A 283,423-nucleotide genomic window follows, 5' to 3' on the forward strand; every position below is an offset into this window, starting at 1 on the left:
CCTGACCAGAATTTGTTGATAGCACTTTTTACTTTTTCTAGGGCGCTCATTTGCACTCCATCTTGTACTGGATTCCACTGGCCTCTGCCATCTTAGCTCAGTATAAGAAAGGAGAGCAACTTTGTTCTCCTGCTCTCCTGTAATGACTCCCGCTTGCTACCTGCACTAATTTAGTTCACTGTGCGTATCCGTATCCTGGCTTCGGAGTCTTTTTTCTTCCCCAGAACCTGCTGGAGAGTTCTAGGGCAGGAAAGGGGGTGGGGAGCCGCAGCGGGCTGGGGGTAGTTGGGGGCGGGGAGGGGCCAAGACCTGGATAGATGGCTCCTAAGTGGCTCTGATTGGCGCTTTTACAGCCCCTTAGCAGAAGGCGCTAGAGGGCTTGACTAGTAGGCGCAGGCAGCTACAAGCTTCTCACCTTTCTGCTTTATTTTTGAGACAGGGTCTTTCTATGAAATCCATGTCGGCCTCCAGCTAGTCAGTCATTCCGCTGAAATTTAAGAGCTGCTTGTCATATTTATTTTTTAGCGTGTTCCGTTTCGAAGCTGTACTTCCAAATTCCTCCGCCACGCGGCACCCGTCAGTCCGCTGGTGTCTGCGGTTCCGATAGGTGCGATGTTGCCGCCCGAGAGCGACCTGCGATCACCTCGGTAACCACGTTTGCTTCCAACGACCGCCCAAGCTGGCTGGAGCCTTCTTTTTCATCACGTGATCGCACAGGCTTGTGTAAGATGAGGCCTGAGTGTCTCCCGCTTGCAACACCAGCATGTTTGAAGTCCAACTTTTCTTGGCCTGATTCAGAAAGGTTACTGGGGGAAGGTGGCACCGGGCGGAACCTCCAGGGCTTGGAAGGACGCGAGCTCAGAGCTCTAGAGGGATCCACCTAAAAGTTGGGCAGCGGCAGGTCCAGTAGCTGGAGTTGCCAAGCTGGAGCTGCAAGTGGAGTTTCGTGGGTTCGGGGCCCCGGCTGCTGGGCAACGCCTCCTCCAGACCGCGTTCCCAGCGCAGAATGAACAGAAGGCGGTGGCCTCCTCGCGGAGTGGCCTGACCGGGAGCAAGCTGCGCTGGTTCTCCACCGCGGTCCTGTACGCCGCCTTCCTGGGGCTGGTGAGAGCTGAGGCTGCACCCCTCCCAGGCTGGGGCGCGAGCCTCCTGCAGGGGGACCTGCCCTTTCCAACTGGACTCTCACCTTGGCTGCCTGCGCGTTCTGTGACTCTAGGCACTTCGGGCTCATCAGCTATCTCACGGGCGCTTTTTAATCACTGAGGGTTGCTATCGAGCTCGAAATTGATTGCACTGTTTTCTAACTGCAGCACACTTTCCTAACATTGCCTGGGTCTGTAGCCACTGCAATCCGAACTGTAACTTAACTACACAATAAACCCCACTTTTCCAGCGCTTCCACTTTCGGGTGGCCCTCCACTTGGTTTTGCGCATAGGAAATAGGCCCAAGAGGGAAACGGCTTTTCCTGGGTCACACAGGTGTTTTAGTGGCAGAGCCTGAACGTGTCTTACTCTGCCCACGAGTCTACGTACTTGAAACGCTTTCTTAGAGCAAAATGTCACATTGGAAGTGCCTTTTGCCAATCCCTGTGTAAACTGTGGACATTTCCGTGTTACTTGGTAAATGATCTGGGAAAATTTGGTTCCCCAAGATATATATATATATATATATATATATATATATATATATATATATATATATATATATATATTTTTTTTTTTTTTTTTTTCCTCCTGTCAATTGACCAATTGATCCAAACAAAACCTCCGTTTTTGGCACAGTTATGCTTTCTTCGTGTTCTTATTTACTGTTTAAACTACAAAAGTCAGAGGAATAGGAACATGTATGACCCTCCCCACGGGGGTAGGTGGGTAGAGTCTTGCTATATAGTCCAGGGTGGCTTCAAACTCTGCATTCTCCTGCCTCAGTCTCTTGGGTACTATTATACATCACCATGCCCGGCCCAGTTTATATCTCTTGAGGAAACTACACAATGCTGTCAGTAATACCATGAAACTCAGCTCAGCCCTTATTTGTCTCTGGGAAGCAAACTGAACATAACAAAACAACCTAAACATTACATTAAAAGGGAGGTCTAAGTTTTCTATTTCCTGCTATTGGTCAGGATTCCTGTTTGGGTTCTGATGGTGACTAAGGACCACAGCGGGCTGTGAAATCCGCTGACTTAAAAGTGTCTCTATGGTTAGCCTGGTCACACATCACAGGGACCTAGAGACACACTTAGCTACTGTGACAAGAATGTCTTAGCATGGCCAGGCTTGCTACCACCATTCTGGATGTCTGCAAACCTGGAGCAGCTCCTGTTCCCACAGGCACCATGCTGAGATGTGTCCTTAAGGCATTCCTTCAGCAACAGCACGGTCAGCTCTTTGACCCAACCTGCGGGATTCTACTAAAACTCGGGAGGGAGGTCACCTGTTGAAAAATGCAAGACACAAAGAAGGAGAGCAAGTCTGATTGATCAAACTCTCAAACTTTATTAGTCAGGCAGCAGCTTTTATAAGCCAGAAGGCAGGGGAGCTTATTGCTATAGCAACCCAGCTGCAGGCTTTTCTCAAAACACAGGGAATTCCAGGCAGGGTCATAATGTCCTGCCACACAGCGTATCTGGCTCCCTTTGTCTAGTCTAACTGCTAAACCATAACAGGGTTGCTCCATCTCTATCTGTCTTTAGTCTAACTGCTGACCCACAACAGGGTCAGCTAGTTTCTGGTGAAAGGCAAGCTCTGGGAAAAACAGAGACTTAAAGGTGCAAGCTCTGACAAAATGGCTGAACATTGGCCATATGGCCTATTGTCCCCAACAGCTCTTCTGTTGTTGTTGTTGTTGTTTTGTGAGCTGAACCCAGGGCCTGGTCTGTTTCACATGATGCTCCCCAGATGAGCTATATACCAGCTACACTTCCATAAATTGTCTGTTTGTTTTTATTTTTTTTTTATTTTTTTTGCCCCCCCTGTCTGTTTGTTTTTAAACAATAGGGTCTCACTATGTGGCCCTGGCTGACCTAGAACTTGCTACCTAGACTAGGCTGACCTCGAACCCATAGAGATCCACCCACCTCTGCCTCCTGAGTGCTGGGGTTACAGGTGCATGCCATCACACTCAGATTCACTGCTCTTTGCCTAGTAATAAAAATCAAGGGAAAGTTAGGTGCAGCAATCTATTTTATTCAGCACCACACACAGGCTCACAGCACAGGCAAGAAGCTGAATGTCTTTTCCCCACTAATTGATGAGCACACATGTTCTCATCCACCTTTTTACCCTTCTGAACAAGGGGATCTGATTTACTACGACACACACAAGATTTTTCCCAAACTTACATCTTAGCTTCAAGTGCCATATGATGGCACCACCTTTGCCCAGAGTGAAGTCAGTCCAGGAATCCTGTTAAGACTTTTCTCCAGCGGAAGCTCACTGCATGGCTGGAACTAACTTTGGATATTGGCCACTTCGGTATGATCATGGGAAATATGGAAACTTTCAGGAAAACTATTCAGAAGGCAAGAGGGAGCCAGGTCAAATAGCAAGTTCTAAATGAGCAAAGAAGCTGAGTAGAGTGGAGAAATTTTCTGTAGATCAATCTCGGGCCTTAGGGCCTGGAAAACATAGCTACCTAGGGGCATTTGAGGAGACCTCGGTGAAATTTCTTCACTCCTAAGTTTGTGCAGTTCTTGAACACGGTCCAGTGGAAAACATTTTTTGTTAATCATTTAGCATGAAATAATGGTGCGTAGGGTCATTTAGTGAAGAAACCTTCCTGAATCCAGTAGTCTTGTAAATCATATGACTTGTGTACTCAAAATTAACCCGTTGCAGACATCACTCAAACCAGTTTCCTTTATTTGTCGGTGTCTAAGTTTTTTTTTTTTTCAAGAAGTGTGACAGAGGTGTAGAGACGGGCCCCAGCACAAATGGAAACGGCCCGGCTGGATTTCCTTTGCTCTGTTCTAGCACCTTCCGTCCCCAGGCCGGCATGTGTCTAAGTTATTAACTAGAGAATCAGGGCCGTATTCTCAGTGAGTGTAGGAGGCACAGAGCAGTCATGTCCGGCGTGGGCAAGAAAGCTCTCCCTCCTTCCTCTGGGTTTCATGGTGATGGGTTAGAAACATGGAGCAGCATTGGCCGTGGCGGTAGTGTTTTCTTATTTGGAGACATTGATCAGTCCATAAACCCAACAGCTGCTGGTTTTTGTTGCCATTGCTGCAGCTGCTGCTGCTGCTGCTGCTGCTGCTGCTGCTGCTGTGGCTGCTGCAGTTGCAATGGTGGTGGTTGTTGCATGGCATCAGCCTTGGGGTAGCCTCCTTGAGGTCGCCTCCATGGTGCTGTGTATCTCCCTGTAAGGAAATGAAAGGAATCAAGGTGGTTGCTGATGAGGACAGAGAAAAAGGTTTTGCAGTAACAGGTCATGCTTGATCCATGAGTTAAGCTGTCCCTGCCAGGGATGTCTTTTGCCTCTCAGGAGAATCATTCCTGGTCAGGTTTGCTATAAGGTTCCCAACAGATGTATAGTTTTAAGAGTCTTGAGAACTGTCAATCTAGAACCGAGGCCTGCCACTTTTTGTAATACCAGAGCAAATGCTGGCGTGATATCTTCCAACAGAGTGAGAGGGAGTTTCTAAAAGATTATTGTTTAGATCATGAAAGTGCAGGTCACCACCAGCTGGTTGCAGAGGATTTCTTTTACCTGGTGAATATACTTTGTCCTGAGTTATGTCACACTTCTTGTGAATGGCGTGGGAGAGACTTGGAGTAGATCACAAGGCCTAATAAGTCTGTGCTCTCCCGTGGCAGTGGCTCCATTTGCCACCAAGAGGCAACGCCATTGACGGGCCACCTGGTCAATCCAGGAGCTTGGCTTGCAGCTGCTGTGTTTGTGACACGTGTGAAGTGAAACAAGTATTGCTGCTGCTGGAGATTTTTTTCCAGAACGTTCCAAGAGGAACACACACATTTTTTTTTTTAGAGTCTCTAAAGTTATTTATAGCATTAGCCATTCTGAACAGAAAAGCTTCCATCCACCTAGAGGACACACACTGAAAGCGAGGAGCGAATGAACCCCCAAAGCCTTCAAATTGTCCAGGAGTTGCTACAGCATTACTTGAGGTTTTTAATTATCTTACCAAAATCATAGGTATGACTAACCAAACGCCAGCAATGGGCCTTTTGTGCAATTTTTATAAAACAGCCAGCCACCCATCAGCGTTTGTCATCATTTGAGTCATTTCGGCCTTTCCGTGCTGAGCGTGGAACATGTGGATCGGTGTTCTGGGCTTTTCTATACACTTAAAGATAACTCTGAGAATTAGGACCGATGGTGCTACAGCAGGAGCATTACACATCTACAGATCCCACTTTCTTTCTGAAACATTAGCACCTTGACACAAATGCAACTCCAGGAGATTTTAACATTGTTTATTTGGCCCGCTCACCAAGTGATTTATCAAATTCACCCAACTAATTTGCCATTTCTCTATTTCTAGGAATATAGATCATGATTTGAGAAAGTCCAAGGGTCTTTCTAAAAGATTCCAAATTAATTCAAGGTAAAGAAATAGATAATTTAATTTGAAGAAGGTCATTAAAAAACCCCACAAGTTTAACACATTTGATCATGATAGAACTGCAGGTCACAATTAACTGCAGCATAGTGAACTTTCATTTGACCAAAGTGATAGTAGCACTTCAAACTAAAAATTAAAAATCACCTAACTGTGAGATAAGCTTAGATCTGTTAGTAAAGAGGACTCACTTTCCTTAAGTGATTTTTTTTTAAATGTTACAAATACAGCATGAAAGACCAGACATGATCTTGGCCATTTCCTTCAAATCTTTGTTTCTTGGGCCAGCTACCTCAAACAATAAACAGAACAGATCCTTCACCCGTCCCATTGAGCACTGTCCAGTGTACCGGGAAAACAAGAACACCGAGTTCTACTTCTACAATGAGCCTTACTGTTAATGCTCAGTATCTAGAAAAAACTTTTAAACAATTCTCTTCCTCTCTTAGCCAGTATGGCCACACAGAAAAAAATGTGTAAATTCCTGTTCTGCAGACTCCCTGCAATCTTCTTACCCACTCTGCTTTGGCCATATTATTCTTAGTTCACAGCAACAGTCCTACTTTAAGACAGAAAGGAATTCATTTTCCATTTGATAATGCATCTTCATACTTTACGGCTTTCCTTACTATCTTGGTGACCCTTCTACCGTCATGACCATGACTAAGGCAATTTATAAAAGGGTTTATTTGTGCTTCACAGACTCAGAGGGCTAGAGTCTGTGACCAGCATGGCAGGGAGCATGGCAGCAGGCAGGCAAGCATGCAAACCAGGAGCTGAGATGTTACATGTTGAGACAACAACCACATAGCAGAGAGAGAGGGAGAGAGAGAGAGAGAGAGAGAGAGAGAGAGAGAGAGAGAGAGAGAGAGAGAGAGAGAGAGAAAGGAGAGAGAGAGGAGAGAGAGAGAGAGAGGAGAGAGAGGAGAGAGAGAAGAGAGAGAGAGGAAAGAGAGGAGAGAAAGAGAGAGAGGAGAGAGAGAGGAGAGAGAGAGAGAGAGAGAGAGAAAGGAGAGAGAGAGGAGAGAGAGAGAGGAGAGAGAGAAAGAGAGAGAGGAGAGAGAGAGAGAGAGGAGAGAGAGAGAGAAGAGAGAGAGAGAGAGAGAGAGAGAGAGAGAGAGAGAGAGAGGAGGGAGAGAGGGGAGAGAGAGAGAGTACGCTGGGAATGGAGTGGGCTTTTCTAAGCCTCTTCCCAGTAACACACCTTGCCCATAAGGCCACACCTCCTAACTCTTCCCAAACCGTTCCACTAACTTGGGACCAAGTATCCCAGACATATGAGCCTAGGGGACCCATTCTCACAGTTCCTGAGTGTTAGAGTCCATGGCCATCACGGTGGGGAGCATGGCAACGGGCAAGCCAACATGGCACTGTGGCAATCACTGGAAACTTACGCGTTAGGACGACCACAAGACAGAGTGAGAGAAAGCTAATGGGGCGGGAGGGGGGGCAAGTATTCAAACCTAAGAGCCTTTGGGGGCCGTTCTCACTAAACCCACTACACTTAGAAAAGGCACATCTCCTTGTATAATTGCACAGGACTTCTTGTTTTTAGTAATCTTATTTTCTTTCGTGTGTTAGAATTTTAACCTGTATTTATTGGTCTGATGTATCTTGATGTTAATTAATAAAAAGCCGTCATACCTGGGCACGGCAAATGAGATAGGTGTGGTTAAGGTTCTCGGGCATGGTGAGACAGAGAGAATCTTGAGAATGGAGACCAGAGGAGAAGGGAGAAAAAGAAGGCCACCATGGCTTAGATGGAGGAGAAGCACATGGCTGGTGTGGATGGAGATTTGGCCCAGATGAAGAACATTAGCAAGTGTTTGGGATTATGGATGGGAGGTAGTTTGATAGAAATTATTAGAAGCCGATGGGATGGGATTGGGTCAGGGATCCCATACCTGCCCCACTATGGGAGGTAGTTTAGAGGATTAATGTCTGCCCTGCCCCAGGTTAACTAAGCCTATTTTAAAATATAGTTTAAAATAAAAATGTCTGTGTCTTGATTGATTGCTAGAGGGTTATACTGCCATAATAATAATTATAGGCCTAATGAGTTTGAGGCCAGCCTGGTCTACAATGCAAGTCCAGGACAGTCAAGGCTACACAGAGAAACCCTGTCTCGAAAAACAAACAAACAAAAAAATCCAAAAAACAAAATAATTATATGCCTGATAATAAACATTATTAGGCCATATTGGTAGATTAACAACAAATGGCGCTCGACATGGGACAATTATTAGGCAATACTGACAATTTAACCACAACAAATTGGTGCCCAAAGTGTGGCTCGAACCCACAACCCTGAGATTAAGAGTCTCATGCTCTACTGACTGAAAGTAATGAAAGTAAATGTGCCCTTGTCAATTTTATGATGCCAGTCATGTGAAGACTGCTAAGTGTATTGATAATAACTCTTAGGATAACCTGCCAATGGCCAATGTGGTACAGGTATATCCACTAACAGTCCCAATTACCTTTAGTCTCTTTGATAGAAAACTATAGAAGAGGCAAAATTTATCACCAGTCCTGTGGCTCCCGCCCACAACCCTTTTGTTATCTCTAGGTTTAAATTATTTGTACAGATTTCCTTTATCCCTAAGTGTACATTTCTTTAAAAAAATTTTTTTAAATGTTTATCAATGTTTTGACTGCATGTATGTCTGTACACATGCATGCCTGATGCCCATGGAGGCAGAGTAGGTGTCAGATCTCTAAGGTTGGAGTTACAGACAGTTATGAGCTGCCATGTGGGTGCTGGGAACTGAACTCCAGTCCTCTGGGAGAGCAGCCAGTAGTTTTAGCCCTAAGCTGTCTCTCCAGCCCCCCAAACTGTATATCCTTGATGATGGGATGGTAAAATATTCTGGCACAGAAGGAAAATCTCTTATGGAGACATTTCTCTCATGTCTGTTTAACTCACTTGCAACAGCTGTGCTTGAGACGCTAATAAATGTGAGGTATCAAGTGGCTAGATGTCATAAGCTATTTTTCTTGCAAAAAAACAAAAACAAAAACAAAAACAAACAAACAAACAAAAACCCTCCTTACACAACAGATAAGTTTACTTTGTAGTGGCTCTAAGAAGAAAAAGTTATGGATATGTATTATATTTAATGGTGAAATTCTATAAAAATATAAGAAATATTTTTTAAAAACTATTTAAAATTCCGTTTTATTAACTAGACTACCCAAGTGACATAAAGCCAAAAAGAATGTACTTAAGTTCTTCCTTATTTTTTGGAGACTTTATTTGTAATACTATTTTTCTTTTAGATTTATTTGTTTTATTCTTTGGGTATTAGTGCTCAGTCTGCACATATGCATGCATACTGCATACATGCATGGTGGCTGGTGCAGTCAGAAGAAGGCTGCAGAGCTCCTGTAAGAGTTATAGATGGCTACAATCTTCTACGTGAATGGTAGGAACCTAATCCAAATCTTTTGCAAGAGCAACAAGGGTTATTTACTGCTGGCCCATCTCTTTAGGCCCAGGTACTATCTTCTTAAGTAAATGTTGTTTTGTTTTTAATTTAACTTAAGTGCTGGAGAGATGGCTCAGTGGTTAAGAGCACTAGCTTCTCTTCCAGAGGACTTAAGTTCAAACCACAGTGCCCACCCACATAGCAGCTCACAACAGTCTGTAACTCCAAGATCTGACACCCTCACACAGACATACATGCAGGCAAAACACCAATGCACATAAAATAAAGCCAAATTAATTAAAGGAGAAAGAATTAAATTTAGCAATATAGTCATATATAATAATATTAGACATACAAATACAGGCAGACATATTTCAACCTATAAGCAACAGATAGTAGTTTTTTCATTTAAAAAGGCTGGCCAGAGCTGGGTATACTGGTGCCAGTCTTTAATCCCCGAGAGGTAGAGGCAGGCAAATCTCTGTGAGTTCAAGGCCAACCTGGTCTACAGAGTGAGTTTCTATACAGTTAGGGCTATTTTACGGAGAAGCCTTGTCTCAAAAAGCTTCAAACAAATAAACAAACAAACAAATAAAAAGTATAGCACATGCCAGGTAAAATATGCAAAGCTCACTAATGTATTATAGCATATATAGATCGAGGGTCTTGGTAGCTCAGTGGTAGACTAGCATGTTTAAGGTCTTAGGTTCAATCCCCAGTACGCCAACATCCAACACTAAGTGCTATCTGCTCCAAGGTGTCTTTTTTACTAATGGAAACAAACTTTCTTGCCTAGGTGGCTACAACCTTTGACTAATATTTGTAAAAAGAATGTATTTTTTTTCTCCTGAGATCTGTGCAAGGACTCTTAAAAAGTTTGTTGATTCATTTGGTCTTTTAGATGTCTTTGTGCCAATTAAATAATGAATTCCATTAAAACAAACAAACAAACAAAAATGTCTCCCAGCACCCAAGAGGCAGAGGCAGGCAGATCTCTGAGTTCAAGGCCAGCCTGGTCTACAGAGGGAGCTGTAGACAGCCAGAGCTACACAGAGAAACTCTGTCTTGAAAAACAAAAACAAACAAAAATCCGTTAGTCGTGTGGCATCTTGGAGCCCTACTTTTCAAATACTCCTCCCAAGGAAACAAGCAAGTCAAGCATCCTATTTTGTCCACTATATGTGTATGGTGCCCGTAGCAGGTTAACTTATTTCCCACAAAGCACACAGATTCTGGGCTCAGAGCATTTGTCAATGAAGTTAGCAGGTGTCTCAGGAAACAGACTCCCAGACTCCTCCTTAGATTTTTATTTTAAAAGGGATCTTTCTGAGGCCCATGGTTGCAAATGGTCCAGTCAATTACCAGACCAAAGCCATCCTGGACTCAATCCATTATAAAATGCTAAAGTGCAATCAACAGTTCAATACACACATCTATATCACTCCAATCAAAAGTGAAACCTGCTCGTGACCCTGGCTCTTGTGTGAAATGCTGGGGCCCAGGGGACCCTGGGCAGTATCACTGTTTATTTGGTGCAATCATGATCAATGCAGGTCTTGTCCCAATCACCCATCCGATGCCCAGAGGTCTAATTTAGCAGGAGTTCATTTGAGCAAAGACCTGATTATCATCGTTATGTGGCCGTGCTAGACATCCAGTGTAGACTTGAGATTGGTCCAGAGGACCTGGGTTTGACTCCCAGCATCCACACGGTGGTTCACAACTATTCACGACTCCAGTTCCGAGGGATCTGATGCCCTCTTCTCGCTTCCTCGCGTACTGCACGTGGTTGTGCACAGGCATGTAAAAAATGCGCAAATGTAAAATCAAAGTAAATACACAGTTAATATTTTTCAAAAGGATTAAATAACTGGGGGGGGTGTGGGTGTGGGGGGAGGGAAGGACTTTGAAATGAGGAAAAATCAACCAGGGTCTAAGCTCTGGTAATAGTAGAACCATCATCGTAAAAGTTTTGCTTACTATGAATGGACCTTAAATAATTTTCTGCTTTGTAACCCACTCCTCACTTTTTTTGGTAGTAAATAAAAGTGAAATGTAAGCCTGGCACACGCCTTTAATGCCAGCACTTGAGAGGCAGAGGCAGGGGGAATCTCTGTGAATTCGGAGCCAGCCTGATCTACAAAGCAAGTTCTAGGACAGCCTGGATTGTTGTTACACAGAGAAGCCCCATCTCCAAAGGGGGAAAAAAAGAAAAGAAATGTATGTTATCTTGTTTGCAAGTAAATCTTTCTTTCTACTACTACTATTATTATTATTATTATTTTAATTTCAGGGGATGACTGTTGCCATATTGGGACCTACATTTCCAGACCTGGCAAGAAATGTGAACCGGAACATCAGCAGCCTTTCCGAAATATTTGTGGGCCGTGCCCTCGGCTACCTGTGTGGCTCTGTGGTCGGCGGGTGCTTTTCGACTGTATGAATCATTTTCTACTTTTGGGTAAATAAACATCAAATTTTGTTTACAACTTGACTCTTAGAATACAAAACACAGCGTTGTTTCTTGGGGAAAGGCAGCCCGGAGAGGAAGGAGCATGCTGGCCACACCACGCAACACGAGCTCTGAGGGATGCTGGGAGAACCAGGAGGTCAGCTATTTGTCCTGGGTTTGAAACTTAACATTAAACATTATTTATTTATTTATTTATTTATTTATTTATGTATGTATGTATACAGTGTTCTGCCTGCAGGCCAGAAGAGGACATCAGATCACATTACAGATGGTTGTGAGCCACCACATGGTTGCTGGGAATTGAACTCAGGTCCTTTGGAAGAGCAGGCAGCGCTCTTAACCTCTGAGCCATCTCTCCAGCCCAAGGCCTGTGTCTTCTAATCGTGTGCTCTGCCCAGAGCTACACCCAGCCCCAAAGGGCACATCTTACATTTCCCTTCTCATCTGCTACACTGATTCATTTAAAATATTTTAAATGATTTAATTCTAATTGGGGGGGAAGGTATGGGCATGTAAAGGTCAGAGGTCAATATCAGGTGTCTTTTTTTCTCAATCACTCTCCTCCTTACTTTTACCCTGAACCTCAATCTACCAGGCAGGCTGGCTGGCTAGCAAACCCCGGGGATCCCCCTGCGGCCTCCCCCTCAGCCCTACGTCCACAAATGTGCAGTTTTCTGTTTCTTTTAAACACGGATTCTGCAAGATCACAGTCAGGCTGTTCGCTGTCAGTAAGTGCTTTACTGAGCCAGATCTTCAGTCCATATTCAAAGTTTTACTACAAACTTCTACAGCTACTTTTTTTTTTTTTTGCCTTTTTGTTACCTCAAATCCAAAAATCCCTATCAGTTTATAAATGTCAAACCTTTCAAAATTATCTTATTTGTTAGAAAAATTGTAGTCTTATGTTTATAATTTATTAATAGTATTAGAATAGTACTCACATCACAGATAAATACATGCATATATATACACACATATATATATAATTTTTTTGAGGCAGGGTCTCTTTATGTAGCCCTGGCTGTCCTAGAACTCACTGTATAGACCAAGTTGGCCTTACATTCACAGAGATCCACCTGTCTCTTCCACCCCCTCAATCCTGGAATTAAAGACATGTACCACCACACCCAGTAATTATTTGTATTTTATAATCCATAAAGATAGCATAAGATTTACGTAACATAGCCCATTTGTATAAATTCTCAGATTGTCCAGTTTTAACGTGACCTTGCTTTCACTTTTGCTTTTAGGACATTGGTTTAGCCCTGTGTGAATACTGTTTCTGTAACTGACATTTTCCACCCACCTTCTTAGGAATGTCACTGTCGGCTACCACAGTTGGTCTTTACCTTATTCCTTTCTGCAAGACACCAACACTGCTGGTTGCTACGATGTCTGTATTTGGTGTCTCGTTTGGCGCTCTGGATACAGGTTAGTGATGCAGACTGTTGTCTCCGGGGAAAGTGGATAAAATGACGCCACCAGCTGCAAGCGCTGTGAAGTGACAGCACTCACTGGGATGGTCATAGGCTCGCCCATTTAAACCCGCCTCCTAGCAGCTTTGCTCCCCGCCAACCAGGGCACCAGTTTTGCGCAACTAACGGTTAAGTGAGCTAGACTGCATTTCTCTGTGAGAGAGTACTGCTATGCAGTCAAAGTGTGAAAGGAGCCCTTGCGTGTGGGTAATTACAGGGTAGGTGAAAGGGCTGTCATTTTGAGACAGAATTTGATCAAAAAGAAGAATTAGTGACTTATTAGAATGAACCAAAATTGGGCTGTAAAAGCATAGAAACAGCCATCCAACTTAAAATTCACCCATTTTTTGAGCTCAGAGTAGCATGAGTTGTCCACAATTTTTTTCAGTTTATGTCAGAAGTTTCTGTGTGTCCTCATGTTTTTGGAAAGCCGTTAAACAACGTGCATGATACAAGATGCTTGTGTGCCCCAGTTCCAGCCCTCTACCCCTCCCCTCCTTCCTCTGGCATTATTAAGTTGCAGGTGGAACTATCTTATGCTTTAGGCTTCATTTGGCTGAAAATGACAGGGTGGGATTGCGTGTTTGTCTGTTTTGTTTTGTTTTTTAAAAATTTCTTTATTTATTTATACATATATGCCTGCATGTATGCCTGCAGGCCACAAGAGGGCACCAGATCTCATTATAGATGGTTGTGAGCCACCATGTGGCTGCTGGAAATTGAACTCAGGACCTTTGGAAGAATAGCCAGTGCTCTTAACCTCTCAGCGATCTCTCCAGCCTTGTTTGTCTGATTTTTTAAAAAGAGCCACAGGCTTGATTCTTTTTCACCTGGGAGCTGCCCAGAAAGTATGAACTCAGCTTCCAACAGATAGTCTTGTTTCCTGTAGCAACTGCCAACTGGGTGTTTTGCTCATAAATAAATAACCGTTAGTGCCTGTCAACTCCATGTACATAAAGCTCAAAGTTTGCAATATATTTGTTAAGATTTGAAAATATAGTTATTAGATATATTACAAATTTTGCAATATATTTATTACATACATAGTAACAAGTGCATTGATAAATATTATTGCCCAGTGTGGTGGAAGGTGGTGACCACTGTACTGTAGGCCATGCGTATGAGACATCACAGTTCATAGTGGAAGGTGGTGACCACTGTACTGTAGGTCGTGTATATGAGACATGATGATGTATCTTTAACCACAGAATCAACTCACAACCATCACTGAATAATTTAGAGCATGTCTAATGTTCACTTTTGCAATATTCATCCAATTTCTGATGGCAATGAAGCAGTTTTGTCTGTTTAAAGGGTTCTTTAGATTTTTATTATTTCAAGTATGTGCATGCATTTGTGTCTATGTGTAGGTGTCTGTGTCTCTCTACCTCTGATTGTTTGTAGTTTTACTAAATTACTGCGTCTAGCAAATGATTTTCTTCATGTTTCATTGGCAGGTGCAAACGTCCTCATCTTGGCTCTTTGGGGGGACAAAGGAGCCCCCCACATGCAGGCCTTGCACTTCAGTTTCGCCCTGGGTGCCTTTCTGGCTCCCCTGCTGGCTAAATTGGCCTGGGGTACAGCAGCAGCTGCTCAGAACCACACAGAGTCCGACTTTGAGCCTCCAATGCTGAACCGATCCTCTGAAGCCGACACAGGCTCTCTGTTCGCGGTTCCCGATGACATGAACCTGCTGTGGACCTATGCCTCCATCGGCACCTACGTTTTAGTCATTTCTGTCTTTCTGTTTGGTTTATTTTGTAAGAAGCGTTCAAAGCAAGAAAAATCCACAGGCTCTGCGCAGGGAGCTCGAAGGGCTAAATACCACAGGGCCCTGCTCTGCCTCCTCTTCCTCTTCTTCTTCTTCTATGTGGGAGCCGAGGTGACCTATGGCTCTTACGTTTTCTCCTTCGCCACCACCCATGTGGGCATGGAAGAAAGCGAGGCAGCTGGCTTGAACTCTGTCTTCTGGGGGACCTTTGCAGCCTGCAGGGGTCTGGCCATCTTCTTTGCAACATTTTTACAGCCTGGAACCATAATTGTGTTGAGCAACATTGGCAGCCTGACCTCATCTTTCTTTCTGGTGCTTTTTGACAAGAGCCGTCTTTGTCTCTGGATTGCAACTTCCGTGTATGGAGCCTCGATGGCAGCCACATTTCCCAGTGGAGTTTCCTGGATTGAGCAGTACACCAGCATAAGTGGGAAATCCACAGCATTTTTTGTAATTGGTGGTACCCTGGGAGAAATGGCCATTCCCGCAGTGATCGGAATTCTTCAGGGACACTACCCAGATCTGCCAGTAGTTCTGTACACGTGTCTGGGGTCAGCCATCTTCACTGCTGTTTTATTTCCTGTGATGTGTAAATTAGCCACCTTACCTCTGTAGTGCAAATGAAAAGAAAACATCTCAGGGGTCAGAACATTTTGCCCTCTACATTTGGCCCATAAAGAAAAGAATGAATGGGAAGATGCAGAAAAGTGGAATGGGACAGATTTTGAAGATGCTGAACGTTGAGTGAGGCCGTCTGTATCCCTTGTTTAGAAACATTTTGCATGGAACCCACAGTTGGTGTGCTCACCAAATCCTCTCAAGTGCATTGTTAACCCTGTGAAATGCTGTGTCCATTTTTCTACTTGTTACTGCGACCACTACTTGACAAGAAGCCAAAGGAAGGCTTGTGTTAGCTCACGGTTTGTGAGTACAGTGTACCGTGCGGTGGTGGGCGTGGTTGCATGAAGGTCCGGGGCTAAGAACCTCGCCCCTTTACAGCTTGGCAGAACCGGAAGTAGAGAGGGAACCAAACAATGGACAGGCACAAAATCCCAAGCCCTGATGCACTTCCTCCAGAGGAGCTGTGCTCCCTAAAGGGTCCACAACCCTTTAAAACAGCGCCCCCAGCCAGATACCGATTCACACTCAAGCTGTAGCAAGCACGTTGTCCGAAACCAGGACAAAGGGGCTAATACTTAGAGAAGACTAAGTTCTTATTGATTCTCTATTACAAAGTGAGGGTTCAAACTCAGAAGTGTGCACAGGCCAGGTGTTATCATTAAAAATAACTACAGTGAGATGCAACACATCTGATATGGAGAGATTTATTTGAGGGTAGGGAAGGGGAGAGGAGTTAGGGCCTGAGCGGGCCATGAGGGTAGAGAGAGACAGACAGACAGACAGTGGAAAAGAGACAGAGAAAGGAAAGGAAGCTCCCTTTAGAAAGAGTGCAAGAGAGAGGGGTAAAAGAGAGGAGAAAGAGGTGGCCCAATTGGTCCTTTGTATCTGGTGCCTCTGGTACGCACCTGGTGGCGGGCAGCAGATGATGATGTCAGGTTGCTAAGCAACCTAGAGGCAGATCAGATCAGCTAGCAGGCTAGCAGATCAGCTTGTGAACATTCCTCCCTTTTTTCTATAGATAAAAAAAATGAGCTAGGGAGGGGTGGCAGAAATGAGGAAGGTGGCAGGTTGGCCCTTTTATAGTCTGGTACACACTTGGTGACGGCAAGCGATGACATCATAGGTTGCTAAACAACCAGACACAGCTGCCTATATGTTAACACCAGGCAAGCACTCTACCACTGAACAGATCTTCAGCCCCTGGTTTCTTTGAATCACACTTATAAATAGGCCAACCAGAGAAGATCATCAGCAGAGTTTCAGTGTGATGGATTGTAATGGATGAGCTAATGGCAAGACAAAGTTATATTATATAAATGCAGATTTTTTGGGAGCAAAAGGGAGGGAGAGAGAAAAGAGAGAGACAGAGAGAGATAGATAGATAGATAGAGAGAGAAGAGACAGAAAAGAGAGAAATGAGAGGAGAGAAAGCAGGAGGGAGGGGAGAGAGGGGAACCAAAATGTCTGGATTATATATAGTGAAAGAGCCTCTGGGAGAGGGGAAAGCCCAGCCGTGGGCTGGAGAGTTCAGGGTAGAGGCAGGGTATGTCAGTCACACCCAGCAGCAGGTAGGGACCTAACACAGGTGGTCTCTGGGGATTTAGGTCCCGAGATCAATGTGTAGGAAATGATAAGCTGTTTTGAAATGTTCTGTAATTCCCAGAGTTACATAAAGTACTTTGTGGTCTTCGACTCTTAATTTCTTATGAGGCTCCGGTTTGACAGGAGTTATTGGGCAGTATTTTATGGTCTCTAACTTTGAATTCCTTCAAAGTGTGCAAGGAATTCATTCATGTTTGAAAAGTTGGGTAGTGGGCTGGAGAGATGGCTCAGAGGTTAAGAGCCCTGGCTGCTCTTCCAGAGGTTCTGAGTTCAATTCCCAGCAAGCACATGGTGGCTCACAACCATCTGTGATGAGATCTGGTGCCCTCTTTTGGTGTGTAGATGTACATGCAGGCGGAACACTATACATAATAAACACATAAATCTTAGATAGAAAGAAAGAAAGAAAGAAAGGTTAGGTAGCATTCAAATAGATCCACCGCTGAGGAAAAGAATGGATTTGTCGAGCTAGCACTCAGGCCTCCGTATTCACCAGGGAGGTTGGGGAGAGCAGCTTCACGCAAGACTGTATTTGGATGTGGACAGATGTTTTCACTTTGCTTGGCCTTACTGGTCAGTTGGATGAAAGAATGTTAATGTCTTATTTTCCCATATCTATAAAGAGACCCGTGCAATGGGTTTTAAGAGAGCCATCTGCAAGACTTGACTCTGCCTTTTGGGTCCACGCTGAGGCACTTAATGTGGCCTTGTTTGTCTTGTCCCCTGAGTTGTGTTTCTAGGACTAAAAATGAGATGCTTTCCCAGCTGAGTTTGTCCGGGACGTCTGCTGGAAGAGCCAGTGGTTCATTTCAGATGAAGAGTGAGATAGAAAGGCCCTGAGAGCGTGCGACTGACTGTGAATGGATGGCAATTTCATATGCTTACTGTTCAAATACCCATTGGGTTTCTGAAGAGTGTGTTTTTACTGCCACATTTCCCTGATCTGAAGGTATGGCCTTCCTTCACACTTTAAGCATGCCTGAGCCAGAGTGTGTTTTATAGTCGATGATGATGATGATGATGATGATGGTTTTGGTTTTCTGAGACAGGGTTTCTCTGTGTAGCTTTGGCTGTCTTGACTTGTAGATCAGGCCTCAAACTCACAGAGATCCTCCTGCCTCTGCCTCCCAGAGCGCTGAGATCATAGGTGTGTGACACCACGCCTGGCTCAAAGATCGTTTAATATCATGACAAATTATAATTGACAGCTGGATTCTGTATACAGAGTAAAAAAAAAAATTCAGTGTTTTATATTAGTAAAAAAAAAATTCAGTGTTTTATATTAGTAAAATAAAAATCCAGTGTTTTATATTAGTAAAAAAAACAAAAACAAAAAAACCAAACCAGTAACTACTTCAGTTGTGGCCACTACACTATATTTAAAGACAAGTTTAAGGTAAAAGCTATTTATTTGTTTATTTCAAGATGGGGCCTTACCACTTCATTTTAGCCTTGTCTTGAATTCTGGGACTCAGGCAATCCTCTTTCCACAGCCCTCTGAGTTCCTGGGAGCTACACAAGTGTATCACATCAGACTGAATATTTTTTAATATACGAATTTTTGTGTTGAAATAGGATTTGTAGACAGTTTGTTCTGATACATTGACAGTGGAATGAATTCATGCCTAGTTGTGTTCATATGGGATTAGTGACACTTTGGTCCACTGCCTTAGTGGGAGGGTGAATTTGTAGATAGTCATGTTCAGAGATCTGTAGATACCGTGTACTGCTGCCTCAAATATGCCAGCTGTAGATGGGTCTTTTTGAGCCCTCAACTACCTCAGTAAGACATACTAGGCCTGGGCCTTTCTGCTTCTAGGTTTGGTTTTCACTATGTTAAGGTAATAATTACATTATAAAATACTGTAAACATTTGTCGGCTTTCATTTACAGTCAGGCAGTCTGCCTAGGGCCTGGAACACGTGTGTTGCCTCTGCCTCCCCAAGTAACACCGAGAAAGTGGAATGACCACCACAGACTCCTGCATATTAGTTATGACAAAGCCTTACGCACACTATCCTTGATAAATGAACGGAATTAAGGAGTGATTTTGTTTACTTCTTCCCAAGTTTTATTGTGAATTACGTTTAACTCCAACCTGATTGTGGTGGGTTTGTTTTCTCTTGTCTTTGTAAATTGCTTCTGAGTGACTCTTTGGTTTAAGGGAAATGTAGAACCTTCCTTCACTACAGCCCCCCCACCAAGGGGTTCGTGTAACCACCCTACCAGCTCTGGAGAGGATGGGTGGGAAAAAGGCTCTTGCTCTTCCCGGAGTGTACTTTCCTCTTAGAAATTAAAAGTATTGGGCTGGAGAGGTGGTTCAGAGGTTAAGAGCACTGACTGCTCTTCCAAAGGTCATGAGTTCAATTCCCAGCAACCACATATTGGCTCACAACCATATATAGCAAGATCTGTATACATAACAAATAAATAAATCTTTAAAAAAAAGAAAAAGAAATTAAAAGTATCACTGGATGTGGTGGTGCGCGTCTTTAATCCCAGCATTTGGGTGTTGCAGGATATTGGATCACCCTGTGAGCCCGAGGTTGTGGTGTTTACTGGGGGGAAAACGTGTTTCTAGTTATGGTGCGGTTCGGACCTAGCGCACACCTTTAATCCAAGAGCTTTCTGCTTGAATTAAGTAAAGTCAACCCTAGGTCAAGAGGCGGAGCAAGCAACCAGTTGACAGGGAGTGAACATGGGGGAAAACAAGAGAGAGTAAGAGGATAGATAGACTGAGAGGAAGAAGAAGGGAGGAGCATTCACTTTGAGGGTTTTTGAGATGGCTTGGGGAAGGGGTGCCCTTCTCTTTAGGGACGTCGGCTGAGGAGGAAGGTCAGCTGGGTGCGTTCTCTGCCTCTCTGAGCCAGCAGCTTTTATCCCAGCATCTGGCACCCGAGTCTTTATTGGTAAAATTGAAAGTTTGAGAATTTGTTAAAAAACACTTGGGAGGCAGAGGCAGGAGGATCTCTGTGAGTTTGAGGCCAGCCTGGTCTACAAAGTGAGTTCCAGGACAGCCAGGGATACAGAGGAAAACCCTGTCTTAAAAAAAGAAAAAAGAAAAGAAAAAACACAAAACAAAACAAAACCCAAAGAAAGCTGGGTGTGGTAGCTCATGCCTTTAATCCCAGCACTCAGGTGGCAGAGGCAGGTGGATCACTGTGAGTTCGATGCCGGCCTGGTCTACAAAGTGAGTCCAGGACAGCCAAGGCTACACAGAGAAACCCTGTTTGGAAAAAACAAACAAACAAACAAACAAAACAAAACAACAACAAAAACAAATAGAGAGAGAGAGAGAGAGAAAGGAAGAAAGAACTTCTGCTTGAGGCTGGGTTGGGATGCATTGTATGAGAGAATAATTAAACAAAAACAAAATAAAACAAACAACAACAAAGAAAAAGCCTTTGCCCGCCCCCCCCCCCTTTTTTTTCTTTTCCTAAAGCCCCAGGGCCTTAGGCTGTAGTGCTAATTTTTTAAACTAGACATTCTGCCTTCAGCATCTGCTTATTTTTTACTATTGTTCCTTCCTTGCTTCTTACTTGTTTTTAGACAGGCTCTTGCTGTGTAGCTCCAGCAGGCTGGTACTCGCTGTGTCGCTCAGACTGGCCCCAACTCCCAGCAGGCCTCCTACTTCAGTCTCTGAGTGCTGGGATTTCAGGCACGAGCCATCATACACAGGTGACATTCAGAGAGCAAAAGAAACAGGCGGAGGAGATGAGAATCGTGGTAAGAATATACTTGTGTTTAGAAGAAAACATAAAATCACCAAGGCTGGTTTGCATGGTTGTGTGTGCGGTGGAAGAGCAAAGGAGCTTGGATAACGATGACCAGGCCCCTGAGGGCCGCGCGGAACTAATCTTTAGTACAGCAGATGCCACAGGTAGACTTGCTTTGGTGCAGTCCAAGTTTAAAGGAAGCTTTTTAGTTGATTTTATTTGTTTGTTTGTTGGTAGTGGGCTTTTTTTGGGGGGGGGGGGAGGCATTCTTAGAGCAGAATTAGATATCAGTACTGTGCTTGTTTTATCCTGGGGCACAAAGTGTTTTTCTCTGGACTATGATGTGAGGAGTGTTTAATGATACTAAGGAGGGTAAAGTGCCATCTGCTTCTGCCCTCTAGGGCCCATGATCTCCTGCACGAGAAAGGACCCAGGGAAAACGTGACTGCGGTGTCCTCTTGTCCCCAGGGCTAGAGATAAGCCTTGGGTTCTGTGGATTTTAACCCCAACTGCTCAAGAATTACCTTGCAGTGTCCCCAAATCGCCTGTGCCCGGCACTGTACACCGCAATGCCCACTGCCCTGCAGTGTGGCCTGAGCACTGACCTTGAAGTTCAGCGTAGTGCAGTCTCAGGCAGCCTGAGGACCAGCGCCTTTGGGGGTGCAGACAAGCAGAACGTCTGCTGGGCAGAGGCTAATCGACAGGCTGGTGGAGTTGTGCTCTTTGTGGGGGGTTTGACTGTGCCCTCTCCCTGAAGGACGAGCTGGGCTGGAGAGATGCCACTTGCTGCCAGCATGGCTGCTGCTCAGGCACGATGGGAGAAAGGTGGGTTCGGCTGCTGGAAGTTCTGCGGAAACACGAGCAGTTGCAGACCCTGCAGCTTGTCCGCCTCCTCCTCAGGCACTCTAATAAATTGCTATTTTCTTTTCACCTAGTCAATTGTAGTTTTATTTCCTCTTTGAATGTAAATTAAAAAAAAATAAAATAAAAGGAGGAGGACATGACTACCCCTAAACTATGGAGAGGGTTTTTATTGTAGAGTTAACAGAGAAAGCAGGTGAAGGGAAGAGTCCAGGCTGAGCATGGCTGCCTGACTAAACCAGGCCATGAGAGGAGAGAGAGGGAGAGAGAGTAAGAGAGGAGATGCCTACTAAGGAGGTGGCCTGCTGCCAAAAGGCTATTCTATAGGGATGGGCTGGGGGGGCGGGGCGGGGCGCAGGGCAGAGGGCAGGAGCCCAGGCCCTGGGAGGGAGAGGTGTAGGATAAGGGTCAGGATGAGAGGTGCTGGCAGGAGCCACAGGGACTGAGGCCTGCTGGGAGAGCTGGGAGGAGCCACAGGGACTGAGGCCTGCTGGGAGAGCTGGGAGGAGCCACAGGGACTGAGGCCTGCTGGGAGAGCTGGGAGGGGCCACAGGTCCTGGGAGAGCTGGGAGGGGCCACAGGTACTTCTGAGACTTATCTTGGGTTTGAGACCTAACACTCTTAAAGGGGAGGAGCAGCGGGTATGTGAGTTTATTACATTTACATATAATTGCATTCATTGTTTATATGGCTTTGTATAGTATAACCGCTTTAGTAGACACATAAATACATTTGTAATTATAAATTCATATATAATTGCATTAAGCTTAGACTCCTGGGTCATTCGTTATTTTACTTTTTAAAATGAGCTTGACATCTCTCCTTCAGAAATTAGCCAAGAGGATCGGGCATGGTGGCACGTGATTTTAATCCCAGCACTTGGAAGGCAGAGGCAGGTGGATCTCTGTGAGTTTGAGGCCAGCCTGGTCTACAGAGTGAGTTCCAGGACAGTTGGGGCTACATAGAGAAACCCTGTCTCAAAAAACCAAAAAAAGAAAAGAGAAAGAAAAAAAAAGGAAAAAGAAAAAAGAAAAAAGAAAAGGAATTAGCCAGCCAGGCACCATAGTGCACACCTATAATCCCAGCTCTCAGGGAGGCAGAGGCAGGTAGATCTATGTGAATTCGAGGCCAGCCTGGTCTACAAAATGAGTCAGGATAGCCAGGGCTACATAGAGAAACACTGTCTTAAGAAAAAAAAAAGAAAGAAAGAGAAAGAAAGAAAAAGAGACTAGCTAAGAATATCTCCGTATTTCTACATTTTGAGTGTTTCATACTTACTCTGGGTTCCTACAACGTGAGTTGTACACTGTTGCTATAAAAAAGACATGCACAGTCCTTGGTTTTTGTTTTTTCTTTTGTTTGTTTGTTTGTTTGTTTTTTAGCTCCTCTCAAGAACTTTACACCAATTTCTAAACTTCCCAGTTCACCAGTGAAACTGTTACTTGCTATGTGACTTAGTATGTATATTGTTGATACATTTCCTAGTGGGGCTGGTTATAGATGCCCCTCTGTTTCAGAGGAGACAGGAGACTCCTGACTGCATGTCAGACACAAACTGGGCGTCCTCTCCTTCCTCCCTGTCTCCTTCAGGCCCAGCTGTGGAAAGCCCGCTGTCAGTATGCAGGCCTTGTTTCACACTAGACGTCTAAGAACAGTGAGTCAGTTCCAACTCAAGCTCTTCCTCTTCCTCTTCCTCTTCTTCTTTTTTTTTCTTCTCTTCTTCTTCTCCTTCCCCCCCCCCTTTTCCTTCTTCTTCTACAGGTTTCTAATAAAGGTTTAATAAAGGGTAGGGCGGAAGAGGAAAGGCGGGACTTCCAGGCAGAGATAGGAAGTCTGGGAAAGAATCAGGCATGGGGATTTGACCGCCAGACACAAAGGAAGTCAGAGTTACGTTACTGAGGAGAGGTAACGGGCTATGTGGCAGATGTGGACTAGAATAAAGGGTTAATTAAGCTATCTGATCTCATTGGGAAATAGCCTAAGCTAAGGCCTGAGCTATAAGAAATAACAACAGTCGCTGTGTTATTATTGGGAGCTGGCAGGTCAAGACAGTCCGGGTGGGATTTATCTTCCCATCCCTCTCATTTATGAGTCTTTGGAAAAGATACTTTAAAAGTTGGGAAGTTGAAGTTGAAAGAGATTAGATGTCTTATTTAAGCAACTATGATAACTGATGTCCTTGGCTGCCACCGTCCCTGCTACTTTGACCTGGGTTTACAGCTGTGCACCTTGCCTCAGACTTTCTTTCCCTTTGCTTCACACTTGGGGCTCTGGCAAAGCTTGGCCTTTCTGTCTCCTCTTAGGAAGCCTTGGCAGTAGGGAGGAAAAGGCTGCATTTCACGGTAGTAAGGGAGATGAGTGTTGAAGAAAGGCCCCAGTTCTTTCTACAAGAAAGGGTTTGGTTGTTTCTGCAGTCCTATTCCATCTTCGTAGACTTGGCCAGGCACTGTTCTTATGGACAATGTAGCTAGAGAGGCGATTTTCTCCTCAGTGCTAAAGCTGCTGGGAAAGAAGGCAGAATTTAGTCTGAGATTTGCATGACTCCAAAGCTCTCTCTTCACTAAGCTATACTATGTTTTTTATTCACACTTGCCCCATATAAGCTGCCATCTTGATTTACCTGTTTGATCCATTGCTGTTGACTAATGTAATTGGGCTTCAGCCCATACCTGACTACACACCTGCTCTAAGTCAGGGCCTACTCTGGTTTCCCGGCCATGTTTAACCCTTTAATTAACCCAATAATTTATCCACTAAAACATTGAGTGACGGGGCTGGAGAGATGGTTCACAGGTTAAGAGCACTGTCTGCTCTTCCAGTGGTCCTGAGTTCAATCCACAGCAACCACATGGTGGCTCACAACAATCTATAAAGGGATCTGGTACCCTCCTCTGGTGTGCAGATGTACGTGCAAGCAGAACACTATATATATAATAATAAATATTTTTAAAATCTTTGAGTGCCTTTGTTTGTTTCTGTTTTTTTTTTTTTGAGACAGGGTTTCTCTGTGTAGCCCTGGTTGTCCTGGAACTCACTCTGTAGACCAGACTGGCCTTGAACTCACAGCGATCCGCCTGCCTCTGTCTCCCAAGTGCTGGGATTGAAGGCGTGCGCCACCACTGCCCGGCTGCTCTGTATTTTATACACAGCATCTACACGGTCCTTAAAGATGCCTTCCTAAACACCCCAAACCAGAGTGGGTTTCTGCAATCACAGCCCCCTGTGCTCCTTCGTGTGTATCAGTACTAAGCACAGCTTTCAGCTATGTTTTTGGTGTGGCTGTTTCATTCCAGTCTCTTCCACTAGCCTGGAAAGGCTGTAAAGGAGGGAACTGCGGTCCTGTGTGCATGTTCTCCCAGCGTTCAGCAGCGTCCAACCTAAGTCCTCCATGCCCTCTGAGGTCTGTGCAGATCCCTAATGCTTTTCATTTCAAGTACTCACTTCCCTGTGGAGAATTCCACTATTCTTCAAAGATGCCCAAGACATGTCTCTTTAGTGGAACCTTCTCTAAGCCTCCCAAATACAATTTGCTCCTCTTCCCCCCCCCCCCTGAGGCAGGGTCTCTCTGTGTAGCCTTGGCTGTCTTGGCTTTGTAGACCAGGCTGGCCTTGAACTCACAGCAATCCGCCTGCTTCTGCCTCCCCAGTGCTGGGATTAAAGGCGTGAGCCACCACATCTGGCTTATTCCTCTTTTCTAGATGCGCCCATAGCCCTTTCTTCATATTGCTTTTCCTAACAAGGTGAATCGTGCAATCAATAATTATTTACATGCCTTCTGTCAACCAAATAGAAAGTATTTCTCAAATCCTAACTCTAGCTTACATGTCTGATTCTCGCTGTTTTATAAGTACTGTGTGTGAATACACACCCTCGAGGCAAATCCTCACTGTGTCGTACAGGCTGGCCATGAACTGATTTCAAGTGATCCCACTGCCTGATTCCTCTTAAGCAGCAGGGCCAGCAAACAGAGCTCAGGACTCTGAGTTTTACAATCCTATTAGTTGTTATGACTTTGCCATTTCAGAGGCCACCCCGCCCCACCCCCCTTCGCCCCCCCCCCCCCCCCCCCCAGGATTCTCGTCTGTGGCTTTGGAGATCGACTGTGGCCTTTGTGAGAGTCTTTGCAAGAAATGGGGACAAGACGGAAATCACGGAAAGTTGGAAGCTGGCTTACGTGAGTGCTTGGGGAAATTTGGATGGAGCCATCTTGGCAGGATGATGAGAGTAAGGTCTGTGGTCTGGGAGCTTCGGAGTATGTGGAAAGAGGAGGGAGAAAAAGTGGTAGGGAGTGCGTAGTGTGTGTGTAAGGAGGAAAGCGCATGCGTGAGCGTCGTCAAATGTTTGTGGAGTGAAAGATGGACACAAGACTGAGAAATTTCATGCATCAGGACAGGCCTTGGGAAGGTAATGAAGGCTAAGCCGCTTCCCCCCCCCCTCCCACACCTACCCCCCACCCCGCCCACCTCCTTCCTTTCCCTCCTCAGGTGACCCTGCGGTGGGCCTCATCTTGCAGGTCTTGGGATGCAGCGGCATCTTCTGTGGCTTTAGCGGGAGGGCGAGGGTGCGCTCCAGCAGCCCTGCGGAGGTGAGGTCTGCATTGGGCACAGCATGGACTGGCAGCCTCGGGAGGCGGGGTGGGGAGAGGCCCGGCAGGGGCGGGGCAGGGCTGCGTCCAGGTCTTAAACTAAGAGGTGAGGTTGAGAGAGTCCAGTGCCTTTCGGAATCGCCAAGCTGGAGCTGGGACTGGAGTTCCGCGGGGCCGACGCCCCAACGACCGGGCAGCGGCTCCTGCAGGAAGCTCATGTCCCATCGACCGGCAGCGAGCGGGAGACAGCGGCGGGGCGCAGTGGAGGGACGAGTGGCAGGCTGCGCTGGCTCATCACACTGGTCACATATGCCGCCTTCATAGGGCTGGTGAGAGCCAAGGCGGTCCCCCTTCCCAGGCTGGGGCAGGAGGCTCCGCAGGGAGTGAGCACTCCCCAGCCTGCACAGTGGGAGCTCGGATGCATTCATCTTCCTGGGTCTCAGTTTTCCCATCTGGAATATGGGCACAGTTTTCATCTTGGAGGGCTTTTGTCAGCTCAGATGGATTGCCTTAAATGTGTTTCCAACATCTGTAAACTATCATGGTCAGCTGGTCCTATGGGAGGAGATACAGGAAAGGCACCACCCAGACAAGCTCCAAATTACTAAGCAATCAAATGCCACCTTGCCTCTTCCTGGTGGCCTGAGCAACTTCTGTCAACAGCTACTTTTATAGACGGGAAAATGGGCCCCGAGAGGAAAGTGACATTCTTGGTCACTTTAAGAGCTGGTCTCTTAGCTATGTTGGTGGCACATGCCTGTAGCCAGCCGGAGCCAAGTTCATCTTTGAGATTTTAGTATTTTAAGACACTCTCACTAAGTAGCTCAGTATGCATGCTGCTGAACTTGTGGTGTTTCGACCTCAGTCTCTGAGATGACAGATCACCCACACCTGGCTTGCTTCTTCCAGGGCTACCGTGAAGTAGGAGCTTCTGCGAGGGAACATACCGCAGGTGCTTAGGGAGCCTTCGCTGGGTGCCAAAGTCTAAGTCCCGAGATCAGAAGCTGTAGTCAGTCTTTCGTTGATCCTGGTGCTTGCTGCCGGTCTGTCCACGCTGGAGCCCGGAGTCCTTTCTGTTGACTATGGGAGTTCATTAAAGAAGCCTACAGATTTAGAAATTAAAATAGTTGATTTCCAGTATATATGTGTAGTTCAGAGAAAGAAACCCATGCATGCCAGAACATTCGTTATTTTTAAAAACATAAGTAGCATGAGTAATAAGTTGATGTTTGAGAATTTAACTCTTGACATCTAAATTTTATTTATTTATTTATTTATTTATTTTATTTTTTTATTTTTTGGTTTTTCAAGACAGGGTTTCTCTGTGCAGCCTTGGCTGTCCTGGACTTGCTTTGTAGACCAGGCTGGCCTCAAATTCACAGGAGTCCACCTGCCTCTGCCCCCTGAGCGCCCAGCTGACATCCAAATCCTTATATTAGTCGTAACTGGAGTAGACTTAAACTTTTTAAATGGAGAATAAATTTGATGTATCTTGACTATTAATGCAGAAAATTCTTTTATGGTGTACTTCAAAATCTAAAAGGAATTGCAACCAAAGCCAAACAATAAATGTAAAAGTCGAATAGAAGAAAGTGCACAGGAGCCTATATTTTAGTAGTAAAGGGCTGTGCATTTTTCCTCCTGTTGAACGAAGAGAACCCCTATGTCACACTGTAGTTCTCCCTTCCGTTTTGTATAATGGAGAAGACTGCCATTTAAAGAAGCATGATTTTAATGACTGTAAGCTTTCTCTTTCTAAATCCTAGGGACTAAGTGGTGCTATCCTTGGGCCTACATTTCCAGACTTGGCAAGGAATGTGAACCTCAACATTAGCAGCCTGTCTATGATATTTGTGGGCCGAGCCTCTGGGTTTCTATGTGGCAGCCTGATTAGTGGGGTTCTCCTTGACTGTATGAATCATGTTTTACTTTTGGGTAAGTAATTATCACATTCGATGAATTTCCAATTGACTCTAAACACCAAAAGGATAGACTGTAGACTGGTTGACAACGGAAGTGGGTGTGGGTGTCCTCCCCGGCATCAGGGCTGCGATAGCTTTTGCTGGAGGGAATCTATACCGAACCCTCTATAAACCTGATATTTCTCTTTCCTGGGTGCGAGTGTTGGCAACCCTGAGCAACACGGACCTCCACCCAGGCACATTCATTGATTGACTGCTGACTGACTGGGAAGCTCTGCTTATCTGGGGTGGGGCGGGGCTTCTGGGGCCATGGGGATCAGAAAGAGTTCCTGGAACCTGGCCAGGCTAGGTGGACTTGGGCTTGAAGATGAAGGGACAGGGTACAGAAAGGAAATGATACAGACTGCGCTTGTGTCCTGCTGCCCTTGTCAGAGTTGAGCACGGACTGATCCTCTTGGATCCTGACCCTGGGTAAGAGGTGTGGTTAAAGACCATCTAGATTACTGTACTAAAACTCTTTTGGAAGCAAGGGGAGTAATGTATTGCTGATGAATGACTCATTAATACTTCAAAAGTGGGTTGAAAGACTATTTCTCCATCTTTTATCCACAAATGAACATATCTGGTAAAGTTTTCCTATAATTATTATCATGATTGAGTTTTACCTTTGTGTTTTTACTTTATCTCATAAAAATCCTCTTTGAAGCAATTCTTTTTGGACTTGACTCATATACTATTAAAATGTGTCTTTTGTTATATTTCTAATTTGGTCATTAGCAACGATAGGATTGTATTCAAGACATGGTAATTTACATTTTTATGGTCCACACACATTATAAAAGCTTTAGAGGGAATCACCATGTAGAGCCACTGCATCTCTGGTCGTGATAGGATGTTGTTGTTGTGATTTGGTTTTACCTTTTATTTTGTTTTGTTTCTGAGATAAGATCTCACTACTAGCCCTGGCTGGCCAGAAACTCTATCTGTAGACCATATCGGCCTCAAACTCATAAATATCTACCTGCCTCTGTCTCCCACATGCTGGGTTTACAGATGTGTACCACTATCCCCAGCCCAAGACCAACCATTTGTTTACAAAACAGGGTTTCCCTGTGTAGTCCTGACTGTACTGGACTCCCTTTGTAGACCAGGCTGGCCCTGAATTCACAGAGCTCCACCTGCCTTTGCCTCCCAACTGGTAGAACTAAAGATGTGCGCCATTATGCCCTGCTGACCAGCCAGGTTTAATATAATATTTTGCATTTTCAGAATTTTTTAATGTTGTTCCTTTGACTTAGGACCCTTATAAATACTTTGGGGGGCGGGATTTCAAGACAAGGTTTCTTTGTGTAGCTGTCCTGAAACTCACTCTGTAGACCAGGTTGGCCTCACAGAGAGCCGACTGCCTCTGCCTCCCAGGTGCTTCTCAGGGCTAAAGGCGTGCACCGCTACCGACCACCCAGCCGAATGCTTGATTTTATAGTTGGCTTTATTATCTTTTTTCCTCAGGTGTGTCAATGTTGGCTACCGCAGCTGGGCTTTATGTCACTCCTTTCTGCAAGAAGGCTTTCTCACTGATAGGCATGATGGCCATCTTCGGTGTGGCAGTTGGTGTTGTGGATACAGGTTAGTGAGTCCTTCAGCATCGCCTCCAGAATCAGGGACAGTGCTGTGAAGGGAAGTAAGCGATATGAAAATTACAGCACCATTTGTCTTGCTATCAAAATGGCATGGACTCGCACAGTCAGAATCACACTTGAACACCGCTTCTTGCTGACTAGGGCACTGATTGTCGAACACCCAACTATGAAGCGAGCTGTGAGGATTTTGCTTTATGAGAGCTTGTTGGGTTAGCGGAACATGGATGGACTCCCTTTCCGTGGGGGGGGGGGGAAGTATGATGCAAATGGGTGGGCTTTCCTTTTGGGATACAGTTTGGACACTGTAGCATAAGAGAAAATGATGGTTTGATAGGACAAACAAGGTGTTTTACTTACTTTGTAGCTGCTGTGATGAAATACCATAATGAAATAACTTAGAGGAGAGTCTATTTGGACTTAGGTTTCTGGAGGATTGGAGTCCAGGGTGGGGGAGCAAAGGCACAGTGGCAGGAGCAGGAAGCTGAGGGCTAGCATCTTGAACCACAAGCCCAAAGCAGAGATGGCAACTGGGAATGGCTGGAGGCTTTTAAGTTGTCAACGCCTGCCCCCAGTAGCATACCTCCTCCTGCAAGGCCACTGCCCAAACTTCCCCAAACAGCGCTACCAACTGGGGACCAAGTGTTCAAATGCCAGAGACCCACCACCCAAGGGTAGACTTTTTATATGGCTCAAAAGCAACCATTCAAGCTAAAATGGACCCTAGGCTCTGGGCTTACAGAAAGGTACCTGTACAGACAGGTACCATATTCATTTTTTTTTCAAGTACCATATTCTTGTCTTTCTTTTTGGTTGTTGTTGTTTTTCCAACAACAGAAAATCTCCATGTTTCGTCCTACTATTGAAGACCTCTTAAATTACATGTAGACCTTTACTTATCTTTAACCTCAGCTTTCTATCCCTACCTTTCTTGCTTTATGGAAAGAAAAGATATTTGATAGATTGTGGAAATAGTTTATACTTCAAGTTTCATTTGGATGTAAAATTACAGTGTGGAACTATATGCTTGTCTCAAAAATCTCATTTTTTCGAGATAGCCAAACACTAGATGCTTCTGTCTTTTCACCCTGTGGGTATTGAAACTGTGCATTGTACAATTCTGAAAAATGTTTTGTTTCCTGTAATACATATGCTAGAATCTCAGAGCAATTCTGCTTTCATCTTTAATATGGTGTTTAGAGCTAAGTATATTATAATTTCCTCAATTGGAATTAACACCGAATTGAAAGTACTGAAGCTTTGGTAGTTTCCTCGCCACTAGAAAACACTTTGCCTGATACTGTATCTATATTTCCGTGTGGACATTGGGATATGGTTCAGTTGGGCAGAGTACTTCCCTACCGTGCATGAAATACTAGGCTTGATTCCTGGCACTGCATAAATGGAACGGCACATTCTTGTAATCCTAGTACTTAAGTGGGACCAGAGGGAGTATCAAAAATCCAAGATCATCTTTTGCCACATAGCAAGTTCAAGGCCAGTATAGCATCTATGAAAGCTATCTCAAGACTTAAAGATAAATTTATTAGTGTCCTATTTCTGTGAGAAGACACCACGACCAGAGCGACTTATAGAAGAAACACTTAATAGGGAGCTGGCTTACAGTTTCAGAGGGTTAGTCCATTACCATCATGGCAGGGAGCATGGGGGCACACAGGCAGGCGGGCAGGCAGGCAGGCACTGGAACAGAGAGGAGAGGAGAGAGGAGAAAGGAGGCGAGCCCCTGAGAGGGGCTGTGGCTGGGTCTGGTGTGGGGTTTTGAAACCTCAAAGCCCACCCCCAATAACACTTCCTTCCGTGAGGCCACACCCCCTACTCTTCCATAAGGCCACACCCCCTACTCTTCCATAAGGCCACACCCCCTACTCTTCCATAAGGCCACACCCCCTACTCTTCCGTGAGGCCACACCCCCTTACTCTTCCATAAGGCCACACCCCCTACTCTTCCATAAGGCCACACCCCCTACTCTTCCCTAAGGCCATACCCCCTACTCTTCCCTAAGGCCACACCCGCTACTCTTCCATAAGGCCACACCCCCTACTCTTCCATAAGGCCACACCCCCTACTCTTCCATAAGGCCACACCCCCTACTCTTCCATAAGGCCACACCTCCTACTCTTCCCTAAGGCCACACCTCCTACTCTTCCATAAGGCCACACCCCCTACTCTTCCATAAGGTCACACCCCCTACTCTTCCCTAAGGCCACACCCCCTACTCCTTCCTTATCAGTTTACCAACTGGCAGCTAAGTATGTAAACAAGAGCTTATAAGGGCCATTCTCATCCAAACCACCACAATTAGCACTACTCCCCAGTGAGGTTACCACTATAACAGAGAGTTTCTACTGTACCTGGCTCAAGTACTGACTAGTAACCTCCATGCATGAAGATCAGGTGGAACACAGACCTCTGGTGATGGCGGGTCACTGCTCCTTAATTACAGAGTGAGTCTGGTGTAAACTTAGAACATTGCGAGGCTCCTACCACTTAAAACAGACACCAGTGGAATGTTCCTACTAAGTTCATGTAGATTATCTCTTTAACTTGTAGGTGGGAACGTCCTCATCTTGGACCTCTGGGGGGACAAAGGAGCCCCCCACATGCAGGCCTTGCACTTCAGTTTCGCCTTGGGTGCCTTTCTGGCTCCCCTGCTGGCTAAATTGGCCTGGGGTACAGCAGCAGCTGCTCAGAACCACACAGAGTCCGACTTTGAGCCTCCAATGCTGAACCGATCCTCTGAAGCCGACACAGGCTCTCTGTTCGCGGTTCCCGATGACATGAACCTGCTGTGGACCTATGCCTCCATCGGCACCTACGTTTTGGTCATTTCTGTCTTTCTGTTTGGTCTGTTTTGTAAGAAGCGTTCAAGGAAGAAAAAAAACACAGGCTCTGCGCAGGGAGCTCGAAGGGCTAAATACCACAGGGCTCTGCTCTGCCTCCTCTTCCTCTTCTTCTTCTTCTATGTGGGAGCCGAGGTGACCTATGGCTCTTACGTTTTCTCCTTCGCCACCACCCATGTTGGCATGGAAGAAAGCGAGGCAGCTGGCTTGAACTCCGTCTTCTGGGGCACCTTTGCAGCCTGCAGGGGTCTGGCCATCTTCTTTGCAACACTCTTAAAGCCTGGAACCATGATTGTGTTGAGCAACATTGGCAACCTGACCTCATCTTTATTCCTGGTGCTTTTTGACAAGAACCGTCTTTGTCTCTGGATTGCAACTTCTGTGTATGGAGCCTCGATGGCAGCCACATTTCCCAGCGGCATTTCCTGGGTCGAGCAGTACACCAGCATAAGTGGGAAAGCTACAGCGTTCTTCGTGATTGGTGCTTCTCTGGGAGACATGGCCATTCCCGCAGTGATCGGAATTCTTCAGGGACACTACCCAGATCTGCCAGTAGTTCTGTACATGGGTCTGGGGTCAGCCATCTTTACTGCTGTTTTATTTCCTGTGATGTATAAATTAGCCACCTTACCCCTGGAACGCCAGCGCAAAGGAAGATGAAAGAGTGAGGACCAGCAAGCTCTGCTTTCCGGAGCTGAGCTAAATGACTGTAAGAAAGAAAATTAAGTGGAAACATGCAGAAAAGTTGTACGGAATGTATTCTGAAGTAGTTTAAATAAAGAATACAAGGCTTTCTGTAATAGAGAGCTCTAGAAATATGCTGACGTGATACAGCCCACAGCTCGTGTGTCTAAGCAATCCCCAAATGCCTGTCTTTAGTCCCCTCCAGGTAATGGTGGCAACTCCCTTGTGATACACCAGAAGAAAATGGACGAACATTTGGAGAAGACAAGTTGTTTAGTAACTCCATAGTTGCTGCTCTTGCGGAAGCCAGTTCAGGCCAGGTTGTCAGCATTTTCTAAGTACCAAAGTTTCTAGGTCATCATGTAACGCTCAAATGTTTTGCCATGTTCTGGGATTTCCAGAGTCTTCCGCAGTGTACCAGGTTGTAATGAGAATAGAGAAAAAAAAAATGCCTTTTAGACAAGTAAAAATAGCTTAGTCAGGATGACACCACTCCCAAGGCGGCACCTGATAACGAGAACCTAGTGACATCACTCACCCCAGATAACCAGACACAGTCCTAGAACCTCATGGTGCCCACTGGACAGTATATAAGCAGAGACCAAGAGCGATGCTCTGCTCTGCACATCTGGAGAGAGCAGAGACCAAGAGCGATGCTCTGCTCTGCACATCTGGAGAGAGCAGAGACCAAGAGCGATGCTCTGCTCTGCACATCTGGAGAGAGCAGAGACCAAGAGCGATGCTCTGCTCTGCACATCTGGAGAGAGCAGAGACCAAGAGTGATGCTCTGCTCTGCACATCTGGAGGGACACCACCTGGTTCTGCCCTGTAGCTGGAGAGTCTCCCCCAGGATCCTGATCCTTGAATCAAAGCCTTGTGTTAGAGACCGGCCCTGTCCTTCAGCTGAGAAACATTGCAGATGAGCAGCCTTGGGAAGACAGACTTAGGACTGTAGTTAGGAACCTTTGTGATGACCCTTAGCATAATAAAATGTAATTTTTGTTATGTGTTCTATGCCTACCTACCTTCTTGTTTGTGTGAGTATTCTCATACTGTGGGGTCTTGTAATGAGACTTCTGTTGGGAGACTCACTAGGAAATGCATCATTTTGGGGCACGTGCAAAAAGATATTTATGTTTGAGAGGTTGGGTAGTATGCCAGTAAGCAAGCACTGTGAATATGTGGGACAGATTGACATTCGCTGAGAAAATCACCAAGCATCCATATTCTCTTTTTTGCTTGTTTGTTGTTTGTTCACTTGTTTTTCTGAGACAAGGTTTCTCTATATAGCCCTGGCTGTCCTCATCCCAGATATGTCTGCCTCTGCCTCCGGAGTTCTGGGATTAAGGGGGTGGTCATCCACCACCTGGCTTTGGAGAGAGTAATTTTGATGTGTGAGAAACGTGAAGAAGTAAAATTGATGTTATAAAGGATTTACTGATAAACTTGGTTAGGAAATATTTTTCAAAGTAGAATTTAGCTAAAGGAAAATTAGTGTACTCACCAGGTTTGTTAGAAACCATAAGAAAGGGCTAGGTGTGGTGGCGCACACCTTTAATCCCAGCACTTGGGAAGCAGGCAGGGGGATCGCTGTGAATTCGAGGCCAACCTGGTCTACAAAGTGAGTCCAGGACAGCCACGGCTACACAGAGAAACCCTGTCTCAAAAAACCGGAAAAAAAAAAAGGAAATTTTGTACCAATATTGAAGTTTAGGGTTTCTGAGACCATCCCTGGATCAAAAGGGACTTATAGCCAGTCCTGAGGTCTGTTTCTATATCAAAGAACATGCCAGTAAAAGGCGGCTCCAGTGGGTAGAGCTGAGTTATAGCTACAGTAATGCCCTGGTCTGCTATTAACTCCTCTGTGCCCTTAACAGGAAAACCGTCATCATTTTGCCAGGTGGACAAGATGACCCTGGGTACCGACTATGTAAAAAAGAACAACACCGGTGTCCTTAAGAAAGAATTCTGAGCCGGACGTGGTGGTGCACACCTTTAATCCCAGCACTTGGGAGGCAGAGGCAGGTGGATCACTGTGAGTTTGAGGACAATCTGGTCTACAAAGTGAGTATAGGAAAGCCAAGACTACACAGAGAAACCATGTTGAAAAAAACAAAAACAAACAAAAAAGAAGAAATAATTCTGAGCTGGTAAGATGGCTCAGCGGTTGAGAGCACTGTCTGCTTTTCTAAAGAACCCGGATTCAGTGCCCAGCACCCACATAGCAGCTCACAATGTCTGCAGCTCCAGTTCCAGGGGTTCTGACACCTTCAGACCAATGTACTTAGAATAAAATTAAATAAATTATAAAATAAATAAATCTTTTTTAAAGAAGAAATAATTCTGATAATATCTTTGTTGTCTAAATCTTGCATGTACCCAAGTGTCCAGACTTGCAGTCTCCTATGTCTGTTTAAATTCTTGAGACCAGGACAGAAAAGAGATTTAAGGATGACAGCATTTGTGGAAAGAATAAGCCCAAGGTGTGTATATGAACTAGGAAAACCTTCAACTTGAGGCCTCCTCTTCTTTGGCCATTAGCCACAGCAGCCTCAAGTTTTTGTTTGTTTTGTTTTGTTTTAGTTTTTGTGAAGCTTTTCCTTCATTAGTCCCTAAGTATGCAGCAGGGTTTCTCACTGGTAGGCATGTTATTTCTGTAATAGTCCCATGGAAGAGTGTTCGGAAATGAGGAAGCAGTCTAGGATTCTTTACCTTATCCATAGTGCTGCACTAAAGACTTGCTTGGTTTTGTATTGTATGAGAGCACGTAGTGGATATTTCTTCAAGATGTGACTCTCTTTCCCAGGTTCAAACGGAGGCACCGTGGGCCTCTTTCAAACCATCTCTGTATCCTTTATATCAAAATGAAAGTGAGTTGATTTCCAAATTGAGAAGCCCTCAGGTTTGGAGTTTGTGCGAGACATCCTGTAGAATGGTCCCTCCTTCCCTTAAGATGAGAATTTTAGAAAGTTTTTTATTTGGATATATGCTAACACCTTAATGCTTTATTTGAATCCTTATATGAAAAAGCACCTTCATTGCTGCATTTTTGGTACAATTACTGTCCTTTTTGTTTTGTCTGGCTTGAGACAATGTCTTGCTATGCACCATAGATTGGCCTGGAACAGGTGGTTAATTCTACCTCAGCCTTCTGACCCACACCTCCTGGTCAGTATAGTGCTGTATTTGATCCATCTTAAAATATACCTTTTCTCACATTTTAACATCTCTGAAACAGGTCTTACATGAAATGTTTGTTTTCTATACAAATATGTAATGTACTCCATGATTAGTGTCTCAGTTACTGAAATGTAATTCTTTTTATTGTGTCAGTTATATGATCTTACAGGTCATTTAAACAGTCACGGTGGTCTCCCTGCGACGTGCAAGCTGCTTCCACAAACCTGAGCTCAAGTGGCTCTACTTTCTCAGTACCCTGAGGATGGTACTTAGAGAAAGCATGGCCCAACACTAGAAACTGTTACAGAGGTGCCACAGTGGTGTGGAGCTGTGGGCCGGGCCTGCCTTACTCTCACTGGGTTTGGGCAATAATCACATTATAAACACTATTAAAGAAAAACAAGCTCATTTTATTTTTCTAGCTTACAATGAAGCAGTCTTTCCAGGAGTTGGGATACTTGGGCAGCCTCCTGGGCTTCCCCTTCAATTTCAAATACCCAGGACTCCAATGTACAGGTGAGAGGGTGTTTGTTACCAAGGACGGGATGAGAAAGGCTATTTCCTATGAGTATGACAAGCGGACCCGTGTTGTCCTTGAATTAATCTGAGGCTGTATTCTTTTCTACATTTTAGCTGAATGATGTTGAATTTCTGTATTACAGTATGTTTTTCTGTCTTACCTAGTTTCTGTAAACTTGCTTTGTTTTCTTTTAATTGACTCAGCACTATCCACTGACCCCTTATGGCAGCCATGAGCTCCTCTTAGTGGCTTAACAGCTTTGCACAGGCCTGGGGGACACACTGATACTAAAGACCGCCATTGTGAGCCGGGCGTGGTGGTGCACGCCTTTAATCCCAGCACTTGGGAGGCAGAGGCAGGTGGATCTCTGTGAGTTCGAGGCCAGCCTTGTCTACAAAGTGAGTCCAGTCAAACAAACAAAAGACCGCTGTTACATACTTGTGCTGTACTTTTCCCTCAGGAGGATTTTTACAAATGACCTTTGCCTCATTTTACTGCATTTTCTGAAGCTCTTGGTTAGGTCTCACTTGATTACGGTAAGCTTGTTAAACAGGGAGTCTACCTGTTAGCCTCTTAGAGGGCAGAAGGCAGGCCCGGGGAGATAAGCACGTGATAAACATGTAGCACACATTTCAAAACCCACAATGCACTTCACCATCCACATGAAAACGGCCATCGTATAAGGTTACAACGAACCTCTAGATGAGAGGCTGCCAATCACAGGCCCCGCTGTGACAGTCCCTTCCCCCATGGCACATGTGCACAGCTCACACCATGTACAAAAGGAAACACCCGCATAAATACCCAAAGCTGCCAGGCAGTTATGGTTAGGCTTCTCCACTCCACTGACTGTGGGTCATTTCCGTCGTGTTTGTGGAATACCACCTCTTGTGTTTCCAGTGCTGGACAGTTAGGCCAGGACCTTGTGCACGCTTGACAGGTGCCCTCCATGGCACTGTATCTCTGCCCAAGTGTTACATGATATTTGAGCACACTGTGAACCCTCAGATTCTGTTGTTTACTGGAAAAACCTGTTTCTGCTTGAATATTGTAAAGAAGATTAAATAAAGCCAACCATAGGTCAAGAGGCAGGGCAAGCAAGCAGTTGACAGGGAACATAGGAAAAACCATAGAGAGTGAGAGGAAGTCAGGAGGACGGATAGAGGGGCACACAGGAAGTAGAATGAGGGATATTAAGTTTGAGGGGGTTTTGAGGCTGCTTTCTGGGACATTAGCTGAGGAAAATCAGCTGGGTGCTTTCCCTGTTCTCTTTCACCCCAGTATCTGGCTCCTGAGTATTGGTAAACTCAAATGATTGAAATGTTGTTAAAACAACACCTAAGCACTACTAATTAATTTTACATTTTCTGCTGCTGTGCATGGGGGTGGTGCTGAGCTGACATGCACAGAGTCATTGGTCTTATGCAGCTTCATCCTTAACGCAGTCCTGTCAACAGATGTTTCTGAGGTGATGAACACATTCCTTATCTGTAGTGCCCTGTAATAGTATGAGCCACATTTGATCTGAGCTTAGCTCTCAAAATATGGCTGATATTCATCCATGTCACAGGACATTATATCAATGAATGGATGTACTTGGTCCCCGATTCAAACTGATTCAATATTTTTTAATTTTAAATTATTTTCAAAATTTAAATATAAACAGTTTCATTGATTACCGGCTGCTGTATTGCAGGCCTAGTTAGTGAACCAAGTTATTACGCACAGAAAGTGGTGCCAGGATGCATTTATTTCTTGTTCCTCTGGAAATTAATGGGACCTAGAGGCAGAAATATTGTGTAGATACATTATTAAATTGGACAATTTAAATTCTCACCACCTTTGAGAAAGGCCTAGACTCTAGGTCTGGAGAGATGGATCAGCATGTAGTAGCACTGAGTGCTCTTCCAGAGGACCTGGGTTCAATTCCCAGCCTCCATGGTAACACACCACTATCTGTAACGCCAAGATCTGAAACCCTCGGACATACAGGCAGGCAAACACCAATGCAATAACAATAAAAAATTTAAAAAGGAGAAAGTACTAGACTCAAGATGTCATTGAGTGTAGACATTGGAGCAGGTGGTAACAAGGGAAGAAAGTATATAAAATCACACTTATGAAGAGGCTTCCAACTCCTTTTCCTAAATGCATTTTTGTCAGTCGGCATTTGAGCTAGCCTGACCTTGGATCCGGTTTCTTTCTTTCTTGACAACCTCACACAAGTATGAAGTGCATTGTGACTACTCTCTTCCCCACCCTTTTTCTCCCTCACGTTAGTCCACTTCCCAGACTCGTACCTCTTGGACCCGAGAAGACTGGTCTCTGCAGTTACCATCAATTCTTACACCTTAAACTTCAGAATTCATTGTGTCTGGTCTCTCAACGTTGCTGTGGCCTATGTGGACTGTCTGGATGTAGTTAATACACAGCGGGGGATACGGTTTTGGGGTTGCCACATGAGGCAGGTGGCTTGACTGGTGAGCCTTTTTAAGCTTCTGAGGAGTGTGAGGTGAATGAGAAAAACAAGGAAGCTGCATTTGTGTTTGTGGTTTGACTTGAGAATTTCCAAATAATTCATTTGCAGTTTTTCTTTTTCCTTTTTTTATTGGCACAATGCATGTGGGTTAATGCACCTAAACCCAACAACAACAAACTCCACAAAAGGAGCCCGGCCCCAGCATCAGGGTTTATCCAGCAGAGCTAAGAGAACACTGCTATGGTGGAGTTGGATCTTAGGGGTGCTCAGTTGTCAGCTGTTTCTTATCACTTACAGAAAAACACAATTCCTGGGAGGAGCATGTCTTCTTCTAAGTCCAGACAACCCCTGGGCCTGTGTCATTTTAAAATTGTGGTGTGGTGTGGTGTGGTGTGTGTGTGTGTGTGTGTGTGTGTGTGTGTGTGTGTGTGTGTGTTTGTGTATGTGTGTTTATATACACTGATACTGCATTCCTGTGGAGTTCTTCCCATGCACTGGACTGAGCTCCTGTAGCCAGACTTGCAGAGACATGTGTTACCCACTGCACCACCTTGCCAACCTTGACACTTACCCTGACTCAGAGACAGAGACATTCCCAAAAGAACAGTTCATCTGCTGTGAGAGCCTGAGAAAGTAGGACTGAAAAATAAATTTGATGGAAAACAAAAAAAAAAAAAACTGTGAAGGTTTCTAAGTCCTAAGTATTGTGTTGGGAGTAAGAGCAGGCATTCATTGTCACTGTGTTCACCACGAGGCCATGTCCTCATAATGATGACAGAAAGCCCCACAAGACTGTCCTCCATAGAGACCAGGGTTAGAGTTTTAAGCACAACCAGTAGAGTTAATCCTGCCATTCTTGGGGTGCAAAGTGCTTTTCTCTGGACTGTGACGTGAGGAGTGTTTAGTGATACTGAAGGAGGGTAAAGTGCCATCTGCTTCTGCCCTCTAGGGCCCATGAGCTCCTGCACGAGAAAGGACCCAGGGAAAACGTGACTGCGGTGTCCTCTTGTCCCCAGGGCTAGAGATAAGCCTTGGGTTCTGTGGATTTTAACCCCAACTGCTCAAGAATTACCTTGCAGTGTCCCTAAATCGCCTGTGCCCGGCACTGTACACCACAATGCCCACTGACCTGCAGTGTGGCCTGAGCACTGACCTTGAAGTTCAGCGTAGTGCAGTCTCAGGCAGCCTGAGGACCAGCGCCTTTGGGGGTGCAGACAAGCAGAACGTCTGCTGGGCAGAGGCTAATCGACAGGCTGGTGGAGTGGTGCTCTTTGTGGGGGGTTTGACTGTGCCCTCTCCCTGAAGGACGAGCTGGGCTGGAGAGATGCCACTTGCTGCCAGCATGGCTGCTGCTCGGGCACGATGGGAGAAAGGTGGGTTCGGCTGCTGGAAGTTCTGCAGAAACACGAGCAGTTGCAGGCCTTGCAGCTTGTCCGCCTCTGGCATGCCAGTGGTAATTGGGCAGCCACGGGGAAAATAACAAAAGTCTCCTCTCTCTCCACCACGGAAGTTCCCGGAATCACACTCAGGTATTCAGGCTTGGGGGCAAGCACCCTGAGCTGCCGAGCCATCTCCCTGGTCTTTTATTGTGTTTGTATGGTGTGCTTGTGTAAGTGTGCACTACAGTGTGTGTGGTTGCGAGAATCAGTTCCCTTCTCCGGTTCTCACTGTGGGTTCTAAAGTTCAAGATCAAGCCGTTAAAATCACAAAGCAAACCCTTCCACCCAGTGTGCCCACTTGCCAGCCCTGACAGGTCATTGTGGCTGCAGAGCCTACGCTGTTTTCACTAAGCTACTCTTTGTTTTCTCACACTTGCCACATATAATCGGACCGCTAATGTGTGTTTACCTTCCTCACTGCTAGTTCACCCAGTGTAATGTGGCCTCAATTCCCCACACACCTACAGATCCGCTCTAGCTCTGACAGTTCTGGGTCTAGTCCTTGGGAGCACATTTAAGCCTTTATATGGTCAGATACCTGCCAGTCATTCTATGCATGCTGGGATATGTTGGGAGGCAAATCAGATATGATTTCTGTCATCAAGAGTTCCGAGTAGGATAGCAACAACCAATCAGAACACAGCAGCTAGTCAGAAGGGGGCTTGGTTACCTGAGTAGGCATGATAAACAGGTTGCCCTCCTGTTTTCTGCCTTGGGGCTGGAACCCTGGTCTTTATGTGAACCCTAGGCAACGGAGCCTCTTTTAGCCCTCTAAGAGGAGGAGCTTTTGGCTAAAAGTAGTATGACTCATGCTCATAACCTCAGAACTTGGAAAGCCAACGCAGGAAGATGCTGATCTACATAGTGAATTTGAGGCCAGCCTGGGATATACAGTTTTCTTTTCAGATAGGATCTCTTATTGCCCAGGCTAGTCTCAAACTCACTGTTGTAGCTAAGGCTGGCCCTGCACTACTGATCTTGCCTCTATCTCCTAAGGGCTGTTGATTACAGCCATGCACCACCAAGCAGACAGAAAAGTAACTTTTGATGGCTCAATCTGCTTTTCTTTCTGTTTCTGACTTTTCAGTGTTTTCTGCATACAAAGCCAAGGGCCTCTGTGTTCAGCTCAGCTGAATGACAATTCGGTTTTATAGAATGAGATGCTGCCTGACCGTACAATCTTTATCTAAGTCAGTTCTATCTTTAGAGTATATCCACTGCAATTAAAGTTTTGATAGAGAGGAAGCCTGATTTTAGAAATCCCTGTAGAAGTACAACTGATGGTGTGGCAGTGTTGGCAGTGCACTCCTGTAATCCTAGCTTGTGGGAGGCAGAAGCAGGAGTGTGTCAGGAGTTCAAGGTCATACATGACTCGGACTCAAAACTCAACCAAAACAAAAAAAATAATTTATTGAGCCCATACACGGAAAACATTTTCTATTTTGTTAATTGTGTCTTGATAGTGGATGGGCACTGGTCAAACCTCACCTTTTTGGTATGGCACGTTTTCCTTATCATCTTCCATTCTCTTTCATGTCTTTTATTTTACCACATCAAACTTCTCTCAGGGACACTTCCTACTATTTGTTACCTTTCTATCCTTTTTACAAAATAACCAAGGTAACAGATTTATAGAAAGAAAGGTTTGTTTTGGTCATGAGCTCAGAAGTTTCAGTCCAGGGCTGCTTGGCCTGGCTGGGCTGGGCTGGGCTGTGGCAAGCACACGAGCATGGCGGATGCTCAAGTGGAAGATGGCGTCCTTGCCATGAAAGGAAGGGAAGGAGGGAAGGAGGGAAGGGAAAGAGGAGAAGCCTGGGCAGTCCTGCTTGCTTTCTGTAGTCCAACAGCCTCTCCTGTGGGTTTTGCTAGAAAAATGGAGAAATTCCCTTGAAGACTTCAATAAAACAGATTGCTGATACTAAAAGGGCCTGCCATGGATGAGGAATTGCCTCTGCCATGGTACCAAATTATTCCTACAAATTACTGTCTGGGCCAAAATCCATCATTGTAAGGTAAGGCCAGAAGAACTGTACCATTTTCAACCACCCAGGAAGTCCTAGGACTCTGGGTGCATTACTGAAAGCTAGGTGGCATGGGTCTCCCTTCTCATAGACAGACAGTCTTGGTACTTTAGCAATTCTAGAACTATTATAAAAAAGGAAAAAGACACAACCACCCAAATCATGAGCTTACGAGACCAGTTAAGCTCACAAGAAAGGAACCTTCTAATTCAATCCATCTTACAAAAGACAGAGTGATTCCTAACTATTGCAAAAAGTCTGATCTTTCAAAAAGCCTGCAAGAAACTTAAATAGGAGTTCTCTCACAGAAGCAGCAGACCTCTGAGAGAGACTTTGAAGGAAAACGCAGACTAGCAAAGGGCTTCTCTGGAAAATAAGGTAGTTTTCCATTGCTGATATGGTAGGGGAAACAGACATAATTATTAACCAATAAGAAACAAAGGCTGTGCCAGGGCGGGTGGTGGCGCACGCCTTTAATCCCAGCACTTGGCAGGCAGAGGCAGGTGGAACTCTGTAAATTCAAGGCCAGCCTAGACTACAGAGCAAGTTCTAAGACAGCCAGAGCTGTTACACAGAGAAACTCTATCTCAAAAAACCAAAAAAAAAAAAAAAAAAAGAAAAAGAAAAAAGAAAACAAAGGCGGGGGGCCACTCTGCTTTAAATCCCACCAGGTTTAACATCTCCCTCAGAAATAAAACTCAAATGGCAGGAGTTTCTAATTTACCCATACTGCCTTTAAGACAAACCCTACTGTCTTAGCCACTGTTCTATTGCTGTGAAGAGTGACAACGGCATCTCTTATGAGGAGAAGCATTTCATTGAGGCTGGCTTACAGTTCCAAGGTTTAATCTATTATCATCATGGCAGGGAGCATGGTAGTGTGTAGGCAGACATGGTGCTGGAGGAGCTGAGAGTTCTACATCCGGATCAGCACGCAGAGGGAGAGAGGCACTGGGCCTGGCTTGAGCATCTGTAACTTTATAGCCCACCACCAGTGACGCACTTTCTCTGACAAGGCCACACATGCTAATCCTTTCAAGCAGTGCCTCTCTCTATGAGCCTACGGGGGCTAGCTTCATTCAAACCCCCCCAACACCTATGTGAAACTAGGGCATCCCATGTTTCTTCTGCTAAATTGTGCCCCTGTTCATTTGCTAGGATGTGACTCTAAACAAGATGCTCACATATCTACCTCTCAAAGGGGGGCATGGCACAGCCATATCCACCGGAAATAACGAGTCATGAAGCCAGCACAGCTGCTTGACAGTTCCAGCAAAGCTGAGTAGATTGATGCGATCACTGTCATTCTAGAACTTTTGGGTTTTGATCGCTATGTGTTGCATTCTTGGGGACTTTCTGCACTATGATTCATTTTGTCTTCTCCCAAGAAAATTAAGTCTTAGGTTTTTAGGAAAATCCTAAAATCAACTTTATCTGGCTATTACTTGGAAATCTTCCTTACGCCCTGGAGATCACTAAAGACAGATAAGCACATAGCTGGATGAAACCATTACTCTAGCAATCTTCCTGGGGCATCTGCCCAGAGCAAATACAAACAGTGTCATTGGTGCAGGGTAAACAGAGCAGTTGACAAACTCTGACTGGCCAGGAGACTAGGTCACAGATTCAAGGTCTCTTTTTTATTATAGGCTTAGAGTGCTCTGAAAATGTAGTTTAAAGATAGATGGTCACACAGAGGATATCTCTGGAGGAATAGAACTCAGTAAGTAATATTAGCGACTAAAATGAACTGTTTCTACTTAATAGTATAGCTAATGAAACATACAGTAAAAGAAGGTAGGTATTAGTATTTGCTACTCACAAAAAGACCAGTTCAGCTATTTTCTGCTTGTTTGGAGTGCTTCAAACTGCAAACACTGTAAGCCTAAAGGCAGGTTGTCATATAATAAATGTGTTTGCTTTGAAGGACACATTCTTCAGATTCTTCAAGTTGGAGTTATGGGGCTGATAATAAAAATAAAATCTGTTTGTATTTTCTAATCATAACTGAACTCATAACTCTGAACATGTAATGAAAAATCAAACACATAAGCTATCCTTCTTGGATAATCATTAGTCTGTCTGTGTTTTATGAAACCTGTATAAATAAAGAAGCACCTGGCTGCTAGGCAGACCACTGTCTGACTCACTTCACACTGCCCTGCCAGCAACAACCTCCCACCAGGCCAGAAGTCCCCCCAAGTCCCTGGCAGGGGGAGCATCTTTCTTTAATTTAGGGATACTGAAAAGCCCCAGTCCAAAAATTTTCTCCGTGCTACTTGTGATAGGGTCAAACTAAATCCCACAGGAGAAAACTAACAGCCTCCATTCACAAATTCCAGGAAATTTTGTTAAAACAAACCAACCAAAACAGAAAACAAACAAACCAAAACAGATATAGGATGGATAAGCTTAGCTGCTCCAATCCTTGTCTAGTATTAAAAAAATAAACACCGTCTGAGGCAAACAACTCTCTGGAGGTGGGCATGGTGTTGCACACCTTTAATCCCAGCACTCAGAAGGAGGAAGCAGGTGGATCACTGTGAGTTCAAGGCAACCCTGGTGTACAAAAGTGAGTCCAGGACAGCAAGGCTATACAGAAAAACCCTGTCTCAAAAAACAAACAAACAAACAAACAAACAAACCAAGAACCAACCAACCAAATGAACCTCCCATAAGCAAAAAGAAGTCCTCTCATCACCCCAGTATTACCTATAAAGAAGCAAAATGGAAGAGAATAGAGATTTGTGTGTAGGCATAAGGAGGAAGGAGAAGGAGGAAGAAGGAGGAGGAGGAAGAAGGAAGAGAAGGAGGAACGAGGAAAAAAGAAGAAGAAAGAAGGAAGAGGAAGAGAAAGAGAAATTCTCAAGACAAAACAGTGGTTTTCAACCTGTGGATCACAACCCCTTTGGGGGTCACATATCAGATATCCTAAATATCAGATATGTATTATGAATCATATATAATTTTGCTATAACACTCGCAAAATTACCATTATGAAGAAGTTACTAAATGGTTGGTGGAACTGCGTGGGCTGAGAGACTCTGTCTTCCTCAAGATGCCCACTCTATCTAACCTCCTCTTTGAGGCTCAACAGATGGTGCCACAAACAAAGGGACACCTGGCAACACAAGGGTCAGAATCTAGTCCCCAGAGTAATTTCTGGTCAGCCCAATAGAAAGCCTACAATACCCCTAAGTGCCCAAGTGCCTCTTCTAGAACACTTACAAGATTTAAGTCTTTGGGTATTAGAAAAATGATCTCACTGGGCATGGTGGCACAAGCCTGTAATCCCAGCACTTTGGGTGGATCTCTGTGAGTTCAAGGCCAGCCTAGTCTACAAAGCGAGTCCAGGACAGCCAAGCTACACAGAGAAACCTTGTCTCAGAAAAAGAAAAGAAAAGAAAAGAAAGGAAAAGAAGGAAGGAAGGAAGGAAGGAAGAAAAAGAAAAAAAAATGATTTCTTGGCATACACTATATTTTTTGAAGTCCTCTCAAACAACAGCTTACAAGGTATACTTACAAGGTATACTCCTTAAAAGGATGTCCTATCTGCCGCAAACACAAACAGGTAAGCCAATTCATGGGATACAGAGGCATTATCCTTTACTGAATGGGTCATTTGAAACCTCACTTCCTTGGTGCCCTTGAGCCTTGGCCAGAGAAGGCGAACAGTACTCAACAGTCTCGTTTTCAGCACTTTGATCAGCTTTGAGTTTTTGCACTGACTGTTACCCACTGCAAAAACAAAATTCTCTGACGAAGGCCAAGAGTAACACTTATGTAGGGCATAAATATAAGTCTTTAGTAGGCGTTTATAAACACAGTCATTTAGCAAACAGAAGTAGGTTCCTCCCTATCCTATGATCTGCCCAGCCATGGGCTCTGAGCAGATGTATATTACCAGACAAGGATTCCCTCCTGTGGAGTAGGTCTCAAAACCAAGCAGAAAGTGGTTAGTTGCCTCCATAATGGTTACGTCACTATTTCACCTGAGAGCACACCTTGCTCCCGGGTAGGTATTGTAGCATGCAGAGTAATTCTCATTTTAAAATCCCCTTAATTTTTTTGTGTGCCCACTGAAAATTTCAGTACACACACATTTCAAGACCAAACAGAAAATAGTCTAAGCAAGAGAGGCAGACAAGCATAGCAGGAATGGTGAGGACTTGGAAGCCAATTTAAGAAAAAATTCTGAGACAAACAGGAAAGAGGTTAATGACCATATGAATGAAGCTGAAAGTTGGTTTACAGGTAATGACAAGACCAAGTTTTGTAGTACCTTGGGAAGCTAAGTGGGAGGGAGTATTGAAGACAGAAATATAAGTGGAAAAGAATTTCAGACACAGAATAGGATTTGGTAATATTTGAGGCCATGGTCCCTGTGGTGAAAGAGGCAAATCCGTAGTCACATAAGGACATCATTTCTTTTTCAAAAGCTGCCGGAGCTGACACAAACTGACGTCCAGCTCCTCTCATAACAATGAAATTGTCTGCAGATTAAAATAAGGGTGGACAAGTGCTTGCAACTCATTTTGGCGCAGATTTCTTTCTTGAGCTATTGTTTCACTGTTCCAGAAAGGCCAGAGGTTTGTTTTCTGGTCTTTGCTAAGCTGTTACTCTTAACTTACTATTCCTTTTTTTATACATGGGACCACAGTGGGATTCTGAGGGTTGTGTAAATTAATTGAGATACTGCACACGTGAGTTTACACATGAAGGTCCACACCAGTCTGTGAAAAGGATTGCAAACTTTGTCACAGGTGAAAGCAGTCTTGGCGGGCTTTGCCCTTGGACATACTACGGATGCTCCCTGAGATTAACCTTGAGATAGACTGGGTGGAGCCATCCTGGGCCTGGAATTCAGGAAGGCGACCTAGGGACTCCACCTGGACTACTGTGTTTCTAATCGACCCTCAATGGGGGGTGGAGACCACCCCTTGCATGTGAGAGACAGGCAGGCAGAGAGGAGAGAGGAGCAGCAGGTTCAGACTGGGCTTGAGAGCAAGTGGATCGGGAAGAGGATCAGTGAACAGGCTGGACCAGCACACAGGCCAGAGACACCTAGGGACCTGTCCCATGGAACAGATACTAGAAGGTTCACTCTTGTTTCCCTTTAACCTTTTTTTTTCCCTTTTGTGTAAGCTAGTTGGGTTGTATAATAAAGTTTAAGTGTTAAGAAACAGAGCCAACAAGTGGTGCCCAACGTGGGACCCAAAGGGTTCCATAGTTTCTAATGGTATGAGGAAAAATTCAGAATTCGAAGGTACAAAAATGCTGTTTCAGGTTATCAGCAAAGTTGCAACTACAGTTGCAAAACTCTTTCCTGCCTTATACTTAGAGGGAATTCTCTGGTTTTTTGTTGTTCTTTTATTGTATTTCATTCTTAAAAAGATTTAAAGAAAGGTTAATAACATAGAAAAGCCAGAAGGTCAGTAAATTCTAGCCTTTTGGAAAAGATTACAGATTTGACTGGACAGATGGAAAGACTGAGGAAAGAAAATGAAGGGAAGGGAAAGAGAATAGAATTTTTGGTAAATGGGAGTAAGGAAGGACAGAAAATAGAGAGATCGGAAAGCCAGAAAAAAACTGAAAGGGTCAATAAGCTCTATCCTTTTGGAAAGAATTACTGACTTGACTGAACAAATGGGCAAAATGCAAAAAACACTAGCAGGGCTGGAAAAGCAGAAGGCACTTTTGGTTAAAAAGGGTGAAGAAGGTCAGAAACAAGAGGAAAAGGAAGGCAGACAGACCAAAAGGTCTTTGGAGGAAAATGTCCCGGTGAAGAACACCTCCAGAGTCGCCCAGACACCTTCAGCTTTTCCAGTCACTATAAAACAAGTGCCCACGCAAAATGGTGCTGAGGGTTATGACAAATGGCCTGGTGTCCTGTAGACATGATGGATTTAAAACATTTTAAGGAATCCGTCATCAAATATGGTATGCACTTTGCCTTCGTTAAACAAATGTTAAACAGTTGGGCCACGCAGAATAGACTTGTTCCCCAAGATTGGAAAAATTTAGTTTCAGCAGTATTGTAATCAGCACAACAGTTACAGTGGTTATCATGGTGGTGAACAGAGGCTGTAAGAATAAAACAAAAAAATACAACACAGGGAATAAATATTAATAAAGATCAATTGCTTGGTGAAGGACAATATACTAACTTAAGAGAACAAATTCAAGCTGAAGATAAGAGTGGTTGAACAATGTCGTAATGCAGTCTTGAGAGCTTTGGAGCTGGTAGAGGAACCTGGGAAAACAACTATTCCATTGACTAAAGTATTCCAAGGACCTCTGAAACCCTTTATAAAATTTTTACAGAGATTAGGATCTGATATAAATAGGGTGTTGCCAGATTCTGACACCAAACAGGCATTAAAACTTATCATGGCTTATGAGAATGCAAATACTGAATGTAAGAGGATGCTTAGACCATTAAAGGAAAGAGGCACTCCACTAGATGACTGGGTAAAAGAGACAGTTAATACTAACTCTCAGGAATATCAAAATAATATTGTGGGACAAGCTTTAGCCAGAGAGACCAGATATCATAATATTCGGTGCTTTAATTGTGTTAAAATTGGTCATGTGCAAAGAAACTGTAGAGATAAAAAGTGCAATAACCCAGAAGAAAACATAACTCATAAGATAGAATGAGGAGGTTGTGGCCATCATGGTAATGAGATGTTAAGACTTCCAGGGTACTGTAGTCACTGTGGGAAAGGGAAACATCGGTCTCAGGATTGTCAGTCTATGAGAGATGTGCAAGGCAGTATCTTGCCAAGTAGAAACGGCAGGAGGGGGCTATCGGCTTGGGCCCCCGTAAACAATGCCAACCGAATTCCTTTGGCCAGTCCAGAAGTGACAAACCCACAGGAAAACAGTAAATGAGTATTAGTGATCTAATGCATGCTACTGAAGGCAGTGCAGCCTTGGATCTGGCTTCAGATATGTCTCTTACCATATCTCCCCAGGTTAAATGTTACAAATTAAATACTGGTGTTTTTGGTCCTTTGCCTTCAGGCACAGTAGAAATGGTTCTGGGAAGAAGTGGGCTGACTTCTCATGATTTTATTGTGCATCTTGGTATTATAGATGGAGATTCTAAGGAGGAAATAAAAATCATGGCATGTGTAAAGAAGGAGATGAAAATGCTGGGGATAGAATTGCTCAACTCCTACTGTTTCCTTACATTAAGGACAAAGCCGCTCCAGTGGAAAGGACTGGTGTGTTCAGAAGCACAGGGACACGTGTGCTCTGGCAAACAGTAATTAATGATCAGAGACCTAAGGTAATTATACAAATAAATAGTGTTAAAATAGAAGGCTTGGTAGACAGCGGAGCCGATGTCTCAATCATGTGTCAAAAGTCTTGGAAACAAAATTGGCCACGTAAGAAGGTTTATACAGAAACTGTAGAAATTGGTAAGTTATCTCAAATAAAACAAAGTGCGCAGTGGCTTGAGTGTGTAGGACCAGAAGGACAGACAGGGAGGCTGAAACCCTATGTAGCTGACATTCCCATAAATCTATGGGGAAGAGATCTTTTCCAACAGTGGGGTACTCAGATTACTATTCCTACAAATACAGAGACAAACAATGTTGAAACTAGGGGTGAATTGGTATGCGCTTCTGGGGAAGAGATTAATGTAAGTGATCAGGGGCGACCACAAGCTATGCCCACTGTCCAACCTCAGAACTCTTCAGGTTTAGAGTGTCAAAATTTATAAGAGGGGCCACTGCTGAGATACCAACAGCCCTGCCCTTAAAAATGGATTTCGAACAGACCTGTATGGCAGGAGCAGTGGCCCTTAACAAACAAACAAACAAAAACAAAAACAAAAACAGTTGCAGGTGCTTCACTGTTTAGTGAAAGAGCAGCTGGAGGGTCAACACATCAAAGAATCTTCCAGTCCCTGGAATTCCCCTGTGTTTGTGGTAAGAAAGAAATCAGGTGGATGGAGAATGATAACAGATTTGAGGGCCATAAACAAGGTGACTCAACCCATGGGCTCGCTTCAACCTGGAATTCCTTTGCCTTCCTTGTTACCTAGGTCTTGGCATATAATTACAATTGACTTAAAAGATTGTTTTTTCACCATACCACTACATGAGAAGGACAGGAAAAGGTTTGCTTTCTCAGTACCTACTCTGAACAGTAATTCTCCAATAAAGAGATATTATTGGAAAGTACTTCCACAGAGAATGTTGAATAGCCCAACTTTATGCCAGTATTTTGTGCAACAACCTTTAGAAATAATTTGTAGGCAGTTTCCTCAATCTATCATATACCATTACATGGATGATATTCTGCTAGCTGATTCTGATCCTAGTGTTTAAAAAAAATGTTTCAGGAAGCACAAAGAATTCTGCCATGCTGTAGATTACAGATTGCTGTGGAAAAAAAAAACAAAGAGGAGATTAAATTAGGCTATAAAATAACTGAACAAAAAATTTGACCACAAAAGGTACAGATCCATAGAGATCAATTACAAACTCTTAATGACTTTCAAAAATTATTGGGAGATATTAACTGGTTAAGGTCTACAATCGGGTTAACTACCTATGAGTTAAGTAGCTTGTTTCAAACATTACAAGGGGATTCAGATTTAAACAGTCCAAGGTGTCTAACCACTGAGGCAGAAAAAGAGTTAATTCTGGTGGAACAAAAACTTCAAAAGGCATATGTTCATAGAATTGATCCTGAACTTGGTTACATTCTGGTTATTTTGCCTTCAAAGCATTCTCCTACTGGGCTTCTTATACAAAGGAAAGACAGAATCAGAATGGATATTCCTGGCAAATAAACAAAACAAAAAAATTAAAAACATACATAGAGAGAATTTCTGAATTGATTACAAAGGAAAGAATAAGGTTGCGCCAACTGCCAGGAATGGACCCAGCAAAAATTGTAGTGTCTCTTACTGATTTTGAGATTATGTCATTATGGGTAATTAATAAAGATTGACAAAGCTTGTAGTAACTATTTGGGAGACATTAACAATAGATACCCAAAAAGCAAACGTATATACAGTTTATAAAAAAAAAAACTAATTAGATCCTTCCAATTATTGTAAAGAGGTCACCAGTCTCAGGGGCACCCACCTTCTTCACTGATACAAATAAATCAGGTATGGCTGGTTATAAGTCTGATAAAATGACTAAGGTGATTAAAAACCCATTTACATCAGTTCAAAAATCAAAATTATATGCAATCCTTATGGTATTGTTAGATTTTCCTGAATCTCTTAATATAATTACTGACTTTCAATATGCTAAAAGAGTTGTTTTACAGATAGAAACTGCTAAATTTACTCCTGATAACTCAGAATTGACTACATTATTTATAGCACTGCAACAGGTCATCAGAAACAGAAATTATCCCTTGTATATTACTCATATTCGATCCCATACAGGTTTACCAGGTCCATTGGCACAAGAAAATAAAGAGATCGAAAAATTATTGATAGGTAATGTATTCGAAGCCTCAAAATTTCATAAAAAACATCATGTCAATGGTAAGGGTCTAAAAAAAATTCTCTATCACTTGGCAACAAGCCAGAGAAATAATTAAGTGTCCTACATGTTCCTTATATAGTCAAATACCATTACCTGCTGAAATTAACCCTAGAGGTCACAAAAAGAATGAAATTTGACAGATGCATGTGTTTCATTTTGCAGAATTTGGAAAAATGAGGTATGTGCATCATACCATTGATACATATTCAGGTTTTCAATGGGCAACTGCCTTAAGTTCTAATAGGGCTAACTGTGTGATTACTCATTTATTGGAAATAATGGCATTTATGAAAATACCTACACAAATTAAGATTGACAATGCTCCTGTATATGTGTCCCTTAAAATGGAAAACTTCTTTATGTATTATAATATAAAATATGTTACTGGTATACCTCACAACCCCACAGAACAAACAGTTGTGGAAAGTGCTAATTGTACCTTAAAAGAAATGCTTATTAAACAAAAGGGAAGGGTAAAGACACCCAGGGACCGATTAAATAATACTTTGTTAACTCTAAATTTTCTTCATGTTAATGATGAAGGGATGTCAGCTACAGAGAGACATTGGGTGATTAAAAAGAAAAAAACTGAGGAGCTGGGACAAGCAATATTCTACAAGGATCTGTAGAGTATAAAATGGAAACCTACAATAGTTTTGAGATGGGATCGTCGGTATGCTTATGTTTCCACAGGAAATAAAAAAATATGGCTACCAACCAAACTTATAAAGATTAGATCTGACCATATAGCAAGTGAATCTTAAGAGCTACCTGGTTCTTACAACTTGACATTGTTTTATACAGCTTGGAGAACTAATGCCCTCTTCTGGCCTGTTGGTGTTATTTACAAAAAGTAGGACAACCCTGAAGACGAAACAGGCAGCCTGGGTGATTTAACCGCAAAAACACGCCTCTGGCAAGGTGCCTCAACTGATGTTTCCTTAAAAAATTATATATACTAACATACCTATACTAATGATTTCAAAAGTTTGCTTACTTTCAGAACCCTGTCTTATGACAGGGTTGCAGCTCCTACATCTTTGACCTAGCACGGGGCCAGGAGTCAGCTCAGCTAGTTGTGACTGTAGGAAGTCCGATCCCCAAGGCAACCACATCAACTTCCGGTTGGAAGGACAACGAGAGGGCTCCTTTCCGTAACGTGGTCCGCGCAGGCGCTCTGCGATCCGGAGGGCGGGGCCCAGGCCCCGGCTCCGCACCTGCGCAGTGGGAAGGCTTCGTGCCGGGGGTCAGGCTCGCTCTGCCTGGTCCCGGCGAGGTTGGCGCCGGGGACTCGAGGGCGGGGCCGGGCAGCGCCCTGCACGCCTGAGGCTCAGGTGCACGGAGCGCGGCGGGTAGAGCGCTGTGGAGCTGCCACGCTGGAGTTGGAGCTGGAGTTCCGGGGGCCCGGAGGGCAGCGGCTGCTCTCAGCCGAGCCGGGTACAGAGAATGAGTCCGAAGCTGTGGCCTCCCGGCTGGAAAGCCGTGCCCAGAGCGTGCTGCGCTGGTTCACCACCGTGGTGCTGTGTGCCGCCTTCCTGGGGCTGGTGAGAGCAGGCATCCTGCAGGGAACGTGGTCCCCTTAGTGCCCTGCGCAATGTGTGACCCTTGGTGTATTGGATAACCCGCTTGGGTCTCAGTTTTGTCATCTGGAAAAATGGGCATAGCTAATCGTGTATAATATGGTTTTCAACATGAGCAAATCAAGTTTCCTGGGGGGCGAGTGTGTGAGTGTGTGTGTGTGTGTGTGTGTGTGTGTGTGTGTGTGTGTGTGTGTGTGTAACCGGGATCCTGGGCCTTTTCCTCCTCCCCTTCAACCACTCACTGAAGTTCCAAACTGATCCCAAAAACTGCTTTGGGGGATTGCCTCCAACTAGGGGCCTGACTAAACCCAGACAACTGCTTTATTTTGCAGATGGAAAAAATAGGCCCAGAGAAGAAAGTGGCTTTTCCGGTTAAATGATAGCATCAAGGACATGTTTCTTACCCTGCTTGCAGTCCTGTTTAAATCAAGCCTTCAAATCCTCACTCAAATGCAAGGACAGAAACAGCTTTTTTTTGTTTGTTTTTTTGGTTTTTTCGAGACAGGGTTCCTCTGTGTAGCCTTGATTATCCTGGACTCACTTTGTAGACCAGGCTGGCCTCAAACTCGCAGCGATGCTCCTGCCTCTGCCTCCCAAGTGCTGGGATTAAAGACATGTTTCCCTGTGTAACTCCTACTGCTGACGTGGAACTTCTCTGGGTAGACCATATTAGCCGCTGACCCACTGGCCCACCTCTGGCTCCCTACACATGATAATAATGATGATTGAAGACAGGGTCTCATTATGTAGCCCTTGGCTAGCCTGGAACTCATTGTGTAGATCAGGATGGCCCCAATTTCTTTTTCCTTCTCTTCTCCTCTTCTCTTGTCGGTTCTCTTACCCGCTCCCTCCTTTTTCTTTCTTTCTTTTTGGTTGTTTTCTAGTCAGGGCTTCTCTGTAGCCTTGGGCTGCTCTGGACTCACTTTGCAGACCACGCTGGCCTCGAACTCCTGCCTCTGCCACCCGGAGTGCTTGGATTGCAGGCCCTGCTGGCCTCGAATTCCATAGAGATCCATTCGCCTGCCTCTGCCTCTTGAGTGCTGGGATTAAAGCTGCGAACCGCTGGCCAAACTTGCCAGTTTTTGACTCAAGTGTTATGAGGGCTGAACATTTGATGAGAGTCACTTCTCTCAAAGTCTCAGTGTCTTAAAACTATTTTGATGGTTGTTGCTGCTTGGGCAGGGAACGTACTCTTGGTTTGGAGCACGATTGGTTTATTTTTATTTTTGTTTGTTTTTTAACCACATGCTGGGATTGCCCGAAGGCTTTCACTGAGCTGGATCCTCAGGCCGGCCACACTCAGTGGTTCTCAAAATTCAAATGACTTAGAAACATTTTCCTCTTAAGATTTTTAGGAATTTCACATGAAATGGAGGGCCTTAGTTCTTGCTAGTACGTTGTGTAACGTCTTATTGTTAAAGATCATTCTGTCCGTGTTATAGTTGATTAGCTAAGAAAGAATTACAGTCCAGTTTTTTCCTGATAGTTTTGGAATTTGAGGAAAGCTATAGCTATAGGTACGTTCAAATGGTTTATTGTCAGCATTAGATATGGATCTATGCATATACAATTAAAGGAACAACTCCATCTGTGCTAGAAATATTGGCATCTAAATGTAAAAATGATCAGAATTTGGTACTTGGAAATTTAAATTTTTACTAATTTCTATATTATTTATGCATATGGAATTTTTGAAATTGTAAGTATATGTTTTGAAGATAGTTTTTTTACATTTTTTTTTAATTTTAGGCAGACGGTGTGTGTAGAGGCCAAAGCTGTTTTGCTCAGTTGCTTTCCACCTTAGTCTTTGATGGGGTCTCTCAGTGAGCCAGAAGCTCAGCATTTCAGCCAGTAACTGGCCCGTGAGCCCCAGCAATCTGTTTCCTGGTTCTTAAGTGCTGGGATCCTAGGCATGCTTGAGTTAATCTGGAAGGAGGGAACCTCAGTTGAGAAAACGTCTCCACAAGATCCAGCTATAAGGCATTTTCTTGATTAGCAATTAATGTGGGAAGGCCCAGTGCATTGTGGGTGGCTCCATCCCAGGGCTGGTGGTCCTGGGTTCTGTAAGAAAGCAGGCTGAGCAAGCCGTGAAGTCAGCAGCACCCCTCCATGGCCTCTGAATCAGCTCCTGCCTTTAGCTTCCTGCCTTGTTTGAGTTCCTGTCCCATCTTCCTTCAGTGATGATGGACTACAATGTGGCAGTGTAAGCCAAATAAAGCCTTCCCTCCCCTAGCTTGCTTTTTGGTCAGGTGTTTCACTGTAGCAATGGAAACTCCAACTAAGACAAGTTGGTACCAGGATAGTGGGGTATTGCTGTGACAGCCCTGACCGTGTTGTTTGGGAAGATTGTGGGAGGACTTAGGAACTTTGGGTTAGGAAAGTCATTTGAGAGCTCCCTGGCTGCTCTTGCAGGAGCTTGCCAGATAAGAATGTTGACCTGCATGTCAGAAGAGGGCACCAGATCTCAGGATAGATGGTTGTGAGCCACCATGTGGTTGCTGGGAATTGAACTTAGGACCTTTGGAATAGCAACCAGTGCTCTTAACCTCTGAGCCATATTTCCAGCACTCAGGAGGCAGAGGCAGGCGGATCGCTGTGAGTTCGAGGCCAGCCTGGTCTGCAAAGTGACTCCAGGACAGCTAAGGCTAACACAGAGAGACCTTGTCTCAAAAAAAAAAAAAAAAAAATGTTGAGAGCCGGGGCTGGAGACATGGCTCAGTGACTAAGAGCACTGGCTGTTCTTGCAGAGGGATCCTGCCTTCAGTTCCCAGCACCCACATGGCAGCTTACAACTGTCTATAATGGAATCTGATGCCCTCTTCTGGTGTGCAGGTGTGTATGCAGACAAAGCACCCACTGCAGTGAGAGCAGGGCAGACAATGCAAGCCTGGCTTGAGGAGCTTCAGAGGGAAAGCGAAGACTCTCCCAGGCCGTTGGAGATAAGAATCCATGCTTCTAGTTTGCTGAAGAGTTGGCTGTGATTAACAAGATACCAGAGCGTTCCACAGTCGCCTCCTGGAGAGAGAGCAAGGACGGAAGGAAGAAGAGGTCTGTGGAGTCACAGAAAAACCCAAAGAACAGCCCGGTAGTGCTTGGCTCGATGGGGGGTCCTGGCTGCAGCTCCCTAGATGGGTTTCTTACAGAGCATGGCCCCTCTCTGGTCCAGGGAGAATGTGTCACTCTGGAATACAGCCCCTGCTCTTGGAACCCGATTGCCAACGTGCTGTGTAATTGAGTCCCCAGCCGGGGTGGGCTTCTCCTACTCTGGTGACAAGATGTATGTGATGGATGGCACAGAGGCAGCTCAGAACAATTACGAGGTGCTTAAAGATTTCTTCCGCCGCTTTCCGGAGTACAAGGACGAGAAACTTTTCCTGACAGAAAAGATGTGTGCTGGCATCTACATCCCCACCTTGGCTGTACTGGTCATGCAGGACCCCAGCATGAACCTTCAGGGGCTGGCTGTGGGCAGTGGCCTCCTCTGAGCACAATGACAACTCGCTGGTCTATTTTGCCTAGTACCATGGTCTTCTGGGGAACAGGCTTTGGACTTTGCTCCAGACCCACTGCTGCTCTCAAAACAAGTGTAACTTCCATGACAGCAAAGACCCAGAATGCATAAACCATCTCCTGGAAGTGTCTCGAATTGTGGGCAGTTCTGGTCTCAACATATACAGTCTCTACGCCCCATGTGCTGGTGGGGTGCCTGGCAGTGATAGGGATGAGGACACATTTGTGGTCCAGGATTTTGGCAACCTCTTCACTCGCCTGCCACTCAAGCGAAAATTCCATCAGATACTGCTGCGTTCTGGGGACAAAGTATAAATGGCTCCTCCCTGCACCAACACCACAGCCCCTTTCACCTACCTCAACAGCCCGTATGTTCAGGAGGCCCTCCACATCCCCGTGGAGCGGCCCCGCTGCAACATGTGCAGCATCATGGTGAACTTAACGTACGGCTGTCCTCTACCAAAGCATGAATTCAGCTCCCAGGACCTGAAACTGCGCAGCTTGCGATGTGGCTGTGGCCAGCAACTTCATGGGGAACGAGTGGTTTGTGGATTCCTTCACCCAAGAGATGAAGGGGGCAGCGTCGGCCCTGGCTAGTGGACTATGGGGAGAGTGGAGAGCAGGGAGCCGGCTTTGTGAAGGACTTCTCCCACATTACCTTTCTCACCATGGGGGGGGGGTGCGCGCCGGACACGTGGTCCCCATGGACAGGCCCGGAGCTGCCTTCACCATGTTCTCATTTCCTGAGCAAGGAGCCTTACTGATACGGGAGGAGACCCATAGAAGTCCTCAGCGTGTGGTCCAGCCCCTCCCAGCCTCTCTCCATGGAGAGAGGCCCTCCTTTATGCAAAATGCCCCTGTCGGGGCAATTCCTGCTCTAAATCTGCCCGGTCTTCCCACAGCCCTGTCCGCCCCAGCCTTTTGGCTTCGCAGAGGCAGCCCAGGTGCAAATGATTACTTTGTTGCCACCACAGTAGGGTGGCCTGACCTGCTTAAAATGCTCCACCCCAGGGCCCCAACAGAGCTCTAGGGCAGCCTACGGAGAGGGGTGGATGGGTTGCGATTGATAGTTGACTGATTATGAAATTAAATTGGGTATAGCTTACAAAACAAAACAAAACAAAAATACCAAGATACCAGAACTACTAAGGTGAAACCTTTGCCTTGCTGGAGTAATAGATACATTAAGATTAAGAGACCGGCTGGGGGTGGTGGTGCATGCCTTTAGTCCCAGCACTCGGGAGGCAGAGGCAGGTGGATCACTGTGAGTTCGAGGCCAGCCTGGTCTACAAAGCAAGTCCAGGACAGCCAAGGCTACACAGAGAGACCCTGTCTCGAAAAACCAAAAAAAAAAAAAAAAAAAAAAAAAAGATTTAAGAGACCAGCATCATTGAGGTGAAGTTTTCTGCAAAGTGTTTCCTCAGGGTCAGCACACAGAAGCTGTGGTCCAGAATTGGCCAAGGTTTTCCCTCATGTTGGCAGCCGACCTTGGTATTATTACTAAGAGTCACCAGGTGGTACTGTATTTGAAGGCATGAAGGGGTCATGGAGAGCAGCCGAGGCTAGCTCTGCGTTAAGCCAGGCCTCCATTGTTTGTGAAGAGAGCCCAGGAGAAGCTATTAGTGAAAGTGCAGCTCAGTTGCTGCAGAAGAGCCCAGCATTTTGGGAATGTCATGGGATGGCCATCCAGATGAGCAAGTTTAAGTGGCGCTATCCTGAGCCTAGAAGACAGTCTGTGTACTGCAGAGGGTAGAGCCAGAGAAATGACCCTAGCCCTTTGGAGGAGCTCAGAAGATTGTGAGTGAAACACAGACAGTTGCACACTGAATTATTTACCCTTTTGGAGTTTGGTTTTGCTTTTTCAGATCGTGACTGTGCCCTGGTTCTTCCCTGCTGGTGTTTAAAAAAAAAAAAGTAGTTTTTTTTGTGTGTTTTACAGGTATCCACAGTTGAGAGACTGAATTTTTAAAGGGGTTTTAGGTTTTAAAAGAGACTTTGGATTTTTTTTAAAGAGACTGAATTTTAAAATATTTGAATACGTAAAGACTGTGGAGCCTTTGAAGTTTGTAAATGTTTTATATTGTGAGGTTGATGTTAATGTGTGCTCCTGGGGATGAACAAGACAGGAAAGGTTGTGTCTTAACAGTGATATGTTCGGGGTCGCTTGTCCTGGCTAGTTTTATGTCAGCTTGAGAGATGCTAAAATCATCTCAGAGGAGGGAACCTCAACTGAGAAAATACCTCCATAAGATCTAGCTATAGGGCATTTTCTTACTTAGTGATTGACAGGGGAGGGCCCAGCCCATGGTGGGTGGAGCCAGCGGTGGGCTGGTGGTCCTGGGTTCTATAAGAAAGCAGGCTGAGCAAGCCATGGGGAGCAAGCCAGTGAGCAGCACCCCTCCATGGCCTCTGCATCAGCTCCTGCCTCCAGATGCCTGTCTTTCCCCAACTTCCTTCAGTGATGGACTACAAATAAACCCTTTCCTCCCTAACTTGCTCTTTGGTCACGGTGTTTCACTGCAGCAGTAGAAACCTTAACCAAGACACTGTCCTTTTTATGTGAGTGCTAGGGCTCCAAACCCAGATCCTCGTGTTTGTGCAGGCACTGACAGAACCATCTCCCTAGCCCCTAGTCTGGTATAGATTAACTGTTAATATGGAATGCTCTTTTAAGGTATTGTTCAATACTAAACAGTTGAAACAAAAGGAAAAAATTGCATTGCAAATTGTGTGTGTTGGAATGTATGGGTAGTACCAACATTTGGAAGGCGAAGACCAGACAATTATGAGTTAGAGGCCACCCTGTGCTACATAGCAAGTTTGAGTTTCCAAAACAAAGAAGAAACTTTTAAAAAAGAAAAAAATATTAAGGCTTGTAACTAAAAGGCCACTGGGAAGTCTATGGCTCTATTGCTAATAATGTATATTTTCGTGTGTGTGTGTGTGTGTGTGTGTGTGTGTGTGTGTGTGTTTCAAGACAGGGTTTCTCTGTGTAGCCCTGGCTGTCCTGGACTTGCTTTGTAGACCAGGCCGGCCTTGAACTCACAGAGATCCACCTGCCTCTGCCTCCCAAGTGCTAGGACTACAGGCGTGGGCCACCACTGCCCAGCTCTGTATATGTTTTCTTAGGTTTGACTTGATGTAGTCCTCAGTCCCTTATGGGAGATTGTCATCTTCCACCTGTGGATTTGTTCTCTTGGGCAGCATTCCAGCAATGAGTAAAAACCTCTCTCCTTTTTAACTGTAGGGGCTGAGCGTTGCCATACTGGGACCTACCTTTCCAGACTTGGCAAGGAATGTGAACCGAAACATCAGCAGCCTGTCTCTGATTTTTGTGGGCCGAGCCTCAGGGTATTTGTGTGGCTCTATGATTGGAGGAATTCTTTTTGGCTGTATAAATCATTTTTTACTTTTGGGTAAGTAAACATTGCTCTTTACTTCTTTGTTTCTGTCAGCAAATTTATAGCCTGGCTCTAAATATAGAAAATTGTTGATGACTCAGATGGGCAGTGTGCTGGCATCTGCCCTGGCAGCTGGAGGGAGTCAGTATTGATCCCCCTGGAAACTTGATTGGCCCTTGGGAGTATTGGCAACCCTGAGCAACGCTGACCTTTCGAGGCACATTCGCTGCTTGAGCGCTGATTAACCACAAAGCTCTGCTTATCTGGGGTGGGGCTGGGCTTTTGGGGCCATGGGAATCAGAAAGAGTTCCTGGAACCTGGCCTGGCTCGGTGGACTTGGCCTTGAAGATGAAGGGACAGGGTAGGGAAGGTGTTACAGGCTGCACTTGTGTCCTGCTGCCCTTGTCAGAGTTGAGCATAGACTGATCCTCTTGGATCCTGACCCTGGGAAAGAGGGCAGAACTGTTAGCATGCTGTTTTTAATAAAGTGGAAGGGAGAATATTTTATTGCTGATGAATAAGTAAATATTTTGTTACCAAAGTAGAGCTGTGTTTTAGCTGACTTCTTACTGTTTCTCCTCAGGGATGTCGCTTTCTGCCACCACAGTGGGTCTTTATCTTATGCCGTTCTGCAGGACAGCAGCCTTACTGATAGTCATGATGTCCGTCTTCGGCATTTCTATGGGCATTCTGGATACAGGTTAGTGAATCCCTTATTGTGACCTGTGCTATTTGGGACAGCAGATGACATTACACTTATCACTGGAATGCCAGACTGGGACCTCACACCTAGTCAGAATCTTTTCCTAGCGGCCACTCTTCTTGTCAATCAGGCCATCCATTTCTCAGCATTTGCCTATGAGGTAAACATAAAGTGTGTTTCTCTATGAGTGAGAGGTGCTTTAGAGTATCCAAACACAGAAAAATTCCCTTTCCATGAGTAGATATAGAACAGACATGTTTCCCTTTTTGGATAGAATCTAGTCATTTTACTATAAGAATCCATAATGAGCCGGGCGTGGTGGTGCACACCTTTAATCCCAGCACTCGGGAGGCAGAGGCAGGTGTGTCTCTGTGAGTTCGAGGCCAGCCTGGACTACCAAGTGAGTTCAGGAGAGCCAGAGCTGTTGCACAGAGAAACCCTATCTCGAAAAACAAAACAAAACAAAAAAAACAAAAAAAACAAAAAAAAAAAAAAAGAAGAGGAGGAGGAGGGAAAAGAAGAAGAAGAAGAAGAAGAAGAAGAAGAAGAAGAAGAAGAAGAATCATCATCATCATCCATAATGACTTGGGAGAACAAAACAAGTACTGAGTGTGGATGCTGAGGAGCAGATGTACCTTCCAGCTTAGAAGCCTTTGCCGCTCGTGTCTTACTTTTCTCTTCTGAAAAGTTGCTGTTCTCCAGAAGACCTTCTTCACAAAGTAACGAGATGTTTTTTACCTCCAGCTATAGCGTTCTGTCCCTTCCTCCTGCTCTCATGTTGTCTGGTAGATTTGGAAATATTTTATACAACATGCCTCCTTTGGCTGTAAAATTATAGAGTGGGAATGTATGCTTATCTGAAAGTTAAAAAGAGAGCCAAAGATTTGATGCTTCTGGCCGTCTCCTCAGGCTCCTCAGCAGCATAGTGCAGAGTCTGACCACTGTGTTTGGGGCTGTAATGGACATCAAGATCCTGGGGCTGACTTCATGACAGTGACTACTGGGTGGCAGAAGGCAAAGCTTTAGTGATTTGGCCACTATCTGATGATAAACTCGACCCCCCCTGTAAGTAGATAGGCATATGAGTGTATTTCCAAGTGTGGTGTTAGCACATTTTATGAAACGCGCTTGCTAATGTGCCTTCCTCTGTTGGGTAATAGCCTACCAGCTTGTAGATTCTGTGTGTTAAGAAGAGATGCTGTAGCTGGGTAGGGAAGTGCATGCCTCTAATCCCAGCACTTGGGAGACAGAGGCAGGCGGATCTCTGAGTTCAAGGCCACCCTGGTCTACAAAGAGAGTTCCAAGACAGCCAGGACTGCAAGAGAAACCCTGTCTAAAAAACAAAACAAAACAAAAACAAAACCAAGAAAAAAAAAAAAGCTGTTGTGATGCAGTCTACTGGCGACAGTGGATTGGAGCTGCCTAAATGCAGTCTCTGTATCTCCATATTGGTTCTGTGTGGTACCAACTTCCCTTCTTTTTTTTCTCATAGCAATGTGCTGTTCTTACTAAATGGTTGTTGATTTAAATAATTTCTTTAACTGGTAGGTGGGAACGTCCTCATCTTGGACCTCTGGGGGGACAAAGGAGCCCCCCACATGCAGGCCTTGCACTTCAGTTTCGCCTTGGGTGCCTTTCTGGCTCCCTTGCTGGCTAAATTGGCCTGGGGTACAGCAGCAGCTGCTCAGAACCACACAGAGTCCGACTTTGAGCCTCCAATGCTGAACCGATCCTCTGAAGCCGACACAGGCTCTCTGTTCGCAGTTCCCGATGACATGAACCTGCTGTGGACCTATGCCTCCATCGGCACCTACGTTTTAGTCATTTCTGTCTTTCTATTTGGTTTATTTTGTAAGAAGCGTTCAAAGCAAGAAAAATCCACAGGCTCTGCGCAGGGAGCTCGAAGGGCTAAATACCACAGGGCCCTGCTCTGCCTCCTCTCCCTCTTCTTCTTCTTCTATGTGGGAGCCGAGGTGACCTATGGCTCTTACGTTTTCTCCTTCGCCACCACCCATGTTGGCATGGAAGAAAGCGAGGCAGCTGGCTTGAACTCTGCCTTCTGGGGGACCTTTGCAGCCTGCAGGGGTCTGGCCATCTTCTTTGCAACACTCTTACAGCCTGGAACCATGATTGTGTTGAGCAACATTGGCAGTCTGACCTCATCTTTATTTCTGGTGCTTTTTGACAAGAGCCGTCTTTGTCTCTGGATTGCAACTTCCGTGTATGGAGCCTCAATGGCAGCCACATTTCCCAGTGGCATTTCCTGGGTCGAGCAGTACACCAGCATAAGTGGAAAAGCTGCAGCGTTCTTCGTGATTGGTGCTTCTCTGGGAGAAATGGCCATTCCTGCAGTGATCGGAATTCTTCAGGGACACTACCCAGATCTGCCAGTAGTTCTGTACACGGGCCTGGGGTCAGCCATCTTCACTGCTGTTTTATTTCCTGTGATGTATAAGTTGGCCACCTTACCCCTGGAACGCCAGCGCAGAGGAAGAAGAAAGAGTGAGGACCAGAGAGCCTTGCTTTCCAGCGCTGAACTAAACGACTGTGAAGAGGAGAATGAGGAGGAAGATGCAGAAAAGTGGAACGAAATGGATTTTGAGGTGGTTGAAATGAGCGACCCGGCGCTGGAGTCCGCAGGGGAGACACCTGGAGATGTGGTGGGGCGCACGGCCGAGGGCTCCCACCAGCTCCCCTCAAATGTGCTGCTGGGTTTTGAGTCCTTCTCAGCCGGTAGCAGCAATTCTCTTGTGACCCACCAGGACAAAAGGGACTGACACTGGGCGAGGATGAAATCCCGAGTCACCTCCACTCCCGGCGGCGGCGACACCAGTCAGAACAGAGCTTTGGCAGACTCTCCACATGCTGTGGCAGTTGAGACTTGTGTCTGTTTACAGGAAGTGTTGGAATTATTTGAAGTGTTCTAGAATCCCCAGAGTCTTCTGTAAGGTACCGTTGGTTCTTGTACCGTAGGATCTTGTTAGGAGACTGTTGTGTGGTCTCCGCCTTACAGAAGGCGCTCGTGGGTAAAGCGCTGGGTAGTGCGCCCATAGGTCAACACTGTGGGGAAGGCAAGCAGGTGAGCACGCGCCCACGGTCGGCCAGAGGCTCACAGAGGACAGTCATGGCAAAGAGCGTCTTTGGAAATGCAAAGAGACTTTGCCTAGTTTTACCCTCTGTGTAGGGTTTAACTGAAAAATACTGCTGACAGGTTTTTTTTTTTTTATTCCGCTAACACATAGGCTATCGTTTCTAGATCAAGATCTTGCTCCCTCCCTGACTGATTTGTTTGGTCTCCTGTGGGTCTAGAAATGCAGATGAGATTATTTCCAGCTTTTAGGGCTTGGTTTCGTTTTGTTTCTTGAGTCCTTATTTTATAGTCCAGGCTAGCCTGGAATTCACTGAATAGCCCAGGTTGGCCTCTTAACTGACCGTACTGGTTCTGCCTCCTGAGCTTTATACTAGAGGCATGTGCCACCATGCACGGTGAGACGTGTGAGTTTTAAAGTTGTAAAACAGTTTTTGCTAAAATAGTCCGTTCATTTCATATGTAACGTGAAAGAAGATGGTAGGGATGGATAGTCAAGGCTACACAGAGAAACCTTGTCTGGAAAAACCACAAAGAAAGAAAGTAAGAAAGAAAGAAAGAGAGAGAAAGAAAGAGAAAGAAAAGAAAAGAAAATGATAGGTGGGTCTCTGAGCGTGCTACAGCTTGTGGGGTCCTGCAGTTTGACAGGCGTGGTGTTCGGTAGCTTTCGCCGATCTAAGGCACACCCCTCTCCTTATTCTCAAGGGCCACTGTTTTGAATTCTAGTAAATGTTACTATTTCCCACGCATTTAATAAAAAAACAGAAACCATTTCCCCATCACCGTAGCGTGTTCCGTGCAGTACAGCAGCAGCCCATTGCATTATGGCCCTTCTGCCGGCACTTTAAAAAGAGGTTATTTTTATATATTGTTGTCGGTGTTGTGTCAGAGGATTTTATATTACTATTATTTTCCTAGCTTTGACTTTCGTCTAGTGCTGTCGACTTAACACAGGGCAGTGCACTGGCTAGACAAGTGCCCAGGGTCTCATGTTTCAATTATAGAAGTTGTTTTAGAGTTCTGCGCTGCCTCAGTAGCTCAGGCTGTGTCAGGTGGGCGGGGCCTGCCTCAGCAGCATCTGCTGTGTCTGGGTGGGCGGGGCCTGCCTTGGCTGCGCAGGCTGTGTCTAGACCTCGCTGTTTTAGGATTTGACCGTCCCTGGGTTGGGGCATTAATCATGTATGTTCTGTTTACAAATGAGGCCCCATCGTGTTCCGGTGATGGGAGACCCGTGTCCCCTCCAGGACTATTCCACGATTTTGAAGTACCTGGAAACCAAAATAAAGACGAGGTGGTAGCGCGCTGGCCTATGGCTCAGGGATGAGGAATGCTGCCTCACAAGTGTGTGGACAACGAGTCTGGGCCATCCTTTAGTAAATGGCATATCCCTTTCCCCAAGTTTTATGCTGAGTGACAATGAATTCTTATCTGACTTGCAATACGTTTGAAATCTCTTACCAGGTTTTAAGAATTTTCTTTTATTTTCTTTTTGTAAGTGCTTCGTTTTTTTCTTAAGTAAAATGTAATACTTTTCTTTAAAAAAGAAAACAGAAAAAAAGATTAAATTTTTTAAAAAATGTGTGACTGTTCTGTGGTTTCTTTGTATGTGTACCACATAGGTGCCTGGTGTTGGGAGAGCTCTGAAGAGGGGACTCACATCTCCTGGACTGGCGTTGCAGATGCTGTTAGCTACCATGTGGGTGCTGGGAATGGAACCCAGGTCCCCTAAAGAGCAGCCAGTGCTCTTACTGTGGAGCCCTCTCCCCAGCCACATAACACATTCCTTGACTGTTGTCCGTTGGTTTCCTCGATGCCCAGGACCACACTGGTTCAGGCTGCTAACACAGTACTGGGCGGGGCGGGGAAAGTAGCTGGCGGGGAGACTGTGCCTCCTGCGGTGTCTGCTCTCACTAGAGATTGGGACGAGCTTCGCCCCACTTTAGAGAGTTGCCTGAGGTGGTTGGGCATTAGGCGGCTGCAGTTAGTTTGTTGAACACACATTCTACCTTCAACACCTACTTTAGAGGGCAGAAGATGGCATCAGGAAGAGAGAGACATGGCAATATGACCTTGACCTAGAGTCAGGGTGGGTGGTGGCGCATGCCTGTAATCCCAGCACTGGGGAGGCAGAGGCAGGTGGATCTCTGTGAGTTTGAGGCCAGCCTGGTCTACAAAGCGAGTCCAGGACAGCCAAGGCTACACTTGAAAAACAAAAACAAAAACCAAACAACAACAACAACAACAACAAAACAAAAATAAAAACAAAAAAAACTTGAAAATACACATTGGCAATCCTCCAAAACAAAGTGTGAGTAGCCGCGTGAGACCATAGGCACTGTCATAGTGTGAGATGTATTTCTGTAGGGAAGGAAACAATTGAGCTGCGTTAGAAACACTATTCTCAGGTAAGTATCTTCTGGTACACGGTAACCAATGGCCAGGTTTCCTACTGCTGACAAGATCTGTTTACAGCATAGACGTCTCCGCATGGCTTGACTGCATACCGAAGAGAGGGAAGGAAAGGAGCCGAGTCAGAGAGGAGCTCAGCCATAGCTTCCAGGGATGCCTGCTTGCTGGCAGTGCTCCTGTCTCCTGTTGGCTGTCGGCTGCTCACTTCTGTGTGTGTGTGTGTGTGTGTGTGTGTGTGTTGGAGTCTCTCCAGCTGATACTCGGTTCCCCTTACAATGGGGCAGTCTGTGCCAACCTGGGGTTGTGTGGCTTATGATGTACTTACAGGAGCAGCTTCCTGCTACCTTTGCTCTCTTTGGCTACCTTGAAGTAAGTCGCAGGCAAGAGGCTGGAACAGGCTTGAGAAGCTGGAATTCACTGTAGGGAGTGTCTCAGATTCATGTTCCTGCAAGGCAGGCATCTCAAACGGTTAAAGCTATAGCTGAGGTCAACAGTCTCCATTATCATAGGTGCAAAGCGTTCTCTAGAGGAACAGAACTTATAGAATGAATGGAGATATATAATAAGTAATAAATATAGAATGCATGTATAATAGAATGTATAATTAATGATAAATACAGAATGAGTATAGAGAAAGTTATTAGATAATAAATCATATGCATATATGCATGCATGTGTGTATGACTTATTAGAATTGCTTACAGACTGTGGTCCAGCTAGTCCAAGAATCCAGTAGTTGTCAGTCCACAAGGTCGGAAGTCTCAGCTGGTCTTTTGGAATGCCCAAAAGTGGTCTCTAAAGCCAGTGATGGAACGGACCTGCTGGTGAGAGCGAGGGCAAGCAGACATGGAGAACAAGCTTCCTTTCTTCCACGCCCTTCACATCGGCTGCCAGCAGAAGGTGTGGTCCAGATTAAAGTCGGATCTTCCCAACTCAAAATATCTGGATGAAAGATACATCTTCCTAACCTCAAGATTCAGACTAGTGGGTCTGACCCACTTCAATTCTTTTTTTTTTTTTTCCCCAAGACAGGGTTTCTCTGTGTAACAGCTCTGGCTGTCCTGGAACTCACTTTGTAGACCAGGCTGGCCTCGAACTCACAGAGATCCACCTGCCTCTGCCTCCCAAGTGCTGGGATTAAAGGCGTGTGCCACCACGACCCAGCCAATTTTTTTAGTTACGAAGAAGATCCCTAGTCATTTGGGTTTTAATTCTAGATACAGTCAAGTAACAACCAAGACTAGCTATCCCAAGTCCAGCCCTTGTCAACTTGACACAGTCATAATCCCTATATGTCATGCTTAATTTGCCAGTGAAAACAATAGCCCATGGAACCTAACTATGGAACTATGCCACATACAATTGCAAACATGTTTAGTCAGGTCATACTTAGGGTTGACACAATATAACTTTCCCTCACACAGCTGCCAACACATTATGGATTTAGACTCGGTGGCAATGTCCCTTGAGAGACATTCTTTTAGTATCTTAAATGTGATAATCATTGGTACCCTCTTAATTGATGTTATATTACATGATACACCGAGGAAAGAAAATCCAAATATCTTTACAAACATTTTTTTTTTTTTGAGACAGGGTCTTTCTGTGTTAGCCTTGCCTGTCCTGGACTCGCTTTGTAGACTAGGCTGGTGTCGAACTCACAGCGATCCACCTGCCTCTGCCTCCACCTCCCGAGTGCTGGGATTAAAAGTGTGCGCCACCATGCCCGGCCCTACAAACACATTCTTAACAAATAGGACAGAAACTCATGTCATTTATAATTCTCATCTCTGCAAGTGGCCAGTGGCCTTAACTGTTATAAATTCATTAGTACTTTCCTCTACTACCTACTGTGTATTTCCCCCCACCTCAGCAGGTCTTTTTGGCTTGTTTCCTTAAGGAGTGGCCTGTAGCTCCACTTTTGAAGAGTCTGTGCCCTTTGTCATCCTGCCAGGATTAGGCAGATGTAGTTTTCCCACTGACTTTAATCACAGCACCTGGTAGCATCAAGAGACTCTAAAGGGTCTCCTGCACTGCAGACAATCGTTCTTAGCTCCGCCGTGGAGAAGCAATCCAATTTGGACCTCAGAAGCCCAAAGTGGCCAGGGGAAGTCCAAGCTTCCAGGTGAGTGGGCTGTTGGTTGTTGCTCCTTTGAGGAGCACACCCAACTCTGAAAAAACGCCTGGGCCAGAATTTAAGGTTGTAGGAATAGGTTCCTAGTGGGCCACTGGTGGGGGGGGGGCTGGGGGGGGCAATAGTGAGCACAATCATTCCCTTTTCCGGTCCTTGATTTCTGGACCTGTGTATCCCGCCTGAGAGAAACCTTAACGTAAATGGAATGCTTATTCAGAGCACACACCACCTTCTGGATGGAATGCTTATTCAGAGCACACACCACCTTCTGGAAAGCCCCCAGCCCTCTGAGGCTGCTGCCACCTAGTTAGTGTTGTAGTTATGCTTTCAAAAGCCTATCCCATCTTTCTATCAGGCCAGCTGTTTCAGCGGAGTCCACGATTGTCCGCCCATTGTCACATTTCTGTGGCTGTGAAAGTTGAGTTCCTTGGTCAGAAACAAGACTGTGTGGAATACCATGATGGTGGATAAGGCGTTGCTGCAGCACTACAGAAGGCAGTTTGGGCAGAAGCTTTATGTGTAGGAAAGGAAAATTCATTACCAGAATAAGTGTCTCCTTCAGTAAGGACAAAGCATTGTCCTGTCCATGGAGGAAGTGGTCCCGTATAGTCAGCCTGTCACCAGTTCACTGGCTGGTCCCCCTTGGGGATGGTGCCATGTCTCGGGGAAAGGGGGCTGGTCAGTATTGGTCTCTGTTGTTGGCAGATCTGAGAGGCAGCAGCAGCTGTAGCCAGGGCAGCCATATTGAGTGGCAGTCCGTGTTTCTGAGCCCGTGTGTAACCCCATTTCTGGGACCATGGATGGCCACTTGGTTTCTATGGGCCCATTGACTGGGCAAAGAGGCTCACTCTCCATAGAATGGGTGATTCTAGCTACTTGATTACTGAACTCCTCAGCCAAAGTCACCTTTTGATGAGCTTTTACATGGGGCATAAGTATCTTCACATCCTTCATCCATTTGGAGAGATCAATACATATTTCTTTTTTAACAAAATTTTTTAAAAAAGATTTATTTATTATATATACAGTGTTTTGTCTGCATGTGTGCCTGCAGGCCAGAAGAGGGCACCAGAGCTTATTATAGATGGTTGTGAGCCACCATGTGATTGCTGGGAATTGAACTCAGGACCTTTTGGAAGAACTGCCAGTGTTCTTAACCTCTGAGCCATCTCTCCAGCCCCCGAGATCAATACATATTTCTTCCCTAGACCTCTTTCAATTTTCAACCATGCTTTGCTTTTTTCCAAGTCCCTCCCCATCCAGCCAATTGGCTGTTCAGTAAGCAATTGCACATCTGGCCATTTCTTCTTCCAAACAAGCTATAATACAATGTGCATTGCCCAAAGTTCTGCCCTCTGGGGAGATTTCCCTTTGCCAGTGGCTTTCAGGGTTGTCCCAGGAAGGGGTTATAATGCTGCAGCTGTCTACTTCTGGGTGGTGCCTGTATAACGTGTGGAACCATCAGTAAACCAGGCCCTCATCTTCTCTTGCTCAGACAACCAATCATGGGAAATCCCTCATGAGGCCGTAGGTGCATGCTTTGGTCCTGACAGCATCATGACAGGAATAGGAAGCATAAGCATCTGGAGCAGCTTCATGTAACTTGCTTGTCGGGGCCCAAGCACGTTATGTGCCACTTACATTTGATAGTGGGGTGTTGCTGTGCATGCCTGGCTTTATGACTTGTGGGTCAGATAACACCCAGCTCATGATGGGCTGCTCAGGTTGCATGGTACCTTGGCGGCCCAGTATCAGGCCAAGAGCTGCCTCTCAAAAGGAGCATTCGTGTCTACAGGTGATGGTAGAGCCTTGCTCCAAAGTCCCTAAGGTCTCTTCTGTGATTCACCTACAGGAGCCTGTCAAAAGGGTCCAGACAGCATCCCTTTCTGCCACAGACACCTCAAAAACCATCAGTTCATCTGGATTCTATGGTAGAACCAGTGGAGGGGCAGCCCGTACGGCAGCCTGGACCTGTTCCAGGACCCCCACAAAGCTAACAGCTTTCTGAGTCATTTGGTATCTGGTCTGGAGGTAACACACACAAGTGAGGAGGAGTATGCTGTCTTCCAGAATCCAAAGAGACTCAGTAAACATTGTGCTTCTGGTGGTAGGTGTCAGGTCCAAAAGAAGCGGCTACTTCCCCAAATTCTAGTGGTTAGGGACATTTCTCGAGAACTCGTGAGGCCTGTTGCCCTCCATCAAAAGGACCCATTGCCCTTATCACAGGCAGAAGGAACAACCGGTTATCTGTGGTGCCTGTTGTCATACCAAAGCAATGCTGGCCTCTGTGATGTTGGAACCCTGCCCCTGGCACACTTTCCGTTTGTGGCTCTTTGCCTCCTCCTCTAAGCTCTTTATCTCCTTGGACTCAGGTCTCCTTGAAGCCTCGCTGTCTTACTGAAAACAGCTTGTTCTCGGCACGGATCAAAGGGCCAAGGATGGCACAGGAGATTTCCAAGTTCTGGAAGATTCTAACAGCTTTTGCCACTGCATAAGCAAATACTCCCAAAAGTCTCTTTATCTGTAAGCCTTTTCTATTTTCCACTTAAAAAAAAAAATCTCTTATCTCTATGCTTTCTTTGCTCTCTGCTTTCAAAAAAGTCTCTTAAGACCATTGTTAGGGTGGGGGGTGGGGGGAGTGAAGGGGGGGTGAGGGGTGTCACAGAGCTACATGCACCCGGCATGCACAGGGGAGTAGTCCTTACCAAGCCTTTGCTGTGCCCCATGACCCCTTCCTGCCTTCAAACCCAATACCATCCAGTGACTCTGGCAGGGAATGCTCTCCCGGGTGCTGCAGCTGGTGAGGGGCAGAATGCTGGTGTCTTCTTTCTTTCTTAAAACGATTTATTTATGTATACAGTGCTCTGACTGCATGTATACCTGTAGGACAGAAGAGGGCATCAGATCACATTAGATGGCTGTGAGCCACCGTGTGGTTGCTGGGAACTGAACTCAGGACCTCTGGAAGAGCAGCCAGTGCCTTTAACCTCTGAGCCATCTCTCCAGCCCTCTTTCTTATCTTAACTCAAAACAACAAATGGCCCTGATAATCTTTAAACTTCCCTCAGAAACGTCACAAGCCAGGCCTTTATCTTCTGCGCTGCCCTCAGCATTCTCATCTTCCAAGCCCCTAAGAAGCAGCTCACCAAGCATTGAACACCCAGATGGATTTTCTTGCACTAAGTTCCAAAGCCCTTTCCAATTTTCCTCAAAACAAAATGGTCAGGTCTGTCACATCAATACCTCATTTCTGGTACCAAATTGTTGTAGTTAGGGTTTCTGTGGCTGTGATGAAACACCATGGCAAAAGCAACTTGGGGAAGAGAAGGTTTATTTGGCTTATACTTCCACGTCACAAAAGAAGTCAGGACAGGACCTCAAACCGGGCTGGAACCTGGGGATAGAGCTGATGCAGAGGTCATTGAGGGGTGCTGTTTACTGACTTGCTCAGTTATTTTTATAGAACCCAGGAGTGCCATTCCCAGGGATGATACCACCTACACTGGGCTGGGCCCCTCCCCAATTAAGAAAACGCCTTACAGGTCTGCCTACAACATGAATCTATGGAGGCATTTTTTAAGTTGAGGTTCCCTCCTCTCAGATGACGTTAGCTTGGGTCAAGTTGACATAAACTATCAAGCATGGCCAGGCGTGGTGGCACAGGGCTTTAATCCTGGCACTTGGGAGGCAGAGGCGGGAGGATCACTGTGAGTTCAAGGCCAGCCTGGTCTACAAAGTGAGTTCAGGACAGCCAAGGACACACAGAGAATCCTTGTCTCAAAAAACTAAAACCAACCAAACAAAAACTATCAAGCACACAGCCTTTGCCAACCTCGTCACTGGTGTGCCTCACTGCCAAGTTCCCAGGCTATTGTAGCGCTCTCTCTCCCTCCCTCCCTCCCTCCCTCCCTCCCTCCCTCCCTCTCTCTCTCTCTCTCTCTCTCTCTCTATATATATATATATATATATATGTATATATGTATATATATATATATATATACACATATATTTTGAGACAGAGTTTCTCTGTGTAGCCCTGGCTATCCTGGAACTCAATTCTGTCAACCACGCTGGCTTTGACATTGGCCTTCCTCTGCCTCTCAAGTGCTAGAACTTAAGATATGCGCCACCACTACCCAGCTGAATTTCTAGTTTGTTTGTTTTGATTTGGTTTTGGCTTTTTTAGACAGGGTTTCTTTGTGTAGCCTTGACTGTTCTGGTCTCACTTTGTAGACCAAGCTGTCCTCGAACTCCCATTGCCTGCCTCTGCCTCCCTGAGTGCTGGGACTGTAGGTATGTGCCACCACACCTGGCTGAGTTTCTAGTTCTTATGTAGACAATCACCTGTATGTTGGAGTGGTGCCCTAGCTGGTTTTTTTTTTTTTTTTTTTTTTTTTTGGTCCACTTCACACAAGCTGAGAGGAAGGAACTTCAATTGAGAAAATGTCTCCATAACATCTGGCTGTAGGCAAGCCAGTACAGCACTTTCTTAATTAGCAATTGAAGTGGCCACCTCTAGACCGGTTTCTGCTTCCATGTTCCTGCCCTGACTTCCTTCAGTGAACAGTGATGTGGAAACATAAGCAGAATGCACCCTTTCATCCCCAATTTGCTTAGTCATAGTGTTTCATCAGAGTGATAGTAGGCCTAAGACAGGTGCGGAGGGCACAGTGGCATGTCACCTCAGCAAGTGAAGTAAAGGTAGCCTAGGACATCCGACGATGCTTTTAGTCTTACCTATTATAATTGAAATGGGATCTATGTACCCTAGGCTGGCCTCCGACTTGGGCTCTTCAACTCAGCCTCCCCACTAGCTGGAATTACAAGCATATACCACCATCTACAGTGAACTGTTCTTTAAACCATGGCCCTCGCTGGGCCTTCTGCTCCCAAGCTCTTCTGGAGTTCCCTAGTGATCAGATCTGATGATGTCTTTGGGATTCCCTAACAGAGAAGGCAAAGCCATCCTTACTCATCTTGAATGAATGCCAGTCTGCTTACTAATTGTTCCCAGCAGTCCACAGCAGGCTTGTGGTTACTTTGGTATCTATCTATAGAGGGAATATGGCAGGCACATCTTTAAAAGGCTCAGCAAATGGTTTTTACTGACCATTATTGCTACAATACTTTGCATTTACATTCTGACTTATAAAACTGCTATCAGGTAGTTAGGGGAAGGTGATACTTGGCATCTGAGGAACTTATGTCCATATGAATTGCTTTCCCAAAGGGCTGAATTCCTATCAGCGATCATGAAAGCCCTCTGAAATGCCTCTTAACAAGACAGGTTAAAAAATATATCTTGTGTATGTATATACGATACATATATTATACATACATACACACATACATACATACATTACACACACACACACACCTATATAAAGGTTATAAGCAATATTTTTAAATGTGATTTTGTAACTGCATCACCTGACTTCCTGGCTATACTTTCCTCTTGCCAAATAAACACAGAAACCAGACTGAGTATGTGTGTTTGCAGGCATGCAGAGGCCAGAACATGATGTCTGGCGTCTTCCTGAATTGATTTCTCTTTTATTACCTTGAGGCGGTCTCTCAATAAACTGGAAGCTTGCTATTTCTGCTAGGCTGGCTAACTACTGAACTCTTGGGATCTGAATTTCTACCTCTCAATGCACAGCCTTGTCAGGCTTTTTTTTTATTATTATTTAAAATTTAAAAACTGGGTGTTGGACATTTAAACTTAAGTCTTCATGCTTTTAGCACAGACACTTCGATGCACTGATTTTCCTATCCTGAGCTAGTTTTTTCAGATTAAAAAACAAACAAACAAACAAACCACACACACAGATGCTAAAAAATTAAAATTTCTTCAGTACTAAACATGGATTTGTGTGTGACCTGATAAAAAAACAAAACTATTAATATCTGATTTAAAAGGTTACTGGATATATTCTATTTGATTGGAGCTGCTTGTAGATGTTCATGTTGAACAGCTGTTAATATTACTCTGTCAAATTGTCATAAAATGATTCCTTTTAAAATGCTATGTTGTTACTATGATATATGTGGATGTTCTGGTTAAAAAAAAAACTCTTAGAAGAAAAAGAGAAACTTATGCAATGCTCCCTCATGCCTGGGCTAATACAATCCTAATTCTAAGGACTGAGCTCCAGGACCCCCCACCCCAACAAACCAAAACACAAAAAGATCCCAGAAAGTGAGAAAAAGGCTTTTGAGAGATTGTTCAAAGATATGATTTGTATCTCTTTGATTCCATAATTGCTACATCACTTCAAGAGTCTTCCAGTATTTAGAAGTATATATTTAAGTCTGGCAGTGGCTGAATGTGGTGGCGTTTGCACACCTTTCACCCCAGCCATGGGGAGGCAGAGGTAGGCAGATCTCTGGGTTAGAGGTCAGCCTGGTCTACAGGTTCCAGGGTAGCTGGGGCTACATAAACCCTGTCCAAACAAAAATAAAACCTCTGGAGTGGGAGACTCCTGTGTGGTGATAAGCAGACAGCAATATACGAGCTTTTCTGGCACTTACGCTCTTAAGAAGAAGTAATGTTGCCTTGCTTCCCCTTTGCAAGGTCCTGGTCTAGAAGTCTGACTATATGTAAGTGAAATTACATCTACCAGAAACCAATCTGATCTGAAAAATGAATACTAATTTTTTTCTAGAATATTCTGCTCTCTTTTTAAAAATTGTGGTAAAAGTATGGCGGTCAGGTTAGAAAAATTAGCCAAGCTTACCCCTCCCCTCCAAAACAGCTCCTATCCTACATGTAGCCCGAGCTGACCTAGGACTTGCAGTTACCCTGCCTTAGCCTCCCAGAGGGCGGGATTACAGGAAGAAGACACCACGGCCGGCTTTTATTTTGATAGGATCTTTGTAGCCAAGCTGGCCTCAGATGCACTCTATAGGTGAGGATGACCTGGAACTCCCAGCCCCCCTGCCTCCAACCCCTAATGCTGGGATTTCGCGCATACTTACTGTGCTGCATGTATGTGGTCCTGAGGATCGAACCCAGGGCCTCCTGCATGCTAGGCAAGCGCTGTACCAACTGAGCTTCATCACTAGCCCCTACATTTCTAAAACACAGGAAAGCCCAGGGTTGGATGGAGCGTGTGTTCGCAGAGAATAGGTGAGAGAATTCTACTTATGGCAAGATAAAAGCCACAGCACTGTGGTTCATATTTTATTCAATTTTAATTTGGCTTCCATTATTAACTCTTAAAACAAAAGGATTTCCAGTTTAAAAAACAATGCACCGACCACATAATTCCTTTTCATTTTATACAGTTATACAAATATCCTAAATACACATTTGTGTTCAAGGGATGGCAAATAAGATTAACTGTACAGTACATAAGGAAAGAAAATATTTTAAGCATATTTAGAAGCAATAGAAATGTCTATACAAAACAAGCAAAATGGAATAAATTTTTTTATTTTATTTTTAAAGTATTGCAACAGGCCCACAGGTTTGTAACAAAAATGTCTTTGCACAGTTCCTCACAATGCCCCGTTAGTAGCTAAAGCAAGACAGCGGTCTTTAGAAAAGAATGTTTCAAAAATGCTACACATGGTACTATTTGCACAGTTTGATCAAAGTAACAAATCTACCTTTGAGTCAAGCAAAACCTAGAGGGGATATACCAACAACGTGAAAATCATTGTATAAAATTCATTGCACATTATTTTACTCAGTTGTTTGAAAAGTAAAAAAGTGTATTTACAAAATATTTTGCAGTCAAAATTATAAAGTGAGTGGCTATCTCTAAGCAACACGTCTTGATACAGACAGTTTAAGGAATACACACGAATGACTTTTCTTTAAGAGGTTTTCAGTGCTCCTTCCACAGGGAAGTAAACATGATCTGTTCACATGGATTTACAAGACGGTACATACACTGGAGCCAATCCAACACCTGCGTTATTATGAAACAGTGCTACAAGGCGAGAGAATGAGGAGTTTGTACATTGTAAGGAGTGAGCTATTCAGAGAGCAACATGTATGCTAACAGCTGGCAGAAGTCTTCACAGTCTTCGATGACAGACAGACGATGAACATCTTTGACTGGATGGAAGTTGAGGAAGCACCATGCAGAGGTGAGTGGTAAACACTGAACAGATAGCACCTGGAGGTCTGTGATACTGATAACTTAAAACTGGTCCAGTAGTTGCCGGAGATATGGTGCCTTGGATAATTCTCTGTTTACTCGTGAGAGTTTGAAAAGTACTGGGCAGTTGAGAGAAACACATGGGATGTGTCGGTCGAAGGAACCCGTACAGTTCCTGCACATCTGAAAGGGTAAGAAAAACAGACTAAACAGTAGGAATGTACCTTCCTGTCTGCTCACCTCGGTACAGAAAATCCCATTTCTAGAGACCCAGGCATTTTTAAAGGGTATTTCACACAAGTACAAAATGGTCTCAAGATGTACTTAATTTCTTGGCTCAGCTTTCATTTACAATACAACCCTGCTATACTGAAAGGCTCAGGCAGGCTGCCCGTGCTTGCCCAGGACACTGAACCAGAACCCAGCCCCTGGGGTAGCCCTGCCCCAGTAGATGACTGACCTAAGCCGCACACTGCTGCCAAAGTCACAACTAAGAATTATGCTTTGAAAACACGGGCAACAAAAGCAGCAACCAACAAATATGATTCTATAAAACTAAGGTGCTCTGTACAGCAAAGCAGACAGTCAGTGGTGGAATGGGAGAGGGTAATTAGGAACCTATTTATATGATAAGAAATGCCCAGAACGCACAAACGCAATGGCAAACTGCACAAACATGAAACAGCTGGAGCTCTGTGCTGTTGGCCCATTCTTCTAACTCTTCATTCTGGGAGTCCTAAGTTCCAAGGCTCACGCCAGGCTATACCATTCTCTTCCAAGAAACAAAACCAATAAGCACCTCTACAATGCGATATAATTTAATCTCAATTAGAATAGTTACTTTTTAAAAAACATAACTTTTAAAAAAACAGTATGGAGATTCCTTAAAACCTAGAACTAAAACTACCATGATGCAATTATTTCTACTACTAAGTATATATCCAAAGGAATGAGACCACTGTATCCAAGAAACACCCAACTGCCATGTTTACTGCAGTTTCCTCTTTCAACAATCAAGATATGAAATCAAGTGAGGTATGTAACAACAGATAAATAGGAAAAATACAGTATGGAGTATTATACCGCCATAAAGGAAAGCCTGCCATTTGTAGCAACAAGGATGCAGTAAAGTTAAATAAACCAGATAGAAAAAAAATACCACATTTTCATACATAGAAATTAAAATTGGTTATATCTCATAGAAATAATGGGAGCAATAATGATCACTAGGAGGCAGGAAGAGGAGGATGATGATGAGGAATAAATAAAGGCCTAAGGAATAAACAACAGGTACCAAGATGCATTTAGATTGGAAGACTAAGTTCTAGTGTTGAACACGGCATGGTGATAGCAAACTACAGTAATTATCTCAAAAGAGGAAGGAGAGAGGCATTTGAGAGTGCAGGTTTGAGTGCGGGTTCAATTCCCAGTGCCACATATATATAAACTGAGTGTAGTGGTGCCCACCTGTGGAACCCTACATTTTAGGAAGAAGTCTGGTATTTCCGGATAGACAACTGATCTCGGTCTATTATTATGGACTCCCTTTCTTAGAGGGGTTCTCTATTTGCCTAACCTGGGGACTCCCAGATCCCCTAAGGAGTGTCACATAGCCCTCAAGAAAGATCACAGGCCCAACCCTTTCCTGATGGAATCTGTTCAGTAAGCATCTGGGAGTTCTTGGAAATACCCCACCTTATGCTAAGGAGATCTTAGCTTTCAGCAAATGACCTTTAATCGTACCTGGAAGTTCTTCCCCCACCACAGGATAATTAAGTACTGTGTTCTCCTTCTTGTGACAGGACCCCATGCTATTGCATGTAAAGGAGGTACTGTACCACTGTGCGTCAGTTAAGTGTCCTGGCACCTCCAGCCCCAGAGAATCAGAGACACCCACCCACAAACACCTGCCCACTGCCCAAGGTTTATAAATCATGAATTAAGTTTGGCTAGTTCTCTCTCATGCTTGAGCCACTCCTTCACCATGACCTTCTGAACCTCATTATTCTGGGGGAAAATCATCACTGGACACCTGGGGCTTGACTGCCAATCAGGCAGCGATGGCAGAGTTGTCTTAGCAGCTACTGAAGCCCAGTCCTCGGCGGCAAGATTGGTGCTGCCTGCTGACAAAGCACACCAGGCCTGCGTCTCACGGGACCCACCGTCCAGCTGGTTAGCACCTGCCCACCCGCCTGTTTACTGCCTCTGTCATCGCTTCTATGACATGCTTAGTATGCGAGCTTAACAAAGGGCGGCAACACTGAGGTGTCATGGGGGTTTGGAACTCCTGAGTTTCCACTGCCGTCTGATACCAGCAGTTCTATTCTAAAAGAGCTAACTGTAGCACCCAATTTCCACCTCCTCTGGTGAGACTGGAACCTTGCCTAGCGCACAGGCCTTACCCTGCACTCTAAGCTGCCCCTGAGTAAGAAATAGGAAGGATGGGAGGGAGGAAAGGGGAAAATGGCTAAAATTATAATCTTCAAAATAAAGTATACTTTTGAGTGCTCACCACAGATGGCAGAGAGTACCGTGACAGGACAATGAGCATCAATCCTGGCAATGCATAGTGAGTGAGGGACTGAAGCTGCCCTCCCCGATTTCCCTTTTCTCAGACACTGGTGTGAGTGTCTGCATGCCCTGGGTTTTATGTTTCCCTGCTTAGAGCAGGAAGGGATAGGCCATCTCTCCAGCCCCAACACAGATTTTAAACATCCTGCAAACACCTAAAACATGTATTGTCTAATTTTGTGCCTCAGAGTTTGATATAAACCATAAGGACTAGTTTACCAATCCTCTCTGACATGAACTCTGGTGCCCACGATTTGATCACTTCCCCTTGGTGGGGAGGCCTGGCAGGCACACAGAGGAAGGGGATGCAGGCTATACCATGAGACCTGATAGGCTGTGGTCACATGGTGGGGGAGGAGGTCCCCTTCTGTCAGAGGTCTAGGGGAGGGGAATAGGGTGGAAGAGAGAGGGAGGGTGTGAATGGGAAGATACAAGGGAGGGGAAAACAATCGAGATGTAATCCGAATAAATTATAATAAATTTAAAAAAAAAAGAAACTGAAAAAAAAAGTCAGAATACCTTAACCTTAAACAAAACAAAACAAAACAACCCAAACCAAAAATACCTCTCAGCTTCCCAAAACAAAAGCCCAGGCTCCCTGGCCTCCCAAAGCCCAAGAACCTCCACGCTCCTCTTTCAGATGTGGCCAGGAGGGTCACTGGGCCCAGGCCTGTCTGAATCCACCTGTCCCAAGGTGCCATCTAGAAGGGCACTGGGCTATTGCCTGCCCTCGGTTCCCTCAAGGCATGGGGACATCAAGCCTAGATTGCCCTTTAGCCAACCTCCTAGCTCTGGCCATGGACAACTGAGTGGGCCTGCTCCCTTGGCCTGACGCTGCCATCTGACAGGAGCCTCCCTTGGCCTGACACTGCCATCTGACAGAAGCCTCCCTTGGCCTGATGCTGCCATCTGACAGGAGCCTCCCTTGGCCTGACACTGCCATCTGACAGGAGCCTCCCTTGGCCTGATGCTGCCATCTGACAGGAGCCTCCCTTGGCCTGACGCTGCCATCTGACAGGAGCCTCCGGTGGTCATCACAGTATCAGGGTGATCTACCTCCTTCCTTCTGGAACTGGGGCCACCTGTTCAACCTTGACGACGCTCTGGGGACCCACCTCTCCTCGTTCCTCTACTGCCACGTAGGGGCACAGCCTTATTAGACTCACCAAGCCCCACCACTTAGCTGTATATTTAGCGGCATTTCCTTACCCATTCCTCCTAGTGGTACCAACCTGCCCTGCCCCCTGTTAGGAAGGGGCCTCCTAGCCAAAATGGGAGCCTCTATTTCCTTTGCTCTCCACATCCCCTGCACCCCACGCTCGCCAGTCGTTCCCCTCCCCCAAACTATGGCAGATCTTTCCCCTTACCAGCCTCTCAGGTAGAAGCCCACTCAGGAAAGGGACATCCAAAACCCCTCTATAGCCAAACATCACCCCTCATCTTCAATTATAAATCCCTGACCTCTTAAGAATCTTCTGTACCCCCTATCTTCCCCTTTAAACACTTCCATACTTGCAATTTAAAAACCCAATGGACACTCAGGGAGACCAGTCTGGTCTACAGAGCAAGTCCAGGACAGCCAAGGCTACACAAGAAACTCTGTCTTAGAAAGATAAAAATAAAAAACCAAATAACCCCCCCCAAAATATCCAATCAATCAACCAACCAATCACCACCACCACCACCACCACCAAAAAACCCCAAAAACAAAACCAAATCTAAACCAACCAACCAACCAACCAACCAATCTCCATAACCAAATGGAACCTACCACTTGGTTTAAGATCTCCAGAGCTCTGACTTATCGATGCAGTAATAGTTTCCTTCACCCATAGTAACGAAAACCTATCCTCTCCTCTCCACCATTCCCTCAGAGACCCTCCCATTTCTCTGCCCTAGACCTCAAGGACACCTTCTTTTCTATTCCTCTGGACTCCCACCCCGTCACAAAATATCTTTGCCTTTACCTGAACCGACTTCTCCGCCTTTTCTTAATCCTTCTAAGTGAACCCTGCTTATCTAGATTTCTTCAACAACAGATCCAAACGATTTCTAATCAGGCTTTTGATCAGTTGTTATTGCAGGATTACCAGCCCCATGCTACTGAGCAGGAGCCTGCAGCACTCAATTAGAGCCTGACAGCTGGGATCTGACTTGCTTCAAGGCCCTCAGCACCCCAGATCATCAGGAAGCAGTCTAGTGCCAACGTAGCCTTTTCTAACCCCCCTACTGTTTATTGATAATTAACAAAAAGGGGGTGTGTGGAATAAAAGGGCAAAGAAAACCCACCAACCCCTGAGCTTGCCCAAGTTCAGGAACTGAAATCCCACCAATCCTCACCTGGAAAGGACTACCTTAGAAGGCCCCATCCCCGTGAAGTCCTATGTGGGCCTCTCTTCTGCCCACTCCCTGCTGCTTTTCACCCCAGCAGAGGTTTCCCCTCCCAACACATCTCTGCTGTGGGTTTGTAGCGTGGCGTGACTGTGTGGTGCTCCTTGGCTCCTGGCTGCCAGGGCACCTTTCAGAGCCGAGCTGTCACACTTCTGCTGGGAACCTTCTCCTGCAGCAGCTGGAGCCGAGCCCTGACACCGCTGTAGGGGAAGCCCTTCCCTTCAGAACTGCAGCACTTACATTTATTATTTTTAAATAAAAGAAACTGGGTAGATGGCCATTGTAATCTAGGTTTCAATAAACAGCACACTATTGTAACACCAAAAACTAAATTATAAAGTAACTTAAGCCATTTATTACTGAGTTCCATAGCAGCATTAATTAAAATTGTTAATATTTATGTTAATTAATATTAAGTGTCTGAATGAGCTATTTTGTACAGGTCCCCATAGAGGCCAGAGGGCATGAGAGCCCCGGTAACAGGGGCTACAACAGCTGTTAACTGTCTGTCATGTGGGTGCTGGGAACTGAACTCAGGTCCACTGCAAGAGCAACAGGTACTTTTAGCTACTGAGCCATCTCTCTAGCCCCAGCTGTAGTGTTTTTTAAGCTTTAAGGAGTTTATCTATTTGGAATGTTCACTTCACTTTTCACCCTGGTTTCCCATCTGATTCTGCACTGAAGAGTTGATGCTATCTCCCTGAACAGTCAGAATGCTTGCAGCTCAGATCTACTGATAGAGGCCGTACCTTTACGAGTTGTTCCTGCTTACGCTCCAATTCTCGGATCTCTTGGTTGAGGATGACTGCCACGTGCTGTGGTTGGCTCCGACATTTCCCACAGATGCCATGCTGAGTTAGGTCATCGCACACAGGGCAGTGTAAAGTAGTGAAATACTGTGAGATGGTGCCTTTCCGCCCTTCAAGTTCACTCCTGGAGGAGCTGGTAGCTTTCTGGATCTGTAACACCACCAATTCAGAAATAAGCTTGAATAATCCTCACAGCAAAGCGCCTAGTCATCTAATTATAGTTTTTTCTTTCTTTCTTTCAACAAATGCTGAAAAACTACTGTTTTAGATACCAGAGAACAGAAGCCACCAAAGTCTTCTCAAGATGTATATGGACCTGACATTTTGAGAAGATTTTATTTACTTTACATGTATGAATGTTTTGCCTGTCTGGGTGTATGTGTAACACATGTGAAACATGTGAGGCCACAGTTTCTTGTGAGCCACCATGAGTGGTGGGAATTGAACTTGGGTCCTTTGTATGAGCAAAAAGTGCTCTTCACCACTGAACTATCTGTCCAGTCCCTGAACTTAGATATCACTGTCATCAGATATCTTGCTTTGTTAGGCTGTAGCGTGTAAAGTTCCCATGAAAGTAAGCCCAGAGCATTTCAAACTCAGCTAGATGCCTGTTGCCCAGGAGTTCTTCAGCTGGCACTAACCTTTATTTCTGAGATCTGGTACTATTTATACTGAAATAATATATTCTATTCTTGGGGGTGCTGTGGTGTTGTCTAAAAACCACTTTGTATAAATATTAAGAAATAAAATATCGTAGAAATGTCATTGACTTTCCTGGCTTCTAATCAGGATATAACATTTTATATGTCGGCCAGCACAAATTCTCTGAAGTACAGTTTTAGCCTTAGTTTCTTACCTTATATTTCTCCTTCTTCTTAAAAATACAATTGAAGTAACAAGTTTTATCAGTCTGGCTGAATACCATGGGTCATGGCAAATGACTGAGTACATCTGGAGTAAACGTTCACAAACAGATACGTAATGAATCTCTTTTAGGAAAATGGACCCCTGACGCTTAGATTCATTATCACTTTTTCAGGCACCTAATGAAAAAGTGAACTAAGCAAGAAGAGTTTAAGCAGAGGTCTGCGCTCTGCCTCTACACTGGACACTTGCCTCTAGGACACGGTACTTTACGATTAGCTCTTCCAGCTGGTGTCTCCAGGGTTACGCCTATGTATCTCATGTACTCTTTGAGACAGAATCTTGCTATATAGCTGAGGCTGACTGACCTCATGTTCATTGTTTTCCCACTCCAGCTCCAGTGCTGGAATTAAAGGTGTGTACCACCACCTGGCTTAAATCCTATGCATTTTCTATGTGTGTATATGTGCCTGTGTATAGCATGTGGTGCTCACAGGTCAATTTCTGGGGTTTACTTCTATTGCCTTCCACTTGCCCCCTGAGACAGGGTCTCTTACTAAGTTTGGAGTGTACTGACTGGCTGGACGGGCTGGTTATGCAGCCACTGGAACCCTCTTGTTTCTCCTTCCCAGTGCAGGGCTTAGAGCACGTGTCGCCATGTCAGCCTTTTCACATGAGTGCTAGGGCCTGAACTCAGGTCACTGTGCTAGCAGCAGCAAGCACTGTACTGTACTAAGTCATGGCCTCAGCCCCCATGCATTTCTTAGATGCCCACTTTGAAAGGCCGGGGGAGACTTCGTGATGGTGAAGAACACTTGCTGCTCTTTTAGAGGACACTGGTTCAGTTCCCAACACAAACACGGCAGTCCACAAACATCTGCACCTACCTCCAGTTTCAGGGTATCTGACGCCCACTTCTGACTTCCACTGGTAGCAGGCACATTCATGTGTATATACATCCATGTAAGCAAAAGTACTTATATGGTAAAATAAACAAATCTTTAATAAAAAAAACCTACCCGTTTTGAAGTAATTTTGTAATTAATTTATTTTCCACTAGCTGGTTTATTCAGTTATCTTGTGGTCACTTACCACTGAAACTCTTAGGGACTCATTTTAATGTGTCTATAAGTTTGGGAAACTGGACAGAAGCTAAGAAGGTGCATATAGATATTCACAGCTTCTCTTCTAGGAAACCTAAAGAACATGGCGTCCTTGTAAGTTCGGTTAATGGAGGACAATTTCTCATAGCACAGAAATAAAATTTAGTTTGAAGTGAAGTATTTTTAGGACGTGTATTACTTAGGAAACTTACCCTTGGTAATTCCTGATACCAGCTGAAGACATCAATACCAATAAGAGAGAAGATTCTTGCCAGGGGTGGAAGAATTTGTTTGGTGATATAGTAAGTGGCATTTAGTCTCAGAGTTGGATCCTGCAAGACTTCTGCTGGGCGCCTTATCAGCTGGATGAGGGGTAGCCCAGGGGTCCCATAAATAATGACATATGGCACGCGTTCCCCAACCCGAGGCTCAGAGCGGCGGTCGTAAGTAAGCATTTTCCTGTTCAAATCCAAATGAAGTACACAGTCACAGGAGGCACTTTCCCGGAAAACTCTTCAGAATTAAGCCTGAAACCACGAGCAATCTACAGGGCCACCTTCAAATTAGATTGTTGTTTCTTTGAGAATTATATACACTTTGCTAAGCTCGTCTCAAGTAGACAGCGCTTTAGTAGCATGAAACTTCCTCACTATAGCACTGTTACCTGCGTGGTCTGACTGAAATTGAACTAAACAATCTGACTGCAGAATGACATCTAAATGCGTTGGCAGGTCAAAACTAAGAGCCACCGAGGGATTCTGCTGGGGAAGAAACAAACGTAATCAGACACAGGAGTTTTACTGCATTTAGTTTCCTAAGAAAGCTGGAAGAGGGGATCTTACAAAGCACAAGGGGCAGTTTAGTTTTCAGCGAGGTGAATGTGGGAAAGTGAAGAAAGTCCCGCATCCATCTACAGCTGGCAGGGGTTGTGTGGGCTTCATTACCTTGTGAGTTCAAGAGCTGGAACACAAGCTCCAGGCCTGTAAGAAAAACTTCCTCTGTACTCCTTGGCAAAGATAAAATCTTGTATGCTGGCCTTTCCTTCTACGAGTTTCATACATTGTCGCTGTACATACTGTTTAATTAGACTTATATCTCTTGTTTCAAACAGCAGCTTTAGAGAACGCTCAAGTATCTTAAAATAAAAAGATGCAGAAAAGATAAAATAGCTTCCAATATATTTCTGACAGACAGACACCCACCCACACACACGATCTTGTGACTAGATAATAAAAATGATTAGACACTGGAAATATTTGAGACTTTATATAGCTTGCTATTTCTAAGAGTATCACATAGTTTGAGAAAATTTTATTGGAATGATATTCAGATGAAACATTTTCTATGTGATGAAAAATTTTTTCTTAAAAAGTCAAAGCACTTGGAGAATAAAAAACAGGACCAAATCTTATGAACCCAATTTAGCTAAGAAAAGATAATGAGAAGTTTAAGTATCACCAATGAGTCAAAATAAACTTTAAAAAATCAGCCTTCCCCTCTCTCTTTCTCTCTCTTCTCTCTCTCTCTCTCTCTCTCTCTCTCTCTCTCTCTCTCTCTCTCTCTCTCTCTCTCTCTCTCCCCCTCCTTCTCTTCTCCTCCTCTTTCTCTTTCCAAGACAGGGCTTCTGTGTGTAGCCTTGGCTGTCCTGGACTCTCTGTGTAGAACTCCCAGAGATCTGCCTGCCTCTGCCTCCCCGGGTGCTGGAATTATAGGTGTGCATCTAAGTGCGGCTGCCTTTTGTCTTTTTATTGTTCTGTCAAGTGACGGAATTTTCCATGCTGCAAGTCTGATATGACATGATCCAGCGTGCAGCGGACTGATGTGGAAATGAATTCAGTTTCTTGGGAGGTGATGGTCGTTTCTCATCTCCATCCTGCTCCCTACTGGTGGGGGCTGTTATATGAGAAGCTATCCTATCCCCGAAGGCAACAGGCAGGAAACATAATTTTCATAGAGCAGAGGTGTGGGAAAAGTCTGAAACTAAGCACTAAGTAGAACAGTTGCCAACTAAAAATAAAATTCTCAAAATCGACGTTTCTTCCTGAAGCCTGTGTAATTATGTGAGACACAGCTCCTTCAGCCAGAGGCACATTTAAGGATAGGTGCATCGTACCAGATGCTCCAGCTACGTATTTCTTACTGTTGAAACAACAACCACAGAACTTACCTTAGAAACAGCAGGGCAAGAATCTCTTCTGACTGTTTCTATTCCTTTTGCATCAAATACTGGGTCCTTTTGATCCAGTGTTTCATACATATAACCTACATATCTCTTTTTTGTTTGTAAAACACAGGGCAAATACACCTGTAATAAAAATCGACAAGATGATTTTCAGTAACCACTTTCCCCCACTGTACTAATCTTCTGTTATTGCTCTCTGTACTCGGATGCTGTTATAAACTATTTAAACATTCCTGAGGATGCAATGAGTTCCTGTCTGAAACTTGGAATGAGAAAGCATACAGAATGAATTGCCTATTTCTAAACCATGTACTCCTTTTACAGCAATAATTTACTTCTATTTCAAAAGCCATCAATCCTTTATACCCACACACAGCACAGAAGTTCCTACAGGCACACCTTAACTGGCTTCCTCTATGTACACACACAACTCTCCCAAACTGAGAGGTTACGTAAAACTAAAGAACTCGCTGTATGGAGGCACAGACTGCTGGCTGAGTGAGGCGTGTAAACTCTGTGTGATTATTAACACTCGACTTCCCTTACCTTTTCAAACTTCAGTTTCACTGGCTTAGGATTAGTAGCAGTAACAGCTTCCGCAATTTCTTGACCAATCTTAAAAGACTGCTCCTTAGTGGCTCCTTTCAGTAGCACAAACATACTAAGAGATTAAAAATACAGCAGGTAATGCGGAAGCCATCATAAGAACAGATTTCATCAAGAGCTACTTCCTGACTAACAAAGTCTAAGGTGAGGTGGCCCCTTCGCCCTTACTGTCCCTTCTGAAGTCGCTTCCTACCACAGCTTCCCACACAGCTACGCCGTTCCCCTTGGATACTTGTAGTATACCTCATCACAGCGCTGAGAGGCACAGCTTCAACTAAAACTCAGACACTGAATCCAAAAGGGTCCTACCATCATCCCTGGGTATTTAAGGTTGTGTACGGCATACAGTTAAGTCAATCAAAACAAAACAAACTCAAAACATAGTCTTTTATAACTGTGCTCCTGCCCCAGGATTAACACATGATTGGGATCTGTTACTACAGATTAGTTTTGTTTTTTCAAGAATTTTGTATAAATAGAACTATACCATACATACATACTTGTGTCTGGCTTCTTTCACTCTGGATACCTGAGAGTCATCTATAATGTTGATATAGCTAGATCCTTTTCATGATTGGCTATTTCACTGGATATATCATAATTTTTTTATCTATTCATTTGACTATAATGAATAAGGTTCCAAAAAGATTTCTATACCTGTTTTTGCATGGACATCCTTTTTCCTTTTCTTAGGTAAACATAAAGAAATAGTTTTGCTGGCTTTTATGCTATGGGTATGTTTAATAAGTGATCATCAAACTTTTTATTATGAAAGGTTATTATTTTTAAGTTTTTTTAGTTGCAATGATGAATACAAGCATTTTAAAAACAAGATGTACATATACATGTATTTAGGAACAAGTACAATTAAGCTATGGTGACAAAAACCAGAGACGTGGCTGCATGGGGGGCTCGTGGGGGACGGGGTGCTAGTGGGGGACGGGGTGCTAGTGGGGAATGGGGTGCTAGTGGGGGTCAGAGAGATTGACTGCAGATGGAAACGAGAGACTCTTTACAGCAATGGAGATGTTCTGTAACTTGACTAAAGTGGTGGCTGGTTACTCAGGCCCAAATGTTTTTATATAAAGTATATGCTGTGCACTTTCGTTAAGACCATATTTGAATAACACTGATAAAATCGTGTGTGTGTGTGTGTGTGTGTGTGTGTGTGTGTGTGTGATCCAAACACGTAACATTGGTTCCTTTACCAGATGGCCACGTGACCACAGCGTACTACACACACTTCTGGAACAGCACTCACCTCTATGTTCTCTAATTTTCTCCCCCATCTGTCTCCTAGAGTGATCACTCTTCAGGACCAGACATAAGAAAGCACATACTGTATAATTCCGTTTATATAAAATACTTGAAAAAATAAAACTAATCTACAGTAATAGAAAGTGAGTCATGTTAACCCTTGGGTCAGGAGTACAAAACCTACAGACCTGCACAGTGGTTTGTGCATGTACACACACACTGCCTGATAGTATTAGTGGGCTTGCTGTTGGGTACACTGTTATGGCTGATTTGATCTGGAGCTATGCTTCAATGTAGTGTGACATTGTGGTCACAGTACTGAGATGACTAGTCTAAAAGGGTGTCTTTGTTGTCACCATTGCTGTGGGATGCCTTGTATGTAGTCATGCCTGGCCTGGAGCTCACTATATAACCCACGTGAGCTGGAACCTGGGTTAATCCTCTGCCTCTCCAGTCCTAGGAGCACAGGTGTGCCACACTTGGGGAAAGTCTTACATCAGAGTCTTACCATCGCCGTACTTCTAACACACTTAAGTAACGTTCACCTTTGGGTTGAGAAGTTCAAGCACACACTTAGAATAGTGATTGTATACATTCTAGGGAGGAGACGGGGATATGAGTGCTGTCTGACGAATTTCCCAAGAGATTCTGATTTTACTTCCCTCCCGGGAAGTGTCTATGTTCTTACTGGAAGTCCTTCTCGGAACCGCCTGAGAGTTGCCATTGTTAAGTGGCTCTCGTCATCGACTGAAGCAGCTAATACCCCATTGGATGGGATACACGTGAACGAGAACCATGACCTCATCAACAATGGTTTGAAGCACTATTACATTTAGTGTGCTACTTATTACTCGTAAGTGGGTAGTAACAGAGACCGCTTTAGTGGTTGAACAGCTTCCTGAGTCCTTCTGATATCCTGGTAACTGATCCTCTGTAGATGGGACCCAAGATTCTTCATGAATCATGATCCTTGAAACTGAGGGAGGCATGGTCACTCATCATCACCAAATCCCTTCATCCAGCTGATGGGGTATTGAGTCAGAGAAGCCGAGAGACTTACAGCTGGCCGTGTTAACCACGAGGCCTAGCCACACAGATTTCAGATCCTTTCTTTGGTTGAGATCTCTTCTTCACTCTGCCAAGTGTTACTTATTATTTCTAAGGCAGTTTTTTTTTTTCAGAGACAGGGTTTCTCTGTGTAGCCCTGGCTGTCCTGGACTCGCTCTGTAGACCAGGCTGGCCTCGAACTCACAGCAGTCTGCCTGCCTCTGCCTCCCAAGTGATGGGATTAAAAGTGTGTGCCACCATGCCTGGCTTTTTCAACCTTTTATCATGATTATCCTCCCAATGAAAAAAATTAGACTTTATTTAAATGAAAGTAATTATCAAAAGACACGTTTATTTTGGGAATTTTTTTTGTACTTCTAATAACTTATTTGTACTGGGCTGGAGTGCTACTGTTCTTGTTAGAATGTGTATTCAAAATGTATTGTCCATACATAGATCAAGTAATGAATGATGATCAAAGTGATACTGTCCACATAGTTCACTGATTAGAATCTCCTGTGAAATATGATATATACAGAAAACACTTGCTAGGAATCAAAACATGGAGTTCACATTTACGTCTCAGTTACTGACCATTTTTTACCTAAGAGTGTGAACTTCCAACAACATACAGCCTAAATCATATCAAGCAACGGCCCGCCCCCACCCGGCGCCCCAGACCTCTGTTCTGAGAGCCCGCCTCTTTTCTTGCTATGGTAGCAGCCAGCAAACCCAAGAGATGTTCCTGCCTTTGCCCATCCTAGTGCTGGCGTTACCCACATGTCCATCTTTAGTTTTAATGTGGGTACTGTGAATCCAAATCCTGGTCTTCATGGTCATATAGTAGATGTTCTTACCACTCTGAGCCATCTCCCTAGCCTGCAGTTGTCGTCTACAACCACCACCGGTGCCGCCGCCGCCGCCGCCGCCACCGCCACCACCACCACCATCACCATCACCCCCCCACCACACCACCATCACCACCACCATCACCCCGCTACCATCACCACCACCACCGCCACCGCCACCACCACCATCACCCCACTACCATCACCACCACCACCACCACCACCACCACCACCATCACTACTGTTACTACTGCTGCCACTACTTCTTTTTTAAGGGACTTAAATACAGAGACTCAGAAGAACTATCCAGCCAAAAGATCATAAGGATGAGAAGACTGATGTAGGAGTATACATTTAAAAGGGTTTCCCCTAAGCTATTTTAAACACCAAAAAGAAAATATGAATAAATGTAAACAAAACAAAAATGAACAAGAAAAAAAGAACCCACCTCAAGCCCCCATTACAAACCTCCAAGTCCATTACCTGTCAGTATCACCATAGACAACCCTAGCACCCCATTTCTTGGTGTCATTCACTAGCTTAATTGCGCGCTCCAAGGTCTCTCTGGCTTTGTGAACAATACTGTCGCCAACCTGTGGGTATAAATGCATTGGGAAGGATTCAACACAGCTCAGTAGGCCAACAGCTGTAGTAATACTAAAACTTAATGATGGCATATTTCTAGAAATGAAATAATATAAAACAAAATACCAATGTCATCACAAAGTTAAAAAATGAATTGAAAAGAATTGATGACTATAGACTTGCCTTTGAATATATCAGGAAGTACTAAAATGGATTGTACAGTTTTACAAGGCACACAGGTACATTTGATTCTTGGAAGAATAAGCATTGTTTATTCAAAGGCCATCCTCTTTTTTTTCCTTTTTTTTTCTTTTTTTTGAGGCAGGGTTTCTCTGTGTAAGAGCCCTTACTGTCCTGGAAGTCTCTCTGTAGGCCAAGCTGATCTCAAAATCATAGAGATCTCTCTGCCTCTGCCTCTGGAGTGCTGGTATTACAGGTATGTGCCTGGCTTTTGCTTTTCAAAGCCCATATTTTATACTCATATAATCAACCAGGACACAAATTACTTTGTGTTTGGCCCAAGAATGAGAAATGTATGTGTATCCCTCTCAAAAATTTTCTGTCATTTATGATAATGTACTTAAGTACTGACATTAAATCTCTGATTAATTATACATAATATTTGGAAAAACTAAGTAAAAATTGTACATTATTATATAACAGAAAAATATTAATAGTGTTCAATTTAAAACAAGTAGGTACATAAATATGTCCACAGGGTTCTCTCAGTGTGACCAGTGGAGTTTCAGTAAGGCTCATGGTGCATGCTGATAGGAGATACTAGGCCTTAAACAATGTAAGACACATCTTCATAAGATCACATAGTCTGGTAAACTAAGGAGACTATATAATTTAAACATATTATTTTGGGAATTTTTTTTACACTTCTAATAACTTATTTGTACTGGTATTATATTTATCAAGATCATTTATTATTTATATTTATTGAGGTTAAAAGATAGAAGACTGCCATGCAAACTAATTGATTATTCCCTTTGCCATTTTAAAATAAAACCACACATTTTTGTCTTTTTTTTGTAAATAACCAAACAACAGTAACAATGATACTTCCCTTTTTGTGGCAATAGTTGAAGTTAACAAACTAAATCTAGGGTCAAGTAGTATTTAGAAAGCTGTCTAAAGCTGTACTGAGAAAAGGAATAGATAATAAAACTGGGAGCAAACATTTCACTTGGATTGAGAAAAAAAAGGAAGAAATTAGTCTTACTCTGTGAAAAGTGCTTTTCAACTGCAGGTGATCAACTCAACTGAAGGCTTTACCTTTTTTTTTTTTCTTTCACTAACAAATATGGAAGGTTTTACTTTTTGTGCATGGTGCATGTACATGTAGTGTGTGTGTGTGTGTGTGTGTGTGTGTGTGTTCTGGCCAGAGGTTGACATTAGGAGTCTTATTCAATTGTTTTCCACCTTTATTGACACAAGGTCTCCCATGGAAGCTGGAGTTTGTGCACGTAGATGGTCAGTAAGCTCCTCCTGCACCGAGACCACATGTAACAGGCTGCTGACAGCTCATGTGGGTCCCTCATGTGACACAGTATGTGCTTTACTGATGAACCATCTCCCCAGACCAGGAGTTGATTGTTCTTTAATGTAACATTTGGATAAGTCAACCTTACTATAATTGGGTCTCTATCGAAATATTAAAAGGAGCCAAGCATGGTGCTGCACGCTTTCAGTCCCAGCACTTGAGGCCAGCCTGGTCTACAGAGGGAGTTCCAGGACAGCCAAGGCTACACGGAGAAACTCTGTGTTGTAAAAACAAAACAGTACAACAACATTAAAAGGAATTATTTAGTAACAAAGTTACTGTAAACACTGCTATAAGCTGACACTGAAACCTCACGCTAATAAATGTAAAAATATAGAGAGAGCTTAAAATTATTATTGAAATAAGAGAACAGAATTTTCTGAGAAAATTCACAAATACTCAGGAAGATGCATGTTTATAGACCCAATTTAAGAAAAGCTAGTACGTCACGGAAATGAAACTCTGAAGTCCAAAGTTTAAAAACAAAACAAAAGCCACTTTAATCATCTCTTATTAAATGTGTTACCTCAATGCACGGCATTCTCCCAGAGAAATTAGCAGATGTGTAGCCAAATGTGACGTTTGCTATCAGCTTTAGTCCCAGCTGACGTGCGTTGAGCATGCGTGACAGGGCTCTGTCTTGCTTGTAAGCTTTCATTGACTGCTTTACCATGAATCTGGTCTTCAAAATTTCCTCAAGCATCCTGGGAAGAACACCCTTTCGCACTGAGGGCTGTCATAAAGGAGAGAGAGAGAGGTGTGTGAAGGCCTCCAGTCCTGTCTGCATGTACACAGGCAACTAAGAAGGGAACAAGTACAGCAGTGGCCACTGTCCTAAACGGAAACATGCTACTAACAGATAGGCACAGGACGAGTAGCTGTCACACACAATCGTCACAGTTTACTTCTTTTGAAGAGTTTTTCTTCTACAAGGGTCCTGTGCTGTTTAAAAATCGAAGGCAGCACTTCTGTGTGAGCTCCGAGAAGTCCAGGAGGTGGGATGTCAAGTAGTACATAGATACAGACAGCAAATTCAGAGGCAAGTGCTGCTCAAACTTTGATTGACACCCCCATCCTTCCAGAAAGACATATGGGCCTTGTATCACTCATAACCAACCTCAGTGTTTCCGGCTCTCACCCTAAGGACCCGACACAGTGCTCTGCATGGAACTCCATCATCTACCTTGGAAGAGTGATGAGCTGGGTTGACTCTGCTGACATTCAAACCTGCAGTTCCAGGGACTCTAGGTATCTCAAATCTGATGCTTAGAGCACTAAGCCATCCCCTCCGGCCTATATTTATTAGCAATCTGGAAGAGGGGATGAATAATGAGGTGATAACATTTGTTGTTGCCAAAAAAAAAATAATCATTTGTATTAATCAATATTAGGGAGGATTTATGAGAACTTGGGTAGGAATGAAAACCACAAAACAGTATTAACTGATGATTCACAGACACGTGCAAAATAACGCATGTCAAATTGAACAATTAAAAAATCACACTTCTGAATATTAAAAAATATTTTCATTGAGTTTTACATACTAGGTCAAAATGTAAATCAGGTTTTTAAAATGCTATTAAGGAAGCTTAAGCAAATAACCCATACACATGACAAGGAAAACACAGTCTGGCCTCTAATTCATTTGGCGTACCCTTTGAAGCAGACTTAACTCTCCCTTTTTGTTTTACCACTTAAAAAACTGTCATCATTATTGCACATTAGTTGTAACAACTTTGTATTTTGTGCTATGTCGTCAGGATTATGAGCCCTCCCTGCTCTCGCTTTTGTGCCCCCTCCCTGTGCCTACCCAAGTAGACCTTGCTGACTTAAGGTCTCCTCCAAGCCTGCACGATCATTTGTCTTTCTGCGTTTGGGTTATTTTACTTATTATGCTGACTTCCAGTTTCCATGCATTTCTCTGTAAACGACATGGTTTTTTTCTTTCTTATGGTCAACTACTGCTCGACTGCATGGATGCAGCACATTTTCTTCTTAATCGACTCATCTGTTGGTAAACAGGACGCATCCAGGCTGATTCTATGACTCAGCTGCTGTTAGCGGTGCAGCGGTGAACAGGTATGTAGCTATCTTTTGTATACTGACTTCCTTTCTGGTCTGCACCCAGAAGTGATGCCGGGTTAGGCAGTGGTGGTGTTTGAGTTTGAGAGAGGCCTTCATAGCATTTTCCAGTGTCATATAATTTAATCTCCTACCCAGCTGTGTATAATAGGGCATCCTTACTCCTCTCACACTTGCTGGCGGCCTCTGTTGTTTTCTGGATGACAGCGCCTTGACTGCGGTGAGGAGGCGCCTCAGTGCAGTTTGACTTACATTTCCTGATGGCACTGTTGTTTGGTCACTGCTATTTCTTTGTGACCACAGGCTTATTTTTAGTGGTTGGACTATGTCTTCATCTGGTATTGGATTTCTCGAGTCCTTTATATATTTTGGATGTTAATCCTGTTGCGGTTTCTTTCACTCCCTAAGCTGTTATCTTTACTTATGATTACTCTTGATTGTTCGTTTTGCTGTAGAGCTTTTAAATTTTATGTAATCCCATTTGTTAACTGTTGATTTGAGTCCTTCTCACCACTGTTACCTGTGTTTCTCTGACAATGTTTTTGTAGCACTTTCAAAGTTTTAGGCCTTTAATTAACATTTACAGGTGATGTTAACTTGTTGATTGATGTTATTTTTATTTTATGTGAATGAGTGTTTTGCCTGTTGTGTCTGTCTGAACACAATGTCCACAGAGCCCAGAAAAGGGCATCAGATGCCCTGGAACTGGAGTTACAAGCAGCTGTAAACCACATATGGGTCTAGCAGTCAGGACCAAAGACAGCCAGTGACTTAAGCGCTGAGCCACATCTCTAGTCCGCCAGGTGATCTCTACATTGAATGAAAGGCAGAGGGAGCCAGTTTCAGTTTAACATTTGGACAAGTACTTTTCCTATTGTTGGAGTGACTCTTTTCCTCTTTTGTCAGGAAGATGGCTAAGCACATACATTTATTTCCAGGTTCCCTATTTTATCCCACTGCTCTACATGCTGTTTCATGCTAATACTATACTATGAAGCTGTTGTTACTTTGGCTTTGTAGTGTATTTGAAATTAGGTTTTGTGAGCTCTACCCTCCACTGTTACTCTTCTTGCTTAGGATTGGCTTTTATTACTTGATATCATTTGTATTCAGGTGGTTTTTTTCTTCTTCAGTTTTGTAAAGGTCATTGCTATTTTCTTAGAGATTGCATTAAATATGTAGTTTACTTTTGATGTTATGTCATTTTAACAATATTAATTCTCTCCTAGAGTGAAGTTTCCTTGTCTTCTCATTCTTCTCTTTCTTTCTTCAGTGTTTTATAATTTTTGTTTTTTAGATGGGGGTCTTACAATGTAGTCCTTGCTGGCCTAGAACTTGCTATACAGACCAGGACAGCCTGAATTGACAGAGATCTGCCCACCTCTGCCCCCTTAATGCTGGGGTTAAAGGGTGCATCACCATGCTCCATTGCCATTTTGTAATTTTTACTGGCAAGGCCTTCACTTCTGTGGCTAGGTTTATTCCCATGTTCTACCTCCTATTAAGAATAGGCTTCCTGATTATTTTTCTCAGTAAGGCATAATGTTTTAAGACATAACATAAAAGAATATGCAGAAATGTTATTTGAAAATGAACTTTTCTACATGGAGGAGACAAAACAAAACAAACAAACAAAAAAACCAAAGCAACAACAAAAACTAGCCCCAAACCTCTCCAATTTCTCCAACTTTATCCACATCAAAACTGGAAATATTCTATTCCAAAAATTTCTAAGAAAGGAATATACCATGAATTTATTAAATTTTTTTCACATCTAAATTTTTAATTAAAGTTTAGTATTATCTCTTAATTGACAGAGAATGATGCTTTTGATAAGTACACCAGAATGAATTGGAGGGTTGCTGGGGTATGCCTGTGCCATCAAACATTGTTCATAACTGTAGTATACTTCAACTCACTGCGCGAGAAACAGAATAGAAATGAAGTTGGTGTTTGAGAGGTAATATAACCTCTGAAATCTATTTTCTTTATTAAATTAGAAAGCTTTCTCCCATCTTTTTTGAGGAGAAGCATACAGAGAATAATGGGACCTTGCTAGTTTGGATGTCTTCTTGAAGAATGTAATCATTAAATATATTAGAGTCTAAGATAGTATCAGTTTAATTAGAAATAATGTAGAACATTTGTAGGATATATACACTAAAACAATTAAAAATTTTGCAGATAACATGTTTTAACCATCAATTTGCTAGGTACGTCTGTCAGATTACAGCAGAATGTAGATGTTATAGATGTATATTTATTTCCTTCAATATTTCATTAGTTAAAATATAGCAATTAAAATATTTTAAATCTAAATTCAACCAAAGCAAGATGGTTATTTTTCTCCAAGGTGATTTCTCAAAAGCTTTTGGTTTTGATTTTATGAGGTCAAAGTCTTCAAGCAGTATGGCCTTATGTGCCAACAATACTTAAACCACTATTTTTTTTTTAAAGACAGTTGATTCCTTTCATTTACAACAGAGTATTACCTTGACGAAAGCTATTCCATTGGGGGACACTGTGATGTCATGCCTAATTTGGTAAAGTAAATCTGGAGGTACTCTTAGAGAGGTACAGCCAAATTTGAACTCATCATACCTGTTAAGAAAGAAAATATTAAGCAGAGATGATAGAATAGAACTTTTAGGCATCTTTCTAATTTCATCACAACTTCTTTTTCAGACATTTAAACATGAATTCATGTAGCTAGTAATATGCTTACTTGGTTCATTAATAAATATTCTTCATAGATGCACAAAAGAAAAGAAGCATTTCTTTGCCTTTTTCTTTTTTCGAGACAGGGTTTCTCTGTGTAGCCCTGGCTGGCCTTGAACTTAGAGATATGCCTGCCTCTGCCTCCAGAGTGCTGGGATTAGAGGCGTGTACCACCACCACCACCAGGTGAAAGAAGCATTTCTTAAATGACAGTACTTTACAGTTTATACTAAAAATACACTAACATACAAAATTTCAACTGAACATATAATCATGTTATATTAAGCTACCTAAGTTAAGTAATTCCAACACAGTTTCCACAAGTGTTCCCTGTGAAAAAGAGTACCAGAGTAGATCACAATTCTTGGTCTCATGTACACACAACTGTTAAAAAGAAGATTCTGTATTTCTTGTAATCCAAGAAAAACACATCCACTCCTTTGATAACTTAAAATGTTATTCTCATTGAACTTACACGAATTAACAAACTGTAAGAGTTAGTTCCATCTTTTGAAAAATCACAGCATGTTTCTAAGTCAAGAGGAAGTGACAGCTGGTAAAGCACTATTTTCAAAGCATTGCACTGGAAACTGAATTAATAACAATAATTCTCCTTCTAAAGACCACTGATATTCATGCAGAACAAACCAGCAAGATGTAAGGCTGATTTGTCTCATGAGCCATCCAGCCACAAAGCTGAATTAACCACATCACAATGCATGTCAGGTAGGATGCCACCTGCAGCAGTGGGTTAGCTGAGTTGTAACCCAATTCGTCTTCTTAAGGACAGTGCGAAGTACAGAGACAGATGAAAAAAGCCTATCATCTTAATGCATATAAGGCACAATGACATGACTATAAACGTATAAAGAAATCTTACTTTCCCAAATTCTCTATATGGCCAAGGCAAGTGGAAAAACAGTAGTTATATGCAATCACGATTGAAGGATATAGTGACTGGAAATCCAAAACAAGAACAGAGTTGCTATAGAAACGAGATTCGGGTTCCATAATGAGAGGAACACACTGTGGGGCTCTCATCTGGGATCTCTGCTGGACACTAGGTGTCACAGGAATATAGTTCATTGGTTTAGCAAGACGCAACATCATCGACTCCACACGGTACTGTAAAAAGAAAAGAAGGTTATTTAAATAAAAATATAGATGTCACTTGAGTATATGGTAATGTTTTGTAGATATCCCCCACTTCAGATTGATCATATGGTTTTCTACATTACAGTAATTATTATTTAGTCAATTTCAAGGTATCATTAAAATTGATTTTCAAGTTCTTTATTTTTATGTTAATTTTATAGAAAAATAATCCATTAGGACTTGGAAGATGCCAAACTTAAAAATCTAAAACATGAGTAGAATTATCTTTTTGGTTTCCTATTGCTGAGAGGTGAGTCTAATGATACTCCAAGGTTCAAAATTACTGATAACAAATACAAAGTTTTAAAAATCCAATCATTTCAAACAGGTCAAAAATAAGTATCTCACTTATGAAGAACTTTAAAGTGTTCAAGAAAAATTTCTACCTGTGAACCTCTTGTTAATACATGTAAAAACTGAATGCCGAAAAGTCTTGCCATTTCACTGGTTTTTCCAATTAGGTCCAGCTGTTCTAACATTTGGAGATTTCCACGGACACGGCTAACATAATGATCAACCATTTTCCATCTGTCAAGAAAGAATCCATGCATGAATACAGGTGAGGTGAGGTTACTCAGGGGGAGAGTCACAATATGTAACTTTAAATAAAGTATGTTAAGAAGCTGAATGCCAGAAATGTTCAAGGAATAAAACTTAGTAATAATACATCAAATTTAAGATAGTACTTATGATAAAGTATTATAAGAATAATTAGTTTGAAATTTTTCTTGATTTTAGCTAACCCATACCCCTTGGCAAAAATGTATTTATCCTGGATAACATATAACTAGAGCTAGCAAGACATGCATTTAGAGCACGGTACCATCCCTAAACAAATCATCAAATATGTTTTTTAATGTTAAGTTGAATATAAATGTTGCTTTTTCCTTGAACTCTATCACTGAGCTATAACCTAACTTGTCTGTAAAGAACTTGATGCCAAGTCTAGTCCTTGCTGTAGTTTTATTTCACTTCCCTGAGGTTCCTCAAAAAGGAACGGAAGATTAGTAGAAACCATGAGTGAGAAGGGTGTGGATCTGGGTGGGTGGGGAAGTGACAGGAGCTGGGGAAGAGGAAAACCATAATAATATATTGTATTTTTAAAAAATCTATTTTCAGTAAAATTGTTTTCTCACACATGTGGGAGTTGCTTTTAAAGTCTGTATCGTTTTCATCTTTACCACCATTTAACGTTGTATTTTAATAAGCCAAAATGCACTCAATTTTAAATACTGGATGATTGCTTTCTTTTTCCTTCTTCTAGAATCTAAGTCCTATCAGGGTAGCGGTGCTTAGGAGACATCTGGAGCCTGGTGTCTGCCAGTGCCCCACACAGACCTGATCAAACAGAAGACGGACAGCTGCTGAGAAAGGGGCAGGACACTTCCCTTCACAGATACTGAGCAAAGGAGCTCGGCTGCGAAGATGCAGGTCGCTGTTTGCCTCTGGAGACAGGCAGGAAACCTGTCTGGACCCAGAAACTAATAGTTACACAAAGTAGATGGTTTTCCCACTGTGTTGAGGATAAGAATGCTGAGAAAGCTCATCCCTGTGCCCCAGAAAGCAGGAACTTCCAAAGACCAAGGCTGGACCAGGCATGAATCCACTCTACAGTCAGAGCAACAATGACATGTGTGTGGCTCTACACAATGAGAACCCCACCCGTGGGAGACTGAGGGAGGAGGATGCCAAGTCTGAGGCCACTGTGGTCCACATTAGAGTCCAGGGTTACCCTAGGCTATGTACAGAGATCCTGTCTTTAAAAAGAATGAAAATAAATCAAATGGACTGAGCCGATTAGAAAAGGTACATGACTGTTGACTTATCAGAAACAATATCTTTATAGTAGTTAAAAAACACAAAACAAAATCTCTCTAGAATGAGACAGTAAAATGTCAGTCAAAATTATTTTCTTTCTTTCTTTTGATAAGTTAAGTTTTGGGAAATTCATCTCCAGCAGACTTGCAGTAGATGAACTACCAAAGGAAACAGACAATGCTGATAGACACTCAGTAACTAAATGGCCCAGAAAGCCATCAACTATAGAAATAAAAATGTATGTTCACACAGACTTGCGTACATGCTTCCTTATAATAGTTTTATTCATAGTAGCTACAGCCCACACTGGTATCTATTAGGAGATGAATAAACTGTTGTGCGTTTTATATAACTGAACAGTACTGAACAGTAAGAATGAACAACACGCAATTGAATCTCACAACAGTTACAACTTTTAAAAAATTATATCGAGTTTCATCAAAGAAGTCCAACAAAAAGCAACAGATCACTGATGTTTTCATTTATATGAAGTTCTACAAGTGGCAAATTAATCAGCTGTAGAGACTTAATTAGTGTTTATGAGAAGTAGTCGCCTTCCTTCATGATGGAGTACTGGTTAGAGTGAAGGCACAGGCTCAAAGTCACGGACCAACGTCTTTTAAGTGTCTGCATGTTATGTATATAATGTAAAGCTCAACACTAACTTTTAATTTTATTTTTAAAATTAACTTATTTATTATTTTACGTGTACAGTAGCTTTATTGACACGTGTGGCTGTCTACCATGTGTGTCTGGTGGCTGCAGGTGCCAGAAGAGGGCACCTGGGACTTACAGTTCCCCGGGAACTGGACTTACAGACAACGGCTGTGAGCTGCCTCGTGGTTACTGGGTTCTCTTTAAAAGCAGCCAGGGCTTTAGCATTGGAGCTCTCTCTCCAGCTCCTAATGATTAAAAAGCGACAGTATCCCCTAGAGAGCGGTGAAACATTACCTGTAGAGATCTGTCTTGTTATCAAACCAGTCTGACAAGACTCGAAAAGTAAACAGGGGGAAACGCTGATGGAGAACATGAAAGCTCACGTTTTCAAAAGTGTAGTTAGTCAGAGCAACCTGCAACAAACAAGGAGTGTAAGGCAGAATTATAATTATTCTTACATTTAAGTAGAACATTTGTTGATTTTTCAGTCAACCCCAGCTCATTTGGTTTTAAAAAGTCCTGATACTACTTAGAACGTATCCTATATGAAATCTAATTGTAAAATTTAATATCAACCCCATTTCAGTACAGTCACCCAAACTTGTCTCGTTTACTGAAGATCTCTGTCATCTCCAGAAAAATGGCACAGTTCAGCATTAAGTGCACACCCATGCCTCCTCTTTCCCTGTCTCTCTGGTTGGCTGAAAAAAGTAGAAAAGGCAATGGAGTTGATGTAAAACCAAACAGGTTTAAAGGAGGAAGGGCTGCCAAGACACTGCCAAGAGCCGAATAAGCCCACCTTCAAAGCAGTGAGTACAACACACGCGTTACAGACTGAGCTAGTGCTGTGGAGAATAAATCCACACCGCTTTCTCAGAATGTAGACAATGAGGACAGAGATGAAAATAATGGGAGGGACCATGTGGGGAGCATAAGACTAGAAAACAGAGTGCTAACATACAGGTAAATCAAGTTCTTAGAGGGAACGAAACCATCTAAATGGTCAGATCTACCACTGTGCTCTGTCCTGACAGACCACGTGACAAAATCTGAACGCCAAAACCAAGTTGATGGTTTAGAAGCTCTGTAAATGTACCCAGTTTTCAGGGTAACAGTCATATATTCCTTTAAGTAGCTAATATGTATCTAATAACAATTATTATTTAGGAGGCAGTAGGTTTATCATTAAGGATTTGTCCAGTGGGAATAGCAGACATTTTATGTTTAGAAAAATCACACAAGTTACAAATTGCCAAGCGAGAAACAAATAAAAGATACAAAGACTAAAAAGGAACCTTTAGAACTGTTCAAATACAGAAAACATAATTTCACGTCTTGGTATGAAATTAATACTCAAGGCCAGCTCTGGCCCAAAGTCTTGACATTCCAGAATGGCTGAGATACAAGATACTACTATTGTCCAGGTTTTTGTGGAAATTGTCCAATTGTCAAATTGTAGCACAGCTTGTAATCTAAGTGCTGGGGACAGGGAAAGCTCTAGACCAATGAGAGACCCTGTTTCAAAGACAGAAGGTGGATGTTCCTGAGAAATGATATGCAAGGTTGGCGTGTGGCTTCCACAGACATGTGCATACAGAAATCTTCATACACCATGCAACTGCACTTGAATACACAGTTTTAAATTAGATTAAATGTGAGCATAATTTCTGGCTTATGGCACAAAGAGGAAACAGGAAGAAAACTGAGGCTACCTAAGTTTTATATAAAGAACAAACCCACTGCCTTATGTGGCATGATTAGCATGTGATAATGTTCCAGCAAGCTTGGAAAGTCGGTTGTTTCACATAAATCCAGGATAGTCACAACATCAGTGAACAACGAAGAAAACATACAAAGTATATAATCAAAAAGTAGTTCAAATAGGAGACGACACTGGAGAATGAATTTTCATCTAAACATTTTAGCTGTTATCACCCAAAGTCCAAAATCTAAAACCAATCAACTTAAAGTAGGAATCTTATATTTCACTAAGAAAAAAAGCAACATTAAAGATGTAAACATCATTCTAGTAAGCCCCACAAGCCTACTTTTATTGTGTGAAATAAATATTTCTATAAAGGATCGCAAATTAATGGGACAGTCTGTTGAAATCATTTAACCTAAAAGCCCAAAAATCCAACTGAATGCTATTAACAATTTTCAAATATTTTCTCTCCAAATTTGTCCAGCATTTAGATGTATTTATTATGAGACTTTCCTTCCTAAGTCTAGACTGGATTTCTTTTCTTTTCTTTCTTCCTTCCTTCCTTCCTTTTGGCTTTTCAAGACAGGGTTGCTCTGTGTGTATAGCCTTGGATGTCCTGGAACTCACTCTGTAGAGCAGGCTGGCCTTAAAATCCATATGCTTCTGCCTCCCTGAGTATTGGGCTTAAAGGCATGAGCCACCATGCCCAGTTTAGACTAGATTTCCTTAATGAGGAAAATTCTACAACACTGAACACAAATACCACAATATTTTGTTATAGTTGTAGACATTATCGTTTTTAAGGGTCCTGTTATACAGCCCAGGCTAGCCTTGGATTCAAGATCTTTCTGTCCTTACCTTCCTAGGTTCTGAGATTACTCATTTTTCTAGTTGTTAAGTTAGACATAATAGAAAAACAATAAATGTATAATTCTTTTTTATTTTGTCATTTTATAAATTGTTTTGCAACTTTACTTACATACAACAAAAATAAATCACAAAGCATAGAGAATTTATACTAGTACTCTGTAATGGGTAAATTGTTATACTGACCTAATCTTATTTCCAAACATTTTAGATAAAATACCTTACCTCATTTCTCATAATTCTCCACAGGTTTAGTGTAATTCTGCCAACAATATTTATCTCACTCATTGTATCTGCTCCATACTCATCTCTTTCCATTGCAAATCTGTTTTCAACTTTGTCATCTAAAAAAAAAAAAAAAAAAAAAAAAGAATGCAGATGTGTCAAGACTCACAGAGAAGCAGATTTTTTAGTAAATTATGCCAAAGAAAATGAGAACAATAAAAATAATTAAGAATTAAAACTAAATATAAAATTTGATTCAATCTATTTCATATTGGAATAAGGGGATACTCATTATTTTAACTAACAAAATCAAATTTTATTTCTTAACTCATGTAGACATTTTGTAAAATCAATATACTTAAAAAGACTCATGGTATTCTCTTCCTCTTTCTATGCAGTATATATACTTGTCCCTTGGTACCTATGAGGATGGTTCCAGCATATCCTTATATAAAGTGGCTTAGCGTGTGCGTAAGACCTCTGCACAGCTACATCCATACATCCACGAACATCGCCAGGTTGTTTATGACACCAAGTACAGTGTACACAGCTACTTAATACACATGCATCTTGATCCATAGCTGACTCCACAGATGTGGAACCCAGGATATTAAGAGCAAATTATGTATATTTATTTTTATTTTTGTCTATACAAAAATCCAAAAACGGTTTTAATTTGAACATTTCTCAATGAAAACCTTTCAGAAAAGTTTGAAAATGTACTTTGAATGTAATTCCTTCTAATACAGCTGGAGACCTAAGTCAGGGTGGGCTCCCAGGAGGCTACGAGGGGGATTCTAACAGAGACTCCTAGTAGCAGGCGCCATAGAGACTGAAAAGGGTACCCTCTAAATAGACAAATCTCTTTGTAGAGGGAGGGAAACACCAACCCACCTGCAAAATCTTCAACCCAAATTTACCTTGCCTACAAGATGTGCAAGGATGAAGATAGAGCAGAGACTGAGGGAATGTCCGACCAATGCCTGGCCCAACCCAAGCCCCACCCCATGGGAGACAGCCAGCCCTTGACACTATTAATGATAGCCTGCTACGCCTGCCGACAGGAGCCTAGCAGAGTGGTCCTCTGAGAGGCTCCACCCAGTAGCACCTCAAAACAGATGCTGAGACTCACAGCCAAACACTGGTCAATACCTAGGGAGTCTTGTGGGAAGTGGGGGAAAGGAGAAAAGGACCTGGAGGTGACAGGAGCTCCACAGGAGACCAACAGAGCCAGCTAACCAGGGCCCAGAGGGGCTTCCTGAGACTGAAGCATCAACCAAGGACTACAAAGGCCTCCTACAAAGATGTAGCTGATGGGCAGCTCAGGTTTCACGTGGGTCCTCTAGCAAGGGGAGCCAGGGGGCAGGGTATGGGGGGAAGGGCTGTCTTTGACATGGATTCTGTTGCCAGCTTTTTGATCATTTCCCTCTGGTGGGACTGCCGTGCCAGGCCAGAGGGGAAGAGTGTACACTCAGTCTTGATGAACTGGGGTGGATGGAAAGGAAACTGGTGAATATCGCTTTGAACTAAACTCATGGGCTTGATGAGAAAAATCAAGGACATCATTAAAGGATAGGGCTCTTTTTAAAAACATCATCATCATCATCATCATCATTATCATCATCATCATCATTATTTACATTGGTGTTCTGCCTCCATTTATGTCTGTGTGAGGATGTCAGATTCTCTGGAACTGGAATTATAGACAGTTATGGGTGCTGGGATTTGAACCTGGGTCCTTTGGAAGAGTAGCCAGTGCTCTTAATCCAGCCTCCAAGGACTCTACTTTTTGTTTGTTTGTTTTTCAAGACAGGGTTTCTCAGTGTAGCCTTGGCTGTCCTAGATTTGCTTTGTAGACCAGGCTGGCCTTGAACTCACAGAGATCCATCTGCCTCTGCCTCCCGAGTGCTGGGATTAAAGGCGAGCACCAGCACTGCCCAGCAAAGATAGGGTTCTTAACTGCACGCCAGGGTGGCCCGGACTAGAGGAAATGGCTACTGTAGCACAGAACCAACAGGAGATGATGGTGAATGATGTCTAACTGAAGTAGAAGATAATGGGTGAATTCCAGCCACAGCCAAATCAGGTTCTATTGGTGATGAAGTGAAAAATCAATGTTTTAATTTTGGATAAATCATAAAGTTCTTCAAGTTTCCTGGAATATTGCTGTTCATATTAATTATTGAATTTTAATCTGAAATGAAATGTTATATCCACTGTTCAATAAATGCAGGACCTTTATTCCAGTTACTTGCTTGCAGCAACTTTTATTCCATCCAGCAAAGCCTAACAATACTGACAGTTCAAAAAACCTAAAACTAGAAACCATATTCCTTGAAATTTGCCATTTTACCCGTCTCCTGCAAGAGGCTCCTCAGCCTCCAACTCCTGTAACACCCTGTACTGAGTGCCACTCGAGATGCGCCAGGGCTATAAATAGTTAAACAAAAAAGCCTCCTTCTTTAGTAATTGTGGCGGCTGCTTTTATTAATACTTATGCTGTTTGTTTCTGGTTTTTTCCTTTAGCATGAAAAATGTCCATTGCTGCTAGGTGTAATCCCTATACACAGACAACAGAAGCAGGAAAACTACAAGTTTGAGGGCAGTCTAAGTTACAGTGAGACCCTACCCTAAACCAAACCAGACCAAACCAAACAAAAAGTCCATTGAAAAACTAGTTATTTTTAGAAAAACAACCCAAAAACCCAGATAGGTTGTAATAGGGGGTGTGTATGTGTGACTGAATGTGTGCACATGGAAGCCAGAGGTTGACACAAGTACCTTTCCTCAATTGTTCTCTACCTTATTTTTTGGGATGTTCTCTGACTGAACAGCATACTGATTGCTTTATGAAGGCCAGCTTGTTGGTAAATCCCAGTGATCCTCCTGCCTCATCTCCCAGGCTGGGACAGCAGTGCCTACCACCACACCTAGCCTGTACTTGGGTGCTGGGGATGCAACTGAGGTCCTCATGCTGTGCAGAAAGCACCTTACTGAAGAAGCATCTTCCCAGCCCCAAACGACAGTCTTTAATATACAATGTTCTCCCAAAGTTTGAGATAGTCAGGAGGGAAATTCTCTTAATTGTTTATGAAAAACTATGAGAGTTCCTTAGAGCAAAGACAACTGAGTCCAGTTTCATGGGTGGTTTTACAGAGAATAAAAATAACAATAGATTTAGTGAATGTATGCATTGTATCAAGTTCTAGGAACTTTACCAACATTGCTTCCTTATCTTTAGCATGCCCACTATAAATTTCATTTTGTATTATGCAAATTCTACTTAGAAACAATGCATCTTGTCCCAGGGCATGTGGTAAAGAACAAGCAGCACTCTAAACAAGGCTCTCTTCACCTTGAAGGCCATGTACACTTGCCCACACAACTCTCGCTTCTTTCTTTATGCTAAAGAGATCATGTTCAAATTTCCCCTGTCTCACTAAGTTAGCAACAACACTCACATAGTGTGTACTCCTTTTCAGGAAGCACTGAAAGTTCTATTAGCATCTCCACTTTGCAGATGAATAAACCGAAGCATGGATTTGCTTGACATTACACAGGGTGAAGGGTGCACAGCCGGAGTTTGAACCCAGGGAGTCTTTTCTTCAGAACCTGTGCATTATACTGCTGTGCTATCTCACCACACATACCCCTTTTGTTGCACTCTGTTGTGTAATAAAAGTCTCAGCAATGATTCTGAAAGGCTATGCGCTCTCCTTCCTTCCCTCCTCCCTACCCTTTTCCTTTTCTTTTCTCCTTCCACCTCTCTGATGCTAGGGATCAAACTCAAAATCTCAAGCACTTCAGATAGCTACTCTACTGCTGTGCTACACCCCTAATCTAGGACACAACCCTCAGTCACTCTTTTGATTCTTACCTCCTACAATCAATTAAATAAATCAACAAGTACACCTGAGGGCTGCCCAAACACTCAGAAGACTCTCCAAAAAGCCGTGGGAGCCAAAACAAATTTTAAAAAAGGTAGTTGTAACAGGCAACTAATGACTGCTGAGAGAAGGGTTAGGCTCTTTTTCCCAGGCATAAAAGAACTACTGAGTTATCCAACACCAAGGGGTCAGTCTTGAAATGATATACATACAAGGAATACCAAATTAACTCAGCAGGTTGTATTTATTATTGATGTGTTCAACACATTATGTAATAATGTATATAATAATCATCAAAGAGACCACCGATTTGAGAGGGGGCTGGGGTGGAAGTGTTGGAGAGACGGGACAAAGGAGGGTCTAGAGTGAGGAAAGGGGGTATGATATAACTAGAGTTGAGTTAAAATTAAAAAATCGAAAATTAAAAAGAAAATGAAGTTTAATAAGAAAAAAAAACCAAAACTAAACAAGAAATGAAATGTGGCTAATAAAAATCTTATGGTTGTAGAGGAACCAAAAATGAGTCACAAATTGCAAGTAACTTTGATACAAACATTATTACTCCCTCTCTCTAAACTCAGCATCAAAACCTTTGGGAACTGCCCTCAAAATTCATACTATTTTTTATATCTGTACTCAAATAAAAATAAAAAACCAATTGCATTAACTATTAATCTTTAGCTATTAATGCTTTTTAGCCCTTCTTGTCCTTTCCAACCAATTAAATGAGCATAAATATAAAACAAGACCAAACAATGTAATTTTGGTTTATGAAGTGAAGGAAATGTTCACAACAGTCATGAAGACTGTCATAATAGGAGAGTGGTTCTAGGATACTTGCGAAGGAAGACGGAGTAGATGGTGTAATTCGTTATAAAAAGGTTTATGTATGAAAACATGACTAAACGTGGGATGACCGCAATGTATAAAACAGTACACCTAGCAGGTGAGGATGCAGATTGTTTTCTTTTGCTTTAACTTTTTCTATACTGACCTATGTCTAGAACTTACCACAACTCTATATAGAAACTGAGCCAGAATAACAGTCTTCTTTTCTTTATAATGTCTCTCCAGTTGTAACAACATTTGCAGTTCTACCTACCTGGCACTCGGGAGATCATCTGACATAGGTCAACACTCAGGGCAGCAGCCCTCTGAAGGAGGTAGCCCCAGGAGTGCATCTGAATCTCATAGCCTAGCAGAATATCAGGGTCGTACCTAGAGAAGAAAAACCCATCAGAGCAAACATTACAACATTTGGACTCTTGCCCAGAAGAACCACTGTTCTCATGGTGGAAGGGACAAAAATCAAAACCTATCTTCCGAAACGGCCATTCTGTAACTGACAGGGGGGCGTCAGTGGTACCTGCAGCACGACAGCTATAAATGACTTGAAATAGGTGATTTAGGAGCTATTTTATTTTCTAAATGAGCTTGGTTTTACTGAGACTGTACTTGTTCCACACTTTTTGGCAAAGATGCTGATGATAATTTGGGGTGAAAGAGAATCGATTGCTCCTGGAGTGAGGGCATGACTGAAACCACGGTGTGGGTGGGGAAGGGTGGGGCACGCACGGGCGTGGGGTCTGGACGGAGGTCTCCAGGTCACTGAACTGTCATTTTTACCTTTCTTAACCTATCCAGACTTTAAATAGTGTTACTGCTGAGAAAGAAGGGAACTAAACACATTCTTTGTGATTTTAGTGTTGACTTGGTTCTCACACAAAGTAATGCCTAAGAAGCGACAGGTCTGCCTTCTGAAAAGGAGGGCAATTCAGTTCAGTAGTAGATTAAAATCTTGAGAGCAAAATTAATGTAGGGAAGGCAGTCTGAGAAGCTAAGAGAAAGGACACTCACTGTCACCACAGAATAGTCCTGGGAAAGTTCAACTGACACCCACGTCCAACTCAGGGGCTCCTCTTAGGGCCCCCATGTGGTGACTACTATGAAAATATTTTTGGTTACAGCACAAGAGAAAATAAACCTATTTAACTTCAAAGGGAAAACTAAGGGAAGAGAGGAACTGATTACAGTTCTAAGTTTTGAGAGTAAAACCTGCTCCATTAAAAATCGTCAAGACCAAGTGATAAGATCATTTTTTTTTTTTTTTTGGTATTTGTGTTTTTCATTTGTATTTTTTGCTTGTATATATAACTTATTACCATTACTAGCTGTATGCATGCTAGGCAAGTACTCCACTCCTGATCTACATTTTTTTAGCCTTATTGTTTTTGAGATGACAGTCTTACTATGTAGCCCAGGCTAGCTTCAAACTTGCAGTCCTCCCACTTCAGACGACCGAGAGCTGGAGCACTCTGGCCCACATGCATAAGCCATCATGTCTGGCTTATTTCATTGATTTTTACATTTAGCATGTAGGATTTCATCTTACACAGTTAGCAGATGGAGGCCTGAGTGTGTGCCAGACACTAAGCTATTAGTTCTATGTGCATTAGCATATTCTATATGTTATTAATTTTTCAGATGTAGACAATTAAGATTATGAAGGTAAGTAAACGCTTAAGACAAAAAAATACAGTACTGGATGACACCAAAGTCTGGGTTGAGTACTTACAAATGGGATGAGAGAATTAGATAATCTTTTTATTGTATTTTAAAATTAAAATAATTTTGTTTAAAATAACATTTTATAAACTCTCATAAGATTTTACTTTCAACATAGATCAGGTGAAAAAGAATAAAACAAACCAATTCAAAATACTACTGAAATGACAGCTAGCTTACAAGGTGGAAACTTATTTAAAGGAATAACACATTGAATGTTTGTACAAATCCCCATTACTTCGGAACCACAGAAAAATCATCTTAAAATCCAACTGTGAAGCTAGACGCAAGTATTTTTCCTTATTCCCTAAATTGTAAAAACGGAACATTGCTTTTCTGTCCCTTATTTGATGGCAATGATGACAAGAGGCTGAATTAAAAAAAGAAAAAAGAGAAGGAAAACTTTCTAAGGAGGATTATATAATCCCAAAGGTCCTTGGAAATGATTCTCATCATCTTTTATATCTTATGTAATCTGCATCAGCAGGAAATGACTGAACAAGAAAGGTTGGGAAAAAAATCAGAGAATGAAGATAATACCTCTTTATTATGTTTGTAATTTCTTGAAAGAGTGCCTTCTCGTCAGCAGCATAGGTAACTTCTAATCCTGTAATTCCAGATCTGATAAGTAATGGGGTCTGACATCTGACATCTAAGGGACAAAATGTTTATTATATAGCATTTTATTATGTAACATCATATGAAATAGTATTAGTCTTTGAGTAAAAAAATATTAAAACTGACCCCCCACAAAGTAAAACTACAGCCCAACTACCAGAAATTTTCTTAAATGGTTTTTCTGATGTAACATATTCAAGTTTCACACTTTCAGCTACTCCCCTAGTCTTCATTTATAAAATTCCCAGGAAATAACATACCACTAAAAAGAAGATTACTTTGTTTCTATGCTTGATTTTCCTAAGGATAAAGCTTTGCTTAGCAGAGAGTATCTTAATCACTAGTATGCTAGAAAATGGCTAATAAACATGTCAAGAACAATAAACGTGTCTTTGCTTGCCTATTTTCATTATGTAATGTCATACCACCATGGCTAATTTCAAACTTCCAACACTGACTACCATAAAAAAAATTCACAAAAATGCAATGTTGGTTTGTTAGCTGGTGTTAAGCCATACTTAAACATCAGATTCTTGTTTGTTTGTTTTTCGAGACAGAGTGTGTGTGTGTGTGTGTGTGTGTGTGTGTGTGTGTGTGTGTGCGTGTGTGTGTGTGTGTATTCTCAACTCTCTTGTAGACCAGGCTGGCCTCAAACTTATAGAGAGCCACCTGCCTCTGCCTCCCATGTGCTGGGATTACAAGTATGTGCCACCACTGCCCAGCATCGTCAGATTCTTAATGACTTTCTTCTATATTAAAACTTCCTCAGGGAACTCAAATAATTTGTAAAAATTACCTTTAAAACATCAAAGAAACACTTGCATTTCCTAAAATGTTTATATGGTATCTAAAGAACCTCTGAAGCAAAAGTACATTTATTTAAGAAAATATGTAAAGTTAGAAAATATGAAAGCGCCAGGCATGGTGGCATACGTCTTTAATCTTAGCACTTGGGAGACAGATGGAGGCAGATCTCTGTGAGTTTGAGGCCAGCCTGGTCTACAAAGAGAGTTCCAGGACAGCCAGAGTCAAATCTTGTCTTGGAAAAGTAAAAACAAACAAACAAACAAACAAACAAAAAAAAAACGCTCACAAACTATTAACTTACAGTAGTTAACAATGTTCTAATGTAAATATTTTGTGTTAGCACCAAAATATCTATAGTTAATGAAGACTATCTACCCAAACTAATTATATACAATTACTTGGATTTGTTGTGACTAATCAGTAGCTTTTAAGTTTATGTGTTAATTAGAAATTTTATGAAGATCTCTGTGTTCCAGGGCTTCAGACTTTTCCACCTCTATGTCGCTGAGGACAGCACTTAGAGGCAGGTGTCCTATTGTGGTTATAATAATTAAAGTAAGAATCACAAATCTAGGAAAAAGTTATGTACAGCTTCCTACCACAATCTCAGCTAGCATTAGAAAGAAGTCTTCCTGCTTCCTTACGGTTCCTCAAGAACGAAATTTTGTTAAGAGTCATTCTAAGCCACCATGATGGCTGGCACATGCATGTGATCCTAGCACTTAGGTAGTAGAGACAGGAGGATCAAAGTTCAAAGCCAGCCTCAGCTACACAGCGAGTACGAGGTCCATCTGGGCTGCGTGAGAGCCTGCGTCTGTGGCACTACCCGCCCCAGTCACCGGGGAGCACATGACTGATGAGAGTGAGCAGTACCTTGCTGGCTGGCTGTCTTGTCTTTATCAATCACTATCACGCCCGTGAGCTCCGTCCCGTCTGTGTCTGGGAGTGGAGTGTCAGAGGAGATGCAGTAGAACAGCGCACAGATGGGGTCAAACTCCGGATCCGGCTGCAGGTCTCTCCTCGTCCGAGCATGCAACTCCACGCTGATCAAGGTAAGGTTTTGTATCTACCAAAGGAAATCAACAACTATGCTCAAAGTGTTTTGCAGCACGAATGTTAAAAATGCTTCTCACTAAGATGCTGGGGAGACAAATAAGTAAAATTATAGATACTCTGGACATAAAAGACAAAGTTATGGGACTGGAGAGATGGCTCAGGGGTTAAGAACACTGCCTGCTCTTCCAGAGGTCCTGAGTTCAATGCCCAGCAACCACATGGAGGCTCACAGCCATCCATAATGAGATCTGATGCCCTCTTCTAGCATGCAGAATTACATGCAAACAGAGCACTCATACATTAAAAATAATAATAATAATAATAATAAAATTAATTAACTAATTTGGCCAGGCAGTGGTGGTCTACAGGGGGAGTTTCAGAGTGGCCAGGACTGTTACACAGAGAGACCTTGTCTCAAAAAACCAAAAATAAAATAAAATGTCAAAGTCACAATTTAATAACCCATAAATTTATTAAACTTAAGATTTTGCTTCCAAAATTAGACTAACTCATGTTGGTATTTCAGAAAATGCGTGGGCTGTCACTTCTCAATGGCAATACTTAAAAAGTACTTGTTTAAAAATATACACAATGTTTTTTAATTTCTGTTTGAGAAAAAGATGGTTAGTTCAACTGCTATCCACTTGGCCCAGGCTGTCATGCTTTGCAGTCAGTGAGAGCCAACCTGTAGTTTAAACTAAAACCAGAAACTCTTTTAAAGTTCATACTTACTAACCTGCTATTACCTAAGGATTACTTACATTTAGACCTTTGCATATGAGTCAATTTTCTTTTTTGGTTTTTTGAGACAGGGTTTCTCTGTGTAACAGCCTGGGCTATCTCAGAACTTGCTTTGTAGACCAGGCTGGCCTCGAACTCACAGAGATCCACCTGCCTCTGCCTCTAGAGTGCTGGGATTAAAGGCGTGCGCCACTATGCTGGGGGCTACGAGTCAATTTTTTTAAGTTTTAATTTTATCTTAAGGAAAAAAAATTAAAAGAACTGTTATGGAATCAACTACATAATAAGTCATTTCACTTAACTAATGTTCATGCTCTCACTGGCATTCAACACATAATAAATTGTTTTCACACTTTTGCTTTGTAGACCAGGCTAGCCTTGAACTCATGGAAGATCCACCTGCCTCTGCCTCTGGAGTTCGCCACTTATCCTTTGTTGATTAAAAACCCTCAATTGCAATTCTTAGTTTCTTTTTAAAATCAAGACAGATAGGCACAGTAGAGCACACCTACAATCCTAACTATTTAGGAGGCTGTAGCCTGAGCTTACAAGCTCGAACCCAGCTTGGGAAACAGCAATATTCTGCCTTAAAAATAAAATAAAATAAACCAACATAGTACAGAAAACAAAATTTGGCCTGGATTCCTGATTACATGGCATATGTTACCATATAGACACAGCTAGCACTAGAAGATAAGACTATTTATAGTCTCCTCATAATTATTCAGATCATATAATCTATAAAGGATTTCCAGTTATAATCCATTTGAGCTAATGAAGAGTGTAATTTCATGACTTCCATTTTCACAGGGACAGAATTTGCCAAATCTTTTTGGAGTACAATTTAGGAATATCTATCAAAATTTTAAATTTAAAATGCAGATATCCTTTATCCAAGCAATTCTACTCCTAGGAAATTATGCCATAAATTCATTCATTTTAACCAAAATATAAGCAGAAGGAAGTTCATATGAGAGTAAAAGACTAAGAAAGAACTTAAATGTTAAGATGGAAGGTTAGTAGCTCTTAGTGCCATAAAGGTGACGTAATAACAGATCAGCAACTTTTAACATTTCCAAAACGAAGCGTCAGATCTGTGTATCTTAATATGGAGATGTCACTATAATATACTGATAGACAGAGCCACTGGATGCAGTCCTCCATGGATGTATAAATACAAACACACACACAGAAAACGCCTACAGAGGTATGAAAATGTAAAAGTACTCAGGGCGTTTGGGCATGGAAACTGCTGGCCTGGCGTGGGATGGAGCCTTACTCTATCACGTCTATCTTTTTGTCCTGATTAAGATTTTAATTCATACACGTAATATATATGTATGTTAATTTATTATTATATCTGTCCAAAATGTGAAAAGTAGTAATTAGGTATGTATGGGGAAGGCACAAAAATAAAGCAACCCTAAATCCCACATTCTTCAGAACTGCAAGTTTTTGTAAGAAAAAAACCACAAAGAGTAATGTTGTGAGCCATGGGAAAGGTCCTGCTTATTTTCAATTTACCAGGGATCAAGCCCGTGGTCTCATACCCGTTAGGCAAGAACTCTACCACTGCACTCCATGTTCATAGTCTAGGAACCTGTGTGTATGTCACTTGTGTAGGCTGGAGGTCGGTGCTGCGCGTCTTCCTGTTGGGCCACCTTCTTCTCAGACAGGTTTCCCGCTGACCCTGAGCTCACCCGTTACCAGACTAGCTGGCCGCAGGACCCCGGCACTCTCCTTTTCTTACCTCCCAGTTCAGAGACACCATTCGGCACATGCTGCCACACCCAGATTTATAGGTGGGTGCTAAGGCTCTGAAACGCAAGCATTTTAGTGCCTGAGCCATCTCTCAAGCATCCCTACACCCAGAAATTGTACTTGGAAATGTATACCCTACAGGATTTATTGTTAATAATTAGCACACATTAACTTAGCAAACAAAAATTTTAAGTGGAAAACCTCTCTCCTAAATCCAAGCTTAAAAAGCAAAACAAAACAACAACCAATTTAATTAGGAAACATGAACATGTATAAAGGGTACAGAGAAGACTTGGGAAGACAATTTTAGGTCAAAAGATTCTTAAAGACTAATTTTGATACTACAAATTTCACACTTAAATTTTGTCTTTGTTGCTGAGATTTAAAACGCACTGCTGCTCCTAAGGATGTAAACAGTGAGCTGGACTGGGTGAGAGAGGGGAGGAGAGGAAGTGACCAGAGACTCGTCTGTCCTGTGCTGAGGCCTGACAGCAGAAGGAAGATAGTGGAGAGACCGGACAGAGTCTGAAGAGCAGGTGTTCAGTAGAGCATTCATCTCCTGCTTTGACCGCTGGGCGGGGATTAAAAATCTGTCCTGAGATAAGAAAGGCCTGTCAACAATTAACACGCTAATTTCATGGACTAATTTTAACTTAAAGATACTATGTAATTCTAAAGCCTGGCTATGCAGTAACATACACATAACAAATAAAGTTATGTTTTTCAAATAAGAAGAGACTCCCCAAAGGTAACAAGGCTTTCTGGGACAGGAGAGACAGCTCAGTGGTTACAGGACCTTGCTGCACAGTGATGAGGAGCAGAGTTCAGACCCAGGCACCCTGCAGCTTCCTCAGCTCTATGGGAGCTCACGTCCTTTGCTGGCCTCTGTGGGCACCTGCACATACTAACACAGAAACAGACATACACACATACGCACGCACGCACACAGACACCAGCATATATATGTCCAAGTACATGAATTAAAAAAAAAAAAAACAAAGCAAAAAACCAAGTCTTTTGGGTAAGGCCTGTCAATTTTGCTCTAACAAATATTTTTCTTATTTTTTTCAACTGTTAAATAAAAAATTATTTGTGTGTGTGTGTAGATCAGAAGACAACTTGTAGGAGTTCTAGAAACTGAACTCAGGTTGTCAGGCTTGGTGGAAAGTGCCTTTACTTATTAAACCATCTTGTTAGCGCAATAATTATAGTTAAAATAAGAAACATTTCCTTTAATTTCTAATTGTGGGCACTTGCTAAATATTCCTGAGTGTATTGGGATTCAGGTGGTTGATACACAGCGCAGTGGAACCTCTCGCCTTCCTCTGGCCTCTTTCAGCATCACATATACACACAGTACTGTTAGATACATGTGGGCAAGCCACTTAAGTTTTTTATCAGGTAGGCATGTGCTCTGAGTTTCCAATCTATACTATGACTGATCTACATTTTGTAAGAAAATGTCCTGGTCTTTGGCACACATTGTTTATTACGTTAAAGTACTTTGCACAGCTTATGTGAATCATCAATTATTTTCTTCTCTTTTGTAGAAAACTAACCTACAAAGACAACCAAACAAAATAAAAATCACAATTGAGATATAACACTTCAGAACAATTGCATAATAAAACAGATTCTTTAAATATATAAGACCTCAAAATATTTTCTATTTTAACTTCTATAAACTAAATTTTAGTTATTACTTGTGCAAATGTTGTAAAATTACAAATCAGTCTCAGCAACTAGTCAATATTTACACCTTTTTTTCTATTTTATACAAATATAATAACAACAACAATAACAATAATAATAATAATATCAATGAAGAAAACGTAACGTATCCCTTTCTGGTTAAAAATTTCCCATGTATGCCCTATGGACAAATCCTGATAGCTAAGCCATATGACAACGTTAGTGCTGCAGTTTTACCTCATGTAACGCCTTCGCCTCTTGTAGGTTCTGTATGCTGACTTTGAAACCGTACGTGTTGTTTAAGGATGGCCCATCAATCTGAGAACTTTCTTTCTTTGGAGTATTTACTGGTACAAATTGATTCTATTAAAAATAAAAAGACACAGCCAGAAAAAAAATTAGATAAACATTTTATATATTTAGTGATAAACAAAAATTATGATAAACATAAAAATTCTATTTAAATTAAAAAGCACTATTAACATTCATTTAACTTGCGTAACTATGATGCAGTCTATAAACAAACCACGTGTTGATATTTGAGTTCACAAGCCACAGATACTGAAAGGGGCAGTCAGGTAGAACTGACATTTATACTACATGGAAATTTCCTTGACCTTTCTTGAAAGGAAGATTGAGGAGTTAATACATTTACAGCTACGTGGCTACAGCCTGTGAATGGTGTGCCTTACCATTGCTACACATACTGGAAACAAGCTTTCAGGCATTTAGAATAGATACTTGCTCTTTCTTTTACTCGCCTCTTCCCTCCCACTATCTTTCCCCCTTATGCTAGCCGTGTCTCACTCATGGTGATTGCTCTCTCTGACTCCCCCGTGCTGAGATTACATGTGGGAGCCACTATATCCAGCTCTTTATCTTTTCTGCTATTAAGATAATTGGCCATTTCCCCTAACATGTTGACTGGAGTCGCCTGAGCCCCTGCAGACGTGAGCACAGGTACCTTCACTTGTGTTGTCAGAAGAACTCTCCTGAGGCTGTCAGTGTCACCGCCTTTCTTACTACACAACTTCTGGGTTTTTGGTTCTGTAGAAAGAAATTTCATTTTTTAACTTGTATATCTGCTTCTGTGTTTTACAACAAATTTTGTTATTTCAAACACGTAAATATCATTTGTGAATACTGTTCTATATACATTCTTCCAGATTTCATAATTTTAAAATATGAAATTAATCCTCCAATCTTCATAAAATAACTCAAAATTTTGCATTTTAAAATAAGCACGTTTATGTTTATCACTGAGTTTTATATTTAGCCATTGTCCCTGGGGATAATTTCATTATTTATCGCAGACAGTGAAGAAGGCGAGACGTAAGTTTCCTCTGTGTTCTTGAAAGAATCATAAATCCACCACACACACATAAAAGTGAAATTTCAACGGTTCTCCTTATGTGTGTGGACTATGTTCTGAGACCTCTGGTGGATAACTGGGGATAGGACTGCATCCAATATATACTACAGTCTTTGCTATACCTACTCACTCCCCATAGTAGCATTTAATGTATGAACTAGACACAGTAACATTAACAATACCCCGTAATAAAACAGAATTACATAACACACTGTAATAAGTTATATGAACATTATGTCTTTCTCAAACATTCTTAGTCTTCTCTCCTTTTCATGAAGTATTTTCCCGATTCTCTCTGACGCCTGAGTCGTCGGCACCGTTACTCCTGTGCCCTGAGACCATCAAGTAAAACGATGACTGTTGGAACGTGAGCAGTCCAGTTTCACAACAGCCGCGGGGGCCCTGAGACATAGCAGATGATGGACAAGAGGGTCGTGTGCACAGAGTGGCTACACTGGACATAGGGATGGCTCACACTGCAAGATACTCAGGACAGCACGAGATTTAAAACTTAGGGATCATTTATTTAAATTTCCTAAGTAGTATTTTTTGGACCACAGTTGTCTGTGTGTAACTCAAACTGCTAAAAGCCAAAACCAGACCAAATGAGGAACTAGCTGCTGTCTTTGGACTGAAATATGCATACTAGGTACACACATGATTTCTCTTGATTGCTGTGCAGTAGTAAAGAGGGCAAGAAGGCAGCAGAAGCGCAGGCAAGAGATGGCAATGAGCAAACATAAGGCTGTGGTGGTAGAGATAAGATGAAAGACCTTGGTAATGGCCTGGAAACCACAAGGTGCTTACCAAGACAATCAGGTGATATCTCTCACACACACACACACACACACACACACACACACACACACACACACACAGTCTAATTCTGGTGACTGATGAGACGATGGTATTATTCACTGAGAAAGGGAGAGGGAGGGAGGCAGGGAGAGAGAAAGCTGAAAGATTAGACATGCTTAGATGAGCCTAAGTGTGTTGGTAAGGTGGCAGTGAATGCAGGCATTGAGATAATGATTTAAGGGTTAAAAACATCAATCTTCTAGTCCTTTGAACAACCAAACAGAAGTGCCATATAGTCAGGAAGGATAGTGTTCTACAGCCTAAATCTCCAGCTGGAAACACAAATTTGTAGATTACCAGAATTAACCCTATAGACAAGAATTTGATCATTTAGGACAAAACCCAAGAAAAGCTTAAGGCTTGCTTAATAATCTGCAATAACTAAGAATAGTAAGATATATTTAAAAGAAAATCAAGTAGAAAGAAATAAAAATAAAGGCAAGAGAAGCTCCAGAAACTAAGCTGTGGTCAACAGGCCAATGACTGCTTAGCTGGTAGTTAGAAGACTAAAATGCAGCCACTGACTTTAGTTATGAGACAGTTGTTGAGAAAGCTTTTTTTTAAAGCACTGGAATGACAGGCAGAATTCAGATTAGCACCGGCTGAGAAATGAATGCAAAGTAAATAAGCAGAGCTGTTAGAGAAATCTTTTAGAAGAAAGTTGGCTTTGAAGAAGAAGAAGAAAGACTTGGCCTGAGATAAAAAGTCAAGGAAATTTTTGGTTGTTTCTATGTTAAAAGGTGGGAAAGAGGCTAGTGGTATACTTCAACAGCCGAGTGTATGTATGTATAGGCTCTGGGTTTGAGACCTAGAACTTGGAAAAACAAAAACAAAAGGTAGGGGAGATACAGGTACCTATGAAAATGCCAACATGGGGTAGGGGGGTGTGGGGGGGAGAGGGGAGTGGGGGGGTGGGAGGGTGAAGAAGACTTATGAAGGGGCTCCTGTATTTCTCCCAGGAGGTACATAGATACAATGGGAGCAGAGTTAGCAGGAGAAAGAGGAAAACATTTGCCTGTGATGATGTTATAAAGCATGATGAGTTAATAGTCATCTTTCAATTCCTGAGCCAGTTTCATTTACAAGACAAGGACTTTTATTATGTAGTCTAACACTTCACATCTATGTCTGAATTAGAGCATGCCACACTTACCTGCTGATAAGGGGCTAAGACCAGTTACTTCAGGAAGCTTTTCCAGAAACTTTCTCTGCACAACTGGGGTGCTATGGAGGCAATGCGGATCGTGTTTCCCAGTTTTTGCCCTAGCAATAATTGGAGAGATCACTTGAGGCTCCCGAGGTTCACAGCAGGGGCTTTTTTGGACACCATCTTTTATTGGCTTTAAGAAGTTCTCAACAGCTAGGGAACAAAGCTCCTCTACCGGTGATGGTGACATATGTCTGTCATCTCCATTTAATGCTTTGAAATCTGGAGATGTTACCTGCTGCCAAGGTGGAATGCCTGGAGAATCAGGGGAGCGGTAACTAACATAGCAATTATCATCATCATCTTCCTCTTCCTCAGGGACAGTTGCAGAGGCAGCTGGTAGCAGCGTTTGACTGGCATATCCAGTCTGATCACATCCTGTAGATGATGCTTGCAAAGCAGTCTGAGACTTACTAACTTCTCTCTTGGTATGTGCCGTAGCAGAAAGTGTATGTGGGCATGCATCCCTTGGTGAAGACACTGCAGGTGTGTCACCTGGATTAACTAAAGGGCTGACATGTTCAGCAGACTTTATCATTGCAGTGAGCTCAGTTTTAGGGTGTTTCTTTGAACGTTCATATTCTTCTTTGGCTTGAAGCCATGCTTGAACCAGCTGTCGACTTGGGGCATATTTGCAAGGCATAATTACAATCTTTTTATCTTCTACCATCTTATGGCTATTATTTGACCCTTTACTGACAACTGCTTGGCCATTGCGAAGTGGGGACCCTGGTCTGGGATTCTGAGTCATCGCTGAGAAGGCTGTTTTCCACAGGCGAAGTCCTTCCAAGGAAAAGTCTCCTTCAAATTCAACCAGGTCGTTTGGAAGCCGAGTTTCTACCATAAGGAGCCGTCCACCAATCTCCCTATAAATACATATTTAGAACAAACATTTTTATCTGAAGAAACAATTGCCCAAAACAAGTTTCTATCTAACAGACTTATAGTTCCCTTTGGTACCTTAAATATGACAATTTCTCTTTTTTCCTACTTACCTCAATTGTAGACAAAATACTCTTATTTTCAGCTTCAATGTTTTTCTTGGGTCTTTTTAATTTTTTTATTTTTATTTTATTGTATGTGCATTGATGTTTTGCCTGCATGTATATCTGTATGAAGGTGCTAGATCTTGGGGTTACAGACAGTTATGAACTACCATGTGGGTGCTAGGAATTTGAACCTGGGTCCTCTTGAAGAGCAGTCAAGTGCTCTTAATCTTTGAGCCATCTCTCCAGCCCTTTTCTCGGGTCTTTAACTATAAAATTAATTTCTATGATCTCCAGGCTAGTGAGAGACCCTTGTTACAAACAAAACAGGGCGGTGTTTGCAGCATGACACCGAGGCCAACCTCTGGCTGCCATGTGCATTCATAGCTACAGGAATACCCCTGTGGCCGGCCATTCATACACAATGCAGTAAAATTAAATGTTCACTCGCTATAATTATTTTTCTTTTGAAAGGCATTACCAATTTACCAATTCAAAAGAATTTTTTTTTAATTTTAGTGTTTCATGACACAAACTCATCAAAGTCCTCAGCACTATTAATCTGTGTGTTTGAGTGTATGTTTTTATATGAGTGAGTTAACACATGTGGAGGTCAGAAGATGACATCTTTCCTCAGTTGCTCTCCACTTTATTTTCTGAGATAGCAACTCAAACTAAACTGTAAGCTTGTCAATACTGACAGCTGGATGGCCAATGAGAGATCTGTGTCTGACTTCTCCAGTGCTAGCTAGGGTTGTGGACAGTGGCATCATGTTCGCATGTCATGTGAGCACAGGAACCCAAACTCAGGTCCTCATGCTAAGGCAGCAGGAGCTCTGTCAGGTCACCCATCTCCACAGCTGCTCACCGCTAAGTAACGTTTCACTGTCAACATGCATAGGCAAAAACGATGGAGGATGCTATCATTTATTTCTCTTTAGACTCTTTCTATATCTCCTAGTACATATAAAGGTTGGCAAACAACCAATTTAAACAAGGCTTTGTATTTCTTAAATTCTCTCAATAGTAAAAAAAAAAAAAAAAATTGTACAATTGCTGGTGGTATACCATGAGGCCTTGAGTTCAACGTCCATTATCAAACAAAATTCCCACCACACAGCTGGGGCAAACTGCCACAATTCCCTTCTCTCACTTAGGTACCCAAGTCTGATGTAAACATAAGAACTTTGAACTGGCGGGACATAAAATGAACGGCCTAATTCCACTCATGTTTGAGCTCATATATGTGCATGGAGAATCAGTAATTCAAAGTTGACTGGCTTAGTTTCTTTGTGTGGTTGTAGTATGTGCACATGAATGTGGAGGTCAGAGAGCAAACTTTTAGATGTTGTTCCTCAGGTGTCATCCTCTCTCACTGACCTGAAACTGACCAAGTAGGATAGGCTGATGGTCAGCAAGCCTCCACACTCTACCTCTGTAGACTTGGAATACAAGTACACACCGCCATTCCTGTTTGTTTTGTTTTTTTAAGCCAACCACCCAACCATCTGCACACCCACCTATCCACCCACTGTGGATCCAAGTGACTGGACTCATGTCCCCAAACACTCTACCAATTGACTAACTCCACAGTCCCAAACTCCTGGGTTAGGTCATGCAGTACACAACAACTTATTCAATCACTGATAAATAAACCAGTATAATGATTCTCACATCACTCTTTGTTGCATGTCTCTATTACTCTCTGAAAATCTTGAATAAAAAAAAAAGGATAACGGGAAAACAAACTCTATTCATACCTTAGTAAGCATAAAAAAATAATAGCACTATCAACAAGACTATAGATGTTGAAAACAAATGAAAAGTGGTTTATAACAGAAACACCAGAAACTAATGTTCGTTTACTACCATAAAATAACTTATGTGTGCTCGATGCTAATGTCTGGGTCATGAGTGGTTCCCCTATGTCCATGGTCCCTAGTTTAGGATTTTGGAAGTTGCCAGAAACTTTAAGGTAGGATTTAGTGAGAGGTTTTAAAATTGTGGGCACTGGTCTCTTCTTTTTGGTCCTAACTATTAAGTGAGCAGTTTCGCTCTGCCATACGTGCCCATCTTGATGTGCTATAGACCTAAGTGATAAGCTGACCGTGGACTGGAACCTCTGAAACTGTGGGTCCAAACACGCCTCTTCTCTTTATCAACTGGGTTGTATCCAGCATTTCTCAGTGACAGAAAGCAGATGAACACATTTATTAAAAACAGAAAGACCCAAGTTTGTTCCCTCAGACCCACATAGTGAAAGGCAGGAACTGAGTCCCACAAGTTGTCCTCTGTCCTCTATACTTGTGAAATGCAATGTGCTTACACACACACACACACACACACACACACACACACACACACACACAAAATATGCAAGAAAGCTTAATGATCAAAACTTCCATTTCAAAAATGGTCACGTGGGGTATGCCCCCGTGGTACAGTGCTTGCCTACGCTGTGAGGTCCTGAGTTCAGGTCCCAGCATTGAATTCACACCCACACTCCCACACACAGCCTCTTTCATCCTGTTCTCCCCTCCCCTCCTGTAATACATTGAGGTATTTTGACATCTTTTAAAGTCTGCATCATGTCAAGGTGAGCTTTTGCTCCTCTAATCCTTAATGATGACACAGAGGTAAGTGCTAGTAAATGAAAGTCTAAGAATCATCAACTTCATTTCTCTAGGTGTGCTTTTCTAGTTTGCGAATGTTCTTAATAAGTCTATAATTACAAATAATTTTCTTCATTGTTCTTAAAAATTCAGTATCACAGCTACAAAGCTAGCAATCAGTTATAAAATGTTACAGTAATAAAAATTATTCAAAGTGACCCAAGGCAGGAAAAATTAATTCTCATTACCTGGGCTTTTCTGGTACATCAGAAGGATTACTGCAAAACGGCTCCTGATAAACAGTTTCTGAAAGATCATGATCCAGCAAAGTTGCCACAATTTCCTCCCTACTTGGAGGGGACATAAGTGGTTTCAGAATGTGAGCAGTCCGAGGAGTAAAACTGCCATTTTTGGATTGTAAGGGAGAACTGGTAGACCTTGGTGAACTATCAGGAGTTGGTGTCAACACATCATTGTTTCTTGAAACATACAATTCTAAATCTTCCGAAGCTGCATCCACAAGTTCCCCATCCGGGGAGGAAAGTATGGTAGTAAAAGAGGTATTAGCTGAGTCAAGAGACTGTTCCATTGCTTTTCGATTATGACCTTGAATCCAGTCTGAACTGCTTGGCTGCGGGAGACTGAGAAACACTTCTTTACTCACTGAGCTCCTGTGCAGTCTGGCCTTTTCACTTAGACAGCTCTCTACTTGCTGGACACAGAAAGACTCCATTACTGAATTAGAGTGAGATGCCAGAGCATGGAAGCTATTTTTCCACTGGCTGTGCCGGTGACTCTCACTGTTATCTAGAGACGATTTCTCAAAGAGCTCCGGGTTTAAAGTACTGGGTCTAATCCATGGGTTTGAGTCAGAGACGTGATGCTTTTCCTCACTACAACTCTGTTTGTCGTGACTTAAAAGTTCGTTCTTTTCTATAGCTTGTCCCGGGAAAAGATCCTGAACAGCATCGCTTAGAAACTTCTGAGGCAAATTCTGATCAGCTGGAACAAACTGACTACCAGAGTAAAAGCTACAAAATCCGGTCTGACCGATTGTGTTAATATCAAAATTGTAATTGTGTTCAGGAGACAGGCTATCTTCAAGTGAGTAGCAACTTTCAAAGCCTGGATCTGAGAAAAGGATGGGGCTATCATCTGAAAGGGAATTATCCAAGTGGCCAGAGGTCTGTAGGTTTAAAGGGTCTACTTTTAGACGTCTGGGGGTTTGTTCCTTAGGTTTTGTTCTTCTGGGAGTTCGAGGTTTTCTTGGAGATGTTGCCAGCCGTGTTCGTTTATTTGCTTTCTTATGCTCAACAGAAACAGAAACATTCTTGTCTGCCTGATTATTAGCTGCTGAGTCTTGTGCGACACTTGCACCCTGTGCTTTCTGCTGTCTCTTCTGTAGCAGCTCCTTCAGAACAGCTAGCCCAGACTGCCCCTCACCAAACCCTGGAGGTGTTGACACATTTTGATTCTTACATTGAGACAGTGCTTTGGTTTGTGAAATTGCTTCTGACAGTGACCTCTGTTTTACCTTTTCAGGCTTAAAATTTGACATATCTAAAATAAAGCCCCTTGGTTTCTGCTCCCATGCTATTTGTTTGATGGGACTTCTCAAAGAAGTTACAAAACTGCTAGGTGCCTGGCTTTCCTCAGAAGCTGCATTTCCTGGAGAACAAGTTTCACTGTGTTTTGACTGTTCTGACACGCACACCGTCTGCTGCTGACTGTCTCTGCAGTGCAAAAAATTAGGGGCACAGACCTGTTCTGGCTTTGACTCTAGGGAACTGCGGTACTCATTTGACTTTCCGATAGATGACATACAGTTTTTTTGTATATTTGAGCTCTCCTCTGTCTTTGAAGACATAATACCTGAAGGTATCTGTGTACTCTGTGCTACCTGAGACAAATGGTTGGAAAGGTCAAATATACTTTTTTGAATCAAGGTTGTTTCCTTCCGAGTAAACATAGCACTTTGATTATGAGATCTCTGAATATTAATTTTTGAGATTCCAGGTCCTATAGGATTATAAACAGAAGGATGCGAATCATCTCGGGAACCGGGGAATGTTTGCAGATCCAAAGACTTCTTGCTTTCTAAGAAAGAGGAAAAGCAGTTAGACAGCCGCTGCTGTGCATTAACCCCGGTGGGCTGGGAGGCAGGAAGTGGATGATCCACAACAGGGCCCCTCTGTGTCATCTCTTTCTGTTTAGAAAGTGCCTGAACACCAGAACTGCCCGTGAGCTCAGACACGCTCTGGTGGTTCGGTGTGAGCTCGGCCTCCCCGTGTGGTTTGATCTTTTCGTCCGTAGGTGTTATGTGCTTTCTTGACGCACCTTTCTCATTCGCTCTTTGTTTCTGCTTTGCTCTTGGTTTCTTTTTTCCATCATCTACAAGTTTACTTGTCTGATTTCGTTTGTTTCTTTTTTTAGTAACTACAGAGGGGTTAGCAAGTCTTGCTTTTGACTTCTTAACCTGTGCTCTTGCTCGACTAGTTTTTCCTACACGAGGATTAACAGTCTTAGTGTTATATGCATTAGGACCCTTAAAAAGCATTGATTCCTTTTCTGCAGCAGCCATAATTTCTTCAGCTCTTGGGTCTGTGGGAGACCAGCAGCGAGGTGGAGAGGAGTTGATAGGACTTGTGCTTCTCTCAGAAAGAAAACCTAGCTTCGACATAACGTCACTATAATTCAAGTCACAGTCTTCGGTTTCAGCAATGTAAGATGGTGAGGGAGGAGAAAGAATAGCATGTGTTCGCTTCTTTCTGAAAGATAAAGTTCTTTTAATATTTTCACTATTTGTTCTTTGTTGCTTACCAGGTTTTTTCTTAGCAGATTTATGTTTTGACTTTCTTCTGTGACTCTTCTTTGGTGTTAGTGGATAAATGGGATATTTGGTTGCAGGGGAGTCAGGAACTTTTGGCCAAAAATCCTTCAAAGGTGCAAGCTTCTTATAGAGTTCCATTTTTTCCTCAGTTAATATTACTTGTTTTTCTTTAGAGTCTATTTTACCTAGCTTCACAAGCATATTTTTTCTCCCTCTAAATCTATTAATAATAATATACTTTATAATGACAGGGGGCAGCTTTTTAGACATTTTTCTTCGTTTTCGGGATTTGAGAGTTCCATCTAGATTTTCACCAATTTCCATGGGATGAGGTAGGCTAATTTTTGAGTTGTGTGTTACAAAACTTGACTCACTATCTTCAGTTTCATAATTCACCTTGCGTTTGGCTCTAAGTGTATATTTATTTCCATATAGTCCAAAAGACTGTTCAGTTTCTAAAGATCCATCTCCAAAATGACAGTCTATAAAATTTTCTGTAGGCGTTTTATTTTCAAATGTCCCATGAGCAGCTTTAGCTAAATCACTGCTCAATACATTATCCTTCTCAGATGTACTGCTGTAAGGATTACTATGTGTACAGCTGTCTTTTGTGGTTCTGGTATCACTACTTTTGGTAGAAGTTTCCTGAAGACCTAGTAGTTTCTTTTTATTCAGTTTTAACCGGGAAGGTTTATTGCCAGGTTGTAGTTTGTATGTGACAGGAGATAGTTTCTGTGGTCTAGTGAGACAATTAGAAAGAACAACACTGGGAAAAAACATATAGTGTGCTGCTTGTTGGCTGAGACTTGGCTTTTCCATTTTGTGCTCTTGGAATTCCTCATATCTGATTTTGAGTTTATTTAGGCCACTCTCATCAGTGATGCTATCAAGAGAATGCACCATAGTTCTATTCTCCCCCGAGCATGACAGCACGTCACAACTTTCAGTCAGTGAAGAGGGGAATACGCTGCTGCCCTTTTCATTTCCTTCAGAGGACAATTTATTTTTTGAATGACTTAAGTCAGCAAAGTTGAAAGAGTTTTTTCCCAATGCAGTCTCACTAGTGTGGCGGTTCACATGTACCAACGAGGCGTCCTTTTCAATCTTTCTCATGTTCGTATACTTTCTACTTGGGACTTGTCTTGTAACAGATGGAATATCTTCTTCATAATCAAAAACACTACTTTCACAGGAAGATACCGGCAAAGACTTATCTTTCTTACAAATTTCTTTATGAGAATTATCCGGATGAACAGTACTGCTTAAAGATGCAGAGTATTTCAGGGAATAAGGATTTTCATTGGCAAAAGTGACTGGATTATCTCGACCTCTTTCTGTATTGTTTGGTTGTGAAAGGTCTTCAATTAAATCATCTTTGTTTAAAACATGGGAAGAAAGGGCACTTGTGTGTTTACACTGAAAGGTAATCTTAGCAGAAGATGGGGGCTCTAACGTAGCAGCATCTTTGTGAAAGATGGAGGGCCTTACTGATAGCTTGCTTGTTGCAATCACAGATGAGTGGGTTCTAGAATTTTCATTGTTTAATGGATTGTCTGGAATCAGAGAGAGAAAAGAATTTACTCATTCATAGTGTCAACTTCTTAAGGAAGAATCTAAATTAAGTTTGTATGTGTAAAACAGTGACAGGACAAACAGTTGAGCCCTATCATTAAGATTATATAACCTAAGCAATCAAGAGGCAATATTAGTCATTATTTTAAACATATATTCTTTTGATCAGAAAAATGTTATAGTAGTTTTACTATCTGAAATATGATTAGCCTATTTGTTAGTTTATGATGCTACTTGAATGATGTAATAAACTGATAAAGGTTTACAGAGCTTCAACCAAGCAACTCACAAATAATCTACCTTCTTGAGAATAAGGAATCACACAGCTATAATTTTAAAAAGAAAAACTCCCATAGACAGACAAAACATAACTGTATCGCTTATAGGCAAAACACAAAATAGACTCATTTAAGTTATAGTCACTTAAAGACAAAACACAATTATATCACACAAAAAATACATTTTTGGTCACTAAATAACCAAATACCTACAGTAGGTTTGCGCTCTTACCACTATTTTCATCTGCAGTTCCATCTAACTGAGGTATAGAGAGACTGGCGAAAAGCAAACTATGATCACTCCATTCCATTTCTTCTTCTGAGGATGAGTCGTCATCCTCCGTGGAGCTTCTGCGGGCATTTCTGCACAGTGACCTAGAGAATATTAGAATCCACTGGTAAGTGTGCTCACTAGAACACGAGGCATCTGGAGCTGGGAAGAAGGCTGCACTTAAGCACACTCCATCCCAGCACCTATATGGTGGCTCACAACTGTCTGTAACTCCAGTTTCAGGGCATCTGACACCCTCTTCTGCTTTCTGTAGGCAATGTATGCATGTGATACACAGACACACATGCAGGCAAACACTCAGACGCATAAAAGTAAATAAAATCTTAAAAGAAAAAGATGCATCTTAAATGCAAATTTTCTGATTTACGATAGTAAAATACTATAAAAAATAAAAATATCATTTTAAAGAAAAAACAAGTTTATTTTACTTTATTAACATATGCTATTATGAGACATGGACAAAGTTATTATAAACAGAATTTATACTTTCATTTATTGTGAAGTAGAAGGTATCATATTTTTTTTTCTTTCTTCCTTTTTTTTTTTTGAGACACAATTTCCCTGGCTGACCAGAAACTTACTATGTAGACCAGGCTGGCCTCAAACTCACAGAAATGTACCTGACTCTGCCTCCTGAGTCCTGGGATTAAAGGCATGCACCACCACCGCCCGGCATATAATTCTTACATTTTAGCTTTAACATGTTGGATTACCTTATCTAGTCATGCTCCTGTAGCCTATCTGTGGATATCATATACACAAAAAGAACAAATGAGAATTCAATGACTTATAAAGAGGTAGCATCCCAACATATTTAAGGTATTCATAATTGAATCACTAAATCCTGAGAGACAAGAAAGTGAAGCAAGGCACCCGCCTCACGGCTAGAGAGCAGCAGTGACCTAGGGAGAGCTGGAGGACACTGTGGACACTGAGCTGCTCTGCAATAGCTATAGAGCAAGGGTGCTATAAGGTTTAGATGAATTTGAAATTCAGAGAGTCTAATCTCTATCCTATACTTACACTAGTCTGATACTTTTCATTCCCATCTAGATGTTCAAAATCTTTCTTTCCACACTCAACTTTTCCCCTCTGGCCTCAGCTGCTTGAAAATATCTCTTTGTTATACACAGAACAGTTTCCCCTTTAAATCTTTTACAAACAACAAATTGTCATAAAATCAATTTTAAGTGCTGAAAGAAATATTGCATTAGACATCTAATAATGCTAGTCCAACTTATCTGACGTAAAAAATCTTATTTTTAGGAACTGTGGTACAATCTGTTTTCATGTACTCTGCATCAAAGGCTTGCTGTCTCACAGGATAACTCTACCATTACTGGCTCTGTTAGTTGCTAACTGCCTAAAACACACACACGAGTATTTTCAATTTCCATGCTGTATTCACATTTTATCCTGTCATCATAGGAATAGATTTTCTACATGTCAATCTTCAATAAGTGAAAGTTTATTACTTCTCCCTTAATTAAACCAAATATTCTTTATTCAAATGTTCTTTTAAAAATGATAGTGTTAACAGAACTTTCTGGTCTTTTTTTCTTCCCCTTTTTCAGTCGTCTTAAACATAACACATATGTGATACATGTGACAAAACATAACATTTAATATACATTTAACAAATTTCTTTCTATGTTCCCATTATTCAATTCCTCTCTAACATGGTTAAGAAATATTTGCATTTCGGAGGAGGAATCAAATTAATCAAGCTCACAGAGACTGACTGGAAAACCCCAGGGCCACCTGTGATGGCCAGTCTAGGTCGCCAACCCAAGTGGATCTGGAATCAACCGAAATGTGCATGTTCCTCTGGGTCCTCCTGTGAAGGATTTTTGTGATGAGAGTACTAGAAGCAGGAACCCCCACTGGCAATGTGGGCAGCGCCCACTAGTGGCAGCCCAGATAAAGGACGCAGAAGAAGGAAAATTGCTTTTTGCCTGCTGGCCCTCACTGTCTCTTTCTGGCATGTCCATCTATCCCACTGCTGTGGCATTCCTTCACCAATATCAGAAACCACTTCTTTGGAATTGCACTGTGGACTGAAGAACACCAGCTGTCCAGGAATCCTCCTGGACGTCAACAGTACACGGGGCCTGCTGAGACATCAGCCTCGTAGACTGAGCGAGCGACTACCAGGTTCTTGGCTTCTCTACTGTAACAAAGTCATTGTTGTTTTACGTCCTGTAAGTCAATGTAGTAATGAGTCCCTCTTCAATTTATATATTATATTAGCTTTTTTTTTTTTTGGCACACAGACCTCACTGTGTAGACCAGGCTGGCCTCTTACTCAGAGATCTATTTACCTTTGCCTCATGGGTGCCTGGGTTAAAGGTGTGCACCATCACACCCAGCTCTTACCGACTGATCTTAAAAGCAAACAAGAGTAAGACTGGTTGCTTCTGAGACCATCTACTCGGAGACAGGTCTCACTACGTAGCCTTGGCTGTCGTCACAGGCATGTTTCACCTGGCCAGCTACTCACTTATGTTTAGTATTTCATTAACTCAGTCTAAGCAATCAGAAAGTCACGTCTTATTTTCATGCTGACTGCACACTACTTAGATCCGTTAGCAGTTACTCTCAGAGGGAATTACTCTTTTCAAGTTCTGTGGTAAGGAGGAACTTCAACTTTACCCATTTGTTCCTCACATGTCTGTCTCATCTTATATACCATCTGTATATAAAACAGATGGTTTCTGGGCTTGATCATTTAAAATGTAGCAGAACATGATTTTGCTTGGAATATTAAATATATGCTACATGAAAATGTCATTATTTAAAAGGGATTTTAAAAGTCAACTTAGTTCACAAAGCATTTTACAGTATGAATAATAACAAATAATTTCTTACTACAGCACAGCAGTGACAAAAAAGTATTTATTAGAGTAACTGAAATAACTTTTTTAAAAAAGTCACCTCTTTTTGGCACAGTGTTCTTCAATATCATCGTCCCATCTCTGGGACATCACCAAACTAAGCTCCATTTCCTCTTTTTCAATCTGTGGTGCATTTTCTTCATCATCACTATTTTGGGGGTTTTGAGAGTCTCCAAAGGAGCGACACGGTAATGGCATCCTATTCTTTTCTCCTTGATATCCATCACTTTCCAAGCCAGCAAGCAGATGTACCAGTGCTTCATCAGGACTACTGTCCACTATAAAACAAGCAAATAAATCACCAACAGATAGCTTAAAAGTTCTAAATGATCTAACAATTGAGATCAATTGTGAAAAAACACAATGGATGCTGACACATACTTAAATGAATATAATGGGCCCAAGCCTCGGGTGTTAATTGTATAGCCCTCCCATGACTGTTAGTTCCTTAGACCATTTGAATTAGAAGACTTTAGTAACGTTATTAAAAAGAAAACTCAGTAAATAAGGCTTTCTGAGGTAGGACCCAGGGATTGGTGTATTTAAAGAATTTTCCAAGCTTACTTAAGTATGAAGAACACTAAGGAAAATATGGCCATAGGTGCTCAAAATGAAATGTATTCAAATAAATGACAGCTAATTAAGTATAAAAAATATACATGTAAACATCTTATCCTTCACTTTAACTTAACTTTATTCACAGATAGTCAAATAAAATCTAGTTAAAATATATAAAACAGCTTTTAAAAATAGTTAATAGTTTGATGTTTATGAAACCGTACTATACATACTGAGAGTCCTAAAGTTAAAGAGTTACATAGTACCACGTGCTGACAAGGGGGTGAAGAGACTAGAATGTTCCTCTACTGGGGCTCAGGGTGCAGAAGTCCTTCACGTCTTATACTCATGTAAAGTCCCTGTAATCTTCAAAGGGTGTCTTTAAACGGGCTACACATCTCAGGACAGATGTTGGCAACCAGAAAGAGAGAGGCAGGGTTAGCGCTGACACTGTGCCAGCCTCCAACCTTCAGGGCAGCGCCGAGTACTGACAGCTGAGTTAATCACTACTGGTCGATTAAGTCATGCCTACATAATGAAACATCCACAAAACCAAAGCACTGCACATTTTCTTTCATTTGTGGTTCCCAGATTTTATATAGACACATAAAATCACACTCACACACACACACACACACACACATAAAAAAATCACTCACACACACACAAAATCACACACACACACACGTAGGTATGTGTGTATATATATGATTTAAAAGTACAAGTAAAGCTATTTAAATCAGTGGTTCTCAGCCCTCCTAATGCTGTGACCTTTTAATACAGTTCCTCATGTTGTGGAGATCCCGACCCATAAAAATTATTTTCATTGCTACTTCCTACATGTAATTTTGCTACTGTTATGAATTGTAACATAAATAATTGTGTTTTCTGATGTATTAGGTGACCCCTATGAGAAGGTCATCAACTTCAAAGGGGTCGTGACCTACAGGTTGAGAAACACTGCTCTAAATGGACTAAGGGGGCTTATGGGAGAGAGGGTGATGTGAGAAAAAGGAATTGTAGGTACAAGGGAGAATATACTCAGTGTACTATACATTTCAGAAAGCATAAACAAACAAACAAATAAATAAATAACAAAAAAAGGAAGAGGCGTGCAAAACCTCAAAATGCCAAGGACTGAATCATGAGAGCTCCTGGAGACCGGCACAGAGGATCAGGACATGGGCGCTAGGGGCCTCTTCCTGCACCCCTCACCGTACTCACTGATCTGCCTGTTGGCAGTGATAAGTCGGCTTGTCCTAGCAGGGTGATCTGCTCAGTCAAATTACTTGAGGCTGGGGAAGGGTATGGAGCCCTTACCTGTGGAATCTGCTATACTCTCCAGGTAGATGAGGGTTAAAACGGAATAAATTAGAGACTGTACAGGTGGTACCCGTTCCAAAACTGACTGCTTGCTTGGTGTGTGGGAGAGCGTCTAGACATGCAGTCAGACATGTTACATCTTGACTGTTATGGTTAGGAATACAGGAGAAACTGAGTGTATTTTCTTCCCTATAGCCACACTATACATAACCCATTATTTCTACTACCATATGTATATGCAAGAAAACTGAAAATATTTTGATGGTTTTATACTTCACTTCTACCCTTTGGATTAGCATATAAAGTAATGGGTTTCACTATGTCACTTCCATCTATGCACATCACTGTTCCGGTTCCTTTTCCTTTTCTTTTCCCTCCTCCCTGTGCCCCTCCCCCACCACGCTTTCTGTTTCCGTGACATGAGTACATATACATGTATGTGTGTGTGTGTATTCATACTTCTCCTCCATGTGTCTGTGTGTAGTGTGAGTGCATATGTGTGTGTGCAGGTGTCTGTACATGTGTATGTGTGTGTTCAGGTGTCTGTGAATGTGCCTATGTGTGTGCAGGTGTATCTGTACACGCGCAAGTAGGGAACATGGCTGACTGATGTTGGGAATCTTCCTCAATTTCTTTTCCACATTAGCTTTTGTGAAAATATCTTATCATTCAAGTTTTTATACATGGGATTGATACCAAGAATGTATAAAGAATTCAAATAATTAAATATTAAAAAATTAGTTAATAACTAGGAAAATGAGTTCACAAAAGGAGAAATGCAAATGGCCACTAAATGTATTAAAATGTTCTGAAGCAAGGACTTTTTTTCTTGAGACTTTCTTGGGCCTTTCTATGTAGTCCTGGGACTATGTAAACCAGGTTGGCCTCAAACTCTGCCTGCCTCTACCTCACAAGTACTTGGATTATGGGCATGGGTCACCATGCCAGGTTCAAGCCCAGAGTTCACTGTGAAGGCTAGTCTCATTAAGCAGCCTTCTCCTGGGATCCCTCCTCTGCCTTTTCATAATAAAATTACAAGTGAGCTGCCATAATCACCTGGCACTGATATAAGTTGTAAGGATTTGAACTCTATTTGTGTTGCTTGCACAGCAAGAACTTTAACCCTATAGTCATTTAGAAATATATATTTATTTTATTTTATGCATATGTGTATTTTGCCTGCATGTATTTCAGTTCCTAGAGAGGGCAGAAGTAGGGATTGGATACTCCAGGACAGGAGTTAAAGACAAGCTGCCATCGGGTGCTGGGAACCAAACCTGGGTCCACTGGAAGAGCAGCCAGTGCTCTTAACTGCAGTCATCTCTCCAGCCCATAACTTAGCTCTTTATGGCTCAATAAACACTATATATATAAATCACATTTTCTTCTCTACTTGATTATCTGCTGGTTATTGTGACTCAACAATCAGAAATGAAGAGGCTGCTGGTGCATGACAAACTCAAGGCCTTGAATACACGCGCAGGGGAGATATGGTTGAATTACTGGCAGTTGTGTTTTGAGGAGCTTCTGTACTATTTTCCATATTGGCTGACTAATCCACAATCCCACTTAGAGTGTGTAGGCGGGTCTCTACCCTGCATGTGTGGCAATACTTGTTGGTTGCTGTTTTATTTCAGTGACATGTGAGCTCAGGCCTTTCACATGCCAGGGAGAACTCTCTACTCTAGAGCTGCACCCCTTTTCTGTTATCTTTCCTCCTCTTACGTTTCTTAGAAAGGGCCTCTGTAGCCCTGGCAGGTCTTGAATCTCCTGCTGCCTCAGGCTCCTGAATGGGCAGATGACTGGCCCACAGGTTGTCTGTCTCATCCTTGCTTGGGATGTGAAAGCAGCTCAGTGTAGTTCTGGTTTGTATTTGCCCATGGCAAAGAATGCTCAACAATCGTTTCCATGTACTTAGTTAGGAGCCACTTACATTTCTTCTTTTGAGAACTAATTAATTGCTTAGTTACTGACTTCTTTTTAAAGATTTATTTCTAATATATGTGAATGGGTGTTACTGCACATATGTGCACCACATGCTTGGTGTTCATGAAGGTCAGAAGAGGGCACCACATGCGGTTGGGACCTGACATGTGAGTGCTGGAAGCTGAACCTTGGCTGCTAAACCATCTGTCCAGCCCACGCCCTTAGTGCTTAATTATTTGTGTTCTCTAAAAACACTAGGTTTTCAATATCCTGTCAGATGGGTGGTTAGCAATGAAGATACTTCCACAAACGTTTATTATTCCATGAATAAAAACATGTCAGTAATATGTATAGTACTCCCAAATTGGAAACAACCCAAATAAATGATGTAAATGGTAGAATATTACTGATCAAGAAAAAGGAATGAAAGCACTGACATACGCTATGACATGATGGGCTTTGAAAATGATCTGCTAATTGAAAGCAGCCAGATACGGAAAATGTTCAAATGATTCCATTTATATGAAGTGTTAGCAAAAGAGAATGCAGGCCAGGGGCTAAAAAGAAGTAATTGTTGCTAATGAGTACATAGATTTTCTGGGGATGATAAAAAATGTTCTGAAGCTGGATAATAATAAAGGTTGCACAACTATAATAATGCACCTCAATAAATTTTTAAAAAATCATTGGAACATGCTTTTTTTTCCCTTCATCTATTAACACAAACCTTCTCTCTGTAAAGCAAAGCAACAAGGTAACACAGTCTCCATTCACTAAATTATCAAGTTTTACATTTTCTTTGTTGATGTTTATGAATTTGGCTCAGGGCTGCAGCGGTGGCTCAGTGGTGAGAAGCACATTATCGCCCCTGCAGAGGACCTGGGTTTGGTTCCCAGAACTGCATGAGTGGACCTGACGGCCTTCCCTGGCCTCCACAGACACCTGAACACACCCACCTGTCAGCAGACAGTTCAGTCAGGTTGACAAATACAGTACAAAATCAGACTATTTGCTTACAAGTTGTTTTGATAATGATCTTCTTGTTAAACCTCAAATTGCAATTATTTTCACTTTTTGTGCCTCATTCTTTCAGATCTTTGGTAACACTTAGGTTGCTGTTGGAATCAATGTAGGCAAGGTGGAGTCCTATCTGCTATTGGTACAACATACTTGACTAATGAAATGAATTAGGGACTTGACATTCATACTCCTTTTTTAATTTCTTAAATTTTTCTATGGCCTCTCTTAACTTTTGTTTAAATAACTAGAATGTAATTTAAAATATTTTGTTATATTTAAGATTATAACCTCAAATTAAAATAGTAATGTATTCTTAGGACAATTTCTTTTTAAAATGTGATTATTCATTTAAAAATAAAGAAGTTCCTTATCCAAAATGTTTTTAATATGAGCATATACAGTAATTTTGGGATTGCCCATAATCAGTCAGCTTATGTTCCACATAGATGAAAATTGAGAGAGGGCAGTAGATGGAACTGGGGTAATAGCTGATGCTAGGAAAGTTTAAAAAGAGAAATGAAGAAGCAGCATAACACTGATGAGACCAAGAAAAATAAGAAGCGCTATGTATGAATGGTTTACGATGAGTAAAATTTATTTAGTGTGATATGACAATACTCAGAAATAACTGTGATGTGCTATGCTACTTCATAACTAGTGGTTTGAATGTAAATTTCTTCTCACTATAACAAAGTGTCCATAGTTTTAACAATATGCTTGTACTTGTATTTAAAGTAAGTGTGTTTGGGAGCTGGGAGACGGCTCAGTAGCTAATGTACTTACTCTTACATTTAGGTCCCCAAAAACCCATGTAAGTACTAGTGGGCAGAGATGGGGATTCCAGAACAGGCTGGCTAGCAAGACACATCCCTGCTTATCCCTACACATATCAAACATGTACATATGCATACATACTACACACATAGAAAATAGAAAGAGAAAATAAATATTTTATCCCTAAATAACATGCTTTCACCCAGTACAGTTACATGAAAAAGTTTTCTTTCATGGCTGTTTAATTTTTATGAGGAAAAACTACACAAAACTACCTGATTTAATGTGATGCTTAATTTTTATACATGTTTACTAAATATGAAACATTCACTTCTTCAAATAAAAATCCAGAAACACGTTTTGACTAAAACATACACAAAAACATTTATAGTAGCACTGTTACTTACTGAAAACTGGTGTCTCACTCAGTCTTTGAGTCAAAGGCTGAAAAGTCTGACTATTTTCCATGAGGTTCAAAATTGCTTCTTCATTAATAACTGCTTCTTCTACTTTATGTCTAGTGTTACCTTAAGATGACAAAGAATATGAAAGCATTAAGGCAATGTCCTAGGTTCTAAAAGCTATCAGCCTACACATTATAGAATTTGTATAGATGGAATATTAGTAATGTAGTGTTAGTGAAATATACTAAATAAAAATGCAATTTTAAAAAGCCACAAGAATGTCATCATCAATGACATGTGTTTTTAAAAAATAAGAATAAGAAAGGAATATGGACACGGTAACACACATCTTTAACCCCAGCAGTGGGGAGGCATACATAGGCAGTTCCCAGCCAGCCTGATCTACTCAGTGAATTCCAGTCCAGCTAGAGCTACACAAAGAGACTTTCTCAACAATAGAAACAAGCAAAAAGTCAAAACACCATGACTCTATAGATCAATAAATACTTATAAACTCGGCATTTTTATCATACTTATATAGTTACAGTATTCTGATGAAAATCAGTATTGAGACACACAACGTGTTCTTGAGGTTGGGGCAGACCACTAAGATGTGAGGGGAAGGGGCTAGAGAGACACCCCACAGTTAAGAGAACCAGCTGCTCTTTCAGAAGATGCAGCTTTTACTCCTAGCACTCACATGACAGATCACAACCACCTACAAGCCTTACTGCAAAAGGTCTGACGCCCTCTGCTGCCCTTCACTGGCACTGCATGCATATGGTACTCAAGGTACAGGAACATCACCCATACACATTAAAAATATATTTTTCTAAGGATTTGAGAGAAAATTTGGACATGGGAAAGAAAATAATAGTAATTTTCAGACAGTGATTGAATAAACTAACACCTAAGAAAAGTACATCTTAACTATTAGTACTAATAAAAGTTTCTAGATAAAAAAGGATATACAAAGTCAATGAAGTTCATAAATATCAGCAATTACATACTTTTTTTAAAAAATAAAGCTTACAACTACAATAATTTAAAAGAACTTGGATTGCAGAAAGCAAAAGACATACAACACAGAATTACAAAACGATTAAAGAACATGAAAAAACAGCAAGTAAAATGAGAATTATACTCATGTTTGTAGATGAGCAAGTATGAAAAAGATTAAAATACTTCTTAAATGAATCTATAAAATAAAGAAAATTTCCATAAGAGCCCAAATGGAGTTCTTCACAAAAAAATAACAACGAGTCCCTTAAGGTAATATCAGGAGGCTGTTTTAAGGATCAAGAGTAGATAATCTCAAGATGACAAAGGTAAGAGCTTTTCTGACAAGGTCTTATAAAGGACAATTCAAACAGTATGAAATGGTCATAGGGAAACATAATCGTGGGGAATCTACATAATAAAACACTATTTAATAAGCATACTGGCATGACTACTTACAGACACACACAAACACACACACACCACGCACACATGACTTAATTAGGTCTTTCTTTTTCATATAATAACTAAAGATCTGCCGGGCACAGTGCACACCTGTAACCCCAGCACTCGGGAGGCAGAGGCAGGCAGATCTCTGTGAGTTCAAGGCCATCCTGGTCCACAAAGTGACTCCAAGATAGCCAGAGCTACACAGGGAAACCCTGTCTCGAAAAACAAAACCAAATAAAAAACAAACAAAAATAGAATTAAAGATCTTAATGGGAAAAACTAGTCCTCAAGTTGACACAGCCCAGAGTCAACCAAGGAGATCAAAACTGGGGAAATGTTTTATTCAGAATAAACTGAAAACATGTCTGTGAACATTTCCTTGACTGTACCGCCCACTGTGGGTGCTGCTATCCCTGGGAGCCAGCAGTACTGCTCTGTGGGTGTGGGCCTGCCCATCCCCCAACTCACCCCCCCACCCCACGTTCCTGCCTCCAGGCTCCTTCCTGCTTGAGTTACTGCCCAGACTTCTTCATTCAGTGATGAACTGATACCTGGAATGAAACAAACTCTTTTTCTCCACCTGGAATGAAACAAACTCTTTTTCTCCCCAAGTTGTTTATTACAACAAAAACACAAACTAAAAACTTGGACAGAAATTAGTCCTTGTGCTTTTCTGGGACAATGGAAGCTGCTTAGCTGTGGCTGAAAGGTCGGCTGTGATTAGATAGAGACCAGCATCCCTGGGGTGAAATCTTCTGGGAAGTACAGGTGAGCACACAGAAGCCATAGTGGTGGTGGGGAAGGCTGCATATCACGCTGCCACTTGAAACCATCTCCAGCGGGCACCAGTCTTCAAGTCTTAAGCATCAGACACACGGTACTGGTTTTGAACTCATAAAAGATGAGACTGAAGAGGACACGGAGAGCAGCTGAGGCCTAGCACTGTGCGGCAGGTTTGCAATCCCTGGAAAGCCCAAGAGTGGCCATTGATGATGAAGGTGCAGTGTGCGGTGGAGGTCCCGGCATACCGGAAATGCCAGGGCCATGGAATTTGCCAGCAAGGAGGTGACAGGTGTGGAGTGAAGCCAAAGGGAGTCTGTGAGACAAGCCCCGTGAGCCACAGGTGGCAGAGAAAGAGAGGTGAAATGATGTAGCCTTTGGAATCCGAGGATCACAAAGGAGTCTCAGGTGGCGGGCGCTGAGCTTTGTACACTACTGGATTCTGGTTTGATTTGGTTTGACTGTGACTATGCTGTGGCTCTTCCCCTTTTGTATACAAAGACTCACAGTATGTTTTGTTTGTTTTACAGGTGCCCACAGTTAAGACAATGTGGTGGCTAGATGTCCCATCATCCTGGGCATTTGAACTCTGTCCCCACCTGGAGGGTCTGCTTGGGGAAATGTGCTGTATTGAGTGAGAACTCATCAGCTGCGAAAGGTCCCGTTGATCTGGGAAGGATTAGGGCTGTTGGAAGAGGTGTGTCACTGGAGGTCACTGTGACATTTCAAAACCTCTCCACTCCAAGTAAGCCCCCTCTCTCACTCCCTCACGCTTGTGGATCGGGATGTAAGCTTTCATCTACCACTCCTGGACCATGTGCTGCCATGCTTCCTGCTACGACAGTCACCGACTCACTCTGAAACTGTAAGCCCCAATAAACTGCTTCATCTACAAGCTGCCTTGGTACAGGAGGCTTAGGGGGCACGGCCTTGCTGACCCTGGGGGTGACCTTCGAGGTCACTCATCATGCGGGGTTCACCCTCTCTGGGTCTTGCTTCTGAAAGGGTTGGTCTCCTAGTGAGCTTCAACTGTCAACACAGCTTACCGTGGTCTCAGGGCATACCAACTAGGAACTGCCTGGATCCAACTGGCCCAAGGGCACGTCTGAGGGGCATTTTCTTGATTTCTTATTGTTGTAGGAAAGTCTGTCCCGTTGTGGGCAGTGCTACTTTGAGCAGGTGATCCTCTGTTGTATAAAAAGGCTAACTGAGGAATCCAGGGGAGCCAGCCAGTAAGGAGCTTGTCTCCGTGGCTCTTGCTGTGTACCTGCCCTCGTTCCCTCAGCCACGGCCTGCTCACTGGAAACGTAAGAAGAAATAAGCCCTTCCTTCTCCGAGTTGCTTTTGGTCATGGTGTTTATGACAATAGCATAAAGCAAACTAGAACATACACCTAAGCCTTAGGATAAATACTTATTAGAAAGCTTTCATTACAACAGGATAGAAAAGGATTTATAAACCAAATACAAAACCTAAACCACCAAAGATATAAGTAAACATGATGTGAAAATTGAAGACATGCAAAACACTAAAAATTTTAAAAAATAAGGAAGAAATAAGATGGGTAAAATAAGCTGAAAAATGGAATTATCTGCAGAGTAAGTTTTGGTAGATATAAATTTGTCTCAAATAAATGAAAAAAGTTTTTATCTACAAAATATAAGGAACTTCTATGTAAGAGGCCAGGACTTGAGAGACGGCTCAGCAGTTATGTCCTTAATGCTCTTCCAGATGGTTAGAGTTCAGGCAGTTCACAACCTTCTAGTAACTGCATCTTGAGGGATTCAATGCTCTATTCTGGTTTCTGTGGGTACCTGTACATATTCACACACACACACACACACACACACACACACACACACACACACGCACACACAAAATCTTAAAAGAAAAAAGGTGAATGACCTAGCAGGAAATGAGCAATATGAAATCATTTATTAAATAATCCTTATGCCCTTTAATTTGCTTCAACTCATTGATAGAAAATGAAGATTAAAATAAAAATATGACATTTCAAAGAACCACAGTGGCATATATTTTTTTGTATTTCACTTATATCTATTATTTGGCACGTTCAAATGTTATCAAGGGTCCTTCTGCTTAACAACTACATCTGAAACAAAATGATTAATCAACAAAACCTTCATTATTCTCTTATCTACCAACTGTATACACACTATATTTTTTGCATGCATTCTAACATCCAATTATATTACATGTTCTATATAGAAAATCTTGCACAAAGTCATTAAGAGGGCAGAAAGTGAAAAAGATCTAATATTTGTAGAGAAACAGATATTAAAGTAAGATAGGCAGTGGCTAAAATGAATAAACAATGATAAATTGCAAAGTTAAGATGTTGACATAAAGCTGGGCATGGTGGTGCACACCTTTAATCCCAGCAATTGGGGGGCAGAGGCAGGTGGATCTCCATTCCATGTTCAAGGCCAGCCTGATCTACAAAGTTCCAAGATAGCTAGGAATACACAGAGAACTCTCTCTCAAAAATCAAAAAGAAAAAAAATGATGTAAAAATATGTTAATCATATTAGTAATGAGATTAAGCCTCAGTAAGATAGCATTTCATGTACTCTAGAACAATTAAAGAGATAATATCAAGTGTTAAATAAAAACAGTAAATCCTAGGAAGCCTTACATAATGCTTGTGGGAACATAAAATAGTGCACCCATCATGGAAAACAACTTGGCATTTTATTTAAAAACTAAATACAGCTGGGTGGTGGTGTACACCTTTAATCCCAGCACTTGGGAGGCAGAGGCAGGCGGATCACTGTGAGTTCAAGGCCAGCCTGGTCTAGAAAGCGAGTCCAGGACAGCCAGGGGGACATAGAGAGACCCTGTCTTGAAAAACCAACCAACCAAATAAACAAAAAACAAAAACAAAAACAAAACCATGAAAAAACTAAATCCAAATTTGCCACATGATCTACAAAGTCCGCACACTGATATCTACTGTGAAATGAAAACATACTGCTACAAAGACAGGCTTATCTAGGCATCGCTTTCACTCGTCCCCTACCTCAAAGGTAATCTTTATAGTAAAACTTACTTTGTAACTGTTTATTTGCTATTATTTCTAATATTTTATAATCCATACCAACATTATTTTTATTAGCCAGAAGTGAAGGCAACTCAAATATCTAGCAATTGATGAATGGTTTAACAAGTGCAACATTTGGTAATAAAACGGAATGAAATATTGATAATTACCAAGCACAGATAAACCCTGAAAGTATTTGCTAAGTGAAAGAATAAAAAGCCCATATTGTATGATTTCATTTATGTGACATATCTAGGATTATAGACAGACAAGAATCCAAGGACATTAGAGCTGGGAATGGCCACGACTGCCAGGAAGGAAGCCTGCAAGCTGATGGACTAGATTATGAAGCAATTATGTGGTTAAAATGAGGGAATTTATGCTATGTAAATTATCTCTCAATTAGCTGTTTAAAAATACAATTGTTTTAAAATGTAAAAGCAAGTTGTTCAATCTACGCCAAGAATGACATCACTTGTATAAAATTTAACAAATTAAGCAACAGTACATAATGTGGATAAATTATCACAAATTTTTAAGTAATAACACTTTATAGAAACTTTAGCATAGTGTTTATCTTTAGAGATGTAGACAGGGTAAAAGAACAGAAAATAATTTTTGTTATATCCATATTTATTTCTTAGGAGAAAGATAAACAAACAAGGAACCAGCCAAATACTAAGTGTCCAACACAATAACGTTTTTTAGTGTTTTTTGTTTAATTGAAAAGCTAACCAGATACTCTTACCTTTGCTCAGACCTGTGTCTTTGTGGACTTCTATCATGTTGGCTGGTGTGCATGGAAGCATTTCAGGAGAAAGAATCTCAGAGTGCAAAGTTAATTCAGCAGAGAACTCTTGGGATCCATTGTTGTAGTCCACAGATCCTGACAGTGTTCTGCTTAATTAAAACATAGCTTTTAATAACAAACCATATAGCAAAGCAATGAAATCAGCTTTGAGATCTATAATAAATAATCACTTACACAGAGAAGTCATTCTGTTTGAGAATTTCTTGAAGTCTCTTCTGAAATTTTTTTTCACTTTCTGTTGCTGGCACAAATCTGCAATCTTTAAATTTGAAAAGTGCATTAGGCAGCAAATGAATGAAATACTTCTCTACTCTCCTTAAAGGAGTTTTGAAAATCATAGCAATGTATCTTCCTCCTAACCTATATTCTACCACCTACATGCAGTCCTGTTTTACAAATGAGAAACAGATGTAATTAAACAATGAAATTAAGAACTTCATCACTTCAAGTTTAAGTTCTATAACTATAGCTTAAAACAAAACAGACACACACACACACACACACAAACAAAAACCAAAAAGCAGTGTTCCCTATCCATAAACACATCATGTACTCTGAAATTAGAAAACTCCTCCTTTGTAAAATATATTTCTATTTTAAAGAACATAAAAAGAGACATTAATTTTATCAAAACATTTTTGGCACTCTAGATATTACAGTGAAATTTGAAATCTTTAATTGGATTTTGTAGAGACTTATTTGTTTTCTAAGTTGTCCTTCATACTTTTAGTTTTATCTTTAAAATTCTGCTGTATCCATGGTATTTGAGCCCTCAGATTTTTTCAGAATGCAGCAACATTTAATAGTAAATGATTATTTTCCTCAGAGTTGCACCTGATGATCAAGGTGAGAGTATATACGACAGCTTCAGAAAGCAGTGAGGACAGTATCTCATGGCTGACACTTCAGAGCAGAACAGATACAGTCGCAATCCACAAGACCCATGGTTGTTAGTATCTTATTGTAAAATACACGAGACAAGAATATACTAGAGGGTGAAAAAGGAAGAACAAACTATTGTGGCAAGAAGGTATGACACAGAAAAACCAAAAAAAAGAATGAGGGGGGCAATAAAGTGGTATTTTAGAGATAACTATGAAGATGTATTGATTATATAGCAATGACAATTAGAAATACATAGAAAAACTAAGATGTAGCATTTAGTGCTAAGGGAACACTCAATGACTACTCCATTAAAAACATTTACATAGGTCATTAGAGCACTGTTGGGCTCATACCTTGTGACTCAGGCTGGCTGAGTTGAGAACTTTCATTCCTGTCTCTTCGCCGTTGCTTTTCATCTTCCCATATGGCCTGCAGCCCAGGGTTCCCACCAATTTGAGCTGCAATCACAACACCATTACAAGGGTCAAAGTGAAAAGTTTTTGCTATAAACTTTAATAAGTACTTTCGGGGTTGGAGGACGGGTAGTCTTACTGTATATCCCCGACTGGCCTGACTCATTATGTAACCCTGGCCTGGGACCCATAGAGACACACCTGCCTCTCACTCCTCAGTGCTGGGATTAAAGGCGTGCGCCACCATGCCCAATGATAGTATCTTTTAAGAAAAACGCTTACTGTGTGTACTATAATGGACAAATTACCCCAATTCTAAGTTTATAATGCTGCTTCCTTTTTAGTTTTTTTTTTTTTCCCTAATGACTGAAAAAAACTACCAAGTAAATAAAATCCAAATGTCTGATAAGAGATAATAAGTCTAAAGCTTCTCTCCATGGTATATAACCTGCAGAAAAAAAAAACAATTAAAAGGCAGAGTATGTGAAATTATGTTAAACTAGCTAATTTTATTTAGTGTCGTTTATTTTAATTACATATTTAGGTAAACAGTAATGTGAATGGAAACACAAATGAGCAAAATGACTATCTATTGTGATTAAATATGAAATGTTCTCTTTAGAGTCATCTGTTGAAGTCTTGGTCCCTGGCTGATGGCTGCATTTAAGAAGTGACCGGACTTCGAGGGCAGCAAGTTAACCGATGAGTTAAGCCATTCCATTTAGAGCTGAGGGGCTGTGGGGGTGGGCACAGCAGGAAGAAGCACATCACAGAGAGTGGAAGTGCGGCAGGGTTCATCTTGTCTGCTGCCTGGCTTTCATGAGGTGAACGAGTTGCTCAGCACGCCCTTCTGCCATGAGGGACTGTCTTACCACAGGCCTGGAAATGACAGCGCCAGACAACCAAGGGCTGAGACTCTGAAACTGAGCAGCCCAAAGAACTCTTTCCTGGAGATGGTTTCTGCAGTGCTTTGTCAATGCAACAGAAAGCCGGCCAGCATAGCCTCCCATCCGAAACAAAGAGCGAACGTCCAAGTACCTTGCCTCCCCTTCCATACCTTACTTCTCTTCTGGTAACGCCTCTTCTATGCTACTTTTGTCATTACAGTTTACAAGTAAAGCTACATATTAAGAATAACTGTGTGCGTACCCTCAATGTCCAGCCTATTTAAGATATCAGCAGCTACAGCATCCACTTCTAGTTCACATGTACTCAGAGGTTCAACACCTTCCAGCAATAAAGAACTGTAAAGAAAGGATATCAATAAACAATTAGCACAAACTTCCCAGGCTGTCGTTGCTGTTGCTGGGATCTGAGAGTCTTCTTATGCAGGAACGCATGCTTTGGTAGTAATGAGAAAAACCTGAGGACAGTAAATGAATTCATGATTATTCATGATACTATGTGTATGTAATAATAACAGGATAGGAAAGATTATAAGGATAACCTATTTAAACCATTTAAAATGCAGTCTACATATTCTGAATCATATTTTATAAATAAGGAATATTTAATATTTAGCATGTAGTTCTGGTAAAAAAAATGTTTAAGACAACAGAGGGACAACACAAGGATTCGTTAAAAATATAAATATTTTAAATAAGTTGCCTAGAGGCATTCCCCTCCCCCCATAATCATATACGATTTTCAGATAAGGGAAGGTGAGCATACTGAAAAGTGGGTAAATGACATTCACTATTCTTCTTGTCCTCAGCTACTGCTAAGTTGGAGGCACTTGAAAATTCTTCACAACTGATAAAGTGATAACCACATGAGCCGTCAACAGTGAGTTACAGCTGGCAGAAGTGACAACAGTGACTTTTGATGAGAACTACAGGTTTTCACTAATGCTCTTTCACTTGAAAACATCGGTTAGTTGGCTTTTTTTTTTTAACCTTCAGAACCACTGAAAAGAAAATTATGAAGATACCATGTGAATGGCCATTTCGTCCCAGAATGCACAGAACCCTGGTGCAGATTCTATCTTGTCCAAACTTTATACCTCATACTAAATGAAAACAAAAGATCAATACCTTTACTTGTAATTAGGGGATGCACATTTCAGTAACATTTTATTGGGTCTTATTTTACTGATTGGAATTGGTACATACATAAAACTTTCCCGTTTTGAGCACACTGGCTAACCTTGGCATGTCATCCTCTTCCCACCTACACAGGGAGCCCGCAGGAGACTTCCCTGATAACTGGTCCTTCAACAATCCAGTTGCATGCGATGTATCACCTAGAAAAAGAAAGGTACATTTATTTTTTTAAAGGTAAATTTAAATAAATCTTACTTTTTATTTTTTTCTAATCAATCCATCTATCTACGCATTTATTTACTGGAGAGAGGCTCTCATTACAGGGCCTTGGCTGACCCAGAACTCACTACATAGATTAGGATAGTCTCAAACTCACAAGCCTGGCAGACTTTGCATCCTGAGTGCTGGGACTGAAGGCATGAGCCACTGTATCTGGCAAATTATATCTATAATTTGTATAAAACTATCTTCTTTGTAAAATAATTTATAAATCATGTAAGAATACCAAAATATTCTATCTTAAAGATTCCTGATACACAGGATTATATACACAGTTGAGAGCAGTAATTCTAAACTAAGAGGAGGAAAAAAAGCATTGCAATGAATTAATTCGAGAAACAGTTATAAAATTTCATAGTATAAAAGTATCATATATCTAAATGTTCAGATAAGTATAATTAACATCTCATTAAAAAATAAAGAACTCGCCAGGTGTGGTAGCACACGCCTTTAATCGCAGCACTTGGGAGGCAGAGGCAGATGGAACGCTGTGAGTTCGAGGCCAGCCTGGTCTACAAAGTGAGTCCAGGACAGCCAACGCTACACAGAGAAACCCTGTCTTGAAAAAAAAAAAACCAAAAAACCAAACCAAAACAAAACAAAAAACCCAAAAACAACAACAACAACAAAAAAAAAACCCCTACATGATTTTAGAGTTCAAATTGCTACAGTACTCTGAGCCGCAACAAAATTCAAGTGAAAATTTTACAGGAAATTGAACATATATTTTGATCTTAATGTACAAACAAGAGCACACAATGTATTCCAAGAAGAACATAGTAGTGATATTAATAACACACTGATGATGAATTCCTCTATTTAGTGAGCATCTTAATTGTCTCATACTTTTAGTATCTATGAATAAAGTTGCTGCAAAAATATGTATTAAGATCTGAGCAGATCTACACCTGAGCAAACACAAGGAGAACAATGGCTGGGTCCACCTGGCGAGTGTGTGATTCATGCTACAAGACTCTATGAAATCTCGTTCCAAATGACTACTATTTCACCTGTGCCATCTTCAGCAAACAGCATGAACCCAGGTGGGCTACTTGTGCTCCACCTCTTTGCTGCTCTCAATTCTGGTCGCCTGTGTCTTGGAAAGTTTACCTGGGACAGCCACCTCCTCTTGGCCTGTCTTCCTCCTTGAAGCCTGCCAGACCCCAGCCTGACCTCCACCAGGGGCGTCCCAACAACCCCATGTGACTCAGAGTCCCAGAGCCTTGCCAGCTGCCTGACCAGACTCTCCTCTTCCCCCACCTGGCTTTGAGACTCAGGACCTATCCATACCAGCAGATAAACTTTTCCAGGCTCCTTAACCAAAGAGCTAAAGGCTGTAGCAGAGAAACAGAAGAGTCAAGATAGAGGCTTCTCCTATTGAGACCCAATTCTCCTATGAATTATAGCCCCGTCCTTAACATTGTAAACACCTCTGCTGAAAGGTGACATAAACAAAACAAAACCAAAACAGGAAAAACTTAATGAACAAAACTCCAAATGTGCAAATACCAACACAGAAACAAAATTCATGAAAAAAATCCAAAGTAACACTTATCACCCCCAAACATAAAACTCTCCTAAGTAATGGGCAGAAAATGTCATGGGAGAACTCCCCCACACACAACTCAAAGAAGAGAAAGGCAACAATGAATGAAATAAGAGGTCAATCCAAGCATGGAAATTGTTTGACTTTTTACAAGAATGCCAAAAGTGAAATGATGCTAGAATTGAAAACATCAATAAGCCAATTACAAATTTCACCAACAAAATGGATCATGTTAAAAACAGAATCAGGGATGAAAGACAGTATTGGAATCAAATTCCTGAACAAAGGTCAATGAAAAAAATCAGAACATGGGAGAATTTGGGGACACCATGAAAACAACAACCCTTTGAAATCTGAGCATAGGAGAACATCTTCAATAGAACCACAGATGGAAATTTCTCAAGCCTAGAGAAAGAGGTGCCTAGACACGAAAAGCCTACAGAACACCATAGACAAGACCAGAAAACAAATACTCCATGGCATATGATAGCTAAAATATTAAAAACACAGAATAAAGAAAAGGTATTGAAGGATACAAGGGAGAAAGTCAAGTAACTTATACAGTCGGGCTTATTAGAACACCCGATTCTTTAACAGCAGCTTTTAAGGTCAGCGAACCACGGAAGGATATATTCCAACTCCTGAAAAACCAAAATTGTCAACTTAGACTATTACACTCAGCAAAAATATCTGTTTAAATTTAAGGAGAAATAACTTTCCATGATAAAACAGATGAAAGGAATTTTTAGCTACAAAGCAAGCCCTACAAAGGATAGTAGAAAAAAATAACTTCGTTTTAAAGAGAAAGATAAACATACCTAACAGATCACAGGAAACAAATAATGCCAGTACAGGCAATCAAAAGAGATCCTAGAAAACACCACAAAACCAATAATATGACAAGAATTAATACACCTTTCAATAGCAGCTCTGACCATTAATAATCTCAATTCCCTAATAAAAAGACTCAGAGCAACAGACTGGATTAGAAAACAGGGTCCATCTTTGCTGCTTCTAGGAAGTATGCCTCACCAACAAAGACAGACATCTGCAGGGGAAAAGTGACGGAAAGAAGATATTGTGAGCAAATAGAACTAAGACACAAGCAGGAGTAGCCATTCTAATATTTAACAAAAAATAGACTTCAAGCCAAATCAGTTGGAAGATATAAAAAGAGACGCTTCTTACACGTGAAAGGAAACTCCACCAACAGAATACTACGGTCCTAACTGCAGACTCACTAAACAAGACCCTCAGTTTCATAAGGACTGTGGAGAAACCTCAACACGGTGGCTCTGGGTGATTTCAACACCCTACTCTCATCAACAGTCAAGCCATCTGGAAATTAAACAGAGAACCCAGGAGCTACATTATAAAGCTTTCTACCCAATCACTATAGGATACACACTCTTATCAGCAGGGGACAGTACCTGCTGGTAGATGAAATCAACCACATATTAGGACATAAAGCAACTTTCAACAAATATAAAAAAAAAAATCTAAAATCACATTCTGCGTTCTATCTGGACACAATGGAAGAAAGTTGGATTACCAAACAGAAAATTCACAAACAAAAAACTACTGAGTAACTGGGTAAAGAATGAAATCAAAAAGGAAGATTAAAAATTCCTAGAAATGAATGAAATAAAAAACACAGAATTCCAAAATCTGTCCCTGTCCCACGAGGGAATTTTATAATACTAAGTGCCCACATCAAAACTCTGCAAGGTCTCTAATTAATAAACTAATGATGTATCTAACAAGACCCCAAAACAGTAGACAGGTAGAAAAAAAAAATCAAATAAAGGTTGAAATTAGGAAACAGAAAAGAATAAATGAAATGAAAAGTCAATTCTTTAAAAAGATTAGATTGACAAACCATTAGTTAAATTAACCAAAACGAGATGATGTGAACCAATAAAGCTAAGGATATAAGTGGAGACACAACAGATGCAGAATTGAATTAAGAGAATTATAAGGACTTGAAAATTATAATCTATGTTTCATTAACCTAGAAAATCTCAAATAAATTGGCGAATTTCTAGATATATAGGGCCTACTAAAGCTAAATTAAGATTAAATAAAAATTTAAATAGATCTATGAAATACAAATAGCAATAATTAAAAATCTTCTGACTAAAAATAACCTCAGGGCCAGATGGATACAACAGAGAATTCTACCAGAGCTTCAAAAACTATCAACACTCCTCAAATTACTCCACAAAAAGTGAAAGGACATTTCCAAATACTTTTTATAAAGCCACTATTAACTTGATAGAAAAACCATACCCCCTCAAAAAAGTATATATACAAGGCCACAAAAATTCTCAATTAAATACTTGCAAACTGAATTTTTAAAAAACACCCAAAATACTGTCTATCACAATCAAATTCCTCACAGACATGCAGGGATGGTTCAAAATACAGTAAAGATAATCCACCAAATAAACAGACTCAGCAAGTATATGATCATCTCATTAGATGTAGAAAAAGCCTCTGATGAAATCCAATATCCCTTCATGATAAAATTCCTAGAGAATCTAAGGCAGAGGGCATATCTCAGCAGAATAAAGTAAGCCCACAGGCAACATCTTGTTAAATGAAGAAAAACTCAAATGAACATCCACTAAAACCAGAAGAAGACAAAAATGTCTACTGTCTCCATTGCTATCTAAGTCTTTGCTAAAGAAATAAATCAAGTCAAGGAGAGAATGAGGATACAAATAGAAAAGAAGAAATAAAAGCGTCCTTATTTTCAGATGTGATTTTATATATACAAAACCCTAATGACTCCACCAGAAACATACAATTTGATAAACAGCCAGGCAAAATAGCAGAGTACAAAAATAACACACAAAAATCAGTAGCCTTCCTACACAGAGATGACAAACATACCGATTAAGAAATTAGAGAAATAATTCCATTCACAATAGCCTAAAAAATACACACACACACACACACACACACACACACACACACACACACACACACACACACACACACGCCGGAGAGATGGCTCAGAGCTTAAGAGCACTCACTGACTATTCTTCCAGAGGTCCTGAGTTCAATTCCTAGTAACAACATGGTGGCTCACAGCCATCTATAATGTGATCTGATGCCCTCTTCTGGCCTGAAGTTGTACACAGGCAGAGCAGTATATACATAATAATAAATAAATACATCTTTAAACCACACACACGTATGTATGTATGTGTGTATCTTGGGGCTTGAGAGATGTCTCAGTGGTTAAAAGCACTTTCTGTTCTTGTAGTAAACCTGAGTTTAGTCCCCAGTGTTGTCCCTTACAGGCTAACCGCATTCCAGTGACGGCCGTGCACCTCAGATCATAAGGGCAGCACAAACTGCGGTTGATGAGATGAAAAAAGAGGGCACAGAGCCGGACGGGGAGGAAAGAGAGTGTGGATCCGGGAGGCAGGGAAGAGGAAGGAAGTATGATTTGAATACATTGTACAAAATGCTCGAAGAACTAATAAATGGGAACTATTTGGTTTTATTTCATGTGTGTGAGTCTGTATGTGTTCCACATGTGTGCCTGGCGCCCACAGAGGAGGAAAAGAAGGAACTGGATCCTTAGAACTGGACGTAAGGACTGCTGTGACCTGCATGTGGGTGCTGGAGACTGACCCTGGGCGCTAGGTAAGAGAAGTGTTCTTAACTGCTGTGTCATCCCTTCAGCCCTAACTTTTCATGTTTTAAAATGTGTTTTAACTAACAAAATCCAACTTAGCGTTTTTTTTTCCTCATGGATATTGTATCTAAAATGCCCCTTTAAAATTCAAGGTTGGGTAGATTTTCATCTAAAATATTCGATAGTTTATATTTTACATATCTGTGATGCATCTGGGATGGTGGCACAGGCCTGAAATCCCAACCAAGGCAACAGAGGCAGGAGTATTGCAAGTCCAACACCTACATAGGCTACAGACTGAGTTCATGACCAGCCTGGACAACTTAAGAGACCCTGCATCAAAATGAAAAGTAAAACAAAGAAGGATGTGGCTTGGTGGTAGAATGCTGGTCTAGGCTACACAGACCTCGATTCAATATTTACACACACACGCACACACACACACACACACACACACACACACACACACACACACACAAACTCTGTCCCTCTCCTCTCCTCTCCTCTTCTCTCTCTGCCCGCCCCCCATCTCTCTCAGTATAAACCAATAAACTGTACGTCCTGATGCAATTCTAGAAGCAGTTTTGAAATGACTGTTCTCTCTCCACAGAATTACCACAGTCCCACTGCCAAGCGTGAGGTGACCACATGTGAGCTGTTTCACGTGTGGACCTGCTTCTGGGCTCCCCAGTGTTAGCCTTTCACAAAGAAGCTAATAGGCAGTCAAGCCTCATCCTTCCTGAGATGATTTTTTTTCTTAGTGATTCCTAGGACCTAAGGAGAACTATTTATTTGGATAACCTGGTTTCTTATGAGAGCTTTTATATTACTCTAAGTCACTGAGATGAGAAAGAATAATGTCATTAAAACTTTAGGTTATTATTTCCTAATATAATTTAGAAATAAATGAATTATTTTGGTCTTTGAAGAGAAGTAATAGACTGGGTTCAAGGCATTAATCTTTATTCATTTAAAATGTAGTATGTAGTATATGTTGTCACTACAAAATATTTTCTTTCTAAGAGAATTTTTATTGCATCTAAATTGTTCCACATAAGGATATTATTAACAGTTGGAGAGCCAAAAAAAATTTTAAAAGAACACTAGTGAACATAACATTGTATAGTATAACTCTGCACATAACTTGATAAAGATTAAAAATGATAATTTTTCCATAGTCACCAATAATGAAAACATCTGAATTCTTTGCTGATTTGGGTTGTGTTCTCTAGAGTTTACTTACAGAGACTAGTTTTAATTATACTATAGTACATTGTGAACTGAACACTTACTTGAATATTAAGAGAGTGTGCCCAAGGGAGGATCTGCACTCACTTCTTTTTTTTTAAATTTTGGTTTTTGAGACAGGGTTTCTCTGTGTAGCTTTGGCTGTCCTGGACTCGCATTGTAGACCAGGCTGGCCTTGAACTCACAGGGATCCGCCTGCCTCTGCCTCCCGAGTGCTGGGATTAAAGGCACGTGCCGCCACCACCACCCAGCTTGCACTCACTTCTTAAACCAGATGGAAGTCTATTACCAGATTAGTATCACCTTAGATCACATTCTAGATTTGAGACTGTTTTAGTCCCAGGAGATCCAAACTGGATTGAACGTCTCAAGAGTGTTCCAGTTGTCCATCTGTGTTCAACTTGAGTGTATGTGATGGTGGTCCTACCTTCTGGAGCTTCCTCCTGCCAGGCAGACCTTGATTTGGCTCTCTCTTATAATCACTACTGCTGCCTCAAAGAAGATTCTAAATTTCCCATGATGAACAAGTAGCCTCAAAACAAAAGTTATCCTTACTACACTACTATCTCTTTTGGTCTGAACTTTCTATTATTTGTAAATTTTTTGGTGTATTTACTATTGCTTGAATATTACCTGGTTTTTAAATGATTTTTCAAAAAAAAAAAAAAGAGATTGACTTCAAAATACAGCCCATTATTCATGGTTATGAAAATAAGTTTGGGTATAATAAAAAAAAAAATGGGAAGAAACTAAACCAAAGGAGAATGGATAGTAAACCAGAATCAAAAATGCTGACCCCTAGCTGGGAAGTATGGTAATGAGGGAGGAAAACATGACAATCAGAAAGTACATTTTGGCTGAATGAAAACTGTCCATTTCAGTTTGTTCTAAAAGAAATAGAAAGGAAGAAGAAATAACACAATAGGTAAAGTGTTTGCCTATACAAGTACATGTGTCTAAATGTGTACACACACACACACACACACACACACACACACACACACGTATGTAAAGGAAACCTGAACTGAACCCAAAAACTTTACTCCCAGGCATATGCTCAAAAGAAAAATTTTGTACACAAGTGTTAGAAATAGCATTGTTAACAAGAGTCAAAACAGAAAAACCGTCCAAATGACCATCTGCTGATGGAGACAAAAACTGGAGGTCATACACATGCGAGACCATGACTGTGTCTCTAAAGGAATGAAATACTGACACATGACACATGGACTGCCCTTAAGAATATGAGATTAAGGAGAAAAGCAATGTTCCCATACTGTACAAGTGTACAAACCCTAAATAAACAGGGCAGGTACCTATCCAGAAACAGAAAGCTGGTTATTGCTTACAAGTCCTAGGCCTGGGAAGCCTGCAGACTAGAGTACTAAAGTATAAAAAGGTTTCCTCCGAAGTGACTAAAATATTTGAAATCTATGGCAACGCCTGCATAGTTCCAAATAGATTAAGGATCTTTAAGTTTTCTCCTTAGAAGTGTATAAATTATACAGCATATAAATATCTCAATAAACTAGTAAATTTTTTTTTATTTAAAGATTTATGTACATGGACATTTTGCCTGCGTATGTGCGCCTGGTGCCTGAGAGGACACTGGATCTCTTAGAACTAGAATTAAATATAGTCGTGAGTCACCACGCAGGGGCCAGGGGCCAAACATGGGTCCCCTGGAAGAGCAACCAGTGCTCGTAGCTGCGGAGCCGTCTCACCAGCTCTAGAATCACGTCCTCTGAAAAGCTTTTCCTGATCACCGAACCCCAATCCCCAATTCTCAGCGTTCCCTCTCTACTCTCCGTCTGCTCGGCACTCGTGCTTCAATTGACCTTACCTTTCCTTCTTGCTTTTCGGAACTTGACAGCAGCCAGGTTAATTAAGTTCATCCCATAAAGATTGTAGTCAATGAAGAGCTGTAGGAGGTAGGGAATATGCGCTTCGTGAGGCTGGTAAAACTTATTCATTATGGCTCCACTCTGCAAAAGTTCACATATCCTAAATGCAAAAAGATAAGTTGTAGGGTTATGTTATCTAAAACAGCAAACAAGGCAATGAGTGTATAAATACGGAAAAAAAAAAACCACTAATGCATAAAATTTTTATTTCATCTTTTCAGAAATTTGTATTTTATTTGAAGTTAAAAGTTTAAATCAAAGTTTTTAAAGTAAAGAAAACGAATTTTCTCAGTGAAAAAAAAAGTAACTCGTGGATTAAAAGGGGAAAATTTTAAAACCATATTAAGAAAAAAAAAGAAAGAAAAAATACATACTGGGCCTGGCAGCACTGGCAAGCTGAAACAGGAGCAGTAAGGGTATGGCCAGCCTAGGCTTCCCAACAAGATTCTGTCTCAGATCACCAAGACAGAGTTGCTTCTGTCAGCCTTCCCAAAAGTAAGGAAAAGCCAACAGGTTCTTTTTTTCAACATTTCTTTATTTCAGTGAAAATGTAACTTATTTTATCTTACGTGCACGAGTGCCTCCTTACAAGTGTTTTTGTTCACCAAGTGTCCTGCATGGAGGTCAGAGCAGATCCCATGGAGCAGTCAGTGATGGCGATGGCTGCGAACCACCATGCGGATGGCCAGACCAAACCTGTCCTCTGCATGCTCTCTCAACTGCTGAGCCGTCTCTCTAGGCCCCCAAAATAGTGCCATGGCTTCCTGACACTAACTAAACACATTCTAGCGCTGGTTTCTACTTGTATTCTGTTCAGTATTTGATTATTACAGTAGTTAAGAGAAAAAGTGGGTTATATTTAACATGCAACTTTTACTTATGGTTCTTACTGTAGCATAATTTGTGGATGACAAATAGAAAAATGGGAGGGCTTGAGAGATGGCTCAGCAGTAGAGCACTGGCTGCTTTTGCAGAGGACCTGGGTTCAATTCCCAGTACTTGTATCAAGTAACTTACAACTTACAACTGCCTGTAACTCTAATTCTAGCACACATATAGACAAGCGCACACACACACACACACACACACACACACACACACAGACACACATAGAGAGAGAGAGAGAGAGAGAGAGAGAGAGAGAGAGAGAGAGAGAGAGAGAAAATAAATTTGAAGGATTATAACATGGTGATAAACTATTTTTAAAAAGGGGAAATGAGTTGGCTTTCTTAGCACTGACTGTGTGAGAGATGATTAGAGTCCTAAGAACTGTTCTTTTGTACTCCTCCATGGATACAAGAAAAGCAAATAGAGGAGGACAAATACAAAACCCCTTTCTTTGCATAGGTGGCTACTCTGGAAAATTATTTTAGTATTTAATAGGAGCTATGCTGGGTAAAGTCAGGGGTGGGCTGCACAAAAGCTAGTGTTTACTTGCTGTACATAGAAGAAAATAACTACTGGAATTACGGTTGGCGCGCTCTCTCCCTCTCTCTCCACACACGCGCGCGCGCGCGCACACACACACACACACACACACACACACACACACACACACGCACACAGAGTTTGGTAAGGTGCTCAATGTAACTCAGGGCAAACCTTGTGTCCTTGGCTGCAGTTCCTTAGCTCGCTGTGGAGAAACCCTCAATTTTATCTTCTGAAAGGTTAGCTTTTGGAACTCAGTACTAAATGGCTGAGAAACTCTTCCCAGTAAGACGAAACCAAGCACTCATCTAAAAGGCCATCTATACTTCCCTTGTTACTGTGTACATTTAAATTCTGTGAGTTTACAATGAAATATGTGTTTGCTTCAGCCCTGTTTTCAGTAACGTGGATTCTAGAATAACTGAAAAAATAAGCTAGATGCAGAAATTAAGGGCGAAACAAAAACAAAAAAATTCAAGATATAAAGCAGGTAGTAAGGAGTTAACAAGAAGACTTCTCTCACTGTAGCCTTACTTCTACAAGTCTCTCCTTATTTTGTTTTTTTTTATATTTTATTAATTTATTCTTGTGACATCTCAATGGTTATCCCATCCCTTGTATCCTCCCATTCCTCCCTCCCTCCCATTTTCCCCTTATTCCCCTCCCCTATGACTGTTCCTGAGGGGGATTACCTCCCCCTGTATATGCTCATAGGGTATCAAGTCTCTTCTTGGTAACCTGCTGTCCTTCCTCTGAGTACCACCAGGCCTCCCCATCCAGGGGACGTGGTCAAATATGGGGCAGCAGAGTTTCTCTCCTTATACTGAAATTAAAGGGTTATCTTATTTCTGGTTTTGAACATATGGACTAGAACTAACATGTATCAGACAGTTGTCACCCTCCTTTCATTCTTGAGCAAACTCACTACATCCAAGACAGAGAAGCAGGCAGAGGCCAGAAACAAATAAGCCACCTGCGAAATACTCCTCATACATCTGAATCAGTGGCTCTCTTTCTGGTCACAAATATGGAGACTTTACATCTCCATGATAAGGGTGTTATAAATTACAAAGCCTTTCTTCTATCATATTCTTTCTATTATTACAATATTCAAGTCATGGTTACTCATATTTTGGTTTCACTTATCTTTGTACCTTTTCACCATTGCAGGATTGTAAAGATAGATCTTCATAAAGTGTCTTTCCTTCTCATGATAACCATAAAAAGGCCTGAAAAAAAAACATTTTAGAATATTTCTGTAATTCAGAGATTAAATAATGCAACTTATTGCCCTAATTAGGTTCAGCTGGCCTAATTCCGTCTTCTTACATTTAATATCATCCAAAACACATTAAAAAAAAAAAACCCAAGAGCTTGTAACTAAGCCTATTAGAGACTTACATATAAAGAAACACCAAAACATTTTTTAAAACTTTTAATACCTCTTTGACTTTAAAAACACCACTTTGACAAAACTCAAAACCAAAGAGAACAGCAAACCATTTCTACATTACACTTAATTGTCACATCTCTATCAAGACCCTGCTCTTGTTTACTGTGGTGGTTTGGATGAGAATGGTCCCATCAGCTCATATGCTTGAACACTTGGTCCTCACGTGGTGGAACTGTTTGGAGAAGCTATGTCCCCAGGGGTGGGCTGGAGGTTTCCAAAGCCCCCTAAGCCCAGTCTTGAGCACCCCCACCCATTCAAACTCTTTGTTTTATGAGTTGCCTTGGCTGTGGGGTCTTAGCACAGCAATAGAAATGCACCTATCAAGCAATGTCTCTAGACACAGGAGGGCAGCTTTACAATTGTGCTGGTTCACTCTCCTGAGGTCACCACAACGGTTCCTGTTCAGTTTGGCTTGGCCTGCTTGAGGATCCTGGGGAATCAGGCAGGCAAATCTGGCAGCTCTCCAACAGCCTGTTCTTAGAAGCCTGATCCCATGCATCTACTTGTGTCTCTTGGAAAATAGCTGGACAGACTTTCTAGGAAGGTCACCTTTCAGGGATCCAGTGAAGACACTGATGCAGCAGCACTCAGGCATTGACAGTGACACCTCTGTGTAGCCCTTAAGCACTGACAAGCATCTTCAACCAGGCTTGCTACTCCCAAACGGAAGAAGCGAGTGGTCCCATCCCATCTTGACCTAGAAAACTTGATCTGCATACCAAACCTAACCAGGCCCAACCTGAGGAAACTACTTTCCGGCTGGCGGTGTAATCCCACAAGCACTGCAGGCTACAGAAACTCGCAGACACTGCTGGTGTTGACTACAACTGAGAAAGCTGAATATGTACATACACACTTGTCTCGCGAGAACACAGACCAGCATGGTACATCCAACGAAAATGATAGTAAGTATCTAGGTGATGAAGAACAGAAGAATGTCTCAGCCTGAGGATAGGCCTTCTGCAATAACCTAGCCAGACTTAAGGGAGTCAACAATCACTTCATGAGATTTCACAACAGAAAGGGAAGGCATTAAAAAAAAAATCCAGCCAACAAAACAAGTGATTGGAAATGTAACTGGCCAGGCAATTGTTGAGGTTGAAGGCAAGAGGGTCAGGAGTTCACAGTCGACCTGGCTACATGATAGTGATACTTACATTCAGAAAGGTCAAAGGATTTCTAAAATGTTTTATTTAAAATGCATCTTTCTGATGAACGTTATAGCCAAAAATCTCAAAAATGAAAGCCAAAGTGAAGAAGGTGAAGTAAGAAAAGAATAGCACGTTGGAATGAAGGCAGAAGTTCTGACAGGACTGCTGTTTCTCTCCAGCACTAGGACAGTGACTAAGATACTGAGGGGACTCAGCTAAGCTGGAAGCCCACAGCCCCCTCCCGCCTTTGCCTCTTGAAATACTGGAGTTATGAGCTTACATACAGACATGCCCACCGAGACTTTTCTGTGGGTGCTGGAGGTTCGAACTCAGGCCCTCATCCTTGGACAGCAAAAATTATTATTCACTGAACTATTTTCCCAGCCCAAGAAATGCTTTTTTAACAAAAGCAAAAACTGAGAGAAACCAGAGGGGACAATGCCATTCACTTCAGAAGCCACAGAGTAACGAAAACTCCACTGACTGACAAACACCACCTCCCTTCAAGTTAGACGGAAAATCCAAGAGGCCCCGAGACAATATAGACTACTGCCATTGCTCCTGGACAGTGTCCTTTAAGAGCATCTACTTTCTTTCTCAGCTTTATTTATTAAATTCACAAGTTCAGTACAGAGAGGCAAATTATATATCATGATATGCAGCCTATGTATTTTATAGGTAAATGTATATGATTAAGGTGTATTTAATGCGTATGTGACTAAAATAGATAGGATCTTCATTTTTTAAAAGATGTATTTACTATATATACAGTGATGTGCCTGTATGTACATGCACACCAGAACAGGGTACCAGATCATATTATAGATGACTATGAGCCACCATGTGGTTGCTGGGGATTGAACTCAGGACCTTTGGAAGAGCAGAGTGTTCTTAACCTCAAAGTCATCTCTTATCCCAGGATCTCATTTTCTTACAGGTAAATTTCAACTTTTTCCTATTTTTGTGGTATTTTTTTTCATATACACAGACACAACTCTCAGAAGATAAGTCATCTTTACCCAAGTAAAAGATGACCTACATTTATTGGTCATATTATCTTTGCTTTGTCTTGGTTTTGTTAATAATCTTTAATGCTTTTTTTTCAATTAGTCTCTTAATTTCAGACACTGAGTAAATCTCTGACTATTAAAAATTATTTAGAAATCTGTGATTCTGGTTTCATATATACTGCCCCAAAATATAGCCTAGAAGTTCTACACATTGTGTTCTATTTCTTTTAGCCAAAAAAAAGTCTCTGAATAATTTTATCTCATTTAATTGGGGAGCAAGTATGGAAGATCTGTCTACATACAGGTGAGCACCATCCAAATCATAGCAGGAAGAAAAAGAAAGAGAAAGGGTGATTTTTCTCTCCTCTTCCCAGAACTGGGCAACAATTACCCCCTGCTGCTACTGACCACAGCTTCAAGCTGTCCAGCTTTTGTAAATGTTGATTCTGTTTCTTGGACTTACACCAACAGATTGCAAAGGTCTCAGGCTTTCAGCCTGGAGCTGAGAATTATACCATTAACCCTTCTGGTTCTGAGGCTTTTCTGACCTGAGCTGGACCAGTATCCAAGTGGTTTCAGCATACAGGCTGTCTTCTGCATCTTCTCAGCCTCTCTAACCACTGACACAATCCCTAACACACAAACTCAATCTCTGAGCCTGTATGCTTATCCAGGGCTACGTCTGTATTCTGTTTTGACTCTTTTCACTAATATAGTGCTCAACACTCTGGAAAGGTACTAATGTGCACTAATAAACAAATCAACATGGTTATTTCTAGAGGAGAAACAAAATTAAAAGCAAAAATTAATATAATTCAAGTTGTGTTAAATGCTAAAGTAAACGAAGAATGGGCTAATGCACAGAATGACGGTGACCATGACAATACCACTTAGAGGCGGAGCCGTCGGGCTTGTACAAGACCTCGGGTGGGAAGCAGTCTGGTACACACAAGAACTGAGAGCGAAGGTGAGTGTTTCTGGATGGGACATAGTAAGCCAGTGGTAAACAGAGGTCAGATCATGTAGCTAGGGTTAGAAGTTTAAATGTTATTCCATGAATACTATGAAAGATTTTTTAAAACGATCCAATTATATTGTAAGAAGAGTGCTTTTAGTAATTTGGAGCCAGAATATAGGGGGAAAAATCCAATTTAAAAATACTATCAAAGGAAAGTTTTGATTAAGATGAAAGAAAGTAGAAAAATGTAAGATCTGTACTTTGATGGTATAGACATAAACCTGAAACATCCAAGCACGGGCTCCTGATCTTTCCTCCAGTGTGCTCCACCAATACCAACTCAAAATTCTGAGCAACACAAAAAGTCCTGCTGTCGTTCCTGACATATGTCACAACTCCCCACCAGCTGAAGAGCAAGTCTTGACTTAGCCTTCAGGATATGTCAGAAGCTGACCACTGTGCACCTCTCTCTCGCTACCACCCTAGTTCAAGCCACCACTTTATTACCTAGACTGACAGAACAGTCATGTTGTGCTTCCTGCTTTTCTACCCATGTCTTCCTACAATCTTTGTTCCCCTACACAATTGCTAAAGGAACCTAGTAAGTCAGACCCTGGCTGCTCAGTATCATGCAATAGCTCAGAAGAAAATTCAAAGTTCACAGAATAGCCTTCTATAGTGATTCTCAGATTAGAGTGTGCATCAAAATTGATAGAAAAGCTTAATAAAACACAGACTGCTAATCCCCAATGAACAGAGTGTCTCATTTAAGTAGGGTTGGGTCTCAATGAGCCTTTAGGCCTGTTAGCTTAAGGTCGGTGAGAAAGAAATGCCACATAAAGACTCTATTAGGGAGAACATATGTGAAAGGAAATGAGCAGCGACACAAGAGACAGGTGGTAGCCATCAGGCTTAGATTCTGATCTGCTCCAAGATACAGGAGGAAGAAATGGAGGCAGGAGCTGGGAAGTGTCTTCCACTGCAGTGCCATCTAAAAGAAAGAACATAGCAAAGCTACTGTAGAGTTCTCAAGTCTCCAAATAAGAGACCCTCCTTAGTACTCTGGTACTCGGAGACTGGCTAAAAGTAGCCTGTGGAAAGCCCTGGATGTCACCATTGGTCAGGCACAATCCCCGTCCTTAATGGAGCAGAGACCCACAAACTCACAACTGTCAAATCAAACAGAGCTAATGCTGAAGACACTAGAAGCCGAAGCGTGAGAAACATACCTTGACCGTTAGCGGTCTCCATGATCTTCTTCTGCACGTCCACCTGCTCTCTTTCTGCCACCCTCTCCTTGCTTCTACGCCAGCCACCTGGGCCCTTGCTTACTACTGTACCCTCCCTTTTATTCTTTCACGTCCTACATCCATTTGACAGCTAATGTCACTGACCTTGTCAACGAGACCCTTTCTCAACACTGTCTAAAACCGTACAGGTCTTATATTCTCACAGTGTTTTCCAGCTTCTTTCCTTCGATACCAGTTACCATGTGACAAACACACCTATCTCATGTAATATGTACTAGTTATTACCTTTTTCTCGTTACTAAATTGTAACCTCTATGGAACTGGGTTCTGTTTAGCAATATACAACTAAATAGTTTAGATCCTGAATATCCTCCGAAGGTCCGTGCCTTAAAGGCACTCCTGAGAAGGTACCTTTAAAAGGCAGAGTCTAGTGGGAGGTCTTTAAGTCATTAGGAGCATGGTCTGAAAGGATTTATGGCACTGGTCTCTTCCTTTTCATTTCCTATGCTTCCTGGCCTATGGCAAGTAGTTTGTTTGGCTACATGTTCCTGTAATGATGTATCTGTTTGTTCGGCTACATGTTCCTGTAATGATGTATCTCTTAATACACGCCCAAAGCAACTGGACCGATTGATCATGGACTATAAATGGAAGCTAATAAAATGTAACCCAAATCAAGTATTTTCTCTTTAGAAATTGATTGTCTCAGGTGTTTGGTACAGTGATAAAAAGCAGAGCAACAAAAGGATCTACAACAGTATGAACAGACAGAAAAGGTTCTATGGAAAAAATACAAATTACACGGATTTCTACAGTTCTAGGAAGCAGAGAAATGGAAAAGGTTAAAACAAAAACAACTGGGAGTCATTTACTTTTCATTCTGGTAAAAATTTACTTTGTGAAGTTTCAAAAAGAAATGCACTATAGCTCTATCACTATGAAAGTAAAACAAATATGAGCAAACTATTATTTCATTTGAGTGTTTTCCTCTAATTAAAATAACAAAAGTACAGAGAAGTGAAATTTAAAAGATATGGTCATATACTTACATTCCTGATACTAACGACACTTTGAACACATGCTGAGCAGTGGAAGATGGGTTGCCTAAAGCCACATTAAGTGCTCTGTCGATACTGAGTGCCATCTGAGAAAGATAGCTGTCTGGCTGCTGTCCATAGCCATCGTATGGCACATAGAGGTAAGGAAAGATGCCATGCAGATGAAGACATGTCTTCTGACCTAAAATGTAACACATTGTAAAGTTTAGTCTTGAGACACATGCCACAATATAACATTCAAAATGCAAGTCACTCAAATGTCCTAATGGCGAGCTATAGCTTATGCAGAAGGAAAGTGGTCCATAGCCACCTGCATTAACCATACTTTACAATATGATACTTATAAGCATTTTGTAATCATAAGCACTGTGGTATATCATTTAAATCTGTATAGTGTTGGTGAAAAGACATGTAGCTCCTTTACTGTTACAATCTGACTAGTTTTAAGCACCTCACTGAATATACATAGTACTATAAAACTTACAAAATTCCCTGAACATTCACTAACAGTCAGTGAATACCTCTTTGCATTGTTCTCAACTGAGAGGCTTCCCTAAGACAGAGACAACTCTCAGCGAAAAAACAGAAAATACGAGTTCTTGTGTATCAAACTTTGCAAGTGGGGACAGGAAGTAAAGCAAAAAAATTTTTGCTGTTAGGAAGGAAAAACACCACTGTATAGATCAGTTGTATGAAACAGACATGGACTTCTGCATATTTGCAATTGCTGTTTGATGGAGTGGTACTACAGAGAGGTACAATGTGATGGAGCTGGGGACCCAAAAGTAAAAAACAAAACAGAACAACAAGAATGTACATTTTTCAGATGCAAAAGGGGAACTGACTCACTAGCACACTACCTGGGCACAGCATGACTCAGAAAGAAAGGAGAGGCTGGAGATGGCTCAGCACTTACAGCTCTCGCAAGAGCTGGGTCTGGTTCCCAGGACCCACCCTCAGCTGTCCTCCATGGGCTCTCATGCATGCACATAAATAAAAACTGTCTTTAAAAAAAAAAAAAGAAATACTAGTAAGACTCAGAAGAAGAAAAGGAGAACAAACAAACAAAAAGCCAACAACCACAAAACCAAAATCCATGACAAGGTAAATAACACCAGAAACGAAAAGCAGGAGTGTCATTCCTTTCCTGAGCCTGGCAGGGCCGGGCGTGGCTGCTACCCTCTGAGGACTGGCTCTCGGGTTCATGCCATTTGTCTGACCCGAACAGGGAGACGAGCAGTGACAGACCCATAGTTCACATGCTGCCATTCACTACCATTGAGCCGTTTCTGTCAGAAAAACCTCCAAGCTTCTTTCTACCCATTACCTTTTCCTCACTCTGATCACCTGGCCTTTTCTTTTGGTAAAAGTGGCTATTTTATTTATCACTATTTCCCATTTCTGGCTTAGATTTACATAAAACACACAGAAAATACTGTGGAAATTTTATTATAAATAATAGTAGTCTGCCCCCACCTCCACCCCGACACAGGATCTCTGTGTAGCCCTGAGTGTCCTGGAAGTCACAGAGATGCAACCTGTCTCTGTCTCTTGAGGGCTGGGCTTGATTAACTGTGTATGCCACCACATCCACCCATCTTATTTTTGTTGGTTTTGTTTTGTTTTGTTTTTCAAGAGAGCTGTTCTGGACTTGCTTTGTAGACCAGACTGGCCTCACCCATCTTTTTTGGGGGGGTGGGGTTCGAGACTGGGTTTCTCTGTGTATCCCTGGCTGTCCTGGACTCACTCTGTAGACCAGGCTGGCCTCGAACTCACAGAGATGCACCTGCCTCTGCCTCCCGAGTGCTGGGATTAAAGGCGTGTGCCACCACACCCAGCCACCTATCTTATTTTTAAGATACTGTTATAAACAGAAATGACACATCTAGAAATGATTACAGGAAGTACAGCAAAACTAGAAAGATCAGTTTTACAATGGGTAAGATCTAGAACTCCTGGTCCACAATGTTCTGATTGTTACTTTAGTGCTGGGACCAAACCTTGCTCCCTAGGACTGCATGTGTGTGAGGTAAGTACTGGTCAACATACCAGCTACGGGCTGCAATACTCTGATCTGAACCACCAACTGTCCTATTTTTGAAAACGTAGGAACTGTGTTGCCACTGCAATGGAAATTCAGTTTCTATTTGGACCAACAGTTATGAAATTTAATTCCAGAGTTATGAAAAAAATCATTTTAGATTAAAAGCAAGTTACTTAGTAAATTGACATCTAAATAAAATTATTTCCTAAAATTAGTTTAAAATTCTTCAAGAAGAAAATTTTAGCTATAATGAGTGGGTCTTAAGAAAAGATATCTAGGAGCTGGAGAGATGGCTCAGAGGATAAGAGCACTGACCGTTCTTCCACAGGTCCTGAGTTCAATTCCCAGCAACCACATGGTGGCTCACCACCATTTATAATGAGATCTGGTGCCCTCTTCTGGCCTGCAGGCAGAGCACTGTACACATAATAAATATTTAAAAAAAAAAAAAAGAAAAGAAAAGATATCTATAGATGACCTGCTTACATGCTTTCTAAATATCTCATGAATGGGAGTTTTCAGCAATACCCTGGTAGATATAAACCACAACTAAACTAACAGCAAATGTTAAAGGAGAAGTTGAAGAATGTAGAGACACAGAAATGTTCCCTTTAAGTGAACAAATAAATTCAAGACCAGTGATCTACAGAGTCACTAGTAACATCCCACAGCGACTGTAACAACTTAAAAATAGTAATTTTTTTTTATCATCAACGTATCTTAATGGAATTTTGGTTAAAATGCTTAAGAGAAACAAATGTGATTTCCATTAACGAGCTCTTTTTAAAAACAACCTTATACCACTTTCCACACTTTCTGTTTAGTAGGAGTCAGGGAAATTATTTTTCTATTCATAACCTTTGGAGTTACAAAACGTAAGAATGTATTACTTAGAAAAGCATTAGAAACTATGTAGAAGGTAGCAGGTTAAATGTTTTACATGTTTCTTCCTAAAGCTTAGAAACAACTTTGCCAGCTAGACAGTGGTTCTCAGCCTTCCTAAAGCTTCAGCCGTTTAATGCAGGTGCTCAGGCTGTGGTAACCCACCCATAACAGTATTGTCACTGCTTCTTCATAACTGTAATTTTGCTAGTTATGAACTGCAATGTAAATACCTGAAATGCAGGATTTCTGATATGCAGCCCTCAGAGGGTCGGGGTCACGACCCACAACTTGAGACCTGCTGGTCTAAAGCTTACGACTTTTTAGTGACTGAAGATGGATTTGAAGGCAGATTGACAAACCTGAAACCAACCATCTTTTTAGTCAACATTAATTACACTCAATTTCTGAAAGTTAACCTGGCTTTCTTAATCTTTAACACCTCAGTTCTTGTTTTGTATAAAACTGTTGTTTCCATGACTCATTTGATGACAAAATTCTTTGGAACCTGACAGGAACTGTTCATATTTTGAAGGAACACAGTAATTTCAGGTCTCATGTACAAAAATGTGTTTATTAAATACTTGCAAAATGAAAAAATGCTCAACAAAATAGAATATTTGCTTAAGGAAAAAAGAGTGAAGTTAAAAACCTGAATATATCTGAAGAAAGAAAAATTCACAAAAACAGCAACAATGATACAGGAGAAATGGGCCTGTGTGTCTGGTAAGAATCCCAGCTTATTTAATTCCCTGTTTTTAATGCTTTCAGTCCCATTCACAGCCACACTGACTGGCCATTCTCTGGTCCCTTGGGATGGCTAGGTGCCTCACACATACCATTTCCTTTGCAAAAACAACTGCACATGAATTCATGACATAATAACACCTCTAATATGACACAGATATCAGAGAAAGAAAATGAGACCTAAAAAAAGAAACTCAAAAGTTAGAGATTTGTACAAAATGGATATGTAAGCCAACTGCTTTTTACTGTAAAATATGTAAATCTATAATAGTATTGGTTTTTTGTTTGTTTGTTTGTTTGTTTGTTTGATCTTTTCAAGGTAGAACCATATCTGATGCCTTGGAATAGCTCTACCTAATATAAACACAGAGCTGCCAAGTCTTATTTGAGGTAAATTATTCCACTTCAACTTCAGTAGCCAGGATTAGGCTCAGCTGAGAGAACGCATTCTAAGAAGTACAGAGGTGGGTAAGAGGTGCTGTAGAGTTGTAGCCTAGTGAAGGGCTGTGGGCAACTGGCACTAGAGAGAATTATGACTTAGTAAGAGCCTTGCCTTCACTCCAGAAACCTATCCACTACACTACACATAAGATGTTACACAGACATAATGCTTTTTTAAAAAAATAATAAAAATTAAAGTATTTTAATCTAATAAGTTATTTTGAATTCTTAAAGATTTAGGGTACTATCTATTTCTAGGTGACATGTGGATCTAAGGAAAATTTCCTTGTCTTCAGAAATTTTATTAGGATACTGTTTATAATAAAAATGGAATAGCCAAGCAGGTAGTGGAGGCCTGTAATCCCAGCACTCTGGAAGGCAGAGGCAGAGAGGCAGAGAGGCAGTGAGGCAGAGAGGCAGAGAGGCAGAGAGGCAGTGAGGCAGTGAGGCAGAGAGGCAGAGAGGCAGAGAGGCAGAGAGGCAGTGAGGCAGAGAGGCAGAGAGGCAGAGAGGCAGAGAGGCAGTGAGGCAGAGAGGCAGAGAGGCAGAGAGGCAGAGAGGCAGTGAGGCAGTGAGGCAGTGAGGCAGTGAGGCAGTGAGGCAGAGAGGCAGAGAGGCAGAGAGGCAGAGAGGCAGAGAGGCAGTGAGGCAGTGAGGCAGTGAGGCAGTGAGGCAGTGAGGCAGTGAGGCAGTGAGGCAGAGAGGCAGTGAGGCAGTGAGGCAGTGAGGCAGTGAGGCAGTGAGGCAGAGAGGCAGTGAGGCAGTGAGGCAGTGAGGCAGTGAGGCAGTGAGGCAGTGAGGCAGTGAGGCAGTGAGGCAGAGAGGCAGAGAGGCAGTGAGGCAGACGGGCAGAGGCAGGCCGCTCGCTGTGAGTTTGAGGCCAGCGAGTCCAGAATAGGCAAAGCTACACAGGAAAACTCTGTCTCGGCAACAACAACAACAACAAAACCCACCTAATATCTCAACAAATTTAATGTTTTCATAAAAGCTGGGACAAAGCTAGGAGGAGGGAATGTGGGCACCTACTCCTAGCCAAGAAGTGCTTCACAACCGATAGCTGCTGGGGGGAGAGGGCTAATCAGTTCTCTCCAACGGAACCGCACTCCAAGGCAGCCCTCACACACTGGAGCAGGCGGTTAATACAATCCAACTCCTTCTATTTTTGTGAGGTTTTGTTGTTGTTTTGTATTGAGAGAAACAAAGACTATAAAGTGAGTTTGCACGGGAGGCAGGTAGCAGGGACTGGGAGGAGTTGGGGAAATATATTGTATGAAATTCTCAAACAAAAACATTTTTTAAAAGCTTGGAGAAACCCTAGTTCAAAGCCTTTCTAAAAATAGCTAGTCAGTCTTTAACTGTACTAGGCTAGCTGTGCAGAGATCTAGGAATGGAGACCAGCAAAATTACTCAAGAGATTAAAAACAACAAATACAAACACCGAAGGTGTAGAAAATCTGACTTAAAAACTGCTGCTTGAAAACGTCTAGTTTTAAACACTAAGAATGTAACATTTATATAATTCCTGATTGTTTCATGGTTCTTATTGATATAGGTAGTTTATTGTATATATGTGCAATAATATAAATGTATGTAAAAATTTAATTGATTAATTAAGAAAAGAAAATGTCTAGTTTTAAAGGAAAAAACTACAAATAAGACAGAGAAATATGGGCTTACAGACAAGGAGCAAAAAAGCACTTCAAAGAAACTGTCCTTGATGTATGGTATACACTGAATTTACTAGACAGAAATGCCATAGCCAGTTACTACTAATATCTGAAAGAACTAAAAACAGAGGGAAAGTATAAGAACACATCCTACTAAATGGAGAGCACACTAAAGAAAAACCCTACTTACCATAAAAGGTAGTAATGGAGGTACAAAGACACAGAAAGCAAAAAGAAACAAACTACTAAACAGGAGACATAAAACAAACATTTTGTTCAGATGTTTTGGCCAGAATTATTGCACACATTAAATTTTTGTGGTTTTTCAATCCAAAGATAAATAATTAAGTCTCAAAGTAAAATATCATTCTGATTCTGATTTGAAAATTCAGCTGGGTAGTGGCGGTGCATGCCTTTACACCCAGCCCTGGAGAGGCAGAGGCAGAAGGATCTCTGTGAGTTCAAGGCCAGCCTGGACTTGAGAGCTTTAGGACAGCCAGGGCTACACATTGAAACCCCGTCCTGAGAAAAAACAAAAACAAACAAGCAAACAAAAATCATCTTAGACACTTCAAATAATGGTAATAAGAAATCAAGAAAGACTTGTAAATTTGTTTCTGTAAATGTCTGGGTTCTCAGGGCCTAGAGAGGTAGCTCAGTAGGGAAAAGAGCACCCTGCTTTTGCAGAGGACTGTGGTCTAATTCCCAGCACTCATATGAAGTTCACAACTGTCTGTAACTCCACTTCCAGGGGACCCTCACAGGCACCAGAGACACATGTGGTACACAGTCATACATGCACATAAAATACTCACACATATAAACTACAAATATTTTTTTTAAATATGACTTTTCTTTCAAAAACAGAATATCAAGAGCAATTAACACCATCTAGCAAATTGTTCAACAATTCTGTATGGTACCTGAATACTAAGAGACCTTAACTTTGTATTTCTCCAAGAAATCTAAAACAGCCCACAGAATGGGAGGTAAAAATGCATGCCTTATATCTAATAAGCAATTTGTATCTAGAATAAAAACTTTTATTAACTCAATAATAAAAAGAGACAACTTTATTTTAAAATGTGTTTTCTAGTCCTCACTTACCAGGAGATTGGGACAGATGTGAGGACATCCCACTGGGACTCTATGTAAGACAAATATAGGAGATGGGGAAATAGAATGATCCAGAGGATCTTAGAAACCTACAAGAAGAACATCATGATGGGTGGATCAGGGCCCAGGGGAATCTGCTCAAACTATCGCATTAACCAAGGACAATACAAGTAGTAAACATTGAACCCCTACTCGGATCTAGCCAATGGACATGTCACTCTCCATAGTTGGGTAGAGAGCAGGGACCAACTCCGACATGAACTCTGGTGCCTCATATTTGACTACCTCCCGCTGGTGGGGAGCCCTGGTGGCACTCAAAGAAAGAATAAGCAGGCTATCAAGATGAGACTTGATAGCCTGTGACCATATAGTGGGGGAGGAGGTCCTCCTCGGCCTAGGGGAGGGGAATAGGGTGGGGATGGGATGGAGAGAGGAACCGGTGGATACAAGTGATGGGACAACAATTGAGTTGTAATCTGAATAAATTAAATTTTTAAAAATGTGTTTTCTAGTTTAAAATTTGAATGCCCCATAAATTTCACATTTGAGGTGAGGTCCTCAGCCTATGGCACTCCTGGAAGGTGACAAAAATGCTTAGGAGGTAGAGCCTAGTGGAAGGAGTTAGGTCCCTGGATGCATGCCCTCCAAGGGGATGAGATCTCAGTCCATCCTCTTCTTTGGGCTTCCTGGATGCCACGAGGTAAGCTCCTATCACGTGTGTCCTCACCACAGGTGCACAGGCAGTGGTCTAATATGTGCTCCTATCACATGTGTCCTCACCACAGGTGCACAGGCAGTGGTCTAATACACGCTCCTATCACGTGTGTCCTCACCACAGGTGCACAGGCAGTGGTCTAATACATGCTCCTATCACGTGTGTCCTCACCACAGGTGCACAGGCAGTGGTCCACACAGCTGTGGATGGCACCCTAACAGGGAGCCAGACTACATCTAGACTCCTTGAAAATTAATTCCTCATATTTTTCTAAGAATGAAAAAATAAATAGCATAATGAGCAATGTATCAAACATTTTACATAAAGGATGCATGAACGGAAAATAAGCACGTTTAAGCACATGAAGACGTTCAACACCGACATCCATCAGTAAAATGCAAGCCAAACCCACAGTGAATATGACTTCACTACCCACCAAGAATAGTTAAAACATGAAAATTAGAAAATAAGATGCTAGAGAGAAACTGGAAATCTCACACCCTTCCTATCTACAGAAAAAAATGTATATATAAACATACATATCAACATTATAATAGTAAAAAAATAGAAACAATCTCACTTGTCCATCAGCTAACAAACGACCAACATAATGTAAAATACCCCTCCAGAGAAATGTTATTCACTGATTGATAACAAAATGAAGAGCAGATATATGATGCCACATGGATGAACCTTAAATAAAGCCAGGCACACACACAAAAAAGCAAACTATATAGCATACAATCCCACTTATAAGAAGTGTCCAGAACAGACAACTTTTTTAGATTTAACTATTTAATGTACATATGTATATGAGTGCTCTATTTGCACGTATGGCTGCATGACAGAAGAGGGTCTGAGGTCCCATGACAGATGGCTGTGAGCCTCCATGTGGGTGCTGGGAATTGAACTCAGGACCTCTGAAGAGCAGCCTGTGCTCTTAACCACGAGCCATCTCTCCAGCCCCCAGATTAGACAGGTGGTTTTTTTTGAGGCAGAAAGAGATCAATGGTTGCTCGTGCCTAAGGGGTTGATGAAAAATGAGGTGTAAGTGCTACTGGGCATACATAATTTTTTTAGTGATAAAAATACTCTGGGATGTGGTGTTGGCTGCCCGATTCTGAATGCGTCAGAGAGAACGGAACTGCACAGATTGGGCTGAGTCATATAGTATAGGAATTATAGCTTAGCAAAGCTGTTGGAATATATTTCAGTCGAGCTACATTGTTTCCTTTTGCAGCCTATGATGAGGCCTCTAACTTTGAACATGCCATTAGAATATATGTATTTATGATGGAGAAAAGATATTCCATGACAAAAGCAAATAAAAAAATATATGTATTTATCAAAACTATTAAATTTATAACAAAAATTATGAGCACATGGAGAAAACAATAATCATTAGCCACTAAAGCCACTTATAAATATTTATTTCCATGTGGAGATATATTAAACATAGTACTGTTAAACCATAGATAACTTTATATTTTGTCAAGTTATAGTCAATCACTATTAGATAACAAAAAAGTAAAAGATCAAGAATTACCAATATGAGAAAAAGTTTTCTAAGACAAGAAAAACTAAATTGTTCCAATATTTAATAGTTACTCTGTAAAGAGAAAAAAAAAAAAAAGAAAAAAGGCAGCATAGGATTCTCCCATTCTTTAAAACTCTCTACCTATACTTAATATCCTACAACTCTTGTGTATGAATTTAAAAGTTATCTTAGGACTACATTTAATTAGTTAGAATACTAATAGTCCAGTGACTTCTACAAAACATGGTCATTGGGAGGACTAAATAAATAATAAATTATAAAAATTCACAGAATAAAGCTTTAGGCAGAAACATACTACCCAAACCTGCTAAGTATAATGCAAACAGAAAGTCAGAGGCCGATACCTTGAAAGGGGTGTGTGTGTGTGTGTGTGTGTGTGTGTGTGTGTGTGTGTGTGTGTGTGTGTGTGTGTGTTTTAAAGAGACGCTGTCCATTTCTTTGGTTGTGATCCTAAAGTTAGAGTATACATTTACAACTAGTTTAATCCACCTTCGGACATTACACTGTTTTGTAAGTGGTGCAGATACGCTATAACGGTATTCTAAGTCCCTCTCTCCCGTCTCTATAACAACACTGTCATTTCCTTCATGTATGATAAATTAAAATCAATGAATACCCCATTGTAGGGAAATGAAAACCGGTGTGTTGAATCACACCCATAATCCCAGCAGTAGAGCAACTAAGGCAGGAGGCCTGCTGCAAGGGCAGGTCTGGGTAACAAAGTGAGACTGCCCCAATCCCCAAAACAAAAAGAATAAACAACAAGAAAAACAAAGAGGCAGGTGGGTGCCTTGTTTGCTTTTTCTACTTCTGAGAATTAAACCCAGAGTTAGGCGAGTGCTTTACCACTGAGCCATACCTCCTGCTGAGGAAACAAATGTTTTGTTTTTTTAAAAATGTAAGACTTACTTTGGTTTCTACTTAGATGTTTGTGCACCATACATGCCTGGTGCTCAGAGATGCCAGGAGAGGGCATTGGATCCCTGGACTTAGTTACATCCTATATAGATGGGCACGGTGAATATTCTCTCCTCTCTGGCTTCTTTCAAAACTTTTTCCTTTCCTTTGACTTCCTCCAGTTTGAATACAATATACCTATGACTATGAGACATGGATTGCTCTTGTCTTAGATCTGTGGTTTAATATCTCCCATTAATTTCAGCCTTTATTACTTCAAATATTTTGTTTGTTCTACTGAGTCCATCAAAGCTACTTTTCATTGTTATAGTGATTTTGATTCCAGCATTCTCTGTGTAGCTTTGACTGTTCTGTACTGGCTTTGTACACTAGGCTGGACTCGAACTCATGGAAATCTACCTGTCTGTGGTGCCCTGAATCCTGGGATTGTAGGCATGTGCCACCATACCCAACTCCAGCCCTTTTAAAGATTAGGCTGACCTATTCTTAAGCATGTAGCCTCAACTGACCTGGAATTTAGTCTCTAGACTAGGCTGCCCTCCAGCTCAGGAGATCTACCTGCCTCTACCTCTCCAATGCAGGGATTAAATGTGTGCTACCATGCTCACCATCTTAGCATTTCCTAGTCTTGTATGCTGTTTGCTTTTTACATTAGAACCTTGACCAAATTCCCAATCTGAAAACCCCCAATCTCTGGCATATCTACCTAGGGATTCAGTTACTGCTTTACTGTTTGTTGTAGCTAAAATGTATTCAATGTCCTTGTTTGTGCATGTCATCTTTGGAGACTATTTCACGCATGCACGACTGTCTTATAGCTCTTTTAGTGATACTAGGACTGTTGAAACAAGTTGGGAAAGTGGCCATGTTCCACGACTAGATGTCAGGTGGCAAGTGGCCTGGCCTCTAGGCCGGGAATTTCATAAGGACTCCTCAGCTTTTCTCCTCTTCCCCATAAGGCAAGTCCACCAGCGGTGTCTACTGGATTTCTCTTTCCCTAAATCACTACATTTACTTCCAGCTTCCATTTCCAGCTTCCCTGCTAGACGTTCAGAGGCAGCCCCCAGCACTATCTTCACTGAACTTGAGCATGCTCCTGAAAGGAGAACTCTCCTGGAAGGGGGAGGGCTTCCAAATGTTTGACCCCAGCAATGTTTAACACAAACAATCACGACTTCCTTTCCTTACCACTTCTTGGGTGTACTGGGTTCTTCTGGTAAGACGTGGCTCTCAATATTCATTTGTCTTCTGGTTTGGACATTTACTTACCTTGTGAGTTTGCTTTCTATGCTGTTTTCGTGTTATTGGTTGGTTTTTATTGAGACAGGTTTTATTAATATGCGAGAATTACTATGCAATTCTAAATGTCCTGGAACTCACAGCAATCTGCTGCTTCTCCCTCTCAAGTGCTGAGATCAAAGATACGTACCACATGCTTGGCTTGGTTTTGTTTGTTTGTTTGTTTTAATAATCTTTGGGTTATTCAGTTTCTTTCTTTAAGATTTATTTATTATGTATAGTATTATGTATAGTGTTCTGCCTGCATGTAACACCTGCACACCAGAGGGCACCAGATCTCATTACAGACAGTTGTGAGCTGCCATGTGGTTGCTGGGAATTGAACCCGGGTCCTTTGGAAGAGCAGCCAGTGCTCTTAACTTCTGAGCCATTTCTCTGGCCCTGTTCTGCTTCTTTTTTATTGCGAGGACAAGCATAACAATTTCCCTTTCCTCTTCTTTCTCTCTCCTCCTAATCAGGTTGTCTATGTAGCTCAGATGGCTTTGAACTGCTATCCTTGCCTCAGCCTCCCAAGTGCTGGTGTTTGCCACCAAACTTGGCAATTTTCTAATTTCTTTATATAGCTAAATTGAATTCTAAATTGAAATACCTAATTGAATTTCTCTTTCTGGGAATTAAATGCTTTAGGTTTATCTTGTACTTCATCTAGATAGAGAGTAAGTGATTTCTTTATAGACAACCATATCACCTTTTAAAAATTGGATAGTGTTTAAAAAAAAAATCAGAATCTGGAAATGGTGTAATCCCAAGACTAAAAAGGTGGAGGCAGGAGAATCATGTTTAAGAATTCACCCTTGGCTTCATAGCAAGTTTGAGGCCAGCCTGGACTACATGAGATTCATCTCAAAAGAAAAATATCCTGAATAATTTTAGATACCTATCTATTTCTGTATCTATTCTTCTATAAAAAATAATGAACTCAAAATGTTGCCTCTAATCTCAACCCAACACCACAGAGACAGTCTGGTCCTCTATACGTTAATCTCCCAGCCAATAGCAAGAGACCTGGCTCCTGCTAGTCTAAATATATGGCTTATTTTATACAAGCTTAACACACACACACACACACACACACACACACACACACACACACACACACACACACGAACAGTCCCAGAGTTACTAATCTTCACCACTGAGAAAATTTCATTTAAGAACTATGATTTAATGCTTACTTTTCTGAGTGTAAAAAAGTTTCTATGGAGCCAAATCTATAAATTTTAAGTGACACGAACCAAGGAAAGTATGCTTGATGCATCCAGAAGAAAGGTGGCAACCTTACAGACCAGACCATCAGGGAGAATCATTAGGAGCTAGTTAGTGTTTCAGGAAAATTAGCTCCACAGTTTGCTCTGTTCCTACCTAATCAAGAATAAAAATAAACCTTAAAAGTACTAAACTCAAGAAATTTCTAGAAATACAATAATCAGAAGGCAAAGTAAAGCCCAGTGTCCGGTATCTAATGAAAAATTACCAGCATGAAGACTTGAGAAAAGTCTAACAAATGATGTACAAAAAGGAAAGCCAAGCCAGCCCTTCCAATGCTGAGACCATATTTTTAAAAAGATAATATAATCACTTACCAGAAATAGTAACAACAACAAATGAGCCTAGAAATTATGCAGATGATAGATTTAGTAAGCAGAGCCTTCAAAATAATTATAGCATTATTTATACGTTCAAGAAATTGCCAGTTGTGGTGGTGTACGCTTTTAGTCCCTGTACTGGGGAGGCAGAGGTTAAGGGCCAGCCTGGTCTACATAATGAGTTCCAGGACAGGCAATGACACACAGTGAGACCCTATTTTTTTTAAGAAACAAAGCAAAACTTAAAATAATGTTTAAATTAAGTAAAGATATAAATTATATACAAAGAATACAAACCAAAAATTTAAACTTAGGGGTGAAAATACATATTTAAGATAAAATTAAGATATTTAAGATAAAAATACACTTGAAGATACAACAAACAGAAACTATTTTAAGCATGAAAAGAAACCTGAAAAATCTTCACAACTGTCTGTAACTCCAGTTCTAGGGGAATCTGATGCTCTCACACAGACATAGATGGAGGCAGAACACCAAGGTTTAAAAAAGAATGGTATTAAGTAACTAGGCCTCCCACACATTGCTTGAGCTAATGCTAAATTATAGTCAGGGGGCAGAGAGAGGGTCTACAAAGGGAGTCCAGGATAGCCAAGACTACACAGAGAAACCCTTTCTCTAAAAAAAAAGGGGAAAAATTTTTAAAAAAGAAAGAAAGAAGTAAACTTAACAGTATGCACAATCCTACTCTTATGAAGCTGCAAGAGAAACTAAAGGGTGTCCCTGAGAGCTGGGACTGCAGGCATGCACCCCCACTCCTCACTTCTTTTCTTAATTTATTACAAAAGTTATAACTTAAGCCGTATGATGAACATGTACACAAATAAAAATTATAGTCTATATGTGGTCCAGCACTAGCATAGCTTTAGTCATCAACTGGTAGCCTTATCAGCAAGTGACAACCACTTCAGTCATTAATTTTATTTACTACTAAAAAAAATTACAAGAGTACTTAATATGTGACATGATATGCTTTCTCATCTATGAATTTTGAATTTTAAATAGAACTTTTGAGGGGCTTACTCTGTAATCCAATTTAATTCCAAATGTTTTTCTTCAATCAAGTATTATGTTAAAAAAAAAAAAAAAACCACACCATAATTTGGGAGGGAGTAAAGGGTGGACATGGTCAAGATATATTGTATACATGCATGAAGTTTTCAAAGAGTTAACTATTTTGTTAAATATTTAAACATACTTTCAACAATAAATCTAAAGGAATCAACATTACAAACTATTGAAAACAAAAGTGAATGAAATAAATGAAAATCCTTATTTTTTTTAAATTTTATCTTAAAAAAAAATGTCAGGGGCCAGAGAGCTAGCTCAATGGGTGAAGGCAGTTGCTGTCAAGCCTAATGACCCAAATTCAACCCGAGACCCACACAGTTACAGGAAAGACCAAACACCGTCTTCCAAGCTCTATGTTTTTGCTATAGGACATACACACCCACACATATATGCAAAACAAACAAATAAGCAAATGTAAAGAAAAAGCCTGTCCAGGCTGGAGGCTCAACAGGTGAGAATGCTTGGGCTAGGTGAGATCACACCCTCCTGGAACTCAGCACAGTGAGGGGCCCAGAGAAAGAGCTGGTGGCTTGCTGGCCCCAACCCGTCACCAGCCTACGTCCATGTTCAGTGAGGATGACAGAGGAGGGCATGTCTCTCCTGTGGCCTCTACACTCACACATATGTACATGTGTCACATACAATGCACATATATTCATACATACACACAAAAAGTAAAAGTAAAACACATAACACTTTATCATTTTAACCTTCTCGGGGTGCACAATTCAATGACATTGTTGTTCAACTACGCTCACTAACTGCCCCCTGAACTGAGACTGTCTTCAGTGAACAAGAAATTTCCGTTTCCCTCCTCCCAGCGTCTGTTAACTACCATCCTATTTTATAAAACTGACTCTTCTAATGATTTCATAAGTGAAGACCTTTTTCTTATTACGGCATGTCTAGGCACCATGCATCGGGGGCACAGAGACGCACAGCATACTGATCTGCTCTCAAGAAACTCACACTGTAACAGGGAGGATAAACAAAAACTCTCCAATCAGCTGATAACTGCTCTAACAGGAGTATCAAACTCAACGATGGCACAAAGGCCAAACGGACTGAAGAAAGCTTCACAGCAAAGGTGTCTCAAGGCAGTCTGGTAGTCTGAAGAACTAGCCGCATGAGCAGTTAAACCACACGAGAAGACAGCATTTGCTCACTCACGTTTACGTGAGGGGTGACACTGCTAGCTACTCTCTCTGCACACTTGACATCGCCAAGGTCCGCGGTCTTTAAACCATGCGGGTATACAAAGCCTGGAGGCTGTTCACTTGGAAGAACAAGCAGCTTACAGAAAAACTTCAGGAAGAGCCAGTGGCAGCCGAAACAACAGCTTGGCGCCACAGCACAAAAAGCTGTGTTGCCCACAGCCTTATGTCATCCATATAGAATAGTTTGAGAACCTTATGTAAGAATCCCAGAACCACACAGAGAAACCCTGTCTCGAGAACAGAAACAAACCAAAAACACAAAGAAGCAGCCCAGGATCAGACAGGCGGATCTCTGTGAGTTCGAGGCCAGCCTGGTCTACAAAGCAAGTTCAGGACAGCCAGGGCCACACAGAGAAACCCTGTGTTGAAAAAAACAAAACAAAAATCCCAGAGTCCCAGTGGTACTTGTTAGTACTCACTCCTAGGATATTCCCAGACATTTTTATTTCCTATAACTGGTAGATACTAGGTGTGTGTGTGTGTGTGTGTGTGTGTGTGTGTGTGTGTGTGTGTGTATGTGTGTGTGTGTATCCATATATATAACACATGAACTATATATATACATATATACATATATACACACATATACATATATATATGCATACACACACACACGTATATATATAATTACTTTCATTTTAGGTGTATGAGTGTTTTGTCTGCATGAGTGTCTGTGTACATGTGTACCTAGTGCCCACTGAGGCCAAAAGAGGGCATCAGATTCCCTGGAGCTGAAGTTACAGATGGCTGTGAGCTGTCATGTGGGTGCGGGGACTTGAATCCAGGTCCTCTCAAGAGCAGCCAGTGTTCTTAACCACGGAGCCTCCTCCCCAGCCCCAGAATTAATTTGTATTAATGAGAATGTCGTGCTGCCAAGGCAGTTTTATTCAGGGACTACACTTTGGGAAATACCTTTAGAATACAGGAAGTTGATGACGGCCTCAAACCGGAAAGGAATGTCAAGAGAGTTTTGTCTTAGGATTGGTGGTTGTATTTGTTTTTATGTACTGTTTGTGTGCATGTGTACATGTTCTATGTGTGATTACCTCACATGTAGAGGTCAGAGGACAATTTCTGAGAGCGGACTCTAAGGATCAAACTCAGGTTGCCAAGCTTGATAGGAATCACCGTTTATTCAACTGCGCCCTCTACCAGCCCAACTAACACTTTTTCTCAACCATAAGATAATGGTTCTATTTAAAAAAAAAAAAATACAACAGCACAAAAGTAAAAAACATCACCCACTGTTTGGTGCATTTTATTGTTTTTGTACATATGTTTACAATATATGCATTTTTAAACAAAAGGATCATATACAAATTTCTACTGAAGCTTACTTACTTAGTCACAAAAGAGAACACTTCCTCCTTTGATTCTTAAATCTTTTGGTGATTGTACAGATGGCATTATAAACATAATCATCCCATATTTTTGATCATTCAGTTCATTAGTAATTTTTGTTTTTGTTTTACTACTACATACAAGTTGAGCATTCTTTAACAGAAAATACAAAATCTTAAACTCTTTGAGTACCTATATCAAGCTCAAGAGATTTTGAGCACTTCAGAGGTCAGAGAGCCTCAATTCGCTCCTCCTTATTCAGTGGCAGAATCTCACATCTGCTGTCAGAATCTATTCAGCTCATGGTAAACTTAACATTGTTGGCAAGAAATACCATGTGAATGACTACTAAGCAGAAGTCATCTACAACATCTACGCTAATAACAAAGATTTAAAAACAAAGAGCATTGCCATGTTATCAAGTGATATACAGAAAAATCACAGATCTACAATATGTATGGACCCAGAAAAGTATGAAAATACATTCAGGAAACAAAAACTGACAGAACAAAAAGAAATAGACAAATCTGTAAATTGGCCAGTTCAGCACTCCTCTCTCAGGGCATGACAGAACAGGGTGATGGATAAAAAGAAAACAGTCTTACTAAGAGAAGTATACACAAATTTAAAATCAAGAACTTAAAGGGCTGATGAGGTGTTTCAGTAGTTAAGGCAGTTTACTGCTCTTGGAGAGGAACTGAGTTCAGTTCCCAGCACCCACACTGGGCAGCTCACAACCAGCCCTAACTCCAGCCCCCGAGGTTTCAATGCCTCTGAAGACATCTGTATGCACACGACATATGCTCACAGTCACACGTACACTCATATACAAAAAACTAAAACTTTCAAAAACAAACTAACCTAAAATGTAAAGCCTGACAATTATAAATGTTAGTAAGGATGTAGAGCAGGCTGAATCTCACACATTGCCAGCAGGTACAAACCTTGGTACATCCATTTTGGGGAAATTTTGGGATGCATATGCACATATTCATAAGTCTAAATGCTTATGAAGAATAAACAAGAAATCCACATTCATTCTATAGTCAAGCATTAAAACAAATAACACGATAAACAGATGTAACTAACACCCTGTTAGCTCCAACTGAACATTCAGACTCAGTGCAAACAGGATCCAACAGATACTGTTTACACTTCTGGGAAACACACCAGCATTACGCTATTCAGCAATCCTCACAGCTACTCAGGAGACAAACCAAGTGTAAAGGAATGAGAGCACAAGGATTGGTGCCATTAGCAATTTGGGTTTGGGGCACCAAAGAGCAAACAGAAATAGTTGCCGAAGCTTCAGCAACAAGGGCTGTCAACCCCGGGAAACCCCAGCGCTAGACTTTCCATCCCCAGACTTACAGTTTATCTGCAGTCTTCCCAGTTTTTATATAACTTACTAATCATGAATAATCTTTACCCAAATCAACGGAGTTTGGTTATTAAACTGACTTTTTACCTTATCAGGATCCCATCTGAATAAAGCTACCAAGATAACCTAAGGCCACAACATTCTAAACAGAAGAAAGGCTACTGTTAGCCCTATTTTTACAAGAAGTTTTTAAAAAAAATCAATTTAGAGTAAAACCAAGCCAAACATCTATTGATATATTTCATCCATTTAAACTGCCATTATTAACTTATTAATTAATAATATGTCATTAATTATTTCTGTGTTACAAAGAAAGTAAAAGCCATGTATAGTGGAGCATATTTATGCTGGCTAGTTTTATGTCCCTCCCTGGGAGGAGGGAACCTCAATTAAGAAAATGCAACCATAAGATCAGGCTGTGGGCAACCTTGTAGGGCATTTTCTTTCTTTCTTTCTTTTCTAAAGATTTATTTACTTATTATGTATACAGTGTTTTGCCTGCATATACAACTCCAGAAGAGGGCACCAGAACTCATTATAGATGGTTATGAGCCACCATGTGGTTGCTGGGAATTGAACTCAGGACCTTTGGAAAAACAGCCAGTGCTCTTAACCTCTGAGCCATCGCTCCAGCCCAGAGAGCATTTTCTTAATTAGTAACTGATATGGAAGGTCTACCCCACTGTTGGTGCCATCCCTGGGCTGGTGGTCCTGGGTTCTGTAAGAAAACAGGCTGAGCAAGTCATGAGGAGCAAGCTAGGAAGCAGCACCCCTCCGTGGCCTCTGCATCAGCTCCTGCCTCCAGGTTCCTGCCCAGTTTGAGTTCCTGTCTTGACTTCTTCCCTCAGTGATGAACTATGATGTAAATGTGTAAACCAAATAAACTTTTTCCTCCGTAACTTGCTTTCTGTCATAGTGTCTCATCAGAGCAATGTTGCAGCATAATTTTGTTCCCATTGTGAACCCCGAAATAGTGAATTACAAAAACCTGTTTCCTGTTTGGTGTGGCTCAGCCATAGCACACATCTTTAACCCAAGAGCTTTCTGTACACAGGATTTAATAAAGTTAAAACTAGGTCAAGAGGTGGAGTAAAAAAGCCAGCTGGCAGGTATTAAGTAGATAGGACAGACTTTGAAAGAAGGGTGTTTAAGACAGTGTGGAGAAGTAGGAGCTCTTTAGCTTTTTGGCTTTTAGCTCTTGGCTTTTCCTTCCGGGACATAAGGTGAGTAGGAAGGTCAGCTGGATGCTTCCTCTGCCTCTCTGAGTTAGCAAGTTTTCATTCACCCCAGCATCTGCCTCCTGAGTATTCGTTGGTAAAATTGAACATTTGGGATTTTCTTTCATTGTAACAACACAGCAATAGTAACCCTAACTCAGATCATATTTATAACCTCAGGACCCTGGAGGCTAGGCAGCAAGATCAGAATTTCACAGCCAGCCTGAGCTACATAGCAAGACCCTCCCAAGACAGGCAGGCAGAGCACGGACAGCTAAATGAGGCATACATCTACGACTATAAGACACATTCCAACTACTGACATATAAGAACATGGGGAGAAATTTTACTTTTTAGAATAAAGGGAATATAGAATAACTCTTCTACCAATATTTCATTAAAATATTTATGAGGGGGTTTCAGCACCCACATCAAGAGGCTCACAGGTACCTCCAAGGAATCTAATGCCTTCTGACCTTCATGAAAACTTGCACTCAGACAGACAGACAGACACACACACACACACACACACACACACACACACACACACAGGCTCATAGAGAATTGTGTTAAGTTTCAATTATAAAAAAAGGAATGCAGAAAGTGCCTGTAGTGTATTCGCAGTCCAGTTGGGCTGGAGAGATGACGGCTCAGTGTATGAAGTGCCTCCTGCACAAGCAAAAGGAACTTAGCTCAGCTCCCCAAACCCACTTAGGAAGCCAGGCTGTACACAATTTCCGCCCCTGTGCTGGAAAGAGGGAGGAGGCACGGGTGATTCCTCAGAGAGCTGACCGAAAACACAGAAGTAGAAACAATGGAGAGATCACTGGCCTTTATGTGCACATACGCACATACACACAATACACACATGAACATGGTACACACACACACACACACACACACACACACACACACACAGGTTTCTGTAAAGTATCTTTCATAAGGAAAGCAAATAAACTGAAAAAGCCAAGAAGAATAAAAGACAACAGACACATGTAGAACTGAGATATAAATAAATGAAATGCTATAAAAGAGAAAGGAATAAAAACAAATTAAAAGCTACATTGGGAATGACAAAGAACAGAATTGATACTGTTGAAAACGGAATCAGTAATGCAGTAAACAATGAAAGTGCTCATCAGTGATGCAGAAATTAAATACTAGCGGCAGGAGGGAATGTGGGACTCAGGAGGTAAAGATAAGGACCCACCAGGTAGGTAAGGCACTTGTTCCCACACCCACAGCCCACATTGCGGAGGAAAACAACTCCAGCAAGCTGCCATCTGACCTCTATATGTTGCAGCACATGCTCACCCATACACACTAAATAGACTAATGTAATAGAACATTAAGAGAAACCCTTTATGCCAGGCCTGTAATCCCAGCACTCGGAAGGCAGAGGCAGGAGAATCACTGTGAGTTCAAGACCAGCCTGGTCTACAAAGCGAGTCCAGGACAGCCAAGGCTACACAGAGAAACCCTGTCTCAAAAAACCAAAACAAACAAACAAACAAACAAAACCCCAAACCCACCAGAAAAACCAAAAAAGAAAAAGAAACCCTGAAAAGCTGAATGCTTAAAAGGAAAAAGTGAGACCTTTAATCCTGCCGTGGATCTCTGAGTTTGAGGCTACCATAGTCTAAAAAACAAATTAAGGACAGCTAGGGTTTCTTGTCTCGGAAAAAAAAATTTTTTTTTTCACCAACAGTCCAGGCCTTAATGTCAACAATTAATAAATGGGACTTCATGAGGCTAAGAAGCTTCTGTAAGGCAGGAGACATTGTCAAGAACAAAGCGACAGCCTACAGACTGGGAAAAGATCTTCACCAACCCTACATCTGACAAAGGTCTAATATCCAAAATATATAAAGAACTCAAGAAATTAAACACCACCAAATCAAATAACCCAAACTGAGAAATGGAGCTTGGAACTAAACAGAGAATTCTCAACAGAGGAATATCAAATGGCTGAGAAACACTTAAAGAAATGCTCACCTCCTTAGCCATCAGGGAAATGCAAATCAAAACAACTCTGAGATTCCATCTTATACCCATCAGAATGACTAAGATCAAAAATTCAAGCGACACCACATGCTGGCGAGGATGTGGAGAGAGAGGAACACTCCTTCATTGCTGGTGGGAATGCAAACTAGTACAGCCACTTTGGAAATCTATCTGGTGCTATCTCAGAAAACTGGGAATAGGGCTTCCTCAAGACCCAGCTATTCCACTCCTTGGAATATACCCAGAAGATGCTCCAGCACACAACAAAAAACTTTGCTCAACCATGTTCATAGCAGCCTTACTCATAATAGCCAGAACATGGAAACAGCCTAAGTGTCCCTCAGTAGAAGAATGGATAAAGAAACTGTGGTACATATACACTATGGAATACTGCTCAGCTATTCAAAACAAGGAATTCCCGAAATTTATGGACAAATGGATTGAGCTAGAAATGATCATAATGAGTGAGTTAACCCAGAAGCAGAAAAACTCAAGTGGTATATGCTCACTTATATCTGCATACTAGCCCAAGCGGCTTGTCCCATGAAAGCCTTCACTTACCAAGAAACTGGGACAGAGGGGAGGACATCCTATTGGGACTCTAGATGAGAGAACCATGGGCGAACAGCAAAGCAGAAGGATCCAGGGGGTCCTAGAAACCTACAAGAACATTATGATAGGCAGATTTGGGCCCAGGGGTCCCACTCAAACTATGGCACCAGCCAAGGACAATACAGGCCGTAAACTTTAAACCCCTACCCAGATCTAGGCAATGGACAGGACATTCTCCACAGTTGAGTGGAGAGTGGGGTATGACTTTCACACGGACTCTGGCGCCTCATATTTGACCATGTCCCCTGGAGGGGGAGACCTGGTGGCACTCAGAGGAAGGATAGCAGGCTACCAAGAAGAGACTTGATACCCTATGAGCATATAAAGGGGGAGGAGGTCCCCCTCAGGCACAGTCATAGGGGAGGGGAGTAAGGGGAAAATGGGAGGGAGGGAAGAATGGGAGGATACAAGGGATGGGATAACCATTGAGATGTAACAAGAATAAATTAATTAAAAAAAAAGAAATAAATAATTTTTAAAAACTTAAAATTTTTTTAATTAATTAAAAAATTAAAAAGGAGACAGTGAAAATGGGTACAGTATTTTTAAAAAGGGAAAGAAATGTTACCGAATCCATAAGTAACACAGTACATTTAAAACTGCTTATTACTTACTTTTATATTAAAGTATCACAAAAAGGAATAAAAATAACCAAAAATATAATAAAGGAACTCCAAGCTAAAAAGCACCTGTATCTTTGTAGCAAAAGGAGTTTCTTTAGCCCCATCAGAATTAAAAGACACAGGCTCATGAGATGGCTTAGTGGATAACAGGTGCTTGCTGCCAACACTGGTGACCTCAGTTCAATCCCCAGGACTCACAGTGGAAAAAGAACCGACTCCCACAAGTTGTCCTCTGACCTTCACACTCATGCTGACACACACACACACACACACACACACACACACACACACACACACACACACACTTAAAACAAAGACATCAAAAAATAAGAGAATTTTAAAGGAAAAAGAAAAAACAACAACCAAGGCTACAGGCACTCAGGTACAGCTCGGCTCGTCCTTAACCATGCCAGTCAGTAATAAGCGCGTGCAACACAAGCCACTCTCAAATAGCCTGGGGTTCAGAACACCGTCAACGCATGCAATCGCCCCAAAAATAGTATCTGAGAAAAGCATTTGAAGAAACTAAGGTAATGAAAATTGGAACCCAAGCAGGAGTTTGGGAACACAGCTTTAATCGTAGCACCATGAGGCAGGGGGATCAAATTCAAACCCGGCAACACATCAAGTTCAAGGCTGGAGACCTCGTTACCACAAACATGCCAGGAAAGTAACTGAAACCTTAAAAAATGGGAAGAGTGGTCGCGCTCTGGGACAAACCAGCATGCACAGTGGGATGGAAGCTATTTTAGCTTAGCATATAACCTATTTCTTGTTGCTATTTAAGACTACTTTTTTAGAACATAACTGAGAATTCTGCATGTACTCTGATCATTTCCAACCCTCCATGGACTCTCCCCAGACCCGCACGCCTTCCCTTCCCACCCACTTTGTTTCCTTTTTCTCCCCTATCAAGATCAGTTTGTGTTGCTCAAAAATTCTTGAGTCTAAGATAGATTTAAGGAATTGAGTCTACTAAAAAAGCTCCTTTTCTTAATACAGCATGTACAGTTTGGAACATTCATTACTTAATAGTAGCCTTACAAATTAGTGTGGGAAGCTGGGAGTGCCAAAAAACAAAAAAACAAAACTCAATTGCTTGTACAGGTTTAGTATCCCCATTGTAAAAATCTGAAATTTCCAATGCTCCAAACTCCGGACATGCCCAACCTAGTGTGATGGAGTCACACTGTCAGGCTGTATGACTAAGGTATGTATGAAGCATTAATGAGTTTTGCACAGGGCTTGTCCGTAATATATTATATACAAGCAAATATGAAATCTGAAACATTTCTGACTGCATGCATTCTGGGTGACAGCTCCAAATCTGTATTACATAAGAACAAATATTTTATCCTGTTCTTGAATTTTACAATTACAACTACGTTCCAGTATGCTTTAATTTTTTTCTGTATTTATGCTTTCTTTTGTTGTTGTTGTTGTTGTTGTTGTTGTTGTTGTTTAGACAGGGTTTCTCTAGGTAGCCTTGACTGTCCTGGAACTCGCTCTGTAGACAAGGTAGGCCTCAAACTCAGAGATCCTCCCTCTGCCTCCCAAGTCCTGGGATTTAAGATGTGTGCCATTACTGCCCAGCTTGTATTTATGCTAAGATGAAAAATACATGAGAGCAGGGCAGTGGTGGCACACGCCTTAAATCCCAGCACTCGGGAGGCAGAGGCAGGCTGATTGTTGTGAGTTCGAGGCCAGCCTGGTCTACAAGGTGAGTCTAGGACAGCCAAGACTACACAGAGAAACCCTGTCTTAAAAAAACAAAACAAAACAACAACAACAAAAAAAAAACCCAACTGAACAACAACAAAAACAAACAAAAAAACATGAGACATTTTACACTGCAAAAGCCAAAACTAAAAAGAGGAAAACAGGGTTACTTTAAATATATACAATTATGGTGTAGGTGGCAATGCCATAACCATGTGTGTTGTTAGGCTCAAGGGCGTTTTCCATTCTTGTCAAGGGGATGCTAACCTTCTCTCCTTTCATACAACACTAATTGTATAAAATGATAAGGATAAAAGAATAAGGCATATTTATTTACAACAAAAATTTAACTGTCTAAAATCTTACTGAAAATGGGTTCAGGTAGGTTTTTTAAACACGAAGTGACCTAAAAGGATTAAAATACAGCAACAGGCCATGAGTTACATTAGGTGTCATAGAAGCAATCAAGTTTAAAAAAAAAAAGCAATAATACAGGACAGGAAATAGGATTAAAGAGGGAATCAAGTAAACAATTCCTTCAGACTGCTAAGGAGGTGTCTACAATGCTATTCAAGTAAGCACACTATAGGTCTGCAACAACACACATGTAGAACCCTGAAATTAGCATTTGGGAACTTAGGACAATCTGACAGCAATTCTATCACTGTTACGTAATAATTTTTTAAAATGCAGTTTGTATTTTTTCTAGTAATCCCTCTTATTGTAGTTCAAGTACCAGGAAAACAAGTGTCTTCGCTATAAATAGCTTAAAGAACTGCTATGAAAGTCTTATCAGTTATGAAGTTTTTTTGTGCCAAATAACATACACAGAATAAAACCATTAGTGATACAATGTAAAACAAAACAGAAATGGAAAACGAACTGTTCGTGACAGATGAGACAAAAATAAATATGTAGAACATATAACATTTGAAAACAAAATTGAAAAATGTCCTATTTTCTTTATGCATCACTTTAATATCAGCTTTTTGGGAAGCCACTGTAGCAAGTGAACACACTATGAGCTACACTGCAACCTCAGAAATGCTTTCTTAAATGTTTAAAGAAATAATAAGAAACTAACCATTTGTCAATAATCTGTATGAAATAAACGAGAAATTACTTGCAATGAAATGTATAGAGATTGGTGGCATAACAAATTCTAAAAGAAACCTCAGTAATTTGAAGAGTTAACAGCTATGTAAAGAATTCAGCTGGGCACACGCCTTTAATCCCGGCACTTGAGAGACAGGGCAGATCCCTGAGTTAGAGGCCGCCTGGTCCAGAGTGAGTTCCAGGAGAGCCAGGGCTGCACAGAGAAACCTTGTCTTGAAACACCAAAAACCAAAAACCAAACCCACAAAAACAAAACAAAAAAAGAAAAAAGAAAACAAAATAATGGTTTTCAACCATGTTCTACCTTATCACTTAAGAATGACTATTTGGCATTTATTTATTTATTTATTTATTTATTTATTTATTTATTTATTTATTATGCTGCAGAGTAAAATTATGGAGAAAAGGTCTGGCAACTTTAAAAATGTTTAAAACTACATTAGTTACTCAAAACACGCTAATCTGCCTGCTCTCACAGCCTTGAATTCCCTCTCACACAGAGTCCGGGAGAATCAAGTGCTTTACTTCAGATGCTAGAGAAGGTGACAGTTGCTTCTGCCTTCCTCCACAGCCCCTGAAAGCTCACATACCCTCCTGGTTACAATTAGGTAGTGAGAGCATTGCATTTTATTTATCTTTTTTTATGTGACCAGTGAGACTCTACTATGAATACATGCTTGATTATGGACAGGGCCAACTGAAAAGATAAAAGAATGTTTGTACTGCTGCTGTATATATGTCTGTGTTAAAATCACAACTATATATACAAAGTAAAATAGGCAAGACTCAAAATAATCTGAACAAGAATTCTAATTGACATGGTGTATTTTCTACCCACATTATACAATCTGACCATCTAAAATAGCCCTTTAGAGGATAGCCCTGTTTACTGACTGCAATATCAAAAGAACAGTCTTAACAGAACCAATCCAGAAGAGGGGGAAAAAAAATAAAGGCAGGATATTTTTGAAAATTTTAAATCACAGATTTAAATAAGATATATAAGATATGCTGGATCTTTCCTTTCCATTCTTGTCGCAATTATTCAGGTATAACTTCATAGAAATGTATTTGAAAAGGTTCACTTAACACACACACACAAATATATATATAATTTTAATTATTATTTAAATAAAGAGCATTTACTGTAAAAACAACTCAATTCATAGATACAGGCCAATTTTCCTCACATGTGAAGAACATCTCAGAGCCAAGATTTCCAGCAGGAAAATGAGCAAAAGAGATATAGTGTGTTTAAAAAACAAACAAACAAAACATATGGACTGGGGACATGGCTCAGTTGGCAAAGCGGTTGCCTAGCATTCACGAAGCTGCAAGTTTGATGCCCGGTATGACATGAACCAAGTATAGTGGTGAACGGCTATAGCCCGCCATTTAGGAAGTAGGGACAGAACAATCAAGTTCAAGGTCATTCTCAAGTGAATTCCAGGCCAGCCTGTGCTACATGGTGTATGCAAACATGCATATGTGTGTGTATGATTCTTACAATACACACTTACTATAGACAATCTTACTATAATAACAGAATACAGGAGCCAAGAGATAGGTCAACAAGGTACTTGCTATGCAAGCCTGGTGCACAAGTTGGATCCTGGGAACCCAGGTATCAGTGGCAGTGGCGCACGCCTGTAATCCCAGCACTCTGCGAGGCAGAGGGAGGCGCATCTCTGTGAGTTCAAGGCCAGCCAGGTCTACAAATCGAGTCCTGACAGGCAGGGCTACACAGAGAAACCCTGTCTCAAAAGAACAAACCAAACAAACAAAAAACAAAACAAAACATAAAAGGGAGACCTGACTCCACAAGGCTGTCTGTCTTCCAACCTACTCATGAATGCTGTGGCCAATGCATGGGTGCGCGCACACCACACACACACACACACACACACACACACACACACGCACGCACACATAATAATAATTCTAAAAAAACTAAGAAATGTAAATTTACATTGCACTGAGATCCGTATTTTTACCCATCAGATTGATGATAAAAAACTTGAGAACATAATATCTGCTCTCCTTTCTGGTGGCGGTACGGATTAAACAACCTCTGTATAACAATTTTTATAATTTAAAGAATGCCTGGTAAAGCATTTTTAAAAACAGACAGGTAAATTTAAGAAACTTAGATAAATACAGTAGCCTTACTCCACTTATTGCTTTTCTAATATCTCTTACTACAAGTAGTGAGTAACGTAAGTATTTGTGAATGGGACCCAGAAGAATAAGAATAGAATAAAGTAAGTAACAAGGAATTAAGTTTATCTGAACCATGACATATATTATTTACATAAATACCTCCAACTGAGGCAGAATACTTGTCTAGCACACACAGGGTTCAACCCTAACATTTTTTTTTTTAACTTTTAAGTACTATTTATTTAGCAAAGGGAGTAATGTCATACTGACAGCGTATTTTTTGAAAAATGAGTCAGGCAGCAACAGTATAACAGATTATAATAATGACCCCCTAATTAGCCATATATCCTTAGGAAACCCCTAAGGACAACCCCTGTGATTTGTTTTGCTCCATCAAACCAGAAAACATATGAGGCTTGCCTTTACTTGCTGCTCCTGTAAACTCTGGTGTTACCGTCTGGTGAGAGTCATGACAGGCCTGCTGGAGCAGACGCATGCCAACACCTCGTCCTAACTCCCGGAGCAGATAAAACTATTCCAGACCAGCTCCTGACCTGTGCACTGATGCAGACACAGAAACAAACCCACGGAGAAGCGGCAACAGCAACGCTTAGCCAACAGAAGCCCGGAATCATAGAGTAATGCAGCTATTTCTTGACAAGTTTAAGGGAGGGTTGTTCTACAGCACATTAGTAAAAGTAAGTACAAAATTAAGGCTTCTGATCAAATAAAATCCCTACTTTACTTTCTCTGCTTTTTAAGATCCAGTGAAAATACAGTTGTCCTACTACTTATAGGATCTCCACCATTCTGCCTCGGATATTTAAGTCTCTTATATGAAATGGAGTGGTATTTATAAATAATCTATCTGTAGCATCCCATGTATTGTAAATAATCTCTGGGTTACTTATAGTACCACACACAATATAAACGCTAAGTAAACAGGTGCTATATTCAATTGTTTAAGAAACAATAACAATAAAAATCAAGTATGTGCACACACAGCACAGATACAATTGTTTTCCCCCCAAATACTGAGACTGGATGAATCTGGATATAAAAGCTACAGACATGAAGGTCTGACTATAGATTCACACACTACTTGCTCAATTATATTAAACATAAAAATATCAAAATATTTAACTAACATACACTTTCTATTTTAAAAACCTTAAATATAATCAACCAAAATATGATACATCAGAATTAACTGGGAAGATCTTTCTGACTTGGGGGCAGGGGAGGAGGGAAATGACTTAAAAATACATTTACAAAATATATGGTGAAAGACAACGGAAGCACTATAACAGATAATATGACCTATATTCCACAATCATAAATAGATTTTAAAACCAGAAGCTTCATTTTTTTATATGTGTACAAAAACTCACAAAAGGCAAAACCAAGCAAATCAATAAATCCCTTTTGACAAGTCACCTTTATTGTGACACCTGGCATATGCTTTTAATATGTTCTATCATAATATATGTATTTTTTTAAAGCACTACTAATGGCTTTGGAAAATCAGCTTCCTTCAAATAAATGCATTTAACCTAATCTGCAGCATTAGAAAACTGAAGTTATTCCTAACCAACGGCTTAGTACTGCCCCTTTCAAGGGAAAGCCAGACTTGGACATTGCCTGCCCTATGTAAAACATGCTTTTTGTTTTTGTTTTTAAACTATGCCTGGATGGGGTGATTATAAAAACTGGCCAACTTTTTAAAAAGATGTTTTAAATATGTAATTATCTCACCTATAGACATGAGTCACTGACCAACTATAAAGAGCCCGCGCCACAATGTGCAAGTGGCCTACTTTACACTACTGTGAGGGAGGGATACATAAAAGCTACAAAAGTACATTTTCTACTTCAAGCATTTTGAAGAGCACTTAGTTCACGAGGTAACAAGGTTCTAGAGACAGGTATAAAAAGGGGGAACATTATGCTACTGTATATGGAAAACATTTGCTGGCTATTTTATTCAGTATTACTATTCAGTAATAATAATCCTGTGAGGTAGAAATCATTAAAACCCATTTTACAGAGAAGGAAGTTAGGCACATAGACGTAAAGTAATTTGCCCAGGGTACCTCAGCACAGAAGGCAATAGGATGGAGGGGATCCTGGGGGGTGAGGGGTGCAGCTGAGGGTAGTACTATATGACTATTTCTACAAACAATAGTCAATGCAGCAAGTCCTTTAACAGCAGTGTGGGAAGGGGCCAGGACTTAAAAAAACAAGGAGATAAATTTTGGGAGTGGTCAAGGGAGCCAGAGGTTTAAAGAGCTTGATATTTGAGTAGTTGTTTTAAGGATGAGTACCAACTTCAATGCCAAGGATCACCCCACCCCCCTCACCCCCAATATATTAACCAAAATAAATTACTTACTTGAAATTGAGAAAAACAATTTTGAGAGTAATCTTCCTCAGATATATTATTCCATAGTTTTAAAACAAATAATATGATGACAGTTTAAGTTTTAGGTTGCTTTTATGTGGCTTGTCTTGGTTTTTATTCTGAAATGAAATTTAGATTAGTCATTTTCTTGTTCTGAGAAACTAGGAGTATGCCAACATGTTTTAACTTCACATTCTTTCACATAGCAACATGTATTCTTACTTACAAAGCCATCTAGTTCACATCTTAAACAAACCTAATTTAATATATAAATTACTTTTTAAGTGTAAATATATGTATATGCAAACTAAAATACTTTTAATTCTTGTTACACTTTCTTGGCAATTGTAAGAAGTGTAAGAAAAAAAGAAAAGTTTTACAGACTGTTAAATATTAGACAAGGCATTTCTGAGGTAACACTTTTATTTGTTTATATAATGTTCTCTCTGAACCCAAAGAAAATTAAATAATTACCCAAGGGAACTAATTTCAAATTCTTAGTATTTCCAAAACTATCATCTAAAACTAAAAATGAATTGGCCAGAAAATACATATAAATAATTTTCCATTGACAATGACCATCCATTTGCTTCAGAAGTCACTTTGCTAGGCATATTCAATTTCTGCTGCAGAAAACAGTCCAGTTTCCCAATACTAATTAAGCAACCTGAGTCTTCATTTAAATAATTTGAAATATTTAAAAATCTGTAAGAACCAGAACAAACACAGGATCATCTGGAAATATTCAAATGAATAATTAAAAAAAAAACATAAAAAGGTTAAAAGACTGTAAACGGGAGTCTTAATTTTACTTATAATTTGTTCTGGCCCTCTAAAGGCATCTACATCATGTTTGAACAGTGGGTGTCTTTCTGGATGTCTAAGATACCCATTTATGTATTATTTATATTTGCATGGCAATTGCAAGTTAACATAATATTCATAATTGTATTAAAAGTTTACTGTATCTTCACTCATTATTCTTATTTCACTAAGTACCAAAGTAACACACACTCCAAAGCACATCACACATCACACTCACTAAATTTTTAAGTATTTCTTTGAAACAACTGGAGCTACTGGCAACCCATCCTATTTAAATGCAACATACTTAACCTGCAGTCGTTTTTTGCTTTATATTAACTAAATGGATTCCAACCCAATGAAAAGCCAGAAGGAAATGCACACCAGCAAAGGAATCTAAGAAGTCTAACTCATTTTAATTGTGTCTTAATCTAATACTGATTTTCATTTATAGCTGTCCTAAATTCTTCATTATATTTAAGTTTTACTTATTCTTCAAGAATCCTGTTCTCATTCTCCTCCCTCCTCACCCCCCCAACACACACACACACACACACACACACACACACACACACACACACACACACACTTTACTTGAATCTATTCTGCAATTATACTCTCTCCTCTTCTAGACACAGTGGGCCTTTCAAGTTTTAAACTATGCACAAGAAATAAGTAATTCTTCCACAGCTCTGTATTTCATCTTTCAGCTGCCATCAATATCTTCCCACTATATCCCCTCAAAGTTGAGAGGAAGGGCCAATGTGAAGGTAGTGAAAGCTGTCAGGATTCCCAGTTCTCACTTCTGGCCCCATACCAATCAGCTACTGGACACAGCTTAAAACTGACTGTCTGAAATTCATGTGTGAAAATATATGTGTGTGTATAATATGTATATATTCCACACAAAATTATATATATATATATATATATATATATATATATATATATATATATATATATATATCTCACGATAAGTCTAGAATGATGTTTCTTCAACTGGCATTTAACACCTTGGACAGCAGAAGGCAACACAGAACATCTGGTGGCTAGTAGGGAATATATATAAAGAAAAGTTAAGATTTAAAGTATTACAATAGATATTCTTTGGTATATATAGTGCAATAATTCATAGTATGTATAAATTTTAAATCCAAACTTGACATCTAGAGTGATTTTTTTAAAGAGGAGCATACATATTCTATTAGATAGCTACCTTGCAGCAAGCTAAGACGGTCCCTCAACTGCACATGGCCAGCACGGTTGAGAGCTGGTCTCCCCCCACCGCGGCTCAGCTCCCCAGGCGCCTTCTGCTTCCCTGCCACCATCAGTGAGAGGCTCCTTGCACTGGATGACAAGCTCCTCAGTACTTTGAACACAAGCTCAGCCAGCTCCAAAGCCTCCTTTCCTCAAGAAACAGCTGTGGCTGATGGCTGGAGGCATGCCAATTAGGAAAGCACTTTAATGCACTTGAAATATCAAAACAAAAGTATTAGCTCGCCCCGGTGTTTACAGGTAACCCCCCAGGCCTTCTTTTTCATTTCTCTCATCCACTATGGCCACCCTTCAAGGAGCCACACCCGCCAAATAAAGGCTCTGAATTTAAAAATCTCTAAAAAAACAAAACAAACAGTATTGTAGTAATCATTCTGCAACTATTAGGACCTTTTTCTTTTCTTCTGCCTTACTAATTCCTGTAACTACAACTTAATCAGTTTTACTCCCTGGAGGCAATTACTGTCACCAAATTCACCAAATTTTCCTATCTTTCCAAAGACAACAGTACATATGCATTGCATTCCATTATCTCTACCTAAAGCATACCCAGTCTTTCACCTTGCTTTATTCCTCTTAAGATAGGGCACTACTGCTGTACACACATTATTTTATCACAATGCTGCCACAGATGCTCTTACATTTAACTTGACATGTATGCAAACTGTGAGGCATAAAACCCTTGAGTGAAGTGCACTTTTGATGTTGAACATTTCCAACCTGCTTTACGTAGAACATGTATGAGACTGGCATTCTGTTTCTTCACCATTCTCGACTTATCCTAAATAGCTCTGCAAATATGGCAGAATATGTTGTAGCTATAATTAATAACTTTATAAGAAATACTATATACATATAGCACTTTTCACATGAATTTCCTTTGTTCATTTCTCTATTGGTAGGAGCTATTTATTGGGAAGAAAGTAGGCCTTTTTCAAAATTACTAATGAGTTTACCAGTCTGTTTACCTTTTAGCCTGTGATTTCTTTTCCCTCCCAAACAGAATTTTACTTGTGTTATAAAATTTAGATTTTACTTTCAGTGGGGTTCCCCCCCCCCATACTCCGAAAGACATTCATTATTCCTGAACTACATTTGTCCTATTTTTTTTATTTCACATTTACTTTTCACACCTCTGGAAATCAACTTAGTTTTTGTCCAGACTAGTAGCAATCTATCTAAAATTTTTTTTAAAAATCATTATTAAATAACCATTCTTTCTCCTACTGATAAACCAAAAATGATTATCTTCGTTTTAACGTGCTAACATATATGAGCTCGTTTTTGAGCTTTATTCTGTTGATGGTTATCATGTGTCCAAATCATGCCAGGTTCAAAACCATTTTAGGTCCTGGTGATAGAACTCATGGTAGAGCACTTGCCTAACATGTACAAGACCCAGAGCTTTACCCTCATTATAAGAAAACACAGCTTCATATACCCAGCTCCACACCTCCACTTTAAAATAACTTCACCAATGGATATAGGTCAACTAAAAATTGCTAGTTTGCAATTTTCTCAACTAAGTATAATCAAGACCAAAACACAATAATGCAATTATGCTCTTTAGTGGATAATTTTGAAGACCTAATGAGACTCAGACCTTCTTACCATATTTCTGAAGAACATCTAAGAAATCTGCTTTTTTTTGTTTGTTTGTTTGTTTTGTTTTTTCTTTTTGTTTTTCAAGACAGGGTTTCTCTTGTGTAGCTTTGACTGTCCTCAACTCACTTTGTAGACGAGGCTGGCCTCGAACTCACAGCAATCTGCCTACCTCTGCCTCCCAAGTGCTGGGATTAAAGAGCCACCACTGCCTGGAAGGTTTTGGTTTTTGTTTTTTTTTTTTAAAACAAGTATGTGAACAGTCTTTTATAAATTACTAAGCTAATATATGTTATCTGTAGAAAAATCTAAATGCATAACACTTTCTACAGAGAATCAACCTTTATATTTTGGAAATTTTTCTGCATTTAAATGCCTGTTTTGTAAGCTGATACTTTCACAAAATATGATGACAATATTTTCCATATTGTTATATAATCTAAAACATGATTTAGGAATGATTAATATTTTTGCGGAAATGTGCTCCATTTATGAAACTACTTCCCAATTGTTAGATATGTGGGGTTATTCTCTGTGATAGCTACCATCTAATGATTAATTCTTACAACAAATGCTCGTGCTTCACACACACACTGGTAAGCATAGGTCTATAACAGTGAACAACAAAAACCATTACCAGCATTTCTGGAGGCTACAGCAAGGAAAATCTAAACATTAATTTCCAACATATACAGAATAATAACCACAGAAATGCTACAAAGGTGTCTTAAACTTCTGGGTAAGGAAGGCTTCCCTGAAGAAGATAAGCTGGAGTTTTAGAAGAAAGGAATATCTCCTACTCAGCAGGGAGCACTAAGGACAACACCCTCACTGTGGGACAGAGCACAGCAGGAAGAGGGGACTGAATGGCGTTAATAGGGCAGGAATACGCAGAGCAAGGAAAAGCAATATGGCTCAAGCCATGACTGAACAGAAAGGTAGGGCCATGCTATGCAACACCTGTGGACGGTGGTTGACACCAGGCTAAGACGAAGAATTTTGTCTGAATTCCTTTGTATTCTGAAGACAACTGAAAGCTACTAAAGCATATAAGGTGATGTAATCAGGTTTGTATTTTGAGAAAATCTGATTACAGTGTAGAAATCAGATTAGAAGGGGCAGAGTAGATAGCAACAAACTAAGGTTGGGAGGCTACTGTAGTAAACGCTTTCGAAAGTCCTAGGAGCTTGCACTAGGATGGTGACGGATAATGAGAAATAGAAGGGTTCAAAGATAATCAGATTTGCCAAAAGATTTATGTTCACAGATTAAAATCTCAGAAACTAGAATTAATGGGTGAAAGAGGAACATTTTCAGGATATGCTCCTTGGTGTACTGGTATGCACCGCCAAGCTGCCCCACAGAGGGTTTCTTCATTTGTAAATCACCTTGTCTCTGTACCGCCCCTGTATATATTTGGTGGGTTGATTTGGTTTTTCGAGACAGGGTTTCTCTGTGTAGCCTTGGCTGTCCTACTTGATTTGTAGACCACGCTGGCCTTGAACTCACATGGATCTGCCTGCCTTTGCCTGAGTGCCCAGGCTTTAAGGAGTGTGCCACCCCACCTGGCTTCTGTGTATTTTTAAACTCTGAAAAGGTTTTAAATGACTTAATCTATACTTCCTTCATGAAGGCTTCCCTGGGTTTCCCTCTTTGACTGTCGGGTGGTCAGCATATCACGGTTTTGGAGTCCTCACTGTATCTCACACACATGTCCGGTTTAGCCTGACAGTTCTGAACATGCACATGTCTGTCATCTGTTCCCTGAGTTTCTGGAGGGTAATCCTACTTTAACAAAGGTACACAGAGCATGTTGATATACACACAGTATTCCAGATTTCAGAGGGCTCCTGCCTGTTCCTAATGTGCTGATTACGACTTTAGTCAAATAGAAAATATAAACCTAGTTCAGTTTTCTATTCAGGACTTCAGATATTTACTAAAGTGGCCAATTTTGTTTGCGATTAACCTGACTGGGTCTCGGTGTGTTCCTAAAAGTCTCTAATAATTGTAAGTGAATAGGTCTTATGTGATCCTAAAATATTTTTGAATGTTTAGCTAAAAGAATGAACAAGATGTTCAATTCTCAAAAGTGCTATAGCTTTCAAAATCATACTTATATCAACTATATTTAATAGTCTACCAGTTTACCAAAACAGGTCATTATAATAGTTCCAAACAGCTGGGTTTATCCATACAGCTAGGTTTATAAAATAAAAGAATAAATCAGTCAAGTAAGCACCTATGTTCATGTAGAACTCCAGAATTCTAATTTATCCTTTAAAATGCCCGTTTCATCTTACCATCTACAAGAATCTATAAAAATATTCACCAGCAAAAGGAAAACTTAGGATAGTAGTATGTAACCGGCCCTGATGGGAGTCTCAGAGGCAGGCGTCTCCCTCGGTGGTTTGTTTGGCTTACTTTGTTCAATGACTTGGCTAGTGAAGACCTGACTCTTCTATTTTCTCCTACCCTGCATCTCAGCAGGGAACCTCTTTGAAAGGGTAATTATGTTTAACCTGGTGCTGAGGAAACCAGAGAGACAACTAAGCTCAGCCTGAAGTGAGCTACTTCAAGTAAGAAGCAAAAAGTCGAGCTGTGGAAACTGGACAGCATCCAGTTCCTCACCTGAGTCAGGTCCTCAGCAGAGTTTTATGGGAAATGAATTTCCTGAGTAGTCACACCCACACTCAGATATAAAAGAAAAGATATTATCCCATACTTTATTTATAATCTTGTGCTTTTCCTCCACTAAGACAAATTACTACAAAGTTATTATAAAAGAAAAAACAATTTTTTAAAACAAATGATAATGCTTGGGACACAGTTGCATCTATTAAATACTGTTCAAGACTTTTTTTTTTTTTTTAATGAGCTTAGGGCTAATGAGAAGGCTTAGGTTGGCAAAGCTGCCTGAGCCTGATGGGCTGAGTTTGATTCCAGGAACCCACAAGGTGGAAGAATTCCCTCTAACCTACACACACACACAACCATAGTGCTTTGAGCACACACATGTACACACAACCCATAGTGCTTGAGTACACATATGTGCACATATGTACACACACCACAGTGCTTATGTACATGCATGTACACACACACAACCCATAGCACTTGAGTACACATATGTACACCTATATACACACACGGACACCCCATTTTGCTTGTGTACACATGTGTGCACACACACATCGTAGTGCTTGAGTGTATGTACACACACACACCATAGTGCTTGAGTGCACATGTATACACTCGCACACATACCATAGTGCTTGAGTACATGTATATACACACACATACCATAATGATGCTTGAGTACACCTATGTATGCACGCACACACACCATAGTGCTTGAGTACATATATGTATGTACACACACACACACCATAGTGCTTGAGTACATATATGTATGTATACACACACACACACACACACACACACACACACACACACACCATAGTGCTTGAGTACATTTATGTATGTACACACACACACACACACACACACACACACACCATAGTGCTTGAGTACATATATGTATGTACACACACACACACACACACACACACACACACACACACACACCATAGTGCTTGGGTACACATGTACACACACACACCCAACATAGTGCTTGAGTACATGTATGTACACATGCACCATAGTGCTTGAGTATGCATATGTACACACACACACACACATGCACACACACACAAGTAAATGTAAAACATTTTAGTGAGTTGGAAAGAACCAAGTTTTTTTAAAAAGTAACTCCGTCACATGAAAAAATAAAGTGACTTTTATAAGGAATTACTATCTTCAGCTAGCAAATGAACAAACCAGTCAGTCAAAACTTCATATTCAAATTTGAATATGCTACTTAAAAAATATTTTCAAATTTCACCAACTCAAAACACAGACGCTTTTAAATTCAAGACATCTATTTACATTATTCACAATATGTCCTTAAAACAGGACAGCAATAGTTAACTGGACTGTTTCCTAAAGCAGAAAATTACTTTTCATGCAATAATCCAATCAGTTCAGAATTTGTAATTCTTAAATAGCCATTTTAAGAATTTCTTTCTTCTGACATTATTTCTTTCTTCTGATCCTTTTTGAAAAGCAAATTCTCTTTTTTAAAAAAAATCTTTTCTCCAAATCAAAGAATTAGGGGTTTCTAAAATTAACACCTACACTGTGTAGACTTATGTTCATGGCATTTTACGGACTTACAAGTGTTACAAATTTTCATTAACGTTTCCTCCTTAGTAAAGACATAAACTCTCTGCATTCTGTAGTAGTAATTTTGTTTTCATTAAAAATTCTAGCATTCAGATTTGGTTGGTTGGTTGGTTTGGTTTGGTTTTTCAAGACAGGGTTTCTCTGTGTAGCCCTGGCTGTCCTGGAACTAGCTCTATAGACCAGACTGGCCTTGAACTCAGCGAGCCACCTGCTTCTGCCTCCAGAGTCCTGGGATTAAAGGCGTTCACCACCACGCCCAGCAAGCACTCAGACTTTTAATAAATTCTGGCCTTTCTATTACATCAATTATTTTCAAGTTTTAATTCTCTACCTGGCCTAGACTAGCTTTCTTTGGGAAGAGAATTTAAAAGCAGAAAATTCTGCAGCTTAGTTGTTGTTGAGACTGAATTAATATTAATTCCACTAGGGGATTCTGACATTTAAAATGCTTGATTTATGAAAACTGGAGACTTTAAGTGTATGCCAAGGACTTCGATTTTTTTTCCATGTTGAGAAAACAAGATTTGTTTTACACTATGTAAGGAATTATTTTATTGTTTTCTCTCTGACTTCAGCTCCAAGGAATCTCACAAGCAAGTGAAATATTAACACTTATTAATGAACAAATTACTGAGTCCTAAGATGACATTTACATTCATCCACATGTCATGCTTGAAATGGAAATTTTTGTTTGAACCTGATAATTACACCTTTCAACCTGATAATCTTTAGCAATCTGAAGTTTGGTTTGGCCTGTACCAAAACACTTTTTTTAATTCACTTATATTATAAATTTTAAAATACACCACAAAAAAAAAAACACAGCAGGTTTTCTCTTTTTAGTTAGGGCTGACAACCTCTTGTAAGATATTCAGGAAGGAAAGATAAGAGAGAGAAATATTTCTTATGATATGGTGCACATCCCAACACTCAGAACCACAGGTGTATACACCACAGCCTATTTTTAGATTTTCTTTCACAGAGTCGCTGTTTTCACAATTCATGTATTCCTACAAACAAAACGTTCCTACATGATACAGTTTTACCATCATTCAGGGATACATATTTAGTGAGTGTGGCAGGAAAAACAAAACTGCAGAAAAGCAACTCAACCACCACACAATCTGGACCGCCACAACATACCCTATTAAGCATGCTGCTCTACCACTTGAAAATCAACTTCACTCTAATCCTCTGCAGCTGAGGCGAGAACAGGCCGTCGTATATGGCCGAGATTCCCAATCAAAACAAAGACAGCACCACGGTATATAATGTCCTCCGAAACATTGTAATGCTTTTATTTTCCAGTCTTCCAAGTCCCAAGTGCTATACTTTCTATCAACTGTGAACAGCATCCAAATTCTCTTCCAAGGTCCGCAACATTCAATCTCTATTTTAAAAGGGAGTCTTTTACCAAGTCTCATTTATGACATTGACATCTTTAACAAACAGAATTCACATTAAAAGGTAGAGGCTTAGAATGAGTGCTGTATTTTGGAAAGCGATATCATCTTGGTAGTGCAGGGAAGCTGGCTGTGGTAATAAAGATGAATGGCGCCGAAGGCAAGGAGCATCAAGTGGGAACACTATCGAAAATCCCATAGGGCAATTGGTGAGAACACTGTCATCCAGAATACGGCTTTATCATTTCATGTCAACAGTTTAAAGCGTGTAAAAAGCAAAACTGAAAAATAAAACCACAAAAAAACCTTGCATAGTTGGCCACTGTCCTATCTATATTATAAATACCAAAGAGCGTTTCAGAACATAGCTTCTGTCATTTTTTTCCAACCGTTTCTTCAAAATAGTTTTTTTTTAATCTATTTTAAAAATGCAACCCTACAACCCAGCCCGGAGGCATTTTAAAATGTCTAAGCCGCTGAGGAGCTTGGCTGTGTTTCCGAACGAATTCATCCCACTATGTTGGGCGACACAACACGTTCTTTCCCATTTCCAAGGATGCACGTTTCCCGAAAGCACTGCACCTGAGGACGCCACTCTGTCCCCGCCAAGGCGTTAAACTCCAAGCAGTCACGACCTGCACTCCCCAGCAGAGCCACATGGCCACTTAAAAATGAGAAAGATTCTCTGGCCCCGGGCGCCACTTTCTACAGCCACAGCATCTCCGGCAGGGGCAGAGGAGAGCGAGGGTGAAAAGAGGCAACGGGGAGCGACTGACAACAGGGCTGACACTTCCCCCCTCTTCTCTCAAAGCCATTTCTAGGGCACTAGGGAGGCGCGGCGAGTGTCCGGGGTCCCCCCCGGAGACCGACCTCGGAGGACCCTTGGGGACAAGGCGCAGGCAGCCAACCCACCGGGCCCACCGAGACAGGGACTCCAGCCCGCCCGCCGGGCGCCCGCTGCCTCTCCACCGCGGACGGAGGGGGGGGGGGTGGGGAGGGGAGAACGCAGCGCTCGCGCGGACCCACATTTTTATTTATTTTTATTTTTATTTTATTTTGTTGCGCCTCCTGTCACGCGCGGGAGGAAAGGCGAGCGGAGCGACGAAGAGGGAAGCCGCCGCCGCCGCCGCCGCCGCCGCAGCAGCAGCAGCGAGCCCGGGGAGGGCGGCCAGCCGGCCGGCCGGCGGCGTGCGCGCGAGTGCGCGGCGGGGAGGGCAGCCCCGGCGCCCCGCCGCTCGCGCTCCCGCTCCCGCCCGCTCCCGCTTACCTGCCGGGGTCGCTCCGAAGACTCGCACCACCGGCACCTTCTTGACAGGGAGCTGGGTGACGGGGGATTGGCAGATATCCAGCCCCTGCAGCGGGCTGGCCATGTAGTAGTCCGCAGTCACTATCCTCACAGAAAACATGTTCGCCGCCGCCGCCACCAGCCTCCCTTCCACTGGCGACCCGGCGGCGGCAGCGGCGGCAGCGGCGGCGGCGGCGGCTCCTCCTCCTCCCCCTTTCCTCGGTTCGGTCCCCTCCCCTCGCACGGACGCCGAGCCGAGCCGAGCGGCGGTGGCGGTGGTGGCGGTGGTGGCGGTGGCGGCGGCGGCGGCGGCGGCGCGCGCGGGGCTGCGGAGGGTTTGTACTGCGGCCGCCGCCTCCTCAGACGCTCCGGGCGACGGGCAGCCGGAGAGAAGCCCTCGCGCGTTCGTCGGGTCGGGTGGTGCCGCTGCTGCTGCTGCCGCCACGGCCGCCGCCGCCGGGAATCACACGGGCTCCTCGGTCCCAGGCTGCAGCTCTTGTTGCCATGATGATGATGTCACGGACGCAACCACTGGGGGGAGGGGAGGAGGGGTGTGTGTGCATGTGTGCGTGTGAGAGAGTGTGTGTGTGTGCGCGCGCGCGCGCGCCGAGGGCCGACGGGAGGGTGGCGGGAGTGGGAGGGAGGCGGCCGCGCGCGCGCGCGCCCCCGTCGGGGGCGGGAGAGGGGGTGGTTAAGGGGTGGCAGACCGGGTTGGGGCGTGGGGAAGGGAGGGTGTTCTCCCCGGCCCAGAGCGCGCAGCTAGGAAGAGGCTGGCGGGAAGCCGGGCTGCGCGGCGCGCGCCGGGGAATCGATGATTCGGCCTGTGGGCAGGGTCACTGCGGCGGTGGGAGCCTGGGGGGGGGCGGGGGGGGGCGGAGACGAGGAGCGCCGATATCATGGATGGGCCCCGAGGGGCGCGGGGTTTGGGCGGATGGTTGCCTTCGCCTCGCCGACCGCCATGTCACATCCTATGGGGTGGCGGGGGGAAGGGGGGCTTCCGCGGAGAGGATATTTTTTTCTTTTTTTCACCCTCCCCCCCACAAGGTAAGGGAACCCGCTCGTGGGAGAAGGGAGGCGCGGCCTGTAGATCCTGTGCGGCCCCGGCCTCGTGGGAGGGAGGTGGGGAGGGCGGCGGCACGCGCGGATGGACGGGCGTGGCGCTAGAGGTGCGGGCCCTTCTCAGGTAACGGCGGCGGCGGTGCGGGAGCCTGGGCCACGCGAGGGGCGGGGGCGCGCGGGCCGCCGTGACGCTCGCTCCCACCCCCCACACCCCCCACACCCACGCGGGCGAGCCTCTTGCCCTCCTCCTCTTCTGCGGTGCTGCAGTGTCTGCGCCCGGCCACTTAATGAGATTTATTCACGCGTGGCCCTGCCCAGTTTTGCCCAGGGTTGGCAGATACACCGCACAGGGATTTCCCTCCATCGTGGGTTTCGCCCGCCTGCCCCTCTCTCACTTGTACGTTCACCGTGGTTTACTCCGCGACCTCGCACGCTGCACCCACCCGCGGCTTGAGCGAGTAGGCGGAAAAGATTTGTTTGCCCGAGTCACCACCTCCCTCCGCTCCTCTCCCCGCAGCTCACTGAGTCCCACCCCCCCCCCATCACCCGCCCCGAGTCTTTCAGAAAAATTTGGCAAAAGGGAAATGCTCCTGAAAGTCACCGTGTTTTCATTCACCCGTTGTGCGAGATTTTACTACGAGTTGACACAGAAGCTGAAGGGGGTGGGGTAGGACAAAAACAACAAAACAAACCAACTTTATTTGAAGCCCGAACGGAGGTGGAATGATGCAGTTAGGGAAGTGGTGGACATGGGGGGCTGGCGGCGCGGAATCTGCTGGTTGGAAGTTATATTGAAACCTGTGGGGTTTGGTTTGGTCACTAATATTGGCCGTGATCTCAGAGAAATCATTTGGGTTTCTTTTTAAAGGCTTCTCTTAAAAATTAATCTTTGCAGGTCACCCTCACCCCACCCCCACACAGAAAGGTTTAAGTAATAAAAAGCAGAAACTATGGCTTCAGCTTTGAAATTTGCCACTGGAATTAGGACACTTTACTGCGACCATTCAAAGTAGAACTCATTCTGTCCCACTTGCAACATTATACAGGTGCGTTTTACTGCTGGTTGCATTGTCTTGTATTTGGAGTGGTGTTTGTTTGCAGCCATTGTGGGTTTTCATGTAAAAATCAAAAGGCTTAAAAAGACACATCGCTGAAAGAAGCTTTCTGTAACATAAATGCTAATACGAATTCATGCTTAAGGTGATGTGAGGCTGATCAACACAGTAAATTAGCCTCAAGAGCATCATAGTAAATGGCAAGACTAGGACATAACCTACTAACAGCTATAGTATAAGAGAAAATTTTAAACATTGAGTTTAAGTATTAGGAGACTATAGAAGTGATGTTAAAATAGGACTACCATGAACAAGACCTGGATTCATTTGCTCTGTGTGTGTGTGCGTGCACTTACCATGTGTTTTCTGGTAAAATTTCATACAATCAGAATGTCAGATTGATAATATCAGTGATTTCCATGGTGTTTTGCGGCCCTTAGGATATTTTAATTTTACTATTTTGTCACGAAATCACGTCTTGAGGGCATGGACATAGAAATCTGTATTCTTAGCAACCCCTGCCAGCCAGCACTGTGTATCTCAAGCAGTATAAGATTGAGACTACTATATTATATTATGAAGTCCATACATAGTTTTTAAATTATATTGTTTCTAGCTGATGAAAATTAAAGGTATCAAATTAAGATTAGCTCTTCCTAGAACAAGATTCTTTTTTTTTTAAATTAGTATACTTTTTAAAAATTTTTTTATTTTTATATGCATTGCTGTTTTCCCTGCATGTCTATGAAGGTGTTGGATCCCCTGGAACATGCAGGTGCTGGGAATTGAACCTGGGTCCTTAGGAAGAACAGACAGTGCTCTTAACTGCTAAGCCATCTCTCCAATCCCTAGAACAACATTCTTAACCATGCCGCCCTGAAATATTATTTACTTTTTCAAAAAGCACTTAAAACCACATTCCACATCCTTCTAGGATTCCAAGGAAATAATGTAAACTCTTGAAAAACTTTGCAGCATGAGATTAGGAATATTGTATCTATTACATGTAATTGTCTCCTAACCATGATTTAATAGTGTTTTATAAATATATTCTTTTTGAAAAAAAAAAAGTTTTAGCATTTCCAGTTAGTGACTCTTTTAAAATTTAATTTACTAGGTAAATTTGTCTGATAACTATCAGTTTATTTTATCATCTATGAAATGGATAGTAATTCTTGTTTTATCTTTTCAGGCATGTAACAGATTTAAAATTTAATAATGTGGGTGAAAGTTCATGTCCAGATGACTACTTGTCTAAAAACAGTCAAAATCATTTGGAATTAATTTGTCTGTGTACAAAATGTAAAATGCCAAATGTGAACTTAAATATCATTTTTGAGTGGCTGTCATTGGCTAAGTAATGAAAGCTATGGTAACATGGTCTCCTTACAGAGTTTATATGTCGGTTGTTCTAATTCATTGACTGATACCTGTCACTACCCTTCCGTACCAATACTTTTCAACATCAGTTGAAAACATTGGCTTCTTAGCAATTGATTACCTGGGATAGTAGGCAAAGACCACTGTGTTTTGGGGGGAAAGTATATGATGCCTTATTCAACAACAGCCAGCCCATTCTATATTAGCCACTTTCCTCACTGTGGCCAGAACACCTGATAAGAAACATGAGGAGGAAAGAATTTGTTTTGGCTTAAAGTTCTAAGGAATAGCCTCCTTAATTATGGGGAAAGACGTGGTAATAGGAATGTGAGGTAGCTGCTCATTTTTGTCCAGGAAGCAGAGGAAGATGAGCCTAGTGCTCAGCTCACTCCTTTTAATTTATACAGGGGCTCCAGCTTATAGAGTACAGTCTGAAACACCCTCATAGGTATAGACCTTGTGTTTCCATGGTGATTCCAAGTCTAATCAAGCTAACATGAAGATTAGCCACCACAACCTTCTAGCTTGCTCTTCTGTACGTCAGAGCTGGCAAGACAAAAGGCAAAACAAACAATTGGTTTTCAGACTCCCTTGCAGCTAGCTGGGTGCTGACATGAGATTAGTGGTGTGATGATAAATATTCAATATCAGCCAAAGTGAGGGGACCGTGATAATTGTTATTCAGGTTTCTAAAGTGACTCCCAAGCCATGAGAATGACTCTACCTAAATATAAATTTGTTGGGAAAGGTGTTAGCATGTGGTTTAGTTTCCAGCAGTCTAATGCACTGATGTGTTTCTGAAAGTAAGCAACGTGATGGTACACCTGCACCTAGGAAGATGGGCTTTTCTGGCCAACACCATGATGAGAATATCTGACTCTTCTGAGAGGAAAAGTCATTTCTGTGTTACAAACGATAACTAGCAGGTAGTTTGTATGGGTGGGTTTTCACAAGAATAACACTAATGTAAAATGTACGTTCTTCTAGGCATTGATTTTCCTGAAGTTGTTCCTAGCTATGTATTTTCTGGCACTGGCTTTGAAAGATTTTGATCTAAATTATACCCATTAATTCCTTGCTACTTAAATTAGCCCAGTCATGTCCAGTTGCATAGTCTGTGGGCCTCAGAGCAAAATGAAAATGTAGGCCTCTGGTTCAACAGCAGAGATAAAATGTCATTTTTTGTTCTAACTTATGCTGCTGCTGTCTCTTCTGCTCCTTATTCCTTTCTCCCCACTGCCCATAATGTTTTTAAATTTGCTGATTTGTAGCCCATACTGGCCTGGAACATATAATCCTTCTGTCCCAGCCTCCTGAGTGCTAGGGTTATAGGCTTGCAATACCATCCCAAATTTAATTTGCTTTTTAATGTCAGCTTAAGAAAAAAATGAAAATTTAAATTCTTATGATGAATTACACCATTTATCTTTATATTGTACAAAGCAGTTTTAAATACAAATATAACAATATTTCACTCATATGTGGAATCACCCAAATTACCTAATTGGAATTTCATGGCCTCTGTGTCCATATGTATTTGTGATGTCAGAACAGTGTAAACTCAGCACAAAATGAACTCAGAAGTTTTTATTTCCCTTCTTGTTATGCATAACGTTCTAACAATATTTTCTACCTTCTGCCTTCTGGTAAGTAAGAAAGAACTAAAAGGAAAGAACTCTAGATTGTTCTTTGTAGTTTTCAGGTAAATGATTGGTCCCAGGAAAGAAACCAGGTAAGAACGGATTTGGGTGGATTCTTTGTGCACTTGTATTTTTTGGCTGTTACCACCTTTTTTCTAATTCAAATGGAGATCACAGTGTCTTAGAATCGTCAGCACCTTGACTGACTCAATCCTAGATGCAGCATGCTGTTCTGTATGCACTTCGACTCTGACGTCTGTCCTGAGGGGGCATCATGCAGATCATACACAAGTGGGTGCAAATAGAAGAACATCTAGTCTTTGCCTCTATGTATGTTCTGTTAAATCACTGGACTGGTAATCAAACATTCTAGCAAAAGAATCAGGAATTTCTAAATTTTCTGACTGCAGATCATTCAACCAAACAAAGGGATTTCTGGCATTTTCTGTGAAACAATCATTGTACAGGACATTTAACATCCTCATCCCCGGGGTACCACATGCAGTTGTGACAATTAGAGATGCCCCATACATTTTTAAATGCCAGCAAAAACTTGCTATTCTCAACCAATTCCTAGAGTGCTCTTCACTGTCCACAGCTGTGAACCATGACCATGACAGATGCCAACTATATTTTTTGTTAATGATTCTCAAGCAGAGAAATTGGGGGTCGGAGAAGTACAGAATTGAGTTTAAAAGCTTTCAAATTCCATACCCAGGAGAGCAGAATTATTTTTTTCTCCTTATTGTCAGAAAAAAATGATAATATCATCTACATTGATTATAAAACAAATTTGAGGAATAAAATCGCTAAGATAATTACAGGGGCTTTTGTGTCTGTGATGCTGTGAAATATGCTCAGCCTAGTTTCTTGGCATATGACTATATAATCCTTGAGATCTTCAAAGTAAGTGTCTTTTTGTATGCTAACAATTGACTTGATGTCTGGCAGCCCCTAGGTACCTTCAGGGTGGGACTCATCAGACAGATCAAAGCAAGATTAGAGGTTTAAACTCCCGGCCCCATCCTCCAACCTCTGGGGGCTTGTGAATGGTTGAAGATGAACTGAGAACCAATTTTATCAAGTACGCCATATAACAAAACCTCCGTAAACCCTAAAGGACAGGACTCAGAGAACTCAAGAGCTGAGCCCACAGATGTGACTGGGTAGTGGTATGCTGGAAGTGCATGGAAGCCCTGCACCCTTTCATCAGTCTTCTCATGTGGTTCTCACCAGTATGCATTTAGTATTCTCTATAATAAACTGGTCAACAAGAAAAGTGTCTCTGAGTTCTTTAAACCAACCCTGAAAATAACTGAGCCTAAGTAGGAGTTCTGGAATCCTGGAGCTGTTGCCACTCATAAGCACAAATTAAACAACCTGGAGTCGGCTGTTAGCATCCAAAGGCACCTGATGAGTGAACCTTCCTCTCCCAGATTTGATGCAATCAGGTAGATTAGTGTGAGAATTGGGCTGAACTAGAGGCACCCATCTGGCGTCTCATGCTGTGGTGTAGTGGCTTGCTACTAAGGGAGTAGGGAAAATCCTCACACGTACAGTATCAGAAGTGTGCTATGACAATAGAGAAGAAACAGAATTTGAGTTTGGTTTTTCAACTCGGTGTCACATACAAATAAATTATAGTTGACTTCAGATGGCAATTTTTGATATTTTTTGTTTTGTTTTTTAAAGCAGATAAGAGGGTAGAGAGATAGCTCAGTGGTTAAGAGCATTTACTTCTCTTGGAGTTCTGCTCTGAGTTCATTTCCAGAACTCCTGTTACAAACATCTATAACTTCAGCTCTAGGGGATCTAATGCCTTCTTCTGGATGCAATAACGTGCACTCGTGTACACATATTCACATAATTAAAACTCTTTAAAATAATAAAATAATTGTTGGGCTCCAAAATATGTTTTTATTTCTTTCCTTTTATTTCTCTCCTCGTAGATGATTTTTTTTTTCAGCTTTTCAAGACAGGCTTTCTCTGTGTAGTCTTGGCTGTCCTGGACTCACTTTGTAGACCAGGCTGGCCTTGAACTTACAGTGATCCACCTGCCTCCAGAGTGCTGGGATTAAAGGCATATGCCACCACCGCCCAGCTCATAGATTAATTTTTTAAAGGTCTTATTTGTTAGTTTTTTTTAACTAATCTACTCAGTTATTGGAGAAAGCTAAATTTTTCTCTCTCCCACTTAAGTAAACTAGCAGTGAGGTACTAAGGAGAAACCTACTGATCCCATAAAAAATCATTTTTAAGAAACAAAAACTAAAAAATTTTCACGATACAGTAATATTAGAGCTGAGTCCTGAGCTTTCTAGGACCCTTGTTTAAGTTACATATTCAAAATTTATAATGAGGCAAGATCTCATTTTGTTACCCAAACTGACCTGGAACCCACTGTGTAGTCTAGACTGCCCCTGAACTCTTGGCAGGCTTACCCAGAGCTGCTAGAGTACTGAAATTATAGGCATGAAACACCCTAACCCAACTGACACTGGAACCTTTCTCATGGATCATGTATAGGTAGTCTAGAAGAAACACAAAGTTAAGACTAGATTGTTTCCAATTTAAACAATTAACAAATATTGCAAACCAAAGAATAGTATTTGGACCAACATATTCCAAGATAGTTTTTCTGCCCTAGAAGTTCTTAGCACACCTTTAGTTTCACAGTTTAAATCAAATTCCAGGAAAACTTCCCCTAATAACCTTTTTTATTGATGCTGAACTCTCCTGAGATTTTATCCTCATGCTGTATTTTTATTCCAGCGACCAGAAGACTATTCTCAGATGTCTGAATATGGATTGGCCCTTGTATTTCTTTAGTTTTTCAATTACATATGTTTTCTCAGTTTTGATATTTTAAATGTATAGCACAGACATTAAGGAAAGCTATAACATGTAGACTGTCCAATCCCTCATAGAGACAGTCTGGTTAACAGTTTAGTTCAATTATTTCTAGAATTTTTTCCTATGAATCTTTAATAGTGTAAACAGTGCCCTAGTTTTTTAATTCTGCAATGTACTGAAAATTCCCCCATGCCAAGGACTGAAGAGATGGCCCAGCGGTTAAGTGCACTGCCTGTTCTTCCAAAGGACCCAGGTTCAATTCCCAGCACCCACATGGCAGCTCATAACTGTCTTTAACTCTAAGATCTGACACCCTTACACAGACGCACATGCAGGCAAAACACCAATGCACATTAAAAGAAAAAGTTCCCCATGCCAGTTAAAACTTTTCCTATACATTATTGTCTTTATCACTGTTCTATTGCTGTAAAGAGATACTGTGACCAAGGCAACTCTGTTATAAAAGAAAGCATTGGAACTGAACATTTTAACGGGTTAGTCCGTGATCGTTGTGTCAGAGAGTAGGGTGGCAGGCAGGCTGCTGGAGAAGTAGCTGAGACCTGTGTCCTGGTCCACAGGGACAGACAGACAGGCACTGGGCACACCTGAAGTGGCACACTTCTTCCAGCAAGGTCACACCTGCTAATCCCTCTAATCCTCAACCATCTCCACTCCCTGGTGACTAAGTGTTCAAATATATGAACCTGTAGGGGCCGTTTGTATTCAAACACCACAGTTAATCTAATGACTGCAGGATAAGCTGTGATGCGGATCTAAAGTAGTCTATTTTCTGTTGTCGGACAGCAAACTCGTTGAAACCTTCTAGTGTTATAAATAGTACACTGAGAAATTTTTGGTTGAAAACCTTTGTCTAGAATGATAACATTTTAGAGAATTTACATTGTAGTTTATTATTTTACAAGAACACAATTACTGACATTTGCCATATTCCTTCTCAAGCAGAGCATTACATGTAATATTCCTGCTCCCCGCCTTGCTCTTCCCCATTTCTCCCCTGACCTGTTAACTAACTCTTAAAATTCCATCTGAAAGATCATTTTCTTAGGGAAGCCTTTCCAAACTCTGATTATGATTCTTTGTTAGAGCTTTTGTTGTGCTAATTAATTTTTCAGTGGCACGTATCTCTGATTATTATAATAATGTATTTATTTGGATATCACATGAATAGTTCCTGCTTCTTCCCTTGGGCTAGGATACTGCAGCATCTGGACTTGAAGGGATTATTCTCTATGTGACAAATGGGGGATGGTTCATAGGATCCCCTAAATGTCACTCTAATAGGTTAAAGCTTGAGATGTAAAGGGCTGGAGAGTTATTTCTAGTTAAGAGCACTTGTTCTTGTCAAGTGCCACAGTTCATTCAATTCCCAGCCCCCGCATGCTGGCTCACAACCATCTGAAACTCTACTTCCAGCGTATCCGATACCCTTCTTTGGCCCCTGTGGGTAAGAGGCATACACATGATGCACTTACATACATGCAGGCAAAAATACAAATATCTTTTTAAAAACAACAACTTGAGAGTTAAATACAAGCAGTCAAAAAGATGCTTTTGTGCTATGCTTCTGTCGGGTGGGAAGACCAAAAATGAAAATTATAAATATAATTTCAGTTTCATGGAGCTTAAAGTCTACTGAAGAGGTCAACAGACTTCCCACTAAGGGACAGATAGTTATCATTTTCGGTTTCTCAGGCCATATGGTCTCTACTACCATCCAAAAGTCACTCATAGATAAACAGGAGTGTGGTTGAGGTCTAGTCAGACTTTATCTAAACAAAAGTTGTAGGCTTCATTAGACCTAGGGCCCATCATTTATTGATCTCTGTTCTAGCAGACAAGAACAGCTGGTCTGAGCAGATGGTCTGAAGTGATTACTTTAGAGGAAAAGGGTGCCAGGCAGTGGTGGCGCACGCCTTTAATCCCAGCACTTGGGAGGCAGAGGCAGGTGGATCCCTGTGAATTCGAGGCCAGCCTGGTCTATAAGTGAGTCCAGGACATCCAAGGCTACACAGAGAAACCCTGTCTCGAAAAACAACAACAATAAATAAATAAAAGGACAGGATGCTGTGAAGTCCCATTACATTATTTCCAGATCTAGTCTGGAGAGAATAAAGGTGGCTTTGGGAAAAATGACTGTCTTAGTCATCGTTCTATTGCTGTGGAGAGGCACCATGGCCAAGGCAACTCTTGTAAAAGGAAGCATTTAGTTGGGGGCTTGCTTACAGTTTTCAGAGCTTTAATCCACCCTCATCACGGCGGGGGCGTGGTGCCAGGCAGGTGGACGTGATGCTGGAGCAATAGCTGGAAATGCTACAGACTGATCTGTAGGCAGAGACTGAGGTTGGCATGCACTTTTTGAGCCTCAAAGCCCATCCGCACGACACACTTTCCGACGAGACCACAGCTCCTAATCCGTTTACTATTTCAACATAGTGCCGGGAACCAAGCGGTTAAATGGGCTTAAGATTTGAAGACGGACATCAACTTGAATAATAGTAGGGAACTCAGAGAAGACCTAAAGGATAATGAAGTGAGTAGAAAAAAAATTTTGATTATTGAGTTTCAAAATGGATAGGAGATAAATTTGTGTAAGCATAACATAAAGCCAAAGGGCAGACCGAGGACATGAGAATGAGTTGCTAGGAAGAACAACTGAAGAGGCATTACCAGCGATAGCCAGCAGCGGCAAGAAGTCAAAAACCTGCAGAGACTCAAGTCTACTCTTCTATTTGGCATTCGTTGATACATGAAATATGGAGGTCGGAAAAACGTGAACCTAAGACTTATGAGATCCCTCCGTTTCCAGAGGATACCACTTCCAAAGGATAAATAGAAGAGTAGGGGTGAGGCCTGGGCAGGAATATAATGCAGAGAAAGGAGTGGTAGCAAAAGACTAAGCTAAGTAAGAGGTAGCAACACATCGTAGGCACAGGAGATGCTCAATGCTTTGACAAATGAAGAACAGATAACAGTGTGAGATAAAGCAAAGGGGAGGTGTCTTAGTTGCTTTTCTCTTCTTCCTTCCTTCCTTCCTTCCTTTCTTTCTTTCTTCCTTTCTTTCTTTTGTTTTTCAAAACAAGCTTTCTCTATGTAGCCTTGGCTGTCCTGGATTCACGCTGTAGACCAGGCTGGCCTTGAACTCACAGTGATCCGCCTACCTCTGCCTCCCACATCCTGGCATTAAAAGTGTGCACCACCACACCTGGCTTTCGTTACTTTTCTACCACTGTGAAGAGACACCATAACCAAGGCAACTTATAAAAAGCATTTAATAGAGGCTTACATTTTCAGAGAGTGAGTCCATGCCCATCGTGGCAGGGAGCACGGCAGCAGGCTGTCACACATGACATGGGAACAGCAGCTAAGAGTTTAATCCTAACCATAAGTGCCTGTGTGTCAGGGGTAGGGAGCACACTAACTGGGAATGGCTTCGCTTAAAACCTCAGTGTCCACCCCCAGGAACACTTCCTCCAACAAAGCCACAACTCTTAATCCTTTTCAAATAGTTCAACCAACTGGGGACCAAATATTTGAATGTATGAGCCATTGTGTGTGTGTGGGGGGGGGGGTTACTCTTACTCAAATAACCACATTCCACTCCCTGGGCCCCCTAGGCTTGTAGACACATCATACAAAAAGTCCCAGTAGTCTTACAGTCCCTACACTGTTACAAAATCCAAAGTCTCTTCTGAGACTTAAGGTAATCTTTTAACTCCCTATGAAATTAAAAAGCAAATGACATTCTTCCTATACAAAATGGCACATACTATATACATTATGCTCTTAAAAGGGAGCATAACTAATTAATGGTTGAAAACAAGACAAAACGTATCAGGGCGGACTTCCAATCCTGTAGCTCTCTGTTGGATGTGGAAGGGCTTAGGTTGCTCCATCCTTCCAGGTTTGCTAATGGCAACACACCTCTCTCTCTCTTCAGCTGGTTCCACTCCTTGTCTGCAGCATTTCTTGGCAAATATACCACAGCTCTGGCAACACTGGGAAGCTCCAATACAATCCAGGCTTTAGTTTCACACAGTAATTTCTTTGGGCATCTAAGGGAGGGGGGCGGGTGAGGTAGGGGAGAGGGAGAGACTGAGACAGACAGACAGAGAGAGAGAGAGACAGGCAAGAAATAACTTTGAAACACTAAAGTCCATCTCCAACAAAGCCACGCCTAATCTTTCCCAAACAGTTCTACCAAGTGGGAACCAGACTTTCAAATAGATGAGCCTCTAGGGCCGTTCTCATTCAAAATACCACAGGAGGTGTTTTGAATTGTTGGTCTGTGGTGTGTTTTTTTGGGTGGGGTGGGGTGAGAGGGTTGAGGTAGGGTCTCTCTATGTAGTCCTGGAAGTCCTGGAGTTTGTTGTACAGACCAGGCTAACCTCCAGCTCATAGACTCCCGCCCGCCCCCACCTCCCAAGTGCTGGGATTAAAGGCATGTGCGTCCACCCCATCCCCACTGGAGTTTTAATAAGATGTTAAATGATAAAGCAGCGGAGTAGCTGAGAGCTGAGGCTTGCAGCCCAGCTCCTCCTTCCTGCTCTGTAACTGCCTGAGTTATTTCCTGTGCTTTACTTGTCTCATCCGTATAATGCAAAAGTGGCAGGACTCACCCTGCAGTGTTGTGACAGCCCAATTATGTATACTAAACGAGTTAACCTTAGGCTGGTAAACACTCAGCAATGCAAGCTCTTAGTTACAATTAGACGCAGCTCTATTTCCTAAAAATAGCATTATTCATTTATAACAGGAGAGAAAATTTGAAAGCTAGGGACTATTGGAATGTCAGTGGTAAGATGTAAAGAGTAACATTTAGGATTGCGAAGGATGGAAGAAGTTATTTAGATTGCTGGTTCTTAATCAGTAACATGCATCAGAATTGTTTACAAGGTATGGTAAAGGCACAGTTACCTGAGCCCTCCCTTTTCACGTCTACGAAGTCAAAACATGGCCATGGGCAGGTCTAGTAGAACCTCTCAGTCAAGAAGCAAATGGAGTATCTTAAGATTTTAGATGAGACTAGTGAGACACGGAGTAAATGTTCACAGATGAGTCATTCAACGTGCAAATCACTTACCCCCTCTTTGCATAATCTTCCTCTCTTAGGTGCTTGCCTGATACATTGAGAGAAACTAATAGTAAAATGTGCATCTCTTTCAAGACCAGAAAGAATAAGAAGTGTGTGTGTGTGTGTGTGTGTGTGTGTGTGTGTGTGTGTGTGTGTGTGTGTGTGAATGTCTTCCTCGCTCTCAACTGGACAGGGTCTCTCACTGAAACCTAGAACTTGCTGTTTTGTCTAGTCTGGCTGGTCAGCATGCCCCAACCAGGGCTGGGGTGACAAAGGCTGTCAGCCATGCTTGGCTTTTGTTTTGTTTTGTTTTTTTTATGTGGGTACTAAGGATGCAAAACTCAGGTCTGCAGTCTTATGCATTAGTCACTTAGCCAACTGAGCCATCTTCACAGCCCCATTAAATGCTTTTAAAAGGCACTTTATTGGGCCTTTAAAATTAATGACATTTACTATGTAATTCATGCTGGGAACTATTGTACATTTTTACAATAGAATTTAAAGTAAATTTTGTTGTGTTTTTCATGTGGGCATTAGGCTTTATGGTAGTACTTCCTGCCAGTTAATGCAGGAAACACTGTGTGTGGCAGAGAGCTGCTCAGTTCATCCTGCATTGAGAGTCCAGCAAATGTTTTACCGGCTAAGCAGGTTGTGCTGTCTTAGAGGTTTAGAGCTTTCCACAATAAATATGTATTGTATTGCTTATAATTAAGCTGGTCTTTTTTTCCCCCCTTCATAACTTTAAGGTTTCTGTTTGCTTGTTTGTTTTTTGTTTTGTTTGTTTGGTTGGTTGTATTTTGTTTGTTTTTGTTTGGTTGGTTTTTTGTTTTGTTTTGTTTTGTTTTTATTATACTCATTGACACTATTTTAGAATTTTCCAAAATAGTTGCTGGAAAAAAATTAATAGCTGTTAGGTTCTTGTAGAACTTTACTGATTGATAGATTAAATGACTAAAATCTGTGTTGAAAAGGAAGACTAAAAACTAAGTTCAAGAAGAGGAAGAAAATTAGGGGATTTTTTTTTTTATAGAGTACTGACATTATCGTTTAAAAATTTTGCTCTGAATCCAGAGTGTCAGTTACTTTTCTGTTGCTGTAATAAAAGACCATGATCAAAAGAAACTTGGGGAGAGGGGTGTTGTTTTGGTATATAGTCCTAAAAGTGTAGAGTCTGCCGCTTCCAGTGTGGTCTCTCTCTGCCTCCTCCTCAGGCATGAAGAGGTGAACTCTTAACTGTTCTTTTTTTTTTTTTTAATTTATTCTTGTTACATCTCAGTGGTTATCCCATCCCTTGTATCCTCCCATTCTTCCCTCCCTCCCATTTTCCCCTTATTCCCCTCCCCTATGACAGTTCCTTAAGGGGATTTCCTCCCCCTGTATATGCTCATAGGGTATCAAGTCTCTTCTTCGTAACCTGCTATCCTTCCTCTGAGTGCCACCAGGTCTCCCCCTCCAGGGGACATGGTCAACCATGTTCATAGCAGCTTTATTCATAATAGCCAGAACATGGAAACAGCCTAAGTGTCCCTCAGTAGAAGAATGGATAAAGAAACTGTGGTACATATACACTATGGAATACTACTCAGCTATTAAAAACAAGGAATTCCCAAAATTTGTGGACAAATGGATTGAGCTAGAAATGATCACAATGAGTGAGTTAACCCAGAAGCAGAAAGAGTCAAATGGTATATACTCACTTATATCTGCATCTTAACTGTTCTTGCCCCCATGCCTTTACTCTACCTTTAGGACTCTAATCCCCTGAAACTATAAGCCCACTTAAATGTCTTCTTTTATAAGTTGCCTTAATCGTAGCGTCTTGGCACCGTAATAGGAAAGAAACTAAAACACTCCATACAAACAGACATGAAAGAATCAATGGGTCTAGTTGGGAGGAAGAACGCCTTCAGCTATAGTGAGAGCAATACAAGAGAGGGTAATGGGGTAGGGTGTTGATGATCAGAATATATTATCTGCATGTATTAAAAGATTATATTTGAAACCCATTATGTATATGCTTTAAAAGGAATTAGTGGCAACTCTCACATATAAAAAGATGGAGTTGGGGAATAAAAAGAAATTTGGCCCTGGATTAGTTCCTTCTTTGGAGTCAAGGAACATTACATTTTTACAAAGTTCCCCTGGGGTAGTATAGCTGTCCATGCTAAGCTCAAGGCAGCCTCTTTGACCACTTTTGGTCCAGCCTGGCTTGTGAGAAAACCAACCCTTTCCCTCAGTATTGAAGCTGGTACTTTGTGTAGAACAACGTATTGGAGAGAAGGCATCAGGTCCTTAGCCCCCATGGCTCCTATTCGTTCCCATTGTTCCCTTTGAGGCCAGACAGACTGGCCACACCATCATTTACAGCAGCGTGGCGAGGTGTATTCGAGGGGCTTTGAACCTGGCCGGCCAGGGAAGCAGCAGGAGGGGTGGACAGAGCTGTTATTCCTTCTGGGCTGTCTCTACTGGGCTCTACCCCTTCCATGCCCCACCCTACTCCCACCAAAGAGTAAAAACTTCAGCATGTTTTCCACTGTCCATTGCTTTGTGTTTTAATAAACAATTTGCAGTGATAGAGACAGAGACAGACAGAGACACAGAGAGAGAGAGAGAGAGAGAGAGAGAGAGAGAGAGAGAGAGAACACTGCTGGCTGGCATCTTAACTAAACACTGACAGTAAGGTAGAGGAGACACTACCACCACTGCTTCTGATACAACCTCTAACTCACTCACCACATCATCTTCAGTCATCTCTAAGATACATGTCATTTTCTTATGTGGCTGTCTAACATAGTATTACTCTTTTATCTTTTTTGAATATTAACTTGCTTCTCTTTATATATAACTTGCTGGAATACTTTCAACTTCATTGGTTAAAAAATGAAAAAAATAAAATAGCTGGGCGGTGGTGGCGCACGCCTTTGATCCCAGCACTGGGAGGCAGAGGCAGGCAGATCTCTGTGGGTTCAAAGCCAGCCTGGTCTACAGAGCAAGTTTCAGAGTAGCCAAGGCTACACACAAAGAAACTCTGTCTCAGGAAGAAAAAAAAAAGCAATTTGATTGTAGGGAAAGTGATACATTATAAAATAGGGGATGGGAAAATAGCTAAGCTGGTAGGCTGCTTGCTTAGAATGCCTGAGGCCCAATTCCCTAACAGCATATAAACTGAGTGTAGTGTTGCTCACCTGTTAGCCCAGTACTTGGAAGGTGATAGCAGGAAGGCCAGAGTTCAAAGTCATCTTTGACTGCATACCAAGTTTGAGGCTAGCCAGCGCTATGTAAGACCCTGTTTAGAAAGAAAAAGAAAAGGAGAATTATTGTAGAAGTAGAATTTTTAACAAGAGTTAAAAATGTAAGTTATTAATTCAAAGTACTGACAAAAAAAATATAGAAAATTTTTGTTAAAACTAGATTATGGAATATTTTAAACAGTGAGTCAAGTTTAGAGTTGGTAGCTTGTGTAGGGGTCTGATGAGTTTGATCAAGAAATTGCAGTTGACTTCTTTTAATAGTTATATACAGGAAGGATTTAATGGTGAGGCAGGAGGCAGAGAAAATAGGCTAGTAATGAAAAATAGGGAGGACTTAAAATAAGAACTTTATTTGGTCAAGTATCAGATACATACAAGACACTGTACCTGGTGGTGCTGGGGAAACAGTGAAGACTCTGCCCACGTCATGAAGGCGTTTTCTGTCTACTGACAGATGACAGTGTCCTCAAGGCTCCTGGATGAGAGCCAACACAAAACCTTGGTACTCCACTTTTGTCCTCTGCCTGGTTACTAGGGAATTAGAGTCTTCTTTCATAATGCTACTACTTTTTCCTTTCCTTTTTGTTTTGTTTTTTGTTGTTGTTGTTTGTTTTGTTTTTTGGTTTTTTTTTTTTTTTTGGATTGACCAAGTGAAAGTATCACAACTTGCATGTAAAGAAAAGCAGGGAGGGAGGGAGGGAGGGGGAGAGAGAGAGAGAGAGAGAGAGAGAGAGAGAGAGAGAGAGAGAGAGAGAATGAATGATTCTGCTTTAAAAGGAGGAGAGTTTTTGGTTGGTTGGTTTTTAGGAACAGGGCTTTTCTATGTAGCCCTGGCTGTCCTAGAACTCACTTTGTAGACCAGGCTGGCCTCGAACTCAGAGATCCACCTGCCTCTGCCTCCCAAGTACTGGGATTAAAGGCGTGCACCACTACTGTCCAGTTTAGGAGGGAAATTTTTAACAGTGGTATTGGAACCCACCTTTCCTTGGGTCACTGGCAGATGTCGAACACCATAAAAGCACTTAAATCTAGTAAGATCACTATTAGTGGTGATAAGTTCTTATCATTTGTAATTTGAAGCACTCGTGTCCTGCCCACTTCCCTATAAATACACAGTGACATTGGGGATGGGGCAAAGTAGCTCCCTACAGCAGCTGGTGGTCTCTCCCTTTCTACTCTGACTGCCTTCAGCAAAAGGACGCTCAGTCACATAACCACGTGGGCTACTTACATATCAGCAGCAGCTCTCTGGAACACCCAATAGACACCTCGAGAAACTACAGGAAGATGGCAGCTGATCGGCCCTGGCTACTGATCCTGCAGCCTCAGCCAGAGCTGTTTAAAACAGATTGTACTGAGCTTTTTGCTATCACAAGTTGTTGAAGAACTCTGTGTGATCCTGCAAACCATTTTCCTGGCTAGAGCAAGAACATTTCTGCTGATGGCTTAAGGATTATTGTGACTCGTGCTAAGAGGCAAGGCTGTATGGTTAGTTCAAAACACACACCTTAATGACCAGGATTGATACTAAGAGGCAAAACTAAGTGGCCCAGGCGTCACTTTCTGGGTCTCTGTAAGCAGACAACGCAGGCTCACTTAGTGAGTAGCCCAAGACGCTACTGTGTTGCCAATTAAAGGCTTCTTCTCTCCAGCAGTTGTTCTTTCTGTAGAACGATCTTGTGTTAGTGGTGCTTGCTGAGCTGGTAAAGTGAGGAAAGCAGCGGCAGAGAAGAGCGGTGCTGATGGCACAGGCAGTGGAACCTCAGCTGCAGGACCAGCTGAGCGGTGAGCGGGCCACGCCTTGGAAGCAGCCAGGCAGCTCGCCGCTTGACAGCTAAAGAAGCTGCCGCTGGACTGTCCTTGCAGCTACAAGGAAAAGGAGGGGGGTGATGAAGTGATGTGGTGAGAGAGGGCAGAGATCCAAGACTAAAAAGGGGGTAAGAGTCTGTAAGATGCCAGAGAAGAAAACCTGTGCGCCAGATTGCTAGGAGAGTTCGAGGGAACGCTCGAGTCTTCAAGGCCAAGGGCCTCAGACTGTAACAAACACTGGCTGCTGCCAAGAGCTGAAGGTCTCAGTACTTGTGACCTGCGCGACTTGTAACATTAGGGGGTTGCCACTTGCTGCTGCTGCTGCTGCCGCCGCTGCTGCCGCCGCTGCTGCCGCCGCTGCTGCTGCCGCTGCTGCCTGCTGCTACCACTTACTGCTTTCAAACACTGAGTGAAATGAAAATTACCAGAGGCAAGAACTTGGAGGGCTGCTTCTTGCCTTCTACAATTGGTCTCTGGATAGAGCAAAACCTCTTGACCTGTGTGAAATATGTACATTTAGGTGGACGAGGAAAGCCCCAGATCTATAGGACTCATTGTCCACCGGTTTGGGTGGCAGTTGAAGGAGAATTGGTTGTTGCTATGGTTGTGCGTTTCTGTGATCTCAGCTCCGGGCAGGAAAGGGAGGTTGCTGCAAGACAGAGGCCAGCCCGAGGTACATCATCGTAAGACGTATCCAAGGAGAGAGAGATGGGGGCGGGAAGGGAGACGCAGAGTTGGTACAGATAACAGAAATAAGTGGCAAGGTAATGAAAGCAAGAAATAATACTTTCCTTTAGTGCCTGGGAGCATAAGAAGGTAAGCTGAAATAATGCCAGAATAAGGTTTTGATAGACTTTTTAAAAATAGAGAGTATGTGTTTCCGCTGTGTAACAAACATTCTAAAGCAGAGCCTAAGACAGCAATCACTATTATGGTTCACATGGCTGCAGCCTGGCTGGTGGCAACAGAGCTGGCTGGCATGGCCGCAAGCCTGCTGGGAGCTTTGCTCTACAGTACGCTTTCCCACTTCCTTAGCATTCTTCTCCCGGGGACAGGGTGGCTTGCACGCTCTTCTCTTGGGAGTAGGAATTAAGAAGACAAATAGAAGTGTTTGATCCAGACTCTGGAAGGTAGAATGTCCCTCTGTAGAGGAGTGGCAAAGTGACCTGACAAAAGGCAAGGGTTAAAGACAGATGCTTAGAACAAGGAGGAGAGGAAAGTAAGGAGAAAGATGAGTACCATAAGTGTTAAGGGTTAGCATCCTCAGAAGTCCATGTGAAGAAGTGTCTGCTACCCAGACTGTCCTTATTGGGAGGTAGTAGAAACCCTTGGAAAACTAAGCGGAAGCTGCTTCAATCACTGGGTGATGCAGAGCTTCTCCTTGTCTCTTAGTGCATGATCTCACTGGCCGTGTCACGTGCTCCAGCCGTGTCACACCATTCTTACCAGAGGCACAAAGCACTGGCCGTCCACTGGAACTTCCAGAACGATGCGCAAAAAGAAACCTCATCTCTTTATAAGGTAATTGCTGCAGTCATGTCAGTAGAAAGATGGGAAACTGGCTGACACGGTAGAGAGTTAACCTTTGAAGAGAAGAATGGCACTTCTGGGATTGGAAAGAAGGAATCTGATTGGATTTGACTTAGTAATAAACTGAGTTACTAGATATCTGGTTAAAATTGAGTTTCAGATAAACACTGTATGCTTTTTAACTGTTTTTTTTTTCTTTCCGGTTTTGATTTTGACTTAAGATCTCAGTTGCCGGCCGTGTGTGGTGGCGCACACCTTTAATCTCAGCACTTGGGAGGCAGAACGGGCCAGCCTGGTCTACAGAGCAAGTCTAGGACAGCCAAGGCTGTTACACAGAGAAACCCTGTCTCAAAAAACCTAAAAAATAAAAAAATAAAAAAACTCAGTTGCCCAAGCTAGCATCAAATTCATCATCCCCCTGCCTTAGTTTCCTATGTATATACATGACTGTGCTAGATCTATAGTGAGTATGTTTCCTAGTATTACTGTGTCTCATGAAATATTTGGTAGTTTCTCAATTTATCGTTTATAAATCATCTTAAATATCATTTAAGTACCTCTATAATGTAATATTTGAGATATAACCTACTGAAGTGTTCCTCGTTTGAAATGTAAAGTTTAACCGGACACCCTGCATGTCATCTGCCAACTCTGTTTTGGATGGGTTTTAAATAAACCCATTCTAAAGTGATTTCCAAAAGGACAGATAGGCACATTGGGGGATTATGTCTGGAAACAGTTTGGAACAGCTGCTGTGGAGGGTTCGAAGTATCAGCGAAGTGTTTGCTGAGCAGCTGTGGCGGCTCGCTTAACTCGGTGGCTTTAAAGTTTTGCTGAGGAAAGGAGTAATGATTGCTGTTACAGGAATAACGCCTTTCTTCCCCCCCCCCCCCTTCAGTGGCTGTAGGTAGCATATCCAGGCATTGAACAAACTAGAACGTAGGCTATCACGGAAAGCAGATGAAGCCAAAAGCTGACTCAGGAAGGACTGAGAGTCTGGTAGTCACAGTGGATCAGAGGGGCGGAGCTTCACGTAGAAAGAGACTCTCCAGCCTTGAACTGACTGAATAGCCTTGCTAATAACAGGCGGAAATTCAAGTTTACATTAACTAGAGCCAAATTAAAAACAAGAGCTCTGGGAACAGGTATCTGATTTTGAATTCTGGGTTTTGTTTTGTTTTGTTTTGTTTTTTCTTTCTTTCTTTCTTTCTTTTTCTTTTTCTTTTTCGAGACAGGGTTTCTCTGTGTAGCCTTGGCTGTCCTGGACTCTCTTTGTAGACCAGGCTGGCCTCGAACTCATAATGATTCACCTGCCTCTGCTGGGATTAAAGGTATGTGCCACCACCTCCCAGGGAATCCTGGTTTTGTGATCTCTTGTTTACACAAATGTCCCTGTGGTGTCTTAGCTTTTTATTTGTAAAAGAGGAATAACACTGCTTGTTTAATAACCCTTACTGGCTTATTGAAGAGTAAGTGAAATAATCTATCTAAAACAGTTAGAATATAGCTAGCACAAAGTAAGTCCTAAAATGTCTATAATTTTTATTACTTTAAATACCATTTAAGGTTTTAATAATTCATAAATATGAGTGCCTTAGAGAATATTATTTTAAAGAAAAAACTATCATGTATATATTCATTGTGTACAATGAATATGCAGCTAGCAGATGGTATATTTGATAAATACATCACAACTCTCTACCTGTTGAAGTTGAGGCTCATACAACCTTTATCATTTAAGGTTGTTTTCTTTAGTGTTATTACCAAGAAATAATTACACTCAAATCATATCTGTCTCATTTCCCTCTAGATGAGCATGTTTTGGGATTTTCAGTTTGAGTAATTCCTTTGGGCTCTACCACCCAGCAAGTTAAAGAAGACAGATTCCTCCTGGGGGTTGTGCTTGGGGACTGAGAGTAGCTTGTTCTCATGAGCTGTGTACCCTGCCCAGCCCTCGCTTAGAAGCTGTGCTGTTCTGTTCATTTTTGCTTTCCTTTTATTATAACATAGTTTCTCAAGTTACTTGCACATTATGATTTTCGAAAAGTAAATGTTTTATGGGGACAGTTTGCTTTTATAAAGAAAACTTAAAACTAACTACTCAGAGATTTTCTCCAAAAAGAAACAGAAACATTAATTGATGTTGTTATGTGGAAAGAAAAGAAAAGAAAAAAAAAGGCGTTGCTTCTAATATTGTAGAATAAGATGATATTCTGTTGGCATTTTCTACAGAATTGCCACTTTCATGCACAGCGACTTACGTGCACTCTTTATCTGTAACAGGAAGGACCACTGAGTAAACCGCATGTGCTCACAGCCTTGCCTGGTGTAATCATAAACTGCAAACACAGTGTTCCGTACTCAGGAGGATAAGGGGCATTTGGAGCCGGACTTGCCCTTGAGGAGGCCTTTTCTGTTTAAAGCCTGGTGCAGTGAGAGACCACACAGCAGAAGGTAACAGAAAACACCTTCCAGCCTTCCTCCACCTTGCTGCTTGCTGTTCTTTGTTCTCTGAGGACATTTGCTGTAATGATTGTTCATTATAGCTCATAGGTACATTGTAGAAGATATATCATATTTCATTTTTTTCTATCATAATTACTGTTTCCTTTTATATCGTAGCATAGGATCTGAAGGGTGTTGTTTGTTTCTGTTTTCATGACAGGATTTCTATGTGTAGTTCTGGCTGTCCTGGAATTTTCTGTAGACCAGGCTGGTCTCCAATTCCCAGACACAGCCTGCCTCTGCCTCCGAAGTGCTGGCATTAAAGGTGTGCACCACCACCCTGAAATGTCTTAGGGTTTTAACATATCTTGTTTGTAAAAGATATGACGTATGCTATAGAAAACTTATAAATTGACTGCAGGTTTCTAAAAAGAAAGCCTTAACATCTAAATTCAATAAAACTATTTAGATTTTTTAAAGCTACATTTTATAGGTGTTTTAGAGAAATAGACATGCTAAAAAGATGCTGTTTCAAAAGATTAAGTGTTTACATTAATTACAGTGGACTTTTGAATGTCTTAAAATACAGCAGAAATGTTTAAAGGGGCTCAGTAATGAAAGATTTTATTTGAAAATTTGATGAGAACATATATTTGTGTGTATGCTTTTTAAAACAGCTAGTTTGTAGTTTAATCAGAAAGTACAGTTAAGAGTAAAAGAAAATGAAATTTTAACATACTTAGAGATATAATGATCCATCATTTGTACTGGTTTAGTAAGGAAATCTACCTCAATTCAATTCTATTTTATATTGTTTTGTTTTCTTTGAAACAAGTTCTCACTCTAACTAAGACTGGCCTTAAGCTTTCTTTAATCCTCCTGCGTCAGCCTCCCAGGTATTGGGTGATTTTTTTTTTTCGAGACAGGGTCTCTCTGTGTTAGCCTTGGCTGTCCTGGACTCACTTTGTAGACCAGGCTGGCCTCGAACTCACAGCGATCCGCCCGCCTCTGCCTCCCGAGTGCTGGGATTAAAGGCGTGCGCCACCACGCCTGGCATGATTTTTTTTTTTTTAATGTCATACCTATACATTTGAAAGGTGCGCTGTTGTTTCTTTGGGAGGTTGTTGTTTCGTTAGGCTATCACACAGCCCAGGCTGACCTCACACTTTCAATGTAATAAAAGACAATCTTGATTCTCTTTCTTTCTGCACATCCTATGTGCTGGGGTTATAGCAGCATCCAGCTTGAAACTTTTTTTTAAAGATTTATTTATTGTATATGAGCACTTTATCTGCAGAATAGGGCATCAGATCACATTATAGATGGTTGTGAGCCACCACATGGTTGCTGGGAATTCAACTCAGAACTTCTGGAAGAGCAGGCAGCACCCTTAACCTCTGAGCCATTCCTCCATTTTTAATATTAGGAAAAGCCTGAATTTTGTCACATCCACAGGTGACAGCAAATGAGCTATTAAAGTGTTGAAACACCTGAAATAATTCATATAGTTTTCTAGGAGCCCTTGATCTGCCACCTAGCTTTTCCACTGCTGCTCTTTTGGAGATTTCTGAAAGTAATGTCTAAAAGGTTTCTAACCCTTTTTATTATGAGAATTCCGAATATGTCGGAGTAAAGCAGACAGTATAACGAAATTCCCCATTATGTTTGATCTTTAATAATATGTAAGTACAGATGCTATAATTATTCATGTAGTAGATGTTTGAGAAGTAGAAAAATGCTTGTTGCTTTGTTGCACACCTGGAAGAATTTGTATAAGTCAGAATATTTTAAATATCCATTATTTGCCAACCTATAGCAGGTTATATTTCATAAGCCTGTCAGTAGTTAGCCTATTATTTGAACCATAAGTGTGCTTCTTTTCTGTTTTTAAGATTTATTTTATTTTCACTGATGTGCACATCTATCTGTGTGTGGGTATGTACACTTGTGTGCAGGTGCCCTGGAGTCCAGAGGCATCGATGTCCCAGGAGCTGGACTTCCAGGCAGTTGTGAGACACTAAAAAAATGTGGGTCCTCCGCTTGCTCTTTACAGCCGAGCCATCTCTCCAGCTACCCACACCCCCTCTCTGAAATTGTGTTTTTATAATTCTTTAATAATTTTTTCATATTCCTCTCCTTTCCCCAGCACCTCCCAGATCCACCCCCACCTTCCTACCCACACGACTTCATGTTTCACTGGCTGCTGTCCGCTCCTCTCCTCCCCTTCCCCTGCCTGCTTCTCTAAGTGATGAACTGGTGAACTGGGTATTGCTCTTACAGAGGACCCAGGTTCCGCTCCCGTCATCCACACGGTGTAGGGACTTGCAGCCACCTGCAGCTTCGGCTCCAGGGGGTCCAACACTCTGTTCTGACCTTCCAGGTCAATTGCACTTACACGCATGTACTCCCACATAGACACATATGCATAATTAAAAGTAAAAATAATCTTTTAAAAGCAGCTCTTAAGATGGCTGTTAGCTTTTTTTTGAGCCAGCTCCCTGTAGTTCACCTAATCCATCCTAGTTAAAAGAAATCTCTCCAGGACGATGAGAAAATGCCTCCTTTGAACTGAAATACTCGGGAATATCACAACACGCATTCCCTTCTCTTAAGACTGGCAAGCAAACGCTTCTGCAGTAGGGGTCATCTCTGCGTGGTAAGCTTTAAGCTTTCTCCGCAAAAGAGCAAGGCGGGACCTCACAGAGAACAGTGTCCAGATGGGTGAGTATACGGTGTGTATACCATATACCTGAAATTGTTTCTCTCTCAGGGTGAGGTAGGAACTCAAAATCTCAAACATTAAGGATGACGTCCATGATGGGTCCTTAGTTCTCTCAACAAAAGTAGTAGGAATTAAGTTGTTGTTGGGGTTTGGGGGCGGGGAACGTGCAGACGGGGTTTCCCTGTGTAGCCTTGGCTGTCCTGTACTCCCTTTGTAGACCAGGCTGGCCTTGAACTCACAACGCTCCACCTGCCTCTGCTTCCTGAGTGCTGGAATTACAGGTGTGTACCACCACACCTGGCTCAGCAATTAAGTTTTAAAATGCATATTTTTCTCAAACTCAGCTTCTATGGGCTAGAGATATGGCTCTTCTGGTAAACTGCTTGCTTGCTACTCAAATAAAATATGAAGGCCTGTGTTCAGGCCTCCCAGCACTCATGTAAAAGCGAAGCATAATCTTAACACTTGGGGAAAGCAGAGGGAGGGGAGCTCTCTGGAGCTCTCTGGCACACCAGTCTGTCTGAATTGCCACGCTCAGTGAGAGACCCTGTCTGGAAAAATAAGGTGCAGAGTCTTCAGGGAAGACACCTAACCCTGACCTCTAGTCTTTGTGTGCAGGCATAACTGTATACAGGCACCGACACACATATGCATATGCCACACACATGAAAGTTAGCTCCGGACTATTTTCATCTTTAAATAAGTTTCTGACATAGAGAAATTTTAGTTAAGAGATGTCTAAGACCACGAGAAAAAAAAAACCTTGAATTAAAACAACAAAAAAAATTGAAATATAAACATGTATCTTAAATTGCCAACAAGCAGGTATAAAAGCCACGTGGCTGGAATAGTAATTTTCAGGAACCTATGAGTAATATAACGTTTTTTAGAAGCCCTGGGAATGGCGAATGGAAACAGAAAGATGAACTCTACTAATCCTGGCATGCCAGCCTGTTACACGACTCCAATTTGACATTAAATTCCTCCTTCTCAGACTGCTGTAAACAAGACGTTAAAGGTACAAAACCGTGTTGGTGATTTCTTAGAGATCTGTAGACTAGGTGCTTTATGGCTAGGGCAAGATGGGCAGGATTCAGAAAGTGTAGTCGGTGAAAACCAGGCCACGTGCAGAATTAGAAATCCTAAGTAGTACGGTGTCCTTTACCATAAAGAGGTCACATACCCCACCCCCACCCACCCCCACTCCGCCCCCAGAATAATCCATAGGATGATTTAATTGAAATAAACCAGCCTGGTCCCTTCTAGAATTAGAAACCAATTTCTTGCTGTAAATATATAACATTAGAACATGTAAATCTGCAAATGCTAATGTGGTGCGTAGGTTATCCTGTCTGCTCACACACACACCCCTGTGCGGCAGCCAGAGAATGTGCGCGTTTGTGACTGACTGCAGCTCATAGCTGACTTCTTCCCTCAAAGCTGTGGGCGGAAGTTAGGACTCTCACGTGCTAAGAGAATCAAGCATACGCCGAACCAACTAAACTTCCTACAGCGTGTGCTATCACCCAGTGGGCGGAAGTCAGGACTCTCACGTGCTAAGAGAATCAAGCATACGCTGAGCCAACTAAACTTCCTACAGCGTGCTGAACCTCAGCCTTCCTCGAGATCGTTCCGTTCCCTTAGAGCAGCCTACTGTGTGCTAAGCACCATGCTGGCCAGACTTGGCCTGTGGGATTGCAGTCCTCCTTTCAGCGACCTTCAGAGGTGGAAATGCTGCCCTCCTTTACAGATGAGACCATTTCCCCACAGCTAGTTAGTGATGGAGAGAGTGAAACCGCACTCAAACCTGCTGTGATTAAACCCATCTGCGAAACAGTTCTTGGCTTTTACGCTTACAAGGCCTTTACTGCTGTCGGTTTCACACACCCAGGCAACTTGAAGCCTGCTTCTCTGCTTGTGCCTAGCCAATGCGGCAGCGATAAGAAGGAACTCACTTTTGTACTCACTATATCCAGATAGTTTTCATTGCTCTTCTGGTTTCTGTGATAAAATCAACTTACGGGAGAAATGGTTTATTTCAGCTCGTAGTTCAAGGTACAGTGAGTACATCACAGTACAGGATCAAGGAAGCGGGAGCTTGGAGCCGTGAGTCACATTGCATCCGCAGTCATAAGAAGAAAGCGCCGAATGCGTGCTGCTACTCGGTGCTTCTCTCTACCTGGAGACAGTCCATGAATCCCCGCCTACGCAATGGTGCTACTCACGGCGAGCAGGTCTTCCTACCTTGAAGGACATAATCAAGTTAAGCCCAAGCGGTCATGCTGAGAGGCTCATCTCCCAGGTGATTCTAGATTTTTCTCAGGTTGACAACACTAAACACATGAGCAGAAAAGCACACCCCATGCTTCTCCCGCCTGCTCTTCTGAAGTCCCACGTGAATGCGCTGGAAATTTCATAACATTTTGCTGCTAGAAGCCCTAGCTTTGTTATTGGTGTGCGCTTTCTCTTACTGTGATAACCGAGGTGACTGAGGAAGGGTTCGTTTTTGCTCATAGTTTTACGGTTTCGGTGCATGGTCATTTGGCACCATGACCGTTGGGCCTGCTGTAAGACAAGTGCACAGTGGTGGGGAGCACATGGCTGAGCCATCTGCTCATCTCATGGCACCTAAGAAGCAAAGAAAAAAAAGGATTCTGTGTCCCACGAGCCTCTTGGAGAATAAGACCTAAAGCCATCCTATTCAGCCTAAACCTCTCTGGAGTGGTCTGAGATGGGTACCTAGCTTTCCATACACAGGCTTTGGGGAACACTGCAGTAAACCCAAGCATAAGTTCTCAAATGATAATAAGTAAAACGCTCCAAGAACACCAAGAATGCCAGAGGCTGGGTTTCCTGTCACATAGCGTAACTCAGGAAGGGCCTGCCCTCAAGGCGGGGACTCAGGAGGATGGAAAAGAAAGTCCTAAAGAGCTGGATTTGTGAGAGGAGTCTTTGGCCCACAAGAATTTCTTCCGCATCAGCAAATGAGCTGGTTTTTTGTTTTTTTGTTTTGTTTTGTTTTTTGTTTTTGTTTTGTTTTTTGTCAGCTTGACATTAGAACCATCTGGGAGGAGGGAACTTCAACTAGCAGATAGTATATGGCCACTGGTATTTGATTTAAAGTAAAAACAAAACTGTAGCTGGGTGTGGTGGTATGCATGTAATGCTAGCATTTCGGGGGTAGCTACAGGAAAGTCAGACTAGCAGGACAGCCTGGGCTACATGAGACCCTGTCTCATAACACAACAGTTCAACAAAAAGGAAAAAGCCCTCATTGTGTATGATAGGGAAATTAGAGGTAACTTACATGCGTGACTCAGTTAAAAGCAGATTCCATTAAAACTAAAACCAATATAACCATGGCGTCTACTAACGTCCCAGTGTACTTAATCTCTTAAATAAAATGAATATATATATATATACATATATTCAAATCCTGCTGTATTAATGTAACCATTTAAAAACATGCTTTCTAAAAGCAAATCTCTCTTCCACATCTTTATCCTAAAACCTGAAAGTCAATATTAATAGCAATTTTATAATCAACAAAAGTTGAGAGTAACTCTACTGACCTTTAGTTGGTGACTGGATCAATACAAACTTATACAGGGTTTATTCATAGACTAGATTGCTACTGAGCAATACAAACAACCAAATTAACATGGATGAATCACAGGTGTAATAAGCTAAGTGAAAGTATCTGGGCCCTAAAGGTAAGTGTGTAATTCGACTTGTGTGCTGTTATAGAGAAAGCAAACACTAGGATGATTGTGAGGGGTAGGTAAGTGCCTCTTAACTGCAATTTCACAGAAGAGAGGCTTTTGGGTGATGATATTGTTCTGTCTTCTTTCTTAATGTTTATGTATGTGTGTGTGTCTCTGTGTGTACAGGTGTCCATAGACACCAGAACAGGGTGTCAGATCCCCAGGAGCTGGAGTCAGAGGTGGATATGAATTCCCGACTTGGGTGCTGGGAACGGAAACTCAGTTCTCTGGAAGAGCAGACGGTGCTCATAACTGCTGGGTCAGCTCTCCAGCGCCCGACTCTTCTGTCTTGACTGTAGTGGATATGTGACTGCAGACATCAAAGCTCATGGGACTGGCTGAGTGATGGTGGCACATGGTTTTAAATACCAGGCAAAGGCATGTGGATTCAAGGCCAGCCTGGTCTACAGAGAGAGTTCTAGGACAGCAAGGCTACATACACAGAGAAGCCTTGTCTCGAAAACCCAAAAACCAAACAAACACTTCATGGGACTGTATGCTTAAGATTAAATTTACTGTATATACATAATGTGTAGTTTTCTCTATATAATCAATTTCTTGACCCTTTAAGAAAGTATTATCTTGGAATACGTGATGGCAGATTTGTAAGAGCAAGGGCAAGTCATAAAACAATATGTCATAATAATGTTTTTGTGGAGGTCATACAAATATATGCATGTATGTTTATGTGTGTCTGTGGGCCACGCAATGCACTTAAATGCCAAGAACCAAGTTTGGAAAAATATACTTGAAATTCGTGTCAGCCACCTCGAGGGTGGAACTGTTTTGGAGAAACCTGAGTTTATGGGGCCTGTTTGAATTACTTACAGCAACATGTTTAGGGAGCTGAGTCACAGAACGCTTGTCTGGAACGCATGCAGTTCTGGGTTCAGTTCCCAGCATTTCAAATACACATATCTCTGTTGTGTGAAAAAGGCATAATTATGTAATAAGTAATTAAGAAGTTAACATTTAAAAATAAATTTTAAAAAAATTTAAAAAAGGAAATTAACATTTTAGGGGATGGAAATATGGCTGAGCAGTTGAGAATGCTTCTTTGCGTCTCTTCCAGAGGACCCAGGCTCAGTTCCCAGCACTTACATGCTGACTTATAACCAGCTGTAACTCCAGGTCCAGTAGTTGGTTCAGAGCCAATATCCTCTCCTGCCTCCAAGGGCACACATATAGTGCACATACATTCATATAGACAAACACGCACAAAATAAAAATAAATATTTTTAAAAGGAATATTTTAGAAAGCAGAAAAAAAGGATAAACACACAAAAATAGTTATCTCTGGCTTATAAGATTACAGACGATTTTTATTTCTTACTTATATTTTCTAATTTTCTAAACAAACAAGTTCAGCTCTTATAAACATGAAAAAATGTGTTATTAAGTAAAAAAGTGTGGGGCTGGAGAGATGGCTCAGTGCTTAAGAGCACTGACTGCTTTTTCCAGAGGGACCCGGGTTCAATTCCCAGCACCCACATGGCAGCTCACAACTGCCTTTAACTCTAAGATCTAACACCCTCACACACACATACATGCAGATGAAACACCAATGCACATAAAAGAAATAAATTATTTTTTAAAAATTTAAAAAGAGTGAAGTATTGAGAAGGCATGCAGGTTCATCAAAATAACTTAAACAAACTAAAAATGAGGAAATTATAAAAATATCAAAACAAAGATTTACTGGGAAATAATTCAGACACTCCTAGAATAATACTTCTCAGTGTTATAACCACACACATTGCTCAGAACATTTGTCAAGGTAAAGAGTGCCTTTCCAGCAGGCCCATAATTTCAGTGCTGCTTTGTCCGTGGTTCGCAGGTGACTACACTGTCAGTAGAGCAGCCACTAACTATATGGGGGCACTAAGGCACTTGAAATATGTTTAATCCAAGTTGGTAAGCATAAACACTGGATTATAAAAACCCCACACCAAAAATAAAAGGTAGGGGTAACATAAGTTTTCTGCTTGTACATATTTTGAACATATTATGTTCAACCAAAGATTAAAATTGAATTTACCTGTTTCTTCTTGTAATTTTAATGTAACTACTAGAAAATTGTAAGTTATATTTGTGGTTTATATTTTTAACTTGCTATTATTATATTGATACTGGACAGCATTGTGTAGAGTAAGTTGATAGTATTTACTTCCATTAACTTTAATCTGGATTTTGTTTATATAAATATAATTTAGGGAAAGAATTAATAACTTATTAGTGACCAGATTAGGAACTTTTGTGTCTTATCATAAATATTCTTAGGACTTCACAAAATTTATAGATAGAGGTTAAGACAAATAGAAATCCTAGAATTTGATCTTGGGAAAAAACCCCTCTGAGGTCTTTACCTTAAAACTGTTTTTTTGTTTGTTTGTTTTTGGTATTTTTTTTGTTTGATTTTTTGGTTTTTTGGTTTTTTGGTTTTTTGAGACAAGGTCAAGGTTTCTCTGTGTAGCCTTGGCTGTCCTGGACTCCCTTTGTAGACCAGGCTGGCCTTGAACTCAGGTCGATCCACCTGCCTCTGCCTCCCCGAGTGCTGGGATTAAAAGTGTGCGCCACCACGCCCGGCTCATTAAAACTTTTAACCCTAGAGGATTATTTATGAGTCTGGCGAGGGCATCTTTGGAATAGAATACCTAAGTGGCGCCTCCATGAGAGGTGAGTGAGCTACCTCTTTCTAAGAACAACTGCGTTAGGCTGTGGTAGCATCCAGGAAGCATGCATAGGACAGTGGCGCTCTCAACCTCAAGACTAAGTTTTCTGAGGAAGAATCAGAGGAGGCCAACCCAAGGATTTACAGAGCTTATAAGTTATCCCATGCTTTATAACTTCTCATTTATATTAATGGTGCAATTGAGGCTTTAGGACTAACTGTTCACTTAAATACTTGACTAAGATGTCCTTGTCTTTCAGATACAAAGTAAACATACCCTCTATGCTGGAGGTTTGAACATGGTTGACAGTAGCACAACACAACCTGGCCGGTGGCATTACAGCCTGCAGTACATGTGCAGATGAGGAGCAAGGGCTGCTGGGATAATAAAGGCTATTTTAAAAACAGACTTATTTTACCTGTTAGTTCTTAAAATATGTTCTTCTAGAACATCTTAAGCTAGGGACATTTTGCTTGGAATATGTCCTTGAGTTATATTTCCTTTCTGTGAGAGTATAAAAAGACAAGTTTAGGATAAATAATAGAGCATACGAATTATGAAATTTCTTAATCCAAGAGAAGAATGGGCTGAGGATACCAACTATTTTTTACTGAAAGTCTGGGGCCCCACTGTGAGAAACAGTGGCACTCACTTCGTAATAAGAGGACTAGAAAGTCCAAGCAGGGAAAGCAAGGCAGAAGCTCCCGAGTCAGCCTGGGAAACGGTGACAACGGCTGACGTGATCCAACAGTGGCTTTGTGTTCCAGACCTCACTCTCTGTGTCCCCGGGCGCCATTGACTGAGTTGCTCCAGGAGGTAAAATCTTCTAGATGTCTACATGGCTCCCTCCCATCTTCCTCATCCTATTGGTTTGGGGCACAGGGTTTTATCTGATGTGTGTTCCCAGGCCTCCTCTTCTGGTCTGTGGGCTGAGCCACATGGCAGGCTGCCTGTGGCATCTCAGGAGCTGAGAGCACTGACTCAAGCAGGCTCCAGCTACCAGCTAGGGAGCTCCTGCCTCCTGCTCACCCGGGCTTCCCTGATGGCTGCTAGATGCTCCTCAGACTATAAGTGGAACAGAATGTGTATTTATTGCTCCCATATGTTTTATTTATTCATAATATTAATCCAATTTTCTCTGAAATACATTCTTAATCCATAGAGATATCTCAGGGGACAAGGCAGTCTTCTGGCCCTTATGATTATAAATTGGACCTAATTAGAATATTTTTATCATTTACTATTTCTCAAACTATCTAGACATGGGTAAGTCAAGCCTTCCTGGATATGACTATATTGACATTGCCTGATACTGGATACCTGTAGAAAGCCACTAAAAACCAAACTCAAAACTGTAATTTGAGTCAAACAAAATTAGCAGTTCTGCTTAAGAAGTATAATGGCTTTTCTCTGTCCTTAAGAATAAGAAGGGCTGGTGAGTTGGCTCAGTGGTTAAGAGCACTGTCTGCTCTTCCCAAGGTCCTGGGTTCAATTCCCAGCACCTACATGGCATCTAACAACTGTCTGTAACTCCAAGATCTGACACCCTCACATCAATGCACATAAATTAAAATTAAATTTAAAAAGTTAAAAAAAAAAAGAATAAGAAAAAGTTGAGGGTTTTTGTTTTGTTTTGTTTTGTTTTTTAGGAATGACTTAGTTTATTTAATTGTGTTTCAGTTGTATTCCCTAAAAGTGTAAAATAAAGAGTCTTTTGAGTCTTTGGTTGTTTGTCAGTATTCACGGTAATTGCTCTTTAACATATTTCCTGTACGGAACAGCAGTTGTTCATGGGAATTGGCCTAATTTTAGGGAAGGGGGGGAGAGGGGGATAAAGAGAGGGGGAGGGGGCGAGGGAAGAGATGGGGAGGGAGAGAGAGGGAGGAAGGGAGGGAGGAAGGGAGGCAGAAGGGGGAGGGGGAGATTTGGCTTCAAATAATGGTGAAATCTAGATGTGAATTACTTTTCTCCACTGGAAATTAAGATTTAGGATTTATTAAAAGCTACCTTCCTGTGCCCCTGAATTGCATCAGAACAAGGGCACTAACTGAAAATGAGTGTCCGTACAACCTGTAAGAGGCGTTTTGCATTTTTGATGTTGTCAGCATGTATATGACGTTTACACCCTTGCTTATTAGAGAGTACTTTTATTAGAAATACTTGCACCATATGAAAAAACACACCACATCAAGCATTCTTGCCTGTTCGAAGGCTTCATGGTGTTTCTGAAAACATTTTTAATCCTCTAGCCTCTTACAGGAAGCATTTTCCTTCCTCCGACATGAATCCCCTCCTTAAGGTTTTCACGTCTGTAGTAATCTTAGGGTGCATGGAAGCACACATAATAATAAAACCGCCTAGACTTTTAACGTCCTGGTTTTTCTTAGGTAGTCTTCTAATAAGGAAGAAATTCAAATCAGAAAACACTGGTTCGAAATGTGCACTCTGAGCTACAAACCAGCCAATCCCTTCACTTAGCTGTACACAAACAGGCGCATCCCCCCTTAGCACGGGGCCGGCAAGATTTGCTCTCTCCCTGTAGCGTACGTAGCATGTGCATACTAAAAAGTGAATAAATATTGACAATTGCTCCGGTATGCGCAGAGATTTAGGAACAAGATATTGGAGAACTATTGCCGTTGTATCTAGGGTTTAAAGACGAAGCACGGCGAATCCAACCGTCCACCCTCCCGGTTTTTGTACCGCGCTGCATCATGGCCTCCTCACGCCACCAGTGCTCGCCTCTCTCATTTTTCATCCCTTGCTTCCTAGTTTCCTGAGAAAAAGGAGTAATGAGGAAAAAACCTAGATGAAGCACCTCACTACAAGCGCTACACGCAGTCACCTACCTAGTCCGTCTGCCCCCCTTCTGAACGAGATGGTCCACGCTCCGCAGTTTGCTTAGTAATTGGGGTGTAGAACTCTCTCCTCTCTTCCTGCATCGCCGCTTGTTAGAACATCAGTTCTCTGGCATTCTCTTTTTAAGATTTTTTTTTAAGGGCTGTTTTTATTTTTGTTTATAGGCAGCCTGTGGTGATTGGCGCAGCTTGGGGATGGACCCCACTACCGGGGAAACAGGGAATGAGCCTCATATATAGAAAAACTGAGATCTGTGGATCATACACTCTGATGGAGATACGCCAGCAGCCCCAAACTTGATAGGTTTATTATATACAACACGAACAAGGAACGTGTGTGTTATATTCAGCTAGCTGAGGAGGTGGGTTAGCTAATTTGGGGGTGGCGTCGGGGGTTGGGGGTGGGGGTTCTCTGTAAGGGAGTAGCCTCAGGCTGTATTCTTCCTTCAGGAAGAAGTTGGGGGTGGGCACTCTCTGCACACACTGTCCACAGCTACGGACTCGGACCAGGGTAAGGCCTTCCCATTGTCCTGAGGCTGAGCCAGGGAAAAGGGGCCGGAGACATCGGAGTCCTTGACGTGACAGGGCTCATGTCACTAATACACACTCACTCCAATCTTTGTCCTGTACTCCAGCCCCCGGTGATGTTCTGTGTGGGTGGGTGGGTGGGTACCCAAAGAGGCCAGAAGAGGACATCGGGTGCTCTGGAACTTCAGTTAAAAGCATTCGCGAGCCGGCATACGTGGGTGCTGGAAACCAAACTCAGTTTCTCTGAAGGATCAGTAAGCTCCAGCCCCTGTTTATTTTTAACGATGGGGGAGGGGCCTGAGGAAGACAGGCGTTGGATGTTATAAGAGGTTGTGAGCTGCCCATTGTGGGCAACTGGGAAGGAAACTCAGGCCTTCTGCAAGAGCGCCGAGAACTCACCCACTGAGCCGCCTCTCCAGCCCCACTTATCTGGTATCCTTCCGGCAGCCTTTCACCTTTGACATATTTTCATCCCGACAGCCAGGATGATCCTTTTCATAGACAGTCCCTTCACCTCTCCACTCAGAACCTTCCAGAGGTCTCACATTTGCTGAATGCAAAAGTTAAAGCCCTTACAGAACCTCGAGCGGTTCCTCCTGCCCTCTCGTCCTTTTTACGTCCCTGACATCACACCCTGTGTTCCCTTAGCTTTTCCTGTACCTGCCATCCCAGCTTTTTTACTTTTTCTTACATGCCCATGTGCACACGCAGATTTTCACATCCTGTTCCTTCCTTTCAGTATTCCTCACATTCCACCTTATCAATGAAGTCTTTGCTGCACACCCGCTCTTCAGTGCCTGGGCCACAGGAAGTGTAGCTCACTGCAAATACACACTTGCCTAGCGTGCAAGAAGGGCTGGGGCTCTGTCCCTCGTGGGGCTTGGAGGAGAAGCTATTTTCTCTTCCTCCCTACTTGTAGCACAGGCCTGTGTGGTGGCGCACGCCTCTAATTTCAGCACTTGGGAGGCAGAGGCAGGCGGATCGCTGTGCATTTCGAGGCTAGCCTGGTCTACAAAGTGAGTCTGGGATAGCCAAGGCTACACAGAGGAAACCCTGTCTCAAAATGCAAAAGCAAAAACAAAAAAACTACAACACATTTTTACTTCTTAATTGTTTGTAATCTGTCTCATCTGCTCTGAGATCCATAAGCGCTTTGGACCTTTCACCCTTTGTATTGCTCTCACATGCCCGGCACATAGCAAGTACTCTACAAACACTGTTGAAGTACAAATCTGTTTGTATGAGGGTATAACTAGAAATGAACTTAGGAAAATAAATGCAGATTAAATTTGTTTTTATTTATTTTGCCAGTTCTGTTTCATAGTCGTAAGTTAAATATGTGCTTAGCTTCGAATGACCTTAGCTAGGCATTCCCCTGTCTAGGATTTACGGGTGTCTTCTCCTGGATAGTTTAAGAGAAATACGATTTGAAAGAATTGTGTACCTTAGGGCTGGCTGGATGACTCAGTTGGTAAAGAAAGGCACTGCTACCAAACCTGATGACCTGAGTTTGAGCCTTGGAACTTACATGAAAAATAAAAATAAAAAATAAATAAATAAAAGAAAGGACCATGTACACACACAGTCTTCTCTGACCTCCATATGCTCATGGCCTATGTGTGCCGACACACACAAATAAACGGTTTTGTCTATTTCTTTCTCTTATTCTCCAGACCCTCACATACACCCCCTCCTTGCTCAATTCATGGCCTCTTTTTTCATCCATTGCTGTTACATGCATATATATATATATATGTGTGTGTGTGTGTGTGTGTGTGTGTGTGTGTACATATATTATATATTATACATATATATTCCTAAATAGAACCTGCTCAGCCCATATAACTTCATTCATATGTGTGTTTTCAGGGACGACCATGTGGAACTGGATAACTAGTTTGTTTGCCCTTCCATCTCTCCCACTCTGGGCATCCCTTACTGGCTTGCAGCTCTGTGCAGGCTTGAGGCCTCATGGTCCTCCCCGTCCACTGCGGCACGCCTATGGGTGCTGTCCTTCTTCAGCTCATGTTTAGGCAGTTATGTTTGGTGGCACTTTATAGGTGGTGTGCGCCTTTAATCCGAGCACTTATAAGGCACAAGCAGGCAGGTCTCTGTGAGTTTAAGACCAGCCTTGTCTCCGTATCAAGTTCCAGGTCGGCCAGGGCTGCTAGTGAGACCAGCCCTGTCCAAAAACAAAAGGGTGCTTAATTTCCAAGTATTTCGGTTTTTTACACTTATATTTTTTTCTCGACTTCTAATTTAATTCCATTTTATAATAAGAACTCTGTTTTTTTTTTTTTATGACTCTAATCCTTTTAAATATTTTTGAGACTTGCATACTGCCACAGTAACTGGCCAGTAGGAATGTGGATATTTGAAAAGAAAAATGTGTATCTAGCAGCTGTGGGATGGTGTGGAGGTTAAGTTGCTTGATAATATTATTAAAACTTAACACGTCTTTGTTGATTTTCTGTATGTTTGTTCTATCAATTACTGTGAATTTATGCTATCTCCTTTTACTTGTATTAACTTTTACTCATATTTTGATGCTTTGTTAAATAGATGAATATCTGGGATGGTTATATTTTCCTGATGATTGGCCCTTTTCCGGTTATAAAATAGTTCTCTTTATTTCTGGTAATGCCTAGCCTCTGACCTAAAGTATAATTTGCCAACAGCCACTACTTCAGCTTTGTTGTGACCAGTGTTTAAGATAAGTATCTTTACCTATCCTTTTGCTTTTAACTTATTCCTTTATGTTTAGTGCACATTTCTTACTGATAGCACACAGTTAAACTGTCCTTCCCTGTCTAGTCTGGCATTCCTGCCTAATTAGTATGCTTAGTTCATTTGCAGCTAATGTGATTATTGACATGGTTGGGTTTGTTTGCCATCTCCCATCTTGCTGGGGTTGTTCCTGTTTGACTTTGTTCATCATCTCTCTCTCTCTCTCCCCCCTCCCACGTGTGTGTGTGTGTGTGTGTGTGTGTGTGTGTGTGTGTGTGTGTGTACATTATAAAGCCCAAGGACAGCCTTGGATATATGGTTCCTTAGGTGCTGTCCATCTTGTATTTTGAACTGTCCAAGTAGGCTAGGCTGGCCAGGAAACCCCACGGATCCTCCTGTCTCTGCTTCTTCAGCACTTGGATTAATGCGTGATCTATCACACCTGACTGCTTTTTAATATGGGTTCTGAAGGTCCCCAAGCCTACAAGGCAAGTACTTTACCTACTGAGCGGCCACTCTAGCCCTTTCCTGCCTTCTTTTGGGGATATTCTCCAATCATTTTATCTTCTTCGTTGTTGGTAAGCTGTGCCTCTTTGTTTTGTATTTTTAATTGTATTAGATTTCTTTTGTGTGCATAAGTGTTTTTGTCTACATGTATGCCCTCACATGTCAGAAGATGCCTTCGAACTGGAGTTTCATATGATTGTGAGTCACCACGTGGGTCCCTGGAAACAAGCCTAGGTCCGCTGCTATCTTACCCCCCCCCCCACTAGCCTAAAGGCCCAGGAGATTCTATAGGAAGCACATAGGGGCTGCCTACCCACCTTTATTTTTCTTGCCCCATCCTTATTGTTTGTTGAACCAGAGTGTTTTCCTACATAAAAAGAAAGGGTCAGAGTAATCTACCTCGGTCTTGGTTGGCAATCTGTTGCCATACACCCAGGTTTTTCAAGATGGTCCTGTATTTGTAAAATCCCTTCTGTGACCACCTGTGCTCTCTATGTACACACGGCCCCGATGGCAAAGGCCGCTGGCCCCCTGCCGGTCTCCGTGATGACAGCCCTAACTTGTTCCTCATACAGGATCTGTTAGATGAGGTCCCTGAAAAGCAGGTGAAGCCATGGTCTCAAAGGCATCTCCTGTAGTACAGGCTGCAGTTGTACCAGCATCCAGCGGGAGCACAGCATTGCCTCCTGGGACACTGCCTTCTTGCCATTCTGTTTCTGTGAGACTTGAAGAGTCTTCTTCCCAAAGGCCAAGAGGGGTTAATCCAAAGAGAATCTCCTCCCTCCTCCGTCCCTCCTTCCTCCCTTCCTTTTCCCTTCCCCTCTTCTCCTCTTCCTTCTTTGTTCACTTTAGACAGGTTCTTACATATTAGATCCGAGCTTGCCTCAGATTCACAGAGACCCACCTTACCTCCCAGTGCTGTGATTAAAGGTGGTGTACCACTGCGCCAAGCAAAAGAAAATCCTCTTCTGTGGAATGCCCAACATACATGCAGCATTGCCCTCTGAGGTCCATTGTCCCTCCCAGGAGCACACTGATCTGGAAATAACCAGCATTCCCTTCATCCTTACAGAATCGGTTCCCACGAGCTGATCTGGGATCCCGGCATCGTTGCTGCCAGCTTCTGTACCCCAAATTACTGTAAAGCAATCTGCGCTGCGGTGCTACCCTGTGGCCTCAATTTCATGCCATTTTCCGCATTTTCTAGTTTTGTGTCAACTTCACACAAGCTAGAGTGACCGAAGAAGAAGAGAGGGCCTCGCTTAAGAAAATGCCTCTATAAGGTCTGAGTGTAGGCAAGCCTGTAGGCCATTTTCTTAATTGATTGATTGATGGGGAATTGATTAATTAATTGATTGATTGGTGGGGAAGGACCCAGCTCTTTGTGGATGAAGCCACCCTTGGGCTGATAGTTTTGGGGCTCCATAAGAAAGCTTGCTGACCAAGCCCTGCAGTAAGCAGCACTCCTCCATGGCTTCTGAATCAGTGCCTGTCCCCTGTGTGTTCCTGCCTGGCCTCTTTCAGTGATGCCCAGTGACTACGGAAGTGTAAGATAAATAAACTCTTTCCTCCACAACTCACTTCTGGTCATGGTGTTTCCTCACAGCAATAGTAACCCTGACTAAATCAGATGGTATTGCAAATACGCAACACTTTTCTTATTTAAAAAAAAAAATCTCCTAAATTAATTGAGAAATAACAAAAAGCCTTTTCATGTTTGCTCATAGAAATTTCATTTCCAGTATTCATTCTTTTGTGTATATTTGCCTTTTCATCTGATATTTTCTTTAACTTGGAAATTTTACAATCTCTTATAGTTCAAGTCTGCTTAATCACAAGTTTTCTGCCTTGTTTATCTCAAAGATTCTTTCATTTATTATTTTATTTATTTTTGCAGTAAAACCCATTATCTTATGCATGCCAGGCAGATGCTCTACCACTGAGTTATACCCCAGATTGTGGTGTGTTTTTTGTTTATTTGGTTGGCTTTTCTTTCTTTTGAGATAAGGTTTCTCTGTCCTGGAACTCACTGGAACAGCCTTGATCTCAGAGACCCGCCTGCCTCTGCTTCCTGAGTGCTGGGATTAAAGGCTTGAGCCACCATGCCTGCCTTATACTTGTATGTTTGAAATAGGCTATTGAAATGCAGAGACGACTGGCCATAAACTCTCCATCCTCCCGCTTCAGTCTTCTGACCACAGGAATTACAGACGTGAGCCACCGTGCCCTGACGTCGGTTTGACTTCAAAAGGACTTTTGTGAGGGGAAGTGGCAGAAGGTACCAGGGGGGTCTCAGGAAACCAGGGTGGTTGGGCAAGTCAGGCTTCAGTTTCTGGCTTTGTTCCGCATGTTGAGTAGGATCTGCAGTTCCATACAAACTTTTTAACTGTCTCTAGCTGCCTCAGGACCACACCCTGACAGTGCGTAGCTCCATCCACCTCACTTACTCGGTATCTCAATTGAGCTGTTGGTCCACAATGTGGCTTTTAATTAAAAAAAAAAAAAAGTGAATCCTGGGATTTTTTTTTCCCTTCTGTTTTATGTGTAATTGCTGTGTTTAGAGCATATAGGACCAGCTAAAGCCTGAATTCCCTGTGCCACCTTGATGGATGCTCTAGTTACGGTTCTGTTGCTGTGAGAGACACATGACCACGGTGACTCTTACAAAGGAAAACATTTAACTAGCTCACAGTTTCAGAGGTTTAGTCCATTATCATCAAGGCAGGAAACATGACAGCATGCAGGCTGTGCTGGAGAAGGTGCTGGAGAAGGAGCTGAGAGTTCTACATCTTGATCTACAGGCAGCAGCAGGGGACTGTGTGCCCCACTGTTTTATGTGTAATTGCTGTGTTTGAGCATAGGAGACCTCAAAGCCCATCTCCACCAAGACACACTTCCTCCTGCAAGGCCACACCCACTCCAACAAGGCCACACCTCCTATAGTGCCACTCCCTATGGGCCAAGCATTCAGACACATGAGTCTATGGGGGCCATACCTCTTCAGACCACTACAATGGGGAATTCTGATTATTTTTATTTATATTGTATTAATTAGAAAGAGTGTGATCCAGTAATGTTCTTTACTTTAAAATCAAACAGACAGCCCTTCCAGGTAATAGAAACTTCAGTGAAGTCTAATTTTTCATAAAGTGATTCCATTTTCTCTTTAAAGTCATATAACCGGGTCCTTGAATAGAACAGAGAGAAATAGGCTCTCAGCTTCACTCTGTCCTGTATCACCTGGTTGGTGAGGTGATGACAGGAGGCAGGACTTTACCATCCTCCCCTCCTCTGCCTCTGATTCACCTCTCCTTCTCTTTCCTTCACTGAATGGGAAAAGGAGCTAAGGGACGGGAAGCTAGGGCTTTCAAAGCTCTGTGCAGGGAGCAGGAGTCTTTCTGGAGCCCTTAGTCTGTTTTGGATTGTTGGTAAATTTGTGAGAAAGTGGGAGGCTCCCCAGAGAGTCACTACCCCTGAACTTGGGACAAAGAAGAAAAACCTCTTTTCTTTTCTGTTTGTTTCAAACTATGTTCTATACATATTTCATTTAAATATGAAAAAAAAAGTTAAACAATGTTCAGACTTTTTTTTATTCCAGTGACAACAACTCAGTTAACTGTTTGCAGACTTGTGATTTGCAGAAGTATTTTAAATATTTCTGGAGTGGTTGACTTTAGAACTTTCTACATTTAAAACCCAAATGTGTAAATACCATGCAAAATAAGTTCCTGTTCCAGTAAAAAAACTAGTGAAGTAGCAAAAACACCTGCTAGAGCAGAGTAATTCTAACCAACCTCTTCAGCTCTACCTGAAAACCACACCCAGCCACTCAGGTGTGATCTTCCGGTTTTAGTTGAAGTGTAGAAATCTGCATGTGGTCATTCTTACTGAGTCATTTCAAAACTTTCTCCTTAAAACCAGTGTGCTCAGGAGGGCATGGAGGTGCACGCCTTTAATCCCAGCACTGGGGAGGGAGAAGCGGGCGGATCACTGTGAGTTCGAGGCCAGCCTGGTCTACAAAGCAAGTCCAGAACAGCCAGGGCTACACAAAGACACCCTGTCTTGAAAAAAAAAAAAAAACCAACCAACCAAACAAACAAACAAAACACCCCAAAACACACAAAACAACAACAACAACAACAAAACTAGTGTGCTCTTGACAAAAATAAGATAAACATGCAGGTTAACGGCTTCCATTACAAAATAAAGCATCTTCTGGGAGGCAATTCAATACAGAGCAATGACTGAAGAAACGGCTACCTTATTGTCTTACTAACTAAAATAATTAAAATAAATGCTTTGGTGGGATATCTTGAAATAGCTTCATAATGGCTGTGTGGTTCCCGGCTTGGGGTGTGGGGGAGCTACAGAATGCGATGGAGTAGCTGTTGAGAGCATACTTTGTTTATTTAACTGGCCTTCAACACTACAAGGACAAGTTATGCGCTAAAATTAGATCTTAGAGTCCGTCCACTAGCTGTACCAGTTGTAATCCTTTAGCAACTGAAACCCTTTGGTTCAGATGAGGACACTGCAACATGAGAAAGTGAATCACGGTGCCACATTCTTAGGGGACCGTTACACATGGCTGTCTGCAGTGCAGGGCCAAAGCACTGTCAAAGGTAGGAGGCCATTACACATGGCTGTCTGTGCTGCAGGGCCACAGCACTGTCAAAGGTAGAAGAAGTTCCTCTGCTTATTGTTTGGCCTTTGTTTTATTTTTCCTTTTGGCTTCTCTTTCATATGTGGGAAGACACTTTGAAGATGATATTTAATTCTCTAATGCCCTGGTCTCTGTGACACCCCCCCCAGCCATAAAATATGTGTATTGGAAAGGAAGAATTAGGCAAGTGCTGTCTAACCCATCAGAACCTATGGGTTATTGAGAAAGGTAATATAGAGTAGAGACAGAGCGCTGTGAAGTCACACTGCCCAGTGGTTCTGGACCTTCCTCGTGCAGTGTCCCTCTAATACAGTCCCTCACATTGTAGTGATGCCCAGCCATTGAAGTATTTTTTACTGCCACTTCATAACTATAATTTTGCTGCTGTTATGAATCATATTGTAAATATCTGTGCTTTCTGATGGTCTTAGGCAACCCCCATGAGAGGGTCATTCAACCCCTAAAAGTGTCATTGACGCACAGGTTCAGAACCACTGAGGTAGACCTCCCGACTTACCTTTCCATGTTGCTCTTCATCATCACAGGAAGTGAGGACAGGAAGTCATAAACAGGGCAGGAACCTGGAGGCCAGAGCTGATGCGGAGGCCACGGAGGGGTGATGCTTACTGGCTCGCTTTACATGGCTTGCTCAGCCTGCTTTCTTAGGGAACCCAGGACCACCGGTCCAGGATGGGCGGGGCCCTCCCCCATCAATTACTAATTGAGAAAAGACCTGGCAGCTGGATGGCACGGAGGCGTTTCCTCAGCTGAGGCTCCTTCCTCTCTGATGACTCTAGCTTGTGTCAAGCTGACTCACAACCAGCCAGCACAGCACCCTTACTTGGTTTGGATAGGGGTAGAGTTATCAGATGCTGTGAAAGTGTGGCTGCACAATCTCTTCCTCAGGACACATTTAGGCACATGGCTAGGCAGACCCTCTCCTTGGATATGTATTATGTTGTGCAATATCCTGCTGTACATGTTCTCACTTAGACCATACAGGACCGGGTCCTGAGCCTTCACCGTGTATCTCTTTAGGTTTAAACACAGTGTTCTTATCCACAATCATTTTCAGCCTCATAAAAGTGAAAAACCTCACCCAGGTATTCTACCTAATTTAATGGCAAACCATTAATATTTCATTTATAGTCACTGCCATACTAATATAAAAGTATTGTAAATTAAGTGAGTGCCTTTAGAAACAGAAAAACCTTTTCTTTTTCTCTTTCTTTCTTTCTTTCTTTCTTTCTTTCTTCCTTCCTTCCTTTCTTTCTTGATCTCATATGGTCCAGCTTGGCCTTGAAGTCACTATATAGCCAATCTTGAATTCCTAATGCTCCTGCCTTCGCCCATTTAGTGAAGGGACTTGGACTGCACACCACACGCATTTGTGTGGGGGTTGTTTGTTCTCCCCCCCACCCCCATGCAGGCAGTCTACCAGCTGAGCTGATCCTCAGCCCCCAGAAGATTACATCCTAGCAGTTCTGGAGGCTAGAAGTCTAAGATGAGAGTGCTGATAGGTAGATTTCGTTTCTTACAGCTGTCTCAGCTTACTGAAAGCCACCGCTGTGCTCAGAGTGTTTATGTCTCCAGGATTCATAGGTGATAAACTAACCCCAAGGTGACAGTAATAAGAAATGATGCAAGACAGCTCACGAAGGAAACTACCCCCTTAGAAAAACCACAGAGAGACGCCTCATCTTGTGCACCCATGAGGACAGAGTAAGATGGTGTCTCCTATAAGGAAGCAGTTCTCAGCTGACACTAAATCTGCAGCACCCTAGTCTTGGGCTTTGCAGGAATCCGAGAAGCAAATCGTGGTCATCTTATTGGCTGTTTCAGCTTGCTTTTATTTTGTTTTAGCTTTTTGAGAGATCTCACTTTGCAACCCAGGCTGTCCTTGAACTCACAGCAATCTTCTTGCCTTGGCCCCTGAAACGCTGGTGTTCTAGGGGTGAGCCTCTTTGTCCAGTTTACACTGTTTTGCTCCAGCGGCCTGGGAGACTAAGGCAGCGGTTTGTTGTTTGTGTTTGAATATTATTTATTTTTAAGTTTTCCTTTATACCGTAGATGGCCTATAACTTGCAATCTTTCTGCCTCTTCTTTCCAAGAGTTTTGGTTCTTGGGCACTGCCACCACTTCCAGCCTGCCTCTGCCCTCTTATGGTATCCTTAGGCAGTTGTCCATCTTGTGTCACTATGTCATCAGTGTGTTGGGGTGACCCCATTTAAAGCTCTTTAAAGGTAAATAAAGTTATCTCTAAAGTAGTTAGGGCCTCAGCATAGACTGAGGGGGCACAATCCAGCCTATAGCGATGCACACATAGCACAAAGCATGTGATGCCATGTAGGAAAGGGTAATGCATACTGTACATGAGGTACAGTTCAGAGGGTAATGCTTACTGTACATGAGGTACAATTCAGAACAGCACATGTCTACTTCATCTACCAGAAGCAGATACTATTCTCTTTTAAAACTTTTAATTCTGGTGGTGGAGAAGATTGAAGGAACTTTAGAGAGAAGCCAACAATAGCCGAGGCAGCAAACAGAAATGAAGCAAGCATGTGGCAACAGGCAGGATGCACTATATGAACTAAGTAAGGCCAGATAATGACTACAAGTGCAGTTTCGTGCTAAAGGCTAGCATCACTGTTAGTTTAGTGGCTTGGTGAGGTAACTCTAAGGACTCGTGTTTCAGTAGTAGAATGCTTGCTCTTCTTAAGCCTGCTCAGATGACGAAATAGTCTGTGCTCTCCCTCTCTTCCTTCTTCTCCACTCAGAGTTGTGGTGTGCATAACTGGGTTTGAAGGAGAGGCAACTGGTAGCTCATTCATGCATGCCTGGCCCAAGCCATAGAACAAGCTGAAATGGTTCTAAGTGGCTGCCTGGTAGCGTTTGCAGCAGAATGCCTCTGCCCTATGAAGCCATACAGCCTGAAAAATGGCTTAAAACTTCTTAGAAAGAAGTATGCATTCTCTGTCTGCAGCGTATGCTCTGTAAGAAAGATGAATTCACAGAACTCTGAGACAGTAAATACCCCATCTTTTTATGTTATCTGATGTAGCAGAAAAAAGTTTTGGGCTGCCAACAACCTTATTGAATTCTGTCTCTCTTATTTGATTTAGGAAAATTTCTAAGTCCTTATGAGCCTATTTTTAACCTGTAAAGCAACTGAGTATGCATATGCCTTTAATTTTCTTCCTTCCATCCCCACCCCCAATATTTTTTTTTTAATTTTTATTTAATGTGCATTGGTGTGAGGGTGTCAGGTCTCCGGGAACTGGAATTAGACAGTTGTGATTGCCATGTGAGTGTTAGGAATTGAACCTGGGTCTTTTGAAAGAGCAGACAGTACTCTTAACAACTGAGCCATCGCTCTAGCACCACGCACCCCACCCCATATTTTAAAAGAACATTTTTTTTTCTTTTCTAATCAGAAATGTTCTCTGCCCTCAAGTAGCTGAAAACTTCTTTGTAGAGGAATTGGGATTGTAGGAACATGGCTACTCTGGCAAGGGATTACATCCAAAGACCCAGGTCTGTGTGATCTAGCTGGAAAACACACACACCCTTACATACAGCTCTGGCTGGAATTTAGTACATACCTTTCATCCCAAACATGGATGTCTAGTTGAGGGACAGACAAAGTTACGAATCAGAGAAAGATCTGACAGAGATAGGATGCACCCAACTCTCTTGAGAACAGACAGAAAGGAGAAGACATCTAATGAGATGGGGGGAAGGTTTGTGTAGGTAGGACAAGAGAGTTCAGGAGCACAGTACCTTTTTGTTGCAGGATATTTGATCCCATTGTGAACCCCAAGATTGTGAACTGTAAGAACCTCCTTCTTATTTGGCATGGTGGTTCAGCCCTAGCACACACCTTTAATCCAAGAGCTTTCTGTACACAGGACTTAATAAAGTTAACTCTAGGTCAAGAGGGGGAGCAAAAGGCCAGCGGTGGTGGCGCACGCCTTTAATCCCAGCACTTGGGAGGCAGAGGCAGGCAGATCTCTGTGAGTTCCAGGCCAGCCTGGTCTACAGAGCAAGTTTCAGGATAGTCAGGGCTATCCTGTCTCGAGGAAGAAAAAAAAAAGCAGGGTGGCAGGAAGAAACCAGCAGACATGGATTAAAGAATACAAGAAACTTTGAGTTGAAGGGTTTTCAAGAAAGTGTGGCCAAGAAGGGGCTTTGGGGGACTTTTTAAGCTCTGAGATAGCAAGCTTTTGGCCTTGGGATTTTTGTTTTTGTTATTTGTTTGTTTGTTTTTTGGTCTTTTTTGGGGGCTTTTTCCTCTGAGAACTTCCTCTAGGAAGGTCAGCTGGGTGCTTCCTCTGCATTTCTGAGCTAGCAGGTTTTCACCCCAGCATCTGGCTCCTCAGTCTTTATTTTGTTGTCGTTGTTTTGTTTTGTTTTATTTATTTGTAAACAATACAGCTTGGTGCAGTTGAGTTTGTGGAGGTCAAGGGCAGTTTTTCCAAGCAGAGCACGTCTGTCAAAAGCAGCTGAAAGAAGCTGGTTTGAATCAGCCAGTGTGGGCAGGAGCTTAGGCCAGAACAGCTGAGTTGAGCTAGCCGGAGTTCAAAAGAGCTAAAAAAAAAAAAAAAAAAAAAAAAAAAAAAAGGGTGAGCTTATTCAGCAGTAAGTCTCAGAGGCTGAAACATTCTAGGCCTAGGTTAGCAGACAGAAGTTGAAAGCTGAAGCCTTCAAGGTCCTTGCAGAAGATTAGATTGTAACGGAGGCTAGAAGCTTCCAGGCCTAGACCTAGAGATAGTTACATAGAAACGCTCTGGGCTCAGCTCAAGCCATGTGTTCATAAAGCTTTGGTATGGCTCTCATCTCTCCCCCTTCCCCCCCACCTTCCCCCCCTTTCTGAGGAAGGGTGACCATTTATACTTCTTTTTGGTATATCATGGATCCTGAAGAAAATACAAAGGGGTCGGGTTGGCTTGTGCCTGAGCCCTCCTCCTGGTGAGCACTTTGCATCCTAAAAATAACCACATCATGAGAACGAAGTGAGCTGTGTGAAGATCGTGTTCCACTTAGTTAGAAAAAGGTGGTTCTTCCTCCCTTTCGCTTCTCAACACCTGTGCCTCACCTGAGGCAGAGGAGACATTAGAGCAGCAGCCGGAGCAGCCGGTGGCACCTGCTCCCACATGCCCTGTTCTCTTTCCTGGATGGCTCACTGCCCTCTTCTGCCCAGTTCTCCACAAGGCTCCCTGTTCGGTGGCGGCAGTGATCTCAGGTTTGCTCAGTGATGCCTTCCTTGCTTGTACCATTCTTTCTGATTTAAATACAAAAAGAGTGCTAGTGACCCACTTGATTTTATTTTAAGGTAGAGGGGGGCAGAGAAAAAGAACCTTTCCTAGAATGTTGAGGTGTTTGTTGCTTGTCCAGGTTCTGCTTGTGTTTGGTGGCATCCTCGACTTTGTGACTGTAATCTAAAGCTATAATTCTACATTTGCATGTAGAGCCCAGATGATTATAGCTCTGAAGGGAAGACCGCCACAGAGTTACCTTGAAAGAGAAGATGGAGCCTCCCTCTGCACAGCGCGGTCCCAGGGGCTTCCTGTAACTTCCCACAGTGCCAGGGGACAAGCCACTCACAACAGAAGTGTGGAAACCAGTAGTTATCGACTTACTCTTTTTTTGTTGTTATTGTAATTGTTTTTTATTATGTTTCTTTTTAAACATATACATTTATATTATTACGCATGAGTAAAATAAACTACATACAACAGGAAGAACCATGAGACAATCAGGAATTACATAAATATATAAATTATATAAAAATTATGTAAATTCATAGTGATTTGGCTATTTGTATTGGCAAAATTGAAGTAAACATCTTTCCTGTCTTGTTGGGTCTAAATTTCTGAATGGAGATTAGTATCTATCATTTCTCATCTCTATTATATAGACTTATTTTTTTAAATGTAGTGGGACAGACGCTTCTAGCTAAGGTAGGTTATAGAAGACGCTGAAGGATAAAGTCTCTTTTCAAAGTATGTTAATGGAATTTATGTCCATGGCTTTTAAGGAAGACCCAGCTCATACAGACTATTTCTTCTAGTGTTGTTTGATTTTGTACATTTAGAAGAGGAGGTTGTACTTTTCTCTCCTTAAAAGGCTCTTATAGGTAACGATGCTTGCTGCATAAGCCTGGTGACCTGAGTTCAACTCTTGGAGCCCATGTGAAAGATGGAAGGAGAGAGCTGGCTCCGTAAAATTGCTCTCTGAATTACACACACACACACACACACACACACACACACACACACACACACAGGTACTAATGATAAAGTTTTTTAAAAATAAAAAGTTCCTATGTTGTTTTAAAGCATACATGTTTTTAAACCTTAGGTAATATCCAAATACTAATTTAAAACCAAGTATCTCTTAATATATCTGATTTATAACACATTTTATGCACCAAGCATATAAAGCAGATAAAAAGTGTAAGTTTTGTTTTGTTCTGTTGGCAACAGTATTCTGCCTTACAAAATGGTATAAATTATATTTTACCATTGTTCCAAAAGCAATTTGAAATTTGCAAGTCTAAATTACACTTGCCAAAACTGCCAATATTTTTCATTTTCATTGGCTGTATCCTCCCTTCACTTCCTCGGTGTCTTTAGACAAATGGAGCCAGCATTTCAACAACAATTTCTCAGGAAATAAAGAAAAAGAAAGGAAGACTCTCCATTTCTCAAGGATGTGAAAAGATAGATGTTAATATCCATAATATATACGACAAAGTATGTCTAATAAGACAGTGTGAGTGGGAGTTTAGTATATTTCTGTGCCCGTTTTCTCACATAAGTACTAAGCTTCACTGTCTAGCCGTAAACATATTAATGTACCATGTGGGAATTCATTAACGTGCGTTCTTAAATATCACAGTATTTAATAAGCGTGTCTTTGCATAGAATGTAGAAGTAAAGTGCTTGGAATGCTAATTAGGTAGAACAGGAAGCACATGCTCTGTGAGGAGTAAATAAAAAAACAGAACAATTGAAGCTCGGTTGGTTGGTCTGGGCCAACGGTGAAGATAGATGTGTGAGTTAGGGACAGAAGCTGTAAGAGGGATAGGGAGATGTTGCTCGGCCTCTGAGGCTGGATGCCTCTCTCTGGGGTAGGACTTTCCCACCGTGGTTTTTCACACCTGAGAGGCTGGCAGTCCAGGACACGCCTCAACAGTCCTGGTCTGGAGATGAAAACTTGCAAGTTTCCTGGAGAGTTGGTGGTTCTCAGTCGGTGGAGACTGCCTGACGGAAGCCTGGAAACTGGCTCTGATACTGGTGGAGGAATTAGCAGCAGTAGTGGGGAAATGCGAAAATGGAGGAAGGCTTCTTTCTGCTTCGCTGGTTTTCATCTTTGCTGCTACTGGAAGGTGCCCCTCATGTATCAGTTAAGGCAATTGGGACAGTTCTTAAGCACTCATGCATCAGTTAAGGCAAAAGTTCTTAAGATGAGGTTCCCTAAGGAGGAAGTCAAATTATCCCTATTTGCAGATGATATGGTAGTGTACATAAGGGATGCCCCAAAATTCCACCAGAGAACGCCTACAGCTGATAAACACCTTCAGCAAATTGGCTGGATACAAAATTAACTCAAAAAAGTCAGTAGCCTTCCTGTATACAAATGACAATCATGCTGAGAAAGAAATTAGGGAAACTACACCCTTCACGATAGCCACAAGCCATATAAATTATCTAGGAATAACTCTAACCAAGTGAAAGGCTTATTTGAAAAAAACTTCAGGTCTCTGAAGAAGGAGATTGAAGATGACATCAGAAGATGGAAGGTTCTCTCTTGTTCGTTGGTTAGGAGAATCAACATAGTAAAAATGGCCATCTTACCAAAAGCAATTTACAGATTCAATGCAATCCCTACCTACACAATTTTTTAAAGACATTGAAAGATCAATTCTCAATTTCATATGGAAAAACAAAAAACACAGAATAGCTAAAACAATCCTGTATAATAAAAGATCCTCTGGAGGAATCTCCTTCCCTGATCTCAAGCAGTACTATAGAGCAACAGTAATTAAAACAGCATGGTACTGGTATAGAACAGGCTGGCTGACCAATGGAATTGAATCAAAGACCCAGAAATAAATCTATGCACATATGGACACTTGGTTATTGACAAAGAAGCCAAATCTACTTAATGGAAAAAGGATAGCATCTTCAACAAATGGTGCTGGTCTAACTGGATGTCTGCTTATAGAAAGATGCAAGTAGATTCATATTTATTACCATGCACAAAACTCAAGTCCAAGTGGATTAAGAACCTCAACATAAAACCAGAGACACTAAATCTGTTAGAAGAAAAAATGGGGAAAAGCCTGGAATTCATTGGCACAGGAGACAACTTCCTGAACAGAACTCCAACAGCCCAGGCTCTAAGGTCAACAATTAATAAATGGGACCTCATGAGGCTGAGAAGCTTCTGTAAGGCAAGAGACACTGTCAACAGCCTACAGACTGGGAAAAGATCTTTACTAATCCTACATTGGACAAAGGACTAATATCCAAAATATATAAAGAGGTCAAGAAATTAAACACCACCAAACCAAAAAACCCAATTAAGAAATGGGGCTCAGAACTAAACAGAGAATTCTCAACAGAGGACTATTGAATGGCTGAGAAATAGTTAAAGAAATGCTCAATGTCCTTAGTCATCAGAGAAATGCAAATCAAAACGATTCTGAGCTTCCATCTTACACCAATCAGAATGGCTAAGATAAAAAACTCAAGTGACCACACATGCTGGTGAGTATGTGGAGAAAGGGGAACACTCCTTCATTGCTGGTGGGAGTGCAAACTTGTACAACCACTTTGGAAATTAATCTGGCGCTTTCTCAGAAAACTGGGAATAGGGCTACCTCAAGACCCAGCTATTCCACTCTTTGGAATATATCCAAGAGATGCTCTACCATACAACAAGGAAATATGCTCAACCTTGATCATAGCAGCCTTATTCATAATAGCCAGAATCTGGAAATAGCCTAGATGTTCCTCAGTTGAAGAATTGATAAAGAAACTGTGGTACATTTACACTATGGAATACTATTCAGCTATTAAAAACAAGGAAATCCTGAAATTTGCAGGCAAATGGATTGAACTAGAAATGATCATCTTGAATGAGTTAACCCAGACCCAGAAAGACACACATAGCATATACTCATTTATAACTGGACACTAGCCCAACAGAGATGTCCACTGAAAGCCTTCACTTAGCCAGAGATTGGGATAGATACGGGCACTCTAGGTGAGATAGGTAAGGAAGAATGGAGGAAATAGAAGGATCCAGAGAGTCCTAGAAAACCTACAAGAAGACCATTAAGGCTGGCGGATCTGGACCCAGGCAGGTCAGCTCAAACTACTGTACCAACCAAGGTCAATGCATGCAGTAAACCTAGAACCCCTATCCAGAGCTAGCCAATGGACACTGCATTCTCCACAATTATGTAGAGAGCAGGACTGACTCAGACATGAACCCTGGTGGCCCCTAATTGACCACTTCCCCTTGATGGGGAGATCTGGTGGCACTCAGAGGAAGAGTAAGCAGGCTGCCAGGAAGAGACCTGATAGGCTGTGATCTTATAGTGGGGGATGAGGTCCCCTTCTGTCACAGACCTAGGGGAGGGGAATAGGGTGAAAGAGGAAGGGAGGGGGAATGGGAAGATACAAGTGAGGGGATAACAAATGAGATGTAATCTGAATAAATTACTTAAATAAAAGTTAAAAAAAAAGAGATGGGGTTCCCTGCTCAGATGATTCTAATTTGTGGCAACATGACATTAAAATGAACAATCACAACAGAGAATCACAGAAGCTCTGTCATCCAAATTGTATTAAAAGCGTGAGTCCCCATTGTAATATCCCAAGGAAGCTGCCGTTCTGTCTGTTTTAACTCTACACTTTCCACAGAGATATTCTTTATTTATCAAGCTTTGATCCTTATTTTCCCCTCCAGCTTCCACAGAATAATTTCTGCAACAATCCTTCACATATCTGAAGACAATCACCCTATCCTAGAGCTGTCCTGCTACTGAGGCATCACTAACAGAGATGCTTCCAGAATCAGGGTTTTTAATCCATTCACACCACTCAGCAACTGGACGGTTTTCAACCCTAGAATAGACGGGAAGGAGTCCTCCTCAGATGCCAGGCTTCAGCGGGTCACTCGTGCAGGAAAGGAGGGTGTCCTTGAAGAGTTTGAGGTTTTTGAGACAAGGTTTCTCTTTGTGGCCTTGGCTGTCCTGAACTCACTTGCAGATGGGGCTGGCCTCAAACTCACAGAGACCTGTCTGCCTCTGCCTGCCGAGTGCTGGGGTTGCAGACATGCACCACCACACTCAGCTCTGGGAAGAGCCTTAAGACTTAATTTAAACTTGGTTGCCACAACTGTCAGGGCTGTTACATTTCATCTGGTTCAATAGACTAAGACAAAAGTTTTGATTCATTTATTAGCATTTGGCTGAGCCTGTGATTTTGAGTGTGAGCTTTGAGTTCCACTCTCTGCCAATTTAGTTCTGTGTCCTTGGGGCAATCCTCCCACTGACTCAGACGTTGCCATACAAGGTGCACATTATTTGTCTACCCATGAAGATACACTCCTCTTCCCTGGTCTGCCTTCTCTGGCTCCCAGTGCCCTCATCCACTTTAGGCTCTGCTGAAACTGGGTGTGGGTTTGATTGCTTGAGGCTTTTGTTAGTTTGTCTTTGAAGTGCTTCTGAGGGCTAAGATTCAGTCTTGGTCTGGAGCTTGGCATGTATTCCTCCTGGAAACCTTGGCTTTAAAGGAGTAAAGGGAAGAGGTAAGTAGTTAAAATAAGGAAGTCAGATTAACTATCTAAATAACCTCACAACTAAAACTCTATAAGCCTCTACCTAAAAGTGTTCAGATTCCTAAGCAACCTCAGAGTTTCAGAAACTCTGTATGAAGGGAATGAATCTTTAAGTGGTCACATCAGAACAAGAAAAATGCAAATATATTCATATGCGTTATAAAATTTTAGGACTGAGATTTAGAATTCATTCAATGAGCCAGGCTTTATTTTATAAATGGGGAAACGGAGGCACAATGAGATTAAATTATCTACCCAAACTCCTTCACTTAGATCAGCTTACGAACTTTGAACTCTCTGGACCCTCAACCTGAATCTTGTCTTTTAAGAGAGTAGCTATGAGCTAGACATGGTGGCGCATGCCTTTAATCCCAGCACTCGGGAAGCAGAGGCAGACGGATTTCTGTGAGTTCAAGGCCAGCCTGGTCTACAAAGTGAGTCTAGGACAGCCAGGGAAACCCTGTGTCAGACAGAGGAAGGGGGGAGGGGGGGAAGAGGGAGAGGGAGAGAGAGAAGCTAAATTCACTACAAATAAAAGTGATGTGTGTTGCCCTCTTTTTTTCTTTGTTTTCTGTGTTTCCCTTTTCTGTGCACACTATATCTACTTATACATTTCTGGCCATAAATCAAACCTAAGAACCAACTATCTCCCAAACAAACTAATGAAAATGTGGTCTATCTGTCTTCTAGAATTGTCACCAGTCCTACAAGAAATTGCTCCTTCGAGGTGTTTGCTAGGCAGATTGTAGTCATAGGAACTTCTATTCCCAGACTTGGGAATTAAGGCTTGGTGTTCTGGTGTTAAGCCCTGGGTAGTGCTACCCTAAGACCAGCTTCTTGGCAAGTAGCCTTGAGGTACAGCTGTAAGGTGACCACAGTACCAATGCCAAAAAGAAAAAGAAACCGAGAAAAAAACACAAAACAAACCAGAGCCAAACCCATTGGAACTAATTCCCAGGGCACTAAAATTGGTCTCAATTAAATCTTTCTTGTTTTAGCCCAAGAACTACTTCAATTTATAAGGTCATAGAAAAAGTATTTTGATATTTATGTTGAGAATACTTTTTAGGGACCAAATTTTTGAAGCAATGTACAGAAAAAGCCACTAGATTATATAAGAAGCTATGAAACTATTTTTGGAAAGCAACAGTTTTCATAAGATATGGTGACTGTCTTTGAACATGGCAATATTAAATGGCAAAGCTCCTTCAAGTGTAGGGTGACTCGTCCTGGCTAGTTGTGTCAGGCTGACAGAAGGTAGAGTCATCTGAAAGGAGGGGACTGCAGTAGGCAAAACGGCCTCCAGAAGATCCAGCTGTGGGCAGGCAAGCCTGTAGAGCATTTTCTTAATTAGCGACTGATAGGAGAGGGCCCAGCCCATTGACCTGGCCTGGTGGTCCTGTGTTCTGTAAGAAAGCAGGCTGAGTAAGCCAGTAAGCAGCACCCCTTGGTGGCCTCTACTTCAACTCCTGTCTCCAGGTTCCAGCCTGTTTGGGTTCCTGCCCTGACTTCCTTTAGTGATGCTCTATGACATGGAAATGTAAGCAAAACAGACCCTTTCATCGAGAAGTTGGTTTGACCTTGGTGTTCATCACAGCACTAGAAACCCTGACCAAGACACAAACGTTGAAATCGTAACAGTAGTAACCATGGTGGCAGTGATGACTGAACCAAACTTTGAATTCATACAGATTTGAATTTGCAGCCTAAGCCACTATTTACTAGCTACCAGCTTTGGAGAGTATGCTTAAACTTGGAAATTACATTGTTTATTGAAAAGAGCCTTACCCTGTCTGTTGTAGAGTGGCCTGGATGCCTCTAAAAAGTATGTCTACCAGACCAGACCCCCCTCCTAGTGAACTCAGAATCTCTAGAGGTGGGAGCCCTGTCTCAGTTACTCTAATGTTGAAGACTGTTGGTTTTCTGTTATCGTGGTAAGACATTACCCTCGAGAAACTTGGAAGAAAAGGAGCCTTATAATTCCCAGGTCACAGTCTGTCACTGGGGGACGTCAGAGCAGGAACTCACTGCAAGAATCTTGAATCTGAACTGAACCAAAGACCGTGGGGGAACAGTTCGATTACTGGCTCAATTTCCATGACCTGCTCAGCTTGCTCTTACATAACCCCAGACCACCCACTGTGCCTGGGCGGGGCACACCGAGCTGGGACCTCCTACCTCAATCATTAATCAAGAAAATGCTCCACAGACTTGCCTACAGGCTAATCTGATTGTGGCAGTTCCTCGGTTGAGGTTCGCTCTTCCCAGATTGTGGCGATACTGCACAGAAAGACTCTTGGTGTCATTTACCCACGTGGGGGCCTGATTCATTCTACAGAGTTGTGGGCTACGAGAGTCTAACTTAAGAAGTAGAAGCCGTCCTGAGCAAAGGACATATTCTGAAACTATCATTCTATACCCATATGTTGTTTCCAACATATTTGTGGAAGGGGCCATTGCTTTCCGTGTCTCCATGCCCTCAGCACGTGCCTCAGCCCTTGTGGTGGTTTGAATGAAAACGGCCCCCCATATGCACGTATCTTTAAATGCCTGGTCCCTAGTCGGTCGAACTATTTGGGAAGGCTCCTCCCTGGTCCCTGTTTCAGCTCAGCTTCCAGGCTCTCGCAGGCAAGCCTCCTCCCCCCCCCCCCAGTTGAATGTTTTCTTTTATAGGAGTTGTCTTGGTCATGGTGTGTCTTCAACAGCACCAGAACAGTCACTAAGACAGACCCAGTCATGTTATGTTCTCAGTCAGGAGGATGACACAGACACACAGGAAAAATAGGGACTATGGTCCAGTAGTAGGGTGTCCAAAATACAGAAAGGTTGATCATAATGTTTCTTGACGTTTAAATATACAGTGTGTTAAGTTGAGTGAGGAAGGAGCTTACATTATTAACTTAGTTACAGGTCGAGTGACAGTTTGATGTGGCATCTTTATCTAGGAAGCTTCTCTGCCAGCGTCAGCACTTTAAGAGTAAGGTGGACATGGAAAAGCAGAGCCTGTGGCTGACAGGGGAGCCGAGGAGTTCAACGGGCACCATTATTTCCCCCTCCAGGTGAAGGGACGAAGGTTGGAAGGACAGCACGGCCAGTGTGGACTAACCTGGTATTTTCACTTTGGATGTATATTCACCAGGCTTTTAAAGATGATTGCGTGCTGGAGTGTAGCTCAGCAGTAGAGTGTTTGCTTGGAATGTGCACAGCCCTGAGTTTGAATCTCAGCACAACATAGGAGCAAAAACAGGGAGAAGTGTTGCTATAGATATCAGTAACAGTCATCCTTTCTGATGGCAACCAAGAGAAATCTTTTTTTTTTAAGATTTATTTTATTTTATTTATTAGATATACAGTATTCTGCCCACATGTGTGCCTGCACACCAGAAGAGGGCACCAGATCTCATTGTAGATGGTTGTGAGCCACCATGTAGTTGCTGGGAATTGAACTCAGGACCCTTGGGAAAACAGATGGTGCTCTTAACCTCTGAGCCATCTCTCCAGCCTCCCCAAGAGAAATCTTAGTGGTTTTAAAAAAAAATCTTTGCTAAGCTTTGGAATTAGGAAATACACATTTAGAGTGAGTTTTTATTTAGAAAGTAAGTAAAGTCTAACCATCCAGTAGTCACTAGATATTTGATAGTTGCTGTAATGATAAACATTAAGCATAATTCTAAACACGGAGGGATGCCATACTGATTAGAACAAAAAAAAAAGCCCTTTATCTTTTTGGGGTGAGAGATGAAGAAAATAATAGAGGTAAATCAGAAAATTAATAAAATAAATACCATATTAGTAAGCAGTTATACTAAAGTGAAAATAAGCAGGAAAGGAGATGAAAAACATCAGTAGAGCAAGATCCTTATATGTAAGGTGAGGTGTCCATGGGCATTATTATTGACAAGCTACTTTGGAGGTAAGACCTGAACGCCCAAAGATATGTATGAGAGAGATAGGGTAGACCTTACCTGCCAAGCCCTCAGGTGGGAGGTGCCTGTTGTTCCAACAGAGCAGCCAGGTGGGAGGTCAGGGTGCCAGGGCGAACAGAAAAAGGGGAAAGTAGCCAGAAATTAGGTGAGAGAGAAAGCAAAGGCCACCACAGAATGCTTTATGGACACGGCAAGGGCTGGAATGAGAGGAAAAACTACCAGAGGGGTTTGCATAGGGAAAATGCTAGATGCACTAGAATGTATTTTCATTGACCACTTACTCTGATTACTCTGCCAGTTTTAGTTCAAGTGGTTTGTTTGTCTGTTCAGTGCTGGGAATTGAACTCCCAGCCCTCAAGGGTTTTATGTATGGTCCTCACAGTAACTTTTTAAGGTAGGAAAGACTGTATTCCCTATTTTATAGCCAATGGACCAAAGTAACTTGTTGAAGGTCACGCAGCTAGGAAGGGCAATCAGAGTCATACCCAGGTAAATGTGAGCATCTTTTATTGCTCTTCCAAATGCTTAGATTGAGAGCAAGTGTTGACTGTAGTTGTAGATGTTTTCCTTTTTTGAGGTATCTGTATTACCAGTTCGCATTTAAAATAAATTCATTACACTTTCTTTCATGAATATTGAATTTCTTAAACTGATAAAAAATTCCAATATTTTGCTTTATAATTTCAATGTTAAAAAACCTCAATTTTGCATGTTAATAAGATGGTGTATCTCTCTTTAGTTACATAGACAGCTACTTGAGTTTTGCTATTAATGTAGCGGTTAGTTGGGAAATTTTATTTTGTCTATACTCTTATCCATATGCCATCTAAATCATTACTGTGTGATTTGCTATTTATAATTTGTCATTTTCTCTGTTATTACATGAAACATCCTTTAATAAAATATTCCACAGCAAGGTGAGCACAAGTCAGGCTTGCAAAATTTTAGGATAAATAATTGCAAAGACTCACTAAAGAATAAATGAAAGTTGATTCATATAGTATCAGGGCTGCCCACTTTAGCAAATATAATTATCCCAAGCCATTTTCAGAAGCACCCAAACTTCAGGCACCTTTTTTTTTTTTTTAACCATCTTTTAGGGAATAACAACAAAAATACCTCCTTTATCAAAGGCCCTGAAAGTAAAATCAATAATTCACTTTTTTGGATTCCGTTAGTGCTCAGATGGAAACAACAGACATTTAAGCCAGGAACACAGATCCCTTTCACTGCACTGTGGCGTTAGCATTCCGCCACTGTAGCCAGCCAGAGCCCTTGGCTGCTGGGGCCAGTTGCCTTTTGCATGCTGATTTTTCTGAGACAGTCCCTGGAGAGTTCTTCGTCCTTTGGAGCAGAGTCTGTGGTGAGTTCAGCCCCTGTTGGGAGTAGGGAAACAACGTGTGGGAATGAAAACACCGAGAGAGCAATGTCTCATGGAAGGATCCGGTAACTTAGTCTCATTTCAGCTATCTGGCCACCAGCAAACATACCTGCTAGGTCCTTATCTCTGACGGACCATAACCAGGACTTAACCAACAGCATTACGTGTTCTGGCACAACACTTTGCAGTAAATAAGTGAAATATAAGAATGCACACTTATGCACACATGCGAACCATGTGTCTGTGCTCCCACGTTCAAGTATTTTATAGAACTCCCAATAGGGAAAATGGTCAAAAAGGGGTTCCCCCCCCCTCCCCTATAAACATTGGTTAATATTGTTTCTTCCAGCCCCTCACAACCAAAGGGGTTCATAAGGCCAGATTCAAGTCCCCAGACATGGTATCATTGAGATGTGTGAAGGAAAAATAGGAGGTATTTGTTGTTGGTAGTAAGCTTTAGGTAAGAGCTGTTTCAGTATTGAAACGGCATCAAATCGAAAATAGTCTTTTGAGAGAGGTGGTTATTATGGTGTGTCTGTGGCCAGTTCCAATTAGTCGCAAGTTACAGAGTGTCACACTTTTCTGAAAGGATCAGGAAGTCAACACTTGCTCTTGCACTCCCTCACCTCTGCCCCTGCTGGCCCTGAGAATCAGTCTTTCCTCTCTCTGTGAACACAACAGTCGCTCCCAGGTCTTGCCATCCCTCAGCGGCAGAGAGCCAGATCTCTGAGCCAGAGCCTGCCAGGAGGAGGTAGCTGAGAAGCCAGGAACTTTTTGTAGAGTGCCAGCTTTCTGCCCATAAAGAAAAATTCTCTAAACTCACCAATGCGAAATAGACATATTTTAAAGTGTCCAAAGGAGGCCTCGGAAGCTCTGTGAGGACTGTGCTCTCATTGCTTGGATTCCATTTTCGATTCTCCTTCGGTTGGGCAGCTCTTATCTGTGACACTCATTGGTGCACTAGACAAATAATTCTCCTGTCTTCGTAGCCAGCAGGAAGCTCACAGCTGTGGTGTCCTGGGACTTCGTGCTGTGATTAATTGCCAACTGCAAACATCTGATGAATACTTTAAAGCCTTCCTTAGATGACTTACGTAGCTGACTCGGGCGGTAGCCGAAAGACTGCCACTATGAAGTCCGTTGCCACAAAAAGCAGAATTCAGTCAAAATGTCATGCTTTCCTGGCCTCGAATGGAGTATTTTGCTCTTTTGACACCTAAAATCTACCTGGGCCTTAAGGTGCAGCTCAGTTCCTCTCTCCCACCCCATCTTTTTCCTGACAGCCCTCTCTGAGCCCCACCTCAAGGCCCTGTTGCCCATGCAGCTGTCTGGCATTTGGCTAAGTCATCAGATGTATCATTTATCCCTTGACTATTCCCATCTGAGGTCACACGCACTGTTTCTCCAGCCTCTCCCGCAGAGCCTGGGGTAGTGCTGAGCGCACGTGGGGGCTCCGTGCTAGAAGCGGACATGACGAACTAAAGCCATTGCATCAGCTCCCCGGAAGAGTTAACCTGAAGGTGGGCCACTCCAGGGATGGGTTTGCCAGCCAGCGGTCTGGGGTTTGAAAACTACCGCTGCCTGCCGCCCACAGAAAATGTGAAACAAGTTATATGCCTTGTCATATTCATTAGGGAATTACGAATGAGTAGAAAAAGGGGAAATCATCGGAACAGATAAAGAGAAGAAATACAAGGAGAAGGAAAAGAAATGGCTTGGAAAACGCAACCCCCAAATCTCAGCATTCCTATTCTTAGATGTACTATTTCCCTTTTTTTTTTCATGACAAATCATCAAAAGACTCCTTGCAAGCGCATCGAAGGGGTGATTACTGGCCCATCGTACTAACGCTTGTTCTTTAGGGAACTGTGTGCAGAAATAACTGCCTTTCCAGTTCGAATTGGGAACAAACTGGAGAGGCATTTGCTTTGGGAGACATCAGAAAACGCAGAAGCCTAGTAACACTGGTACATTGTGGCAGAGAGAGAGAGAGATGACAACTCAGAGCGAGGCTGGCTTCTCACTCATTGGTCACAGCGATTCTGTGAGATTTCTTTCTCATTTTATAGGCCATGCTTCCCACTGGCAGCAGCTGAAACAGTTTATTATGCGCATCTGTCACGTGGTCCACTTCATCACCCAAATCTAACTGGGAGAGTAAGTCACCCTAACAAGACCACTCTTAAAACTACTTACAGATGTACTCGTCCTCTGTCGGGACACAAAGAGTTTCCTTGTACTGTGCCACATGATACAGGAAATGCATTATCCCCATCCAAATGCAGGCATACGAGGAGGAAGCATGTGAAAAGAAAGCAGCTCACAAAAGCTCACACAGCGTTTGTGAAAGTCCTTGGAGGAGAGGTTCACACACCAGTGTATGATAACGGCAGATAAACCCCAGGTCTGTGAAGCTCAATTCATTTCAAATGCTAATGTCCACACAGGGGAAGGAAACCACAGCAGCATTCAGCTTTGACACAGCGCTGCTAATCCTTTTTCACTTAGGATTGTCACTGAGTCCCCCAGCGACATGTGGGATCTTGGGCCACTGTGTATGCGTGCTTTTACTCATAGGTGAGTTGTCCTTTTAAACACGGCTTGGGATCTTGAATTCAGAACCAGCAGGTTCACGTTCAGGTCAGTTTGAAGGGACGTTTCTATAGCGTTAGATTTGCCTGCCATTGTTAAATCCCCTGTTTCACATGGCGTGATCAACTCGTGATTCATGCAGTCAGCCAACACATGCTGAAAACGCAGCCTGTGTCCCACCCACTATTCCAGGCACTGGAGATGCAGCAGGGAACAGAGTCCTATATTTATACAGATAATAATTTAGAGAGGGGAGACAGGAAGCAGATAAGTATGTCAGGGACTCTATCAGCCAGGATAGATTACGGCGGTCTATGCCAATAAACACCCTCGTATCTCAGAGGCCTGAAACAACAGAGTTTATTCCTGACCAAGGAGTGTTCACGGAAGGTCAGAAGAAGGGATTTCCCTCTGGGTCACTTCCATCTAGCGCTCAGGCTATTGAAACCACCATGGTATAAGGCTGGTCTTAGGTAGAAGACCAAATGGTGCTCAAATGGTGCATTGATTATCAAAGCTTGTGACTGACACATGACGCTTCTCTCATTTTCTGGCCCAAAACAAGCCACAGCATTACAGCCAGCCACAAAGGGCCAGAAAACGCAGTCATACCACATGTTTAGGCAAGTGAGCCTCTCTTGGCAGGCAGAACTGCCCCAGATGTTGGTGATCCAGATGTTGGTGACTGCAGTGAAGAAAAGCAAGACAGACACAGGAGAAGTCTAGGGGGAGGGGGGGCTGTCTCCGTTTGGTATAGAAGGTCAGAAAGAGTCTCCCTAAAGTGACTTCGGAGGAGCCTCCTCAGGGTGGGGGCAGAGGACAACTTCCTGCAAAGGAAATTGTGAGAGCAAAGTCAGCCTGGCATATTTGAGGGGAGGCATGGAGTTCCAGGTGGCTGGAGTGATGTGAAGGAGGAGACAGCTGTCCAGAATTAAGTCAAAGGGGTTACAGTCATGAGACACAAGGTAGGGGGTCTGGCTGGGCCAGACTTTTGTATGAGGACAAGGTCCAAGTCTTTTAAATAGTTTCCTTTATAAAAGCACATCATAGCAGATGCTCGCTGTTGACTGAATGAACTGAATGTGACACACTTGGTCACAAAGAAGCAAGCACGTTTAAATGAAAGTCAACAAATAATATTACCACTGAGAGATAAAACACCACCGGTACTTTGAGTTATTCAATATGATTTTGAACAATCATTATATTTTATATATTCTTTTACAAGAAATTAATTCTCTTAAAACAACAGCCCTTTTGTTCCGAGTTATAAACCAATATCCTTTTGTGAATGTTTGGGCAAATATTGAAAACTCAACAGGAGAATCCAAGGGTCCGTCATGGGCCCATTGTCTGAGACTGCTGTTAACATTTGGGCATGTTCACAGTCTGCTCTGAACAGCGAACAGGTTCTGTAAGGCCAGTCATTAGCCTGTGTGTGCTTCAGAATCCTCATTAGTACAGTGAAAGGAGTAATAATACCTGCTTTGTAAGGCCGGTGTGACGTGTAACACAATTTTCGTACATAGTCTAATACCTGACAAAAGAAGTGGATAGGGCTGCGCGCTGGTTTTGTATTTCTAAATAGTTTTCATGCTTTATACATTATTTTATCCTTAAAAAAAAAAAGTTGTGTCACCAATATTTCTCCAAATCTTTAGTTCTTTTATACATAGTGAGAGAGTCTCAGGTTGGCCTTGAACTCACTGCTCTCTTCCTCCCTCTGCCTCTGGAGCACTGGAACTAGACAGACACTGCTAGGCCTGCCTTTCCCAACCCTTTTTGAGTGACCACATAACATGAGTGAATAACTTTCTCTAAATCATGCCAGGTTTTCTTTGACTTTCTTCTTTAGGAAATGCTGGACATAAGGAAATATTGAGACGGTCTCAATTTCTCAGAAAAATACAAAGACCTTCTTGGCCTCTGAACGATGTGAAAGAAATTACCAACTTGATCTCCTCAACATTTACAAATATCTTTGTGGAAAGATTTCCAACAAGACATTCCCTTACATAATTCAAGTTCAAACAATAAAATTGGGAAATTAATGTAGATATACTGGAGTCTAATTCCCAGACACTGACCAAAATTCTCATTCTTATCCTCTCTCTAATGTTAAAAAGAAGGTGTGAGGGAGGAATGGGAGGATACAAGGGATGGGATAACTATTGAGACATAAAATGAATGAATTAATAAAAATTTTTTTAAAAAAAGTGTGTGTATGTGTGTGTGCGTGTGCGTGTGTGTGTGTGTGTGTGTGTGTGTGTGTGTCGAGAAAAAGTGTCAGATGCCTTGAAACTGGAGGTACAAGCAGCTTATCAATCCCTGATGGGTGCTGAGGACCAAACCCAGGTCCTTTGGCAGAGCAGCTCGGGTTGCTTCTTGTGTTGTTTTAGAGACAGGGACTCACGCGGCCCTGCTCAGCCTCCAACTTTATATGTAGCCAGAGCTGAGAACTAACCCTAGAGCCTCGATAAGCAGTTGACCGATGGTACCACATGCCCAGCCCCTCTCTGCTTCTTAACAACAAGTTCTAATTTATAGAAAAGGATTCCAGCCCCAAGCTACATACTTAAATTATGTGTCATGTCTTCTTCATCTCTTTTACTCTGGAATAGTTCCTGGAGTTTTTACTTGGCTTTCAAATCCTAAACACTTGACGAACATGAGCCCGTGTTTTGCATCAGAATGTCCTTCGCTGTGTTTGCCTGGTATATTAGTTCTTAGGAGTACTGCAGAGGCCACACCTGCTCTTCTTACTGAGTGCTGTGCTGTATAGCATGTCCACGTTGGCTTTAACACCCCATGATGGAGAATTTTCCTGGACAGACTTCCCTTGTCCCCACCAGGCTCTGGTATCTTGCATCAAGCGACCTCTCTTGGGGGATGCCCTCTTCAGTTTGCCTGGACTCCAACACATGCAGTAGGCTACTTTGTTTTTTGTTTTTGTTTTTGTTTTTTTTTTTGCAAAAAATTTCCTATACCTTAAGTGGCATCTGAAACCATGTGCCAGACTGCAGAGTTGGGATCCTCAGCTCACCTAGAGTCCCAGTCCCCTGCACTACACCATCTTCTCAGTCCTCTTTGGGTTTGACCCTCCGTGGGAGACTGACGCTAGCAGGGATGTCTTCCTCGTCCTTGGCCTAACCCTGCAGAAACCCTTCCATGAGAGCCCCTGCCTTCCCCCATTCTTCTGATGCTACACTTCCTTACGAGTCACATGATTTATGTAAGTTGTACTTGCGGCTGGAGAGATGGCTCAGAGGTTAAGAGCACTGATTGTTCTTCCAGAGGTCCTGAGTTCAATTCCCGGCAACCACATGGTGGCTCACAGCCATCTATAACATGATCTGATGCCCTCTTCTGGCCTGGAGGTGTACATGCAAGCAGAGCACTGTATACAAAATAATAAATAAATATTTAAAAGTTGTACTACTACTCAGATGAAAACAAGTTTCCACTGGAGATATTGTTGATGGTCTTTTGGTAAGGATTGGTGTACTTTCACTTCAAAAAGTAAAAAATAATTTGGGTAGTAAAACATACGTATATATGATTCATCTGAGATGTTCATTGCATTACCACATACTTTAGAGTCATCGCTTCATGTTAAAATTGAGTTGACACTGTAGGGTCACTCATGTGACAATATTTAAAACTTTTAATGTGTCGGTAGCCATTTTGTTGGCCTATCTTAGCATCAGAATAACCAAAACTACCTTAACTGTTGATTAGTGACATTCACATTGAATTATCTTACCAGTTTTTAAAAGGTTTTTTATCTTTTTATTTTTCTGGTTTTTTTTTTTTTTTTGAGGCAGGGTTTCTCTGTGTAGCCCTGGCTGTCCTGGACTCCCTTTGTAGACCAGGCTGTCCTCGAACTCATAGCAATCTGCCTGCCTCTGCCTCCTGAGTGCTGGGATTAAAGGTGTGCACCACTACGCCCGGCTATCTTATCAGTTTTAAAGCTAAAACTTTTCAGATCACTGAGTTTGATCTCTTTAAGTTGTTTTGCTTTGTTGAGACAGTGTCTTGACATGTAGCCTGGGCTAACCTGAAACTCACTATGTAGCCTGGGCTAATCTGAAACTCACTATGTAGCCTGGGCTAACCTGAAACTCACTATGTAGCCCAGGGTGTCCTTCCCTTTGCAGCATTCTCTCACTTTAGCCTCTGGATGCTGTGGTTATGAGCATAAAAACACCAAACCGGCTCCTCCACCCCCTTTACCTTCTTTGTGTGGGGGTTTAGTATCTTAATTTATTTAATAGATTTATTTTGATTTTTTCCATCATAAAAACAATCAGGCTCCTACCTTAATTGTCACAGACTAGTGAGAAAAGAGCAAGGACAATTTAATACACAAATGATGCATTCATGCAGAGTGAAGGCCAGATGAATCATGGCGCCCGGCACAAATGAAATTTCACAGTAGTTCAAGTAGAAAAACATGCTGAGGAAACGAAGCCATTAGAGCCTCATAGTAGCTCACGAGCAAAGCTGTCACTTTATTCAGCTAATATTATATGTTAGTCTGGTTTTGTTTATGTGACATTAAAACCTGCAAATATTCTCCGTGATGAACTTCCTTTTAGATTATTGTATGTAGAGGAGTGTTTTGCCTACATGCATGTCTGTACCCCACATACATGCCCGGTGCCTTCAGAGGTCAGAAGAGGGCATTAGATTCCCTGGAACTAGGGGTAAAGATGGCTGCGAACCATGGTGTAGGCACTGAAAGCAGGTCCTCTCCGCAGGAGCGAGCAAGTGCTCTTAACTGATGAGCCATCTCTCCAGGCTTATCAAGAACTTTTTATGAAAAGCTTTATTTCTTTATTTTTAAAGTATCAGTGTTGTACCATTTTTAAAAATAAGTTGTGCTGGGCTGGAGAGGTGGCTCAGCTGTTAAAGGCCAGGCTCACAACCAAAAATGTAAAATCAGTTGGGCTAATCATAGTAATGAACGGGGGGGGGGGGGGGGGGGGGAGGCGGGGGGGGGTGCTGGATAGGTGGCTCCGTTGTTAAAAGTGCACATAGCTCTTTAAGAGGACACAAACCTGGTTCCCAGCATCCATATTAAGAGGTTCACAATCACTTATAACTCCAGGCCCCAGGGCAGATCCAATGCTTCTGGCTTCCGTGGGCACCTGCAATTGTGTCCACATACTCTTATACACACATACACACATAATGAAACATAAAATACATTCTAAAAATTACACACACACACACAAAAAACCAACAACAACAACAACAACAACCCCAATTAACTGGTGACTTCAATTGAGCAAGCTGATAGCTGATAGGAGGAAGAAGCGTTAAGAATCATGATTGTGAGTTACATTTATTAGTTACATTGAAGTCATTGTGCTCAAATCAACCTCTGAAACATAAAGGCATACCATCACCCTACTGTGCTTTTATATTACATAAATCCACTACAACTAACCTAACACTGGACATTCAGTTTAGCAGTAAGTTTCACCTAGAACTGATGTTTACTTATTTGAATTTACCAGGTTATTTTTTTTTTTAACTAAACCTTCATGTATGTATGTATGATTTTTTTTCTTATAGCTATTTAAATTGTGGTTTTAAAAGCTTGTAAAATTGAGGAGACGCCTCAGTGGTTAAGAGTACGGGCTGCTCTTCCAGAAGACCCAGGTTCAATTCCCAGCACGATAGCTCACAACTGTCTGTGACTCTCCTGCCAAGGAATCTAGGCCTTGCTTTCCTCGTACCAGGCATGCACATGGTACACAGACATGCATGCAGGCAAAACAACCATGCACATAAAATAAAATGTTACAAAATTGGGCTTGGGAGAGACCTCAGTAGATAAACCACTTACCACAGAACTATGAAAATCCTGGAGGCACGGCAGCCTGCCTGTAAGCCCCGAGCTCAGGCAGCGAAGACAAGAGACGCCCAGTGCAAACTGTGAGTGTCAGGTTCAGCAAAGGTAGCCTGCATTAGTAAAGTGGAGAGTGATCGATGAAGATGTAAAGCACTGCCCTCCAAACATCACACACACACACACACACACACACACGCACACGCACACGCACACGCACACGCACACGCACACGCACACCTGAGTCCATACATACGCAAAAAATATAAAATGTACCATAGTAACCAATATCTGCAATGTTGGGCAACAGATCTCCAGGATTTTTTTTTTCCCTTTGTGTTCAGTTTTTAATCAACTATTACTAGAGAGCATTTACACCTAATTATATATTTGTATATATTTAAGAAACATTTCAATGAGCTGTTTAAGTCACTGTCGGGGGGTGGAGCTTCCAAGAGAATTTTTCCTTAAGAAACTGAAAGGTGTGGTAGCTCTCCTGCAGTTTAATGCTTGCTCTGCCAGCCCTCCTGGCTTTCCCCTGCGTTTGGCCTACCCCGTAGCCTGGGTTGGAGATGACAATGCAGCACTTGAGAGCACAGCAGCGTTCCCAACCTGAACCCAGGTTTTCCGTCTCTAATAATAGATATAACGTGAACACGATACAGCTTTTCAAATTATTTCCAGCACACTTACAGATCTATTGTCCTATCTTTGAGGCCCCCCCCACCCCCCCAGTCAGGTTCCCCTTTAAAGTCAGCGTCATTACATAGTTTCCGCTGTTGCCCCTTTAATCACTCTAGCTAGTGCTGCCCAGGGCCTTGCTGCTTGGCAAGCTGTAGCTTGGGGGAAGGAGGCTGTCTCCAGGGTCCCCCCCCAACCTGCCCCCCCCCCCCGACTGTTCTCTGAGTCTCTTCTGTGGCTTCTCTCTGACCTTGTTAAGAAAACAAACTATGCTCCAGAAAGGCTCCCTGGAAGTTTTAGGCTTAAGAACTTGTATTATTGACATTTCATAAGGCTTCATTTTTTCAAACTGTGAGATTTTTGTTGTTAGAATTTGCTGTTAGATTTGGGGAGGGAGGGGGAGTCAAAATTGGTCTGCTGAGATGGCTCAGCCGATGAAAGCACTTGCCGCCAAGTCTCATGACCTGAGCTTGACCACCACCCCCCCCCCACCCCCCAGAAGCCTTGTTGGGAGGAGAGAACCAATTCCACAAAGTTGTCTGACCTCCACATATGCAATGCCTACAACACACTTGCGTGTGCATGCGCGCTTGTGTGCACACACACACACAAACACACACACACATAGTAAAATGTAAAAGTAACCAAAGTCCCAATAAATATTCCTTAACCATGAGATGCAGGGCTAGATTAGAGCACAGCGAAGGCAGGAGGCTTTTTGAGAGCTTACTGCACACAGGCACAACTGTAGACACTCTCTCTCCTTCAGCTAATTCTCACAACCCTCCCTGGGAATCAGGTCCTTTTCGCCCAGTAGTTGGCTGCTACAGAGTAAAGTCACATGCTTAAGGTCACATGACATGTAAGAGATCCAAACCTAGGTGTGCCTGACTGACGCTGTACCACACACGAGAACTATTTGGGAGCATGCCACAGATTTGGCTTGGCAGCGTCGCAGGCCCCCATGCTGTGGCTAGGGAGCTTGGACAATGCTCATTCATAGAAATCCTTTACCCATCCTGGCAAGGTACCATTCTCCGCTCTCTTGCTTGTTTGTATATTTAGCTGAAAGGCTCAGCTGTCAATATTTCCCAGACCCTACTAAGCAGAGTTCAGAACTTCACTTGCTTTGCCCCAGCTCTCCCAGCACCAGTCAGTGTTCCGCTAGCCCTGCCGTGAAGCCTGTGTCCTGACCTTCCTACCTGTGACAGACAGTGTCATCTGGCCCTTTCCCAGGCACGGAGCTGGGCTGTAATGTAAAGTTTTGGTTTTTTTTTTCATAAACTCAATTGCATTAAGGGAATATGTTTTTGTTCTAATCCCAAGTGTGAGGTTTTAGCTTGAGCTTTAGCTGGTCCACACCTGCAAATTGTCTCGTGCAGGGCATGGCTTTTGCCGGGAGGTAAGGCCTTCCTCAGGCAGCACTAAGAAGGGAGGGGTATAAATAAGAGCACAAAGCGAGCGTGGCATGGCATGTGGTGTTGGCATGTGGAGTGCAGTAGTTTGAAGAGGACCAGAGACTGGCAGGTGACGTGGTTTGGGGCAGACAGATGGAGAGAAACACATTGGGGAGCAGTGGCTTGGAGGAGACTGCTGGCTGTATCTGCTGTTGGCAGAGACTGGTATAGTCCCAAAGAACTCAACTGACCCTAAACAGACAGAAGAAGTAAAGGAGGGCCCCTCTCCCCACTAACCTTCTCTCTTCTACATAAGGTTGGGAGGCTGGAAGGGAGGTTGAGGCCAAAACACCCCAAATAAAGTGGAGTTGAAAAGAAAGAGTGCTCCACTGGGCTGCTCTTTAGAGAGGTGTGATGGATGGCCAACGGTCTGCGCTGTCATTTATTGGTTGACTAGATCCATTCTGCAGCGCTGTGAAACACTTTCCCCATTTCTTTCATTCTGTCTCTTAATCTCTTATCTCATTTTCATAGTGATTTATAGGAGCCTTGAATACAATAATCTGAAAAGTGTGTGTGGGAAGGAATAGGTCTTCTGTTTATTACGGGGAAAAAAAAATACACATTCGCCTGCTTCTTTGAAGATTTGACCCAGAAACCGATCATCAGTCAAAGGTTACATGACGGTCAGAGGCCAAGAGACCAAGTTCGTGACCTAATGAGCTTCTCCTCACCCTCACACCTTACCTCCCAGCTGCATTTTAAGCAGTTGCAGAGCAAGGATGTGTGTTATTTCTCTGTATGCGCACACTGCCTCGGGAGTAGTAGGCAGTGAGCAAGGAGCTGGAGACCGGGTGTTGGTTTCTTAGTTGCTATGGCAGCTGCTCAACGCCTTTCTGCATGGCAGCTTCACTGGAAAAGGCAGCAAAAGAGGACTGGAGCTCCCAACTCAACCCTGGGGTGTCTGAGACTCTGCTTCATGTGTCCTTTCAGAGGCTAATGAGTGATATACTGGTACCCAGAGACTCAGTTTGGGAACCTGGAACTTAAAAGCCCGAATGTGGAGATGCTCTCTCCACATACTTTGTGACACACAGCTTAAGCATCCCTCCCAGCATCGCCTGAAACAGTCAGACACTAGTCTCGGTCAACAGTGGACTGAGTAGCCGCCCCTACACACAGGACATGCCCCCCAGATGCTCTTCTCGGTGACACGGATCTTGGGCCTCCCCTTCGTACAAGGCTGTTAAAGGCCAGGCTCACAGATGCTTGGCTTGGTTGAAGGGCTGTCACTCGTTCACCGAGGAGATGAATGAATGAATGGCTTCACTTAGGGAAACCTGGTAAATGAGATGAGCACAACTTTTTTTTAAAAAACAAGACAGAGAAAACATGTATTCTCTCACTGATGACTAAGGACATTATTTGTAAAAGTAGTCAAGTGTTGGGAGAACTACAGTGTAATCAGGAGCTTTGTTTGTTTGCTCGCTTGTTTGCTATGTTTTAAGACAAGGATTTGCTCTGTAGCCCAGGTTGGCCTTGAACTCACCATTGTAGCCTGCCTGGCCGTGAACTTGCAGAGATCTTTTTTCTCTTAAGCCTTCCAAAATGCTGTAATAACAGGGGTATGTCATCACGCCCAGCTTCTTAGCTGGAACTTCTGAGGGGTTGTCTTAGGGTTTCCATTGCTACGTTGAAACACCGTGACCAAAAAGCAAGGTGAGGGGCAGCAAGGGTTTATTCAGCTTACACTTCCACATCATTGCCATCAGTGAAGGAAGTCAGGACAGGAACTCAAGCAAGGCAGGCACCTGGAGGCAGGAGCTGATGCAGAGGCCGTGGAGGGTGCTGCTTACTGGCTTGCTCCTCATGGCTTGCTCAGCCTGCTTTCGAATAGAACCCAAGACCACCAGCCCAGGAATGGCACCACCCACAATGGGCTGAGCCCTCCCCCATCAATCAGTAATTAACAAAATATCTACAAGCCTGTCTACAGGCCGATCTTACAGAGGAATTTTTCCTAATTGAGCTTTCCTCCTCTCAGATGGTTTGGCTTTGTCAAGTTGACATAGAACTGTCCAGCACAGGCCTATTTATTACCACAGTATAGGAATCTGAACCACTGAAGCTGTGGCTATTCTGATTTCACTTGGGTACAAATTAGATATAAGGTTGCTTTTGTAAATATCACTTGGCAACATTGTAAAAGTTGCATATAATGATTTGTTTTTTTAGTCCGTTGTGCTGGTTTGAATAAGAATGGCCCCCCATAGGCTCACAGATTGAAGTTCTTGGTCAGCAAGGAGTGGCACTATTTGGAAGGATTGGGAGGCGTGGCCTTGTTGGAGGAGGTGTGTCACTAGGGGTGGGCTTTGAGTTTTGAGAAGCCCAAGCCATGCTCAGAGTCTCCATTTTCCTGCTTCCTGCAGATCTGCATGAAGAACTCTCAGCTACTGCTCCCGCACCATGTCTGCCTGCTGGCATGCTTCCACCATGACGACAGTGGACTAAGCCTCAGTCCAAAGTATAAGCCAGCCCCAGTTAAATGTTTTCTTTTATAAGTTGCCTTGGTCAGGGTGTCTCTTCACAGCAATAGGACTGTGACAAAGACATCTGCTCAAAATATCCTCATGGGGCTGGAGAGATGGCTCAGAGGTTAAGGGCGCTGACTACTCTTTCAGAGGTCTTGAGTTCAATTCCCAGCAACCACTTGGTGGCTCACAACCACCTATAATGTGATCTGCTGCCCTCTTCTGGCCTGTAGGTGTACATGCAGGCAGAGCACTGTATGTGTAATCACAAACAAGTCTTAAAATAACAACAACAACAACAAAATATCTTCATAACAAAACCACGTTGTCAGAATGTCAGCTGTCACTTCCATCGGAATGCCAGTTTCTGTTCCTTTGTCACTGGTGTCTCCTAAGTGTGCAACTGCTGACCTCTAAGGGCAGAGGACCAGGCACCTGCACTTGTTAAGACTGTGGCAAGAAGTAAGCACAAATGTATCCTGTCAAGTCTGTGCTGGTAAGAGCAGTAGAGGCTTAACGCCTGACACGATAGATAGCTTGAATCAGTTCTTAAGTCGGCCATTTCTCTTACTGGGGCCAAAGGTGAGGAAATGTGTAAAAGGCCAGCCAAGGTGTCACCTCAGGCCGATAGCTGGCTGGACAAACAAGCTATCCTTGCATCTATTTGCCACAGCCATGTTCACAAACTGTTGTAGGAGCCATTGAGAACGAGCACTTGTTTTAAAGGTTTATTTGAAGATATATATATATAGATTTCTAGTCACAAAGGACACTGAGAACAGTTATTTTACTTTATTATAACTTGGGTCTTATGAAAATTAAATGTAAGCTTCCTAAGTCTTTAGCTTGGAGGGGGATTTTTATAAAAATCTCCACATTTGTGTGTATTTCAGACTCAAGGATCTACCTCCCTGGAACCTACTGGAGAAGGATTTCAAACCAAGGAAACATAAGTTCTCTCGGGCTTTAGAGTAAACAAACTGTGGATAACAACAGATTGGGGAGTAAAATCAGTCAGTCTCTGAACTCGAGGAACCTTGACAGACAAAACGCAAGATGCTAAATCAGTCAGGACTTATCTTTACCTAAACACACCTCTCTGATCACAGAGGAAGAAGCCTTTGGCCAATGCCAGCGTGAAGTCCAGATCACACGTTGTACGGGAGATGAACTCAGAACCAGCAGTTTTCTACTCAATGCATTGCCTGAGAGGCCAAAGGCCAGGCAGGTAGGGTGAGGCCCAGCTGCCGCTGTGTGGCGAGGCTGGCAGCCAAGCCTACACCCAGCCTTTCCAAAGCGTCCCTGGGATACACTGATTGCATTTCCCTCACTAGAGCCTCGGGCTGATTGAGCAACGGCCAACTTCTCTGGGTAACAAAGAGAGGGGAAAGTAATCCAAACACAGGTTTTATTATAAAATCCAGGGAGTGAGGGAAGTGTGTTTATTCTGTAAGATAGCACACCTGCTCAGGCCCGGGAGCCTCATTTCCATCAGTTGCCATGGCAAACTCGTTATACTTCAAGGCCATGTGGCTTTGTTTCCTTTTGAAATCTGGTCCTTGTCCTACCTTCCCTAACAACTCCAACACAATGGCACGGGAGGGGGGGTGGGGGGGGCTGCGACAGCATAATTGATTTTTCCTTCTCTCTGTCACCAGTTCACATTTGCTCTGCACAGGCCTGAGTCTGCCTTCTCCTTTGAACTCCTTGCTAACCGCGAAGGCTTGCTTCTGGAAAGCGATCCTCATTAGCATTCCAGGTCTCTCTTCCCTGTCAGCAAATAACAAAGCCTACATCAATGGCCTCCTTCCTCCCTGCTTTCCTGAGTGGCTCAGTTCCGTGTTTTGCTGCTCATCCAGGTGCCCAGGCAAACAACTCCTGGCTCAAAAGCATGCAGGAGAGAGTAAAAATAGACCAGCAGCTTGGATGCATACCAGAACAGCTACCTCATCGCACACTAAGCCTAATGGGATCCGTCAGGCAGGAGGAGTCCTTTGGCACTCACCTTCTCTCAACCCCTTCCTCCCTCCCCTCCCCCTCCCCTCCCCCACCCCCCAGCTGCCTTCTTCCATCAGCACCTTCCCGGTGAAGGGAGCAAAGGGAGGTCAGGCGGGAACAAGAAAGATGTGCCCTAGTGGTTTCAGCTTACAAGCCCTAAGTGAGCTGGGGGCTGTGGTTCCGCCTTCCTCGCGTGAGCAGGCCCAGAGCTTGTCACATCTGCCCAGCGACACTGACCCACACTTCTCACTGCTCAGCAACGTCCTCAGAGCTTCCTAAACTGTCCAAAGAAAGGTGACCTGGGACCACACCCAGAAGTTCCCTGAGAAAGTGAACACAAAAGGGTCCCCCCCCACCCCCACCCCCGCCCCCTGCACTGACCATTCCTTCTGTAGCTCCCACCTGCTTGGCTAGAAGCGAAGGGCGTGTGAGTAAATGCACGGTCACACTCTGAGGGCCGCTGGCACCCTTGGGAGTCTACTTCTCACTGTGTGTTCTGTGTTCTCAAGAAAAAAAGGGGAGGGCGGAGGAGGGAAGAGTTCGTATAAAGTTAGGAACCTGCTTCCCAGCTACAGGCCTCCCAGGATGCTAACTATATTGATGAGGTTCTTCTGTGCTGTTTTATGCCCCACGGTGAACGTACTGTTTTTGCAACCAGCCCCTCCTTTCTTGCCACCCCCCCCCCAACTTTCCTAAGGGCAGTTACCCAGCCATTTCTTCATATTTCTTTGTAGTGTCAGAAGGATACAAAAAAAAAAAAAAAGGAGTTTCCCAGTACCTAAAGAATAGAAACATTTTTTAAAACTATTAATGTTTTGGAGTTTGGTATGAGGGTGCGAGCACACACGCACACACACACACACACACACACAGAGCTTTAAAAGAGATTGACCTAATTGCAGACTTTTGTCTTTAAGCTTTAGGGAGGGCCTGGGGATTTTTACATTGGCCCAAGTGTCACATAGAACCACTGCAAACTAAGTAAGCCAGACCGCTTGAAGAAGAGCCACACTCCATACGATCACAGCGTTAATTAATTCCCGGAAGAGACCCTCCCAGCACAAGTTGTGACATGATCCTTTACTCTCCCAGCCACAGCAGACAGAGGTGATCTTCCCTCAGGCCTCCTGCGTCTTCAGGGAGGGAACTCTCATTGTAGATGAGTCTCTAAGTAAGAACCAGAAAGTTCCACAGGCTCACCAGCCTTGCAGCGAGACGAGTGGGGCTGTAGCCCTGGAATGAACGTGCAGGCATCACAGGAGTTTGGGATCCTGCTTCCTTGCTGCATAAAACCAAGCCACTGGATCCTTTCCAAATGGAAAATTTACAGCAGAAATGAATGACTTGAAAATGTCATTCACTGGGCTGGAGAGATGGCTCAGAGGTTAAGAGCACTGCCTGCTCATCCCAAAGTCCTGAGTTCAATCCTAGAAACCACATGGTGGCTCACAACCATCTATAATGAGATCTGGTGCCCTCTTCTGGCCTGCACGCACACATGCAGGCAGAATACTGTATACATAATAAACAAATCTAAAAAGAAAGAAAATGTCATTCACTTTGCTGTTTTTTGTTTTTCTGTTTGTTGTTGGGTTGTCTCATATAGAGCCGTTTATGCTGGAAAAATAGCACAAGATTTTCTGTGATGAGAGGTGTAGCTTCTTTGATTCCTCCCCCCACCCCCGCCCCCGCCCAGTTTAATCTACCTTTTTCATTGCATCTGCTATTAGGAGAGGGTCCCCCAGATTCTTCCAGGCACATTCAAGAGAAACAGAAAGACTGCATCATCTCAGTGACCACAGGACTTCGCAATCCGTTTGGCAGAGGTGGTGGTGACAGAGTGGATATGGTGGCTGATGATGTGGCTGGGGTTAGGAAAAAAGCTCTTAGCAAAGCATCCCAGAATCATGATGCAAAGTCCAAACTGGAGAGCTTGCATGCTGGTGGAGGTGACTCAGGAGAGTCTTCACAGGGGTGGTTTGCTTAAGGGAAAAAAAGGAAGACAGTCTCTATAGCAATGAACCTTCTGGGACCGCACTTAGGAAAAGGTTCAATGCTTTGACTGTAGCCATGTGCTGAAACATTTTTGAACTGTATAGAAGTTAAACTAGACGAGCAAGTATTTTGAAGCCAGAGATTGAAATTAAAATTAGCCACTAAATATAAAAAAAAATAATCAAAATCTATACCTAGTACATCTGCCCCCAAGTCAGTTTATGAATAACTAGCATCATAGAGCTACAAGGTTATTTTTGCTAAGTCAGCCCTACCCTCAAAATAGCTACAAATGGATACACAAGGACGAGGATAATGTTTAAACAAACCAGGTGTTAATCTGAGTATCAATGTTCTAAAAATAATTGTAAAAATTCCTCTGCTAATGGTGGGCATCAGATTTCATAGACACTTCAGAGCCAAGTTGTCATCTTTAGGTGAGTATGATCTCACACACATACACACACACACACACACACACACATGCATACACACACACACACTTTGTGGGGGTTGTTTGGCTGGCTTGTGTGTTTTGCTACCACTGCTATCACTTGTAACACTTTAAGGACTGTTTGGGGCACACGAGGGACCTTTTTCTTACTCATCTGGGATAGGAAGGACGGAAGGGACTAGCAGCTGTGTGCTCGGGGAAAGTCTCTGAAGTGGAAGGAGGGTTAATAACATTACATTCTAAGTGTTGCAAACTGGAAACATTTCAAGGAAATAATTGCTGGGCTATTTCTGCAGACGTAGAATCCTCAATAACGGTCTCACCTCAAACCAAAACAATAATGAAGAGAAAAAAAGACTTGAAGTTCGTGTTTGGAATGTTTTCCAGGAATTCAGAGTTGGCCAAACAAAAAGATTCCGTTCAGTCTGAAATGCCACAAAAGTAGTTATTATTGCCACAAAGTCATACAAATGACTTAAATTATGCTAGTTTTTTTTTCTTTTTAAAAGCATTTACTCGGTGCCAACACCTTTTCTTATTTGTAGTTAAAAAAGCATTTGTCTTTCTCTAGAGTGACATTTGAGGGTTAACTATCTCACAGCAGAGTTGTAACTTGTTTACCACGTTAGGTAAAGAAAGGAAGCAACAGCTCTCATCTCTCAAGCATCTTATTATTAACCTATTGGGCTGTAAAGCCACCTTTTCTCTTGTGCAACAGTTTATTCAGATCACACGCACATTTTATAAATGGCTACACGTCATTTCTTAGAGACCAAATAATCCCAAATTATTGAATTGAGAATATTGTTGAAAACATTTTAAAAGAAGAAGAAAATATCTCTTGAGACAATATACCCTAGGGCTGGGGATGTGGCTCAGGGTTAGAGCATAACCAGGGCCCTAGATCCTATCCCCAGCATGGGGTGGTGGAGGAGCAAGTTGTGTCAGATACACTGGTGCACACCTATAATCCCAACCCTCAGGAAGCAGAGGCAGCAGGATTATAGGCTACCAGCCAGCCTGGGCTAAGCTGTTAGAGGGCAGCCTGGGCTAACAGTTACCAGCCAGCCTGGGCTAAGCAGTTAGAGGGCAGCCTGAACTAAGCGGCAAGACTTTTCTAAATAAAGCAGCAAAACACATTAAGGTGTATTACTGTCATTATGAATCAGTTAATTTTTCCACTTTAAAAAAAACTGGTTAAATTTTTATTTAAGAAAGAAGATATAGCCAAGGGGGGTGGTTTGAGTGAGAGCGGCTCCAAATTCATATATTTGAATGTCTGGTTCTCAGTTGGTGAACTGTTCAGGAAGGATTAAGAGGTGTGGTCTTGGAGGAGGAGGAGGTGTGTCACTGCAGGTGGGCCAATGCCTAGGGCCAGTCTCCCGCTCACTCTGCCTCCATCTTGCAGAAGAGATGTAAGCTCTCAGCTACTACACCAGCGCCCTGCCATCCTGCCTGCTTCCATAAAGCTTGCCGTGATAATCATGGACTAGGCTCTGGAAACTGTAAGCAAGCCCCCAATTAAATGTTTAAACATAGCCTTGGTCATGGTGTCTCCTCACAGCAATAAACTAGTAACTAAGACACTGGGCATGCTGGTGTATAGCTGTAATCTCAGCCCTTGGTGGGCCAAGACAGGAGGATCATTGTAAGTTCAAGGCTGTCCTAAAATATATATATATATTTTTTTTTATTTCTGAGCCAGCCAGAAGTACACAGTGAGACCCTGTCTCCAAAAAACAAAACAGAAATAAAAAGTAAAATTAAATTTATCCCCTGGGAGATGTGATTGTAAGATATAAACACCCAGTTACTTCTCAAAAGAAAATTTAGAGTTTAGGTCCCACATATCAGATATCTTAGGTTCATCAGAAATACCTTGGTCCATATGATTTTACAAGCCCCCTAAGTCCCCAAAAGTGAAAACACTTGCTCTGGTTACAGCAGTGCTTGCCTCTGTTGGACAAAAAGGA

General features: G+C 42.1%; 4 protein-coding genes, 2 long non-coding RNA genes and 1 pseudogene across 12 annotated transcripts; 5 read left to right on the plus strand and 2 right to left on the minus strand.

The window, feature by feature from the left end:
- Positions 1–404: 404 nt before the first annotated feature.
- LOC311594907 (sodium-dependent glucose transporter 1C-like) lies at positions 405–18,290 on the plus strand. The gene is given in 5 exon segments (XM_084777116.1): positions 405–1,104; positions 11,304–11,433; positions 11,436–11,471; positions 12,798–12,914; positions 14,416–18,290. Coding segments are annotated over 4 exon segments (1,209 nt in total). The 5' UTR covers positions 405–1,104; positions 11,304–11,306; the 3' UTR covers positions 15,345–18,290.
- Positions 18,291–23,132: 4,842 nt separating this feature from the next.
- Positions 23,133–33,879, plus strand: LOC311594906 (sodium-dependent glucose transporter 1B-like). Its single transcript, XM_084777115.1, has 5 exons — positions 23,133–23,183; positions 25,602–25,703; positions 27,881–28,049; positions 29,546–29,662; positions 32,246–33,879. Exons 1-5 carry the CDS (start codon positions 23,148–23,150, stop codon positions 33,193–33,195), a joined length of 1,374 nt encoding a protein of 457 aa, XP_084633241.1. The 5' UTR covers positions 23,133–23,147; the 3' UTR covers positions 33,196–33,879.
- A 19,712-nt stretch (positions 33,880–53,591) lies between these two features.
- LOC311594905 (sodium-dependent glucose transporter 1C-like) lies at positions 53,592–65,799 on the plus strand. Of its 2 annotated transcripts, none has more exons than XM_084777114.1 (4): positions 53,592–53,923; positions 60,717–60,885; positions 61,454–61,570; positions 63,122–65,799. In XM_084777114.1, the coding sequence occupies exons 2-4, from the start codon at positions 60,837–60,839 to the stop codon at positions 64,348–64,350; spliced, it is 1,395 nt and encodes a 464-aa protein (XP_084633240.1). In that variant the 5' UTR covers positions 53,592–53,923; positions 60,717–60,836; the 3' UTR covers positions 64,351–65,799. The 2 variants fall into 2 exon arrangements, with proteins under 2 accessions (XP_084633240.1, XP_084633239.1); XM_084777113.1 differs by lacking the exon at positions 53,592–53,923 and adding an exon at positions 58,879–59,266.
- Positions 56,859–58,762, plus strand: LOC311594908 (lysosomal protective protein-like; annotated as a pseudogene). The gene has a single exon. The product of its transcript is annotated as a lysosomal protective protein-like (transcript).
- Positions 65,800–76,379: 10,580 nt separating the features above from the next.
- REV3L (REV3 like, DNA directed polymerase zeta catalytic subunit) lies at positions 76,380–205,804 on the minus strand. Of its 5 annotated transcripts, XM_084777971.1 has the most exons (33): positions 205,209–205,345; positions 194,604–194,731; positions 164,751–164,940; positions 159,034–159,108; positions 156,391–156,551; positions 147,929–148,025; positions 146,933–147,027; positions 145,724–145,828; positions 144,660–144,744; positions 144,423–144,574; positions 138,388–138,507; positions 132,420–132,657; positions 129,426–129,568; positions 124,762–128,896; positions 120,862–121,781; positions 118,443–118,525; positions 117,716–117,841; positions 113,102–113,294; positions 111,344–111,455; positions 109,341–109,456; positions 104,352–104,470; positions 101,849–101,967; positions 99,466–99,607; positions 98,805–99,049; positions 97,699–97,807; positions 93,651–93,857; positions 91,474–91,583; positions 87,779–87,893; positions 87,218–87,355; positions 85,995–86,185; positions 85,263–85,509; positions 83,024–83,233; positions 76,380–77,495 (listed from the first exon to the last, which is right to left on the minus strand). In XM_084777971.1, the coding sequence occupies exons 3-33, from the start codon at positions 164,843–164,845 to the stop codon at positions 77,355–77,357; spliced, it is 9,144 nt and encodes a 3,047-aa protein (XP_084634097.1). In that variant the 5' UTR covers positions 164,846–164,940; positions 194,604–194,731; positions 205,209–205,345; the 3' UTR covers positions 76,380–77,354. The 5 variants fall into 5 exon arrangements, 4 of the variants coding, with proteins under 4 accessions (XP_084634097.1, XP_084634095.1, XP_084634094.1 ...); XM_084777969.1 differs by lacking the exon at positions 194,604–194,731 and having other exon boundaries at positions 144,423–144,571; positions 205,209–205,799; XM_084777968.1 differs by lacking the exon at positions 194,604–194,731 and having other exon boundaries at positions 205,209–205,799.
- Positions 205,805–224,761: 18,957 nt separating this feature from the next.
- On the plus strand, positions 224,762–236,119 carry LOC311595352. Its single transcript, XR_014778412.1, has 5 exons — positions 224,762–224,886; positions 227,179–227,349; positions 230,953–231,080; positions 232,105–232,364; positions 233,953–236,119. It is a non-coding gene; the product is annotated as an uncharacterized lncRNA (long non-coding RNA).
- Positions 236,120–271,459: 35,340 nt separating this feature from the next.
- LOC311593271 lies at positions 271,460–273,875 on the minus strand. The gene is made up of 3 exons (XR_014777647.1): positions 273,806–273,875; positions 272,392–273,027; positions 271,460–271,687 (listed from the first exon to the last, which is right to left on the minus strand). It is a non-coding gene; the product is annotated as an uncharacterized lncRNA (long non-coding RNA).
- Between the last annotated feature and the right edge of the window lie 9,548 nt (positions 273,876–283,423).

Source organism: Acomys minous (assembly GCF_964271855.1).
Source record: "Acomys minous genome assembly, chromosome: 3".
NCBI lineage: Eukaryota > Metazoa > Chordata > Mammalia > Rodentia > Muridae > Acomys > Acomys minous.

Coding starts and splice junctions, on each gene's coding strand:
- LOC311594906 (XM_084777115.1), top strand. CDS start 23,148: ATGCAGGCCTTGTTTCACACTAGACGTCTAAGAACA. Junction 23,184..25,601: donor ACACTAGACGTCTAAGAACA/GTGAGTCAGTTC, acceptor CCCCCCCCCCAG/GATTCTCGTCTGTGGCTTTG. Junction 28,050..29,545: donor GAATCATGTTTTACTTTTGG/GTAAGTAATTAT, acceptor TTTTTTCCTCAG/GTGTGTCAATGTTGGCTACC.
- LOC311594905 (XM_084777114.1), top strand. CDS start 60,837: ATGATTGGAGGAATTCTTTTTGGCTGTATAAATCATTTTTTACTTTTG. Junction 60,886..61,453: donor AAATCATTTTTTACTTTTGG/GTAAGTAAACAT, acceptor GTTTCTCCTCAG/GGATGTCGCTTTCTGCCACC. Junction 61,571..63,121: donor TATGGGCATTCTGGATACAG/GTTAGTGAATCC, acceptor TTTAACTGGTAG/GTGGGAACGTCCTCATCTTG.
- REV3L (XM_084777968.1), bottom strand. CDS start 205,347: ATGTTTTCTGTGAGGATAGTGACTGCGGACTACTACATGGCCAGCCCG. Junction 144,575..144,659: donor AAACAGAATGACTTCTCTGT/GTAAGTGATTAT, acceptor GTTTTAATTAAG/CAGAACACTGTCAGGATCTG. Junction 77,496..83,023: donor AGCAGGAACAACTCGTAAAG/GTACGGCCTCTA, acceptor TTACCCTTTCAG/ATGTGCAGGAACTGTACGGG.